The following is a 261,131-nucleotide window of genomic DNA, read 5'->3' on the forward strand; positions in this document are numbered from 1 at the left end:
TTGTGTCATCAAAAAAGGGCAGAGCTTTGAAGTTCCCCATGAGCAGCCCCAGTGCTGGGTTCCAGCAGCAGCAGGGCTGTGGTGCTGCTGGGTTTGAGCACAGCACCCAGGGGTGACAGCACCCACACAGGCTGCTCCTCTCCCCTGCTCCAGCCCAGAGCCAGGGATGGTTTTTAATTTTTAATGTAGAAAAAGCAAGAATCTTAATATTTCTCTGCCCTAAAAATATTTATTGTGCTACAGCTTCTTTCCTATGTCATGGAATGCCACAGGAAATCCAGTCAAGGACACCTGTCCTGGCTGTCCCCAACCCCATCCTCCTGCTCTGACACCTCCTCCAGCCACCAGGACCAGTAAATCGATTTTTAAAAGCATTTTACCACGTTCTGTACCATTAAACCCTGAGGTGATTCTGCCGTAATTCCACAATTCACAGGTATTTTCACATGATAGATCTCATTCTCTGTTTCCTGAGTCACCCTCCATGCCCCTGATCCAATCTCCAGGCAGTGAGCCACTCCCAGAGAATGCAGTCCTGCACTCCTGGTCTGGCTCACCTCTATTCCCAAATAAATCCAGGCTGGGCTATAAACCCAGGGAAAGAAAAAGTGTCCCAAAGCCAGATGGGGCTGCCCTGCTGCTGGCCCAGGGCAGGAGGGTTCTCTGTGCTGTCACTGCCAGGGAAGTGTGCATGTGCAAAAACCTCATCTAGACACGTTGGCATCGTCAAATAATTCCAGTTTAACCACTTTGCTTCACACTGGATGGGCATTTGAATACTTGTACCTGCTCCTCCCTGCCTCTCACCGGGGTGCAAACTCCAACTGCTCCCTCTTGCCAGAATCTTGGAAAATCCCAGAATCCTGGGATGGTTTGGGTTGGGAGGGAGCTTAAATCCCATCCAGTGCCATGGCAGGGACACTTCCACCATCCCAGGGTGCTGCAATTCCTTCCAGCCTGGCCCGGGGCATTCCAGGGATGGGGAATCCTCAACCTCTGTGGGCACGAGGGGCTCTGAGAGCTCCTGAGTGCGGGAGGGAAATCCCAGGAGTTTCTCCATGCTTACAAAGATGGGTTTGCATTGCTGCTGCAGGAATCAGCTTCCCTGGTGCTCCCCTTGGGACACTGAGGGGCTTTGGGAGGAGAAGGAGAAGGAGAAGGAGAAGGAGAAGGAGAAGGAGAAGGAGAAGGAGGAGGAGGAGGAGGAGGAGAAGGAGAAGGAGAAGCTGTAACTAAAGAGTTTGAGAGAAGTGAAGCATTGAAGAAAGATAAGAGAACTTTATGTATAGAAAGTCAGTTGAAATCACTGTAACCTTTCACTAACAGTGTTATGTTGACTTATTGTAGCTAACAGTTAAAGTAGAAGCATAAACAATTGGAAAGTGTACAAAAAGTCAGCCATGTTCAATAATAAAGAGCTGCCATCTGAGACTGCTTGTGGTCTCTGCTTTGTGTCGTGACCACCTCGACAGTGACACAGAGGGGGTTTGGGAGCTCCATTAACCCCAGTGCTGATGGCTGGTGTGACCAGCTCTGTCACAGACATCTTCATCTTCTGTGAAAAATCCTTTCTTGGGATTTTTCTCCCTCCTGAGAAGCTGAGAGGCCTCAGGAACAAAGTGTAACCAATGGTTATCTGCTGCTGTGGGATGCAACAGGTGCATCTGGGATGGGTCTCGTGTGGATGTTTGGATTTACTGACCACTCACGGCAGAGCTGGGTCTCCCTCTCTGCTGAGAGACAGACCTTTGTTATTCATTCTTGTCTATTCTTAGCTTAGCCAGCTTCTGAGAACTTTTCCTTCTATTCTTTTTAGCATAGTCATAATGTAAAATATATCACAAAATAATAAATCAAGCCTTCTGAACATGGAATCAACATTCTCGCCTCTCTCTTCACCCTCAAATCCCTTGTGAGCACGGTGACACAGCTCAGGCTGGGTGGGTTTAACTGAGCTCAGCTGGGTGGGTTCAGCACAGGACAGGGCTCAGGGACAGGGGACAGGGCAGGTGCCACCAGTGCCACCTCCCAAAGCCCAGCAGGGTGGCATGGCCACACTCCTGCTCCTCTCCATGAGGAAAGAAAACCCAGCTGGAAAAGCTGCAGAGTGTCACTGGCTGCATTCTACATCTGCTACATCTCAGGGTAATTTACTTTAACCTCTGAAGATACAAGGGAAAATATGTGCAGGAGACGGAGACGTGCCAGTATTTCCAGCTCCTTACAAGCACAGAACTGTTGCTTGTAGCACTTTTCTGGAGCACAGAGCAGTCTGGTTTTAAATCCCTCCAGCAATGAGGAATCACGTCCCCACCAATGGAAATGGTTCTCGAGTGAAGAGTTGACTAATTAAAGGAGATTCAGTTTGGAATTCAGTCTCAATTTCCTCCCTTTCCATAATGTCCTGTCTGCTTTCTGAGGGCACTGCTGCACCCAATGCCTCTGCTGCTCTCAGGGGGGAAATCCCACTGGGGGGATTTGGGATGCAGGGCAGGGGCAGTGGGAAATGGGGTTGTCATGCAGGATGCTCAAATCTTTGGGTTTGGGGTTTATTTGTGCCTATTGAAAGGCGATGCTGCAGAGTGAGGCTGAGCACGAGCGATGGATCTGCACTCTGGTCACACTGGGACTGCCACAGCACGTGCCACCACCCCTGGTGGCACCTGTGGGTGCTGCTGGGCAGGTGTGACAAACCCCTGTGCCCCTGAGGGGTGACAGCTGTGTCCCTGTGAGCCCCAATGGTGACAGCTGTGTCCCTGAGAGCTCACACAGCCCAAATGGTGACAGCTGTGTCCCTGTGAGCCCCAATGGTGACAGCTGTGCCCAGAGAGCCCCAATGGTGACAGCTGTGTCCCTGTGAGCCCCAAAGGGTGACAGCTGTGCCCAGAGAGCCCCAATGGTGACAGCTGTGTCCCTGTGAGCCCCAAAGGGTGACAGCTGTGCCCAGAGAGCCCACACAGCCCAAATGGTGACAGCTGTGTCCCTGTGAGCCCCAATGGTGACAGCTGTGCCCAGAGAGCCCCAATGGTGACAGCTGTGTCCCTGAGAGCCCACACAGCCCAAATGGTGACAGCTGTGTCCCTGTGAGCCCCAAAGGGTGACAGCTGTGTCCCTGTGAGCCCAGAGAGCCCCAATGGGGACAGCTGTGTCCCTGAGAGCCCACACAGCCCAAATGGTGATAGCTGTGTCCCTGTGAGCCCCAAAGGGTGACAGCTGTGCCCAGAGAGCCCCAATGGTGACAGCTGTGTCCCTGAGAGCCCCAAAGGGTGACAGCTGTGCCCAGAGAGCCCCAATGGTGACAGCTGTGTCCCTGAGAGCCCAGAGAGCCCCAATGGTGACAGCTGTGTCCCTGTGAGCCCCAAATGGTGACAGCTGTGTCCCTGAGAGCCCCAAAGGGTGACAGCTGTGCCCAGAGAGCCCCAATGGTGACAGCTGTGTCCCTGTGAGCCCAGAGAGCCCCAATGGTGACAGCTGTGTCCCTGAGAGCCCACACAGCCCAAATGGTGACAGCTGTGTCCCTGTGAGCCCCAAAGGGTGACAGCTGTGCCCAGAGAGCCCCAATGGTGACAGCTGTGTCCCTGAGAGCCCAGACACCCCAAATGGAGACAGCTGTGTCCCTGTGAGCCCAGACAGCCCAAATGGTGACAGCTGTGTCCCTGAGAGCCCCAAAGGGTGACAGCTGTGCCCAGAGAGCCCCAATGGTGACAGCTGTGTCCCTGAGAGCCCACACAGCCCAAATGGTGATAGCTGTGTCCCTGTGAGCCCCAAATGGTGACAGCTGTGTCCCTGAGAGCCCAGACACCCCAAATGGAGACAGCTGTGTCCCTGTGAGCCCAGAGAGCCCCAACGTGGCCCTTCTCCAGCTGCAGGACCACAGCACAGAGGGATTGCTGCAGCAGGGACTGAAGGATTTGGGCACCCAGGATGGCAGGTTTCCCCATCACCCTGCTGAGCACTGAGCTGAGACCACCCCAGCCACACGCACAGAGGCAGCTGTGCCTGCAGACGACCCTGTGGAAGCAGATACGTCTGAGTGTTACCAAGATTAGGGCTTAATTAAATTCCTGCCGGATTCTTGGGCCTCCATAAATTTCCTTTGAGCTCTCTGCCAACTGGGATACGCTCGCTGGCTGTGGAATATGAGAGCAAGTGTTGTTGTGTTTTGCAAATGTATTTTCTAATGCATGCAAGTGCTGACTATGCAAAAGTCTCCCAGGTTTCCACGATTAACAAAATTACAAAAGCACAAAGGGTAGCAGTTCTTCTTGTTTTTGACTATCCCTCAAAAACAAGAGATGGATCAAAGTGTCCTGTGATGAAGTTCATTAATCACACCCACACCATGAAAAACCATCGACTCTTGTGAACCCACTGCTGGCACAGGCAGGGCTGAGCAGTGCCCAGGGAGGATCCTGCTGTGGGCTGGGTGTTTATTTACTTGGTTCTTTCCCAAACAAGGCCCTGGCTGGGGTGGCATGGCCAGGGGGCAGGGATGGCTGTGGCCAGGAGTGAGGAGAGGCTGATCCCTGCCCGGCCCTGCAGGGCTTGGGATGCACAGAAACCTCTGCACTGGGAAGCACATCCCTAAAAACAGGGATTGAGCTGGGTGGGAAAAGGAGTTTGGGATGCAAATCTCTAAAAACAGGGATTGAGCTGCAGGGACAAGGAGTTTGGGATGCACAAAAACCTCTGCTGCTTCCTTTGCATTGGAAGCTGTGACGGTGTTCACAGGGCTCTGAGGATGAGGGGAGAGATGAGGATCTGACTCCATGTTTCAGGAGGCTGATTGATTATTTTATGATATATATTACATTAAAACTATACTAAAAGAATAGAAGGAAGGATTTCATCAGAAGGCTGGCTAAGCTAAGAATAGAATAGCAAAGAATGATAACAAAGGTTTGTGGCTCGGCTCTCTGTCCGAGCCAGCTGACTGTGATTGGCCATTAATTAGAAACAACCACACGAGCCCAATCCCAGATGCACCTGTTGCATCCCACAGCAGCAGATAACCATTGTTTGCATTTTGTTCCTGAGGCTTCTCAAGAGGAAAAATCCTAAAGAAAGGGTTTTCCATAAAAGATGTCTGTGACAGGAAGCAAATCCCTGAAAGCAGGGATTGAGCTGGGTGGGCACAGGGACACTGTCCTGATCACAGCAGAGGATGGATGGGCAGCAGGGCACTGGAAAAGCCCTGCAGGGAGCAGGATTCCCTCTGCTTCCATCCCAGGCTGTGCAAGGATATCCCAGTATAGGCTGGACCTGAGCTCTCCAAGCACATCCCAAACTGTCCCCTGGACCACATTCTGCCCTTTTCCAAACCAGCCACAGGAGCTGTTTGCTGGAGGGGCCTAGTCCTTGTGAAGACACTGAGGATGAGGATTTTGTCTGTGCTGAAAGGACTTCTCCATCTCACCCCCACAGCTTTAACCACAGCCAGACATGAAAACACCCAAATCTGGCTGGATTTGCACCAAACTGCAAACACTGCCCAGGGAGGGTGTGCTGGGGCATTGCAGCACTGCCATCCCCCTGGATCTGAAATGAAGGTGGAAATGGTGGAAATGAAGGTGCAAATGAAAACCTGACAGGGATTTTGAGGAATCTGGAGGGATGCAAGGGCAGGGAGCAGAGCTGAACCCCCGTGCAGCAGGGAAGGAAGGGGTTATGGTGAGCACCCAGCAGCTCCACGTGGAACAAAGCTGGCATTTCAGGGCCAGGACAATGGATTGTGTTTTCTGCCTGCATTTCAGCCCTCCATCCATGCAGTTGGCACCAGGCTGAGCTCACCCACCCGGCCCTGCACTGCAGCATCTCTGTTCTGGCCAGCAGGGAGAAGCCAAACAAAGGGAGCTGAGTCGGCAGGAGAGGGATGGACAGGGCTCAGAGCCTCCCTGCTGCCCCCAGGACACTGCAATCCCCCTGGATGAGCGTTTTCTGTGCCCCACACCCCAGCACTCTGCATGGCCATGCTCACACCCAATCCCTGCTGCCCCCAGGACACTGCAATGCCCCTGGATGAGCGTTTTCTGTGCCCCACACACCCCAGCATGGCCCTGCTCACACCCAATCCCTGCTGCCCCCAGGACACTGCAATCCCCCTGGATGAGCGTTTTCTGTGCCCCACACCCCAGCATGGCCCTGCTCACACTCAATCCCTGCTGCCCTCCCCAGCTCTAATGAGGGGCCTGGCCTGGCTCTGTGGCTGGGGGATGAGATTTGCAATGCAGGCAGGCAGGCTCCAGCCAGAGGATGCAGCCACTGCTCCCCAGCTGTAAATATTTGCTCTAGCAACAGCTCCATTTCCTTTGAAGCATTTAAAAAGGTGGCAGGTCTGAGGTGGAGGCACCTGCGGGCGCGTGGCTTGAACACACACAGCACACACAGCAGGGCTTAGGCTGGGCTTTGTGCTGGGCTTAGGCTGGGCTTTGTGCCCTGCAGAGGAAAGAGAGGCTCAGTTTGTCACCCTGGCCTGTTTTCTGGGAAATGAGCTTTAATTGTGTTACCAATGACTGGGAAACCTGAGCTCTGTGTGGTGCAGTGCTGCTGAGAGCTCCTCTGCTCGTGCAGGGGTGCAGAGGTGGGATCCCAGACTGGTTTGGGTTGGAGGCACCTTAAATGCCACCCAGTGCCACCCCTGCCATGGCAGGGACACCTCCCACTGTGCCAGGTGCTCCAGCCTGGCCTTGGGCACTGCCAGGGATCCAGGGGCAGCCCCAGCTGCTCTGGGAATTCCCAATTCCCAATGTCCCATCCATCCCTGCCCTCTGGCACTGGGAGCCATTCCCTGGCTCCTGTCCCTCCATCCCTTGTCCCCAGTCCCTCTCAGCTCTCCTGGAGCCACTTCAGGCCCTGCCAGGGGCTCTGAGCTCTGCCTGGAGCCAGGCTGAACTTTCCCCCAGCTCCATCCCCATTGCTCCATCCCCACTGCTCCATCCCCAGTGCTCCATCCCCAGTGCTCCATCCCCAGTGCTCCATCCCCATTGCTCCATCCCCACTGCTCCATCCCCAGTGCTCCATCCCCATTGCTCCATCCCCATTGCTCCATCCCCACTGCTCCATCCCCACTGCTCCATCCCCACTGCTCCATCCCCAGTGCTCCATCCCCATTGCTCCATCCCCACTGCTCCATCCCCAGTGCTCCATCCCCACTGCTCCATCCCCACTGCTCCATCCCCACTGCTCCATCACCGTTGCACCACCAGCTCTGCCCCATCGCCCCTGATTCACCTCCCCTGCTCTGCCAGCCCTGCTGGGTGCCCACACACAAGTGCCCTAAGGCAGGGGGTGCCCTGCAGCTGCCCACCAACCCCCTCCAACCCACACCCCCAGTGTTCTGGAGGGTTTGGGATGTGCCTGTGCCAGGCCAGGCTGGTGCCAGCACACCCCAGCCATGCCCTGAGCTGTGCCATGGGCTGGGGCAGTTCTGTCCCTGGTATTTCCCAGCCCTCCCAGCTGGCTGCCCACAGGAGTTGTTAGAGCTGCAGCAGGTCTGGCTGTGCCTGCTGCATCCCCCAGCATTTCCCTGCAGGCTGGGTTCAGCCAAAGGCAGCCAGGCTGCCCCTGCCCCGCCAGGCAGTGAATAATTCAGGGAACTGCTGTTCTCCTTGTCTGCAACAGCAGTGCAGATGTTCAGAGCTGCTGGCAAAGGGGAAATGTTTGTTCTGTGGGAAAACCTGCATCGTTGGCCCTGTGTTTAATTTAGCATGAAACAGAACCTTGCAGGTCCCTGGAGAGGAGAAGCTCTGGGGTGACCTAATTGTGGTTTTCCAGTGCCTGAGCATGGAGGAGAGATGGGGAGAGACTTTGGGCAGGGGCGACAGGACACAGGGGATGGTTTCATCCTTCATGCCCAGGGTCCCTGGAGCATCCCAGGAGCAGCAGGTACATGGCAGCTCTGGGTAAGACATCACTGAAGGGAGCTGGTCACACTGGAAAGTGTGATTGAAAGGTCTGGAAAAGGTGTTTCCAGTGACTGCACAGCTCCTGCTCTGGGAGCCCTCCCCTCCCTCTGCCTTGCTGGGAGGCAAATGTTGTTAATCAGCCCTGTAAATTGGGATCCATATTTCTCTCCCGAGTTCTGAAACCCATTCAAGGCCTCTAAACAGCTCCTACCAGCTGAAAAAAAATAAATGAAATTCCTTTGATTGCTCCTGCCTGAGCGTCCTGGGCAGTTCTTTGGGCAGAGCCTTTGGTGGGAGCACAGTGGGTGTTGGTGGGTGAGCCCTGTGCGTCCTCTGCCTTGGGGACAGGGCTGCACTGTCCCTGCTGGAGCCAGCTGGGGCTCAGCTCCAGCCCCTGCACTCCCCAGGGAACAGGGACAGGCCTCTCCTGGCCCCTGTTCCAGCCAGCATCTCCTGCTGCCCTGCTCTCACCCTGCAGCCTCATTAAATATTGACTCCTTCCCTCCCCGTGCCTGTTTTCTGCTCCATTATCTCACTTTGCTCAGCACTTGCAGTCCCTGGCCTTGCTGGGAGTCCCGAGGCTGTGTTTTGTCTGCCTGCCTTCCTGCCAAGAAATGGGGAAGGAAGGAAGGAGCTCCCAGCCAGGCTGGGTGTAATGACCCCAGCAGCTGCTGGGTGTGCTCTGCAGGGATGGCAGCAATGTGGGACCCAGGGAGAGAATTCATCTTCACCTTCATCTTCATCTTCATCGTCATCTTCATCTTCATCTTCATCTTCACCTTCACCTTCACCTGCACCTGCACCTTCACCTCCAGGTGCTCATCTTCACACCCTGGGCATTCTCCATCCCAGCTCTGCACCTTGTGTTAATCTCCAAATCAGATCCAAAGTTAATAATTTGATTTCCAGCCCACAGAGAAAATCGAGAGGGCTGGATGGATATGAACCTAAGGACTCACTGGGCTGAGCATTTCCACCCTGCAGTTCTGCAGGAGCTCGTTTTCCTTTCCTTTCCTTTCCTTTCCTTTCCTTTCCTTTCCTTTCCTTTCCTTTCCTTTCCTTTCCTTTCCTTTCCTTTCCTTTCCTTTCCTTTCGAAGGCTCTCCTCAGAAAGCAGCCTGTGATTTTTTATATATTTTTTTCATTTATTACAGAAAAGCCCCTTTCTAGGCAAGCTCAGCATTCACAAACTGCAGTCAATAACCTCTCCTGGAGTGAGCACTGCCCAGCCCAGGGGGATTTTATGGGCGCTCTGCATCTTTATTGTGAATGAAACATCCTCGGTCGCTGCTGAGCCAGGCTCTGGCTATTTGTTAAAGCCTCTCCAGCTTTATCAGATCACCTGGAACCTCACTGAAATGGCAGCTCAGGGTCCATCTGGAAGTGCTGAGCATCAGGGAAAATCAGGGTTCACAGATCAATCTTTTCCCTTCAGAGGTTCCTCTTGGATATAAATAGTACAGAGTGGTTCAGGGGTTTTAGGAATGACTCAGCCCCAAATTTCCAGCTCTTTATGGGGAGATTTTGGTGACCAACAGAGCAGTTGGGTCAGGGGAATTTAGGAGTGACTCAGCCCCAACTTCCAGCTCGTTCTGAGGAGATTTTGGTGACAAACAGACCTTGGGGAAAGGCTGAGCAGTCTCATTCTCCAGTGAAATTCCACACACGCTCATGGCACGGAGCCCTTGCAGAGCTGGTATGGTCATTAACCCCTGGGCAGACCCATGTGTGAATCACCAGGTGCCTGGGATGAGCTCTGGGAACTGCACATTGTGTAGCTGCTTCTTTTATTTGAATAAATAACTGTGAAAACAAAGGTCTTGTTTATTAGTTTTTATCCCAGAATAATTTCTTTACCTTGCACGAGCCAGCTCAGTCCCTTTTTCACTTACCCACACTAATTTTGGCATTTGCAAATGTCAACATCCCAGTTAAGAGACAGCAACAAATTGCTTAAAAATCATCTCATCCTTTACAAGAATTCTTCTGTTTGCTCTGCTGCATTGATGTTAAATGCTCGCTGCGTGCAAGGATGCCTAAATTCATTAAACATTTTTGCAAGGCCGGTTTTGACCTGAATATGCCTCATAGCAGGATTCAGAGCTGCCTTTGACTGCGTGCTGAAACCCAGGAATCCAGTTTATCCTGCAGTTTTGCCAGGTATTTGTGGCCAGCAGCATCTCCCCGTCCCCCCAGGTCTCCCGGTGTCCAGCGGGATTAAAATGCGGAGTGGTTCAGGGAACCCCAGAACGTGCTGAGTGGGAAGGGACACACAAGGACCATCAGAAAGCTGTTGAGTGCTTCCAGGGTGGGAATTGCTGACTGGGAAAATCCTGGGATTGCAGTGGGTTTGTCACCACAGGTGATGAAGGGCCCTGCTGGCTGGGAGAGAGCAGGATCCTCTGCTGGGGACTGTGCTCAGCCACTGCTCCCTGCCCTCCTCTGTTATCAGTGCCACTCTAACGCTGCCTTATCTCACAGCGCTCTTGTGAAGCTTAATTAACTAATTAATCTTTCAGAGAATTGTGATAGTCTCAGATAAAAGACACAGGGCAAACTATCTATTACCGCTTCCCCGGCTATCGACAATAATGTCGTTATTAAATCCTGAGAGCTCTCCGGGATTCAAACCTTGGTTTACCGAGGATATTGCCAGATTTTCAGGCTTTTAACAAAGCAGGTTATGAAATTCTGAGCTGTTCCTGGGGCCTGCAGAGTGGGGAATCCACACCTTTGGCATCACTTGGGATCCCGGGCCACATCCTGGTGCTCCGTGAGCCAGGACAAGGAGTTCCTCCCTATCCAGTTATGGATGTGTGACATCTTGTTTTTTAATTGCAACGAGCACATTTAATTAGCAGGGGTTTATGGAGGAAAGCTGCCTGTCACTTGCATGGATTTCCCTGCAGGACTGAGTGTGCTGCCATGCAGGATTCCCAGCACGTCGCTTCTGCGGCACTTCCTAAGCCGTGCCCTGGCACGGCCCTTATCCCAGAGAATGGAAATTAGGAATGGCCATTTTCCAAACTATGGTGCTTATCCTTTTGCTTTTGCCCCCAAATTAAGCTCCATGTGGACAGTTTCCATGGCCAGCAGGAGAGGGCACGTGTGTTGTCGTGAAGGTGAGAGCTGAGTGAAAATCGTTCTTCCCTGGAAGGATAATGGGATGCTAATAGGGGACAGTGGGATATGGATTGGTGGGGCTGACAGGAGGGAATGAGGTCTTGGGTTTGGGGGTAAACCAGATGTCAGTGAGGACAGCACAGTCACCAAATGGGCTGATGGCATCTCCAGGGTCAGGGCTCCAGGCTCCTGTTCCCTGTGCAGCCCTGCAGAAACCCTGCCTTGGGGAGAACTTGCGGGGAACGCTGAAGAAATGGGGGATCCCACCTGAGGAATGGGCAGGTTTGACATGCTGGGGAGGATGAACCTTCTGAGCACACCCAGGCAGCTTCAGCTCGGGTACGGATGTGTCGGGGTGGTGAATTCCATCCCCGTTCGTCCTGATTTCACTGGAGACCAAGTCCTTGGGCACCCACAGCCTTTCTGGCGAGCAGCAGGACCACGGCTTTCCACAGCAAAGGTCTAGAGTCAATCACAGCATCCCAGAATCCCAGACCGGTTTGGATTTAAAGGGACATTGAAGCCCACCCAGTGCCACCCCTGCCATGGCAGGGACCCCTTCCCCTGTCCCAGCTGCTCCCAGTCCCGTCCCACCTGGCCTTGGGCACTGCCAGGGATCCAGGGGCAGCCCCAGCCTCTCTGGGCACCCAGTGCCAGGCCTGCCCACCCTGCCAGGGCAGGATTTCTCCCGAACCTCCGCTCTCCCCCTGCCCTCGCTTATTAAACCATTCCCTGCGTCCACTCACTCCCGGCCGCTGCCAGCGCGGCCGCCGAGGCAAAATGGAGGCGGCGGGGTCTCCCCCACCCCTTTCCCCCATTTTCCCACTCTTTTCCACCCTTTTCCAGGCATTCCCTCCCCCGGCCGGCGGCGGGACTACGAGTCCCATGGCGCCGCGGGCCGGGGGCGGAGCGGGGCTTTGTGCGGGCGGCATGCGGGGGAGCCGCAGCCGGGGCTGGAGCCGGAGCCGGAGCGAGCCCGCCCCGGGGGGAGGAGGGCGAGGGCGGCGAGCCATGACGGGCGGCGGCGCCGCGGAGCGCCCGCGGTGGTAGAGGGCGAGCGCGGGGCGCGGAGCCCGCCCGGGCCGGCGCGGGGCGCGGAGAGCGCGGAGCGGCCGCCATGGGCAACGCGGGGAGCGTGGACGCGCAGCAGACGGAGCTGAGGGCGCACAGCGTGCCCCTGAAGCTGCCCATGCCCGAGCCCGGCGAGCTGGAGGAGCGCTTCGCCGTGGTGCTGGTGAGCGCCGGCCCCATTGTCTGCGGGCAGCGCGGAGGGGCCGCCGGGGAGGAGCGCGGCGGGGGAAGGGGGGAGCGCCGCCAACTTGGCTCGGGAGCCGCGGCCGGGCACAGGTGGGCTCGGCGGGGCGGTGCCGCCGCCCGCGGGACGGGGCCGCGGCTCCTCTTTGTCTCGGCAGCCCCCCGAGGGCCGCCCTGCCCCGGCCCGGGCGGCTCCCGGGGCTCCTGGGGCTGGGCAGCGCCGGCGGAGCGCAGCCCGCGGGGAGCGAGCGGAGCGGGAGCGGCTCCGGCGGGGACACCGCGGGGACACCGCTCCTGCTCCGCCGGGGACACCCGGTGCTGCTCCGCTGGTCACCCCGCTCCTGTGCCCCCCGGGACACCTCCGGCTCTCTCCTCCGGGGACGCCCCGGTCCTGTCCCCCGGTGCTGCCGCGGCTGTGTGCGGGCCAGCGGGGTTTGGTTTCGCTCCGCAGCACGGACGGGTCGCTGCCGTGTGAGATCAGCTCTGCGGGAAGGAAGGGCTGAGCTCTCCCCGGGCAAAGCTCCCGCTGCCTTCGGGGTGCCCGGGTAGCGCGGTTCCATCTCTTTTCTGCCGTGGTTTTTTTACTCGCAGCCACGTTTGCGTGTGGAAGGGAGCTGGGGGAGGAGGGCAGCGGCTCCATGTGCGTGCCGTGCCATCCCGTGCCGTGCCGTGCCCTGCGCTCGCTGCGGTGCCAGGGGAGCCCGGAGCTGCCGGGTAATTCCCGTCCCGCATCCCCGAGCCGCCCCCCCGCTCCCCGCAACGCTCCCGGCGCTGGGAGAGGATTCACGACTGGTGTGTGTTGGGGATTATTTCTGGTTAGACCCAATTAGATTATCATGTCTAAGAAAAGAATAAGCCTATTCAGTCAGGAACCCCCACTGACGAGCCAAATGGCGAGTGAGATGTTACGATTATTAGGCACAGTGGAGAAAAGCCTGGTGTCGCGTTGCTCTTGTCGGGGTCGTGTTGGGGATGGGAGATGCTCCCGCAGGCAGCACACGGCTCGGAATCCGTGCTGGGTCCGTCTGTGACTACAGAAGGGCTCCCGGCTCCGTGTGCCTGCGTGGTCTGCGGGAGGAGATCGGAAATCGGCGGCTTTGGGTTCGGGGATGGTGATGGATGGCATCGGTAAAAGGCAGAGACGTCATTTGGGGCAGCCTTAGAAACGTGAAACGTAAATACACGGGAGATAGCAGCACCCAGCCTGGCATTTCCCGAGGTGCTTGCAGGTTTCAGAAGATGGACTTCAATTACGGCTGGGAGGGTGAGTGCTGCAGCTTTGCTGGAGGGAGAGGCTGGCCATGCAGTGGGCACTCTGTACAAACGCGGTGTGGGATGATTTTCCCCCTCTGACCTCTTCTCCCACTGGGAAAAGCTGCGAGATGGGACTCAAACAGCCCCAAAAATCACCTTTGTGCTGTTCACCAGCGATGACTGGTGTTGCTGCAGCTTCCAGGAAATCTCTGACCAGCTCATGAAAGAATAAACTGCCAGGCTGTGATTATTTTGTTTTCTCTGTGGCTCTGAGGGAGAGATGACTGTGCCACTGGTCACAGCCCAGAATGGGGTAGGCTGGAGAAGTGCAGGGATTAACAAGAAAGGAATGATTAGGGGAAAAACCATGAGGAATATTTTCTGTGGGGAGAGAGGATTAGTCAGGAGCAGGCAGTCTGAAGAAGGAGATGCTGAAGGTTATAAGACTAAATCTCACCTTCTTTATGTGCTGTCTCAAGAAATTAGCCTGGCACAGGCGTCGCTGGCACACTCGGAGCCCTGGTGAGGTCCCGAGGGCTGTGCTGACAATACCAATTCCCAGATCTCTGCTGAAATTCCCGAGGCTGGTGTGGACGTTGATGAGCACGGTGAGTGGCTGTGTGCAGGTCTCCCTCCTCACACTGGGGGGTTCTGCCCATTCCTGTGTGGCAGAGGTCCCTCCTGTGTGCTTGGAAGTTTTGTTGTCTCCCCTTGTGCAGAGCAGGGAGCCCTGGCCCTCCAAACCACGAGGAGAGCACACTTGGCCATGATTTCACCCTGACACCAACTGGTTTGTTTGTTCCACCTCAAACACGCTGTCCTGAGCTGCTCCAGCACCTCTGGAGTCCCTTCAGCGAGGGGATGCTGTGCCTGGAGCTGATGGATGTGTGCCAGCTTGTGTTTGTGGGACTGTCAGAGGGCTTTGTGTCGAGAAAGGGCTTTGGTGTGGTGGTTTGTCCACCTCAAACACACACCTGGTCACCTCAAAGACACCTGGTCACCTCAAACACACACTGTCACTTTAAACACACACCTGGTCACCTCAAAGACACCTGGTCACCTCAAACACACACTGTCGCTTTAAACACACACCTGGTCACCTCCCTGCCTCCTGATCCTCCTTGAAGTGCATAAATTGATGGGAACTGCTCCAGGTCATGTTTTTTGGGTGAAGGTCTCAAATCTTGTGCTCATTGTGCCCTCAGTGCTCCTGAGGATGTCCTGAGCCAGTGGAGGGACAGGGATGTCACTGGCTGTGTCACTCCTCGTGCTCTGTTGGGCAATAATCAGGGTTTTCCCCGTGGGTCTGTGTCTCCTGGTGCTGTTTGCGGCACTGCTGCAGTAAATGTGCTGTCGTGGTTGGTGTGTTGAGTTTGTGCTGGTGGGCACTGGGCTCTGTGTGTGTTCCAGGAGGATGTGTTTGATGGGATGTGGAGGACAACCCAAGAGAGATCCAGGTTTCTGTAAGCTGAGTGCTCTTCCATCCTTCAAGCTGATGTGAATTCTCCCCTTTTCCTGTGAGGTAATTCCCTTCCTCCCAGGGTTACAGGAGAATGTGAGCTCCAGGGAAGCAGTGCTGTGGTTTTGCCACCAAGTTCCCGGTTTGGCTGTGCTGGATCTCAGCTCTGGCTCTGGCTCTGAACTCCCCAGCACTGGTGCATCCCTTTGGGGACATCCCAGCCTTGTCCCTTCCCCAGTGCTCTCTTCTCTCAGCCATGTGGGACCTTTCCCTATGGGCACTTGGTCATAAATCCTGGATTCTGGTGAGCAAAGCCCGCCCTGGGCAGGGTGGCAGTGGAGCTGGGAGCTGTGGGAGGCAGTCCCAGACCTGCAGCTCCTGCAGCAGGGTGGTCTCCCTGAACCCAGCACGGGGCTGCACGTTTGCAGATGCCACGTGGTTTGGAGGAAGCAGCCAGGCCGGGCTTGGCAGGGGAAATCGCTGCCTAATGAGCTGTGATTGACATAATTTGACTGCTGGATTACAGATCTGCGGTGAGGTTAACAGGAAATATCCTCTTCCCCCTCCCTCAGAGGGGTTTGGGTGCACAAAGGGCTCCTCTGTGCCCGTGCAGGGTGAGGGAGGGGTTCCTGCCATGCCCAGGTGAGGCACCCACCTGGTCCTGCTTTGCCCACAGGAGCATCTCCCTTCTGCTGGAATTCCCCCCTTGCCCCTGGATTTTGTCCCAGCGTTGTTCTCCATCTCAGGGAAGGCAGCTTGAGTGTCTCCTGCTGAAGAATTTGGAAGCTCAGTGTGAAAGCTCTTAATGTTTCCCAGCTGTTTGTTCCCCTTCCTCATTGTCTATCAGATATATTAGGCATTGTTTTATAAAATACATATATATATATATGTATGGTTTAGGGTCTGTGAATCATTACGGGGCTGCAGGAGATATCTGTGGGATGGGATCAGCCTCCCTGCCTTGGTGGGGCACTGGATTCCTTGTTGTGATCCCTGAATTTAACAGGATTCCCTTGGCATGGATTTGAGATCCTGGAGCACCTGATGCAGGTGGGAGTGGTGCAGGGAGGTGAGAGACGCTGAGGTGGCTTTAGGAATCGTGAGGAAAATGAGATTTCTGTAATGCAGATCCCAAACAGACCTGTGGGGTTTCCTTGCTCAGGCCCCAGCTCTGACAGGCTCCTGCCGGTGGGGATTTTCCTCAAGGTCTCGTGAAGTGATTGGGGCAGTGGCACCATTGCTTGAAGGAACAACCTCATAAATCACATGGTTAAATGTATATATTTCACAGGGGTTAAATGTGCAGCAGTGCCTGGTGGTGACACTTCTGCCCAGCTGCTTTGTCACTCAGGGATGGCATTTGTAAGTTTTTCCACCCAGACATCACCAGAGAACATTTTTATAAAACAGATTTTTTCCTTTGAGTGTCTGGAATAGGAGGGTACCGTGGTGGGTATTTAGCTGTTGGTAACTCTGCTAAAATTAATTTCAGCTCCCGGAAACCTGGAAGACTTCTAAAATGGCTGGGCTGATGTAGATGCATATATTTTTTGGTGTACCATTTTTCCATTCCAAATAATCCCATTAATTTGGGTGATGATGGAGGGATGAACCCTCCAAATTACACATTAAATTTTGTTTAAAGTGAACAACAACAGGTCGAGCAAACCCTCTTCCTTTACCTTTAACCTGTCCCATCCTCTTTCCTCAGAGCATTGAAGCTTTGTCAAACATCTCTATCAACCTCCTTAACCTTGTGGGAGGGATAAAGGGGTTTTTCTGATTTTTGTTTTGTCTGCACCAGCAAGGTCGTGCCTGAGCTGGCCCTGAGGTGTGAAATGCTCTCTGGTGAGCTGCTCCATGGCCTGGGTGATGCTGAAGAGAGAACTGAGAGGTGCAGGATGGAATTCAGAGTTTACCAGGCGATCTGAAATCAATCAGTGGCTCTTGAGTGGTTTCTCATTGGTGATTGAATGACTTGAAGCCACGGGTGGCTGCCCTCAGTATTTCATTTTAAAATCACTTCAGCTCTTCCTGCTGCATGAGGAGGTATTAAAGTGCACAGAAACTTCTCCCCCTGAAAGGCAAAGCTCTGCAGATAACAAACCCAAACCAAGATGTTTGATTTCCTCCTGTGCTTCCAGAAGCACACTGCTGTTTTTACTGCGTTTTGGGATTGTTGGACAAAGATTGTGAATCATTCTGGCAACTTCTTAAAGGCTCCAACCCCTTTTGGAGTAAAACGTCCGCGTGAAGGTGTGCAAGGTAATTACCAGCCCTGTCCTGTGTTTGTGTGGCTGCTTTGGAGAAGACGAGAGGTTTTCCTTGCTGGAATTTTGGGGGTTTCCCTACTGGAATTTTGGGTTTTTCCCTGCTGGAATTTTGGGTGCTCCTTCCAGCTGCAGAAGGGATTGGGCATGTAGGATACATGGGTTCCATGTGGGACCAGCACCATCCCCGTTTCCACAGGGTCCAGGCAGTTTCCTGCTCTCATTTTGGGTCCAACACCTGCTGTAGAAATGATTTTTTCATCCTGGTCTGGCAGAAGAAGTGGTTTAAATCTGCCCCCTTGCTCTGGAGCTGAGGGGGTGAATGACCCTGCAGGAGTAGCTGTTTTTATTTTCCTTCTTATTTCTCGCTCTGGATCCATCCTGAAACGAAACCAACCTTTGACATTCACTTTCTGATTTTAGTTTGCTCACTGAGGGACAAACCTTGTGCCATCCCTGCCTTTCCCCCCAAACACCCTTTGACTTTGGAGCTTTCTGCTCATTTTTTCCAGGCTGGCAGGGGGAATGAGCACAGCCCAGTGCTCCTCTGGAGGTGGGAAATCCCTGGGACTGTTGCAGTTTTGCTTTTGCTTTCCTTTGCTGCCCCAGCCGTGGTTGGTGATGGTGGCAGTGGGGAGGTGGCTGGGGAGGGTCTCTGGGCAGGGCTCAGGTGCTCCAGGGCCACCAGCACTGCTGTGCCCAGCTGAAGGGGCTGGCACTGGTGCCCGCTGTGGGTTTAGGGCGCAGGGAATGTAAAATCCCCTGGGTTGTGCTGCAGGTTCTGCTGCACGAGTTGGTGTTGGGGTCAGTGATGTCCAGCAGGAGAGCTGGGTGCCACTTTTGCACCAAAACCATTCCAGAGTGCTCCAAGCCCTGTCCAGCCTGGCCTTGGACACTCCCAGGGATTGGGGCAGCCACAGCTGCTCTGGGAATTCCATCCCAGGGCCTCCTCACCTTCCCAGGCAGGAATGCCTTCCCAATATCCCACAAACTTTGGGGACACTAGGGGCAGCCCTGGGGGCTCCTGCTGCCATCACCAACCCCTTCTGCTGCCCCTGGAGCACCAGGAGAGAACCTCTGAAAGGGCAGGAGGCCAGAGTGACAGAATCCCAGCATGGCCTGGCTTGGAAGGGACCCTAAAGCCCACCCAGTGCCACCCTGCCATGGCAGGGACACGTCCCACTGTCATGTCCAGCCTGGCCTGGGACACTGCCGGGGATGCAGGGGCAGTGTCTCTGGGAATACCCCATATTTCTGGGGTTCTGTGGTGCAGGGCCAGCCCTGCCTGTCTCCTGGGCCGGCCTGGCTCTGGCAGGGCAGGCTGGCACCCGGCTGTGCCCACAGGGATCTGTGTTGGAGCCCTGGCACCCTGACCCGCTCTGCTGTCCCCAGCACGAGCTCATGAATTATGCACAGCATGCTAATGCGGCAGCACTTCAGCACCAGCTGATTTTTAAGCATCTGGGCTGCTCTTGGCTTTGAATGAGGCACTTTCTGATCAGGATCCAAGCGCTGCCCCGTGCGGGAAGGCAGGCGTGAGGAGGGATTGCTGTTCCTGCTCCTTTTCCATGTCCTCAGAAGGTGTGGGCTGGAGCTGTGCCTCTGGAGGGTTTTTCCTAACTCTGCTGGGAGGTGTGAGTGGGGTTTTTCTTTGGTAAGCAGAAGATTAAGGTTTAAAGCAGCAGAGCAGTTTGCAGTGCGCTCGCAGGCAGTGCTGGTGATCCGGCTGCTGAGGATTTCTGTGGTGAGCAGTGTGCAGCCACATTTGAGACAAACTCAGCTGAATTATTGTTTTCTTTGTTTGGGAGAGTCCGTTTGGGAGTTTGGTATGGGAAATAAGTGACGCCAGCTTGTTCCATTTGATTTATATTCGGGTTAGAGAAAATCTCCACCCCGGGGCCAAAGGGCTCAGGCTGGCCAGGTAACAGCCCTTGGAGCTGCTGGTGCTTACAAAGTGGGAATTTCCCGTTTATCACGTCCCGGTTTCAGTTCTGGGGGGGTGAGCAGGTTTCCATCACTTGCTGTGCTCTCACCAGCTGGCCCCAGGGTTGTGCTCCTGCCCACGTGGCTGCTGGGAAGTGCCAGTTAGTTCTGCTCCAGTTTAGGATGGATTTCAGGGAAAGGCTCTTCCTCACAGGGTGCTGGGCACTGAGAGCTCCAGGAGCTCCAGGAGCATTTGGACACCGCTCCCAGGGATGCCCAGGGTGGGATTTTGGGGTTTTTGGTCCATCATCCTCCCAGCTCAGGAGATTCCCTGACCTGTGATCTGTGTCTGGTGAAAGGTGTGTGATGTTTTCACTCACAGCTCCAGCCCTGCTCCTCTCTGTAGCTCCCAATGCCCAGAATTCTTTATGGATATATGGAAAACACAAGCATTAATCTGTGCAGGCTCTGCCTCTTCCCAAAGTCCCGCCTTTCTGGAGTGTTTCATGGCCCAGAGGCTTGGCTAATGTATAACTTGTATATGCTGGGCTCTCAGTGCCATATTGCGGAGCTGCAGCGTGTGCTGGGTTTCAATGCAGCCCGGGCTCTCTGTAACAAAACAAGTGTTTGTCCGCGGGGACTGCGCAGCCTTAAACATACATTTGGGGAGGATATTCATAAAGCACCAGAATGGGGGCATTGTCCTGCCTATGAATGCTGCTCACATGGGAGCTGGGCTCTGCTGGACCTCCAGGACTCTGCCTCAGCTCCGTGTCCTGGCTGAGGGGCTGGAGCCGCGCCCGGCGCTTCCCAACCGTGCTGGGGACACCTCGGGAACTGGGAACTGGGACAGCACTGCCAGGCCGGGGCTGGGCCCCAGAGAGGGATCCCGTGGCAGGAAGGTGCACAGGAAAGCTCCCAGAGGTTGTGACTTCCCTCGTCACGTTGAGCAGCGCCGAGCGGGGTTAACCGTGGACAGGACACGGGAGCGGAGTCCCAGAGGGCTGGGATGGGATTTGGGGATTTTGGGAAGGAATTCCTGGCTGGGAGCAGGGGCAGGGGCTGGAATGGGTTTCCCAGAGAAGCTGTGGCTGCCCCTGGATCCCTGGAGGTGTCCCAGAACAGCTTGGGGCAGCAGAAGGTGTCCCTGCCCATGGCTGGGATGGCAGTGGATGATCCTTCGTGTCTTTTCCACCCCAAACCTCTCTGGAATTCTGCAGCTCCTTTCAGAGGTTGTGTCCTGGTGGCCCAGGGGCAGAAGGGGTTGGTGGTGGCAGCAGGGCTGCCCCTGGTGTCCCCAAAGCTTGTGGGCAGCTCTGGCCACGCTCCCCACGTGGGTGTTGGAGTTGCTCCAGGACAGAACATTCTTGAGCCTTCCAGAATCATGTGAAGAGATTTGAGATTGCGTAGTGTGTGTCTGGCTGTTGTGAGAGATACCTTAAAAAGTACGAAAATTGTTTTTTCCCCTCTTTTTTCTTTTTAACATATATTGTTTGGCCAGAAATCCTTTACTATAAAAGGACTTGGGGCAGCTCTAGAGTGTACATCTGTTCCTTGTTTGTCTGCAAAATGACTGTACAGTGGAGGCCAAAAGCAGAGAATAGAGGGTTGTACAAATTGGCAAAGTTGCTGAAGTCTTTCAGAAGCCAGTAATTACAATGAAGAAGCAAATTGTTCAATGCAGAAACGCTGGTTGTTCATGCATCCAGCATCCTGGCATGTCCCCCTGTGGCTGCCCTTGTCCTGCTTCCCAGAGGACAGACAAACAGCCCAGTCCCACCTGGGCCAGGTTTGGGGTGGCACCGTTATCCAGAGGGCTTGGGAGGGATGGAAAGGGATGGAAATGGCTGAGTTCATACAACACTTTTCTGACAAAGGTTCCCAATGATTTACTGTGCTTGGGAGTGCTTCAAAGGCCTCTCTGCCCAGCTCCGAGCCTTGCAAGTGCAGATGATCAAATAAATTAACTATCACAAATATTTAACTTAAAGGCTGCTCAAACAGGAGCTTTGATGTTGAGTGTGTGTGTGGGAGCCTCTGTGAGGCTCTGCACTCTCCCAGGGATATTGGGTGAACATTGAATTCGTCTCTTCTCTCAGATACAAGAAGCCTAAAACTGGAAATGTAAATAATAATGAATTACATTTGTTATTCCCCCTCCATGGGCAGCAGGTTGGGATACAGCCCTGGGTGGCATTGGGATGAATTATGGCACAAGGAGTTTTCCTGGGAAGCTGATGGAAAACGGATTGTGAGCAGGGCTGTCACACTTTTGAGGACTGCAGGGCTGGCCATGCCATCCCTACAAAAAAAGTGATTTTTCATGGCATTGGTGCCAGGTGTTGCTCGGTGGCCACAGCTCTCCAGGTAACCAGAGTCCCTTTGATGTCAGGATAATTATTCATGGATTGCTGGGTAATTAGTTTAATCCTTGTGATACAGCAGCTGCTTACAGGTGGCTGGGCTGGATGGCTGTGAATTGTTGGCTGCAGAGTGCAGCTCCCTGGGATAGTCTGGGAGCTGTCAGATCTTCCCAGAGATCAGCTCGCAGGGAATTGCGTCTGTGGCACAGCTTCAGCTGCACATCCCTGTTCTCTTGATCATCTAAACGAGTATCTGAGCGAGGCAAATGCACAATGTGCTTCTTGCTAAATGAAACAACAACTTTGCTGCTTGACGGGCGTTTCTGCTCCATGAATTTTTCAGGAGCCTCTGGCGGTGCTGTGGGGGAAGGAGAGGAGTGAGAGGGGCTTGGAGCAGCCTGGGAGGGTGGAAGGTGTCCCTGCCCATGGGGTGGGATGGGATAATGGGATGGGATGGGATAATGGGATGGGATGGCCTTTAAGGTTCCTTCCCACCCAAACCATCCCAGCATCCCACGATTCTGTGCCTGAGCAGGCAATGAAGTGCACAAAACACCGTGGGGAAAACGCTTTGCTTTCGAAATTTGGTTTTTTATCTCCTGTAATACCAGACTCTGTTGTACCTGGAGTAGTCAGGGGTGTTTGCCTTGTTGTGCTGACCACCCTCAGGAGCAGAGGGAGATTCAGCTGACCCAGACCAAAGGGCAGGAGGAGTTTAGGAAGCTGAGTCCCAGGCTTGGTGTGGATTAGAGGGAAGTGACCTCTCAGCTCAGCCCACGCAGGGGTTTCAGGGTCAGCTCAGGGCCTGGTGCCCTTTCCTCCTGTCTCGGGCCTCTCTTGCTCCCTCTGAGCCTGCAGGAGCTCTGGGGCCATTCCCAGCTCTCCCGTCACTGGCTGTGGGGGCAAGAGGTGTTTTCCAGAAATAAATCTCTGTGTATTCCTGGAAGTGCAGCCTGCTCTGAGCAGAAGGCAGGTGGGCTTTCTCCCTGCTAGGGGAGGATTCTGTCACATTTAAGTGCTTCAATGAGAACATGAAAGGAATTGTGCAAGAGTTCCCATCAGCTGAGTCCCCATTCAGGATCCTTCAGCAGCCAGGGGGATGCAGATCAATTCCTAAATATCAGAAAAACCTCATTTTTCTCCTGCATCCTTGGATGTGGCAGATCCAAGGGATCCTGAGCTGGGTTTGCAGGGCAGAGGAGGAACTGGGGTACCTACAAACACCAGCGAGGCAAAAATTGATTAAGCATGAAATTCTTCTCTGGCAGTGAATTCTCTGCTGGCTCGGGGACAAAAGGTTGCACAACTGAAAGGGAAAAGGAATTTTATTTGGAAAGCTCAGAGCTATTGTTTGTTTGGTTTTGCTGGTGTTTATTTTCTGTCTGATGGCAGATCTTTGTTAAAGGTGAATTATCCCTTCTGCTCAGCAAGTGGAGTGAAAACGGCCCCGGTGCACTTGTGAGGCATTCAGGGAATTGTTGGAATTGTTGGAATTGTTCGAGGTGCTCCGAGAAAGTGCTTGGGGGTACTTGAGGTGCAAGAACCCGTGTGGAGCAGAGTGTTACTCGTGTGCCTTGTTGTGCTATTGAAACAGCCCAGACAGCACATAAATAAAAGTACACAAGCACTGAAACATCACAAATAATACCTGTTGTAATATTTTGAGTTTAACCTGCAGGCTTGTTGGGTACCACGTCCCAGCTGCTGCTGCTGTGCCAAAATATTTCACAGAGAAGATGTGGAGGGAGAAAAGCACCTCCTCTTTAAGCTGGGGAAATGCAGGTTTGGGTTTATTCCATCCCAGGAACAGCGGGTTTGGGAATGCCTTGTCAGGAAGATGTTCCTGCTGTGACAGCTCAGGGTCTGTCCCAGGGCCACCCATCCCCGGGCTCACATTTTAACTCTTTTTAGCCACGGTTTCCTGCTCAGGGCCTTTTCCCACAGAGATACCAGGCAAACAGGGAGGCCTTCACTGCGTGTAGCCAAAACACTGAGCCGGGGCTGGCATGGGCTGCCCTTATCCCACTGACCTTGTGCTGGGGATGCCACAGCCATGGCACGGCTGCTGCTCCTCTGGGAGCTCAGCAGTGACCCAGTTTTGTGTTCCAAGGTGCCTCAGTTCTGGCTGTTTCCTCCTCCTTTGAACCAGCAGAGATTTTTTGTGTTCTGCTCGTTCCCTCCATCAGCAGATTTTGGGTGAAAACTTCCCCTTTCCTCTGCAGCAGCTCCTGCAGCATCCAGTGCAGCACGAGAGTGACAGCAGCAATAATAATAACAGTGATAAAGGCTTCAGACAGTGATTAACAGAGCAGATTTATGGATTTTTCTGGCCGGCCTCCATCCTTGGAGATGTCTGTGCTTGTCCTCCCCATGGGAGTGGTGCCCAGCCCAGGATCAAGGGGGTGATCCTTGGCCAGGCTGGTGTTTGTGGTGCTGCCCCTGCCCCATCCCTGGCTCCATGGACATTCCAGGACATTTCCAGCCCAGCTGTGGGAGCTCAGCCCTCTCTGTGTGCTCTCTCGGAGGCATTTGGAGCTTCGTGGGAGGGAATGTGGCTGGAGGAATATCAACATGCCACCAGCAAATCCACCTCATTAGGGAGCGGGGTTTAACATTTTTTTGCGTTAGTGGGAGGCTGAACTGTGGTGTTTGTGTGCTTGGGCTGGAGGAGGAGGAGGGATCTGTGTGCTGTGCTGCATAGTGGGGGATGGAAACCCATCAAAAGGGAGAGATGGGGAAAAGGAAAAACCCCAAGGTTGGGTTTGCTGTGCCACAGCTGCAGGAAATCCTGGCTGGGATGCACAGGAGTGGCTGTGGGCGGTGATGCCAGTGGCAGGGATAGCTTCAGGTGGGATTTTGGGAAGGAATTCCTGCCTGGGAGGGGCTGGGATGGCATTCCCAGAGCAGCTGGGGCTGGTCCTGGATCCTGGCAGTGCCCAAGGGACCCTGGAGCAGCCTGGGACAGTGGGACGTGTCCCTGTCCATGGCAGGGGTGGGTTGGGATGGGTTTAAGGTCCCAAACCTGGCTGGGATCCTGGGATTCCTCCCCAGGGAAAGCTGTGGTTGAAGGAAGGGGCATTTCCCTGTTCCATCATCCCACAGTTCCCACAGCTCCCAGCCTGTGCTGAGCCAGTCTCTTCCACCAGGTTAGGATTATTTATTGGGATTGTTTTCCCTGTTTTTGACTGGAGCAGCCTTTCCCAGCTGCTGGGATCTCAGAGCAGTGTCTCCTGTTCCTGCCAGGGGCACCCAGGGTGTCCTCACACTGTTCCTGCTGTGTTTTGATGCCATTTTTCCTACTTTCATGTCCCATTTTGACCTCTGGAAGATGTCACCTATCCAGGTGTTAACCTAGTGCCTCAGTTCCCATGCAACACAGGAACTCCTGTAAAATAAAAAGGGCTTTATTTTGCTCCAAATAAAACAATAGCTGTACTTACAAACCATTCTGAATTGTTTAGGTAGTGCTTTACACTGGATTCTTTCCTCCCTTCCCTCTGCTGAGTGCTCATAAGAAAATAGAAAACTTTCTTTTTTTTTTTTTAAAATTTAATTTAATTTTAATAGGCAACATCTTTTTCCCCGAGTCCCTGGGTTGTGGTAGCACCATATTGAGCAGGGGTTTATGTTACATGAACAACCATTTCACTTGGTCATACCCAATTTCAGTTCTGGGCAGATTTTTACTGGCCTTTCACTTAACAGCTAAATCATCTGGAAAACAGATTGGAGTTTTTTATGTTGTGTGGGGTTTTTTCCTGAGGTGAAACCAGTCTGAAAATCACCATAAGAGCTCTTCAGTGTGCAGGGCTGGGATGGTGTCCCACCTCAGTGTGGGGTACAGCAGGAACAGTTTGAGAGTTTTTAAAAGTCAGTGTAATCAGGGCAGTGCCTTGGGTTTGGCTGGCAGTGGCTGATTTAATGCCACAGATTGGTATTTTTTACCAATTTTTAAAAAAAATTTTACCTTATTTATTTTTTTACCTTCACCTTTTAAAATTATTTTTTTAATTTTTATTTTTTACCATCACAGGAGAGCTTCCCTTTCCTCAAAACAGCATTCCAACCTAAAATAGGGTGTTTTCAAATCCCCTACATCAAATCCTCAAAAATCCCTTTCAAACATCAAGCAGTTCCTGGTAACTTCAGAACCAGGACGCCAGGAAAAACCTCAAATGGGATTGAATAAACTCCATTATCCCAGTACTTGTGCATGAGATGAATGGAATAATGGGAAAAGCAGAGCTTTGTTCATGGATCCCATTTCTTCCTAGGAAATGAGCTGGGAGGGTGGGTGGGTGGGATGGAGACAGTGCTTCCAGCAGGAGAACTGATGCTCATGGACAGCTCAGGGATCAGCAGTTTTCCAAACAAAACTGGGCAGCAGCAGCCTCACATTCTGCTGGGATTGGATCATTTGGAGGAGGAAATCCAGGGATTTTCAAAGCAGGAGCCCATTCAAGGACAGTATTTATATATTTATATACACTATTTAGCACTGGAGTGCTGAAAAATCAGGGATTGAGTAGGATTGGGTGATTTGGGATGGTGGGATGCTCAGAAGTGCTGCTGCCCCACAGCAGTCACGATTCTCACCCAACCAAAGGGATTTTTTTGTCCCTGGAAATGTCTCGTTTCAGGAGTGACTTCAGCTCTCCAAGTAAAGTGATATTTTTGTCCTTATGTGGGAATATTAGAGCTGGAATTCCAGCAGAGGTGTTGAGATTCGTGAGGGATGGATGCCTGGAATGGGCATTAAATGGGGATGCTTTTAGCTTAAATGTTGGTATTTAGGGGAGAGTTGTGTAATTTGATTTTTAGGAGGTGATGCAGGATCAGGGAGTGATGCTGGGGAAGGAGTTGGGGATGAAACCAGTATTCCTTGAGCCAGGGGGTTTTTTGGGAGCTGGGGAAGAGCAGATCTCCTTGTGGGGTGCTATTTGCCAGGTTTTGTGTGCCAGGGGGCTGCAGAGTGAAAAAAGTTCCTGCTGAGCACAGAAAAGGCCAAAGAATTTTAATTTTCCCCAAAATTCCTGGCAAAATGAATTTATCCCCCAGCCTGCCAGGGATCCCAGGAACACATGGATGTGAGAGGGAGAACTGTGATTGTCCTCCCCAGGATGGGGGTGCAGCAGCACCATGGCTTTTCCCTGAGCTGCTGCTGGGCGTTTTTAGAGCTGGTAAAACCAGGGCAAAAAGGGAATTCTGCTATTCCAAGCACTGGATAACCTGGCAGTGAGGTGCCTGTTCTGTGGTGTTTAATGCTCACGTTGTTCATCACTTGCTGCACAACCTGAGCAGGTTATTTTAAGGTTTGGGTTAGAATAGATTTGCTGTTATCTCTTCCTGCATGTTGAGTTTCTGAGATTTATTGGTTTTAGACGCCCTCTTTTCATTGTGTTCCTTTGGTGTTTGGGAAAGGATATTTTCCTTCCCTTTTTGTGTGGCAGTGCATCCCTCCCTTCCCTCGTGTTTTCCTCACCTTTTCAGGTGCTCAGGACTCTTGAGTTGTAAATATTTTGATGCCTGTTTGGATCTAGTTTGTCAATGCTGGAATAATTCATGTTTACTGTTGTTTGTGGCGCCTCTCATCTCTTCATGTTCTCCATCCAGCAGTTTATAGATTTTTATTCTTTTATGCTTTAATCTGAAGATGGAGGAGTTTAACTCATCCAGTCTCGGTGTAGTTTGAGGTGTTTGGTGAGCCCAGTGTGGCTCCTGAAAATGCTCCTTTATTTTGTGTATTCCCTTCCCTTATCCACCTCCTTTCCAGTGGTTTTTTCCTTCTCCCTGTGATTCCATCTGCAGCTTTTTATTTTGTTGCTGTCTCCTTTGCTCTGGCCTGAGCTTCTTTTCCATAACTTAATCCTCCTCTGCCAAAATCAATTCAGGTTTTTTGTGGGTTTTTTTTTTTTATTTTTTGCTTGCAGACAATATTATCCCTGCCTGTCTGTGCTCAATATTCCACAGGTTTGCTTGCATGGCCCTTAAGTAGCTTAGGGATAAAAACAAGGATCATTTTCCAGTAATTTCCTGGGTGACTCAATTAAGTTTTAGTTGCTGCAGTAATTCAGTGCCGGGGTTATTTATGGCGCGATCAGCCAGGGAGTCTCTCTGGAGTGTTCCTGGAGCTTCCCTGCGTGGGAAGGAGCCACCAGGAAGGGATGGCTGTGACCTGGGATCATGGAGTGCTTTGGGTGGGGAGGGATGGAAGGATTTCCCAGGGACACCTTCCATGTCCCAGCTGCTCCAGCCTGGCCTTGGGCACACCCGGGGATCCAGCCACAGCTTTTCTGGGAATTCCATCCCAGCCAGGAATTCCCAACGTCCCTCTGGCAGCGGGAATCCATCCCTGTGTCCTGTGTGTCCTGTCCCTCCATCCCTTACCCAAAGTCCCTCTCTGAGGGCTCTGCATCTGCAAATCCAGGATATTTTCCCATTTATAGCCAAGCCTCCCCCAGGCTGTGCTTTCCCAGTGGGCTGGGAGCTCAGGCGGGCAGAGCTGCTCCCCCTGCACCATTCCTGTGGGATAAAAAGGGTTGTCATTCCCTGTTTTTGCTGGAAACCCACTTGAGCACAGCCCAGTGTAAGGAGAAGTGGCTCTGGCCCGCAGATGTGGAGCGTGAATCATGCTGCTTGTCTCTGTTTCTCAGCTGGGGTTCACTCCTGGGCTGAGGAAAATAAAAATGGGCTTTTTATTGCCTCGTTGGGGATGGATGCAGTGGGATCAGTGCTGGAGCACCCTGGAGCCTGCATCCCTAAGAGATGAGCCCAGCTTTGTGTTTGCCCTGGGTGCTTTGGACAGGGCTTTGTGTTTGCCCTGGGTGCTTTGGAACAGGGCTTTGTGCCTGTCCTGGGTGCTTTGGAACAGGGCTTTGTGCCTGTCCTGGGTGCTTTGGAACAGGGCTTTGTGTTTGCCCTGGGTGCTTTGGACAGGGCTTTGTGCCTGTCCTGGGTGCTTTGGAACAGGGCTTTGTGCCTGTCCTGGGTGCTTTGGAACAGGGCTTTGTGTTTGCCCTGGGTGCTTTGGAACAGGGCTTTTCCTCCTGGGTGCTTTGGACAGGGCTTTGTGTTTGCCCTGGGTGCTTTGGACAGGGCTTTGTGTTTGCCCTGGGTGCTTTGGAACAGGGCTTTGTGTTTGCCCTGGGTGCTTTGGACAGGGCTTTTCCTCCTGGGTGCTTTGGAACAGGGCTTTGTGCCTGTCCTGGGTGCTTTGGACAGGGCTTTTCCTCCTGGGTGCTTTGGACAGGGCTTTGTGCCTGTCCTGGGTGCTTTGGAACAGGGCTTTGTGCCTGTCCTGGGTGCTTTGGACAGGGCTTTTCCTCCTGGGTGCTTTGGACAGGGCTTTGTGCCTGTCCTGGGTGCTTTGGACAGGGCTTTGTGCCTGTCCTGGGTGCTTTGGAACAGGGCTTTGTGCCTGTCCTGGGTGCTTTGGACAGGGCTTTGTGCCTGTCCTGGGTGCTTTGGACAGGGCTTTGTGCTTGCTCTGGGTGCTTTGGACAGGGCTTTGTGCCTGTCCTGGGTGCTTTGGACAGGGCTTTGTGCCTGTCCTGGGTGCTTTGGACAGGGCTTTGTGTTTGCCCTGGGTGCTTTGGACAGGGCTTTGTGCTTGCTCTGGGTGCTTTGGACAGGGCTTTGTGCCTGTCCTGGGTGCTTTGGAACAGGGCTTTGTGCTTGCCCTGGGTGCTTTGGAACAGGGCTTTGTGCTTGCTCTGGGTGCTTTGGACAGGGCTTTGTGCCTGTCCTGGGTGCTTTGGACAGGGCTTTTCCTCCTGGGTGCTTTGGACAGGGCTTTGTGCCTGTCCTGGGTGCTTTGGACAGGGCTTTGTGCCTGTCCTGGGTGCTTTGGACAGGACTTTGTGCCTGTCCTGGGTGCTTTGGAACAGGGCTTTGTGCCTGTCCTGGGTGCTTTGGAACAGGACTTTGTGCCTGTCCTGGGTGCTTTGGAACAGGGCTTTGTGCCTGTCCTGGGTGCTTTGGAACAGGACTTTGTGCCTGTCCTGGGTGCTTTGGAACAGGGCTTTGTGCCTGTCCTGGGTGCTTTGGAACAGGGCTTTGTGCCTGTCCTGGGTGCTTTGGAACAGGGCTTTGTGCCTGTCCTGGGTGCTTTGGACAGGGCTTTTCCTCCTGGGTGCTTTGGACAGGGCTTTGTGCCTGTCCTGGGTGCTTTGGACAGGGCTTTGTGCCTGTCCTGGGTGCTTTGGACAGGACTTTGTGCCTGTCCTGGGTGCTTTGGAACAGGCCTTTTGCCTGTCCTGGGTGCTTTGGAACAGGGCTTTGTGCCTGTCCTGGGTGCTTTGGAACAGGGCTTTTCCTCCTGGGTGCTTTGGACAGGGCTTTGTGCCTGTCCTGGGTGCTTTGGACAGGGCTTTGTGCCTGTCCTGGGTGCTTTGGAACAGGGCTTTGTGTTTGCCCTGGGTGCTTTGGACAGGGCTTTGTGCTTGCTCTGGGTGCTTTGGATAGGGCTTTGTGCCTGTCCTGGGTGCTTTGGAACAGGGCTTTTCCTCCTGGGTGCTTTGGACAGGGCTTTTCCTCCCCAGCATTCCCAACAGATGGAAATTCCCACAAATGGGGAATGGTTTGGCCATGCTCTCCCAGCAAGGCTCTTCCCTGCTTGTTTTTGGAGGAGAAATCTCCATAAATTGCTGTGAAGGCAGGAACACTGATGGCACATGGCAACTGCAAAGCAGCAATAATCATCTTTCTGGGCATTCATTTAGGGGATGCATTGGAAAAGCTTGGAGGCCTGAAATGCAGGATGTTTCCAGGCTCAGCTTTCCCATTTCTTTGGTGCTTTTGTGCCTCACCTGCTCCTTAAAGCAGGGCTTTGCCACACCTAGACTGGTGCAGGAATAGCTGCATAAATATAAGTATATATTATTAACAATTGATTGTTTGATGCTTTTATTGTGGCAGTATTTGGAGTACTAACAGATGAGGGTAATTAATCCAATTGAACGGGTGTCCTTACAAAAATAATCCCAGCAAATGTTTTTTTATGTAGCCTGAAACACGGCACAGCACATGAAACCAATTTTAGTTTTTCAATTCCTTAAACCTCCACGACATCAGCCCCAAATTTAGGATTTTCAGGGCAAAATGCTCCATACTGAGAGCTGCTTATTGACTCTGCACTGGAATAAATCCTAATAAATTGTTACAAATCCCAGGGTTTGGCATTGTTGTGTAGACCCAGCTGTACAGCAGAGAATTGGCACCACAGCCTTGGTTTTGGAAGCAGTTTTTGTGCAAGATGGGACACAAGTGGTTAAGGACAAAATAAGAGAGATTCAGGGAAAAAGAAGGCATTATTTGGAGCTGTATTTATTTGTTGAGGCTTTGTGTGCTTTGGGCTGTTTGTAGAAGTGGGGCTGCTGCAGGAACACTTCCCTGAAGGCTGAATTTGTGCCTGTGCAAGGTGTTAATCAGGGAAGTGGAACTTGGGAAGGAAATGGATTTAATTGCTGTTCAGATTTTCGGCAGGGTGAGGGAATAATCACAATAATTCACTCAGCTGCAGCCCCTGGGTGGCTTCTCTTGGCAGGGAACAGGTTGGGAGAGCACCTCAGTTCAAGGAGTTCCTGCACTCTGGGGCAGATTTTGCTGGGCTCCAGCCACTTTGGGACAAAAACTGCCCCATAATTAGGTTTATTTTCATCTGGCCATCTGCTGATGGAGCCTTCCCTGTGCTCCAGGGCCTCCTCTGGCTCCAGGGATGTCCTGGCTGGCTCTGAGCCCTTCTGGGAGCCGGCACAGAGCTGAGGGGGGTTTGGTGCCCTGAACCTGGGAGCAGCTCCCACACGGGCTTTGGGATGGAGTGAATTCCCTGTGGGCAAGGAAAGGCTCCCAGGACACCCAGACACGGAGACAAAGGAGCTTTTCCAGCCCCAGACTGCCTGGCTCTGGCTCCCTTGGCTTTTTGGGGATGCCAGGGCTCTTTTCTCTCCCTCTGCCACCTTTTAAACTCTGGGTTTTCTGTCAATCCCAGCTCCCAGGCAAGGGGTGCTTTTGGAGTGTTAACCTTATCCCATTTTTCAAAAAACGTCCTGAGCTTGGGGTGGAAATCTCTGTGCTGGTATTGTTTAAGTAAGGAAAACCAGGAATTTGGGAAGATTTCACCTTCCTGATGTTCTGTGCCAGCCCCTAAACCCCGCTCAGTTTGGGTGGGATTATATTCCAAGGGGCAGGAATGCCCTCTGCACATCCCCTGCCTGTCCAGCTCACAGAAAACTCCCTGTTTGTGTTTATTTTCCTGGCAAATATTAGGTCTGAACGTGCCTGGAAACCTCCTGTCCCTGGGAGGATGGAGATGTATTTAATAATGATATTAGAAAAAAAAATATATAGTTCTCTTTGCCATTGTTACAGAGACATTTTATTCTCAGTTTCCAACTGAAGCTGAGCAGGGATGGATGGGATATTGGGATGTTGGGAGCTGGGAATTCCCTGTGGCTGCCCCTGGATCCCTGGCAGTGCCCAAGGCCAGGCTGGAACGCCCTGGGATGGTGGAAGTGTCCCTGCCATGGCAGGGGTGGGCTGGGATACTCCTTAATGTCCTTTCCAACCCAAACCAGTGTGGAATTCCACGATGGAAGGTTTGACAGTGCTGCTGTTAATGCATGGTGAGGAGCAAATCCTTCAGGAGCTGAATCCTGCACGGCTGCTCTGGGGTGAATTTTGTTGGGAGCCCTTCCCGTGTTTTTGAGGGAATTCTCACAGCCTGGAGGCTGATCCCAAACCTCCAGCGTTCTTCCCTTTTCTTCTTTTTTGTTTTTAGTTGAAACTTCTCAGTTTCTCTCATAATCCCTGCAGATAAAAAATCAGGGAAAGAACAAAATCAGGAGTTGTGTCCCCAAAGGGTTTTTAGACACAGTGATAATGACCATGGGATGATGGAATGGTTTGGGTTGAAGGAACCTTACATCCCATGGGCAGGGACACCTTCTACTAGGCCAGGTTGCTCCAAGCCCTGTCCAGGCTGGCCTGGAGCATTCCCAGGGATGCAGGGTCAGCCAGAACATCCCTGTGGTGTCCCCTTCTCTCATCAAACAGGAGATCACGACTTCCAAAATCCACGTTCCATGGAAGGCTCAGTGCTGGAGCTGCCTCCCTGCTGCCTGGGGTTGGGACCAGCTGGGGCAGCCACCTGCTCCGAGCCTGGGGCCAGCTCTGGGGTTGTCAGCCATCCTTGGAATGGGATCATTGTCAGCCATCCCTGGCATTGTCAGCATCCTTGGCATTGTCAGCATCCTTGGCATTGTCAGCCATCCCTGGCATTGTCAGCCATCCCTGGGATGGGATCATTGTCAGCATCCCTGGGATTGTCATCCACCCCTGGGATGGGATCATTGTCATCCATCCCTGGGATGGGATCATTGTCAGCATCCCTGGGATGGGATCATTGTCAGCATCCCTGGGATGGGATCATTGTCATCCATCCCTGGGATGGGATCATTGTCAGCATCCCTGGGATGGGATCATTGTCATCCATCCCTGGGATGGGATCATTGTCATCCATCCCTGGGATGGGATCATTGTCAGCCATCCCTGGGATGGGATCATTGTCAGCCATCCCTGGGATGGGATCATTGTCAGCATCCCTGGGATGGGATCATTGTCAGCATCCCTGGGATGGGATCATTGTCATCCATCCCTGGGATGGGATCATTGTCAGCATCCCTGGGATGGGATCATTGTCATCCATCCCTGGGATGGGATCATTGTCAGCATCCCTGGGATGGGATCATTGTCAGCATCCCTGGGATGGGATCATTGTCATCCATCCCTGGGATGGGATCATTGTCATCCATCCCTGGGATGGGATCATTGTCATCCATCCCTGGGATGGGATCATTGTCATCCATCCCTGGGATGGGATCATTGTCATCCATCCCTGGGATGGGATCATTGTCATCCATCCCTGGCATGGGATCATTGTCAGCATCCCTGGGATGGGATCATTGTCATCCATCCCTGGCATGGGATCATTGTCAGCATCCCTGGGATGGGATCATTGTCATCCATCCCTGGGATGGGATCATTGTCATCCATCCCTGGGATGGGATCATTGTCAGCATCCCTGGGATGGGATCATTGTCATCTATCCCTGGGATGGGATCATTGTCAGCATCCCTGGGATGGGATCATTGTCAGCATCCCTGGGATGGGATCATTGTCATCCATCCCTGGGATGGGATCATTGTCAGCATCCCTGGGATGGGATCATTGTCATCCATCCCTGGGATGGGATCATTGTCAGCATCCCTGGGATGGGATCATTGTCATCCATCCTTGGGATGGGATCATTGTCATCCATCCCTGGGATGGGATCATTGTCATCCATCCCTGGGATGGGATCATTGTCAGCATCCCTGGGATGGGATCATTGTCATCCATCCCTGGGATGGGATCATTGTCATCTATCCCTGGGATGGGATCATTGTCAGCATCCCTGGGATGGGATCATTGTCATCCATCCCTGGGATGGGATCATTGTCATCCACCCCTGGGATGGGATCATTGTCAGCCATCCCTGGGATGGGATCATTGTCAGCATCCCTGGGATGGGATCATTGTCAGCCATCCCTGGGATGGGATCATTGTCAGCCATCCTTGGAATGGGATCATTGTCAGCATCCCTGGAATGGGATCATTGTCATCCATCCCTGGGATGGGATCATTGTCAGCATCCCTGGGATGGGATCATTGTCAGCATCCCTGGGATGGGATCACTGTCATCCATCCCTGGGATGGGATCATTGTCATCCATCCCTGGGATGGGATCATTGTCATCCATCCCTGGGCTGGGATCATTGTCATCCATCCCTGGGATGGGATCATTGTCATCCATCCCTGGGATGGGATCATTGTCAGCATCCCTGGGATGGGATCATTGTCATCCATCCCTGGGATGGGATCATTGTCATCCATCCCTGGGATGGGATCATTGTCATCCATCCCTGGGATGGGATCATTGTCATCCACCCCTGGGATGGGATCATTGTCAGCATCCCTGGGATGGGATCATTGTCAGCCATCCCTGGGATGGGATCATTGTCAGCATCCCTGGGATGGGATCATTGTCATCCATCCCTGGGATGGGATCATTGTCATCCATCCCTGGGATGGGATCATTGTCAGCATCCCTGGGATGGGATCATTGTCAGCATCCCTGGGATGGGATCATTGTCAGCCATCCATGGGATGGGATCATTGTCATCCATCCCTGGGATGGGATCATTGTCATCCATCCCTGGGATGGGATCATTGTCAGCATCCCTGGGATGGGATCATTGTCATCCATCCCTGGGATGGGATCATTGTCAGCATCCCTGGGATGGGATCATTGTCATCCATCCCTGGGATGGGATCATTGTCATCCATCCTTGGGATGGGATCATTGTCATCCATCCCTGGGATGGGATCATTGTCAGCATCCCTGGGATGGGATCATTGTCATCCATCCCTGGCATGGGATCATTGTCATCCATCCCTGGGATGGGATCATTGTCATCCATCCCTGGGATGGGATCATTGTCATCCATCCCTGGGATGGGATCATTGTCAGCATCCCTGGGATGGGATCATTGTCATCCATCTGTGGAATGGGATCATTGTCATCCATCCCTGGGATGGGATCATTGTCATCCATCCCTGGCATGGGATCATTGTCATCCATCCCTGGGATGGGATCATTGTCATCCATCCCTGGGATGGGATCATTGTCATCCATCCCTGGGATGGGATCATTGTCATCCATCCCTGGGATGGGATCATTGTCAGCATCCCTGGGATGGGATCATTGTCAGCATCCCTGGGATGGGATCATTGTCAGCATCCCTGGGATGGGATCATTGTCAGCATCCCTGGGATGGGATCATTGTCAGCCATCCTTGGAATGGGATCATTGTCATCCATCCCTGGGATGGGATCATTGTCAGCCATCCTTGGAATGGGATCATTGTCAGCATCCCTGGGATGGGATCATTGTCAGCATCCCTGGGATTGTCATCCACCCCTGGGATGGGATCATTGTCATCCACCCCTGGGATGGGATCATTGTCAGCATCCCTGGGATGGGATCATTGTCATCCATCCCTGGGATGGGATCATTGTCATCTATCCCTGGGATGGGATCATTGTCAGCATCCCTGGGATGGGATCATTGTCATCCATCCCTGGGATGGGATCATTGTCAGCATCCCTGGGATGGGATCATTGTCATCCATCCCTGGGATGGGATCATTGTCATCCATCCCTGGGATGGGATCATTGTCATCCATCCTTGGAATGGGATCATTGTCATCCATCCCTGGGATGGGATCATTGTCAGCATCCCTGGGATGGGATCATTGTCATCCATCCCTGGGATGGGATCATTGTCAGCCATCCCTGCTGCCACATTCCTGGGGCTCCTGGTTCCATGTCCCTGTCACCCCTGTGGAGCAGCAAAGGTGGTGGTGCCAGCCCAGAGCACTGCAAAAAACCCCTGTGTTTCCAATTTTCAGGAGTAGCAGCAGGGCTTGGCATCAGTAGGGAATTAAGGCACTTACCCTGAATGAGTTCTCTCTCAAAAAAGTGAATTTTGGACATTTTGGGGGTTTTTCTTCTTGCTCTCATTCAACAAGAGAGTGAAAAGCTTCTGTTAACTAAATCTGAGTCTTGTTTTAGTGATCCTTGATCCAGGACTGGTTTTACCATGGGATGAGCTTTGCTTTGGCCACCTTTTGTTTGTGACCATCAAGGAGTAAATTAACACTGCCCAGGGGGTCCAAACAAATTTTATTTTTCTTATTCTTGTTACTGTTGCTATTACATTATCATTATTATTATTGTTGTTGTTGTTGTTAATAATGACTAATGATTATTATATATTCAGTTACTTTTTGGGGTCTCAGCAGTGATTTGAGGTGAGCCTCTCTCTTTCCCCAGGCTCTTGCAGCACTCTCCCATTTTTTAGGACATGACAGATGACGGCACAGCACAATCCTTTTTTAATTATATCACTGTGTGTCTTACAACTCCAGACCTCTATAATAAATATTTTAGGCATGCATATGAAAGCTTTCTATATTCTAGCCCCAGAGTCGGATTTGTGTACATGCAACTCCTGATTTATTTTCAGGAAGGATGGAAATTCGGTCCCTGTGGTAGCTCCTCTTGAGTAATCAGCCTCATCCTGCATATTTCCTGTGTTTTCTTTTTTAGAAGAGCTCAATTTACATTTAATTTGTGCTCAGCTCTGTGTATATTCCTGGTCAGATTCTGGTTTGAGTTAACTTATGGACAGCTTGGCTGACGTCAGGAGGAGCTCTCCCTGGTTTGATGCATTTCTTGCTGTCAGTTCTGCTCACGGGGGCAGATCTCTGCTGTTTGCCATTACAAAGAACAGATGCCCCTCATTTCAGACCCAAATTTATTCCTGTCCCACACAGACCTGCTTTATGTCCTGTTATTGTTGCACTCCCTGCAGATGCATTTGTGGTGGGAGGTCAGGAATCAAGAGCTGGGGCAGCGCTGTGTGTTTAAATTTTGCACTCCCGTAATATTAACAGTTCCTTACTTTGCTCTTTCCATATTGTGCATTTGGGGTTCTTAAACTCTGGAGAGAGCTTGGTTCAGCTTTGTGTGTTTGGGTTTGTCCTGGGTTTGGTCAGGGAAAAGGGGGAATGGATTGAAACTGGCAGAGGGCAGGGATGGGTGGGACATTGGGAATTGGGAATTCCTGGCTGGGCTGGGATTGCCAGAGCAGCTGGGGCTGCCCCTGGATCCCTGGCAGTGCCCAAGGCCAGGCTGGAGCAGCCTGGGACAGTGGGAGGTGTCCCTGTTCATGGCAGGATGGGATGGGATGAGCTTTAAGGTCCATTCCGTGATCCCATGATTTCCATGTGGTGAGGTATTTTTGGGTGCTGGGACAGATATTGTCACTTTGCAGTGAGGTGGGTTTACAGCATGGACTGAAGGCTGTTCCTGGCTGGGGCCAGATAGCAGGGCTGTGAATGAACCTGGAATTTCCAGCTTTGATCCCTGAATCCCAGCCTGGAGTGAGCTGTGGTGCCACCTGTGTGCCCGAGGGGATTAGGGTGCACTGGGCAGGGCCAGGGTCAGTGGGATCCTTCTCTCTGCTCCTGGGGATGTGCCACCTCCAAACCTGCTGGCCCTGGGCTGAAATCCAGCTGGGATTCTGTGACCTGTGAAGGAATAAGGAAGCAAGCCCAGAAGGAATAACTCCTGAGCTGGGAGGGTAACAACTCCCACAGCAGGGATGGCAGGGCCAAACATCCCAAAAAAACCCCAAAAAGAACCTTTTTAACTCTTAAAAACAGTGAGGGGCTGCTTTGCATCTGAGCTCCTGCAGGAGGGGATTTGTGCCCTTGTTCTCTGCGCCTCTCCTGGAGCTGCTGGGCTCTGTCCTGGCTCGACCTTTCCCTTTGGGTTCCTGGCACGGGCAGGATTGCTGGCAGGGCTGGCACTGGCGCCGTCTGTTGTGCCATTCCTGTCACCAGCGTCCCCAGCCGAGGGGTGGCACCGTGCTGGCTGTGCCCTGGGGGCTGGCACAGGGCTCACCCAGCACCTCCTGGCCTTGGATGGGCAGAATGGGAATTGTGCAGGGAGCAGCAGCCATCCTGGGTTCTCCAGGATTGAATCCACCCTTGCCCAGCACTGCCAAGGCCACCCGTGTCCCCAAGTGCCACATCCAGAGGGCTTTGAAATCCCTCCAGGAATGGGAATTTTCCATTGTATGTGCCCATATGTGAAATTCCCGTTGGAATTTCCCTGTGCCGACAGCTGAATGGCAGCATGGGTGAAGCATTTTAATTCCTTTGGTGGGATGGAGGTGAAAATTGGGCACTGTGGGGTCGTGGTGGTCCCAGGAGAGCCCAGAGTGCCTGCTCCGCTCCTTCCCCTTGGACAGGGCTCGCAGGAATGCCATGTGGGAGGGGTGTCCCCTTCCCTTCTCTTCTTTGCTGCAGGTAATTTATAGATTCCAATACAAAAGCTCCCTGTTGAAGCCTCGTTGGGTTTAATGAAGTGACTCTGCCGAGCCTGGAAATGAAATAAAAACCCTCCCAAGTCAGTAACCTGCACATGAGCAGGTGATTAAAGTGCTTCTTTCCAAACTGCCTGGGATTCTGAGCCATTTCCCAGATGGGCTTCCTGACGAAAGGAAGTCACAGTGAAAAATTAAGGATCAGGGCAAAAAAAAAATAAAGTATTAAAATAAATAATCAAAAAGCTTAATGATACCAGCAGGATAATGTTTCTCCTGAACCACTTTTCCAGGCTTGCAGCGTAACCCTGCTGGTGCTTCCAAGTCAGACCACATGTCTGAACAGATAATTTTTGCATTTTTTGTGCTGGGATAACTGTAAATACCTGCCTGCATTCAAGGAAGGCGTTTCACAGGCGCTTCCTCCTTCTGTGAAATTACAGCTTCAGCTCTGGGCTTGCCTCAACAGATTCGTGTCCCCAGAGCTGGGGGTGCTGCTGGGGCAGGCTGCAAATCCAGGCTCTGGGTGTCTGATTTGGGAAATTAATCTTGTGGTACCCTGACCTCAGTTACACCTGAGAACTTTTAAGACGTTGGGAGCATTAAAATGATGATAAATTATGGAATTACAGAATGGTTTGGGTTGGAAGGGACCTAAAATCCCATCCAGTGCCACCCCCTTCCACTGTCCCAGGGTGCCCCAAGCTCCATCCAGCCTGGCCTTGGGCACTTCCAGGGATCCAGGGGCAGCCTCAGCTGTAAAGATAAAACCAGCTGAGCCTTCCCTGGTTTTCCTCAAAATCAGAAAATGCTGCAATGTACAGATCCGTCTCCATAGAAGATGTAGGAATTTGGGGCTGAAAAGTGGATTGAGTGCAAAATTACTGCAGTGGAGTAGAGGTAGGTGTAGGCCTTCCAGAAAATAATGGATTTTGTGGAGCCATTAATAGCCAGCTCAGGAATGTGAATTTCTGTATGTTTGCCATGGACAAGGCATATTATCTGGGATAATTATGTGGATTGCACATCCAAACACGCCAGCAAAGAGCAGGAATAACGTGAGCCCAGAACTGGGCCAGGCAGGCTCTGGGTTAACTCCCTGAGCAGGACACAGGCAGGTTTTAACTCTGCAGAATGGGCAGCTGGCCTCGGTTCAGGCTCCTCCTGCATCCCATGGAGATCCCGATTCTGGGGCTGTTCAGGCAGTGGAAAATGCATCAGGGCTGGGGGTGGGTTTGTGAAGAGGCTCTGAAGCAGGAGCTGCTTGTAAAGAGAGGAGATCTCTGAGGGACTTGAAGAAATTGAAACCACTCTGATTTTTAGGGACTTGAAAGGAGTTTTGTGAATGCTTCTGTTTCTCCCAAGGGTTTTGCCTAGCTGGAATGCTGGGTGTCCTTTGGGATGGTGAGGCTCAGAGGGGCTGTGACGTGGTTTCAGGGACACAAGGGGTTTATTTTAATGGTGCTTTTGGAGCATTTGGAGTGAGAGGAGGAAGGGGAGCCTGGAATTGCTGACGGTCGGGGCAGACGCGTGGGCAGCTGGCGTGGATTTCCCATTGGACATCTGGAAAACCCCTTTTCCAATGGCTTTCCAGTGGGGCTGGCCCTGCACTGGGGGCTCCAGGGGATGTGAGTTTGGCTCCTGGCCCGGGCTGGTTGATGGATGAACACTTGATCCAAAACCAGTCAGGAGGCTTGCAGCAGCAGGCTGCGGAAATAAAAGTGAAAGAAAATCACAAACCCTCCTGGTCTGGGGGAAAAATTCCCTTCTGTGGGATCAGGGAAGAGAGGAATTACATCTCCTTGGCTTTGTGATCCTTGTGGGCACTTTGGAAGACCTTGGGATGAGCAGAAGGTGTGCGCCAGCCTCACTTTTCCCCCTTTCCCTTGCTTGTTTGTCAGAGGCAGCTGGAGTTTGAGGAAGGCTTTTTAGGGTTGCTCATCCTCTGTCCCCCGTGAGAGCTCCAAGGGGGGAGCACCTCCTGTGCCACCCTCCCAGCACCTCCCTGGGGTTCTGTGGGTGACAGAGGCAGTGGCCAAGGTGCTGCAGAGTTCAGCATCATCACTGTCACTTTTGCGATGCTCTCTCCCCGTTCTCTCTGGACAGGAGGAATTTTGGTGCCAGGAGCCCCCTGACAGCTGATGGATGAGGCCCTTGGTGGGGAGCTGTGCTGTGAGAGGGATTTCAGCTGATGAACAAAGTCAGTTTTGGGTGGAAATCTGTTGATGTTTAGAAGTTGCTGCAGTGAAAAGTCCCCCGTGTTGTCTGCCATGATGATTAGTGAGTGACTTAATTACCTCACTCCCAGGGGCTCATTAAACTGCCTGGTGCTCCCAGCTCCAGGTAAACCAGCTCCCAGGGGCTGCTCCAGGGAATGTGGAGTGGCTTTGCCACATCCTCCGGTAACTGTGGGACAAAATTATTAATTATCTGTTAATCAGGGAACCTTCCTTGCCATTGCCAGCAGTGCTGTGGTGCCTGTGCAGCCATTAGAGCGATGTGGCTGCGGGGTTTGGTTTCCCCCTGTCTGAGGGCAGGGCAGAGGGACAGACAGAGGTTTTCCCATGGGATGGGCCCAGTCCTGCCTCAGCCATGGTCCTGCACCCCCTCAGGAGCTGGCAGGATCAGGAGACAGCCCCAGCCTTGGAATTGGCATGAGGGAACTGGAGAGAGCGCAGCCAAGGGAAAAGGCCCAACATGAATTTTCCCCCTGAATTTTCCCTCACGTTCCCTTAAGGTCAGCCCAGAGCTGCAGCAGCTCCAGGGGCTTGGGAAGAGCTTGCCATGGAGAGCAGGGGGGATGTTCTGAGGGTACCTGAGGATGTTCTGAGGGTACCTAGGGGGTGCAGGGCTGTGCTCGGCGCGGAGGCACCGCAGCCTTGGCACGCGAGACGTCGGAGCGGCAGGAGCACGCCTGGATTTTCTTGTTGTTTTACAGCTTATGTTAAGTGCCGCTTAAATGAAAAGGCTTTATTTTCTTACACCCACGAGCGTGTTTACTTCCTTGTACCTTCTGGAGTTGAAAGGGCTCTTTCATTAAAAAAAAATTCCCCTTCAGACGGGCACTTCTGTTGTGGTTGTGTGTGCTGAGGGCCCGGTGCTGTCTGGCTGTGCTTCCGAGGGGAGGTCCTTCCACACACGGGTTTCCAGGGAAAGCTGGGTGCACCTCGGTGTCCCTGGGCTGTGTCTGTTCCTTCCTGTCCCTGTGGGCTCCTTTGTGTCCCTGTGGGCTCCCTGCTGTCCCTGTGGGCTCCCTTCTGTCCCTGTGGGCTTCTTTGTGTCCTTGTGGGCTCCCTGTAGTCCTCATGGGCTTCTTTTTGTCCCTGTGGGCTCCTCTGTGGGCTCCCTCCTGTCCCTGTGGGCTCCTTTCTGTCCCTGTGGGCTCCTTTCTGTCCCTGAGGGCTCTGTCTGTCCCTTTGGGCTTTTTTCTGTCCCTGGGGTCTCCCTTCTGTCCCTGTGCCTCCCTCCTGTCCCTATGGGCCCCTTTTTGTCCCTGTGGGCTCTTTCCAGTCCCTGTGGGCTCCTCCTGTCCCTGTGCCATGGTGTGCTGGTTCCTATGGGAACAGGCTCTGGATCCTCCCAGGAGGGAGGAGGAGGAGGAGTGGACAGAGGGACAGGGCTCCTGCTGAAATGTGGCTGGGATTTGAAGGAAGCCATGAGGGCACCGAGTGTGTCTTGGTGCTTGTTGGTGCTGCTCCCTTTTCATCCAGGTTGACGCTCTCATCCCTGGTTTGGGATGAGGTGTCAGCTCTGGCTGTAATGTGAGGTCCAGCACCCAGTGCAGCTGGGTTTCCAGGCGGGATTTGGGACATGGAACAGTGTTTTGTGTTTGTCAATCCCTTCCTGGTGGGAATCTCTGCTGGATTCGTCCAGGTGAAAGTGCCTCATTATAACCTGGCTGTCACCCCTGGGATGTCACCACACTCTCTGTACCTGTCACACTGCTCCTACGTTATGTTTTTATCCCTCTAAATGCCTGAGGAGACACAGGGATGCCCATGGCCGCAGGGTGGGAGCTGGGATGTGCTTTGCTCCCTCTGCCATGCCAGCACCATGGTTTGGTGGAGCACGTGTGAGCTCCCTCCTCTCCTGGAGGGTCTCCTCCTGTGGAGTCCCCATCCCTGGAAGTGTTCCAGAGGTGTGTGCATGTGGCACTTGGGGACATGGGTTAGTGGTGAGCACAGGTAAGGCTTGGGCTCGATGATCTCAGAGGTCTTATCCAACCTCAGTGATCCTGTGATTCTCTACCTTGTCATCTTGGCAAGGGCTTTGATCCATTTCCATCCATGAGTTTTGGCAAATGAGAAAATGGTGATTTTATTAACGCAGGTGTACCCACTCAGAAGTACAAGCCTTGTTCCCTAGAATGTCTGCTTTTATGTTGTTTCACAGAAATTAAAATAAACCCTGGTCAATTTGGAGGGTTGGCAGTGAAAAACTTCGGTCTGTAAGTTTTGTTCCTGGGATTTTTCATCCTAAAATGCGAGAAAAAAATCAAAGGCACAAAGAATTTATCTGTGCTTATGTTGCAAATAAACTGTGAGAAAACAAGGGAGAAAGCAGGTTGGTGTTGATATTACTGTGGAGACAGTTTTGTCATTGTGGGTGTGGGTGTGTCTGTTTTTGTTATGAACAAGTTTCCTATTTTAGGGATTATGTCAGCAAACAGAGGGAAATGGCATTGTCTGAGATTGAGCAAGGCCAAGGGCCCAAACCTGGCTGCCCTCCTGCACAGGATGCTCAGGAGGGTTTGGGGAGCATCGCTATGGACTAACCCAGGGTGGGATGGCAGTGTGGAGCTGTGCCCAACATCCCTGTCACACCAGGCAGGGAATGTGAGCTCCAGCCCGCTGTGTCCTTGTGCTGCTGTCCTGTGTGGAAGGATTGAATCCTGGTATTTGCTTTTGTTGGGACACTGGAGGGATTGGGGCTGGGGATGTCCCTGATCTCCCAGCTCCAAGGCTAAAACCAGACCCTGAGCTGTTACTGAGCAGGAGAAGGGCACTGCCCTGCTGCTGGGTTCGATGGTATTTACAAAGAATGCAAACGGGGAGGGCTTTTCTAAAACCTTATTTCTAATTTATCCCCTTTGGCCCAGCTCCAGGTGCAGCTTTGGGGGCTTGGTGATGCTGCTTCTCCTGCAGTTGTGACTGGGGCTTTACTCTGCTGCAGAGGATGAAAAGCTTTATTGTAAATGAGCCAGCAAACACATTTCCTTTTTAATATTAAAAATAGATGGGATATGATTCCAGTGGACAGAAACGTTTTTTTCCCCTGTTTTCTTTACATTTCTGTCTCCCTTTCCCTTTTCGCGGTTGGATTCCCTTTCCCAGAGTGCAGGAGCATCTGCCAGCACAGTTTCCCTTGATTCCTGATTGGTTTTACCTGCAGGAGCCCCTGGCACAGGCTGGCAGCACCGTGGTGTCCCTGGCAGCTGTCTGGTGCCAGCCATGCCCGCAGTCACTGTGTCACTGGGTCAGTGGCACATCCATATCCTCTCCTGGCACCGGCGCCAGGCTGCAGAGTTTTAAGATGGTTTTGGATGAGCTGAGCCTGGCACTGTGCCATGTTTGTTCCAGGCTCAGCTCGGGAAGCTCTGAGCGCTGAGAGCTTCCTGCAGGGCGTGTGGAAGGAGCGGGCGGGCGTTGGTGGCACAGGGATTGTCCCTGGTTCACCTGGGCTCCTGAGGGGCAGCGCCAACCTCGGCTCTCTGGGACAGGGACAGCACCCAGGGAATGCCTGTTATTAGTGGATATTTAGAATAGAGACTCGACAAGGTAAAGGCCTTCTCAGGCCTTTAAAGGGGGAAATGATGCCTCAGGTTTTAGCATTTATATTTTTCAGGCTCTGTGCTGCTTTAGTGTGCAGTTCCGAGCTTCACATTCAGCGTTGCTGAGCTCTGTGCACAGAGCAGGGAGACAAAACAATTCCTGCTCCAGCTGGGCACCAAGGACAAATGAGCCAAATCTCAGCCCAGGAGCACAAACCCCGTGGGCTGGAGAGAGAAAAACAAGCAGGGTGGGAGTGCAGGGGCTAAAGCTGGAATGGGACAATGAACTGCAAGGTGCAAATGGAGCAGAACTGATCCCAGGGACAGACCCCGGCAGCGCTCGTGCATTTTGGGGCCATTTTGGTTCATCTTGGGTGCAGCCCTGGCTGGGCTCTGGTGCTGCCCGAGGTGGATCCATGGAGGAGATGCTGTGAATGAATCCCTGCTTTATTCTGGGACTCTGCCCAGCCTAAGGCAGCCTCTCAAGGCATCAGCCTGATCGCACTGCAGCAGCCGATGCAGGAGGGGCACACACAGGAATCCTGCGGCATCCTGGCATGCTGGAGGTGACAGGGAGGGCAGAGCCAGAGGCTGCTCGGCTCTGAACATCTGAGGAGGTCAAGCCAACGTGCTGGAAGAATGGATTAGACATTAATGCTCCTGCCATTGAATGCAGCTCAGAGTACCTGGGGAGAAAATTCCAGCCGAGCGCTTCCACAGAGCGCTCCCGCCTTTGTTCGGCTCTGGCTGCTCCCTCCCCGCCTGCCCAGCTCGGGTTTTAGGGATTTGGAGATGGGAAATGCTGCCTGGGAAATGCTGGAGCCTCGAGGGTATAACACACATCAAGGTTTTCCATGTCAGCTGCACATCTCTCTCTTCCTTGCTCTTAAATCGCTGGCGATGCACTTTCGTATGGCTGTTACGCCTTTGGGATAAAACAGGAAACAATCGGAGGTCCAGTGAAAAAAGGAAGAGTTTTGCTGAAGGAGTGAAGAATCAGGGATGTAGGTCACACAGCACAGGACTTTAAAGGCTTTTTCCTACAGCTGGCTTGGACGTGGAGGCTGTTTGAAGTGCACATCTGGTGAGCAGATTGAAGGTACAAACCCCAGGGTTTGCCTTCGCTCGCTTCCCGAACATCTGACCCGGAGACCTCCCCTTTGGGGGAAAGGTTCGGGATCGTGCCGGGCTCCTCTCCCTTGCACTGCTCAAGGGGCTGTGCAGGCTCCAGAAAAGCAGGAGGCAGATTAAGCCTTCCTATTTTCAAATTCCCAACCACCTGCTGCTCGGAGTTTGCACGTCCAGGCCCGGATGAGGGACCGGGGAGCATCTGGGAGCATCCTCAGGGATGTGGGATCGTGCAGTGTTACCTCCCCGTGACCCAGCCCCACAGGAGAGCTGTGAGACAGACACAGCCACGGGGGTTTGGGTGAAGCTTTTGGGAGGAGAGGAGTTCTGGGACATGATGAGCGTGGGTTATGCCCAGACCTTCCCTGCCTCTGGTGTTTGATGTCGCTGGAGTGGCTCCAGGCTTGCGTCAGAGGCAGCCCCAGCGCTCCTTTGCTCCGACAGAAATCTGGAAGAGCTCTGCTGAAGGAGCAGAGCAGCAGAAAAATATTTATAGACAGGAAGGGGATCTGGTCTCCCCCCACCCTTTGGCAGGATAACTCTGAGTTTCCTGAAGATACACGCTTGGCAGCGGTGGGACCTCATTCATCCCAGCTCCTCGGCGTTCTTCAGATGGAAAATGTCATGGATTTGTCATGTCATTTAATTTCTTCCATTTGGATATATGTTAGGAATGAAGTCAGCTGAGGAGATCACAAAAGCAGCATTGATGCTGTGGTCCCTGTGCATATTTCCATGGGAGGGATGAAATGCCAGGGAGTTGGCAGCACAGCTGCTTCTCCGGCCACATCTGCCTGTCCCCAGCTCCTGGGACAACCCAGGGACACCCCATGGACACCCCAAGGACAGGGAGGTGCAGCTGGCTGTGCTCCTGTGAAGGGAGAGCTGTGTGGAAGCCCCATCCCAGCATCTCCACTGTGGGAAATGCTGGGAAGGATCAATAAATGCACCCTGCTGATTTATTGGGTTTTGGAAATTGTCACGTTCCTCCTGTAAACTGCAGCCGTAGGTTCATGTTTTACTCTGCCTTTGCACTCAAGACAGGACAGGCTGTGACTTGATGGTGGCTCTGTCACCACTTGTAATGTCTGAGGAGGAACCCTGTGTCATTTCCTCACTTTTAATAGGAATATTATTCATGTGGGAGCACTGGCAGTAATCACTCCTTTCAAAGCAGGTGAGAACTGAAGTGACTTTATGGGGAGTGAGAGCGGTGAAAATGCTGTTTTATGTGTGACAAGGACCTGGTTTGCAAAGGGAGATGCTGCTGCAGCCTTCATGCATGGGAATTCCTGTCTGCATGGAGCCCGGGGAGCTGGGTGTGGTGTTCTCCATCAGCTGAGATCTGTGTGCTGCCAGAGGGAATTTTATCTCCGGGCTTCCAGGACTCCTCCTCCAGCTTGTCTCCACCCAGTGAGTGCCAGCCCTGCTCCTTGGGGTGGCAGGAATGTTTTCAAACCCTTGAGTGGGTTTGAAAATCCTTGGAGAAAGGATTTGAGGCAGAGACACCCCAGGAGGAAGGGACAAAGTGGGACACAGAGTTGGGATTTGGGTGTGTGGCCTGGGGAGAGCCCCATCCTGCACCTTCCATGGGGGACAACACCTGCTGGGAATTGCAAACCAGACCTCAGTGTTCCTGTGGGTTTCCCAGTCCCATGGAGCTAATCCCAAAAAGGATTAAGGGGATGGGTGTGGGTCAGTGATAGGAACAAGCTGTGGGTCAGGGAGGATCAATGGAAAACTCCAAGGAAGGGGTTTGCTTTCCTGCCTCAAAGGAGAGGCAGCAGGAGTTGTGAAAGCCTGGGATGCTGAGGGATGGGACAGCCTGGCATGAGCCAGGGATACCTATCCATTTATTTATGTTTGTGGTGCTTGGCTTAAAGTTGTGTTTCTGTATAAATAATGGGATTCACATGAAGGCAGAGCCCACGTAATCACCACAGGCTCCTCTGTGCCCACTTGCCACTCAGCTGGATTATTTCTGGAGTCACTGCCAAGTGCAGTTTGGGCTTGGGCACTGCCTGGAGGGGGGGATTGCCTGGAATGGGCTGTGGAGGTGCAAATAGATCCCCACTGTATTTGACAAAGCAAGATCTGGCCTAACCTTCAGGGATGGATCATGATTTGTTGGGAATTTATGCAGCTGCACCCATCCAAGTGCATCGTTCCCTGATAAACCTGGAGCCATGGTCAGCCTCAGGATATTTATTTGGAGTGGCACTGTAACAGTTAATTGATGGTTGGTTCTTGTTGTTGTTCCTGGTGTTGGGAAGCACCTGGGTGTGGGGAAGAAGCAGGAAAAGCTTCCTTTGCTGAGGATGGGGGCCAGAGGGATGGCATGGCGCTCAGAGCGGGAGCAGGGTGCTGGGAAAGCAGAGCACCCAGCTGGGGAGTGTTGCAAGAGCAGCCTCCTGGAGAGGGAAAGTGATTCCAGCTGTGGGCTGCGGCCAGGGGACGTGGTCAGCGCTGGACACGGCGCCACAGCTCCCCCAGACAAGTGCAGCCCTTCCCTCAGAGCCACCCCTGAGAGCCCAGGCTGTGCTCCTGCCTGCGAGTTGTTTCTCCTGTCGGGAGCTCAGTTCCAGAGGGATTTTTGTGCCTGGGAAAGGGAAAGGCTGGCAGTGCTGGTGCAGGGCTAACCAGTCTCCCCAGTCCCTCCCTCATCCCTGCTTTTGCCTCTCCTTGGGAAGAGCTTTCAGTCTGTGCCAGAGCGTGCAGGGATTTTGTGCCTGGGATGTTTCCCCCTGGGGTTAATTGAAGGCTGTTTTAGTAGTGCCCTAATCCAAATCTGCATCCAGGCCTGGCTGGGGGATGCCCTCCCACCTCAGCCAGGGTTTCTCCTCCTGCAGCTCTGCTCTGGGGGTCAGGACACTGGTGGGGATGGCTGTGGTATCCACACCTCCAGCCAGGCTGAGGAGTTCAGGGAATACTGCAGGAACAGGGCATGGGGAGACTCTGAGCCTGTGCCTGCAGTACCCATCGCCATGAAATAAGAAAATACTAGATCTCTCTTCCATTTAGGTGCCCCTTGGCTTTTCTGGGGGGATCACCACAATTTTTGAGCGATTCCTTTGTGTCTGTCACTGAGGAAAACCTTGCACAATCCTTCCCAGGATGGGAAAACCGATGGAGTTTACTTGAGAGTCTTAGTGGAGGAGGTTTATATATTAAATACCTTTTAATTAAAGGTGAGGAAACCAAGATGTGGTGAGATTAAGGACCAGTTTTCAGCAGAGGCTCAGTGGCTAGTCAGGACTAGATTTTCAAACGAGCTCAGCTCCTCTTGAAGTAATAAATGAACAACCGGATTTTCCAAGCATCCGATCACGTTAGAAGCTGAGCCCTTCAGCTGGGCTCTAATTGCCAGTGGGAAGTGCCCACCCCGGGCACTGGGAGGTGTTCCTCTCCCCATGGAGTTGTTTACAGCAGAACTGGCTCCCTGTAGCACGAGGAGGAGCAGGAGCTTGGGGCTGGGAGTGTTGTGGCCATGGCAGTTCTGCAGGGCAGTGCTGGTGATGCCTCAGGTTTGGCTTTTCTATGTTTCAGGCTCTGTGCTGCTTTAGTGAGCAGCTCTGAGCTTCACATTCAGCGTTGCTGAGCTCTGTGCACAGAGCAGGGAGACAAAACAATTCCTGCTCCAGCTGGGCACCGAGGACAAATGACCCAAATCTCAGCCCAGGAGCACAAACCCCGTGGGCTGCAGAGAGAAAAACAAGCAGGGTGGGACTGCAGGGGCTAAAGCTGGGATGGGACAATGAACTGCAAGGTGCAAATGGAGCAGAACTGATCCCAGGGACAGACCCTGTGCCCCTCGTGCATTTTGGGGCCATTTTGGTTCATCGTGGGTGCAGCCCTGGCTGGGCTCTGGTGCTGCCCAAGGTGGATCCATGGAGGAGATGCTGTGAATGAATCCCTGCTTTATTCTGGGACTCTGCTCTAGGGCAGCCTTCTCAGGGCATCACTGGATTTGCTCATTCCTCTGTGTTGGCCACAAAGTTCTGTGACCTCAGAAGGACAAGAAGTGTCCCAGGCCAGGGGAAGAGCCCAGATCCACAGGCGAAGGAATTCCCCATCCTTTTGTGCTCCATTGGCATCAGTGTCGTCAGTATGGAGGTTCAGCGTCATCCATGTTGCACCTGGCCACAGAATGAAGGGTTTGGAGAGTGAATAGTATGGAGAGAGGATAAGGGAGCTGGGAAAGGTGGATCAGGGGGGACCTTGTGGCTCTGCTCAGTTCCCTGCCAGGAGGGCACAGCCGGGGGGGTCGGGCTCTGCTCCCAGGGAACAGGGACAGGAGCAGAGGGAACGGCCTCAGGCCGGCCCAGGGCAGCTCAGGGTGGGCACAGCAGGAATTTCCCCATGCAAAGGGGGCTCAGGGATTGGAGCTGCCCAGGGAGGTTTGCAGTGCCCATCCCTGGAGGTGTCCCAGGAATTGTGGAGGTGGCACTCAGGGCTGGGGACAGGGTGGGCATGGGCACAGCTGGGACTCCATGGGCTGGGAGGGCTTTTCCAACCTCAGTGATTGTGTGATTCCATGGAATTCTCCATCATCTAAGTTGGAGCTCCTGAGAGCTCCCAGAATGACAGGGCTGTGTGGGTCTAAGCAGATGGTTAAACCAAGGATGTGCCAAAGAAGACGTTAAAATTATCAAGACAAAATTATCTATTTTGGTGCCTTTATTGAATTGGTGCTGGAAATGTTTTCTGTTTTCCCTGAAAGCCATTGGATTCAAAGGGCATGGAATAGTCTGTGGGTGGGGTGTTGGATTCCTGCAGGTAAAAATACTCAGTCTGAGGGGTACAGAGTGACTGAGACATCACCAAAGGAATTGTCCAGTTTGGAGTGGAGGCTCCAGTGTAGCAGAACTGCCCTGGAAGGATGAAGGAAGGTGTTTGTTATCCCATTATATTCCAGGAAAAGAGCTGTAGGAAATGTAACAAAATGTATTTTCCTGTGGAGATGCTGAAATTCCCGCTGTGTGTCCCTGAGAGGTGGCTGCAGGAAGCTCTGTGTCACGGGGAGTGACAAATTGGGAACATTTTGCCATAATGCTGAGAGCTTGTGTCCATATCCTGCATTCCAGCACCCTGGGACAGAGCAGGGTGTCCCTGGGTGGGACTGGATGGAGAATCCTTAATGTCCCTTCCAACCTGAACCATTCTGGGATTCTGGAATGTGCTTCCTTAAGGATTGAGGTGCCTGGAGTGGAAGTGAGCAGGGCTGGCTCCCCTGAGAGCCCATCCTTTGGAAAGAGAGCCGGGGATGTGCACAGCATTCCCCGCTCCCAGAATTCAGGAGGGGGCTGAAACCCAGAGCTGCCTCAGTTCGTCCAGGTGGCTCCTGGTGCCACTTGGCCCAGAGGGGTGTTGGGGAGGAGAAGGACAAGGGGATGGAGGGACTAGGAGGGGCAGTTTGGGTGTGACAGGAGCACAGCGGCGAGGTCCTGGCTGATGGGGAGCGCGTCCACGGAGCGCTGCCGGGGCCGGGGGAGCTGAGGTAACTCTGCAGCCTCTGCCAGATGTTTCCCATCAATATTCCCGTGCCTGCTTCCAAGAATTATCTGCTGTGAGCTCACCGTGAGGAGGAGCAGCGGCGGCTTCACCCCGGGCGGGAAGCGCGGCGTTCCAGATCCAGCCGGGAGCAGGGAACGTGTCCCCGCCTTGGGGATCTCCAGAATCTTCCCTGAGCAGCTCATGGGGGGTTTTACTGATTTCTGCTGGTTTGGGGTGCTCCAAAATCCTCCCTGAGCAACTCATGGGGGGTTTTACTGATTTCTGCTGGTTTGGGGTGCTCCAAAATCCTCCCTGAGCGACTCATGGGGGGTTTTACTGATTTCTGCTGGTTTGGGGTGCTCCAAAAACCTCCCTGAGGAAATCATGGGGGGTTTTACTGATTTCTGCTGGTTTGGGGTGCTCCAAAATCCTCCCTGAGGAAATCATGGGGGGTTTTACTGATTTCTGCTCTGAGGGTGTTGCTGTTTTGGGATGCTCCAAAAACCTCCCTGAGGAACTCATGGGGGGGTTTTACTGATTTCTGCTGTTTTGGGATCCTCCAAAAACCCCCCTGAAGAAATCATGGGGAAGTTTTGACTAATGTCTGCTCTGAGGGTATTGCTCTTTTGGGGTATGCATGCCATGGATTGCTGCTCCCAGAAATCCCAGACAGCCAGGACCCATTTCCCTGGATGGGAATCTCAGCAAATCCTCCAAAGAGTGCAGAGGGCAAGGAAAAGAGGGAATTATCCAAGGAATTAGAAGTTAACTCCAGGTTATTGCAGATTTGTCAGAAGCAAGGTGGTTTTTTAAAGCCCTTTTTGTGCATTTCTCCCCTCTTACACCTAGAGATGCCAACATTTTATTTTAAGCAGGTGCACAGCCAGCAGGAGCCTGGCACAGAGGGATAGGAGGGATTTGGATCTGTCCAGCCTGGCCTTGGACACTTCCAGGGATCCAGGGGCAGCCACAGCTGCTCTGGGAACCTCAGGGATTCCTTCCCAATATCCTAGATGGGATATCCTAGATTAGATATCCTCCTTGTACCTTGTTCTGCATCAGTTTGTTGGATTCAATAATAATTTTCCCCACTTTGGAGGGCACTGCACTGTTTTTATTACTATTACTGTTGCACAACAGCTTTTAGATGCCACAGCAGTAAGATTTTAACCAATTAACGTGTCAGGCCAATCCACAGGAATCATTTTCCCGGGGTGGAGGGGGAGATGAGGGGGATGGAAGAGTTGAGGAAGGCAGTGGATGTGTGCTCATCCCTCCCTCCGTGCTGGGCAGGCTCCAGCCCCTGCCCCAGAGGAGTGGGTGTACGATGGGCTGGAGTGTGCAGGAGCCTCCAGCTTCCTGCTCTCCTCTCTTGATTTCTCTTTGCTCTGTACACAAGCCCTGCCCTTGCCCAGCTTTCCCTTCCAAGCAGGGTTTCTGAAGGTGGGCAGGGGTGTTGGAGGCATCCAGGAGTTAAATGCTGCCTGGAGTATCAAAGCGCTGGGAGTTTTCCATAGACAATAAGGGGGATTTAATCACAAAAATATCTGTTATTAAAAACAAACTGCCAGGGGATTTTTTGGTATCTGATCAGGGAAGTCAGGAGATAAAATGTCAGATGCGGGCAGTGAAATCTTGACTTGATTTAGGCTGGGAGGATTTATTGCTGTTTTCTTCTCTCTGAGCAGGATTTCAGTTCTCTGCTCAGACTCTTTAGAAATGTCCAGGCTCGGTTGTGCTTCCCATGTTGTGTAAGGCCGGGGAGGACCCCAGGGAGCAATTCCTGTGTCTGTGCCTCACAGGAAGAGAGAGGTCCCTGCCTTGCAGTCCCACACAGGGAAAATTCCCAGTGACATCAAAAGGAAGGGGATGGGGAGCGGGGAACACGAGATCAAACCCCAGAGATTATAATTCATGTAAATCTGAGCCACTGAAACACCTAAGAGCAACGAGCTGCCTACATCACCCTCTTTGCATACGGCATTTATTTCTCCCGTGGGTGGCTCAGCAGTGGGCAAGGAGGGCTGAGTTTCAAATTAATTCCTGTTAATTGAGTTGCTCCAGTTGCTCTGTCCTCTCTCCTCACCTTTTGTCATCCTGGATGGCAATTTAATTGGGTCAGGAACACTATTTTTGGCTTAGCTGGGGACACAATGAGCTCAGGCAGCAGCGGCACAAATAATGAAAGGACAAATTAATGAATTTGGATCAGCTGAAATCTGGGTCTGACCCATCATGGACGGATGGGAAAAGCAGGGATGTGGCCACCACAGGTTGGACACCTCCAGGTGCTCCTGCCATCCCTCTGCACTGCAGAATCCCTGGACATCTGTGGTGGCCAGAGCTCAGTATTCTTAAAACTGCAACAACTTGACTTTAAAAAGCTTTTACTACTTTTCCTAGTCCTGCCTTGCTTTCCACAGTCGTTTTTAACCACAGATTTGTGGGTTTGCTGCAGGAATTGCTGAAGGGAACGATGCCAAAAGCCTCACTTCAAGTTGTTATTCTAATTTTTGTCCAAAAATTTGTTGTTTACTTCATTGCAGATATGTACACATGGCACCAGCAGCTGGATGCAAGGATTTGGGGCCAGATTCTGCTTTCACTGAGTGGTGTAATTCCAAAATAATCCCTGTTCCTGGGTTCTCACTAAGGCTCTGAGCCCAGCAGAGTTGTAGGGCTGTTTATATACAGAATTTTGGAGCTAATATATGGTGAGCCAGCAAGACGTTTTGTTCTCAGTTTAAAGTGGGTTTCTCAGCGTTTTTCTGGTATTTCACTGAAAAATAGAACAAAACAAGAGACACAAAAAACCCTCTTTGTCTTCTCTTTGACCCAAATGCCTGGATTGGCTTTTTGGGCTGCCAAGGAGGGTCAGAGAGTTGACAGGAATTAGCTCAGGGAGCAGCTGGGACACAGAATTCCGTGTAGGAAAACCTGGAATATTTCCCTTGCTCTTCCCTTTGGCAGGGTGGAGATGAAGTGGTGGGGATCAGGGTTGATGGGAATGAGGGAATTTGTTCTGGGAGTGGGAGCCGGTGTTGGGTTGGAGTGCTCCAGAGCAGTGGGGTTTTGTGTTTTTTGGGAATGTGCCTGTCCTGAGCACATCCCAGGTGTGGAGCCTGGGTGTACCCAGAGTTACCTGGATCGCTGGGGCTGCAGCACTGAGGGTCTGTCACCCCACAGGAGCTGCTCCAGCTGCCTCCAAGGGGCTCTGGGTTTCCTGGAAGACCACGCAGGAACACCGAGTGTGTTTACAGAGCTCGTTTTTCCCCTTTTCCCCAAACTCCCTGTGGTTTTGCTTTATCTCTGCCCTGGTGCAGGGGTGGGATGCTCCACTCTGAGCTCCACTTCCAGCCCTGCTGGAGCTGCAGGAGTGGCAGCTTTGGGCGGCAGCAGAGGCTGGCAGGGATCTGTTCTGGAGCTGCTGCGGTGCCCAGCGTGCATCCCAGAGCATCCAGGGGGAAGCAGAGCCCTCCACAATCTTCCCTCATGTTGGTTTTTTTTCTTCCCCTTTACTTTTTCTCCCATTTTTTAATTTTCCCCACATGACAAAAAGGACAATGAGGGGCTCAGGGGTTGGAGCTGCCCAGGGAGGGTTGCAGTGCCCATCCCTGGAGGTGTCCCAGGAATTCTGGAGGTGGCACTCAGGGCTGGGGACAGGGTGGGCATTGGGCACAGCTGGGACTCTGTGACCTTGGAGGGCTCTTCCAACCTAAGTGATCCTGGGATTTTGTGATACATGAACTTGTAAAGAGCCTTGAGGATTGTTAAAGTTTAAATGCAGCAAACCCAGTGTGGTAATTAGTTATGCAAATTAAGGAGAGGGTCAAACCATGGGGAGGAATCCTCATTCAGTGCAGGTAAATCCTAGCTATTCATGGCTTTCCACGTAAACTTCAGACTTTTGCAAGCATCCTGTAGAACTTTCAGTGATCTTGGAATGGTTTGGGCTGGAAGGGACCTTAAGGCCCACCCAGTGCCACCTCTGCCATGGCAGGGACACGTCCCACTGTCCCTGGGTGCTCCAAGCCCTTCCAGCCTGGCCTGGGACACTGCCAGGGATGGGAAGTTCACAGAGACCTCTCACCTCTATCCTGGGCAACCAAATCACCTTCAGAGCCCCAGAGTGTGTCTGCTCTCAGCTGGGCCTGGAGAAACCCCAATAAAAGCCTCCAGTGATTCACAGGGGCTTTGTGAACCTTAATTGCTTCAGGTTCCTAAAGAGCTTTGATGCAGGAATGAAAGGCATCCAGCAGATGCCAACAATTCCCAGTGACAATTCCCCTCCATTTGGAGGTCCTGCCTTGTTTGGCTGTAAATAATTTGAGTTCTTCAGCCACCAGTGGGGATGGGGATGATTTTTGACACTTCCCATAGAGTGGAGGCTCTCGGGATGAGGCTGCATCTCTCAGAGCCTCTCAAAGCTTGACATCACCCCCAGCCTCGTTTCATAGTAACCAAAAAGCAGAATTTGGAGAGCACTTTCATAAGCACTGAAACACACCCAGCCAAGTTTACTCGATTGTTCTTGGGATACCAAAAAAAAAAAAAAAAATAGAAAGATTGTTTGGACAAAAACATATTTCAGAGGGTTTGCCTGACTCCAGCCTTTCCTGCCTCCTCCTTTGTGTTCCGGATGCATCAGCAGATGTCCATGAAAGTGCTAAAAGCTGCTCCCTGCCTGACCTTTCCTGCTGAGGAAGGTAAATCACTTCTGGCAGGAGCTTCCCAGAATATCTCCAGAGCGATTCTATTGCTATTGTAAACAAATCTAATTAAAGAGCAACCTTAAGCAGGTTTGGGCTTTGGTGGGGTTTTTTTCCCTGTGCTGAATCCCTGGTTGGGGTGCCTTTGGTGTTTTGCACTTTGGGGTTTTCTCAGGAGGTGGAAAATTTGTTTGTGAGTTGCATTTTAGGGGTGTTTGGCTGTTGTTCCTTTTAAAGACATTTTTTACAGGGGGAGTAACTTTGAGATTAGAGATTCTTACTGAAATTAGGAATAGTATGGGAAATAATAAGTCTGTGTTTGTGATGTGTGGTGTTGGTGGACTCCTGAGCAATCCTGACGTGCTCCCTGGTGATTCAGGGCTGGGAGGAGTGTTGGGAGGCAGGAGCAGAGTTTGGGATCAGTTGTCCAAGCACTCAGCCTTGATGCTGTGGGTGCCAACTCCATGTTGGATACATCTCATTGCATCTTCCTTGCTCTGTGTCCATGGATTATTCCCTCAATCCCACCACTCTTCCAGACAATTTGGCCACTCCACCAGCAATTAAGAAAACTTCCTGGGATCTAAAGACCAGTTCCTAAATCCTTGAGTGATCCCCTAAAGAAGCAAGTTCCTGTCCCAGGGGTGTGTCTCCATGTTCCTGAGCGCAGAGCTGGTCAGCAGCCCACTCCAGAGCTGGGCTCAGCTCCTGATCCGAGCCCTAATCCTGTCCCTGGAGCAGGTTCCAGGAGTTCTGCAGAGTTCCCCTGAGCAGGAGGAGGAGGGAGCCCCCAGGCCCCAGGTGTGACCCTGGGAGGGGCCGTGTTGGTCTCCAGATGGCTCATCCGGAACATCTTCCAAGTCAGATTTTCCAAAACACGTCTGGATGTGGGTTTGGAGAGGCAATTCCAGCAGGGATTTGTTATGTAAGGGCAGGGAATGTTCTGAAGTGCAGGGTGGGAAAATGCCCAGCGTGGCAAAGAATTCCTGCTACCTTCCATGGGAGTTTATGGCACCTCCTGTTTGCCAGGTGGCTGTGGAGCCCAGAAAACATAATCAAATTATGTATAAAATTTTTAAAGAATAAAATAACCCCACTGTTTTTAGACTGCATCATGTTAGCAGCATGATCCTCAGCTTGATGCTGAGACTTTGTAATTTGGCTTCAAACAGCTCCTGCAGGAAGCGAATCCCAAAACCCATCTCAACACAGGAAATCCACGGCATGCTTTTCCAAACCAGAGCCATGTTCTGCAGGAGAACTGAGCAACAGAGCCAGGATTTAGCACCCAGGTGCTGTCAGGGCCTTCAAAAAGTGGACTATTTGCTGTGGGGAAGAGCAGGAGTGTGGGTGGAAGGTGTTGGAGGTGATGGGCCTCACATTTGGGGCCACGTCCCCTCAGGGCTGTGCCACATCATTCCCACAACCAGCATGTTCTCCCATGGGATTTGGGGCTGAAGTGGGATTTTTGGTGTAAGAAATGTTTGTTCTCTGTCTGTGTAGATGCCCTAATTCCAAAGGTATGGATGGAGCAGGAGGGGTCTGTGGGCCCATGGGTGCTTTGAGTGTCACCTCCATGAAGGATTGAGGAAAACCAACCAGAATCTTGGAAATCAAACCAGAGGTGATCCAGATGTGGTGTGGTTGGAAATTTGGGATGGAAGAGATGCCCTGCTCTGCTTTGCAGGGTGGGGGGCAGTGAGGGGAGCCCTTCCAGCCATGTCAGGGTGTGGTTTTGGCTCGGGATCCCCTCACGGAGCACCGGGATGGGGCTGATACCATTGGGATGCTGCTGTTCCCTTCTCCTTGGTGGGACTGGCCAAGTCTGTTGGGATAAATCTGCATCTGATTTGCATAATTGGCAGAAGGAGCCTGTTTACTGAATCCTGAGAAAGCAGCCTGCTCTTTGTGAGCAGTGCAGTGAAATAGCTGAAGGCACAGCCCGAGCTCCCTCGGGACAGTGCTGGTGTGCAGGATATCCTTGGGATGCAGTCCTGAGCCTCAGGGAATCCTCCTGGCATTGTCCTGCTTCCAGAGGCCCAGCCTGGCTGCAAAACTGCAAAATCAGAGAGCCCTGGAAGTGCAGGGAGTGGCTGGGTGCAGAGGGAAGTCATGGATGAGGATTCTGGGGTTTGTTGCTGCTCTGAGATTCACCTGGGAAAGCGGTGCTGGAACAGCTTGGGTTGAAGAGGTGGAAGACAAATATGCTGAGGTGGATTCCCATCTTTAGGATATGTTGGATTTCAGATGGAATGGGGGCTGACTCAGCTCTTTGGACCAATTACAAGGCTGAAAGTTCTGTGGAACTGTCAGGTTTCGCTAAGAACAAAAGCAAGCTCGATACTGATAAATAAATCTCCCCTAAGACTGGATGGAAAGCACTGACAGCAGTGCCTGGAAATCCTGGGGGGTGGAAGAAGGATCATCCTGGCTGTCAGCGTGGAGCTTGTTATGTTTAATTGAACAGCACAGGGTGGGAAGGAGTTTTGGGTTTAACAACAGGCAGAATGATCCCTGTTTGCTGCTAAATGAAATCCTAACGGGCCTTGATCAGTGCTGGGATCCCTGCATTATTCATAATTCCCTGGGATTGCTCCCTGAGCAGCCTCTGCTGCCCTGTAGGTGTTGGCTGTGTCCCTCCCTAGGCGGATGGAGATCCCTGGGATTTTTATCCCTCCGGAGCAGAAACGGCCATGGCAGAGCTGGTGTGTGGAAACCTGCAACGGGAGAAAATCCTGGGGTGCAATAATGAAGTTTAAAGGAATCTAAACAGGGAAACAGCATGGCTTGGATAATGACTCTAATTAATTAGAGCTTCCTAGGCAGCTTCCCGGGGTTCTGATGAGTGCTGGAGCCTGGAGAGTACCCAGAGCGTGAGGTGTCCCCAGAACCCCGCTCCGTGTGCCGGCTTTATTCATGGCTTTGCTGTGCTGTGTTGGATGTTTTGGTGGAGACCACGAGGCCCTAATCAGTAAAAGATGTTCGGTGAAAATAGCCCTCTGCCCTCGTGCTTGGCTTTCCCTGGAATCCGTGCTCGTCAGGGAAGCTGGGAAGCGCCGGAACGCCGAGGTCCCGCGGGATCGCCGCGCCCGGATTGCGCTGGCCTCAGCTCTCCGGGTGGATCTGGGGGAGCTCGGGGCCAGCTGGGCTCGGGGCTGGGATCCCCGAGCTTCCTCAGCAGAGCCAGGGAGCCGCTGGGCTGGGAGAGCCCCACCGGGGTGTTCTCACACCTGGGCAGGGGCTGGAGCCTTGGCGCGTCCCTCAGATCCCTCCTCTCTGCCTGCTCCTGCTCCCCTGGCATCTCACCAGGTTCCTCCCGGCTGGAGCTTTCCTGCTTTGTGTTTTCATGGCCTTTCTGGTGGCCCTCGTGGGATGGAGGGGACCCCAGTGGGGTGATCTGGAGCAGGGTCATCCCAGAGCACATCCCAGAGGGATCCCATCCTCACTCTGGGAATTCCTCATCCCTGGCAGTGCCCAAAGCCAGGTTGGATGGGACTTGGAGCACCCTGGGACAGTGGAAGGTGTCCCTGCCCATGGCAGGGGTGGCACTGATGAGCTCCAACTGGATGAGCTCCAAATTCCAGCCCAGCCCATTCTGGTATTCTGTGATCACTGAAAGTTCCCTTTGGGATCCCATCACTGCAGGGTCAGTGGTGATGCTGCTAGTGAAGGGAAAACAAGGGCAGGTTTAGAGGATTTAAATCAATTCCAGTCTTTATGGGATTCCTTGTAAAAGCATTTTTTCTGGTGCCCCCTTGGCTTTATCCTTAGGGACACAAGTGCCCCTGATGCTGCTTTTGGAGTGGTTTGCAGTTGGTTTGTGGGGCCTTTTTAGCATAAAGGTGTTTTTCCATGGAAGCTGTTGGGGATAACAGAGCTCCCACTGCCACCTCAGCCCCTGAGGGTGACAAACAGCATCTCCCTGATAGAAATCTTGCCACCCTGCAGAAAATACTGCATCAATCCGTCTCCTGGCTCATTAATTTGTGGGTATCCTCATCAGATAGTCCCTTCCAGCCCAAGTCCCTCATGTCCAGCTCTGTCTGCTCCTTCCTTGCCCTTCCTCCTTTTTTAAGTACTTGAGTGCAGTTCAGTTTTGGGTGGTTCTGTTTTTGTTCTGACAAATGCTTTTGGACAAAGGCCTGTTTTTCTCAGGGTGATGTGAACTTGATTCCACAAACTGATTCATCACCATCAGGTCGGGGTGCAGGGCTGTGGGTTTGGGGGCGGATGCAGGGCCCAATTCCTGCTTTTCTGTCAAATTCAGGAAGGACCTGAAGCAGTGTCTCTTGTGATGTATTTATAGAGGTGATTTGATCACTTTTCTGGTAGGAATAATAATGACAGGAATAATAACCTGGATACTCAGAGCACTGGGGGAAGGTTCATTAATGAAGCACAGTGAGGGAGGTGTTTTCTCAGAGGCACAGAGATGCAAAAAATAAGGTGTTCAAATCCACGTTGGACCGGGCTTGGAGCAGCCTGGTCCACTAGAAGGTGTTCCTGCCCATGGCAGGGGGTGGAATGAGAAGTTTTTAAGGTCCCTTCCCACACAAACCAGTCTGGAATTCCATGATTTCATGGTTAAAGAACAGCATTGTCTTGCCCTCCCCTTCACAGGTGCTTGGCGTGGCCTTTTGTTTGTCTTCCAGTATTTCTATCTCATTTTAGGGAATCCAGAGGGATTAAGATCGATATGGTGGTGGTGGAAGGTTTCACACTGGTTTACAATGCTGTCTTTTGGTTTCATTTTAAGCCAAGGGCCCGGAATTTTAGCTGGTATTAATGATATGACTGAGCAGCAAAGGTGCCCTTTTTAATTCCGTGGATTGCAGTCACTGGGAAGCACTGGCTGTGGAATCCCAAGTGTTTGTGCTCCTTCTCCTGACAGCCTGGCTGATGGGAGCAGTGACAGCCAGGAATTCCTGCTTGCCTGGCCTCAGAGCATCCAGGATTACCTGGGATGAGCAAAGGCCTTGGAACCAGTTCTGCCTCAGGTATTTGTATGCAGAGGACGGAGCTGTTCTTGTCAGCTGCCATGGATCCATTGGGTTGGAAAAGCCCTTGGAGACCATGGAGTCCAACATTCCCAGCATTTCCCAGGCCACATCCACAGGGATCTGAAATCCCTGCAGGGATGGGGGCTCCACCTGAGCACCTTTTCCTGCAGGAATTGCCCCAAATTCCCCCCTGAGCTGCCCTGGGCCGGCCTGAGGCCGTTCCCTCTGCTCCTGTCCCTGTTCCCTGGGAGCAGAGCCCGACCCCCCCGGCTGTGCCCTCCTGGCAGGGAATTCCAGAGAGGGAAAAGATCCCTGGGGATCCTCCTGTGCTCCAGGTGAGCCCTGCCCGGCTCCCTCAGGGATTCTGCAGCCCCTGCCCGGCTCCCTCAGGGATTCTGCAGCCCCTGCCCGGCTCCCTCAGGGATTCTGCAGCCCCTGCCCGGTTCCCTCAGGGATTCTGCAGCCCCTGCCCGGCTCCCTCAGGGATTCTGCAGCCCCTGCCCGGCTCTGTTCCCTTCCCTGGCCCAGCTCCAGCCCCTCAGGGTCTCCCTTACTGTGAGGGGAAAACCAAAAAGTGGGAGAAAAACGTGAGGGGAAAAAAAGTGCGGGAAGTTTGGGGATGGCTCTGCTGCAGAGCTTTTCCCCTCTGGATCCTCCTTTGCTCCAGGCTGGGCCCCTTCCCAGCTCCCTCAGGGATTCTGCCGCCCCTGCCCAGCCTGTTCCCTTCCCTGTCCCATTGTCAGGGGGGTTCCTGCTCCATGCTGACCCTCTGGAGCCGTGTGTCCATCTGGGATGAGTCTGTTCCATCTGCCTGGCCACCTGCCCCGGCCCACACGGAGCAGTTCCACCACTCCTTGTTCTCTGGCTGGATTTTTCCTTTTATCCGTGCTTGTTTTCCTGTCTGTGTTTGGACACAGAAGCTGTTCCAGCATCCCATTTTTTGCTTTTAACTTGTTCAGGGAGGGTTTGCATTTCAGAAGTTGGGTTTCAACTCCTCCAAGGGAACCTTTAGCAACAGGTTTCGATTGCTGCTTTCTGTGAGGCAGAAAAAAAAATGTTTGGAATATTTTTGTTGTAATTAAGCTTGGCAAATATTTATAAAAATAACATTTTGGCCACAGTGAAACCTCCTGGTCCCTTAGCCCAGGGCAAGGAGCATTCCCCTGGCCCTTGTCCATGAGGGATGCTTGTTTTCCTTCCTGAGCTGGGAGCTGGGGAGGAAACTGGGATGCAGGTGAAGAGGCAGAGTGGGATTTTGAAGTATCCAATCTCTTGCTCCCCAGAACCTGCTGGAGGTGCAGGATTGGGATCTCAGGAGCAAAATAACCACGTTTTGCTCTAAATGCTGGATCATGAGTTATTTTGCTGCCTTATCTGAGTTATTTTGCTGCCTTACATATTTTTGCTGCCTTGTCCATGAGGGATGCTTGTTTTCCTTCCTGAACTGGGAGCTGGGGAGGAAACTGGGATGCAGGTGAACAGGCAAAGTTTTGATGTGGAATTTTGAAGTATCCAATCTCTGCTCCCCAGAAACTGCTGGAGGTGCAGGATTGGGAATTTAGGAGCAAAATAACCAGATTTTGCTCTAAATGCTGGATCATGAGTTATTTTGCTGCCTTATCTGAGTTATTTTGCTGCCTTACATATTTTTGCTGCCTTGTCCATGAGGGATGCTTGTTTTCCTTCCTGAACTGGGAGCTGGGGAGGAAACTGGGATGCAGGTGAACAGGCAAAGTTTTGATGTGGAATTTTGAAGTATCCAATCTTTGCTCCCCAGAAACTGCTGGAGGTGCAGGATTGGGAATTTAGGAGCAAAATAACCAGATTTTGCTCTAAATGCTGGATTTATCTGAGTTATTTTGCTGCCTTACATAAAAAAGGTGGGTGGTTATTGAGTCCCACATGCTCTGGATTATATCCTGAATTCTGTCCTGAATTTGCAGCCAAAGGCAGAGTGCAGGGACTCTGCTGCTGTCCATTCCCTAGGGATCAGCCTGGGTTCCTGCTGAGCCCCCAGCACGTGCAGGAGTTTGATCCATGCAGGATTTCCCTGCTTCTCGTGGGGCCCAGCCCCATTCCCAGGTTGGCATGGCACAGAGGAGATTTCCCGGGGCTCCTGCTGCTCCCCAGAGCTGCTGTTTCTTTCAGGACACTTAAATCTCATTCCAAGGCTTGAGCCGAGCTCCCAGCTGATGCCTGGGAGGGAAAACGTTCCCTGTGGAACAGAGCTCCTTCCTGCCCTGTGCCCAGGGATAGCTCCTCATTCCTGGTGGCTGCTGAGATGGGAGCTTTGGGCATCCAGGCAGGAGCTCCTGAGCTCTTCCTGCTGGATTCCACCTTTCCGAGGAGCCTGATTAATGCAGGGGGTTAATAATGAGCCAAGTGCTGTTTCAGTGACCCATTTCCCCGCTGGAACAGTCCCAGCCTCTCTCCTCGTTCCCCTCTGGAAGCTCTTGTGTGGATTTGTGTTCGTCCCTGTGGATGTGTTGTTCAGGTGACTTTGAGCCTGAGGTTTTGGACTGAATCCCTGGAATTCTGTGTGGGTTGGAAAGGCAGAGAGTTCTGACCATGCTGTGGCAGGATGGGGTTGGGCTGAGTTGGGCTTGGTGACCTTAGAGGTCTCTTTCATCCTGAATGATTCCATGATTTCATGGGCATTTGAGCTGCTGCCCTGTGCCCCCTGTCCTTGGCACACCCCCATCCCCATCCATCCATCCATCCATCCATCCATCCATGCTCAGTACCCTGGAATCTGTTGTGAGAATCAGTTTCCACCATTTCACTCAAATTTAAGGATTTGTTTCACCTTACACTGTGAGGAGTTCCTGGAATTAAATCCTATGAGGAGTTCCTGGAATAAATCCTGTGAGGAGTTCCTGGAATAAATCCTTGTCCACCAAATCCACCTGGTACCTTAGAAAAATAAATGCTGTTTAAATGCAGAGTATCAGCTCAGATTCCCCAGACAACTGCTGGAAATCTGGGCAGAGGCCGTGTCCATGTCCTTGCCCTAATTCCACAATTGTTATTTGTGCCAAGTCGGTTTTGATGCCACATCACTTCCAAGGAGATTTCAGAGAAAGCCCGTGGAAAGCAGGCTTTGTGCTTTGCTGCCTCTGCTGTCACCTGTCCCTCCTGGGCTCTTCTCTACCATCTGCTGAGGTGACATTTGGAATGCAGGTGTTGTGGGGCTGTTCCTGCATTGCTCTGGAGCACAGGCATTGAGGAGGGAATTGCAGGTGTGCCTTTGTCTTGCATTGTTTGAAAGGCTAAAATACAGCTGGAGAAATGAATGGGGTTATGGAAAAGGATTGAGCTCGTGGGCTTCTGAAGCTGGCACAGACCTCACTGTCCAAAGGAAAGGGGAAGATGTGTTTATAAAATTCGTGCTTTGTGTTTGGGTTGTGGGGTTTGGTTTGATTTGGTCTTCTCACCCTGTGCCAGCTCAGTGTGGGCACCTGTTTTGGTACGAAAACCACCTGGATTGGGCATCCAGGAGGAAATGAGGGCTGTAAATCAGGATTTTTCCCTGCTGGGAATGGATGTAAGATCAGCATGGCTGGGTGCTCCTCACTGCTGTCACCTGTGTCACCCTGGCAGGAGGGTGTGGAGCTCCCAGCCCTGCCCATGGAGCTGGGATTCCCTTCCTGCAGAGGCAATTTATCCCATCCCCATGGAGCTGGGATTCCCTTCCTGCAGAGGGAATTTATCCCATCCCCATGGAGCTGGGATTCCCTTCCTGCAGAGGGAATTTATCCCATCCCCATGGAGCTGGGATTCCCTTCCTGCAGAGGGAATTTACCCCATCCCCATGGAGCTGGGATTCCCTTCCTGCAGAGGGAATTTATCCCAGCCCCATGGAGCTGGGATTCCCTTCCTGCAGAGGCAATTTATCCCATCCCCATGGAGCTGGGATTCCCTTCCTGCAGAGGGAATTTATCCCATCCCCATGGAGCTGGGATTCCCTTCCTGCAGGGGGAATTTATCCCATCCCCATGGAGCTGGGATTCCCTTCCTGCAGGGGGAATTTATCCCATCCCCATGGAGCTGGGATTCCCTTCCTGCAGAGGGAATTTACCCCATCCCCATGGAGCTGGGATTCCCTTCCTGCAGAGGGAATTTATCCCAGCCCCTCCCCTGCTCGGCTGGGAGGGTTTGTGATCCATCCTGGAACACAGACATCACAGTCCAGTGCTGTTTCCCAGCCTCATTAGTGACAGACAGGGACACTAATTAGCGGTGCTGTGCCCAGCGTGGCTCTGTGTGTGCTGTTCCCAGGAGCAGAGCCAGGCTCTCTCCGTGGCTGGGATCCCTGGGGCTGCCAGGGCCGTGCTGCTGCTCCTGCTCAGTGTGTCCCCCCTGCTTTGGGGGCCCCACATTCCCCCAGCCCCATTTCCCCTGAGTGCTGGAGGTGCCTGGCTGCTGTAGGAATTCCCTTTCCACCTGAAACCAGAGCTGCAAGGACCCACAGGATCACGGATCCAGCCCCTGGCCCTGCACACACACCCCACCTCTGTGCATCCCTGAGACCTTGTCCAAGCATTCCCTGAGCTCTGGAGCCCTGGGGATGTGACATTCCCTGGGGATCAGGGCCATCCCTCTGCCTGGAGCTGAATTTTAAGGAGCCGTTTGCCAAGTCCCAGCCCAAATCTCCCAATTTGGTCCATCCCTCTGGAGCTGTGTGGGTGCCCCAGGGGTGCTGCTGTCCCCCAGTGCCTGATCAAAGGCAGAATTCCCCCCTGGAAGTGTGAAATCCTGTTTGTGGGGCTGTGCTGGGCTGTCCCTGCTTCCAAAGCCACTTTGAGTGCGGTGACAGAAGGCTGAGCATATGTTCCAAAGGGGCATCATTAGGAGCAATTGGTTGCAGCCTTGGTAACGCTGGGATTTACAATCTTCCCATAATCTCTGGTGCCTGTTGAGCTGGAGAAGTCATTCCCAAAGGCATGGAGGAGCTGGAGCCTTCTGGAAGGATGGGTCTGGCCCATGCCCACTGGCTCCCATTGGGAATGGGGGTGCTGGTGGCACCCTGGGGTTGGAGCCTCCCCTCAGGGGACCTGTGGTGCTGGAACACCATCCAAGAGCTCCATTGCTGTGAGGGATATTTGGATTTGTCCTGGAGCAGCTGCTCCACTGTCTGTGCCATCCCTCCCCTCTCCTCTGGGGTGCTGGTGTCACTGCTCTGTGTTGGTGGCAGCTGGTGGGTACAGCCAGATCCACAGCTCTCCTTTGTGTGGGGCTCTCTTTTCATCTTTGTGCCCCAAAAATGAACCCACAAGTCCTGCTGGCCATCCCTGAGAGGTTCCCAGAAACCTGGAGGGGCAGGTGAGGCTGGGAGGGGAGAATTCCCCAAAATGTCCAGATTGGCACCACGTCACATTGTATGGGACCCAAAATTTGGGTCTTGTGGAAGGGAAGCCCCTTCCAACAGGGCTTCCAGACACCCTCGCTGCGTTCTGGAGGTGCAGGAGTCACAGGCTGGTGTTGTGTGGCAGCCCTGGAGCTGAGATGATGCCAGGGGAAGCTCAGCATGCCCAGGAGCACACAGCTCCCAGCAGGGATTGCCTGCCCCTGGAGCTGGTTTGGCTTGGAGGGGGAGCTGATCCCTGGGTCCCCAGTGCACCCCATCCGGGCAGTGTGGCTGAGCTCACACACGAGGATCTGGCTGGTTTTTGGCATCCTTGGCTGGTTTTTTGGCATTCCTTCAGCCACGGAAGCGGGGAGCTGCCGATAGCATCTCGGAGTTCTTGCAGATAAGGATAATGAAGTGTGGGGCTGATAAGGAAGTACCACTGCTGGGAAGAATATTCCTGCTTTGCCAACTCCAGCTAAAGGTAAAAGCTGTTTGTGATGTGGAGCACAAAACTTCCTCAGCTCTGTCTGCCCCGTGCTGTGGGATTGCTGCTGTGGGATTGCTGCTGCTGCTTCTCCCAGCACCAGTGAGATTCCCGGGAATCCCTGACAGGCTGAGGCAATCCCAGCAGGTTCCTCAGGGCTGGATCCCGTTTGCCCTCCGAGGATGCAGCTGCCCGTGCCAGACTTGGATCATACTTAGTGGATAAAAGGATTTTTGGTTTGTTTTTGTACCGTTTCAAGTGGAATTTGAGGTATTCCAGCCTGACCCGGTGCTTGTCCCAGTGCCAGGCTGGGAGCTGGCTGTTCCTGGTGCCAGGGTGGGATTAGTCCTGCTGCTCATCCCGGTCATGTGCCGCCCAGGGCTCCTTTTCATTCCGTGCCATGCTCTGCCTGGGAGCCCAGGAGCTCTTTAACCCAGTTCCCATTCCCAGCCCTTGGCGTGGGAAGCCGAGGAGAGCCAGGGCTCCTTTCACAAAGCTCTCTTCATGTCAGCACTTCCAGAGCCAGAGGTGAAAATCCCAGAGTTTCACTTGTGGGTGACCATGAAATCCCAGAGTTTCACTCGTGGGTGACACCCTTGCACGCAGGTGCCACGTGCCACAGGCACCTGCCTACAGGGGAAGGACTTGGGGACTAAAATATTCCCGGGAAAGCCTCTTTAGAAATAATTTTTGGCTGTTTCTGTCTTCAAGCCTGAAGCTGTTCAGTTCCTGATTGTGCTGAGAGCCAGCCCAGCTCCTTCTGCCTGGGACCTGCACCTCACAGTGCTTGGGTATTCACTGATAACTGAATCCAGTTCCTTCTCCAGAGCCATCCTGACAGCCAAACTAGTTCAGCCAGGAATTAGGGACACTTGTGCCTTAAAGAACCCGAGGAAAAGCAGGTGTGTGGAATAATTTCTCAATTTTTGTGCCATCAGCGCCGCTCTGGGCTGGATGATCCATCACAGGTTGGATTCAGTGGTCTATTCCAACCTTAATGATTCCATGATTTTGGCAGCATCCTCAGTGTGCCCCTGGCAGGAGATAGCAGTGTGTGGTGTTGCAGCACAATTCTCCATCACAATTCCTGTTGTTTTACAGTTTACAAACATTCATCAAAGGGAATTTTGATGAAACCCAAGTTTTGTCTTGTTCCAGGCTTCCTGCAGTGGGAAAATCACGAGGTGGATGTCTGGGGGGGGTGAGCAGGTGAAGCGTGTCTGACATGAAAAGATGAAATTAGAAACATATTTGTGGCTAAACAAAGGGAATTGTAAACATGTGTTGCCATCAGGTGAGAAATCCCGTGGGATTCAGTTGCAAGGATGACAGGAGCTGGAAAAAAATCTCCTTCTCCTTCTCCTTCTCCTTCTCCTTCTCCTTCTCCTTCTCCTTCTCCTTCTTCTTTTCCTGAGTTTAGGTGCCTGTCCAGAAATTTGGGATTCATCTTCTCACAGAGATTAAAAATAGCATCCAGAACTGCCTCGGGAGTGGGAGCCCAGCCAGCACAGCCACAGATTTATTTGGAAAAAGTAACCTAGCAGGGATTTTATGGGCGAGTTCAAACATTTATTGGTCTAGCACCTACCTTTGGGACTGGTTTTGGGACGGCCACAGTAAAAGTGCTTAAGGAATGAGCAGAGTGATCCCTCAGGAGGAAGCTCCAAAGTGGGGTAAGTCTCCCCTCAGTCTTTTTCTCCAACAAACCAAGTGCCCTCAGCTGCTCCTCGTATGGCCCATCCAGGGAAATTCAAGGGAAAAAAGGATAAACCACCTGAGATGCTGGGAAACTCAGGGAAATAGAGAAGAAACCCCTCCCAGATCCAGGGAAATATGAGGGAAGGGGCATAAACCCATCTAGATCCACAGGAACTCAAAGAAATAAAGGGAAAAAAACCCCAGAACCAGGAAAATAAAAGAGAAGGGGGATAAACCCTCTCAAATCCAGGAAAACTCAAGGGAAAAAGGGATAAACCCTCCCCCAGATCCAGGGTAAGTTGAGGAAATAAGGTTTAAACCCCCAGATCCAGGGAAACTCAAAGAAGTAAGGTACAAACCCTCATAGATCCAGGGTAAATCAAGGAAATAGGGTTTAAACCCTCCTAGATCCAGGGAAACTCAAAGAAATAGGTATAAACCCCCCCAGACCAAGGGAAATTCAAGGAAAGTGGAGTTACCCACCCTGAGATCCATGGAAATCCAATGAAAGTGGGGATAAACTCCCCCAAATCCAGAGAAATTTAAGGAAAGTTAACACTGATGCATTCCTGGGTCTGACATGTGTAAAATATCCGTGTCCAGGAGGAGGGAGCAGGAGCAGGCAGGACAGGTGGATGAATTTGGAATTGGGACACTGGGTTTTCTGGGAAAGCAGCAAAGGGAGGGCAGACAGAGGTGTTTGCTCAGGGAAACACCTCTGATTTTCCCTGAAATCCTGATGCCTCATTCGTGGCAAATCCGTGGAGCCTTGAACACTTCAGAAATAACATTTCAGAAAGGTGCCGTGAGATTTGTGTCTAATGAAGCAGCAAAAAGCAGGGCTGGTGTCTGGAAATGCTGGGTTTTGGTCACTGAAATCACTCACACAATGCTCTTGTGTGTGTGAGACACTTTTTTAGTGATTTATTGCTCAGGCAGTGTCAGGGAGCCCTGGGGACAGTGGCACTGGAGCACAGGACACAGCAGCCCTGCTGCAGGAATTACTGCTCATTAGGGCTGGAAAATCACAGGATTTGGGTTTATTTTGGCTTCCCTGCACCTCCTCTGCCGGGCTGGAGTGGTGCCTGCAGTAGTGAGACCTGTAAATATTTCCAGTATAAATCCAAGGTTGTGACTTGCTCTGAAAAATTCCCTTGGGATTGAGCTTTGGTGTGTGAGAGCCTTTTCTGGTGTTTGCATTCTTAGGTGTAATAGGCTTCCCAGTAAATTGCTGTCCCTGTTCAGCAAGCACTTGAGAGCAGCAGAGAGGGATGTAAATAATTTGCATTTTTTAAGGAGTTATTTTGATTTATCTGCTCCCTCTGGGCAGCGTGAGGGGATTCCAGAGACCTGGATTGGCTGGGGGATGTTGGGAAGAGAGAATTGGGAGCTCAGGGAGAATTAAAAAATTAAAAATAGGCTCCAGTTCTGAGCATCTGAGTGAGTTCCTGGCTGTCTCCAAAGCAACACTTTTGTCTGGGACATGGTTTTCCAAGGAAGGCTCATGCTGACATTCACTGGAGACAGAAAACCTGGGACCAGGCCCTGGGCCAGGCTTTTTATCCCTGACTTCATTTATTTTTCTTGGTTTATCCAACCCTTGATATTATTGAAATGAAGGTTTTGTTCCTAGAGCAGCATCCATCAGGGCGTCCTGGGACTGAACCGTGCCGGGCCCGTGGGTTGGGTTTGCTCTTGGATTTTATTTGTGTCCCTTTGAACACATCCCTGTGGGTTATTCTGGCTCTGGGGGATGTTTTCCATCTGCTTGTGTGGGGGTGCTGGTGGGATTTTGCCACGTGGGGGTTTTTCTGTGGGTGCTGCAGTTGGAGTCTCAGTTGGTGTTGCATAAGGAGCTCACTTGGGATGAATTCCGTGGGTTTCTATCCGTGCGTGAGGGGTGAGTTTGTGGGCACAGGTTGTGCTGAGAAGCTGTGGCATCCCTGCAAGTGTCCAAAGATGGGTTGGACAGGGCTGGAGCAGCCTGGGACAGTGGAAGGTGTCAGGGATGGATGGGATGGGCTTTAAGGTCCTTCCCAACCCAAGCTTCTCTGGAATTCCATCATTTCTAATGGGAAAATACACGTCATCGCTATCACAGAAGTGTGTTTAGGATAATTTGGGATCATCAACTGCCTTAGGAATTGCAGTTAGGTGTAGTTTAAGTGTTCTGATGAGAGTTTTATCCAGCTTTTCCTGAGTGAGGTTGACTTGGCTGACATCCCTGAGCAGCTCATCCCTTTGGAGGGGAACTGAGGGATCCTCCATGTGAGGGGAGCTTGGGGGGATTTTGTTCCACCCACATTCTGAAAATCCCTTCTCATCCTCAGGAATATCACAGAAATCACAGAATCCCAGGCTGGTTTGGGATGGAATATTAAATCCCATCCCATGGGCAGGAACACCTCCCACTGTCCCAGGGCACTCCAGCCTGGCCTGGGACACTTCATTTGGAATCACATCTTGGTTCTTTGGGAGCCACTTTTCTCTGCCATTTCACTGAAAGGGCTTCAATTTTGGATTTTGTGGTTCGCCTTATCAGCAGTGAGCAATTTGATGAAGCCACGGGACGAGCTCAGAGTGAGTCAGGCCTGGCTTGGCCTTTGGAGCGTTCCTACCATGGAATTCTTTCCCGGTGGTGAATTAATGTGGTTTCAGCTTTTCCAAAACGTGAGGCCATTAGGCTGAGTCTGGATTTTTGAGAGGAACAAGCAGCTCTGTGGTCTCTGCAGCCCTCAGTGCCCAAAACCTTCCAGAGGTTTCCTGGATAAAGTTCCCTCGGAGGGGTTGGATGGCTCTCCCAGTGAGACCCCGCTGCTGTGTGAGGAGAAGGGTTTGGGATCAGAGAATCCTGAAGGTTGGAAAAGCTTTCTGAGATCTCCAACCATTACCCAGCACTGCCCCATGCTCCCAATGCCACATTCTCATGGCTTTAAATTCCTCCAGGGATGGGGATTCCAATGCCTGAGGCATTGTCCCTCATATCCAGCCTGTCCCATCACTCAGAGTGATCCCACAGTGGCTCCCTGTCTCTCCTTCCATCCCTACAGTGCCCTGATTGACCTCTGGGAAGGAAATGCTAATTTATGATAAATATGCAAATGGAAGTGCTGATCAAGCAGAGCAGGGAGGGGTGACAAACACAGAAGGGCTCAGAAAAGTCATGGAAAACCACAGTGGTGGCAAAACATGGGAATCTCAGTGTGTTCCTTGTATGTGGGCACCATGGGGAGGGAACCCCTGGCTGTCCCCAGGCCAGGCTCCATCGGGATTCCAGGCTGATGGTGTAGCAGGGCTGGTTGGCCATGAACACCCAGGAAGTGCTGGTGTCCCAAGGAATATTCCCCTTCCACAGGATTCCTGGATGCTCCAGTCCTTCCTTACCCGCTGAGGAACCGCAGGTTGTCATCCCCTTCATTCTGCATCCCCTTCCAAATGCCTTTGGAACTTTTCCCCTTCCAAACACGAAGTAGATGTTCCTGGATGACCTCAGGCCCACAGAGATGCACTGGGGAATCACAGATCCAGAATTCCGAGAGTTTGACTTGGGTGTTTTTCCCAATTATTTCCCAAGGATGAGCTCCACACACCCTGTCCTCTCTCCTCATCAGATCCTTCCATGCTATGGGAGCTTCTCCTGCTCTTCTCTGTGGATCCAGAATTCCAAGAGTTTGGCTTGGGTGTTTTTCCCAATTATTTCCCAAGGATGAGCTCCACACACCCTGTCCTGTCTCATCATCAGATCCCTCCATGCTGTGGGAGCTTCTCCTGCTCTTCCCGACGGATCCAGGGCATCTTTAGGAGGAGAAAGGCCTGGTGCAGGCAGAGCATTGGTATTTTTACATCAAAGACATGTTTAATAAAAAAAAAAAACAGGAGAGAAGAAGAAGGAGGATTAGAACAATAAGCACATTTAATTTTAGCCTAGCTTGGATTCCTCATAAAGTCAGGGAACTTGGAGCTCACCTCAGTTGCTCTGGCTTTCCTAAATAAACACACTGGAGCAGGGCTGGGAAGTTGAGCAGCACAGAAAATTGCAAAAAGTTGCATTTTAATATTCTAGGAGAATATGAAGGGTTGTTTTACAGGCCAGGCCCCGGAATTAAATTTTAATGCTGCACAAAAATCCCGAGGTTGTTTTGGTAGGCAGCTCCTGGAGCTACACAGAGACTTTTTCTGCAGGAAGGGTCACAGGACAGGGGTTGGGAACAGGGCAGGGTCAGGGCAGGGTGAGGAACCTTCTCCAGCCATGGCAAGTGAGCAGGGCTTGGGGCCAGGATCTGCTGCTTCTGGAATTTCGTGATTTCTTCTGGAATTTTGTAATTTCTTCTGGAATTTTTGTCTGGAGAAGAGCAGGCACAGGGAGAACCTGGACAGGATGGTGGAGTGAGGTGGGTTTGGGCTCTTCTGCCATGTCCCAAGTGAAGGGATGACAGGAAATGACCCTAAGTTGCACCCAGGTTAAATATTGGGAATTTTTTCCCCAGGAAGAGCAGTCAGGCATTGGAACGAGCTGCCCAAGGATGTGGTGGAGTCACCACCTCTGGGAGTGTTCAAGATGTGGCATCTGGGGACGTGGCTTAGGGATGGTTGTGGTGATGCTGGCTTGATGGACTCGATGATCTTCACTGGATGGTTCTGGGATTTTGGGAATTTTCACCCAGATAAAGAGGCCTAGTTGGCACCACCCTCCTATTTCTGGGAGATCTGCTCAGTGTGTGTTCCACCTGGGAATGAAGAATTATGGAATCATGAAGGTTGGAAAAGCCCTCTGGGATCATCAGATCCAACCCCAGCCCTCTGGGATCATGAGATCCAACCCTCTGGGATCATCAGATCCAACCCTAACCCTTTGGGATCATCAGATCCAACCCTCTGAGATCATCAGATCCAACCCTTTGGGATCATCAGATCCAACCCTCTGGGATCATCAGATCCAACCCTTTGGGATCATCAGATCCAACCCTCTGGGATCATCAGATCCAACCCCAACCCTTTGGGATCATCAGATCCAACCCTCTGGGATCATCAGATCCAACCCTAACCCTTTGGGATCATCAGATCCAACCCTCTGCGATCATCAGATCCAACCCCAACCCTTTGGGATCATCAGATCCAATCCTCTGGGATCATGAGATCCAACCCCAACCCTCTAGGATCATCAGATCCAGCCCTCTGGGATCATCAGATCCAACCCTAACCCTCTGGGATCATCAGATCCAACCCTCTGGGATCATCAGATCCAACCCCAGCCCTTTGGGATCATCAGATCCAACCCTCTGGGATCATCAGATCCAACCCTAACCCTCTAGGATCATCAGATCCAACAATTCCCCCAGCACTGCCAAGGCCATTTCTGACCCCTGTCCCAAGTGCCACATTAATGCACCCATTAATGCTGTACCCAGGTGTTGCAGACCTTTGGCAAACCTCAGGTCAGAGGTGGTTCAGTGAGTGGGTGAGGCAGGAGGTCCCACCGGTGACTCTTGGTGGCTCCAAGCAGCCCCTGTCCCCTTGGTTGTCCCAAGAGGATGAGTTGGGAAGGTGGAGTTGTCCTGCTCCAGCCTCAAAGGATGAGCACAGAGCCCTGGCTTTGCTCCTGCCTGGGCACCCTCCTCGCTCTAAACTGGTTCCTTTTCACACCAGCTAAATTTAGGGATTGTGAGGGAACGTTGCCAGCCTCAGCCATCACATCTCTGACAGCCAGGGGTGACAGTGTCACATGAACCCATCTGAGCTGATTTGTGTTCTCTTTTTGATGGTTGTGGGGTTTGGTTGCTCTTGGATCCCGGTCACTGGGAGGATGTGGGCAGCTCAGTGCCAGGGAGGAATCTTGGACCCGCTGAGGAGCTGGGTTTGGTTCTCAGGCTCCCTGCAGCCAGGGAAGGGCTGCTCTGCCTCAGGGTTACAGAGCTGGGAGCTGTGGGCTTCACTTACGAGCCAGTTTTGGGCCTGCTTTGTCAGAACTCACTGGGTATTCATAAAAGTTAAAAATACTTCAGGCTCTGCCTTGAAACAGCCCTGAGTGAAATGCAGGAAAAATGAGGATTGCAGCTCTTTGTGGTGGAGAAAGTGAGATAAACCCCAGAGAGCGGCAGGCAGAGTGCTGTGCTGAGCCTGAGGAGTTGGGAAGGAGATGGGCTGGAGAATAAACTCAGCTGGGAAGTTCCAGGTGAGGATAGGGAGTCCTGGGAGCCTGGAGTACGGGCAGAGCTTTGATGTGGGTGTGGAAATCTGAGTCACGAGCACCGAGACTTGTTTGAAGTGTTCTAAAGCCCTGATCTTTTTCCTAAGTGCTGCTGGGGAGCCAGAAATGATCCAGGTTTGCTTTTCCATCTCTCTGGAGTAGTGGAAGGTGGGAGTAATCCCAGTCAGAGGGAGGACAGGAGGAAAAGCCAGCTGGGAGTTAATTCCCAGGAGTTTTGAGTTGCTGTGCAGCATCTCATGGAGGTATTATATCTATAAATATTATAAATATTAAATATAATAAAAATATTACATGTAATATGTAAAATATGAATATATAATAAAATATACTAATATATAATATATATTATACATATATATATTATATATATGGAGGAGCAGTGGGAATTCCCTTCACCCTCACCTGCCACATCAGGGTGGAGGAGGAGGAGGATTTCCTGGGATTCCTTTATTCCTTTCAAGATCAGCAGTGCCTTTATGGAAGTGTTTAACTCTTTTTAAGGAGTTTAACTCTTTGCTGGGGTGGTTTTAATGTCCTTTCCTCCAGTGCTGGTGTTGGTCAGACTCACTTTCCCTTGCCAGGCTCTGCTTTCCTGCCTTTTTCCATCCCCATCCATCGGATGGTGAGGACATCCCACATTTTAGGGCCTCATGAGCTCCTACTGACACATCCAGGGCTGTTCATGGGAACAAATGGATCAGGAAGACTCTGTGCTCATTAATGTCAGGATTCATTAATAAAAGGGATGCGGACTTGAAGATGATGTGATCAATAAGAGCAGCAGCGCAATGCTATTAATTAGCAATGCTATTAATTAGCAATGCTCATGCTTTTGAGTTGCTCCTACACTGGTTTTCCAAAACTTTGGGCCTTTTAATCCTCAGGAAAAGGAGGAATAATTTGGAAAAAGCACAGCTCAGCCATTCCACCGCTGGCCCTGGCGTTGGTGCTGGTGTGACCTGGGCTGCAGGTGGCACCTGGAGGCATCTGCTGGTGCTTCCCTCTCCAGCTGGGTGCTTTGTCCTGCTCTGCCACATGGGATGTGTTCCAGCATTTTCCATGGATAGTGCTGGCTGGGTGCTTTGTCCTGCTCTGCCACATGGGATGTGTTCCAGCATTTTCCATGGATAGTGCTGGCTGGGTGCTTTGTCCTGCTCTGCCACATGGGATGTGTTCCAGCATTTTCCATGGATAGTGCTGGCTGGGTGCTTTGTCCTGCTCTGCCACATGGGATGTGTTCCAGCATTTTCCATGGATAGTGCTGGCTGCAGGAGCACTTTGGGGCCACCACGTGTGGTCACCAGCAGCTCCCTCAGTGCCCTTTTCCCATGGAAGGGGACAGCAGGACAACCCCAAGGGACATGTTTGAGACCAAGGACTAAGCCAAACCATGGTGGTGGTGGTGCCAAACCCTGCAGATCAGTCCACAAATGAGATTTTTAGTGCTGAAACCTGGAGTTGGAGGCTCCGCCAGTTTGGATGGAGCCGGGCTTTGTTTCATAGGTTAAAAATACATAAATTTCCTTGTTGCACTCTGGTTTTATTTTTAACTCTTCAGCAATTTAATATTTTGGAGGTCTGCTCGTTCTCCCCCCAGTTTTCCATCTGCTACTGCGATTAATCTAAGGCCCAGCTTTATCCAGCCAAGCCAGAGCAAACCAAAAGGAATGGAAAGCTTACCTAGGTTGTTTGGCAGGCAGCAGCAGACGTGAATAACTTTGGAATTCGGGGGGGCAGAGCCAAGTGCCGTGCTCCTGGAGCCAGCAGGGCTTGGCCGGGAGCCCCTGCAGACAGCGGGAGGCTGGGCAGGATCCAGCTGTGCTTCCTCCAGGGCCGTGCTGGAGGTGTTGCTGAGCGCTCGGAAGCGCAGGGCTCTGCTTTCCTGCGGCCTCTCCAGGCAGGGGGATGTGCCCGAGCCCGGCTTCCCCCCCTCCCAGCCTGGGAGCACCGTGAGGGAGGGGAAAGCTGCAGTGAGGAAGGTGGGACTGATCCCCCAGGCTCTGGGAGGAAGGAGAGGGGGGAAGCTGTGGAGCTCACCTGGGCTCAGCCAGCGGGGCATAATAACCTGGCCAGAAATTCATTTATTTTATTTTTCAAATCCAGGTTAAAATAAAACTTTTAAAATAAATTTTAAATGTTAAAAGTAAAATAAGCTGGATTGTGACGGTGTTCACAGGGGTTCTTGGATGAGGGAAGAGAAGAGGATCTGACTCCATGTTTCAGAAGGCTGATTTATTATTTTATGATATATATTACATTAAAACTATACTAAAAGAATAGAAGAAAGGATTTCATCAGAAGGCTGGCTAAGAATAGAATAAGAAGGAATGATAACAAAGGTTTGTGGCTCAGCTCTCTGTCCGAGCCAGCTGACTGTGATTGGCCATTAATTAGAAACAACCACATGAGACCAATCCCAGATGCACCTGTTGCATCCCACAGCAGCAGATAACCATTGTTTGCATTTTGTTCCTGAGGCCTCCCAGCTTCTCAGGAGGAAAAATCCCAAGGAAAGGATTTTCCATAAATCATGTCTGTGACACTGGGTGGTTATTTTTCACCTGGATTGGGAGGAGCTATCCCTGGCCAGGGATGGGGATGAGGGTGGAAATGAGGATGAGGAGCAGTGGGGCTGCTTCGGCTGCAGCCACTGACAGGAAAGGGTTTTATGGGATACTCATAGAAGCTGGGAATCCATTTTTAATGGAAATCTGCTCCAGCTGCACAAGTGGGTGGTGACGCAGGGGACACGGAAAGGAGTCTGGATTGTTTGAGGAAGGGAATAGTTCTGCTCTCAGAAGCCTCCAAAGCTCTAATTGGGAAAAGATGGCAAGGGAAACCACAGGACATAGACCTGTCATTAATGAAGAGCACTGGGATGTGTGAAGCCCGGGGTTGTAGGAGCTGGAAGTGGCCAGGAGACGTTGGTGTGTCATTGCAGGGATCCACAGGGAATGAGAAAACCCAATTGTCTGGTTGGGGGGGACTCCAGCAAAGCTCCTGGAGCAGCTCAGTAGCCTCTGCCTCAGATCTTGCTGCAGTTAGGGACCTGGGAGCAGAGCACTGGGATTCCAGGAGCCACTTGGGGCAGTGCCATGCAGGGATGTAGAAATAAACCAAACTATTGCTTCCCATGGAGGTAAAAATATTGTGGTTGGGCATCCCGTTTTCCAGCAGGGAGTGGCTGTTGAGAGTAAGGAAATCTTTAGTCCAGGTTTCAGAGGAGGTATCCTGGACTAATAATAATAATAATAATAATAATAATAATAATAATAGTAGTAGTAGTAGTAGTAGTAGTAGTAGTAGTAGTAATAATATCCTGGAAGAATCCTGGAATATCCTGAGTGAGAAGGATCATGGATCCAGCTCCTGGCCCTGCACAGACACCCCAACAATCCCACTCTGCGCTGTCCAAACCCTCCTGGAGCTCTGGCAGCCTCGGGGCTGTGCCCATTCCCTGGGCAGCCTGGGCAGTGCCCAGCACCCTCTGGGGAAGAGCCTTTCCCGAAATCCAACCTGGAATCCCATGGCACAGCTCCAGGCATTGCTCAGGTTCTGTCCCTGGTCACAGAGAGCAGACAGAGGTCGAGGCTGAGATCTGTCCCCTGAATCTCCTCTTCTGCAGCTGCACAAACCCAGTGACACCAAATGCTGCACATCTGTCCCTGCAGACCCTTGCCCAGCCCTGTGCCCTCCTTTGGGCACCCGCTGGCACATCCAGGCCTCCCTCAGGCTGTGCAGGTAACCAGGGTGGCTCTGTCCTTCCCAGGTCCCTCCAGCAGGGATCAGGCCAGGGATGGAGGGACTGTGGGGTGGCTGTGACAGTGCTCACAGGGGTCCCAGGATGAGGGGAGAGACCAGGATCTGACTCCATGTTTCAGAAGGCTGATTGATTATTTTATGATATATATTACATTAAAACTATACTAAAAGAATAGAAGAAAGGATTTCATCAGAAGGCTGGCTAAGCTAAGAATAGAATAAGAATGATCACAAAGGCTTGTGACTGACCAGACAGTCTGAGCCAGCTGACTGTGATTGGCCATTAATTAGAAACAACCCCATGAGACCAATCCCAGATGCACCTGTTGCATCCCACAGCAGCAGATAACCATTGTTTGCATTTTGTTCCTTCTATTCTTTAGTATAATTTTAATATAATATATATCATGAAATAATAAATCAGCCTTCTGAAGCATGGAGTCAGATCTCCGTCTCTCCCCTCTTCCTGGGACCCCTGTGAGCACCACCACAGCCTGGCCCTCGTGTCCGTGCTCAGGCTGTGGTCCCTGCTGGAGCCCTGCCATGCCTCAGCCCTGCCCAGGGTGCCAGGCAGGTTCCTGTCCCCCTGCCAGCCGGGTGCCTAAGCTGATTAGCTCTAAGGAGATCAGGGCTTGGCAGGGCTGCACTGCAGGTAAACACTGCAGCTCTGTCTCCAGCTGGGAGGCAGTGGAGCTGTGAAATATGGCTCAGCAGTGAGCAATGGCGCTGGAAGAACCCTCAGGAAAAATACCAAGAAGTGCATGAAATGATAAGCAGGGCTGATAAGGTGCCTGGTGAGAGACTGAGAGGAGAAGCAAGCACAGATATGATCAGAGCCTATAAATACTGTCAACATGACAGCAGAGATGAGCAGGAGAAAGAGTCATTGTTATCTGATGGAAAACAAGCTCTGGGAGGAGCAGCCATGGGAGCAGGGGGTGTGCAGGGGATCCCCAGGAGCAGGAACACTCCTTGGGATGGAGCAAGTCCTCAGTGCCCCTCATTCCCAAGGCTGTCCAGGTGCCCATCAGTGTGGTCAGCACTGCATCCCCTGGCACAGAACCACCCTTGGCACCTGTGATCCCGCCAGCAGTTTCCTTAAATTCCCATTTTCCAGGTGCCAGTGAGGTGCCCTGGTCGGCTGATGCCCTCAGGTGCTCCTTGTCCACATCCCTCCTAGGATGGGGTCTGTGTGAGGAAATGAAGTCTGGGCAGAGGATGGGTCAGGGGTGGTTCCAGGGACCCCAGGACATCCTGCTGGAATAAACCTGGAGGTTGTGTGTCACACTCCTTGGGAAGGTGCTCCTGGAGTGGGATTTCAGTCTGAAACCGTGATTTATTGATTCCTGATTTATTGTTGTGTCCGGTGTCCCTGGGACCGGCCAGCTCTTCCTCACTGGGAATGGGCAGCCAGAGGTTTGTGGTCCTCAGGGTTAACTGGGTTAACTGGGGCCACTCTGGGGATTCCAGCTGGAGCCCAGCAGGTGCTGGAGCCCAGGAGGTGCTCAGCAGATTCTCCACCACCTCTTGGCCTTGCTGTGCTGATGGGGATCCGCTCCAGACCTGGTGCTTGCAGAGCTCTCCAGCTGTTCCTGGGTCCCATCCAGGTGTTCTGGGTCCCATCCAGCTGTTCCTGGGTCCCATCCAGGTGTTCTGGGTCCCATCCAGGTGTTCTGGGTCCCATCCAGCTGTTCCTGGCTTCTCCAGGAGCACAAGCACGACAGTTATGCTGCACATTCCAGGCCAGGGCTCTTGGGAAAGCCACCCTTCCCAAGAGAGAGCTGTCCTGGAAGGAGAGCTCACATCAAAGGAGCCAGGAGCGATAGGGATCACATAATTGCTGCCTCTCCCCTTCCTTCTGACTCCTGTCACTCACAGTCTGGGATTGTTATCTCTGGGGCTTGGGCAGCAGCAATCCTGGCTGCAGGATCTGTGTCATCCAGATAAGGTGCTGTGTGTGCTTTTCCAGCCTGGATGGCTGCTGGAGTAAAACGGAGTGGTGTTTCATGGTCCTTTGGGAGAGGACTGTCCTGCAGCCGGTGTTTCCCTTGGGAATGTGCTCAGGGGAAGGGAACAGGACAGAGAGTAGCTCCTGTGCTGTGGCAGCTCAGGGAATCCTGTCCTTTTTGCTGGGTGGAGGTGGATGGTCACAGAATCCAAAATTAGTGTGGATTGGGAGGGACCTTACAGCTCATCCCATGGGCAGGGACACCTTCCTCCATCCCAGGCTGCTCCAGGCCCCGTCCAACCTGGTGTTGGACATTCAGGGATCCAGGGGCAGCCACAGCGGCTCTGGGACGCTGTGCCAGGGCCTGCCCGCCCTCACAGGGAATATTTTTTCCTAAAAACCCAGGAACTGAGCTCAGGGCTGGCCCTGGGTCGCTCACCTCGTGTGTCCCAGCTCTGCCCTTGGGTGCCTGGTGATTCACCGGCGCCTTTGGGGCCAAAACCAACGCGGGCAGGGAACGTTCCTGAGCGGCCCTGGCATCAGGGATTCACAGGAAGCAGTTCAGCAGCCTCAGGCACGCTGCCTTGGTGAGCTGCAGTGGTCTGGCTGTGGCTGGTGCTCACAGTGTGCTGTCTCTCCACAGAACGCCATGAACCTGCCTCCCGACAAAGCGCGGCTCCTGCGGCAGTACGACAACGAGAAGAAGTGGGAGCTCATCTGTGACCAGGTGAGGAGCTCTGGAGAGCCTGGGGAGCTGCCTCTTCCCGGCTGCTCCATCCACAGCGACCCTGGGCCTTGCAGGACCTGGCAGGACCCGGGAACCTCCTGTTCCCAGGGGCTTCAGACACTCATTGCTTCTGCTCCCTTGTTGGTGACACTGCTGGAGGCCTTGCGGTGACAGCTGCAGCCACCCCAGCCCATCCTGGGGTTCTGCCATTCCCTGATTTGGGTTTCTCCGTGTCCCAGAGGGCTGGGAGCTCTGGGCTGGAGTCTGTGCTGGCAGCAGGGCAGGCAGCAGCTGTTTGATGCCAGCCTGGAGGTGCCAATGCCCACCTCGCAGAGGGATGGGTATCCCTTTCCCCCCTGATGCTTCCATCCTGGATTCCCTCTGGCTGCTGAACGCTGCTGGGTTTGCCCTGCACAGGCTCAGCCTGAGCTCAGAGTCTTGCAAATGAGATCAAATGAGCAAATGAGCAAATGATCTAATGAGCAAATGATCAAATGAGCAAATGAGATCAAATGAGAAAATGAACAAATGATCAAATTAACAAATGATCAAATGAACAAATGATCAAATGAACAAATGAGCAAATGAACAAATGATCAAGTGATCAAATGATCAAGTGATCAAATGAGCAAATGATCAAATGAGCAAATGATCAAATGAACAAATGATCAAATGATCAAATGAGCAAATGAACAAGTAATCAAATGAACAAGTGATCAAATGAACAAATTAACAAATGATCAAATGATCAAGTGAACAAATGATCAAGTGAACAAATGATCAAATGATGAAATGAGCAGATGAGCAAATGAGCAGATGATCTCAGTCCGGGCAGCGTCTGGCTGCCACGTCATGCTCATGGTGACAGCTGGAGCTGTCACCTCCAGGGCCAGCAGGCTGAGCCCCTGTTCACCCCCAGAGGCTGGGAGCAGCCTGGGTTGGGCAGTGCCAGCTGCTGGGGCAGCTCCTGGTGAGCTGTGCAGGGTGTGCAGCAGTCAGCAGGATGTGGTGGATCAACAAGAATAGCATTTTGGGGTGAAAAATGAAATGTGACAGAGTGGGATTTGAATTTGGGAGCCAGCAGCAAAATGCCGTGCAGTTCAGCAGTAATGGCTAATGAAAAGAATTGATTTTCACTGGGAAAGTGGGGTGTTCCCTTGGGATGTAAGCTCAGCAGGACCAGGGTGAGAGTCTGGCAGGAGGTTAGGGACATTGGGATAAGGACATTTATGGGACATTTCCTATTGAGCTGTTACAGTGGTGGGGTGGCTGATACAGTCATGGAATTCCAGCCTGGTTTAGGCTGGGACAGACCTTAAAGCCCATCCAGTTCCAGCCTGAGGAACACCTCCCACCATCCCAGATTGCTCCAAATCCCATCTAACCTGGCCTAGGGCACTTCCAGGGATGCAGGGGCAGCCACAGCTGCTCTGGGCACCCTGTGCCAGGGCCTGTCCATCCCCACAGAGAGGATTTTTCCCCAATATCCCATCTAACCCTGCCCTCTGGCAGTTTAAATGCGCTGCACAGGTACCTTAAAGCAAAGCTTAACGAAGAATTGTTTTTCCTCATGAGTTTCCTGTGCAGAGAATGTAAAGCTTGAGCTATTTACAGATTCAGTTTACCGAGACATTGAAAATTGCAGGAGCTGCTGCGAGTGATTGCACATTCCCCATCCCTGGCAGTGTCCCAGGCCAGGTTGGATGGGGCTGGGGACACTCTGGGACAGTGGGAGGTGTCCCTGCCATGGCAGGGGGGCACTGGCTGGGCTTTGGGGTCCCTCCCAGCCCAGTGCAGTCTGTGACTCCGTGATTTGTGCCAGGCTGTTCCCTGCAGAGGTGTGAGCTCCGTGCTGAGCTCCCGCTGGCAGCGGGACAGGCAGGAGCTGTTTGATCCCAGCCTGGATGTGCAAATTCCCCCTCGGAGCTGATCCACCCTCTGCAGCTGCTGCTGATTCACTGCCCAGCACGGGCTGAGGCAGCAGCCTGAGCAGATGGGGAGGAAATTTGCAATCTGGAGTAATCTCCTTGCACAGCTGCCAGTCAGTCCAGCCCCGGGCTGGGATGAGTCCCTTCCCTGGGATGGGCCCTTCCCACCCTTTGGAAGGGCAGGGAAGCAGGGCTGGAGGAGCAAATATTTATATATTCACTGTATAGAAATAGTGACCTGGAATATCTAAATATATATATAGTATTAATATGTTCATATTCATATCCACAATATTAATAAATATAACATATAAAATATAGTACATATTCACAGTATAGAAATATTGACCTGGAATACATTAATGAAATATTATTATTATTATTATTATTATTATTATTATCATTATTATTATTATTATTATTATTATTATTTATAATAATAATAATAATAATAATAATAATAATTTTTTATATTATATATAACATATAAAAATATAATATATATTCACAATATAGAAATATTGCCCTGGAATAGGTAAATATACAACAAATTAATATGAATATTATTATTAATAATATCAATTATATATATAACATATAAAAATATAGTATATTTTCACAATATATGAATATTGCCCTGGAATACATAAATATTATGTATAATAATAATATTAATTATATATATAACATATAAAATGTAGTATATATTCACAATATATAAATAGTGCCCTGGAATATATAAATATTATATCTGTAAATATTATAAATATTAAATATAATAAAATATTACATTTAATATATAAAAATGTAAATATATACTGATATATTATATCTATATAATACATATTATATATATATATATAATATATATAGAATAATATATAAAAATATATATTCACAATATATAAATAGTGCCCTGGAATATATAACGATTATATATCATTCCATGAGAACACTTCCACAGTGGCACGCTGTCCTGCTGGTGGGAATGGCTGGATTGCTGGGACAGGACTGAGCAGCCACCCTCTGGATCTGAGGGAGATGGGGAATTCTGCACCATGCTCAAGATGTGTTTGAGGCACTGCTCCCCATCCCCTTGTCCATCTCCATCCCCCCCGTCCCAGTCCATGGAGTTTATGCGCTCCCAGCACAGCCTGTGGGATTCTCATCCCCACCCGGCTGCTTCCCCAGCATCTGTGAATGCCAGGAATGAAACAGCTTAGTGAGGGTCATGATAATAACGGGAATAGCAGATGGGCTGATGCAGAAAAGTGCCCTGAGTGGCTTTGGGAGCCAGGGGCTGTTGGGGAAGGCACAATTTCCTGGTTCCGGAGTGAATGCGTTTTCCAGGAGATGTGTCAGGCTCCTGGTAGGATCACGTGGAGGAGGAGGAAGTGCTCAGGTCCAGCAGTTCCTCCAGGCTGCTGAAGCAAAGCCCCCCAGCCCCCCTTTTATTCTGTGTCCATCAGAAAAGAAAGTGCTAATTCTGGGGGAAAGAGGCACAGGAGAGCCTCCTTCACACAGAATTAGCACTCTCTAAGCTGTTGTGCTCCTGCTCTTCCCCTCAGTTATGGAATCATGGAATGGGCTGGGCTGTGAAGGACTTTGGAGCCATTCAGTGCCACCCCTTACCCTATCCCAGGTTATTCCAGCCTGGCCTTGGACATTCCAGGGATCCAGGGGCAGCCCCAGCTGCTCTGGGAATGCCAGCCCAGCCAGGAATTCCCAATTCCCAATGTCCCATCCATGCCTGCCCTCTGGCACTGGGAGCCATTCCCTGGCTCCTGTCCCTCCATCCCTTGTCCCAAATCCCTCTCAGGATTTAATCCCAGTGAATTCTCCCCATTTATTCCCCAAAGGAAGGTGCTGGGCCCGGCTCATTTCATTGCTCTCTGTCCTTGCATTGCCTGTGCTGTTCCATCCTGCCTTACAGCACCCCTCCTGAGGGATTTTCCAAGCCAGGAAGGACCTTTATCCTTGGGAATGAAGCTGTTTTGCTTTGTAGGTGGCTGACAGAGGCAGTGTGCTGCCCTGTGCCCCTGTCCTCCCAGCCTGCAGATAATGCTGCAGCTCACAGCAGTCACGTAGGGCAGATAAAGAGGGTTTCACCAGGATTTAGGAACTTTGTTGTGTCTGAATGGCTCAGTGCAGGGAAGCCACCGCGTCCCAGCCGTGATGTCACCCCACAGCATTTGCTGAGCAAGGTTTGGCCGCTCCAATCCGGATTTTAGGCTTTTTTTTGTGTATGTGTGGTAAAAAATGCCCGACCTCATCACTCAGATGTGTTAAATCCTGGGCTTGGAAGCAGAGCTGGCCAAGGAGTGGGTGGGAATTGCCAGAAGTGGAGGGGAGGAGCTGACAGGAAAAGAAGCAGGGATTTTTAACTCTTTAATTATGGTTTCTGAGGCTCAGCAGTGCTTTGGGCGTGGGGATGCTCCCAAGGGGGATCATGAGAGGATCCTGGTGGATTCCAGTAAGATCAGCCTGGAACCAGCTCCATTCCCAGCCCCTGGGAGCTCCCAGTCAGATTTTTGGGGAGAGGTGGCTGTGACCAGACATCCAGGGTGACTTGGAGGCCTCCCTGCACAGCCTGGCCCTTGCAGCTTCCTAATCAGCCTCCAATATGAAACACTCCGAGCTGGATCAACCCAGACAGCACTCATAGCCAGGAAAGGGCAATTTTAAAGGCTAATCCCTCCTTGCTTTCCAAACCAGCAAAAAAGAAACACTTGAGGGGGCTGTAAAAATGTTTCCAGGCCTAGGAGATGTTTACCACGAGTAATTTTTGGTCACTCCTCAGGTAGGAGCCTTGCTGGAGTTTGCTGCTCAGGGATAATGTCTGGAAAGTCCTTTAACCCAAATAATTCCCCTCCACAGGAATGAGCAGCATCTTTTTACACGAAGCTGCTGCAGAGATTATTATTATTACATAAATACATAATTACAGCCAGGTTTGAAGAAAACAAACAAAACCATCCAGTAGCTGCATCCCAGACTGTTTAATGTGCTCCCTGGGTCTCTTTAAACGTTTCATTGTGAGGATTCCAGGCAATTAAAGCTGGTGGCTGGGAAAAGCTCCTGTCACTTCAGCAGATGAGGGTGGATTATTTGGGAAGAGGGATTAATCCATGAGAGGAGAAGAGCTGCTCTGGGGGATTGGGCTGAGCACAGCTCTGTCAGCAGAAAGGGAATAAATGGGGATGTGGAGCATTGTTGGGATGGGACACTGCTGCCGGGAGGACGTGGCAGGAGCTGGAATTGGGGGATCCTTGAGGGTTATTCCATCCCAAACCACTCTGGGGATCCAGAAATTCTCTGTGTGCCCCATGGGAGCCACTGAGGTGAGCCTGGCCCCAAGGATCCCTGAGAGAGAGCCAAGAAAAATCTACGATTGTGGATGTGGTGCTGGAGCAGGGCAGACCCTGCTGGTGTCACTCTGTCCAGAGAAGAACCCTCAGGGAAGAACTTTTTGCATTTTCTGAGCTGTTTTTTAGATAAAATAGGAAATGCCAATTCCAGAGCCGTGTGGAGGTGCATGGAAAAAGAATCCAGCTGTAAAAGAGGAGAGCCATGAGTGCTCTGTGACTTGCAGAGCTCCCACCAGGGCTGGTGGAGCTCACAGAAGAGATTTTCCTTCATTTCTTTTCCTGCTGGCCATGATGGGTTGCTTCTTTTCCAGCAAGCAGCAAGATAATAACAGGAAGAGCTCGTGGTGTTCAGACAGTTCTGGTAACTGGGCAGCAGTGTCCTGTTCATTCTGGAATAAGCTCGGGATAATGCAGTCAGAATTGCATCCTGACCTAATAAAGGGAGGTTTCAGATAAAAGAGGAAATTTCAGGAGATTGGGATGAGATCTTTCCTCCGGGGAAAGGGCCAGAATAGCTTAAAGTTCTTCCAAGACACAAGTAGGATGAGAATGTTTGGGAATGCTGTGAGGGGGTTTGGACACAGCACACTCTGCCCAGGGAACAGCTCGTGTTTCACAGCAGCTCTGGGGGGATAGAACTCCAGCTGGGAAAGCAGGGGAAAATCAGGGAGCTCTCAGAAAACAGGGCTTTGGTGTTTGTCACCAAAATCTGTGCTCTGGGGCTGAGGGGGGATTGATTGGAGATGGAGTGATCCCTGCAGGAGGAATTGGGACATTGAGCACTGGCTTCCCACTGCCAGAGGGCAGGGATGGGTGGGACATTGGGAATCGGGAATTCCTGGCTGGGCTGGGACTGCCAGAGCAGCTGGGGCTGCCCCAGATCCCTGGCAGTGCCCAAGGCCAGGCTGGACAGGGATTGGAGCACTTGGGACAGGGGAAGGTTTTTTCCAAAAGGATTTTGTGTTGGTGCATGCATCTCTTCTCCTGACCCTTGTCCTTCCTCTCCATGCTCCTGCTGAGCAGAAACCCTGGAACTTCAGATGGATGTGCACCTAAAATTCACAATTCCCACTGCGTGTTTAAGGTGTCTTTTTATACTGTGTATAAATATCAAGATCCATTTAAATCTATATTAATTGCATGCATAGATTATCCACTTAGGAAGATAATGTATTTTTTATATATATATATATATATATATATAATGATTATATATAATAATGTTATACATATTTTATTTATATATATATATATATATATATATAATGTTTAACATATATATATGTATATACGTATATATATATAATGTTTAATGTATGTGGTGCACGTGTTTTCTGGGTAAGGTGAACACAGAAAAATGGCTGATGTTTATTCCTGCCTCTTTTCCAGGAAAGGTTCCAAGTGAAGAATCCTCCACACACTTACATCCAGAAGCTGAAGGGATATCTGGACCCAGCAGTGACCAGGAAGGTGAGGAGCATCCTGTTTGTTTCCTCCTGCCAGGACGGTCCTGGGCTCCAGGTTCCTTCCTGCCTTTGTGCAAATGCCATGGAAAGTTGCAGGGAGAAGCAGAGAGAAATTGGGAATTTGGTGCAGTTTTCCAGCTTGGGCAGGAGAGCAGATGTTGGGAAGCCAAGGACCATCTGATATGGAGCACAGTTTGTTTTAATAATGTTGGCTTCAGTAAATAACCTGGCACATTGTCTCTGAGCTGGGCTCTAGGCCTGGCTTTGGCTAAACCCCTGTCTGATGGCCCTTTGCTCACCCCTGGGAAGGGGTGTCCGAGGTTTGAGTCCTTTTCTCTGGGAATTTGCCTGGCAGAGGCTCAGTGCAGCTGAGTGCACTGTAAATGGTGGTCAGCTCCATCCATGGGGATCAGCTCTGTCCATGGGGATCAACTCTGTCCATGGTGACAGCTCCACCCATGGGGATCAGCTCCATCCATGGGGATCAGCTCTGTCCATGGGGATCAACTCTGTCCATGGTGACAGCTCCACCCATGGGGATCAGCTCCATCCATGGGGATCAGCTCCATCCATGGGGATCAGCTCTGTCCATGGGGATCAACTCTGTCCATGGTGACAGCTCCACCCATGGGGATCAGCTCCATCCATGGTCACAGTTCCCATCCATGGTGGTCAGCTCCATCCATGGGGATCAGTTCTATCTATGAGGATCAGTTCCATCCATGGGGATCACCTCCAGCCATGGTGACAGTTCCCATCCATGGTCACAACTCTATCCATGGGGTTCGACTCCATCCATGAGGATCAGCTCCCATGCTTGGTGATCAGTTCCTTCTATGGAGATCAACTCCATCCATGGTGACAATTCCCCTCCATGGTGACAGCTCCATCCATGAGGATCAGCTCCCATCCTTGGTGCTCAGTTCCTTCTGTAGTGATCATCTCCATCCATGGTGACACTTCCCTGGGGTGGTGTTGGCTTTTTATACTAAGAACTATGTGTACTTTATTTACAATAATTCTCCAATACCTATCACCTATGTTAGACAGTCTGCCTCTACTCTAAACCAATCCAAAAGTGTCACCATCACAGCCGAAGAATGAGGACAAGAAGAAGAAGAAGAAGAAGGACAGGACACGCTCAGATTCCTCCATCTTGCCTCTTGAACCCCCATTCTAAACCCCCAAAATTCTACTTTTTCACCCTGTGACAAATTCACTATCACTCCACTCAAACCCTTGTGGCTTGTAGCTCCTCACACAAAGTTGGTGATTGTTTCCATGGGCTAAAATCCAAGGCACAGGTGTCTGTGACTCCGTGCCAAGGTCTCTGAGCCCCTGCCAGGCCTGGAGCCATCCAGGGCAGCCAGAGGGATGTCCTGGATTCCAACACTGCCCTGCTTGGAGCCCCCAGCCAGGAGCAGGGAGCCCTTTCCCAGGAAACCCTGACATTCCCTGTGTGGATGTTCCCATGCCGGTGAACGGGGTCTTTGTGCTTTTCCTCCGCAGGGTTTGGGGCTTGTTCCGCGTTTGGCTTCGCTCCGTGCGCTCACATCGGAGCCTTTCTTACCCAGGGACAAAGGACAAACCCAAAGGGGCTAAAAATAACTGCCCTGCTTTCCTGCCTGTGGTTGGGTCACTGCAGATCACCCACAGCCCTCCCTCAGCCCCTCTGGCACGGGAGGGGATGGGAGAGCTCATCCCAATGGAGTTCCTGCAGGGATGGGAGAGCTCATCCCACTGGAGTTCAGGTTTCCACAGGAATATGAGAGCTCATCCCAATGGAGTTCCTGCAGGGATGGGAGAGCTCATCCCACCAGGATTTCTGTTGAGGGTTTCCACAGGGATGGGAGAACTCATCCCACCATGGTTCCTGCAGGGATGGGAGAGCTCATCCCACTGGAATTCCTGCTGGAGGTTTCCACAGGGATGGGAGAGCTCATCCCACCGGGATTCCTGCAGGGATGGGAGAGCTCATCCCACTGGAGTTAAGGTTTCTGCAAGGATGGGAGAGCTCACCCCACTGGAATTCCTGCTGAAGGTTTCCACAGGGATGGGAGTGCTCATCCCACTGGGGTTAAGGTTCCTGCAGAGATGGGAGAGCTCATCCCACCAGGGTTCCTGCATGGGTGGAGGAGCTCATCCCACCAGGATTCCTGCTGCCATTGAGGTGCAGCATTTTGCTGTGTGGCTGCACCTGGCCTCTCCCATCCAGGAATTCCTTCCCAATATCCCACCTGAGCCTGCCCTTATCTCATTTAGCTCTCATTTGCCTTGCTCAGGAAGGAGAATGAGCCAAAGGAGCTGCTCCAGAGGGATTTCTCCAGCTGTTTCAGCCCCTTCCCATGGGCAGGGAGAACAGGATCCTCCAGTCCTGCTCCAGATGGGATCGAGGTGTCCCCACTGGCTCTCTGCCGCCTTCAGAGGGGCTCTGCAACCTTCAGGAGAAAGTTTGGTGTTAAACCAAAGCTTGGCTTATAAAGAAATGTTTATTTATCCCCAGGCTTTGAATTTCCCTTATCCTGGAAGCTCCAGGATGTTCCTGGGAACAGAAGGGATCTCTCCACACGTGTTTTTGTTGACTGCTGGGCTGTTGTTGCTGCATTCCTGGGGATTTAGAGGAGTTCTCAGTTTCCCCCCATGTTTTCTTCATTCCCTCTGTGCTGGGTGAGATGTTGATATTTTTTAATAGAGCCTAATTGTTATTTTTGCTGCTCATTCCATTGCAGAAATTCAGGAGACGAGTCCAGGAGTCAACTCAGGTGCTCCGAGAACTGGAAATTTCCTTGAGGACAAACCACATTGGGTGAGAGTTTTTGATGCCTCTGCTTCAATTCTTATTGTTTCTATTTTTATTAATTTTATTTTAAATTGATTTTATTCATTAATTTATTTTTTATTATTTAATAATTAATTTTTGAATTCCAAACATTTATGTCTTTGAGAATACACCCCCTTTGCATGTCAATAAATGATGCCACTTGATTGCTAATTAAAGCCTGATGGGCTTAGTTAAGGGGAGCTGGGCATCTCAAGAGGATAATTCAGCTTTAATCCCTTCCTGATGGATTCATCCACATTTTTCTGAGGGCTAAGGAAAGGTTGGAGTCAGCTCCTGCTCAGTCAGAGCACAGGGAGTGAAGCTGTGTCCAGAATAAATACATAAAATTTTGTATATATATTTAATAAATTTATAATATATAAATTTTAAATTTAAATAAATAATAAATTAATTTTAATAAATAATATTTTTAGAATTTTTAATTTATTTTGGAATTTTAAAAATTAAAATTATAAAATATATAAAAAAATAATAATATTTTAAAAATTATAATATGATAAAATTATTTAATTTATTAATTTATTTAAATTGTTAAATTTTAAATGTAATATAAATTTATGTATTACCCCCCTTGCTGTCTTATAGCTTTTACATGGAGCCTGTTAAAGCTGGGAATAACAGCACCAGGATTTATGCACAAAGCAGCAAATCCATCCCAGATTGCTGCAGTAGAATTGCCAGAGGTTTTGTTTTTGTCAGAGTTTAGTTTTTTATCAGACATCCCTTTCCCATCCTGGTTCCCACCAGTGTCACCTTCCTGTGGGAGCAGGAGCTGGTCCAGCACTGGGGCATTGCCCAGGGAGCTTTTCCAGTGGTTTTCTCCATGCTCACTCCCTGTGTCCAGCTCAGTCCCACGGAGTTTTGGGGACTCTGCTGGGATTTTGAGGGAATGTGGGATATTTTAATCTGTGGATGGAATTGCAGTCTCAGTGTGGGGATGGGAACCTTCCTTGGAGCTGCAGCATCCCAAAACCTCCTCCCACAGCCCTGCCAGGGGTTCCCTCCTTTCCCAGCACCAGGGATTCCCCCCAGAGGCTCCCATGGATCCCCCTGGATTTAGGGTGGGCAGGAGGAACCTGGCTGATGCTGCCCCAGGGCAAGGAAAGAGGGCACAGCACCAGTGCCCATTTCTCTGGGCCCCTGCCTAGGGAATTCCTTCCAAAACCCATTTTATGAAACACCAGGCTGGTTATTTTCGCAGGGAAATGATAAAAATGCCCATTCTGAAGAGCAGAATCAGTCAGAGGTGATGGATTCCCACTCCACGAGCCTGGAATTCCCACTTCCCTCCCTGGATTCCCTCATTCCAGTGGCACCCAGCCCCTCCCAGGGGATTTGCTGCCCCATTGGGGTTCAGAGAGGAGCTGGGGCTGTGCTGAGGTTCCTTTTCCCCCTCACTTTGCCCCTCAATTGATGGATTTTCAGGTTTTTCTTGGCATTATCAAAGCTTTGCAACATAACAGACTTCCCTGAAGTGTTTTGCAAAGCCCAGGGGCCGGAATTCACTGTGACAGGTGAACACCTTTTACAAAAAAGAGGCAGAATTGCTGTTAAATGTACACTCAGGGCATCCATCAGAGATTCTTTCCCTGCTTCTACAGCCTGCTGGAAACCAGGATGAGATAAAAACCGAGCCAAGTCCCTGTGTGAGGAGCTGACCTTCACAGTGCTGTAAAAAACCCTCTCATTTCAGTACATTTGGAAAGGCATCTAAAGGGCTCTTTAAAGTCCTTTAAATCACTCTGAAAACCCTTTTTTTTTTTTTTGCTCAGAGTGCTGCAGTGGCTCTGTCTCGGGTTTTTCTGAGAATTCCAGGGAATCCCAAAGGCCAGGAAGGCTTTAATTTTTTGTGTTTCTGTCACAGGTGGGTCAGGGAGTTCCTCAATGAGGAGAACAAAGGCCTGGATGTTCTAGTGGAGTACCTGTCCTTTGCCCAGTATGCAGTCACGTAAGTGAGATCATTCCTGGGATTTCCTGCCAGGAAATACATGGATTTTAGGGAATATTCCTTCATTCCAAAGGGGTTGGGCATTGAACAGGCTGCCCAGGGCAGTGGTGGGGTCACAATCCCTGGAATTGTTCAAAAAGTGGCATGGAAGTGTTTGGTGGTTCTGGTCTTTTCCAGCCTCCAGTAATTCCATGATTCTGTGGGCCTGAGAGCAGAGGAAATCTTGATATGAATCTGGAATTATTTCATCACAGCAGACAAAAAAACCCCCCAAAACAACCTGAATTTAAACCTTGAGATTATTCATCTCTGCTCATATTTATTATCTTTGGTTTTTGAGCATCTTAGGGGTAGAGAACCCATCCCACAATGTGTGGAAAGGTGCAGGGTTCCTTGGAAACAGGTTTGCAGTTGGAGTTTGGGCCCAGGGCTTTGTGTTCCTGCTGTGTTCAGAGGGATTCCCACCCTGCAGCCAGGCTGGGGTGCTGGGCAGCAGATGTGCTGCAGCTCAGCTCAGCAGCAATTCCAGGGGCAGTCTGGGAGTTGGGAAGAGGGGAAACTGAGTTTGTTTCTGACATCTGGGACGTTGGGATCAGGTTTAGTTGTTTGGGTCATAAATCACGAGATGGGCTCTGAAAAACCGGTGGGGAAAATCAGCTTTCAGTGGAGATCTTCAGCTGAGACTTTGTTTTATGGTGATGGAATCAGCCCAGGCTGGTTTGCGTTGGGAAGGACCCTAAATCCCATCCCTGCCATGGCGAGGGAGCCTTCCCAGCCCCAGGGTGCTGCAAACCCCATCCAAGCTGGCTGTGGGCAATTCCAATTAATTCCCACAATGGGGAATTAATCCACATTCACTCAGGATATCGTAGCAGATTTTTTTCTGTAAAAATGAAAGAGAAGCCTTAGGTTAAAGATAATTTTGGAGTAGAAACTCGAGCTGGGGAGAGCCAATAATTTATTTTTAGCAAGGCTGCCATCAGATTTACGTCCGTCACTGCCCAGAAAAGAGATTTGTGGTGGGGCTGCAGGAAAATTTATGAGGGAAAATCCTATGGTTTCAAATGTTACCCACTGGAAAAAACCGTGCACAGCAAAAAGAAATGTTTGTACAAAGCCTTTCTTCCTAAATTTATACAAATGAACGCAAGGAGCTCGCTGGGTTTTTCCCCTCTCGCATGGGGAACATGAGTAATAACCTCAGGAGCTGGAAGGGGAACAAGCAATTCCTGCTTGGAGTAGCAGAACAACGGGCAAGGAGTCAGAAATCAGGGAATCTGGGATGATGGGGGTGATATTTGAGTGTGCTGGGAGGTCTGTGGGGCCAGACTGGGATGGAGGAAACCAAAGTGGTACTGGCACAGCTGATTTATGGAGATTCACTGGAGACAGCTCCCAGAACTCCCGGCTTTTCCTTCCAGGCAGGGATATTCCCCAGCAAGCAGCCAGTGTTGGGTTTATTTTGTGTTGAAGAAGTTGTTTGTTTGTTTGTTTGTTTGTTTGAAGATGTGTCCCTGAGGTCCTCAAAGCCCTGTGGATGTGGCACTTGGGGACGAGGCCTACTGGTGGCCTTGGCAAGGCTGGGAATGGTTGGATTCCATGCTCTTGGAGGGCTTTCCCAGCCTGAGTGAACCTGTGGTGGAATTTCCTTCCCCTTGTGAAGCTCATCCTGTTTCCCTGGGCTTTTCCGTGTCCCTCCAACACCACAACTCTCCTTTTCCATCGTCATTCCACCTGCTGGGATCACTGAACCCTGGAATGGCTTGGGTGGCAAGGGACCTTCCCAGGGCTGGGGGATCACTTGGATTTGATAGTCCTGGAGATGTTTTCCTTTGCTTTTGTCCCGTTTGGCTTTGCCCAGTGATTCTGTGATTCCAGCAAAACCTGCAGTGGGAATGAGAACTTAGCATGTGCCTCTCCCGCCTCACCCGGCCTTGGAATTTCCTTTTCCTCGCAGGTTTGACTTTGAGAGCCTGGAGAGCAGCGTGGAGAGCTCCATGGACAAGTCCAAGCCCTGGAGCCGCTCCATCGAGGACCTGCACAGGGGCAGCCAGCTGCCCTCTCCCGTGGGGAGCAGCGTGTCCCGCTCCGGCCGCCACTCCACGCTCCGGTACGGATCCCTGGGGACGGCACCGCGGGACAGCTCTGCCCTCTGCGCATCCCTCCCTGCCCTCTGAGCCTGGTGGCATGGGAAGGAATGGTGGTTTGAGGTGCAAGGGGCCTCTCAGGGGCAGGATGGGCTGAGGATGCGTGTCCTTGTGCCATTCCTCTTCTCCAAAATGTCGCTGAGCATTCCCGTGGACCCAGCCAGGCTGGGGCTCCCATCCCGTGTCCGTTCTCTTCCAGCAGCACATTCCCTCAGTGCTGCCATGGATGGGACACTGGATTCTTTGGAAAGGGCACTTCCCTCCCCCAAACCTGCTGTCACCCTCTCACCATTCCATGCTTGACTGTCTCTTTCCTAATATTCCTTTTTTTTTAGTTTTATTTATGGTAAAACGCAGGATCACCTCCCAGGGTTGGCTGGCAGTCACCTCTCTCCCATTCCTTGCATGTCCTCAGCTCCCAGTACTGGTACTCAGGATGCAGCTCAGAGTGCTGGATCCTTTGGGACATTTTTTAGGTTTTTATGGAGTTCTGCTCCATAATCCAATGAGCATTGCAGAGCCCAAAACTGGAGTCACTTCCAGCCCTTCCCTTCCAGCAGGGATGGTTTTGGTGTGCCAGGCACTGACCTTGGCCCTGGGGTTGATGCTGAGTGGCTCCAAACCTTGTACCTGGAAGATTTAATTCCCAGCCCTCAGGCAGTGCAGAGGAGGAGAGATCTGGGGAAGAAACCCAGCTGTGGAGTGCAGCAGGATCACCTGGCCAGTTGATTAAGGGATTTTTTTAGTGTTTTTGGTGATTTTTGTTCCTGAATTGTTCTGCCAGAAGTGGCGGAGCCCGAGCTGGCAGGAGGCGCCGGTTCTGCCGTGTCCTCGGGAGGAGGGCTTGGGATTAGGAATGCCTAACTCAGGAATACCTTACATGTCTCTTACATTGTTTCTCTTCATCTCCTTCCACCCTTTTCCCTTTCTCTCATCTCCCTTTATTCCTCACCTGTCTGAATCTCCCTTTCAACGTCTCCTCCATTCCCTTTTCCCACTCGGCCGCTCTTCCCCCGTTCTCCCACCTCTCCCACGGTCCCCCATGCTCTCATCTCCTCTCACCCACCCTCAGACTGGTTTCTCTGCCCGACCACCTTGAGCTCAAGCGCTGCCACAGCTGCCTGGCAGCCGACTGCCTGTGGAGCAGCTTCCCCTTGCGCTCCGCCGACGGCGCTGCCGCCCGGAAAATCGTCCCGTAAGTGCCGTGGGCTCTGTGCCCTCAGGGCACCACGGGGCCAGCCCTGCTGCCATGCCGCGGGGCATGTGCTGGGCACACAGCCCTGCTGCCGTGCCGTGGGGCATGTGCTGGGCACACAGCCCTGCTGCCCTGCCGTGGGGAATGTGCTGGGCACACAGCCCTGCTGCCATGCCGTGGGGCATGTGCTGGGCACACAGCCCTGCTGCCATGCCGTGGGGCATGTGCTGGGCACACAGCCCTGCTGCCGTGCCGTGGGGAATGTGCTGGGCACACAGCCCTGCTGCCGTGCCGTGGGGAATGTGCTGGGCACACAGCCCTGCTGCCATGCCGTGGGGCATGTGCTGGGCACACGGCCCTGCTGCCATGCCGTGGGGAATGTGCTGGGCACACGGCCCTGCTGCCGTGCCGTGGGGAATGTGCTGGGCACACAGCCCTGCTGCCATGCCGTGGGGAATGTGCTGGGCACACAGCCCTGCTGCCATGCCGTGGGGCATGTGCTGGGCACACGGCCCTGCTGCCATGCCGTGGGGCATGTGCTGGGCACACAGCCCTGCTGCCGTGCTGTGGGGAATGTGCTGGGCACACGGGCTGGGACAGCCCCAGCCCCAGGGGAAGGGAGCCGGGCTCAGCACGTGTGGTTGGCACATCACAATTCCCAGCCTGGCTTCCATAGAGCGGGATTTCCGCAGAGAGAGGGGAACAGCTGGCATGGAAGCAAGAGCTGGCTTCTCCTTATCGTGGTGCAAATAGTTGTGTTTGATAGCTGAACTTAGAGCTTTTAACCCTTGTCCCTCTTATTTCCCCTTTTTGTTATAAATAGAGGCTTTGCTCATACCCGAAACTGCCATGGAAATGGGACCTGACAGAGTTTTCCAGCCCAAATTTTCCTCCTGCCTCCAGAGCCATCTTGGTGCTGGGGCAGCATTTTTGGAATGGGTTTTGGAGGGTTTCTTCCTTAAATCCATGTTTTAAATTTTTAAATAAATTTTAAAATCTGTATTTTTATTAAAATACAAATTTTAAATAATTTAATAAAATAATTTTAATAATTTAATAAAATACAGATTTTAAAATAATTTTTAAATTTTAAAAACTGTATTTTTAATATTGTTTAAAAGAGGTATTTAAAAAAAACGTGTATCTTCTAAAAATATGTGGGTTTTTTAAAGATCTATTTTTAAAACGGTATTTTTTCAATAGCTAGGGATTGTGTGCATTAACAAAAACATGAAAGAAAGGTAGGTGAGAGATTTTTAAGAGGGGAGGGGTTTTTTGCTATTATAATTTTGGAATTGTAATTTTTATGATTATAATATTGTGTATTATAATTTTTATGATTATAATATTGTATATTATAAATATACAATACAAGTAAATATTGATTAACTGAAGGAGAATCTTCTCCTCAGAACAAGGCAGGTGCTCAGCTGAGGAGGAAGTCCAGGGTGGTTTTTTGGCAAAACTAGGAGGTTCTGCCCCATCTCGAGGTGGTAAATGAGATTTTTGGGGTGTGTGGACACTCCTGGAATGGTGGAAACTGTGCAGTGGGAGGAAGGAAGCCCAGAATCCCAGCCTGGTTTGGCTTGGAAGGGTTTGGACTCGTCCCATCCCATGGGCAGGGACTCCTCCATCTCCCCCAGGCTGGGCTGAAAGCTTTGGAGGGGAAAGGAGGAGGCTGAGAAGATCTGCCCAGGAAAATGCAGAATTCAGGAGCTGGCCGGGGTGGGCAGAGCTGTGTCCGTGCTCCAGGACCTTCCCTCCCTACCTCCAGCCCCACTGCAGCTCCTCAGCAGTGCTGAAGCTGCCAATTCCCTGCTCCTGTTTCCCTGGCAACTGAGAGGGGATTTTCCTTCAGGGGAGGCACAGGGATTTGGGAAACCGACTCCAGAATGAGGGCAGGAGGATGAAAAAGGGGGAAGAACCTTGGGGGATTTCAGTGCTGCTTTTTTGGGAGAAGGAGCTTTGCTGAGAGCCAGGCTCTGCTGTCAGATAAATATTAATGCAGGCTTTGCAGTGTCCCAGCCCATTAGAAATTCCCTTTCTTCTGAGGAAAATGTTGGAGTTTTCATGTGGATTGAAGTGAGAAACTTCAGTTCTTCCTCTGGAATATGTCGGGTCTGTGAGGAGAGGATGATCCAGGCAAATCCAGAAATGGGCTTTGATATTTTGCCTTAAATCTGACATGGTTTTGGGAGCTGCAGTCACTGAATTTGGGCTTTGCCAGTGACACTTTCACTGCTCTGGGGCCCGGGGGAGTCATCCTTTTGTCAGATACTTCCTAATTTACCAGAACATCTTTGTGAGCAGCTCCAGCAGATCACAGAAACCCCAAACTGCTGGGATGAGCCAAAACCTTCCCTTTCTGAAGGAAATTTTTGCTGTCAGTTGATACAAACCCCACAGTTTCCAACCTACCCCCAGCAAAAAAATTGCAGGGATGGCACCCAAAACCCACCCAGCCCTGATGAACTTCAGCTTCTCATCTCTGTGAGACCCACCCTGGGCTGCTCTCTGGGAGCCAGGGGAGAACAGGGTAATTTTTAACAGCAAAAAATGATGAAAATGATGGAAGAAATCAGCAGTGATTTGTATTAAATTGGGGCATTCAAAGTCTGCACCATTGGAGTGGGCACATCCTGGAATTCCAGGGCTTGGGATCTAATTCCAACCTTCCTCCCACTGACCCAGGCTGCTCCAGCCTGGCCTTGGGCACTGCCAGGGATCCAGGGGCAGCCACAGCTGCTCTGGCAACCCCAGCCCAGCCAGGAATTCCCAGTTCCCAGTGTCCCATCCATCCCTGCCCTCTGGCACTGGGAGCCATTCCCTGGCTCCTGTCCCTCCATCCCTTGTCCCCAGTCCCTCTCAGCTCTCCTGGAGCCCCTTCAGGCCCTGCCAGGGGCTCTGAGCTCTGCCTGGATCCTTCCCTTCTCCAGGGGAACATTCCCAGCCCTCCCAGCCTGGCTCCAGAGGGGCTCCAGCCCTGGTTGCACCTCCATGGCCCTAAAATAGAAAAAATGACGGAATTATTCTTTACAGAAACGTTTTTCTGTCAGATCTGGGTGAGAAAAGGAACCTCAAACTCTGTATCCCAGCCCAGGACCAGCCCTGGCTCTGCTGGTTGCTGGTTTTCCCACAAGGCTGTCGAAATCCTGCCCTCTTCCTCATCCTCCTCACCCCAAACCTCTGGACCAGCCCCCTCCCCACATGTGCCACCCCCTGCAGACCCTTCCCCTCTGCAGGGCCTTCCCCAGGCCCAGCTCTGCAGCTCCTGCCCTTCTGCAGGGCAAGGAAGGAAAGGTTTTGTAGTTCCCCTTGCAAGGACGGGCCGTGGAAATGAAAGAGGAACCATCTGAGTTTAATTAGCAGGGTAAATATCCTGGGGGTGACATCATGTGGGACCTGCAGCAGACAGGAAATCAAACCCAAGCCGTGCTCCAGCTGCTGGGCCGGGCCTTGGGGAGCAGCGTGAGGGAAAGCGGGAGGAGCTCGGGCACATCCACCCTTGCCTGGCGGGTGCAGCGCAAGGGGAGGGCTTGGAGCTCCCTGTGACAGTGCTCACAGGGGTCCCACAATGAGGGAAGAGATGAGGATCTGACTCCATGGTTCAGAAGGCTGATTGATTACTTTGATTTATTATTTATGGTATATGTTGTATTAAAACTATACTAAAAGAATAGAAGGAAGGATTTCATCAGAAGGCTGGCTAAGAATAGAAAAGGAAAATGATAACAAAGATTTGTGGCTCGGCTCTCTGTCCGAGCCAGCTGACTGTGATTGGCCATTAATTAGAAACAACCCCATGAGCCCAATCCCAGATGCACCTGTTGCATCCCACAGCAGCAGATAACCATTGTTTGCATTTTGTTCCTGAGGCCTCTCAGCTCCTCAGGAGGAAGAATCCTAAGGAAAGGGTTTTCCATAAAAGATGTCTGCGACACTGCCCCACCTTGGGGAGCAAACAGAACCATCAGGGAGCCTTGGGATGGCTGCACACACAGGGAAAAGCATCCTGGGCTGGAATTCTGGGGGCAGAGCCGCCTTCTGGGGGTCCTGTACCAGAAATCCTCGTTGGTGCTGAGTTCTGGTGGCTCTGGGAAGGAGAGGCTCTGGTTTGGCCTGGAAAGCCACCCAGGTGTGGAGGAGTTTAGGAGGGACATCTCAGCTTGGGAAGGTCCCATCCAAGTGGTTGGATCCAGGCAGGTCAGACCCAGTGCTGGACATTCTGTAGTGTTCTTGCTTCCCAATCCTGTTTTTCCAAGCATCTGGAAATACCAAAATCTGGGTTTGTGGTCATTTTTATAGTTTAAGGAGACTTCTCCCCATTTCTTAGAACTGGTGGATGCTTCAGTTCTGAAATTCAGGGATTCACCAGACACTGAGGAAAATGATTTTCCTTCCATCAGTGGCATGATAAAAATCTCATTAATCTGATCTAAAATGTATGGAAAATAATTCTGCAGCCCTTCATAATTTAAATCTGAGATAAACCAGTGTAGGAACTGTCTCTGTGGGACTAAAAATACTTCAAAACCTTCTTTTTTTTGCTGGTTTTTTTCACATTTGGTGGGGTGAATGTGTGGAATTGGCAGCTCTGGGGTGTCCAGGCAACCCTGGAGGTGCTTCCACACTTCCCAGTTCAGATTCCCAGTTTGGGGTCACTCAGCTCCTGTTGTGACTGGGAAGGGATGTTGGGACAGGAGGGCACAGAGCTGATCCAGGGGGATGTGGGACAGCCCTGGCAGCTCCATTCCCACCAGGAATCCCAAATCCCAAATATCCAGGTGCAGGAGCAGAGCTGGGGGCCAGCATCCTCCTCCTGGGCTGCTCCCAAAATTCAGCTCCAGTGCTCCAACCCCTCAGACTAAAAATGAAATATAACTAAACTCCTTTATACCAATGTATAACTTTATAATTTATTTTATAATTATTTTCATTAATATTCAATAGTACATGTTTATAATTTATTATTTAATCTACTTATTAGATATACTTTATACATTAGTTAATATGGAGTGCTGATCCCAAACTGGGTCATGTTTCCCAAAATCCTGCAGTGCCCTGAGCTGATGGATTCATTCATATTTATGGATGGGGAAAAAAAAGGGAAAAACTCCTTTGAGTTTGGGTTTGGGGATTTCTTTCATCTCAGCTGGGAAGGAGAAGCCCAGGGAAGGGATTGTGGGAAGCTGGGAATTGTGGGCAGGGTGGGCACAGGAGCACCCAGCCCTGGTGTGGGACCTTGCTCCTCTTGGGTTGTGAGGTCAAAAAGGGGAATTTGCAGGGATGAGGTGGGAAGTCACAATAAACCGGTGTGGTATTCCCTGTTCCTGCTTTTATCATGGATTTCAACAGGGAATTTGTAAGGATGAGCCAGGGAGTCAGAAAAACTGCTGTGGTATTGCCTGTTCCTGCTTTTATCATGGATTTAAATCAGGAATTTGCAGGGATGAGCCAGGTAGTCACAATAAAACAGCGTTTCTGCTTTCTTGTGGATTTAAACAAGAAATTTTCAGGGATGAGGCAGGGAGTCACAGTACTCCAGTGTGATATTCCCTGTACCTGCTTTATCATGGATTTTCAGGGATGGGCCAGGGAGTCTCAATACACCAGTGTGGTATTCCCTGTCCTTGCCCTTTTTTTGGATTTAAACAGGGAATTGGCAGGGATGAGCCAAGAAGTCACAAAAACTGCTGTGGTATTCTCTGTCTCAGCTTTTATTGTGGATTTAAACCAGGAATTTTCAGGGATGAACTGGGAAGTCACAATAAACTGCGGTGATATTCCCTGTACCTGCTTTATCATTGATTTTCAGGGATGAGGCAGGGACTCACAATAAACCAGTGTGGTATTCCCTGTCCTTGCCTTTTTTGTAGATTTCAACAGGGAATTTTCAGGGATGAGCCAGGAAGAAGTACAAAAACCTGTTGTGGTATCGTGTTCCCTGTTCCTGCTTTTATTGTGGATTTAAACCAGGAATTTTCAGGCATGGGCAAGGGAGTCACAATAAACTGGTGTGGTATTCCCTGTCCTTACCTTTTTTTGTGGATTTAAACCAGGAAACTTTCAAGGATGAGCCAGGTGGTCACAGTAAAGCAGTGTGGTATTCCCTGTACCTGCTTTCTTGTGGATTTAAGCAAGAAATTTTCAGGGATGAGGCAGGCAGTCACAATACACCAGTGTGGTATTCCCTGTTCCTGCTTTTATCAGGGATTTTAGCCAGGAATTTGCAGGGATGAGCCAGGGAGTCACAGTAAACCAGTGTGGTATTCCCTGTTCCCACTTTTTTGTGGATCTAAACAGGGAATTTTCAGGGATGAGCCGGGAAGAAGTACAAAAACCTGGTGTGGTATCGTGTTCCCTGTTCCTGCTTTTATCATGGATTTAAACCAGGAATTTTCAGGGATGAAGCAGGGAGTCACAGTACACCAGTGTGGTATTCCCTGTTCCTGCTTTTATCAGGGATTTTAGCCAGGAATTTTCAGGGATGAAGCAGGGAGTCACAGTACACCAGTGTGGTATTCCCTGTTCCTGCTTTTATCAGGGATTTTAGCCAGGAATTTTCAGGGATGAGGCAGGGAGTGACAGTAAACCAGTGTGGCATTCCCTGTTCCTGCTTTTATCAGGGATTTTAGCCAGGAATTTTCAGGGATGAGGCAGGGAGTGACAGTAAACCAGTGTGGCATTCCCTGTTCCTGCTTTTATCAGGGATTTTAGCCAGGAATTTTCAGGGATGAGGCAGGGAGTGACAGTACTCCAGTGTGGCATCCCCTGTTCCTGCTTTTATCAGGGATTTTAGCCAGGAATTTTCAGGGATGAGGCAGGGAGTGACAGTAAACCAGTGTGGCATCCCCTGTCCCAGTTTCATTGGGAACATTCCCTGTCACCCGTGCTGGCAGGAAGGGCTGAGGCGCAGCTGGAGCCAAACATCCGCATTTCATCCCTGCCAGGACCTTTCCCTCCTTTATCCCCTGGATGCTTTCTGCTCGTCCTCTGTAGCACCCCTGCGTGCTCACCCTCAGCCAGGGGAGGGTGATTCCGGTCCCTTGCTGCCCTTTCCCAGGAGATCCCCGGCACTGATGGCGGTGGTGTGTGTGTGTTTGCAGGTACAACACGCTGCCCAGCCGCAGGACCCTGAAGAACTCGCGGCTGGTGAGCAAGAAGGACGATGTGCACGTGTGCATCATGTGCCTCAGGGCCATCATGAACTACCAGGTGAGACCCTGCAAGCCTCTTGTTCGCGTTCAAAACCACATCATCACGGCGATTGTACGCGGTGCTTTTTGTTAAGAGCTCTGGGAATCGGGGTGTGTTCGACCCAAACCTGACTCCGACCACACATCCCAAATGATCATGTTTTATACTCTATCGTTACATAACTTTCATGTTAATTATTAAACTTATATTGTTCTATTGTATACATAAATTTAGCCCCTCTCTGAATTTCCAACATAGTTTCTCACTATTCTTCTTATGGTTATATAATAATTCCATTTAATTACTAAACAATCATCACATCTAACAATTATATAATTTATCATGCTGCTTACGCAGGTGCAGTTGATCTGGGAAAACACAAAGCCGAACATTTTAGATTCTATCTTTAACTTTTTCCAGAGTTCCACTATCACTCTGGGCACAGGGTTTGGGGTGAAATTGGTGGAAATGGTGAAATTGTCACAAAATGGGAAGGAATGGGACACAGCGATGGGATTTAGGGATATAGGGAAAGGGCAGTGAGAGCCTGGATGTGTTGGGCCAGATCCTGTTCGTTAGATGTGCAGTTAATTAGGTCAGTCTGGAGTTTAGTATTTTATTAATCTGGAGTTTAGTGTATTATTATAGGTTATAAATAAAATTATATATTATTATTTTATAGAAATAGAAAATAATGTAATAGAAATAGAAATAGAAATAGAAATGAGAAATAAAATTAATATTAATATAAATTAATAATATAATTAATAAATTATTAGTCTAGAGTTTAGTGTATTATTGTAAGTTACAAATAAAATTATGTATTATTTTATATAAATAGAAAATAACATAATAAAGCTAAAAATATAAATATAAAATTAAAAGAAATAGAAATCGATATTATAAATAATAAATAAATTATTACTTTGTAGAAATCTAAAATAGCTATAAAATAATATAATATAAATAATGACTATATTAATAACTTAATTATATATTAATAATTGATGTTAATTAATAATTATAACTATATATGATTGTATTGTAATAATATAAAATAGATATATAATATATAAAATAATAGCGTGCAGTTATATTAAAATAATTATAAAATAATTCTATCATCTATATAATATATAATATATAATATATTATATTATATGTTTATAATAATTATATAATTAACTATAAGATAATATTAACTATTATTATTTAATATTTAAATAATAATTATAAATATATTACATAATATATTAACTGCAATATAAAATACATATTAAGTATATTAAATAATGCAAATATATTAAATAACATATTTGCTATTTAATATTAAAGTAATAAAATAATGATAAAATTAATTATAAGCTAAAAAATAGTACATTATTATAAAGGAATTTAGTTATATTTTATGTAGTTATTAGTCTGGAGTGGTGTAGGAGCAGCTCTGGGACCTTTTTTGTTGCTGAAATGGCCAAAGCCAGCACTTCAACACTGCTGATGGCAGGGAATTGTAAACTCGTGGAATTGTAAAATCATGGAATTGTAAAATCATGGAATACCCAGAGCAGGACGCTGTGATGGACAGTGGGAGAATGAAATATTCTGATTTTAAATTCCATGAGGTTTTACTTGAGAGGGGCTGTCAGGGAGGTAGGATTGGTGGGGTTGGTGGGGTTTGGGGCCAGGTGGGATTGCTGGGGTTGGTGGGATTGGTGGGGTTGGTGGGATTGGGGCCAGGTGGGATTGGTGGGGTTTGGGGCCAGGTGGGATTGCTGGGGTTGGTGGGATTGGTGGGGTTGGTGGGATTGGGGCCAGGTGGGATTGCTGGGGTTGGTGGGATTGGTGGGGTTGGTGGGATTTGGAGCCAGGTGGGATAGGTGGGGTTTTGGAGCCAGGTGGGATTGGTGGGGTTGGTGGGATTGGTGGGATTGGGGCCAGGTGGGATTGGTGGGGTTTGGGGCCAGGCTGAGGCAGGTGGGATTGGTGAGATTGATGGGATTGGTGGGGTTTGGGGCCAGGTGGGATTGGTGGGGTTTTGGAGCCAGGTGGGATTGGTGGGATTTGTAGCCAGGTGGGATTGGTGGGGTTTGGGGCCAGGCTGAGGCAGGTGGGATTGGTGAGATTGATGGGATTGGTGGGGTTTGGAGCCAGGTGGGATTGGTGGGGTTTTGGAGCCAGGTGGGATTGGTGGGGTTTGGGGCCAGGTGGGATTGGTGGGGTTGGTGGGATTGGTGGGGTTTGGAGCCAGGTGGGATTGGTGGGATTTGGAGCCAGGTGGGATTGGTGGGGTTTTGGAGCCAGGTGGGATTGATGAGGTTTGGGGCCAGGTGGGATTGGTGGGATCTGGGCCAGGCTGAGGCAGGGTTGTCCCTTCTCTCCCCAGTATGGATTCAACATGGTCATGTCCCACCCGCACGCCGTCAATGAGATTGCACTGAGCCTGAACAACAAGAACCCCAGGTAGGCTCCTCTGGCTCCTAGGGCGGGACCAGGTGAGTGAAGAGGGCTGGAAAGGGCTTCCAGAGGGGGATCTGCAGGAGGAACAGGCTGTGCTCTGGATCAGATGGGATCTGGAACAGTGCAGATAAACCAGCACTGGGTGTCTGATCCCAGTGCTTCCAGAAGCTGCTGCTTCTCCAGCTCTAACTATGGCTTCAGGCTGGGGGAGGGAGGATTTAGGTGGGAATTGGGAATTCCTGGCTGGGATGGGATCCCCAGAGCAGCTGGGGCTGCCCCTGCATCCCTGGCAGTGCCCAGGGCCAGGCTGGAGCACCCTGGGGCAGTGGGAGGTGTCCCTGCCATGGCAGGGTGGCACTGGATCATCTTTAAGCTCCTTCCCCCCCAAACCATTCTGGAGTTTTGGGATTCAGCTGAAATTTGGCTCCTGGAGCCTTTCTGCTCTGTTCTCTGCAGGGAAACCCCAGTGGCAATGAGCAGTTTATGTGGGATTTTCCTGAAGAGAAAGAGGGAAAATCTTTAGGAAATGTTATCCGAGATCCTTAGTTTGGAATTTCTCTGGGAGAGGTTTCACTTCTGTTCTGGGTCAGGATGCTGTGACTCCTCAGTGGACCTGCTGGTGGTTCCATGTCCCTGCTCTCCCACACATCCCTGTGCTCCCTCCTCCTGCAGATCCCGGAGTTCTGACCCTGGCAGGTCACAGCAGCCCAGCTCTGGCACAGAGGTGCTTCCAGGGAAAGGTGAAGCAGGGGGTGAGCTGATCACCTCACTGGATGTGATTCCCAGGGCTGAGGCTGGGCAGGAATCCTGTCCTGGGGGAAGCAGCTTCTTCCCTCTTTCTTTTATTCAGCCCCAAGTCAGCAAGCCAGGAAAAAATGAGAAGTTTATTGCTTTTATAATTTTTATCATAATTTTTGTCATAATTTTTAATCATCATTTTTAGCATCATTTTTAGCATCATTTTTTAGCATCATTTTTATCGTTTTCCAGTGCCTGGAAATCGGGGGAGAGCCCAAGTTTTCACTTTTGGAAGAACTGGGTTATTTTGATTTTGGTGGATAAAAAAAACTGATTTAAAATGTGACTGCAACATTCTGAGGGCTGAGCCCTGGGTTTGTTTCAGCCCTGGGGGAGCTGTGTGAGAGCCCTCAGTGGGGTTTGGGAGCTCAGGGCTGCCTGGGATGTGCCCAGAGCTGTAATTCCAACAACTGTGTGGTGAGCACAGTTCCCAGCAGCAGCTCCAGGGAATTGTGCTCACCCCAGAGGGGTGGGCAGCACCCCAGGGATCTCCATCCCCTCCCCATGGAGGAAACATTGCAGCAAATCCCCTCGATCCTGAAAATCCCTGCAAGTTCTTCCTGTGCCAGGAGGAAAATAAGAACAACCAACCCTTGAGGAGGCAGCATTGAACATTCCATTTAAAATTTCCTAGGGAAGTGACCATTTTTTCTGGTTTCCAAAGATAACCCTGACCCTTTGAGAGCCCACAAGGTATTTCTTGTTCTGTAACATCTGCTTTGAGTCGCTGCTTGAGCATGGGACTAATTTTTTTTTCTGTGTGTGCATGGTTTGCCTCTGCTCAGAGCTCAGCTGCCCAGAAAGCCTTTTGTTTTCCAGGAATCCTGGAAGGAAATACTGTGGATGGTTTCCATCAGGGTTACACAGAGTTTGCTGCATGTTTTTCCCTCAGTGATCTCGTTTTCTCTCTGCTTCACTGCTGAAAATCAGCTCAGATTCCTGATTTTTCAGGAGAAGGACGTGTGCTCCAACGGCCTGCAGTGAATTGTGTGTGTGGGGGGGGGCTATAAATACAAATTACCACAGAGAATAATTCAGATTTGCGTCAGGGAAACAGCAGATTGGAATTTTAAGCTCTCCCATTAGGAACTGGGCTCGAGGAGTGTTGGCTGGGGGAGCAAAGCTGCTCCTGCAGGTGTGTGCAGGGCATTCCCTGGGAGCAGCACCCCTCAAACACTGCCCTGCCTTTGCCACAGCCCCACCAGAGCCTTTTGCTTGAGTGTCCAACTTGGGGTTTCCATCCCTGCATGGTTTGAGAGGCTTTAAAAAGGGGGGAGCTGCATGGCCCCAGGAGAGGCAAAGCTCCCTGTGCACCCTGCAGGATCCACTGCAGGGTTAAACACACACAGGGTGAGGATGCAGGATCCATTGCAGGGTTAAACACACACAGGGTGAGGATGCAGGATCCACTGCAGGGTTAAACACACACAGGGTGAGGATGCAGGATCCACTGCAGGGTTAAACACACACAGGGTGAGGATGCAGGATCCACTGCAGGGTTAAACACACACAGGGTGAGGATGCAGGATCCATTTCAAGGGTTAAACACACACAGGGTGAGGATGCAGGATCCATTGCAGGGTTAAACACACACAGGGTGAGGATGCAGGATCCACTGCAGGGTTAAACACACACAGGGTGAGGATGCAGGATCCATTTCAAGGGTTAAACACACACAGGGTGAGGATGCAGGATCCACTGCAGGGTTAAACACACACAGGGTGAGGATGCAGGATCCATTTCAAGGGTTAAACACACACAGGGTGAGGATGCAGGATCCACTGCAGGGTTAAACACACACAGGGTGAGGCCAAGGGTTAAACACACACAGAGAGGCTGCAGGATCCACTGCAGGGTTAAACACACACAGAGAGGCTGCAGGATCCATCCCAGGGTTAAACACACACAGAGAGGCTGCAGGATCCATCCCAGGGTTAAACACACACAGAGAGGCTGCAGGATCCATCCCAGGGTTAAACACACACACAGAGGCTGCAGGATCCATCCCAGGGTTAAACACACACACAGAGGCTGCAGGATCCATCCCAGGGTTAAACACACACAGAGAGGCTGCAGGATCCATCTCAGGGTTAAACACACACACAGAGGCTGCAGGATCCATCTCAGGGTTAAACACACACACAGAGGCTGCAGGATCCATCTCAGGGTTAAACACACCCCCACGGGGTGAGGCTGCAGGATCCATCCCCAGCTCCCCCTGTCCCCTGCGGGGTCCCTGCTGTCCCTCAGGTGTCCCTGTGCTCTCTCCACAGGACCAAGGCCCTGGTGCTGGAGCTGCTGGCCGCTGTGTGCCTGGTCCGAGGGGGACACGAGATCATCCTGTCTGCCTTTGACAACTTCAAGGAGGTTGGTGCAGCTGCCTCGGCACATCTGGGGCTCCCCACTTCTCCTGTGGCTGGCTGGAGCACCCTGGTGTCCCCTCCATGGTTCCCATGTTTGTGCAGAAGAGCTGTAATTCCAACAATTCCAGCACCTTTTATTCCAGCACCTCCCAGGGCAGCAAACTGCTGGAATGGGATATCGCAGCTGAGCTGGAGAATTTCCAAATAACTGGAAATAATAATAATAACTCAGACTGCTGGAATGGGATATCCCAGCTGAGCTTATCTCAACCTGATCTCAAACAATAAATACCAACAATAAATAATAAATAATTATTATTTATTATTAACTTAATAATATAAATAACATACATATTAATATTAAGTAATATAAGTAATGTAAGTAATATAAGTAAATTATAATAATAATTAATTTATAATACATAATATAATATTATATTATATTACATATATTATGTATTGTATATAAGTTATATATAATATATAATATATAATATATAATATATAATATATAATATATAATATACAATATATTGTTATATTTTATATGTTATATGTTATAGTTATAGCTATATTATATAATAATACATAATATTAAGTAATGTAAATATTAAAAATTAACTTAACATATAATTAACATATATATTTAATCTATATGATTTATATATGTAATTAATCAAATAATAAAAATCTACAACAAAATATACACTCCGCAGCATAGAACAACAATGCAAACAAATGTCCTAACAGAACAATTCAAAAAACTTCTGAAAACAACAAATCAAAAACTAAAAAAAAAACCCCTCACAACTCTCCATTTAACCCCTTTTAACCCTCAACAAAATAATTCCAAAAAAATAATAACAACAAAGCTCACCAAAAACCATATTTCAAGTACTAAAAACTTAAACATGTAACAAAGTATTACCCAAAATCTACAGAAAATACACAAACACCAAATTGTTACCCAAAATACAAAAAAACCTAAACCACTATACAAATCAGTACTATTCCAAATATAAAATAAATAAATACCTTTTACCATAAAAGGTGTTTCCCAACAAGTAAACCACCACAGAAAAATCCAAGTATTAATAATGATTCAACTACTGGAAATAATAATAAAAATTCAAATTACTGGAATAATATTATCCATCATTTCCATGTTTATGCAAAGGAGCTCTAATTCCAACCATTCCAGCACCTCTTATTCCAGCAGGGCAGCAAACTGCAATGGGATATCCCAGCTGAGCTGGAAAATGTCCAAATAACTGGAATTAATAATAATTCAGACTCTGCTGGGATGGGATATCCCCTCCGAGCTCCCTCAGCATTCCCAGCCCTGTGTCCTGGTGCCCGTGGATGTGGCAGAAGCAGCTCCCTGGTTTATCCACGTTCCCTGAGGTTGGTGTTGCAGGAGGAGCAGAATTCCAGGAGAGCTGTGGGAGCTTTGTGGGAGCTCCAGGTGCTCCCCCGAAATCCAGAATCTCTGAGAGCTCTGTGGGATCCAAGCTGGGGTCTGGGTGGGACAGGGATCCAGGATGATTCCCTGTGCAGGGAACAATCCCATCATTGGCTCTCACCCAGCAGAGCTGCTGTGGTGGTTTATACAAAAATATTCCAGAATAGTGGGATTTGGGAGGGGAGGGTGTGCTCGTGGCTTCTCTGGGTGGGAAATCAGCTGGAATTCCCAGGTAAACCCAGCATTCAGGTGCTTGGGAATAACCCAGAACTGAGGAGCTTTTCTGAAGGTGGACTTTGGAGAACCCAAGGTGTTTTGCTCCAAGACAAGGAGAAATGCCAAGAAAATAAACTGGGATTGAGCTCATCCAGCCAGCTTTTGGGAAGGTCACTCTGGAATTCTGATGTTACACTGATTTATTTTCACTCTTCCTTCAGCCAGGGATAATTTTCTCTCTTTTCCCTCCCTGTCATTTGGGTTTCTCCCTAATTACAGAGAAAAGTCAGCTCTGAGCTGTGGCACAGCCTGGTGCAGCTCTGCTCCTTCCACTTGTGGATGAGATCCAACTTTTAAGGAGAAAAGAGATAAAAAGAGTTCTTTTGTAATTACAGAGGCGCAGGAATTGTGCCTGGCTGCTCAGCCCCACACTGCAGGTGCCCACCTGGAATTATTGATGGTATTTTACCCTGGCTGGAGAGGGTGTGAGCAGGCAGGTAAGGTGTGTTTGAGGCTCCCTGTGGGGCTGACCCAGGTGTGGTGTTTTGTTTTCAGGTGTGTGGGGAGAAGCAGCGCTTTGAGAAGCTCATGGAGCATTTCAGGAACGAGGACAACAACATTGACTTCATGGTGAGTCCCTTTGCCACAAACTCCTGGGTTTTCCGGCATTTTCCTTCCCTGGGCCCTTCTGCTGGCCCAGGCAGAGCTGCAGCAGCAGGGAGGGTGATGGTTCCAGGGCTGATGGCAAAAATCCCCCAAATCTGGGGGTTTAAGGCCTTTGCTGGAGTGTGAGAAACTGAAATCCTGATTTAATTAGGAAAAGCCTCTCTTGAATTCCTGCTCAGGGCTTGGATCTGATGTGGGTCCCTTCTGAGCAGGATTTCCCACCCCAGCACTGGAATTCTGAGGCTTCTGTTGCATTTTTTACCAATTTAGTGCTGAGCTTTGTGTACAGGACCTTTTTCTGCCAAAAATCAGTGTTAGAGGACCAGTGAGGTGATTCCTGCAGGCTCCAGGAATGATTCCAGGATGGGATCACAGCCCTGAGGGCCAGCAGGTTAAAAATGAGGCTGGCAAATTCCTTGGATTTAAAAAGAAAAGGAGGGAATTACATGATCCTTGCATTTTCCCCTCAAGGCACCAGCCTGGAGTCTCAGATTTGTCCCATCCCCTTTTCCCCTGGGCCCTGGAACAGATCCCAGGGAAGTGGCCAAATCCCAGTGCCAAACTGGTGATCCAGGGGGTGCCTCCAGTTCCTTCTTCCCACCAAATGCCCTGGAGATGTGGAGTCTCTGGAGGCTTTTCCCGCAGGAAAATCAGATTGTTTCAACCCTCAGGTTCCTCCTGGAGGTCTGGGAGGGATCCTGGTGGATGTTGGGAAGCTGCTGCTGCAGTGCTGCTCACAGGATGGGGTTTTATCCATGAGGAACCCAGCAAGGATGAGGGAAATTCCTTCCTGGAACAGCTCCAGGGATCCTGAGAGGCATGAGGGCACCTGGGCACAGCAGGGTGTGGCAAGGGAAGGACAAATTTTTGGGATTTTTACCCTAATTCCTGCCACTCCAGAGGAGATTTGCCCACATCCCAAACCGTGGGGAGCCTTTGCCTTGCCCTGGCTAGCTTGGGATGTGTGTGGATGCCAATCCCTGGGATCTGCTCCTGGTCCAGCTTGGGAAATGTGCCTTGGGTACCCAACAGAGGTCCTTTTGTGCAAGCCTCCTTTCCTAAATGGGGGCTTCCAGGCCCACAGTAATCTCACTTTTACAGGCCTAGACTAATCTCACTTTCCCAGACGTTTAGAACCAGGCTTGGATGAATCTCCTTTTCCAGGCTATTTAAAACCAGGCCCAGGTGAATCTCCCTTTTCCAGACTGTTTAGAGCCAGGCCCAGATAAATCTCCTTTTTCCAGGCTGTTTAGAACCAAGCCCAGAATAATCTCTTCTCCAAGCTGTTTAAACCCAAGCCCAGATGCATCTCCTTTTTCCAGATTGTTTAGAACCAGGCCCAGATGAATCTCCTTTTTCCAGGCTGTTCAGAACCAAGACCAGAAGAATCTCCCTTTTCCACTCTGTTTAAACCCAAGCCCATGTGAATCTCCCTTTTCCAGTCTGTTTAAACCCAAGCCCAGATAAATCTCCTTTTTCCACACTGTTCAGAACCAGGCCCAGATGAATCTCCCTTTTCCGGGCTGTTTAAACCCAGACCCAGATGAATCTCCTTTTCCAGGCTGTTTAGACCCAGGACTGGTTTTTCAGAGCCTGGAGCCTGCCCTGGCCTGGGCAGCATTCCTGCTCTGGGGAGGTGGCTCTGCAGACATGATTTAATTCCTGGAATGCTCATTCCCCTCCATCCCAGCAGCCCAGGACTCCTGAGCCCAGCCTGGGCTGGGAATGGGGCAGTTCAGGGAGCAGCTGATGGATTTCCCTGCCAGGAGCACAGGGAATGTGCCCAGCCTGGGGAGCCTGCTCAGATCCTGCTCCTGGGATGCTGCCCAGTGCTGGTCCCACAGAGCCCATTCCAGCTGCTCCTGGGGGTACCTGAGGTGGGGATTTGGGGAGGAATTTTGAATAAGTTGGAGACATGATTTCTGTAGTGCTTTAGATGATGCAATTTATTTTTCTTATCTTCTGCACAAGTAAGAAAGGTGGGTTCTGTTCACATCTTCACCACACAGCTCAGAAGGTCACAAAACCTCTAATTGTAGGAACTTGTAAAGACTTATTAACCAACAAAACATTACTAACAAAGATATTTATATTTTTACTTTAATCTTTAAATGTTTCACCTTATGAACTCATAGTGTAAACTTTCTTAGTCATATTATAACATACAAACCTACAGTGCTATATGCAAAACTTCTTATTTACCTTTGTAAAAAAATACTTTTATTTTTTCTGCATCTTAAACTCTAAAACTCTAGAATTTATTATTTTTAACTTAACATGTCAACTTAACTTTAAGCTATAAATTTACATTCTTATTCTATCGCTTAAGTTTACAAACCTTTTCCAAGGATCAAATCCTGTATTTATTTCTCAGATCAAAACGTGTATTTACTTCTCGGATCAAATCCTGTATTTAGTTCTGAGCTTTGGCTTACAAGCCCGAGGTTCTGGGGTTTCCCTACGTTTCAGTTCCCACCCCTGGTGTCCCTGGGTGTCCCTGCAGGTGGCCTGCATGCAGTTCATCAACATCGTGGTGCACTCCGTGGAGGACATGAACTTCCGAGTGCACCTGCAGTACGAGTTCACCAAGCTGGGCCTGGACGAGTACCTGGACGTGAGTCTGGGGCTGCTCCCAGCCCCAAACCCCCTTTCCCACAGCCCCTGGGCTGTCCCTCAGCTGGAGGGGATGGCTGCAGCCAGCTGGAATTACAGCCTGGAGCTAAATCTGGAGCCTGATAACAAAGGGAGGATGAACCACAGCCACCCTCGCCCTGCCACGTCCCCACGGGGCTGGAGGAGTCTCCTGTGGGATTCTGTGACAGCCAGAGTCCTCTGCTGTCTGTCTGTCTGTCTGTCTGTCTGTCAGCTGCTTCTTTGTTTCCCCTTCTCTGTTCTCCCTGGGATCCCAGAGTGGTTTGGGTTGGAAAGGACCTGAAAGAGTTTCTCACTTCCCCCTGCTGTCCCAGGCTGCTCCAGGCCCCTCCAGCCTGGCCCTGGACACTTCAGGGATTGGGGCACCACAGCCTCTCCAGGCAGCATTTCTGCCTGTCCTTGGTGGCACATCCGTGGAAACCCTGCTGCTGTGGGCATGGCAGTGGCCTGTCCCTGCAGGTCCCTGCTCAGGGACCACCGGGAGAGGGATGTGGGGTCTGTGGGGTGTGTGTGGACAGGCTGCAGTGGCCGTGGGTGTGCTTGGGAGCGCATGGGGACCAGGCAGAGCCTTTCCCAGCAAGCACAGAGGAATCATGGGGTGCTTTGGGCTGGAAGGGACCCTAAAGCTCCCATCCACGGGCAGGGAAGCTGTCATGTCCCCTGCAGGGACAGAGGACAAGACCCTGCCTGACTGACCTGGGCCTGTTTGGGCTCCAGAGGGTTTCCTGGGGTGGTGGAGTGCCCTGAGCTGCCCCTGTCCCCAGCCCTGTGCCAGTGCCCGGTGTCACCAGTGTGCCCTGTGTGCCCTGTGTCCCCTGTGGGCCCTGCAGAAGCTGAAGCACACGGAGAGTGACAAGCTGCAGGTGCAGATCCAGGCCTACCTGGACAACGTGTTCGACGTGGGGGCTCTGCTGGAGGACGCCGAGACCAAGAACGCGGCCCTGGAGAGGGTGGAGGAGCTGGAGGAAAACCTGTCCCACGTGAGTGACAAGGGTTGCACATTTACAGCGTTTTTAACATCAAAATATCTTAAAACTTAACACTTCTGGGCTGGCCTGGCGCAGTCTGGGGGCAGCTCACTGGGGAAAACCTTTGGGATTGCTGGGCCTTTGGACTGGGAGAGAACCAGGCACTGGCTGTGCTTCCAGGAGGGTTCCCCTGGCACAGGAGCTGGGAGAGCTGATCTCCATTCAAAACTCCAACTCCTCAGCAGAGCAGGCCCAAAACAGGGGAAAAAACATCCTGACTGTGCTTTAAACTCAGGAGGGAAGGGGCTGGAAAATCCTCCTGTGTAGGTGCTCAGGGTTTGCTGTCCCAAACCTTGGGGTCAGTCCCTTTAGGCTGGAAGACATGGCCTGGCTTTTGGAGAATAACAAAAAAAGGGGGTTTCCATACTTCAAAACTGAGAAAAGGCTTTTCCTTCTCTCAGCATCCCTGTATTCCCATCACTTGGAATAAATAGTGTTCTTAACTCACTGTGCAGTGTTTGCCACTCTGAGGTGTTGTAGGAGCCAGGGAATGGTTTGGGTTTGCAGGGACATTAAAACCCTTCCAGTTCAACCCCTGCCATGGGGGGTTGAAGGGACACCTTTCACTATCCCAGGCTGCTCCAAGCCCATTCCAACTTGATGTCTCCCATCTCAGGCAGGAATCTGTTTTCTTTCCAAAGAAAGGCTTCAGGATTTCCTGCAATAGCAATAATTTATCAATTTATCCAAGATGGATACCTCTTACCCCTTATTTTGATGGATAAACTACCAATTTTCTAGTTCTTTAATCCATTTCTCTTTTGCTGGATAGTTATCTGAAAAACTCCAGGATACGGAGAACGAAGCCATGGCCAAGATTGTGGAACTGGAAAAGCAATTGATGCAAAGGAACAAAGAACTGGACGTGATCAGGGTGAGTGGGTTCCTCAGGGAAGCCCTGGGGGGATTCAGGATGCAGGAGTGGGGATCACAGATCTGGGGCAGGGGAATTCTCTTGGCTTCCCAGTATTGAACCTGGGGCAGATTCCAGTGGAAGTGTTTGTGTGTGCACTCAAAGGATGGACAGAAATCCCTCTGGGTGTGCCAGGAATCACTGAGTGAGGTGGGCACATCTCATTCTCTAGCTCTGGAGCATTCCAGGTGGGAGTTTTGCACTTGTGGAGGTCCCAAAGGGTGGGAGAATCCCAGAATTTCTCTGGAGGGGCTGCCCTGGGTACGTGCAAGGCAATTCCTTCTCTGGATCAGGCTGTTCTGGTGCTGCCCTTGGGATTCTGAATGCACATTCCCTGCTCCTGTGTCGTTCCAGGAGATCTACAAGGATGCCAACAGCCAGGTTCACACCCTGAGGAAGATGGTGAAGGAGAAGGAGGAAGCCATCCAGCGCCAGTCCACGCTGGAGAAGAAGATCCACGAGCTGGAGAAGCAGGGAACCATCAAGATCCAGAAGAAAGGGGATGGGGACATCTCCATCCTCCCCGTGGCCCTGGGCTCCGGGATGGTGCCAGCAGGAGCAGAGGCAGTGCCAGGGACCTGTGCCACACCTGGAGCTGCCTCCTCAGTGCCACTGCCCCCACCTCCACCGCCCCTGCCCGCCCTGCCAGGCTCACCTGAGGCAGGTGAGGAAGGAGAGAGGGGGATCCCAGCTGTGGGCACCAAACTCCCCTGGGCAGTTCCAGGGCCTGACCACCCTTCCCATGGGGAAACTCCTCCTGATGCCTGAGGCTGCTCCCTCTCCTGCTGCCCCTGTTCCCTGGGAGCAGAGCGTGACCCCCACCTGGCTGCCCCCTCCATGGATGGAAATGTTGATCCCTTCTTTCCTGAGGGCACTTCCAGGCGCTGAAGGCCTTTGGTGGCTCAGGGAATGGTTTGGGGGGGAAAGAGCCTCACTGGGAAAAAGCCTTGGGGTCTCTGGGCCTTTGGACTGGGAGAGAACCAGGCACTGGCTGTGCGTCCAGGGGGGTTCACCTGGCACAGCTGTAGGAGCTGGGAGAGCGGATTTCCATGGAAAACTCCAGCTCCTCAGCAGAGCAGGCCCAAAACAGGGGAAAAACATCCTGGCTGTGCTTTAAACTCAGGAGGGAAGGGGCTGGAAAATCCTCCTGCGTAGATGCTCAGGGTTTGCTGTCCCAAACCTTGGGGTCAGTCCCTTTAGGCTGGAAGACATGGCCCGGCTTTTAGGAAGTAATTTTAAAAAAGGGGTTTTCCATCATTTACTCCCTCAGGGTGAGGAGGGGACATGGCAGGCATGCCGTGGCTTTCTCTCTGTGCCCCTCCCTCCACAATAACTCCATTTTCCCTCCATCCCACAGTGCCCAACGGCCCCGTGGCAGTGCCTGTGCCACCTCCGCCTCCTCCTCCTCCTCCTCCACCTCCTCCTCCTCCTCCTCTGCCGGGCCCAGCTCCGGATGCGGCCCCAGCGGCTCCGCTGCCGCCGCCGCCGCCCTCAGCTCCGCCCCTGCCCGGCACGGCCTCGCCCACCGTGGTCTTCAACTCTGGCCTGGCAGGTAAAGCTCCCTCAGGGCTGCTGGCTCTACGCCAACCCATTGTTCCTCACCGGGGTGGGGATGAGGAGCTCCTGGGAGTGGAAGGAAGGAGAATTCCGGGCTCTCTGAGGTTGCCCGGAGGAGCTGTGGCTGCTCCGTGCATCCCTGAAATGTCCAGCTTGGGATGGGGGGAACTGGGTAATCCTCAATGTTCCACCCACCCCAGACCACTGGGAGATTCTGGGATTTATCAACCCAACGGATTAGATTTGGTCTGGAACAGTCGGATTCTCCAGTGCAGCAAAACTCACACCAAAAATGTTTTATAAACAGGGTCGGTTTATGCTTGACAGAATATGGGTTTGATTTCTTCTGAGAAGAAGTATCAGTGCAAAATTTGTGAAATTTCTTGGTGGAAATTTGGGAAGAAGAGGCGAAATTTGGGGATTTTTTGGAAAGAAGAACAATGTGCTGCCCATCCTTGCCTGTGTTTTAGTCACTGCCTCCTGCCAGGTGTCTCAGGGCTCACTGGTGTCCCCAGAAATCTTCCAGAGCTCGTTAGGAGTCCAAAGGAAGAGACTCTCATTAAGAGCTTTGTTAAAGGCAAAAAATTCTACTTAAATATTCCAGCCTTGAAAGGTTCCTTGGAAGACAAGAAGCATCCTGGCTCAGAGGGTCCCCGGGTGTTCTGTAGCAAAATCTGCTCTGAGGGGAGGGCTGATCCCTCAGGATGTTGGTGTGGAGGTGCCTGGGGGCTGCTGGGCTGCAGATCCCATTTTTCAGTGGGAATTCCAAGGGAATGGGGCTGGAATTGCCTTTTCTGGGTGCAGGGGCTCTGCAGGAAGGAGCATTCCCAGGGCAAGGATGCTGTGGGGCCGAGGGGAGTTGGGAAATAACAAATGCTGCTTCTCTGACCTCTCCTAACACTTGTTTCTCTGTTCCCTCTGCTTCCTGCTAAGATGGGCCCATCAAGCTCTTCTGTAGGTTCCTTCCTGCTAAGTATTCCTTATCCTGGCATTGCCTGTGTCCTGGGGGTGTCCAGGGAACCTGGGGGTACCCAGGGGATGGGCAGGGGGAGGTTGGAGCCAGCCCTTGGGATTTGGGCACCCAGAGCTCGGGAGGGGAGGAGGAGGAGGAGGAGGAGGAAGGGGAATCTGGAGGGGTTCTGAGCTCCATTATCTTTGCCACAAGGCATTCCTGCCTTCCCTGTCCTGGAATAACCTGGGAGCAGTTAATTATCCATTCCAGTGTGTGCACAAGTAGAAAATTTCCTTTTTCCATGGGTGTTCAAAGCTGTTGCTTCTTTTCTTTTAGGAATTATTTTAAGTAACCCCATCAATTAAGCAGAGAGCAAAACCCTGTTTAGTGTAGATGAGCACAAGCTGGATAAATACAGTTGCCAAAATTCCCACTGGAATATTCTGTGTATTCTCTGTTATCCACTTGGTGTCCAGCACTGCAGGACCAGGGTTTCTGTTCCATGTTTGCCAGATTTTCTGGGGAGTAATTCGGGAGCAAAAGGTTGATTGATGGACTTTAACTCATTGATTTTGTAGCAAGGAGCAAATTTGTGTTCTCATGTAAGGAAAAGGAAATGGGAACTGGATTATGGAAATTAATACATGTGGCTACCAGATTGAATGGAATAGGGACAGGAATAGGAATAGGAATAGGAATAGACATAGGAATAGGAATAGGAATAGGAATAGGAATAGGAATAGGAATAGGAACAGGAACAGGAATAGAAATAGAAATAGAAATAGAAATAGAAATAGGATTAGGAATAGGAACAGGAATAGGAATAGGAACAGCAATAGGAATAGATATAGGAACAGGAATAAACATAGGAATAGGAATAGGAATAGGGTTGTTCCCTTGCTCAATCAAGCCTCATTTCCAGGTTTCATTTTCATAGCTCCTCTGTTTAAATTCCTAAATTACTCCAAAGTTCCCAAATGACTCGGATTTGCTGGATTTGCACAGCACAGGAATTAAAACCTGGCTTTAAATCCCTGTTAAAGCCCAGCTTTGCTGCAGCTCATCCCCTTTGGCCTTGAAACTCAGACCTGCTGAGAAGTGGCCTGCTGCAGTTTCCCCAAATCCCATTTCCCAAACCTTTGGGAACAGGGCATTTTTCCCTTCCTGTCACCTGTTTGTGACACAGTTCAGAGTGGGCTCTGCCAGCAGCAGGACAGGGATTCATCCACTCTCCTCCTTTCCCATGGAGTTTGGACAGAGCCTGGGAGTTCAGATCAGCCCAGGCAGCTTGTGGGGCTACAGGGATCCCAGATTTCCCTTTGGGAGGTTTGCAGAGCCCTGGGGGCCGGTGCTGCCCTGCTGAGGGCTGGGCTCCCCTCTCCAGCAGCCCCTGCAGGCAGTGCCACCTTCCCAGGCTCCCAGTGGGAATTATCTCAGCCCAGTCCTTGCCCAGTGCTGGGGAGCTGCCAGGGCGTTCCCAGGCGGTTTCTCAGGAGCTGTCCCTGTGTGTCCCCAGCTGTGAAGATCAAGAAGCCCATCAAGACCAAGTTCCGCATGCCCGTGTTCAACTGGGTGGCGCTGAAGCCCAACCAGATCAACGGCACCGTCTTCAACGAGATCGACGACGAGCGCATCCTCGAGGTGCCCTGCTCCTTCCCTCCCTGCTGCCCTGCACAGCCTGCATTCCACACAGGGAATGTTTGCCTTGGAAAAGCCTCTCTGACCGCCCAGCCCAGCCCTCAGGCCAGCGCTGCCCCCTGTCCCCAAGTGCCACATCCACAGGGGTTAAATCCCCCCAGGAGCGGGGGCTCCAGCCCCTTCCAGTGCCTGCCCACGCTTGCCAATATCCAATATTGCCTAATATCCAACTAAGGCTCTGCTGGAGCAGCCTGGTTCCATTTGCTCTTGTCCTGTCCCTGTTCTCTGGGAGTAGAGCTGGCTGTCCCCTCCTGTCAGGGAGTTGTGGGGAGTGGGAAGTTCTCCAGGGCACAGCAGTCACTCTGGGACAGGGCTCATTCCACATCCTGGATGCTCCCATGGATGTGTTAACCATGGCTGGATAAAGCACCAGGGCTCACCCATGTTTTCCTGAATTTCTGCACCTGTGCAGAGCTGTTTGGTGCTGGATTTCTGGGTTCTGGCCAGATTTCCTCATCCCAGCTCAGGAGTGTGTTCCTTCCATCCCTCAGCCTCTGTCAGAGCTCTCTGGGTTACAAAGCCAGGCTGGACAGGGCTGGAAAAACCCGAGCTGGTGGAAGCTGTTCCTGCCCATGGCAGGGGGTGGAACTGGGATGAGCTTTAAGATTCCAACCCAAACCATTCCATGACCCTGTCTCAGCCACCACAAGGCTTTCCCTGCAGTTCTGGATGAGGATTTAGTGTTCCCTGCGGGATAAATCCTTTCCTTCCCTTTCCAGGATCTAAACGTGGATGAATTTGAGGAGATATTCAAAACGAAAGCCCAGGGCCCAGCCATGGACCTGACCTCCAGCAAGCAGAAGATCCCTCAGAAAGGCTCCAACAAGGTGACACTGCTGGATGCCAACAGAGCCAAGAACTTGGCCATCACCCTGCGCAAGGCCGGCAAGACGGCGGACGAGATCTGCAAAGCCATCCACGTGTGAGTGCAGCCAAGGAACCCTGCCCCAGGCTGATGGAAAACATTCCATGGGGGTGCATTCCCAGAAATCAGAGTTGGATTTGTGCTGCTGAGTCACTGCTGGGGTTGGACAAACCAGCGCTTCCTTTATTAAGGCAGCTCCTTCCAGCCTGTCCAGTTTGCCATGGCAGCTCCATGGTGTTTCCTGTCCCAGTGAGCAAAATCCAGAGGGAACCCAGGAAGAGGCAGCTCTTCTGGTTTGCTCCATGAAGGATGGGTTTAGTCCAGGTGCTGGAGCAGATTTTGCATGGAATTAGGTCTGTGGAGAGGCCTCAGGAAGTGATATGGATCCTTCATTGCTCCTGGGATAGGTGGAGCTGCTCCTTGGGGCTGATCCCAAACCCATCCAGACTCATCCTGGCCATGGCAAACATCTCCCACTCCTCCCTTAAGGATTATCTCCAAATATGGAGGCACAAACTCTGCCTTTGGCTGAGAATGACCCAAACCTGCTCCAGGTCCTGGCAGGTTCAGCAGTTGGGCTTTAGGGAGCTCTGGGCCATTTAAATACAAATATTTGCTCCTCCCCACCTTTTTTCCCTGGAAAAGTGAGCCTGGAGGGGTGGGGGAACAGCCACGTGTTTGGAAATGGAAGCAACATCATTCCCATTATCCCTGGATCCTGTTCCCATCTGCATGGGCAGGGCAGGAGGAGCTTCACAGCTGCTTCTTTGCTTTTCTTCATGTGGAGCTGAGTCCCAGACTGCTCTGGGCTGGGAGGGACCTTAAAGCCCATCCAGTCCATCCAGGGACACCTCCCACCATCCCAGGCTGCTCCAGCCTGGCCTTGGGCACTGCCAGGGATCCAGGGGCAGCCACAGCTGCTCTGGCAATCCCAGCCCAGCCAGGAATTCCCAGTTCCCAATGTCCCATCCATCCCTGCCCTCTGGCACTGGGAGCCATTCCCTGGCTCCTGTCCCTCCATCCCTTGTCCCCAGTCCCTCTCAGCTCTCCTGGAGCCCCTCCAGGCCCTGCCAGGGGCTCTGAGCTCTGCCTGGAGCCTTCCCTTCTCCAGGGGAACATTCCCAGCTCTCCCAGCCTGGCTCCATGGCAGAGGGACACCCATGGCATGGCCTGGCCTGGAGCTCTGTCCCCACTCCCTTTCCTGGGATTTTCCCTCAGCTTTGACCTGAAGACGCTGCCGGTGGATTTCGTGGAGTGCCTGATGCGGTTCCTGCCGACGGAGAACGAGGTGAAGGTGCTGAGGCTCTACGAGAGGGAGAGGAAGCCCCTGGAGAACCTGTCGGACGAGGACAGGTTCATGATGCAGTTCAGCAAGATCGAGAGGCTGATGCAGAAGATGACCATCATGGCCTTCATCGGCAACTTCGCCGAGAGCATCCAGATGCTCACCCCGGTGAGGGGAGCAGGGAATATCCACAGCTGGGAGGGACCAGGGGATCATGGATCCAGCTCCTGGCCCTGCACAGACACCCCAAAACCCCACCCTGGGCATCCCTGGGAGTGCAGTCCAAACCCTCCTGGAGCACTTGGGAATGTGCCCATTCCCTGGGGAGTCCCAGCAGCCTCAAAGGAATATTGTTGGGAAAAGCTGGTGCTGGTCCATGGGCCCTGAATCCCTGGGACAGCTGTAGGGGTTGGAATGTGAATCCTCATCTGAGGATTTACATCTGAGGGGACTAAATCTGGGTTTGGAATCCTGGAGTGTCAGGACAGGGGAACATTCACTGAATCCCAGATGGGTTGTGGGGGAAAGGGAAAATAAGGAATATCTCATTTCAACCTCTGCCTTGGCAGAGACATCTCCCACTGTCCCAGGTTGCTCCAAGCTCCAGTGTCCAGCCTGGCCTTGGGCACTGCCAGGGATCCAGGGGCAGCCCCAGCTGCTCTGGCAACCCCAGCCCAGCCAGGAATTCCCAGTTCCCAATGTCCCATCCATGCCTGCCCTCTGGCACTGGGAGCCATTCCCTGGCTCCTGTCCCTCCATCCCTTGTCCCCAGTCCCTCTCAGCTCTCCTGGAGCCCCTCCAGGCCCTGCCAGGGGCTCTGAGCTCTGCCTGGAGCCTTCCCTTCTCCAGGGGAACATTCCCAGCCCTCCCAGCCTGGCTCCATGGCAGAGGGACATCAGTGCTCTGTCCCATGGTGTGGATAAAAACCAGGAAGGTTTTTTCCTAGGATGTGTTAGGATGTTCATTTTCCTCCTGGCTGGATGTGCATTAACCAAAGCTCTCCCTGTGTTTCCCCACAGCAACTTCATGCCATAATCGCTGCCTCTGTCTCCATAAAGTCATCCCAAAAACTCAAGAAAATCCTGGAGGTAGGTCTGGTCTCAGCTCTCCTTCCAGGGGTGTCTAAACCTCCAGGAATTTGTCCTGAGAATTCCTGCTCTGCTCTGTTTCATCCTGGCAGATCATCCTGGCTCTTGGGAATTACATGAACAGCAGCAAACGAGGGGCTGTGTATGGATTTAAGCTGCAGAGCTTAGACCTGGTAAGAAAAGCAGGGATGTGCTGTGGGCACCAGCTGGGAATTGGAGCTGTGCAGTTCTTGAGGCTGGAAAAACCTTCCAAGATCATGGAGTCCAACCATCCCCAGCACTGCCCAGGCCAGCACTGCCCCATGTCCCCAGTGCCACATCCACAGGGTTGTGAAATCCCTCCAATTCCAATCCCTGAGCCCCCTTTGCATGGGGAAATTCCTGCTGTGCCCACCCTGAGCTGCCCTGGGCCGGCCTGAGGCCGTTCCCTCTGCTCCTGTCCCTGTTCCCTGGGATCCCTCAGGGATTCTGCAGCCCCTGCCTAGCTCCCTCAGGGTCCCTCCTGTCCCAGAGCTGTCCCCAGCCTTGGGGGTGCCCCAGCAGTGCCCTGGGGCTGTGTCACACCAGGGCTGGCACAGCCCAGGGGCCCAGGGCCCCTCCCAGCTGGGCACCCCTGGGCTCGTGTTGATCACCCCCAGAACCTTGCCCAGTTTTCCAGCCTCTCTATCCCAGCCATGTGGCCCTTCAGAGGGTCCCGGTGACCCAGGTGGCTGCTGGGGACTCCACTGGTGGTTCCCAGCATGGAGCACACGCTGGAGCACCCCAGTGAGTGCCATTGCTCCCCACATTGTTCCTGCTGCTCCCAGCTGCTGGAGACCAAGTCCACGGACCGGAAGCAGACGCTGCTGCACTACATCTCCAACGTGGTGAAGGAGAAGTACCAGCACGTGGCCCTGTTCTACAACGAGCTGCACTACGTGGAGAAGGCAGCAGCAGGTACAGCCCCTCCTGTGCCCTGCCCTGCTGGGACATCCCTGGCACGGCTGGCACGCTCAGCACTCCTGTCCCCTCCCCAGTGTCCCTGGAGAACGTCCTGCTGGACGTGAAGGAGCTGCAGCGGGGCCTGGAGCTGACCAAGCGCGAGTACACCATGCACGACCACAACACCATGCTCAAGGACTTCATCCAGAGCAACGAGGGCAAGCTCAAGAAGCTCCAGGATGATGCCAAAATAGCCCAGGTACTCCTGTGCTCCCGGGATCTGCCGTGAGGGGGGTGACACCAGGGATGGGCTGTGTTTCCATGCAATGCTGGGGATGGGGAGGATGCCTGGGAGGGTGTGCAGGGCACTGAGCCTGGGCTGTTGCAGGATGCCTTCGATGATGCTGTGAAGTATTTCGGGGAGAATCCCAAGACAACCCCACCCTCGGTCTTCTTCCCGGTGTTTGTCCGATTTGTGAAGGCCTACAAGGTAAACCAGAGCTCCCTTGCCCTTGTCCTCCTCCTCTTCCTTCTCTTCTTCCTCCTCTTTCTCTCTTTTTCTCCTCATTCTCTCCAAACTTCTCCTCCTATACTCTTCCTTCTCCTCCTCCTCCTCCTCCTCCCTTTCCTTTCCTTTCCTTTCCTTTCCTTTCCTTTCCTTTCCTTTCCTTTCCTTTCCTTTCCTTTCCTTTCCTTTCCTTTCCTTTCCTTTCCTTCTCTTCTTTTCCTCCTCCTCCTTTTTCCTTCTTCTTTCTTCTCCTTCTCCTTGTCCTGTCCCTCCCTCAGAAAGCGGCACGGTGGCACAGATCCCATTCCTCCCTGGCTCCCCATGGATCGCTAACCCATGGATTTTCTCACAAACAGCAAGCAGAGGAAGAGAATGAGCTGAGGAAAAAGCAGGAACAGGCCTTAATGGAAAAACTCATGGAGCAAGAAGCGTTGATGGAGCAACAGGACCAAAAGGTACGGCACAGACACAGCTTCCAGGTGGGATTGGGTTCCTGATTTTCAGGAACCTCAGCTCCAAGTGAGGAACTGTAGTTGCCTAGAAAGTCTAGAAGTTTTTATGGAGGGAACTGGGATAGGCTGGAAAAATTCCAGCGTGGGTTCTGCTGCTTTGGAAGTCAGCAAAATGAAGGAAAACTAAATAGGTGGAAAGTTGTAATGAGCTAAACTTCATCCTTCCCTGACTTCTCCATGGAGCGGGAGCAAGAAAGGAGAAGGAGAAAGGGGGAGGAAAAGAAGAGAAGGAGGAGGAAAAGGAAAAGAAAAGCAGGAGGAGAAGGAGGAGAAAAAGGAAAAGAAAAGCAGGAGGAGAAAGAGGAGAAGGAGGAGGAGAAGAGTATAGGAGAAGAACTGGGGGGAGGACGATGAGGAAGAGGAGAAAGAGAAGAGGAGGACGAGGCTGTTCACAGCCTTGGGAATGGGTGGGAATGGCAGTTCCTGTGGGAATTGCTGGGGCCCAGGGGTGAGTGAGGCTCAGAAGCAGCCCAGGAGAGGGACAGTTCCATGCTGACCATGCCCTGTGTGTCCCAGTCCCCATCCCACAAGAGCAAGCGGCAGCAGCAGGAGCTGATCGCGGAGCTGCGGCGCCGGCAGGTCAAGGACAACCGGCACGTGTACGAGGGCAAGGACGGCGCCATCGAGGACATCATCACAGGTACCTCTGCCAGCTGCCATCCCGGCCGTGCCCTGGGGATCTGCCCCCCTCCTTTGCTCCCCCCTCCTGCTTGTGTGCTGTGGAGCAAGTGCAGAAGGTTCTGCTCCTTCTCTTCCAGCTTGGGGGACATCTGCAGGGTTGTAGGGCAGGCAGGGAGCGCCTGATGCCAGCCCCGTGGATCTGTCCCAGATCCCTTTTTGCTCCCCATAAATGGGATCAGGGTCAGGATGAAGAGCCTCTGTTCTCATTAAGATTGATCCCAGAAATCCCTCAGTCAGCCCCCAGTGACCCCAGACTGCTCCAGGTGTTCCTGCTGATCCCAGAGGGAAGGGACACAGCCCCTGGTGCAGCCAGGCACAGTCAGGACTTGGCTGCAAATATTTGCTGATTGAGGGAGCCACCTGAACTGCATCTTTCCCAGGAATGAAATCCTTTTTAACACTTCCAGCTTCTGGGATTGCAGAACTGGGAGTTTTCCACATGTTTTTCACCTGTGGTGTGGAAGGAAAATGTTTTAACACCTCAGGAGCTTCACAAACTCCATTTCCTTGCACAGAGCCCAAAAATAAAAGGTCTTTGCCAACTGCTCCTGGAAGTTTTCCACAGGAGCTTTTCCTGCAGAAGGGCAGGAGAGCTCTTTGATCCCTCACTAAGGAAGCCAGGGAATTTTTGCCCAATTGGATGAAGTGTGTGAAGCTTGCTCAACTCCTTTTAACCTTGATTAATGGCCCTGAGATAACACTCCTCATTTAAAGGGCAGGGTGGCACTAATATCCAACCTGGCGTTGCTTCCACAACTCCTCCGGACTCCTGGGACTCCGTTTAATTGGGAAAATGGTTTTCCTGCTCTGTGGAAGGAACAGATTGTGTGGCAGATGCCCATCCCTATGGAAAAAACCATCTAGGGGAGAGGGTGCCAGGCTCCAATTAAACATTCCTGCACTCCTGTGCCTGGATTTGCCCGTTTTGGGGCCTCAAGTCACGGAGGAGGAAAGGTCAGGCATGGAAGGTCAGGCAGGACCAAGGTCACCTCCCCATCCCCAATAAATCCTGCACCTCCCCATCGCTGGGAGTGCTCTAGGCCAGGCTGGATGGGGTTTGGAGCGCTCTGGGACAGTGGAGGGTGTCCCTGCCCATGGCTGGGGTGACACTGGGTGGGATTTAAGGTCCCTTCCAACCCAAATCAACCCAAACACCAAGATATTCCCACAAACCTGTAGCTCACATTAAAGCAAGTCCTTCAAGGCAATTATTTTATATGGAGGGGGAATGGCTTTAAGATGAAGGAAAGGTCGGGGATTGGGCAGGAATTCCTGGCTGGGCGGGTGGAGTGGCCCTGGCAGAGGTGCCCAGAGCAGCTGTGGCTGCCCCTGGATCCCTGGCAGTGTCCCAGGCCAGGCTGGACAGGGCTTGGAGCAGCAGTGGAAGGTGTCCCTGCCATGGCAGGCTGGGATGGGATGAGTTCAAGGTCCTTCCCACCCAAACCAGGCTGGGATTCCACGAGTGGATGAAATACCTCCTGAGGCCTCAGGGCCACCTTGTCCCAGGCCAGTGAGGAGCAGGCTGGAGCGTGTCCCAGTGGGAGCCCTGAGGTGTGCCCTGCTGGAGCGGGCTGACCGTGGTTTGTGTGTGGCTGTTGTTGTTCCCATGCAGTGCTGAAGACGGTGCCGTTCACCGCCCGAAGCGCCAAGCGCGGCTCTCGGTTCTTCTGCGACCCTGTTGTCCCTGAGGAATTCCATTACTAAACTCTCCCTCTTTCACACCTGACGCTCTTAGAAACCAGGAAGGTCGCTGTAGACTTTTTGCCACTTTGTTTGTGCGGATCTCAGCCAGGAGTCTGTGACTGTTGAGTGTGTAGTGGTGTCCAGCGTCCTCCTGACTTTGTAGCGGTGTCCCCTCTGTTGCACGTCCTCTTCATCCCATCCCTGTTCCCGTCCCATTCCATCTGGCTGCCCTCGTGTCCCATAGAACAGCAAGCTGGGAGTCACTGGGATGAGTCTCCTGCAGTGCAAGGGCTGAGGAGCCCAAGCAGTGACAGCTCACTTGGCTGGTGTCACCTCGGGGTGCCGTGCATGTGGCACCTCCGAGTGAATTCCGGGCTGCATGGACCTTGGGAATGGCCTTGGGGGTGGCTTCTGGCTCGGGAATGATACCCGTGGGGTGGTCCAGGAATCCTAACGGGCCCCTGCATGTTCAGCTGCATGGGGTGGAACAGCGGGGTGAAATCTCTCCTTGTTCTGTCACATCCATATTTAACTCTTTTATTCCACGTCAGTTCCATGCCAGCTTTATTTCATGGGATCAGGAATTCTCTGTGAATGAGGCTGGGCTCAGTGCGTGGAGCAGGGGAGTGGGGAGCAGGGCTGGGAGCTGGGAATACAGGGCAGAACCACCAGAATGGTGCCAGTGCAAACCTGACATGGAACTGATTCCCATCATGGTGTCCCTCACCCAGCATGGCCCTGGACACTGTTGTCCTCATTAAGGACTCAGCTTAAGAAGCCAGCAGTGTTCCTCCCACCGTTCCCTGTGTAACTCCATCAGTGCTGCCAATAAATGCACAAACTAACCCACTCCATGGTTCTGTGCTCTTCCGGGTTCTCTCTGCGTTCTCTTCCTGGAGCCAACCTTCAAAGCAGCTTGGAACTGGGCTAGGGAGCAGCCTCCTGTCCCTCCTGCCCCGTCTAACCCCTCTTGCTCTGTGGTTTCTGCCCGGGAGGTTTGAACACTGACTTGACTTGCTCTTCGTTCTCCATCCCATTTTTTTACTTAACCATCATTTTTTTTGTGTTCTGTTTGTGTTTTTTTTTTTCTTTGTTGTTTTTTGTTTTTGTTTTTTTCTGTTTAGCCCTAAAGAAGAATAATATCACTAAATTTCCCAATGTTCACTCGAGGGTAAGGATTTCTTCTAGCACAGCCGTGGTGGAGGATTCCCAGAGCTGGCAAGCATCTCTTTTTACTTGGCTTCCTCCTCTCTCTCTGTGCCAGGCAGCTGGTGGTAGATGTGGCTGAGCTAATACTGGTGAGGCCACTTGAGACCCAGATCCTTGATTTTCACCTCTGGAGGTGCAGGGATCCACAGGATGTTGGCTGGTGACCATCATCACACTGTTTTGGCCACTTCTTCTCAAGTTGAGACCAAAACAGATTTGTCCCCAGGTGCTGTTGATTGGTGACCATCTTCACACTCCATTTGGGCCATTTTAATTCAAGTTGAGCCCAAAATAATCTTGTCCCCAGGTGCTGTTGGTTGGTGACCACCATCACACTCTGATTTGGCCATTTCTCTTCAAGTCCAGCCCAAAACAGTTTCCTCCCTAGTGCTGCAGCCCCACAGTTGGGTTCTGCATGAGGTGGACAATCTCCAACTCCAGGTGTGGAGAGGGGAGAGCTGAGAAGTTTGGGAGTTCTATGTGACCCCCAACACAAGTTATCCAGGAAATCTGAGGGATTTGCCCAATCCAAGACAAATTTGTTGGCCAGGAGACCAGTATTTGAACTGGAATTGTCTTTAGTGCTTGTTCTCTTGTAGATGCACAGGTGACAGCACATGTAGCACCTGTAATGGGCTTTCACCATCTCATCCATCAACTTTCTCCCTCATCCATCCATCCATCCATCCATCCATCCATCCATCCATCCATCCATCCATCCCATTCCATGCTCAGTGTTCCCTCCCGAGCTCTCCCCTCCTTTGGCTGATGAAGCATTCCTCCAGCCATGGAAAGCAGCTGGAGAATCCCAACCCAGTGCCAGCTGCTTTTCCCAGGGCACCTCCTTTACATCTTGGAGAGCCTTGCCAACCTGAACAATTCCATGCTAAATGGGCTGTAGGGATCCTAAATCCGTCCCAGCACGGCTCAACTAGGGTCACACATCCGCCATGAGGAACATCCTCCAGCTCAGGTGTGTGGGAACATACAGGAACATCCCAAAGCACCTGGCTGGGCTCGATGTGGCCTCGGTGAGAGCTGTGAGGAGACTCCCACAGCACCATTCCCACAGCACCATTCCCACAGCACCCCGATCCCACCAGTATTAACCGGCCGCTGGGGCGCGTAGCTCGGGCACGTCCGTCCTTCCCCGCGCCGCTGCGCCCGATCCCCGCTCCCGTGCTCCACAAGCTGCTTTGACTGGCTTCCAGCGGGCCTTGGCGCGTCTGTCGTGCCGTCCGCGTGTCCGCGCGTCCCGCGGGGCGCTGCTGACTGCCGGCTCCCCGCAGATCTCCGGAACCAGCCGTACCGCCGGGCCGACGCGCTGAGGAGGAGCGTGCGCCGCCGCTTCGACGAGCACGGGCTGCGCTCCAACGGCGCCGAGCTGGCCATGTGAGCCGCGGGCCGGGCGCGTCCCGCCCGCTCCGGGGAACGCCGACCCCCTCGTCCTCCTCCTCCTCCTCCGCAGGGACCCCGGCCCCGCGCCGGGCTCTCCGCGCCAAGTGCCTCGAACGGAAGCTCCCGCTCCGACGGATCCAAGCAATAGGATGGGGCTTGGTTGGGATTCTCCGGACTCTGCCGAGACTCTGCAGGATTTGTAACCAAAATGTAAAATAGGGGTTGGGTTGGGGGGTTGGGTTGGTGAGAGCAAGGGCTCCCGTGGGCCTGACCGGTTGGAAACTGGGAATACTGGGGTGTGCTTGGCTTTCAACGCTGGGCCGAGGGGCAGGCCCGGCCTTCAGCTGCACTTAACAGCTCTTTTTTATTCAATCTACAAACAAAGACATTTGAGGGCTTTCTGTACCTGGAATTAAAATAATCTCAAGGAATAACCCAGCCCTTTTCCCAGCCCATGCAGCCTCCACATGGAAGGTGGGCCCACAGTCCCAGGGCTAGGACTCGAGCAGGAGGTGCCCCCAGCCCAGCGTGGGGGTTTGGGATGTTCCAGGGCTTTGGCTGGGCAGCATTGTGATAACAGCGTATTTATTAATTAGCACTAAGCAATTAACACCCAGTAATCAGTATTAGGCTCTGAGGACCAGTGCAGTCCAGTTCCTGGCAGGGGGATTCCACCCTTGCTCCCTGCTGAGGCTCCTTTGAAGGGAAGCCCAGCCTGAAACTCCCGGTAGGGTTTAGGTTCTCCATGGCATTTCCAAGCTAAAAAGGGACAGGGGGCTGGTTTAGGACCATGGTGCCCCTCCCTGTGCCCCCGAGCAGCGGGATCAGGATGGATCCCACTCCCTGCCAGCAGCAGCCAGGAGTTGGGAAGAGCTGGACTGAGGAGAAATTCATCCTTCCCAAATCCCATTTTGCTTCCAGCTTCCCTGCCTGGGCTCATCCATCTGTTAATTGTAAAATTTCTTGTATAGTATTTAACCACTGAATTTCTTTGCCCTTTTCCATTGTGCTCCTGTGAACCACTGGTGAAGGTCCCGGTTTTGTTTTTTTTTCCCCCTGGATAATGTGTAGTTATATGATAATCTGTTTTTAAATGTACAGATATTTTGCTACAAAATTGGTGCAGTTTTTTATGGTTTTTACACTTCCCCCCCACCTTAGCCTCTGGGTAATATTGTAAATATTGTTTAAAAGGAAATAAATGCATCAAGCCTGTGCTATACAATCTGAATGTTATTTTAACTTATAGTTTTTGTTTTTATATTTAACTAAAAGGACAGTTTTGGACTCAGAGTTACCACATTGACCAATTTCCAGGAATTTTTCCTTGAAAAACTGCCAAGTTTTGCATTTACAGCACTGTGTACTTGACCTGCTAAAGAGAACATGCCACTGTTGGAACGAGCGTTTGGATCAAAGAAAATTGGATAATTTGAATTTCAGATTTCACCACTTATTGGGGTATAAGCACTAAATCTCATTTTCTTCAGCTCAAAGGTATTTTTATAATAAAAGCCCAGAATGAAAGCCAAGCTGGCATGTTCTCTTTAATATTTTTTCTAGTCATAGATCTGCTTCTTAGCAAGATTAGAAGTGTTTCTAAAGCAGTTCACGTTCCTTTCCTGGTCTGTTCCTGCCATAAAATCAAATAAACTATTTACACTACTACACTGAAATCCAGAGGGGTTTTTTGGGTCACTTTTACCTGGTTTTCTTTTCCCAAAAAATGCTGATATTTGCTAGGTGAACACCTGGAGCTTGTGTGGATGAAGACTGAAAGAATTTTGAAAGAATTCTTTGTTATTGTGGAAGAGGCTGAGGGAAGAAATTGGGGGTGTGGATGTTCCTGGGAGACACCAGGAGAGAAATAAATGGAGATTAATATTTGCCAGAAATGCACTCAAAACAATCCAAATATTTAAGGCCTAAATAACTTGAATTTTAGTATTAAATGTAATTTTTAAAAGGGTTTAATAAAATTATTCTAAGGGGTGGTCAGGATTAACCAGCACAGCCAAGGTTTTAACATTGATGGACACAGTTAAAAACCATCCAAAATACTCCAATAATTGATTAGGAAGAATCAATTTGGCTAAAATTCCTTCCAGTTTCCAGGAGTCAATGCAGAGGTTGGCTGTGCTGTCACAGGAAAAACATTGGGCTAGGGAAATCTGAAAGAGGTGAAAAACACCAAAAAAAAGCTGGAAAAATAAGCCTGAACTCCATTCCCTGGAAAACTCAATCCTGCCTTGCTTGGGTTAAAACCAGGCTCAGCTTAAGCTGAGTTTCTTCCAGCAAACTGAATTAAGAAAACCCCACCATTGGAATAACGGACATTCCCAGTTTTTTTATTTTTTGATGGGAAAATCAAGGCAAACCTTTTAAACGTGGTACTCCCTTAGGAACAACTTTTTCCTTGAATTTGTGTGGATGCAAGGGAATAAGAGCACTGAAAGAAGTTCCTCCCTGCTTGCAAACCCTCAGGACCTGTCAGGCTCTCAATCCTCCTCCATGGCACATTCCAGGACCTGCTGCCCTCCTGTTTCCCAAACTCTGCTGGGCTGTTCCCACTCGGAGCACTCCCATTTTGGGACATAAATCCAGGGAGGTGGTGGCAGGTGAGCAAAGCAAACCTGGCTCATTGTTCAGTCCTGGAGCAGCAATTATCCCATCCTTCCTGGGAGAGCCTGCAGGGAAAAACCTGGAATATTCCAACCTGGATTTCCACACCAAACACCCAGGGATACCAAAAATCCCCCAAAGCCCTGTTTGACCAAATCCAGGAGGTTTTCCCCCAGGGAATGGGTGATGAGCAATGACCCTTCAGGGGGAAACAGCAGGACTGGGATGGGCTTTCCCATCCCAAACCATCCCAGGGAAAAATGGTTACAACCTCCTGCACTTTATATTCCAAATAATTCATTTCAATCTCAGGGTGCTCTTAAGGATTCTGAGCCTTGTAACCACCCCAGCCAGAAAATTCCCTGGATAAACTGATCCTTTGGGTGTTTATGCACTGGTAAAAGTGGTCAAAATTCAGGAAAAACCTCCTGAAAAGGAATCTGAACAGTCTTCAAGCAGGTTTTGTGAGTGAGTCTGCGGCTCAGAGCTGTACAGAGTATTTAAGGAGAAATAAATACCAGTACATGCTAAAAGACAAGGTTTAATCATTGATAAAAATGTACAAAAATATTCCAAGGACAGCGGCTTCCCAATTTTCTCACCGAGCAGGGCTGGGGGCACCTTCCTGAACGTGCAGGGGCTGGAAAACAGGGCTGGAGCTGCTTCCTCCTCCCTCCTCTGGGCTGTGCAGCTACATTCTGCAGCAGGTTCTTAAGGCAACACATGGAATTGCGTTTAACATCGGATTTTTATTCCTAAGTTTTCGGAAGGGGGAGAGAAAAGGTGGAGAGAAACGCTGGGTAACAGCCGGGGCTGGGCCGGGGTGGGATCTCGGGAATGCCGAGGTGGTCGTGTCCCAAACGCTCCCTCTGCTGGCACAGCAGGAGAATCCCCATCCACGACATTCCCTGGGTTTGGGATCGATGGGAGTCGGGACACGAATCAGCCTTGGACAAAAGCCCCGGTGTCACACAACCCCAGAATCCAGGGGATTGCAGAACACAGCAGGACATGGATTCCTTACTCCTGCTGCCTTCCCAGAAAATCCCACCCAACCAAATCCATCAAAGAACAAAAGCACAAAGAATTAAATTAGGAGTTTTTTCCTGAAGCTGAACTGGGCTCTGCCCAGGCAGCCCAGGGTTGTTCCCTGCCCTGGGAAGGACACTGGGAAAGTGCTTGGGGACACTGCTGCCACCTCTGTGTCCCCTCCAGGGGACCCCAGCCCCATCCCGCCCCGCAGCTCCAGGCCAGGCACAGCTCCGCCCTCAGAATTCCATGGATTTTTCTACTTTTGACTGGACTGAAGTGGTAAAAAACTAAAAGCCACCGCTGTTGTGGCCATGGGCCACCGGCCACCGGCCCCAGGGCCTTGCCCACACAAGGCTTGGTTTTATTTTGCCACCTGTAAACATTTTTGGTATCAAGGATCTTCTCATTGATCTTCATCCAGCTGTTCCAAAAGAGTCCTCCTCTGTTTTTCCAGCTCCCCCTCGCTGAGCTCGCTGCCAGAGGTATCCCAGTTTCCCTGTGGAGAGAAGGGACAGAGGTCAGGATGGGATTGTCCAGGGAGGTTCCAGGGACAGGCACACACAGCCAGAGCTGCTCTGTGTCACTCAGAAACCCCAAAATCCAAACTGGGGAATGGCAAAGACCTCCAGGATGCTCCAATGCAACCTCTGACCTCTCCCAGAGCACACCTACGGAGCTGCATCCAGCAGAGCCCAAAGCATCGGGGAAAACAGGAAGCAGAGCTTACGGAATCTTTTCCAGGCCGTTTTTTAGTGGGAGATTTATGCTTGGACTCAGATCTCTGTCTGGCTCTTTCCTTCTCACTGTCCCTCTCTCTGTCTTTCTTGTCCTTCTCTCGTTCCACATCAGATTCTGGTGAATCCTGTGGAAAAAAAAAAATGGGAATAGTGAATATTAATGTTGAATATTTTTTAAGTTCAACTTCCATTTAAAGAATTGTAGAATCATGGAATGATTTCAGTTAGAAGGGGCTTTAAATTTCATCCCATTCCACCCCTGCCATGGGCAGGGACACCTTCTCCTATCCCAGGTTGCTCCAGGTTGTCCACCCTGGCCTTGGACACTTCCAGCTTCTCTGGGCACCCTGTGTCAGGGCCTCCCCACCCTCCCAGGAAGAAGCAAAGCTCTTTCTGCATTTTGGAGCCTTCCAGAGCTTCCAACACAAGCCTGATGCTCAAGGCAGGCACAAGGAATGGCTGGGATCCTTCCCAGAAGGAGAACGCCTGGATTTGCCAGGATAAACAGCAAACCCCAGGCTACTCATGGAGTCTTTCACCTGGAGTTAAACCCTCCACATTCAGCAGTTTTAAGTGGTTTAATACTGGGAATATACAACAGAAAATTATTTTGGCAATACCCTCCTCCATCTTTATCCCAATTTTTCCCTAGGATCATCCAGCCAGGATTGCTGACAACAGGTGCCAGGTTGTCCATAACCCAATTAAAAACTGAGCTCCACTCACAGACTTGTGCCTCCTCTTCTTGCTCTTCTTCTTGTGTTTTTTGGACTTCTTGTAACTCCTCTCTGCAGCCACAGGGAGAAACAAAACCGCCAGGAATCAGTGGATAAATCCCAAAGGAGAACAGCCCAGCTGGTTTAAAGCCAACCCAACCCCAATCCCATCCCATCCCGTACCGGACTCGGCGCTGGAAGAACGCTCCGACACCGACCGCGATTCCGAGCGCTGCCGCTTCTTCTTGGAGTGGCTGTCGTCATCCTCGGACTCTGAGCCCTTCACACACAGCCCAGGGGAGAGTTCCAGTTAGCAATGGCAATTCCAGCAGCAATGGCAATGGCACAGGGAGGGTTTACTCACGGAGCGGGAACGCGAGCGCTTCCGGTGGTGTTTTTTGGATTTCTTCGAATGTTTCTTGGTCTTGGAGTGGTGGTGCTGACACTCGTGCTGTGGGCAAGGCAAGGAGGGGAGAGCTCGGAATTCCAGCAGGGACTGGCCTTGGAAAAGCCCTAAAATCCCAGCTTGTTCCACCATGGGTAAGGATAACTTCCCTGGAGCGGGGTGCTCAACCTGGCCTCGGGCAGTTCCAGGGACGGGGCACTAAAACCTCATCAGCTCCTACAGGACATCCCAAAAACCTGATGGGATGTTCTTCCTCATCCAAGAAAGCTGGGCAAGGTTAAGAACTCCACAATCACCATTTCATGGCAGAACCATCTCATCAGCTTTTACGGGACATCCCAAAAATCTGATGGGATGTTCTTCCTCATCCAAGAAAGTTGGGCAAGGTTAAAAACTCCATAATCACCATTTCATGGTAGTACCACCTCATTATCTCCTACAGGACATCCCAAAAATCTGATGGGATGCTTCTCCTCATCCACAAAAGTTGGGAAAGGTTAAGAACTCCACAATCAACATTGAATGGCAGCACCACCTCATCAGCTCCTATAGGACATCCCAAAGAATTGATGGGATCTTTCTCCTCATCCACAAAAGCTGGGAAAGGTTAAAAATTCCATGAAATCAGCGCTTAATGTCAAAATACCTAAAAATGGGCACTGCTGCCCTGTTGGAGCTGCAACACCTGGACTGCCATGGATCTGCTCCCTGGATCCAAGTTAAGCCCAGCTTAAACCCACCCCTTGCTCTGCCTAATTGCAAATTACAGAATTAAAAGTCAAAATTTCAGCTCAAATTCTTCCAAATTCCAAGAATTGCAACAAGACCCCCAAGTGTGAGAGCTGAAAAATCTAATTTATCTCCTGATATCATTTAATGGAAAAAATTCCATTAAATCCTTCCCCTTCCCACTCAGTTTAGAAGGAATTTTCCTTCTCTGTTGATTTCAAAAATAAAAGAATAATTACCTCAAGTACATGAAGGAAATCCTTAAATATCCTTTTCCTTTCAGATTCCAGGGTGATGTCTTCAAATGCTGGCTCCTTCACAAATCTGTCTCTGATCTGTCAGGAAAATTAATTTTATCAATGATATTAAAAGAAATTAAATTCTAAATTTATTAAGATATTAAAAGAAATAGAAGAAAATAATAAAATATAATGTAGTAATGAAAATGGCAATAAGAAACAAGTAAGGAATATAATAAAAACGATATAAATAATAATGAATAAAGATTAAAATAATAAAAATAATAAGGAATAATAAAAATAAGTAAAAAAGAAATAAGAAATAAAATAAATATAAACAATAAAAATAAGAAAACTAAAACCCTGAAGAAATTAAAATAAGGAAAAATAAAGCAAATAATAACAGAAATATGAAAAATAATTAAAAATAAGAAAAATAAGAAAAACAGAAAAAATGAAAAAATAAAAATAATAATTTAAAAAAATAACTAAAAAAAAAAATTCACCATTTGAGAAGCCCTGGAACTGCTACAAGGCTAAATTTTTAATCCCAGATTTCGAAGCAAATCCCAAATTTCCAGTGTTCAGGAATGCTCTAACTCATGGAAACATGGAGAACCCCACTGCTTTCCCTGCACATTCCATTTAAGCTTAAAAAAACCCCAAATATTTATATAAATTATCCTTGGCAAGGAAAGCTTTTCCAGGGTATTTTATCCAGGACAAAGTTCTAAATAATTTCAAATAACTTTGGGGAGGGTTGGTTTTTTTTCCAGTTCTTTGAGGACGTTTTTTGTTTCCAAAGGATGAAACTTTTCCCACCCAACTCTAAGTTCTCCTGAAGAATCCACGGGGTGTGATGGGATTTTGAAGCCCCATCCACGGGGTTTGATGGGATTTTGAAGCCCCATCCACAGGGTGTGATGGGATTTTGAAGCCCCATCCATGGGTGTGATGGGATTTTGAAGCCCCTTCCATGGGGGGTGATGGGATTTTGAAGCCCCATCCATAGGGTGTGATGGGATTTTGAAGCCCCTTCCACGGGGTGTGATGGGATTTTGAAGCCCCATCCATGGGGTGTGATGGGATTTTGAAGCCCCTTCCACGGGGGGTGATGGGATTTTGAAGCCCCATCCATGGGTGTGATGGGATTTTGAAGCCCCATCCACAGGGTGTGATGGGATTTTGAAGCCCCATCCACGGGGTTTGATGGGATTTTGAAGCCCCATCCACGGGGTTTGATGGGATTTTGAAGCCCCATCCATAGGGTGTGATGGGATTTTGAAGCCCCTTCCACGGGGTTTGATGGGATTTTGAAGCCCCATCCATAGGGTGTGATGGGATTTTGAAGCCCCTTCCACGGGGTTTGATGGGATTTTGAAGCCCCTTCCATGGGGTGTGATGGGATTTTGAAGCCCCTTCCACGGGGTTTGATGGGATTTTGAAGCCCCATCCACGGGGGGTGATGGGATTTTGAAGCCCCATCCATGGGGTGTGATGGGATTTTGAAGCCCCATCCACGGGGTGTGATGGGATTTTGAAGCCCCATCCACGGGGTGTGATGGGATTTTGAAGCCCCTTCCACGGGGTGTGATGGGATTTTGAAGCCCCTTCCATGGGGTGTGATGGGATTTTGAAGCCCCATCCACGGGGTTTGATGGGATTTTGAAGCCCCATCCATAGGGTGTGATGGGATTTTGAAGCCCCTTCCACGGGGTTTGATGGGATTTTGAAGCCCCATCCATAGGGTGTGATGGGATTTTGAAGCCCCTTCCACGGGGTTTGATGGGATTTTGAAGCCCCTTCCATGGGGTGTGATGGGATTTTGAAGCCCCTTCCACGGGGTTTGATGGGATTTTGAAGCCCCATCCACGGGGGGTGATGGGATTTTGAAGCCCCATCCATGGGGTGTGATGGGATTTTGAAGCCCCATCCACGGGGTGTGATGGGATTTTGAAGCCCCATCCACGGGGTGTGATGGGATTTTGAAGCCCCTTCCACGGGGTGTGATGGGATTTTGAAGCCCCTTCCACGGGGGGTGATGGGATTTTGAAGCCCCATCAGCAGAACCAGGATGAGCCTGGTGAACACAGGGTTTTTAGGGATGACCAGGGGCCTGTTTGGGATTTTGGGAATGTTCTCCCCAAGGAATTCTCATCCTTACATCCTCCCAGACAGCATCCAGCTCGATGGGGGGGGTGGCTTGTTTCAGCATGCTCTTGAAGGCCGATTCCTTCCTCTTCATCTTGCGCGCCTCCTCCTTCTCCCGCTCGCGTTCCCGCGCTTCCGCCTTCTCCAGCAGCTGTGGCAATGAGAGGAAAGGAATTCCATTGCCTGGGGTCTCTGCACAGCTCTGCACCCTCAGAGCTGTGGCTGAGTCACTTGGGAATGACAAGGAAATCAACTGCTTTTCCTGTACTTAATTAATAAATCAAAACTATGATATTGAATTATTTTATCCAAAATTAATCAATTATTTCCTTTCCAAGCACGGAATTGCTGTTGATGAAAATCCAATGATGCAAAACTACAGAAGCACACAGATCAGGAGAAATCTTAATGTACAAACAGGAGAGCATCACTGAATCCCTATCCCAGAATTCCTCAAGTTTGGGAATGCTGACTGCTTGGATAAAGGTTTATTTTTATTGTGGCAACTGAAATCAGTTAAATAACCCTAAATAACAGAATATTCCTCAAATATTATGGAATTAGAAATACGGAATAGAAAACAAATCCTAATTCCTGTCTGGAGAAGGGATTTCCCATCCTAATTATCCAGATATCCCAATTAATTAGTGAATTAATTCATTAATTCATACTTACACTGTTGAAAGCCAGCTTGATATTCCCTGCATCCAACGTGGTGGCTCTTTTAGTGGAGCTGATGACAGTGACAAAATCCTCAAAGGAAGTGTTCACCTCCACCACAAATCCTTTATCCTGGAAAAAACAGCTCCTTTGGTGTGAGGGAAATCAGGAATTCCTTCCATTCCAAGGAAATCCCAGTTCCCTTGGATGGGAAATGTGCCATTCAAGGAGGAGCCTTCAAGGTAATGCTCACCTTTAAGATGTCTTTAATTATCTTCTTCTCATCGTGGTAACGAGCTTTTAAATCCTCCACATAAAACTTGAAGAGGTCAAGTGCTGTTGATCCTGAGGGAGGGTTTAGTTAAGCTACAGGTCAGGTTTAACCCCAGAGCTGCATTTTTAGGTGATAAAAAGTAGGAAGGATTGCTGTGGCCTGCCCCCAATCCCAGATTTGCCCTCCTTACCAGGCTGGCCCAGCATGCTGGTGAATCTGATGTCGGAGCTGATGGCTGGGTACAGTTCCATCCAGGAGGACATGGAGTGTAACTGCCCGTGCTCGTGCAGCTCGTCCAGAAACAGCTGCAAGAAACAGGGAAATGGGAATTTGGAGCCATTCCTCCAGCTTCTCCTTGGTACCAGCTGGGATGGATTGGCCTGGTAACTGGAATTCCACTTTTGTTCCACAAAAATCCCTTTTTCTGTTGTTCTTCCTGCTTTTCTCCACCACCTACAACATTCCAGCTGCATCCCCTATCCATCCAGGCCTATTCCCCCTGATTTTCCCTTGTGTGTAACACAGCAGAGAAAATGCCACAACCCAACACTTCAGGCTTTAAACACCCCCTTTGAACCAACCCTCAGAAATAAAAAACCCCACATGGAATACCCCATGATATTCCATGAGATTTTTAGGACAGAACCCCAAACTGCACCAACCTGGAAAGATTCCCTGTTTTTACGCTGCCTCCTCCTTTCCCTCAGCAAACTTTTCTGCTTCTCTTCCTCCTCCTCTTTCTCCAAGGCCCTGATATGTTCCTCAAAACAGATCAGGGCATCCTCCTTATCCATGTCTAGCAAGAACACAGGGAAAAAAAATCAGGTTATTCCTTCCATGTCAGCAAGAATCCTCCTCCCCAGAGAATTCCAGAGCCCACAGACATACTCTGGAGCTCCTCATCCTCAGCAAAGGTGGGGTTGTCCATGAGGTACTGCTGGGCCTCTGACCAGGTGGTGCAGTAGGTGACATTGGCCATGTTATCCAGGATGTTCTTCAGAGCTTCCCAGTTCCTCTTGCGCAGCTGCTTGGCTTGTTCCTGAGGGGAAAAGTTTGGTTTTGGGGCTCAATTTGAGGTGGTTTGGATAGAAATGTCAGATATCTAGTGTGTTCTCCAAGAAAATATGAAATTAATCCTTAATTTATATAAAATCAGAGAGTTCTAGAGTGGTTTGGGTTGGAAGGGTCCTTAAAGCTCATCCCATTCCAACCTCCTGCCCTGGACAGGGACCAGATTACTCCAAGTCCCATCCTTGGACACAAAACAACACAATTTTCCCATCTTATTGTTATTTCCCTGATTCAGAATAAAATCCATCACATGATTGATTAAAATCCTCCAAAAATACAACATATGGTCAAATGAGCAGGAATAAATCCCAATAAACCCAAAACCCTTCCCCCTAAAAGCTGCTGTTTAAAGTGATTTAGGAACCAGTGAGGAGATGCTGGGTGGATTTGAGGGGAATTTACCTTCTCCTTCTTGGACAGGAAGAACAGAACATCCTCATAAATCTCCAGCCGGTCCCGCTCGGATATGGCATTCCACACTTCCATCTCCCCAAACATCTGTTCAGCTTTTCTGGGCAGAGCAAATCAAACCCACAAAACTATTTATTTATTTATTTATTGTGACTGAATTATCCATCAATCCCCAGAACATCAGGGAGAGCTCTGTTCCAAGAAGGAACAGATTTATAGGAATTCTTGATTTTCCCCCTTGGAAGTTTTTTTGCGATATATTTTGAATTTTTATAAAGGAAAAAAAATCTAAAAATGGAAGTTGATGCCACTCTAAGCAGTGTATCCATGAGGATTTTTATCTCAGATTTTTATCCCAAGTCTCTTACTTGTATCTGGTGGTGGATGTCATCTTCTCATGGTTTTCCAGGAAGCGCTGGAAGGATTCCTTGGCTTCCTTGTACTTGGATCTGGCTTCTTCCTTCTCCTCCTTCTCTGTCTGAACTTTGTAGGCATTAAAGGCCTGCTTCTTTTCACTCAGTTTTGCCAAAGCACTTCCAGGAAAGAAAAGGAAAGAGCAATGTTATTTATAAATGAATAAAAAAATCAGGAAGACCATCAGAAAAATCAGGAAAAAAATCAGAAAAAAATGAAAGAAAATCAGAAAAAAAGAAAGAAAAAATAAAAGAAAATCAAATAATCAGAAGAAAAATTCAAAAAGAAGAAAACCAGAAAAATAAGAAAACTGAGGGGAAAAAAAAGAAAACTGAGGAAAAAGAAAGAAAAGCCAGAACAATCAGAAAAGGAAAGTAAGAAAAATAACTAAGAAAATCAAAACCAGAAAGTGAAAGGCAATGGTTTGAATAATCTGGATTTGAGATAAAATTAATCTGAACATTTTAATCCCCAAATCAACATAAAATACCAACTTCTACACCTTTTCTCCATAAAAATGAAGCTGTTGGAAGCATTTCCTTATGGAGGGAAGGAAGCCAATCCCCTGCCAATGGCACAAGTGCAGGAGGATCTGTTGCTGACAGAACTTGAGATTTTTTGGAAGTAAATTCCCTAAAAAAAGGTTTGTGAGGAATTGAGGAAAACTCAGTACCTGTATCTGGGGTCATTAATGATCATCTTCATGGCCTGCTCCCAGGAAGCATTGGATGGAACCCGCTGTGAAAACAGGAAATTATGGAAGAGTCAGACCTGGAATTAACATCCAACAAGGAATAATTCCTTAAAAACAGCCATGGGGAAAAGAAAAAAGAACATTTCATTTTTAAGCTAAAACAACACTTCACTGCAATGTTCTTTTCCTTCATTTCCTCAAGAGTGAAGAATTCTTCCTTAAGAAAATCTAGTAAAACTTGGTAAATAAAACAGAAATAAAACCAGGTTTTGTAGTTCAAGAAAACATAAATAATTGGTCAATAAAATATTAATATTTGGCCCAAATACCTTTTCTTTTAACAGTTCTTTAAATGCTTGTTTGGCCTCCTCCTTTGTGTTCCATGTGTAGGTTTTTTTAACTGGTTGGGCATCCTCATCCTCCTTCTTTGCAGCAGCACTAAAACAAAACACATTTTATTATTTCAGCATTTTTTTCTAAGTTAGAGGCACTGAAGAGTCAAAAACCACCACAAAGTCAGTTTTATAAACAGCAGCTTCAAGTAAAAAAATAATTCTAATCATTCATACAAGGTGTTTCCTTACAGGCACCACAGCTGATGAAAAAAAGATCAAAAAAATGAATTATTGAGGCAAAATATTTCCCTCCTGCAATTGGCTGCCTGCTGAAGTTATCTAGAAATTATTCCTAAAAATATAATGTTGAAATTCAGCAGGAATATTAACATTTTATATAAAAATATAAAAGAAGTGCATAAAGATGGGCCTCTTCTCCTGAATTACGTTCTGCTGTCTAAAATCCCCCACAGCATTTCTTTTTTTTTGAATTATAAAAATCCTAAGTTGTAATTTTCCACACAATAGATCTTTCATTATTTAAAATAAAAAGGAATCATGGCTGGAACACATAAAAATCCCTTTAGTATTTTATTTTCTTCCAGCAATAACCAATGGCACAGATCCATGCAAAAGGAGCATGAAGAGGGAAGTGTTTAATGGCACCCTGGGAAATTCTTACAGACGCTGGAAAATCCATGGAATGTTCCTGTCACCGATGCTGCTGAGAAATGAAAAACTGCAGCAAAGCCTTGAGGTTCCAAAAATGACCATGGAATCATGGAATGGCTTGGATGGGAAGGGACAGTAAAGCCCACCCAGTTCCATGGGCAGGGACCCCTCCCACTGTCCCAGGTGCTCCAAGCCCTGTCCAGCCTGGCCTTGGGCACTGCCAGGGATCCAGGGGCAGCCCCAGCTGCTCTGGGCACCTGTGCCAGGGCCTCATCACCTTCCCAGGACACGACTTCTTCCCAATCCCTGATCTAAGCCTGCCTTCTGTTATCTCAAAGCTATTCCTTCTTGTCCTGTGGTAAATCATTCATTCCCTTGAAGAACTTGCTTTAAGTGTGCTACAGGCTTGTGGGATGATCTTGGTGTTTGGGATGGGAACCATGGGATGGGCTGGGTGGGAAGGGACATTAAAGATCATCCCAAGCCACTCCTGCCACGGCAGGGACACCTCCCACTGTCCCAGGCTGCTCCAAGCCCTGTCCAACCTGGCCTGGGACACTTCAGGGATCTGGGGACAGCCCCAGCTTCTGTGGGAACTCCATCCCAGAGCCTCACAGGGAATGATCCCCCCCAAATCCTCTTTCCTGGAGCTGACATCCACCCCCCGGCACTCACTCTCCCGATGCCTCCTGCTTGGCCGCCTCATCGGTGGCGGCCGCCGCGGCGTCCGCGCTCCCGTCCTGCGTGCCGGGGGCGGCGCCGCCCTGGCCCTGCTCCTCGGCCGTGGCGGTGCCGGCCGTGTCCGTGTCCCCCGTGGTGGCAGCCGGGGCAGATTCCCCCTCGGGAGCAGCTCCTGCAGGAGCAGCCGTGGCCGTGGCGCTCTCGGCGGCCGGGGCCGCGCCGGCCCCGCTCGGAGCGTCCCCGGCCGTGGCCGGAGCCGAGGTGGCGGCGGCCGCGTCCTCTGGCTTCGTGCTGGGGACAAACACAACAGCGGTCACTGCCGGCTCTGGTCTGGAGAATTAGGGCAAAGGGACAGCTTAGGGATGTGGCCAAAGTGGGGAGTGAGGGGTTTAGGGTGAGGTAAAGACTCGGAAAAGGTTTATAGGCCCTCAGGGAAAGGAGTTTGTAAGGCCTCAGGAAAAAAGGGTGAAAGGCCCTCAGGGAAAATGGGTTGAAGGCCCTCGGGGTAATAATGGGTCTGAAGGCCCTCAGGGTAAAAAAGGTCTGAAGGCCCTCAAGGTAATAAAGGGTCTGAAGGCCCTCAGGGAAAATGGGTTGAAGGCCCTCAGGGTAAAAAAGGTCTGAAGGCCCTCAGGGTAATAAAGGGTCTGAAGGCCCTCAGGGTAATAAAGGGGGTGAAGACCCTCAGGAAAAAAAGGGGGTGAAGGATCCTAGGAAAGGTTTGAAGGCCATCAGGAAAAAGGGTTTGAAGACTCTCAGGAAAGAGGGTGTGAAGACCCTCAGGAAAAAACAGGCTTGAAGGCCCTCAGGAGAAAAAGGGTTTGAAGACCCTCAGGAAAAAAAAAGGGGTTGAAGAGCCTCAGGAAAAGGACTTGAAGGCCTTCAGGGAAAAAAAGGGGTTGAAGGATCCTAGGAAAGGTTTGAAGGCCATCAGGAAAAAGGGTTTGAAGACCCTCAGGAAAATAAGGGGTTGAAGACCTTCAGGAAAAAAAAAGGGTTTGTAAGGCCCTCAGGGAAAAAAAAGGGGTTGAAGGCCCTCGGGGAAAAAAAAAGGGGTCGAAGGCCCTCAAAAAAGAAGGTTTGAAGTGCCTCAGGAAAAAAGGGTTTGAGGGATCCTAGGAAAGGTTCAAAGACCCTCAGGAAAAAGGTTTAAACTCCCTCAGGAAAGGTTTGAAGATCCCCAGGAAAGGCTTAAAGGCCCTCAGAGAAAGTTTGAAGCCCCTCATGAAAAAATTAGTATAATGTTAAAAATGTACCTGTTTTCTTCAGCTTTTATCATTGCTGGAGGAAAAAAGGAGAAAACCAATTAAAATATAGCTTTAAAATAGTTAATGTACACAGGGAGTTCTCATAATTATTGATTTAATAAAAGCAAAGTTTTACATGTTTTTGTTACTATCAAAAATTTTAAATGTATGTGCCCTTCAAAGACTGAAATCAACTGAGATTAAAATAAAGTTTAGAAATGCCATTACGGGAAGATAGGGGAATATAAAAATTACTTTCTGGTTTAAAATAATTATTTAATTTGCAAAAAATAGTTCAAAGACCTAGAAAGAAAGTCAGGATTATTAAACAGAATTTTAAGAACAGAAATATTTAAATTATTGCAGCCTATTATTTTTTTTACACTTATTCTTTCTCCCTCAGCTGATTTTGTTGCTATTTAAAAAATAATGTAATGAATTAATATATATTTATAAAAATACAAGTCCTTCTCTCTTTTACCTTCAAGATCCTCCAGCTCTTTGGGTTTTGCCCAGCGGGATTCCTTTGTCTGGGAATTGTAATAATAAGGCTTCCCAGAGTCTGATTTATACTCCTTCCAGGGACACTTGGACAGCAATTGCTGATGGAGAGAAAATAAAGATTTTCCAAGGAAAATCTCCTTTAGTAACTCCTTAAATAAGGATTCTTATTTCCCTCTTCCCTATTCCCGTTTCTTAAATAAGCAATTAGGGACATCATTAGGTGGGATAATTATGGGGCACAAGGCTTTGGGAGCATTAAAGTTGCTTTCCTGGAGCTCTTTCTTCCTGAAATTCCTTCCAATTAAGGAAAAAAAAAAATCAACAAAATTCCAAGTTTTCCCATTTTCTCCCTTGTGGATTTAACTTTGGTTAAGGTTTATTTTCAGTTCTCAGCTACAAACTTCAAATATTCCTCAAGAAAAGAGAAAAATTGGTTAAAAAGTAAAAATAAATCACATTGGATCAATTTGATTTGATATTATCCAACAGAAATAAACCAGGGGAATTCTCAGGAATTGGTAGTATATTTTAAGAGAATTAATTTGACCCAAATGGCAATTTTTAGGAATTTTTTCTTCTCTAAATCCTTCTCTACATTATTTCTATACTACTTCTCTAAAAGATAAAAAAGGACACATTATAAATTAAAAAACCTATTTAAAATGAGGAATATGGAGGAATTTTGCAACCTCAGGTTCTCCCAACATAGGGAGAACAATCCAAATATTTAAGGAACATTTCCTATTGGAAGAGTTTGCTCCCATTGCTTCAGCAGAATTCTCCCTGCTGCGGGTGTCAGGCCTGGAAATCCTCATGTTCCCACAATATCCCAGAATTAATTTGGGATTTGGTTACCTCAGCAGGGGTTTTGAGGTCATCTGGCTTCTCCCACGTGGACTGCTTGGTCTCAGTGTTGTAGTAGTAAGTTCTTCCATCTGGGGACTTGTGCTCCGTCCACGTGGATTTCTGGGAAAATGCCAAGGGAAGTGAATGCTGATGTACAAAAAGGGATCCAAGCCCACGGAAAGGGAGGGATACAGACCTGCTTGGAGTGCTCCTCGCTGGCAGAGCTGCTGCTGCTGGAGCTCTGCTGCACCGTGGACACCACGGGATGCGTTGTCTGAGGGGAGACAAAACAGCCCTTGGAAAATCCTCACTCGCTGCTGGGGTCCACCCAAACATCCTGGATTCTCCAGGTGGTTCGGCAGCACAGCAAAGGCAGGGAGCCAAATTCACACCTTCAGTCACTATTTTCCCCAAAAAAACCTCCATTTTTGGGAGTGGAGCTGTTCAACTGCACATTCCCAAGGGCCTGATTCCCCCAGGACGCGCAAGTGGAGGGGTGAGACCACAACAACCCCAAGTCACAATTCCAGCAGCACTCCCTGTTCCCACAGCTTGAGGAAAATTTGCTTCAGGAAGATTCTGGTTCCCTGAGCTCCCTCACACCACAATTCCTGCTGCTTTCCCTGGCCAGCTTCCCCATGAATTCCCTGGAATCAGGACTGCATCCCTGCTGTGGATCAGGCATTGGATACAGCCAGGGAAAACTGGATTTCCTGGCAGGCCGAGGGACAGGATGGAAATTCCATGGAAATAATGTGGATATCATCTGTTTAATGATTAAGCTGGGACAAGGCCCATAGATTTCAAGGAACAACCAAAAACGTGGAAAAAAAAGCAGGAGAAAAAAACTGAATTAAGGTTTTCCTTTAAATCCCCAAAACCAAGTTTGCCCCACACCGCAATGAAATTCCAACCTTCTGGAATTGTGTTTTCAACATACCTGAGTCCCAGGAGGGGTTACTCCTGAAAAATAAATAATTGAAAATTAATTAATGGTTTGGTTGCTTGATTTTCCTAAATATTTCTCCATGTGTGCAAGGAAAAAAACGTCCTGGGCACCAATGGAGACTCCAGGACTGAAATGCTCCATTCCATATTAGAAAAAAGTGGAATTTTTAAATGTTTCAGCTGATTTTGTTTAAATATTTTGAAATTATATCAAGTTGTTTTACTCACCTACTTGTGCATCCATGCTGTTCACTCCTGGCTGTAAAAATAATTAAAACAATTAAACATTTAAACAATTACATTTAAGTAATAAATTCCCGAGGAATTAAATCCTAAAAAAATTCAATATTCATTATGCAAACAAGGCTCTTCTGACACAAAGGGCTCAATTCCTTAAATAAGGATTCCTGCTTCCCCCTTAATTATTCCTGCTCCTTAAATAAGCAATTAGGAACATCATTAGGTGGGATAATTATGGGGCACATGGCTTTGGGTGTATTAAAATTGCATTCCTGGAACTCTTCCTTCCTGAAATTCCTTCCAATTAAGGAAAAAAAATTAACCAAATTCCAAGTTTTCCCATTTTTTTCCATGTGGATTTAGCTTTGCTTAAGGTTTATTTTCAGTTCTCACTACAAAACTTCAAATATTCCTCAGGAAAACAGAAAAATTGGCTAAAAAATGAAAATAAATCCCATTGGATCAGTTTGATTTGATATTATCCAACAGGAATAAACCAGGAAATTCTCAGGAATTTCTTGTGTATTTTAGGAGCATTAATTTGACCAAACCAGTAATTTCTAGGAATTTTTAATGTATTTTAAAAGCATTAATCTGACCAAAATACTCATTTTTAGGGATTTCACTGCTTCAAATCAGCACAGCAAAGGTTTGTGCTCAGCACTTCAGGAAATTCCAGAGGAATTTAGTGATTTAAATCTGCATGGGAAAAAAACCCCATAAAATAATTTATTTCTAAATTTAATGGCTGGATCTGGTTTTAAGTGAATCCCTTATGCTTGGACTAAATTTATTTCTTAAGAACAGGATTCAATTTCTATTTTTTCCCCTCAGATTTCACCTGTGTTTTAATTTTTCCCTTTCCATTTCCACCCAAAGAACTTCTCATTCCTTGAGCTACTCCAGCAATTTTTATATTCAACTGAATTTCAGAGACTTTTCATAAAAAATCTCTTTCTAATGGACTCAAATCTCTTTAATATTGAATTTAAATTCTTTAAAAAATTACAATTTAAGAGAGAAGAATCTCTTGGTCAGACAATTTAACAATCCAAGGTCACAGCGATTCTTGCCACACTGCAGGAAGTGAAGGATGAGGAATGAAATAAAAACCAAAAGGAGTTTAAAGACTGATGAAAATCACAAAAATCTTATTTTATAATCATTCAAGAGCCACATAAAACTCCACTGTAACGAAAAATACATTTAAAATTTAAATTCTTATTTTCTAATTGAAGAAAGCCAAGAGTGATTAACTATAACTGCTCAAAAGAGCTTTTAAAAACGAAACAAAAGAAATGAAATGAAATGAAACTCACAGGAACCGTGGGCTGCATGGCAGCCTGGGACATGTGGGACATCATCATTCCAGGCATCACCGACTGCATCATTCCAGGCATCTGCAATTCAAGAGCATTTCCCACGTATTTTATCATATTCTCAACACAAAATACTGTATTGTTATTTCAAAGCTGTTATCTGATACTTCTTTTTAATTTAAAACAAAACAACCCAAACATCCCTCTTAGGCAAGGAAAAATAAAACAGATTTGCGGGATTGTGATTCCCTTCACCACATTCCCACTAAACCGGGATATTCCTATTAGGAATGGCATGTCCAGATTCCAAAGCTGGACAGGAAATAACAATAAAAACAATTTAAACTCCGAAGGAACAAGAGCAAATGATGTGGGAGCTGATTCCATGACTGAAATGCTGAGTGACAGCAGGAAAAGCAAAGGTTGGGAATGATGAATTCCTGCAAATTCCAAGGCTACAGGGAATAAAGGAACAAAGGAAAGATGAACTCCCAGGTGTGACATTTACCTGCAGCTTTTTGCTCTCCAGCTACCAAAAAGTCCTGAGTTGCTCCCTAAAATGTGAAATATTGAAATATTCCCTGGCTAAGAGTGGCAACTGTGGAAAAGGAGGTAGAAAAAAGCAGAGAAATAAACCAGAATTTCTACTTCACTTCCGAATGAACACACACAGCGCTAATGAGTCAAATCCTCCTCATTTTTTAAAAATTAAAAATTTAAGGAATTTATTTTTACCCCAGAAGCTACAAATCCCTATTGAAAAAATTCCTACTAAGCCTTTATACACTGATTTAAGGAAAATAGGGATTTGCAGAGAATTGCAAAGGAAGAGGCGTTGTCACCACAGGCTGTTCCCAAAGCTTTAATCCTTCCCTGCCTCTCTTCCATAGGAGCATCCCAAGGACATCCAGCACTCCTGGGACATTTATTACACCCACAAGGAGAATTATTTCTTTCAAGAGTTGAGGATTTCATCACAAACCACACAGGAAATGTGGTAACTGAGAAGAAAAGCTGCCAAAAGCAGGGCCATGGTCGTGGCTGTGTCACCTTTTCCAATCCCAGGGCATCAGCAGCAATGGGATGCAGGGATTACAAACAACCCCCAGGGTCCCAACAGGAATTCTGCAACAATTCTGTAATTCCTGCTTTCTGCTCTTGCTGTAATGTTCACGTGTGTGGATGGAGGAATTGGCCAAGAATCACAGAAATGTGAAGTCCCAGAACAAACTTATCCCTTCAAAATCTACAGGAAGCTTCCAAAAAACTGGAATAAATCCCAAATTATGGATTGATAATTAAAGTCAGAGGTGCATTAATCACCTGTTCTCATTCCAAAAACTTAAATAAATCCCAAATTATGGATTGATAATTAAAGTTACAGGTACATCAGTTACCTGTTCTTATTAAAAAAACTTTAATAAATCCCAAATGATGGGCTGAAAGTTAGAGGTGCATTAATTACCGGTTTTCATTCCAAAAAACTGGAATAAATCCCAAACTATGGATTGATAATTAAAGATAGAGGTGCATGAATTACCTGTTCTCATCCAAAAAACTTTAATAAATCCCAAACTATGGATTGATAATTAGTTAGAGGTACATTAGGTACCTGTTCTCATTCTAAAAACTTAAATAAATCCCAAATTATGGACTGATAATTAAAGTTAGAGGTGCGCTAATTACCTGTTCTCATTCAAAAAAATCTTGAATAAATCCCAAATGACTGATTGAAAGTTAGAGGTGCATGAATTACCTGTTATCATTCCATAAACTTTAATAAATCCCAAATGATGGACTGAAAGTTAGAGGTGCATTAATTACCTGTTCTCAGTCCAAAACACTTAAATAAATCCCAATCTATGGAATGATAACTAACACTGGAGGTGCATTAATTTCCTGTTCTCATTCAAAAAACTTAAATAAATCCCAAACTATGGATTGATAATTAAAGTTAGAGGTGCGCTAATTACCTGTTCTCATTCAAAAAAATCTTGAATAAATCCCAAATGATTGACTGAAAGCTAGAGGTGCATGAATTACCTGTTATCATGCGAAAAACTTTAATAAATCCCAAATGATGGACTGAAAGTTAGAGGTGCATGAATTACCTGTTCTCATACCAGTTTCCAATTTAAGTCACAAAGGTGCATCACTTCCCTGCCCCCTGTGAGAAGAGTTTTACCCTGGCCAGGATCAGACCCCGAGTGATCCCCTCTCCTTTCCCAGGGAGATTCCCCCCTCAGGGCAGATCCCTGGAACAGAACCTGCTGGAATTGCTTACCTGCCCCATCGGGGGTCCTCCCATGGGGGGCATCATCTGAGGCATCATCCCGTGGGGCACCGGGGGCATGTTGGGGGGTCTCTGGCCCATGGGGTGCATCCCCATGGGGGGGTAGTGGGGCATTCCGGGGTGGCCCATCTGGAAAACACCAACAGCAGGAAATCAGCACCCAGGCAGCCACCCCACACATGCTCACCAGAGGGAACAAGGAAAAGAGTTTTTCATTATTCCAACACTTTAGGAACTTTCTGTTCCACACAGGTGCAACAGCTCTGAGAGCACCTTAAGATAAAGTATTTCCCTCTGGAAAATTCATTAAGTAGGAAGAAAAAAAATCAAGTTATTGATCACAGAACTCCAGAATGGTTTGGGTAGGAGGGATCTTAAAAGTTCTTCCAGTTCCACCCTCTGGGACACCTTCCACTATCCCAGGTGTCCAACCTGGCCTTGGACACTTCCAGGGATGGGGCAGCCTGGAATTCCATCCCAGGAATCCCCACCCTCACAGGGAAGGAATTCTCCCCTAATTTCCCCTAACTCTATCACCTTTCAGTCCAAAGGCAGTTTTCCAGTGATTTTGTCTTATCCCAGTCTCCCTGGCGCAGGGAGTCACACAAAGAAACCATGAGCAACTAAAAAGGTTTCAATCTTCTGGGCAGAACACTTCACTTTTCCCAATCACATCCTCCCACAGCACATGCACTGACAGCTCCTGTTTCCCAAGCCCCAGGTAATTCCAGGTGGAACAGTGTTTCCTAAAAATATCCTCTGACCCTCTTTGGAGTGTTGATTCACTTTCAGAGGCACCTACCACCCTGGTGCTGAGAAGGTCCTCCCAAGCCTGCTTTGCTCTAAGCCGAGCCCCTTTCCTGCTCCCTCAGCTGCTCCTGGGGCTCCAGATCCTGCCCAGCTCTGGATACAGCCAGGTCTGTGCTGCACTGTGCCCTGGAGGCCATGGGGAAGGGCATTCCCAGCAGGTCAGGCAGGGATCCTGCTCCTCCGAGGCACCTCTGGGTGCTGTGTCCAGCTCTGGCTCCTCAGCACAGCAGGGCCAGGAGCTCCTGGAGCATCTCAGTGCCCAGGAGAGGCTGAGGGAGCTGGGGCTGCTCAGCCTGGAGAGGAGCCCCAGGGAGAGGGGCCTCAGCCCTGGCTGTCCCTGGGTGCAAGGAAGGCTCCAAGCAGAGCCCAGCAATGGCACCAGGGGAAGGCAGGGACCGATGCCCAGGAAGTTCCACCTGTACACGAGCAAGAGCTTCCTCCCTGTGCGGGTGACAGGTGCCAGAGAGGTTTTGGCGTCTCCCTCAGCGGGGACACTCAGAACCGCCCGGACACAGCCCCGCACCACGGGACGCCCATCCCACCCAACCCTGCGATGACCCCGGAGCAGGAAGGCGGGTCCAGCTTCCGCACGCCGTAACTCCGTTATCCCCCCCCGATCCCGCACTCACCATGAGAGAGCCGCGGTCGACGCCGCCGGGCCGCATGGCGGGGCTGAGCAGGGAGCCCCCGCAGCGGCCCAGGAGGCGCCCGCGCAGCGGCGGCCGCGGGGCCGCGGGCCCGAAGGGCAGCAGCGGCTCGGGCTCCCCGCGGGGCGGGAGCAGCGGCGCCAGCAGGCTGACGGGCTTCCCCGCCGGCCAATCGGGGCGCGCCGCCAGCCGCGCGCTCTTCGGCGATTGGTCGGCGCCCGAGCCCACCGGCCGCACGGCGTCGCCCGGCGTCAGCTGCATGAGGGGCGGCGGCTTCGGCAGCGAGAACGGCAGCGGCTGCGGGGAGGCGGCGGCGGCCGCGGCCGTGGAGTCCCCGCCGGACATGGCGGCGAGAAGCGGCCCGGCCCCGCGGCGCGGCGCTGGCTCGGGAGGCTCCCGGGAGCGCGGGGCGCGGAGCGAAGCGGCGGCGGCTGCGGCCGAGCGCGGGGCACGCCGGGAAACCGCTCACGTGGGACCGGGGGCGGTGCGCGATCGGCCGGGCGGTACCAACAGCGTCGGAAGGAGGGGGTGACTTCCCGCTGCACCGTTTCGGCTCAGCTCGGGAGGTGGCGGCAGATCTCCCCTCAGCCGTGCTGCGGGTGGTACGCGCCGCGTTCGTGCTTGTCCCCCCCCGTGACGGTACGAGTGGTACGGGCCGAGAGAGGCCGGGAGGCGCTCGGACCCCCCCCGCGCTGCGCGCCGTGGTTGGTGCCGCTGAGGGGGAGCGGCCGCCATGGCGGGCGGGGGGATCGGGGAATATCCCTCTGGGATTTGGGAATATCCCGCTGAGATCGGGGAATATCCCGCTGGGATCGGGGAATATCCCGCTTGCATCGGGGAATATCCCATTGGGATTTGGGAATATCCCGCTGGGAAGGCACCCTCAGGGACCAGCCCGTCCCACTGCTGCACCTGCACAGCCCCACAGTTCCCCCTGTGACCGCGAGTCCTTCCCAGGCGCTCCGGGAGCTCCGGCAGCCCTGAGGCCGTGGCGCTGCCGGGGATTCAGGGCCAGCCTCGGCTTCTCTGGGAATCCCATTCAGGGACTCCTCTCCCTCACAGCCAGCAATTCCCAATTCCCAATATCCCATCCATCCCTGCCCTGTGATCGACGGAACCCATTCCCCGTGTCCTGTCCCTCAGGGCCGCGGAACAAAGGCCAGAAAAGGAGAACTGAGAGCAATGTTAAAGCTGAATATAACCTCAGCTGGAAGTGTCTAAAATGTAACTCTGGTTTTCCGGGAAACATTAAAATCCCGCTGTTTTCCTCGCGCAAAGCCCTCTTGCCAACGTTTTGGTGCGGAGGAAGGAGTTAATTGGTTAAATCAAAGTAAAATTGTGTATGACCTAAAATTCTTGCCCATCAATCAAATCCCTGGCAGAGATGCATTTGATATATTTGATAATCTTGGTTTAATACCCAAAATCCACCCAAAGAAGTGGGACAAGAGCTGGGAAAGCTGGGGAGAAATCCCCAATAATTTATAGTTTGGTTTTGTGCCACTCACACCAAGTTTATTTGGATGGAGTCTGTCCCACACAGCAGAGTGGGAGAGGGCTGGGAATTCTGAGGGATAAATGAATTTAAGGGGGGACTCCAAACTTTATCTGTGTTTCTCTACCTGGAATTGCACAACTTGCAATATTTTCCTGTCCCCAGCACTGCATGGCCCGTGTCTCATTGTTGTCCTTAAACAGAGGGGATTTTCAGGGATGTGGATTTAATTTTCCATAATATTTCTGGATTTCCAACACCTCCATGGTTATCAAACACCTCATTTTACACTTTAATGTGTAGATATTTTATAAACCCCTTGGCTGCGGTGAGGCAGGGGCTGGTTTGGCTCAGCTCATGGAAATATGGAATGGTTGGGACAAAAAGCACAGAAAATCCTGCAATCCCACCATTCCATGGGCAGGGACACCTCCCACTGCCCCAGGTTCTTCCAGCCTGGCCTTGGACTCTTGGGATGAACACCAACCCTCACCTCCTGAGCCTAAGGAATTCTCTAAATCCACCCAAAAAGGCCTTGATTAATCAGATTTTTCTGCCACGATCAAGCAGTGAAATGAAAATTTAAATTGATTTTTAATTAAATCTTGAAATCTCATTTCAGTCTCTTCTGGTGTGCAGTGAGCAGAGCTCCAGTGGGGCACAGCTGCTTTTGTCAGCCTAGGGTGTAACTTTAGTACTTGGAGTATTTTTATTTCTTTATTTTTAAGCACAGCTGCCTAAAATCAGTCCAAATAAAGAGAATTTATTTAAATTTTTCTGATTTTTTAAAATTGTTTATGTGGTTTTACAGAAATTTTGATAGAGCATCCAATCCTTCACTCTTCTTCCTGATCCTGGAAGAAACTCCTGTTTTGTAATCTGGATTTTCAGACAGGATTTGTCAGAAAATACAGAATTCTGAAATTAAGAAAATGGAAATAAAAATTCTGAAATAGAGAATTTTGGAATAAAAATTCTGAAATACAAGTTCTGAATTGCAGATTCTGAAATAGAAATTCTGAAATAAAAAATTCTGAAATAAAATATCTGAACTGAAAATTCTAAAATAGAATACTTTGAAATCTAAATTTGGAAATGCAGACTCTGAAATAAAAACCCTGAGACACAAATTCTGAAATACAAATTCAGGAATACAAAATCAGAAATAAAAACTGAAGTAAAAATTCTGAAATAAAAATTCAGTAATACAAATTCTGAAACAAAAACCTTGAAATTAAAAAAAAGTGAAATAAAAATTTGGAATTATAAATTCTGCCATGCAAATTCTGAAATATGGCATTCTGGAATGCAAGATGTTTGGGACAGTGAGGACAATGAGCCCTGGAATTGCTTTTCCATGGAGTTTTACCTGTTAGCTGGAATGTATTTAAGCAGTGGGATTTGTATTTAATGTATTTAACCTCTTTTATTTCTCGTAGAAAAACTCTTTTATTTCCTGTAATCTCAATATAAAATCGCTCTCAGGTGTTTCCCAGGCGCAGACAGCCGGATTTCTGTGGCACGGCAGAGCACTCCAAGGGAATTCCCGGAGCGGCCAGCAGGGAGAGGGCTCGCACACGGAATCTCTCGGGCAGGATCTCGCGGATGGTCCCGGGATCCCGATCAGCAGCACTGGGCAAGGACTGAAACCAGAGCACTTGGAAAGAGATTTCTCATTTCCCATCCATTTGGGATTCTGGGATTCCCGGGAACACGCGGGGTGGTCCCATGGGCACAGCGGCCTTGGAGCCACGTCCCACTCAGGTGAAACCTCGCTCTGGGCATTCCCAAACCCGGCATTCCACACCAGCGGGATTCCATCCAGTGGGATTCGATCCAATGGGATCCAGCGGGGTCCAGGGGGATTTCTTCTGGTGGGATCCAGTGGGATCCAGCGGGATTTCATCCAGTGCGACGCAGTGGGATTTGATCTAGCGGGATCCAGGGGGATTTCTTTCAATGGGATCCAGGGAGATTCCATCCAGTGGGATTCGGAGAGATTTCATCCAATGGGATCCAGCAGGGATTCCATCCAGTGGGATCCAGGGAGATTCCATTCAATGGGATCCTGCAGGATTCGATCCACTGAGATCGAGCAGGATTCCATCCAGTGGGATCCAGGGGGATTTCATCCAGTGGGATCCAGCAGGATTCCATCCGGTGAGATTTCATGCAGTGGGATTTCATCCAGTGGGATCCTGCAGGATTCCATCCTCTGATATTCCATCCTGTGGGATTTCATCCAGTGGGATCCAGCAGGATTCCATGCAGTGAGATTCCATCCAGTGGGATCCAGCAGGATTCCATCCTGTGGGATTTCATCCAGTGGGATCCAGCAGGATTCCATGCAGTGGGATTCCATCCAGTGGGATCCAGCAGGATTCCATGCAGTGAGATTCCATCCTGTGGGATTTCATCCAGTGGGATCCAGCAGGATTCCATCCTGTGGGATTTCATCCAGTGGGATCCAGCAGGATTCCATCCCATGGGATTTCATCCAGTGGGATCCAGCAGGATTCCATCCTGTGAGATTCCATCCTGTGGGATTTCATCCAGTGGGATCCAGCAGGATTCCATCCGGTGAGATTTCGTGCAGTGGGATTTCATCCAGTGGAATCCAGCAGGATTCCATCCTCTGATATTCCATCCTGTGGGATTTCATCCAGTGGGATCCAGCAGGATTCCATGCAGTGAGATTCCATCCAGTGGGATCCAGCAGGATTCCATCCTGTGGGATTTCATCCAGTGGGATCCAGCAGGATTCCATCCTGTGAGATTCCATCCTGTGGGATTTCATCCAGTGGGATCCAGCAGGATTCCATGCAGTGGGATTCCATCCAGTGAGATCCAGCAGGATTCCATCCAGTGGGACCCAGTGGGATTTGATCCAATGGGATCCAGGAGGATTTCATCCAATGGGATCCAATGGAATTCCATCTAATGGGATCCAGCAGTGGGACCCAGTGGGATTCTGTCCTGGGGGATTCCAGCCATCCAATGGGATCCATTTGGATTCCATCCAGTGGGATCCAGGGGGGATTCCATTCAACGGGATCCAACAGGATCCAGGAGGATTCAATACAACGGGATCCAGGGGGATTTCATCCAGTAGGATCCAGCAGGATTCCATTCAATGGAATCCAGCAGGCTTTGATCCAGTGGGATCCAATGGGATTCCATCCAATGGGATCCAGCAGGATTCCATCCAGTGGGGTTCAATGGGATTCCATCCAGTGGGATCCAGTGGGATTCCATCCAGTGGGATCCATTGGGATTTCATCCAATGGGATCCAGCAGGGTTCAATCCAATGGGATCCAGGGGGATTCTATCCAGTGGGATCCAGCAGGATTTGATCCAGTGGGATCCAGCGGGATTCCATCCAGTGGGACCCATTAGGATTTGATCCAATGGGATCCAGCGGGAAGCTGCAGCTGCCTACCCTTGCTGACTTTTCCTGACAGCTCCGCCTCCAGCAGGTTTAGCTGGTTGTTTTTGGGTGGTTTTTTTTTCTTTCCCCATTAGAGCTGATAAATTATTTAAGAATTGCAGTGATTTGGGGTTTTTAAGTGGTTCTGTGGGGAGGGTGGGGCTCTGCTTTCCTTCCAAGGAGTGCCAGCATGTCTGAGTCCATGGATTCTGCACATCACGCTTTGGAGAGCAGCTGCAGGGAGCTTTTCCCCACATCCCTTAATTATTTTTTGCCATTATTTCTTTTTCTGATAAACTTGTTTTTTATTCTTCAGCCCATGAAAATAAAATTTCCCAGCAGTGACTTTTCCTTATAAATTGGAATTTTCCTTATAAATTTCCTGTGGGATTGGGTTTTCTGGATGCTGCAGTGTTCCCTATGGAAATGTGTTATCCCAGGTGTGTTCTGCTCCTGCTTTTCATCCCAGAAAACTTCAGGCCACAGCTGGATTGTCACCAGCCCAATGCAGGGAAAAGTAAAACACAAAATCCAGCTTCTTTTCCTGGGGAAAAAGTCTGAATCTGAGGATTAATAATTCCTAGGGGATGTTTCATGTGATGGGAACAGTGGGAGTTCCTCTGGAAATGAGGTGTTACCTCTGGAGGGGTCTGGAATGTCCCTGGAGCAGCTTGAGCATGGAGGTGTCCATTCAGGAGATCCATTTGAGGGAATCTGGGAGCTTGGAGAACACTGGGTCAAGGGAATTCCTCTTTTTAACAGCTCAGGAAAGTGAGAATTTGAGGAATAGACACCACGAGGAACAGCACATCTCAAATCCAGCACCAGAGGAGGGGTGGGAGGCAGGTAGAGCAAAGGAAAAGATGTGAGAATTCCAAAAATAAATTGACATTCCCCTCGGATACCTTCTGTTTACAGGAATTCTCACTGCAAGAGGGAGAACTTGGACTTTGTATGATAAATGTTGGATTTTTCCCACCTGATTTGCCCTCCAGGAGAATCCCAGTTAAACCCCGCTGCACCTCACGTGCCTAATCCCAGATTTGGGTGGTTAACAAGGGATTTGATCCTAAAGAATTGCAGCTCCCACCTTATTGTTTCCATCTGCTTGTTGCTTTCCATAAAAATCACGCCCTGGAGCAGAGATCAGTAATATTTCTGCCTTGATCCCGCTGCTGCATAGCTGATGAATTCATGGATTTAGGGCAAATAATCCCGATTTCATTACCAGCAAGTGCTAGAAATAAAAACAGACTCCGGACTATTGGTGGAAAAAACAAATCCCGGAGTCGTAAGAGAGGATTAAAATTGGAAAGATAAAAAATCTCTCCAGAGAAATGTTCAAAAGCTGAGAGAGTGGTGACAGCTGCTTCCCAGAATCCAGCTCTCCAGAGGCACTTGGGAGCCTTTGGATACGGGAAATAAAAGTGGGCAAGGGGTGGGGGAGCAGCGTGTGGAGAAATCCCGATAGAACAGCTCTGCATGAGCTGGGATTGTTGTTTTCCCACTTTGGAGCTGCCTGGGATGTGCCCTCAGGAGCCTGAAGGTAAAAGTGTGGGGATAAAGCTTAAAGGGAACTGAACTGCAGTTAATTCCAAAGCCCTGGAAGAGCGGTGGGATAATGGCCATTCCCTGTTCCTGGGCACGGGATCTTCCTCAGCAGGAGGGAAAACAAAGTCAGCTTTTCCAGGGAATATCAAGTGGGATCAAAGAGTTGGAATGAACACCATGAGGGGGATATTTGAGAAAAGCTGTGGACATCAGCTCCAGATCCATGTGTGGCCTCCCCTTGGGAAGGTAAATTCTTAGCGAATAATCCTCTGGAATGCTTTTCCCCCCCTTATTTCTTCTTTTTTTCCCTTCTACTTCTTCCTCTTTTACTAAACCTTATCCCAGTTCTGGAGTTCATTCCGCAGAATGCCAGACTGGTTTGGGTTGACACCCTAAATCCCATCCCATCCCATCCCATCCCATCCCATCCCGTCCCATCCCATCCCACCCCATCCCATCCCATCCCTCCCATCCCATCCCATCCCATCCCACCCCACCCCATCCCATCCCATCCCATCCCATCCCATCCCTTCCATCCCATCCCACCCCATCCCATCCCTCCCATCCCATCCCATCCCATCCCATCCCATCCCATCCCACCCCATCCCATCCCATCCCACCCCATCCCATCCCATCCCATCCCATCCCATCCCACCCCATCCCATCCCATCCCACCCCACCCCATCCCATCCCATCCCACCCCATCCCATCCCATCCCATCCCATCCCATCCCATCCCATCCCATCCCACCCCATCCCATCCCATCCCTCCCATCCCATCCCATCCCATCCCACCCCATCCCATCCCATCCCACCCCATCCCATCCCGTCCCATCCCATCCCATCCCATCCCATCCCTCCCATCCCATCAACACCTCCCAGTGTCCCAGGGTGCTCCAGCCTGGCCTTGGGCACTGCCAGGGATCCAGGGGCAGCCACAGCTGCTCTGGCAATCCCAGCCCAGCCAGGAATTCCCAATTCCCAATGTCCCATCCATCCCTGCCCTCTGGCAGTGGGAGCCATTCCCTGGCTCCTGTCCCTCCATCCCTTGTCCCCAGTCCCTCTCAGCTCTCCTGGAGCCCCTTCAGGCCCTGGAAGGTCACATTTAGGTCACCCCCAAGCTCCTCTCCTCCAGGCTGAGTTCCTGAGGAAGTTTTCAATTCATTAACCGTGTTTAAAGGCATTGGATATAATTGGATTTTTTAATTTGGATGCAAAATGCAATTACAGCACATTGTGTTTCCATCCTGGCAGTGCCTGTGCCCGTGAGCTGACTTTGGAAAGGGCTGGAGGGACAGGAGCCAGGGAATGGCTCCCAGTGCCAGAGGGCAGGGATGGATGGGACATTGGGAATTGGGAATTCCTGGCTGGGCTGGGATTCCCAGAGCAGCTGGGGCTGCCCTGGATCCCTGGCAGTGCCCAAGGCCAGGCTGGAGCAGCCTGGGACATTGGAAGAGTCTAAACACAAAACTGGAATATTTGTCTTCCACACAACACAGAATTCCAAACCCCTGGGAAATTTTCTGATTTTCTTGATGTTATTTTCATGCTGACTTGGAGATGAAGGGAAAAGCAGACAAAACCAATTTACAATTAAAATGTGATGAAATACAGTAATTTTTCCTCACTTCTCGTTCTGTTTAACTTCCACCTGATACAAATCAGCAATTTTGGGTTCCTATATTCGAACCCTTGGGCTCGGTGATATTTGTACAGCACTGTTTTATTTTCTAACCCCGCAGGTACTGAGTTATTTAAGAATTTTTATTGGATTCAGTGAAAACAGGATTGCTTTCCTATCTGATTTTAGGAGCTTCTCTTCCCTATGGTTTTCATAAATCCTGGAGTTTTAATTCCATGCCAGACATTTGCAGCCGGGAGTAAATTCCAAAATTAATTGCACCAAGGATACAGAAGGGTTTGGACAAACAGACAAAGGCTAAAATTGCTGCTGTGTTATTGTACATTTAAATTTTATATATTTTAGCATTGTTTAGAATTTAGTTGCAGATTTAAAGACTAAATAATTGCAGTAGGAATTATTAGGGGAGGTTTTGTCCTTACAAATGACACAAACCCACTTTTCCTGCAGTATTTTTCCCAGGAAAATCAAGTCTCTAGTTGCGTGTGGAATTTCATTTGTCTCACTTAATTTCCTTCATATAACTCATGAGGGAAAAGATGTGGCTCTGAGAAATATAAACCAGTGTGTGTCGGGATTAAATTGTGGAGGAACATTCCCTGTAAGAAATGCAGGATTTTAAGGAATTATTTATCCAGGGAAGCCAGGGAATGAGTGGTTCTCTTAGAAACCACAGCTGCAGTGGCAGCAGGTGTCTGTGTGACTGACAGGCCCTATTAAAAATGTATAAAAATACATTTTGATTGGTCTAAAAATGTGTTTTATTCCAGCAGGTGCTGTCTGTGGGAGAGCTCAGCAGGTTCTGTGCCCGTGGCACTCAAACCAGGCCTGTCCCCTTCCTCCTCCAGCTCTTGGTGTCAAAAGACCAGGAAAACAAATTCCTGCTCTCCTTTCAAGTCTCTTCACCACCAGGGTTTGAGGAATTCCAAATAAATGCATTTAAAAGTCAGGGTGAGTCTGCAGAGCCTGGTTTGGTTGTTGAAATGTAAAATGAGTTTGCAGCTCAGCTGTTGCATCAAGCAGGGCAGAGCTGAGGGCTGGAGTGAGGATGGAGCTGGAATTTCTCCATCTGGGATGGAGCTGGAATTTCCCCCTGTGTGCCAAGGATGGGAGGCAAATTTCAGCTCTGCACGGCATCTTTCCATCTGCATGTCTGGAAATGCAAAGTTGGAGCTTCTCAAGACAGAATTCCAGGATCCCTGAGGCTGGAAAAGCCCTCTGGGATCATCAAATCCCAGCTGTGCCCATGCCCATCTTGTCCCCAGCCCAGAGCCCTGAGTGCCACCTCCAGAATTCCTGGGACACCTCCAGGGATGGGCACTGCAAACCTCCCTGGGCAGCTCCAGTCCCTGAGCCCCCTTTGCATGGGGAAATTCCTGCTGGGCCCACCCTGAGCTGCCCTGGGCCGGGCTGAGGCCGTTCCCTCTGCTCCTGTCCCTGTTCCCTGGGAGCAGAGCCCGACCCCCCCGGCTGTGCCCTCCTGGCAGGGAATTCCAGAGAGGGAAAAGATCCCTGGGGATCCTCCTGTGCTCCAGGTGAGCCCTGCCCGGCTCCTCAGGGATTCTGCAGCCCCTGCCCGGCTCCCTCAGGGATTCTCCAGAATTTCCAGGACAATATTCCTCTTGCACTGTTATCTGTAATGTACAATTCCTTCAGGTTTTGTAGGATTTGAAAACTCACCTAGGTTTTTTTCCCCTCTTGCATACAGGACCTGTGGCCTGGTTTAATTCCTTTTTCTGGGGTTAATTTCTGACAGCAAACAAATTGTCCTGGAAAGCTGCAGTTTAAGCAAACGTTATTTTAGTTAATTTATTCATCAAGACAACTCTGCAAATGAGCTGAGAATTTCGTGTTCCTTCAGCTTTTCCAAGGAGTGGCCCCTGTTCCCACTTTCAGCCCTGAAATCTTGTGGAGGTTTATTTAGAGGCACTGACTGAGTTATTTTTTAGGCAATAAAGGAAATGCCAGGCTATTCCAGTGCAAAATCCTGAATAAAAGCAGGAAGTTGGGAAAGGCAGTGTTGGGGGATAAATGGAAATCATGTCCTGCTCCCAACAGGTGAATACAGGTGCCCAGCAGCAGGAAAACCTTTGGCTTTTGAGGGATAATAAATGGAACTTATGTTGTTGGTGCAATGATCCAAGGGCTGGCAGAGCTGGGAATGTTCCCCTGGAGAAGGGAAGGCTCCAGGCAGAGCTCAGAGCCCCTGGCAGGGCCTGAAGCGGCTCCAGGAGAGCTGAGAGGGACTGGGGACAAGGGATGGAGGGACAGGAGCCAGGGAATGGCTCCCAGTGCCAGGGGGCAGGGATGGATGGGACATTGGGAATTGGGAATTCCTGGCTGGGCTGGGATTGCCAGAGCAGCTGTGGCTGCCCCTGGATCCCTGGCAGTGCCCAAGGCCAGGTTGGAACACCCTGGGACAGTGGAAGATGTCGGGGATGGACGTGGATTAGCTTTAAGGTCCCTTCCCACCCAAAACTCCAGGATTCTGGGATGATTCAAGGAACTAATGGCAAAAAGCAGCTAAAAAACCCCATTAAAATCCTTTTTCCTTATCTCTTTAATGCCAGCTCGGCCTGAGTTCCATTGTGAGGCTGCAATGACTGAAAACCCTTTTCCCTCACCAGTTAAAACGCAATTTGCTGAGTCTTTTGTGCTTTTGGTCTAAATAAATAGAAACTTCTCTTGTTCTGGCCTTTCATCTGCATAAATTACCATAATTAATGTGCAAAGTGATTCATCCGGGCCACAGGCATTTCATAAATTGGAGTCCTGATGTTTTACACCAGCGTTTCTTTGTGTTGGAATTATTTGTAGGGAATAAAGGATGCCCTGAGAGCTGCTCCTCACATCGGAGTGTCTCCCTGGGAATGAGGTGGAATTAATGGGCTCAGCAGGAGCTGCTGCTCTTGGGGTCTGCTGGCTTTGGAAAAGCTTGGATGGGAGAGAGAAAAATCAAGGGATAGTGGCTCTAACTTTTCTTGGGAAATAACAAAGGGAAATGTTTGGGGTTGTTTCTCTGGTCCTCACACATGTCCCACAAAAATCCCTGTATTTCCCAAGTGCATCCATAGGTTCAGGGTTGTGCCTTTTTCCACTCCTGCCCTTGGGCAAGGGCACAGGATGGATCTGCTCCCCTGGAATCCAGGCAGGGATGCAGAGTGAGGCTCAGCTGGGGCTTCCAGAGGCTGATTCCAAAATCAGGAGGCGCCACTGGGGCAGGACAATCCACGGATCCTCTGCTCCCATAGCTCCATACAGGACATCAGGATCATGATTCCTTAAATATTTGCAGTGCCTTGAGCTTCCCAAAGATCAATGAAGCACAAAAACATAAAATCATGGAATGGTTTGGGTGGGAAGGGAGATTAGAGATTAGAGATTCCTAATTAGAGATTCCTTAGAGATTTCCTAATCCCCCCCTGCCATGGCAGGGACACCTCCCGCTGTCCCAGGCTGCTCGAAGCCCCGGTGTCCAACCTGGCCTGGGACACTGCCAGGGATCCAGGGGCAGCCACAGCTGCTCTGGGAATTCCATCCCAGCCCCTCCTCACCCTCTCAGCCAGGATTTCCTTCCCAATCTCCCACCTAACCCTGTTTACCACAGCATAAGCTCGGATTTACAAAGCCCAGCTCCCACTTTGCACCCTGCAACTCAGCCCAGCCCCAGCTCTGCTGGTGCCCAAAAGCTCAGGAGATTCATCAGGAAAAGCCTTGTCAAGCACAGTTTGAGGCCCTCTGGGTGCCTCATTTCCATCAGGAATTATCCCTGCAGCTAATTGAGGGATCATAATGCCAGGGCCTGATTATTCTCCACAGGAATGAGCAGCCCTGAGGACGCCCTTCCATCACCGTGATGAATGCCAGCCTTTATCAGGGCCTGCAGGGAGCGTGGGGAGAGTTATCCCTCACAAACTGCTCCTCAAAAACCATCCCAGGGAAATATCCCAGCCCTCCTGCAAGGTCTGTGTCCATGGGATAGCGTGGAACCAGAGTCCTGGTATCAGCAGAGGAGCTTGCCAAGAAAAATGGGATCTTGAGATTGTCAGCCTGGAGAAGAGCGAATTCAGGGAGAATGAATTGGGACCTTCCAGGACCTGGGGGAGCCTGCGGGAGAGCTGCAGAGGGACTGGGGACAAGGGATGGAGGGACAGGAGCCAGGGAATGGCTCCCAGTGCCAGAGGGCAGGGATGGATGGGACATTGGGAATTGGGAATTCCCAGAGCAGCCGTGGCTGCCCCTGCATCCCTGGCAGTGCCCAAGGCCAGGCTGGACATTGGGACACCCTGGGACAGGGGAAAGTGTCCCTGCCATGGCAGGGGTGGCCCTGGGTGACCCCTCCCAGCCCTTCCCACCCAAACCATCCTGTCACTCCCATTCTCATTCCAAGAGCATGTGTCACTGTCACGTTTGCTGAAAAATCCCTTCTCCAGGATTTCTTCTCCTGGCAGGATGAGAAGCCTCAGCTTCTCCATGTTTTGCTGCTCTGGAGATTGTTTATCCAAACATGTGAATTGCTTTTACTTAATGACCAATCACCATCAGCTGTGTCGGACTCTGAGGAGTCAGTCAGTCATGAGTTTTTATTATTCATTCTTGTTAAGCCTTCTGTCTGCATCCTTCTCTTTCTTTAGTATAGTTTTAGTATAGCATTCTTTAATATAATATAATATAATATCATAAAATAATTAATCAGCCTTCTGAGAACATGGAGTCAGATCTCTGCTCTTGTCCTGGGGATGTCACAAACACCAGAGGCACGGAACGTCACTGCCAGCTCCCGAGTTTTCCCAGCGCAGGAGCAGCTCTGTCCCTGCAGCTGGCACAGATGGCCCTGCCGGATGCCACTCGGACATGGAAAATATTCCATGAGCATCCTGTGGTGCTGCCAAGGACAAGGGATGGGCTCAGGGGCAGGAAGGACAGAGCAGGCAGCCCAGGGACACGGCGATGCCACCCCCTGAGACATAAACTTTAAGGAATTTAGAGATTTTAGAGGAGCTAAGATTTTATTCAGATATAAGCTTTATTGGAGTTAATTAAATAAATGGGTAGGCCTTGATGAAGTTAGGAGCTAGTAGTTAACCGTGGTGGTGTTCACAGGGGTCCCAGCACGAGGGAAGAGACGAGGATCTGACTCCATGTTTCAGGAGGCTGATTGATTATTTTATGATATATATTATAGTAAAAGAAAATGATATATTAAAGCTATACTAAAATAATAGAAGAAAGGATTTCATCAGAAGGCTGGCAAGGAATAGAAAGGAATGGAATGATAATAAAATCTTGTGACTGACCAGAGAGTCCTAGACAGCTGGATTGGCCATTAATTAGAAACAACCATCACATGAGACCAATCACAGATGCCCCTGTTGCATTCCACAGCAGCAGATAATTATTGTTTTTCTTTTCCTCTGAGGCTTCTCAGCTTCTCAAGGGAAAAAAGGTGTTGAAAAAATTCAGGAAAAAATCGTATCAAAAGGATTTTTCTTATAAAATATGTCCATGGCAGCGCCCACATCCCGTTCTCCCTGTGTATTCCATGGCAGCAGGGCTGGGAACAGCTGTAGCAGAGGGGCTTTGGGTTTGCCCAGGAAAGTGCTGGGAATTGTGTGGCACTGTTTTATAGAACACCAAATAAAGTGACATGGACACTAAGAAAAAAAGGAGAGCTTCTCATTTTTGATTTTAACATTTATAGATTTCTAAAAGTGCCAGTGGATTGGAGGGTGACAGTGCCACCTCTCCAATGACACTGGACAAGCTAACAGTCTGTTAATTTGTTTTCCTCCATAAAAAAATGTAAAACAATAAGTTATTTACATAAAGCGTGTAAAAAAGTTTGTTACAAAAATGCAAACATCAGAAAACTTGGAAAAACTTAAAAAAACAAAGCAACATGGCACTAGTTATATAGTTATAGTTACAGTTATAATTACAGTGTATTTATATTTACAATTTTATCTATATTTATATATCTATGTACATGTATATTTCTATTTGTTTATATTTATATTTAGAGTTAGGTATAGTTATATTTATAGTTACAGTTATAGTTACAGTTATGATTATAGTGTATTTATATTTACAATTTTATATATATTTATATTTATACTTATATTTATAGTTGCATTTACGCTTATTTTATACTTAATCTGTCCATAACATCACCATATTAAACATTTATTGGAAATGGAAAGAAGCTTTACAGTGTTAAAAAAAATCAGGAATATTCTGGAATCCTAAGCGTGCTTAGAATTGATCTCTCCTGGTATTATTCATATTTATAATTAATTTACATATACATTCATTTTATATTTAATCTGTCCGTAAAATCACCGTATCAAAGAATTTCTGGAAAAGGAAAAAAGTTTTACAGGTGTTGAAAACTCTGAGAATTTCACTTTTTACCTAAATAAATGATGATATTTTATGCCATAAGCTCCTAAACACCTCAATCCCACCCCACACCCCCTCAGCCCAAACCTGTGCTAATTTTTAATTGCTTGGCTGCTCCTGCATTTTAAATCAGCCTCCAGAAATGTTCCCATTAACATTCCCAGGATTTATTTCCATGGACAGCAAGTTTGGAGCTGCAGAGAACACAGAGGCCCTCAGTAAATCTCGTTTTGCAGGGGATGATGCACATTTCAATGATCTGTAATTCTCTGGAATGGCTGGGGCTGGCCAGGTCACTTATTCCAGGAAAAACTCCTGACAGGAGAGATTCCATCAAAGCCTGGCTCTTCCTTGGCTCCACCCAGACAACAACACAAGAACAAACAGATTTCCCCACTAATTCCTTTCTGCTGTAAATTCCAGGAGGAATCCGTGAGGATTTATTGTGGAGGAACTCCAAGATCAGGCTTGGCTGCAGCTCCTGGAAGAAGAAACCTGGATCTGGGTTTTCATTTTGCTTATCTCAGTTCTAAATGAGAGAGAGAAAATGAAATTTTAACTAAAACTAAATTTAAAATTAACATTAAAATTCAAACAAAAATGAGAATGAGAATGAGAACGAGAATGAGAATGAAAATGAAAATGAAAATAATTGAAAATGAAAATGAAAATTTGTTGAACAGGGCTTGGAGCAACCTGGGATAGTGGAAGGTGTCCCTTGGTCAGAATGGGATGGATTTTAAGGTCCCTTCCAACCCAAACCAGCCTGAAATTCCAGGAGAAAAGCCCTAAAATTGAATTACCCTGGAAGTTTCACGTGCTGCCTACCTAAAGTGCAGCTTCATTAAAAGGAGTGATTAATTACAGCTCTGATTTTGCCTAATTAGGCCTCTGATTTAACCTAATTATTGCTGGATTTTATATTTTAATGCAGCTCAAAACCCCTTTAACAATTCCAGCGAGTTCCTTCCAGATTTCTCCCATCCCTGTGGGAATCTCCTGCCCATTCCATGCAGTCCAATTGCTGGGATGAGATTAAAATTAAAATTAATCCTTATTAAAATGATTCTTAAACACTGATGAAAGTGGGAGAAAGTGGCCCAGAGCATCCTGACCAGGCTTTTTGCAGGAAAAGTTTGGAATTTTCTGGAGCAGATGCTGCTGCTGTTCTCTTCACATCTGGTGGCTCAGTGACAGTCACCTGATGGGATCCAGTTCTCCCAGAAATCAACATTTATATGGGTTTTCTCATGGAAACAAATAATTTTGAAGTGGGAATGGATTGTAAAGTTTGTTGGAAAACAAATCCATGAGGAACTTTACAATCAATTTGCACTTCAAAATTAAAATTAAAATTAAAATTAAAATTAAAATTAATTTTCCAACAAATCCAGTGTGAGTTGTTACAGTTAATAAGGCATAAAGGTGATTATATCCCATAAAATGGAGGAATTATTGAAGCTGGAAAAGCCCTCCAAGGTCACCAAGTCCAACCTGTGACCAATCCCAACCAGCCCAGTGCCACATCCAGGAATTCCCGAAATTCCTGGGATCTCTCCACTGCCTCCCAGGCTCCGAGTCCTTGAGGGCTGTGGATGCAGGGCATGGGAGCTGTATGGGGAATTTGGAATTCTGGAATCTCCACCTATCGGAGCAGGGCAGGGATCACGTCCCCAGCAATGGGGGGATCCATCATGGCCAGAGCTGGGAAATTCCCAAATTCGGGATTGTGGTAGATGGGAACAGAGGAATTCCCACATCCCAGAGAATCTGGGGTTGGAGTGTTTTGTTGAGATTGTTGTGTCTGGTTTCATTGGGAAAGAGGAATGGATCACCTCCCCAGCAATGGGGGATCCACCATGGCCAGAGCTGGGAGATTCCCAAATTTGGGACTTGTGGTAGATGGGAATGGGGGAATTGCCACATCCCAGAGAATCTGGGGTTGGAGTGTGTGTTTGTGGGGGTTGTTGTGTCTGGTTTCATTGGGAAAGGGGAATCTGCACCTTGGAGAGCACTGGGATTCACTCTCCAAGGAATATTCATTGCTATGGGCTGTGGGAGAAGGAGCCTGGAGAAGGTGCTCAGGTCCCTCCACATCCTGATGTCCAGGGCACTTGGTAAACAGCTCCATTGACATCCCTGCAGAACTGTGGGATTCCCTGGAGCACAAACGGGTGCTTGGGCAGCCCAGCAGGGATCCAGCTCCATGTTTCCCTGGATTTGCCATCCTTGGGGCAGCTCAAAGGTCACTGCTGGGAAAGGATAGGGATGTTTCTGGCAGAACTCATCCCATCCCATCACACTCCTCACATTTCCTGGAGAGATCTCATCCCCTCTTCCCTCCCACACATTTCCCACCCTCTCCCAGGCTCTCAGGAGGACTCTGAGCGTGGAGGAGGTGTGTGGGGAGCATCCCACCCTCAGCATTCCCAGGAATGGCTGGAGGCTCTGTGCTCCCTCTGCTCTGAAACCTGTGGGGGATTCAGGCAGAGCTGCCAATGGAGCAGGGACAAATGCAGGATAATCCCAGCGCTGATGAATATCCACCAATATCCCTCCCAAAGTGGTTTAGCCACAAATTAGGAGCCTCTGCTACCAAGTGAGAGCGCTCCCAGCCAAATCTGGGCTTTATTGGAAGATTATCCAAAGAATCAAAGGGATTCTGCCTGGCCTGTGGTTAACAGTTCATGTCTGGAGCAGCAGAGTCTCCTGGAGAGCGGGGCTGGGAATGGAGCACCCCTTCCTGGGCATCATTTCTTTGGGATTCCCCAAACAAATCCCTGGTTTCAGCCAGGAACAGCAATTCCAAGCAGCTCCAAGGGCAGTGGTGGCATTTGGGATGGGTTTATGGCGCTTTTTCCCAGGCAGCAGAACATCTGTGGCTCCCTCTGTCCCTGCTGCTCCTTGAGCTCCACTCATCACCCTCAGCCTGGCACAAAGGAACGTTTGGAGCCATTCCCCAAGTTTTTTGCAGCTTTAGGAGCAGGGAATTAATGAGAATCCTGACAGGTGCCAACTTAATTGGAGGAATTGTGCATCTCATGGAGATGAAGGTGAGAGAACAAACCCTGAGCTCTCCACACCCCTGGGATCTCCACACTTCTGTTCCAGGTGTATGGAACCTGGGGTTGCTGGGGATGAGCTGCTCCATCCCCAGGGAATTTCACAGGGATCTAAAACATTGGATTTATGGGAGAGCCTCAATGCTGCTTTTGATTCCAGTGGCAAGGAAGGACAAACCCAGCAGGGAAGTGACCTCTGTCACTCCCACACTGAGTCTGAACCCTTCCCTGATGGGAAATTCTTGGAATTATGTCCACAAAGTGCGGTCTGGCTGGAGGGCACACGGCTGAACTCCAAGGGTTCTGGCTAATGGGGTGTGGATGCCCTAAGGAAGTTTTTGAGGGATGTTTGTGGGCACTTCCAGGTTCTCCTGCTGGACAATTCCAGCCTGGTCTGAGGTTGTGGTCTCAAATATTCCCAGATGGACGTTGGGAAAACTGATGGTTCACCCAGGGCTCCAGTCCCAAGGTGGGAATTGATCATCCTGGGATGGAATTTTGCTTCCAGCCGTGGTGGTGGGAATGGCTGTTTGTCCATCACTGTTTGACCATGGAGCCATGGAATTGTTTGGGTTGGAAAAGACCCTTGAGACCATCCAGTCCAACCCAGCACCCCCATGGTCACCACTGCCCCTTGTCCCCAAGTGCCACATCCACAGGTTTGGAACAATTCCAGGGATGAGGAATCCCCCCTGCCCTGGGCAGCTGTGCCAGAGCTGGAAAACCCTTTCCATGAAGGAATTGCCCCAATATCCAACTAAACCTCCCACAGCTGAGGCCGTTCCCTCTGCTCCTGTCCCTGTTCCCTGGGAGCAGAGCGTGACACCCCCGGCCGTGCCCTCCTGGATGGGAATTATAGAATGAGAGGCTCCCTCTGATCCCCCTTTTTTCTAGGATAAGCTCCCCAGTTCCCTCAGGAAAATCAAATCCAGCAGAGCCCAGGCATGGAGCAGGCTGTGTTCCCATTCCCAACCCGTCCTTACAGAGAATTCCCTGGAATTCCCAGCGCTCCCCATGCCAGCCCCCAGGAGCTGTTTCCCAATCCAAGGTCCTGCTGCTGTCCTGTTGGAATTCAGGACATCCCTCTGGCTGTGCTGGACTGCCAGGACCCTGCCAGGGGGCTCACAGACCCTGGCACACAGCCCAAGAGCCCTGTGGGTTTGATCATGGCCTGTGGAGCAAATTACCAACCTTGTATGAGGATCTGCAAGCCACAACAGTTTAAGTAGAATAATAGTGAATTTATCATGGGGTGGAAAAATAGATTTTTTGGGGTTTTTAGAATGGGGGTTCAGGGGACAAGATGGAGCAATCTGGGCATGTCCAGCCTTTCTCCTTCTTCTTCTTGGCCTCCATCTCCTGCTGTGATGGTGGCACTTACAGATTGGTCTAGAGTAGAAGCTCACTGTCTAACACAGGTGATGGGCATTGGGCAGTAATTGTAAATATTGCACACGTAGTTTTTAGTATAAAAAGATAACACCGCCCTGGGGCAGGCAGAGTGCCTCTGTCTGTGCTGCTGAGCAGAGCTGGGCTGGACAGGAGAAAGAATTTTATAGATAAGGAACAATGAACAACCTTGAGAGCGAGAGCTGAAGAGCTCTGACTCCTTCTTGGAGCGCCGGGCTGGGAAAAGAGAATTTCTGACACATCTGGGGGTCACTGTGAGCAGCTGGAGATCCCTAGAGATCCCCATGTGTGCCCTCCATCCTTGTCCCTCCCCGGGCCAGCTCCCCACCATCCCGTGGTGTCTCCCACGTGCGTGTCCTGGGGTGACAGAACAAATCCCGCCCAGATGTGCAGCGTCCTGGCCTGCCGGGATTGCGGCTCTGCCAGATGTTGTGGCACATCCCAGGGCAGCAGAGCAGCTCCTCCCCTGGGATCAGCCCAGGATCTCCTGCAGGGAGCTGCTCCCACCAGGAAAGGGGGCTCAGGGCTCTCTGCACCCCGGCTTTGGGGCAGGACAAACACCCAACACAATTAGTGCCGGGCTGTTAATGAGCAGGGAGGGGAGTGGGAGGGATCAGGGGTGGGAAGGGATGGATGGGCTCTGGCAGCTCCAGCTCCTTGGAGCAGCCACCACATCCCAGAGCCCATCCTTGTGGAATTTAATGTATCTGCATTAATAGGATATTTTGGAATGTGATAGATCTGTTTTAACAGGATATTCTGGAATTTCATATATCTGTATTAATAGGATATTTTGGAATTTGACATAGCGGTTTTAACAGGATGTTTTGGAATTTGTTCTGTATTAATGTGACATTTTGGGTTAAGTTCCCCTGTTCAATAAGAATTTTTCAATGCCTTTGCAATCAGTGGATGTCCAGTTAGAACCTGACTCCCTGCCTGCATCCTGCTCTTGGAATCCCTGGGAATCACAGGATTGTAAGGGTTGGAAAAGACCTCCAGGCTGACCTTTGGAAAACACCATGGGAAACAGAGCTGATGGAAAATCCACCCCACAATTCCCAGCCTGGAGCCAGCCTGGCACAGCTGCTGATCCAGATAGTTTGTCCCAATTCCCAGTAGCCAAATCCCAAACTGGGAAACCGTGCCTCAGTCTGTGTTGAGGCCATGGGATGGGTTCATCCCCCACGAGTGGCATCATTCCCTCATGAAGTGGGATCATTCTCCATGGGTGAGATCATTCCCCATGTGTGGGATCATTCCTCCATAGGTGGCATCATTCCCTATGGTTGGGATGAGTCCCCCATGAGAGGGATAATTCTCCATGGCTGGAATCATCCTCCATGGATGGGATCATTCCCAATGGATGGAATCAGCCTCCCATGAGTGGGATAATTTTCCATGGGTGGGATCACTCCCCCAGGGCTGGGATAATTTTGCATGGGGTGGAATCATCCCCTATGGGATGGATCATGGCTGGGGTCATTACCCCATGAGTGGGATCATTCTCCATGGGGTGGGATCATTCCCCCATGGATGGGATCATCCCCCATGGATGGGATAATTTTCCATGGGGTGGGATCATTCCCCATGGAGGGAGACCACTCCCCCATGGTTGGGATCATTCCCCCATAGGGTGGGATCATTCCCCCATAGGGTGGGATCATTCTCCCATGAGCAGGATCATTTCCTGTGGGTGGGATCATTCCCCCATGGATGGGATAATTTTCCATGGGGTGGGATCATTCCCCATGGGGCGAGACCATTCCCCCATAGCTGGGATCATTCCCCATGGGATCCCTGTGGGAAGGCAATGTTTTCTCTGCTCTCAGCAGCTCGTGCAAACCCAGCAGGGAAGGATTTCCTGGGCTCCGTGGGATGACGTAAGGATATCCTTGATCCCAGAAAGGATCTTTGCGCTCGGATCGGCTTAGCGCGACTTATTTTCCATCTGTGGCCTTTTTCACTGCTGGGCTTAACGAGCCATTAGGGCTGGCCCTCATTCCTCCTCCTTCCAGGCCGCTCCAGGGTTGTCCTGGGAGCAGCACAGGGAGCTGCTGGGCTGAATTCCTCAATAAAACCTCGGGATCTGCCGCCTCCTTGGAGCTGCTCCCGCCCCTGGTCCGTGAGGAACCTCCCGGTGGGATTTGGGCCACCCAGCGGGAATCGCTGGCCTTGACCAAAGCCCAGAGCAGCTCTGAGTGAATTACTGAGGCCTTGGGAATGCTCTGGGGCGTTTGAGACTCGGAGAATTTCAGGCAAAACTTCCCAAAATCAGCTCCGGGGTCCCAGAGGGTTGGAATGAGCCTGGAGGAGCCCCCAAGGGCTGGAGCCCCTCTGGAGCCAGGCTGGGAGAGCTGGGAATGTTCCCTGGAGAGGGGAAGGACCCAGGCAGAGCTGGGATGAATTCAATTTTTTTAATATTCGTTTTTGAAATGAATTTTTTATATTCAGTTATATCTGAATATGACAGTAGAACAGCAAAGTGCTGCTGTAGCTGCAGCTTTGGATTGTTGTGAAGATAAAAAAATAATCAAAATCAAAAGAATCAAAATAAATAAAAATATCAAAAAAGCAAATGTAATAAATAAAATAAAATAGGAACAAATAGTACCAGCAATAATAATAAAAATAAATACAGTAAAAAGAAGAAAAAACATAATAAAGATAAAAATAAAAATAATTTATTTATATTTGTAATAAATATAATATATTTATATATTATATAAAATTATATAAATATAAGAAAAATATAAACATAGAAAAAGCATGCATTATATAAATTATTTAGAATATAAATATTTTTAAAAGTAAATATAAATATAAGAAAAGTAAATATAGATATATGAAAAGTAAATATAAGAATAAATATTTATAAAAATAATATAAAATATAATATTTATAAATAAATATAAGATTTTAAAAAGAAATAAAATAATAATACTTAAAATAATAAACTAAATAATGCATAAATATTAAAAAAAGTATTTAGGAATAACCCCATTCCCAGCTTTCCTCCCAGCTTTTAGGGAAAAGGCTGGGGGATGAGCAGCTACACCTGGTAGTAACTGCCAGGGTATAAATGAGGTTGGAGGAGGATTATGGCCCTGTGGAAGGAGGAGCTGGGAGGTTCCTGTGGAATTTGGCCTTCAGGAGCAGCAAAGGTAAAGCTTTGGTTCTGCTTTTGGATGTGATGGTGTTTATTGGATGTTAATTGTTGTTTAGTGGATATCTATGGACATTAATTGGCAGATGATCAGCTTGGAGCACACAGTGGGTTGGAAGTGAGGTGTGAGGAAAGCAGGATGGGAAGAAGGCACCCAGAGGAGTTTGTATTTTGGGTTTTTGTGAGATAAATGTGTTTTAGCACCCAAATCTTTGGGACATGGACAGTTTAGCCCTTCTTTTCCAAAGTAATTCTGTCCTGGGCCTCCTTACTTTGTTTCTGCATTAAACCCTGCCCACCAAGCTCTGGGAGCAGTTTTTAACTCCCTGCTGAGGATGGGAATTATCGTTTGAGGTGGTTCCTGCCCTTTTTATCAATTCAATCAGAATTTGGTGACTTGGTCTGCCTTTGGGGGGCCCAGAAGTGATGACATTTATTGGATATTTAGGGGCATTTATTGATATTTATTGGATATTTGTGGACATTTGACCATTCCTATATTTGGAACATGATCGGTTTGGAGCATGCACTGGGTGAAAAATGAGATTTGAGGAAAGCAGGATGGGAAGAATGCACCAAGAGGGGTTTGTATTTCTGGATAAATGTTTGTATCGTGAGATAAATGTGTGGGAGCACCCAAATCTTTGGGATCTGCCCAGGTTACTCCCCGCTGATCCCAGGAATTCTGAGCCCGTGGATGGGGCTGTTTTTAGAGGTCTCCCATGAGGTTTAACTGGTTTGTCTCCACCCCGCCCGTGGCATTTCTGAGGTGCTCTGCAGTTTCCATGGAGGATTCCTTTCCACTCCCTGCAGCACTTTAAAGATTGATGCCAGGTAATTAACAGGCAGATAACGAGGCAAGATTAATTGGGAATGCAGATGAAACCCATTAGGGATGGAGCTCTCCACGAAGAGTTTGTGCTGCTATCACGCAATGAAATTCCCCTTTTTGTCCTCCCTCACAAGCTGTACCCGTGCAGAGGTGGGAAAGGAGGTTTGATGTTCCAAAAGATAAAACTGGGATTAATTCCACACTGCTCCAGGCTGGGGGGGTCCTTAATGGAAGAGTTCACTGGGAACTATGAAATTGTTCCTGGGAAAATCATAAAGTTGTCATGGGAAACTGGGAATTTATGTCTGAGTGTGCTGCCAGGGCACAGGAATGTTGTTTTAATAAGAGCATGGCCAAATCACTGGGATTTTCCAGGTTTGCTGGGTCCTGATTGAACTAATCCTGATTCCATGGGTTCCCCGGATTTACTCTGTTGGCTCAGTCCAGCATTTGGTGGAATTCCAGACTGGTTTGGGTGGGAAGGGACCTTAAATCCCATCCCATTCCATCCCCAGGGACACCTTTTCTATCCCAGGGTGCTCCAGCCTGGCCTTGGGCACTGCCAGGGATCCAGGGGCAGCCACAGCTGCTCTGGCAGTCCCAGCCCAGCCAGGAATTCCCAATTCCCAATGTCCCATCCATCCCTGCCCTCTGGCACTGGGAGCCATTCCCTGGCTCCTGTCCCTCCATCCCTTGTCCCCAGTCCCTCTCAGCTCTCCTGGATCCTTCCCTAAATGTTTTCCTGCATTCCTGAAAATACCCCAGTTGATTCCTGGCTGTTATTTCATTTTTTCCCATTATCTCCCATAACAATGAATCCCTGACATTTATCCTTCCTCTGCTGGAACACAAAGCGACCCCACTTCAAAAAGCAGGGAGGGAATGAGAGCAGGAGAACGGGAGAGGATCTGTGGGTGGTTTGTGCTCGCAGGGGAAGGTGAAATATGGATTTGGCTGAAGGTCAGGGAGGAGATTTCAGGGACTTCCTGGGTTTAAAATCGTGTTTTTTCCACATGGGAATGAAAATGCTTTGAGATGATAAAATCCAGGATGGTTTGCTGTTGGTGGCTCAGGAAAATGAACACTTGGGCCTTCCCAAAGCAGCTTCCTGAGTGCCAAAAATCCTGGATATGAACACAGGATTGCCAAAAATCCCTGGGTATGAACACAGGAGAGGAGAGGGGGCACAATCCATGGGGAAATCTGGGCCCAGGACAAGGAGAGGAGAGCTGGGAATGGGGTTATTCCCAAATCTCCTTTCCAGAGCTGGGAGCGGGGTTATTCCTAAATCTCTCTGCAGAGCTGGGAGTCGGTTTATTCCCAAATCTCCTCCTCTGCAGATCTGGGAATGGGGTTGTTCCCAAATCTCCTCTTCAGAGCTGGGAGTGCGCTTATTCCCAAATCTCCTCTCCAGATGTTTATTCAGTCCCAAGGGAAGCAGGAGGGAGGTGTAGGAGGTTTTGTTTAGTCACAAAACACAACAAAAAAAAGATGGATTTGTGTGGGATCTCAGTCTCTCAGAACTGGGGTGCAGGGTGAACAAGACCCCCCCTGGGGGGCTCGGGAGTCCTGGAATGCTGCCAGAAATGTCTGGTGGCTGGACTTTGATCCCACATGGGAGATGACATCAGTATGAGGACGGGAGGATTTCACTGGGGTGAATGGTGAAGGGACAAGTTAATTGGAGTGTGAGATACAGGGTTTAAGATCCCTGTACAGGGGGGTCTAGAGAGGCAAGATGGAGGGATTGGGGCGTGCCCTTCTCCTTCTTCTTCTTCCTCTAGGCCTCCATCTTCTGTGGTGGAGTTGGCACTCCGGGATTGGACCTTACTAGGGGAACACTGGTTAATAAGGGAAGAGGGTATTGGAGAAAAATGATAAATATTGTACACGTAACTCCGGGTATAAAGATAGGTGACCGCCCCAGGGGCTTTCAGTGTGTGCCCATGGCTGACTGCTAAGCAGGACTCTGTCAGGCCCAGAGAAAATCTTTTAGATAAGCAATTAATAAACACCAAGACCAAGAACAAATCTGAAGCTTCCTCTCGTCCTTTCGAACCTGGGGGCCCAAGGCCATCTTTGGGCTTTTTCCCAGACCATCTAAACAGCCCAGAAATCCAACAGATTTGTGCAAAATCCATGAGAGCTAAAAAATATCCATTCCGGAGTGAGAGTCCTTTTCCTTAACACCTGGCTGTGTAAAATCCCTACAAATTCCAGGCTCCTTGAGCTGCCCCAAGTTGTCATTCCTCCCTCTGGTGCCCCTGCCCTCACCTGCTCTGATTTCCAGCCTCATCTCCCACCTGCTGGGAGCCGAATTGTTGGGAGGTTTAAATTCCGAAGGTTTGGCTCTGCTGGCTCCCATCTGTGCTGTCACTCACACCCTTAATTAGCTCCCAATTAAAATTGCTCTGGGTCTGCAGGGTCCAGAGCCTTTTCCAGGGCTGATTCTGAGCCTGAGTGGCTCAGCTGAGAGGAGGGGATGGATTTGGGGATGGATTTGGGGATTTTGGGGCTGTTTTCCAACTTTGATCCCATGAAAATGAAGGATTTGGGATTCCTTTTTAACAGCAGGAGTGCCAGAGTTGGAGTGGACACTTCTCCTTCTGTTTGGCAAGGAAAACTGCAATTCCAGGAGCCCAGAGAGGGGAAATGAGGCTCTGGGGTTATCCCAGCAAAACTCAGCCAAGCCCTGAACCCTTCCCAATGAGAGTGGGATTATTTAGGCAGGAATAGCCAGAATATTCCAAGATCCAGCTGCAAGCAGAAGGATTAGGTCAGGTCAATTAAAAGGCTTTGTCTTTTTCACCTTCTCTGCTGCATCCTGCTGGAGCCAGGAGCTGGCAAAACTGGGGGAATTTAGGAAGGAAAATTGTCTTTTCTTCCCCCAGATTTGTCTCCAGTGGGAGATGTCCAAATGTTTGCAGCACCAGGAATGGGGAGAGAGAGACAAAGCTGGGGTTAGATGAATTTGGGGTTTGGTTGAGTGGCCAAGCAGTGCCAGAACATCCCGAGCCTGCTTCCCTGTGCCATCCTGGGGGAACAGCTTTAATGGGAAGAGCAGGAATGGATTTGTTATCCCACAGATCCCCCCTGCTCTCAGCTGGGCCTCGTGGCTGCTGCTGTTAAATAAAAGATGCTGTGGAGTATTGGAGGCAGGGTTGGCTGCAGGGGGTGGAGGAGCCATCAGTTCTCCTTTGCAGAGATGGATGAGGGTTTTAGGGAGCTGGGGCTGCATCCTGGGATGTTTGCAGCTGCTGCAATAATTCCTGCGAGGTGATGAGGGGAGTGACAGCAGGGCTGGGGTTTGGCTTGGGAGGAGGCCAAAAAAAAAAGGAGAAAATTTGGCTCCAGGCATCAAATCCATCACTGGGAGTGAAGGGGAGGCAGCAGAGCTCAGAGCTGTGCTCCATGGAATAGCAGGAGAAATCCTTGCTCACAAAAAAGGGGGAATTGATCCAGGGCTGCAGGGGATCCTGGGCTGCTCGCATCCTCTAAAATCCCTGTTCCAACAAATCCCATTGTTTTCCCACACTGCTTTCCCAAAATCCTGGAGCAGCTGATCCCTGCTTTGGGGTGAAATCCTGGAGCAGCTGATCCCTGCTTTGGGGTGACACAAAGGGAGGGATTTTCCAGCTCCTTGTCCTCATTCCTGCTCCCATTCCCCCCATTCCATGGATGTCCCTCACCCAGCCCAAAGCCCGAAGGCCTCCCACTCCTGGAGGAAAGCAATGACATTTTATTCCCACCTGGAAACAGCCAGAGCGGGAGAAATGGAGCATAAAATATCCCTCAGCAGGTGGCAATGGAGAAATGAGACAAAACACAGAATAACCACGGAGCTGCTGCTTGTTTTCCTTTTTTTTTTCTTTCCTTCTTTTTCTTTCCCAGAAGGGGAAAATGATTCAAGAGGTAATTTGGGATGGATGCTCGGAGCCTCGGTGGTGTCAGTTTTCCAGGGCTGAGGGATGTGCCTCTGAATCCTCCCCCTCAGTGGGGAGCCAGCAGCTCTCACTCTCAGATTTTTTATTTTAATGAGCACATGGAAGTCAGCCCAGACGGGCTGGAATCAGGATATTCCCTGAAGATTTTCCCTCTAAACCCTGCTCGGGAGCTGGAAAAATCCAGGTGGAGGTGTCTGCTCAGGGAATTCCTGCTCAGAGCTGGGGAATGGGGTGGGGAAGAAGCATGGGGTGCTGTTGGATATTGATAATCAATAAATATTGGGAGTTTTAGTGGTCAGTGTCCTTTCCCCAATATTCCTGATGGGATTTGTTTTCCTCTCAGTGACAGTGTTCACAGGGGTCCCAGGATGAGGGAAGAGATGAGGATCTGACTCCATGTTTCAGAAGGCTGATTGATTATTTTATGATATATATTACATTAAAATGATACTAAAAGAATAGAAGAAAGGATTTCATCAGAAGGCTGGCTAAGAATAGAAAAGGAAAATGATAACAAAGATTTGTGGCTCAGCTCTCTGTCCGAGCCAGCTGACTGTGATTGGCCATTAATTAGAAACAACCCCATGAGCCCAATCCCAGATGCACCTGTTGCATCCCACAGCAGCAGATAACCATTGTTTGCATTTTGTTCCTGAGGCCTCTCAGCTCCTCAGGAGGAACAATCCTAAGGAAAGGATTTTCCATAAAAGATGTCTGTGATACCTCTCCTTGAGGAGCCCTAGGAAGCACCAAAGGGCCCTGGAGGCAGGTGAGGAAATGAGATTCCTCCTCTCCCAGCAGAAACTGCCAGGATGGAATAAAAATATTGGGAGTTGAGCTGATCCCTGCATGAATGAATCCCAAATTTCAGGGTCTGCCTGCTGTCCTTTGGATTTGAAGCTGAATTCTGTGGGCCAGCAGAATCCTGCTGGATTTTTCCTGCTGGAGTTCAAGGACAACATTGCCCAGCACAGGATGGGATTGTTGGGGTGTTTTGGGTAATTTGGGATGATTTCTTTAGGATTTCTCTGGAATTAAAGTCAGTAAGGAAGTTGTTACTGGCGAGAAATTGCTGCTTTTATCCTGGTATTGCACAAAACCTGGATCTTTACGGAAATGGGGAATAATTTGTCTTAATGAAACCATCCTTGTGTCTGCTGGGACTTTTTCACCTGGGAATTCCCAGGGATGAACAGACCATGGAAACAAAGGATTGTTCCCAGGGAATAATGAGAATTCTGCAGTTCCCTCTGCCTGCTCCTGCAGCTTCCCAAGAATCCTTTGGGCACTTTTTGGGAGCAATAAACCAGGATTTGAATCCAATGAACAATAAACAGGGACAGGAGCAGAGCTGCTGTAGGAATTCTGGCTGGGATGGGTTTATTGGGGATTCTGTTTGATATAAAAACATGAGACGGGAATGTCCCTGCGAGAAATCCCTGCTGGAAGTTCCCACCTGGATGTGGGTCTGGCCAGGGAATTTTGGGGAATTGGGTGTGCACAGAGCAGGGAAAACACTCTGGAAAATTCCAGGAACACGGTGATGGATTTGTGCTCCGTGCACTCAGAGAAACCTTTGCCACTCCAGCTGCATTTATTCCCATTTTTCACTTCCATCATCTCCACTGACAGGAAGTTTCCCAAGTTAATTGGATTCTTCAGCAGCTTTTTGGGTATTTTTTTTTCTCCCAGGGAAAAAAAAAGGCAGCAAATTGATCTTCCCCCACTGCCCTGAAGATGCAGAGCCTTGAAATGAAATCCGAGGTGGAATTTATTTTATGACAAAACAGGAGATGAAAAACAAATAGCAGGAATAAGCCATGAATTTTTCATGGGGAGTGGGAGGGCAGTGGAATGTTCTGGGTGATCCCCTCGGGCAGCTCAGGGTGGGAGGGAGGGCTGGAGCATTCCCCATCCCCAGGGATTCCTGCAGGAACTCTGTCCAGGGCAATCCCAAAAGTGGGGATGAGCCCCAGCCCTCAGAATCCCACATTTCAATCCAAATATTTGTGCCAAGGCTGGAATTTTTTGCTTTAATATCCCAACCACTCCATGATCAATAACTCCCCCACCCCTCCCTCTGATTAAAAGGAATGCTGAATAAAACAGTGGGAATGCTGGTGGGTTTATGGATCTTTGATTCTGTAATTAAGTGTCTGTTTGGCTGAGATAACTGCAATTAATCCAATTATTATTCTGGAGTGGAATCTCTTCAGAGATAAGAAAATTTAAATGTAAGGAAAGGTTTTTCCACTGTGAGAAGTGAGACCTTGCACAGATTCCCAGGGAAGCTCCTGCATCCCTGGAAGTGTCCAAGGCCAGGTTGGAGCACTGGGATAGTGGAAGGGGTGGAATTAATGGTCAGAACCATTTCACTCCCATTTTTCTGGCCCTAATCCCAGGTTTCATTCCCAGGTGTCTGGGGAGATGAAGGCAGGGATGGGGCAGCTGTTCCAGCTGTTCATCCGGCCCAAAGTCATCCTCTTCCTCCCCTGGAGCTCCTGCTGGGTCCGATCCCTCTGAATGCCCTGGAAAAATGAAACATTTGGGCTTGGGGTGGGCAGGGATGCTGGGTTCCCAGTGCTGAGTGGCACAGACATATTTTATCAAAAATCCTTTTGCCAGGATCTTTTCTCCTGAAAAGCTGAGAAGCTTCAGCTTCTCCACGTTTTGCTGCTTTGGAATGTGATTTGGAGAATTGTTTACCCAGCACGTGAAATTGGTCATCAGGTAAAAACAATGGCAGCCACCTCTGTTGAGGCTGTGAGCAGTCACAGGATTTTATTATCATTCCATTCCTTTCCTTAGCCAGCCTTCTGATGAAATCCTTTCCTCTATTCTTTTAGTATAGTTTTAATATAGAATTTTCATATAATAATATATATATAAGTATATAATATAATATAAAATATATTATATGTTATATAATATATATTATCTATTAAAATATATTATATATAATATTCTCATAATATATAATATTCTCATCTCTTCCCTCATCCTGGGACCCCTGTGAACTCCTCCACACCAGGGAATGTTTAAAAACCCAGGAAAGCAAGGAACAGCTGAAGGCCCAGCAGGCCCTGAGCTGCCAGGCCAGGCTCAAAATCAGCATTTGCAGCTCCATTTGTGTCCAAAATGCAGCTCTGCTCCCTCCTGGAGCTGTTATCCTGGAATGGAGCTGCCTCCTCAGCTCCTGGGTTGGAATTGTGGGGTGCCCAGGTGAAGGAAGGAATGATGACTCTGACTGCATGTTCTCAGAAAACTAATTTGTTAGTTTTGATAATTTATGTTTATTATTATTTTTGATTTTATAATATTTATTATTATAATATTATTATTATAATATTATATTTATTATTATACTATATTATACAAAAGAATACTAAAGTATACTAAAGAATACAGAAAGGATACAGACAGAAGGTAAAAAAGATAATAATGAAAGTTGGGACTCTCTCCAGAGCCCTGACACAGCTTGGCACTGGTTGGCCAATAAGTTAAAACAATTCACATTAGAAACCTAATGAAACAACCACCTGTGTGTAAACAATCTCCAACTACATTCCACAGCAGCAAAACACAGGAGAAGCAAATCAGATAATATTGTTTTCCTTTTTCTCTGAGGCTTCTCAGCTTCCTAGGACAAAAATCCTGAGCAAAGGGATTTTTCAGAAAATGTGAATATGGCACTCCTGGGTTTTGTGGGGGTGACTAAGGCTGCCCATGAATTATTGGGCTCTGGCTGTGGGGCTGCAGGGTTGGGCATGGATCCTGCCTCCCTCCCTCCTTCCCTGCCAGCTGGGAATGCTGCATTCCCAAAAGGGCTCTCCAGCCCTGGAGGGATCCCCAAGCTGTGGGAATGTGGCACTGGGAGGGACACGGGGCAGTGCTGCCAATGGTTGGGCTCCATCCTGGGGGGCTTTTCCAGCCCTGATGATTTTACATTTGACTCCCTGGATACCATGGGACTTCATTCCTTGTCCTGGTTCCCATCACACCATGGAACTCCATCTCTTGTCCTGGTTGCCATCATTCCATGGAATTCCATTCCTTATCCTAGTGGCTGTCAGGCCGTGGAACTCCATTCTTTGTCCTGGTGGCTGTCACATCATCTAATTCCATTCCTTGTCCCGGGTGCTGGCGTGCCAAGGAGTTTTATTCCTTGTCCTGGTTCCCATCAAACCGTGGAATTCCATTCCTTGTCCTGGTTGCCATCATACCACAGAATTCCATTCCTTGTCTTGTTGCAGGCCTGCCATGGAATTCCATCCCTTGTCCTGGTTGCCATCAGACCATGGAATGCCATCCCTTGTCCTGGTTGCCATCAGACCATGGAATTCCATTCCTTGTTGCAGGCCTGCCATGGGATTCCATCCCTTGTTCCTGGATGTTTTTAACTCCCCTTTCCCTGTTTTCTCCACCATGGTTGAGGCTCCTCCTGGCTGCCTGGGGAGCCTGGAGCAGCCCTGAGGCAAAGCCTCTTCCCTGAGCTGTAAATGTCAAATAATTCCTGTGAAATATTCCCTGAGTGGTTTGGAAGGGCTGAGGAAAATCCCTGAAGGATGTGGGATGGAGATTTCTGGCTTTGAAGGTGTCACAGGAGTCAAACTAGGATTGAGTTTGGGTTTAAATATGCCTGGCTGCCCATAACTGCTGCCAGCCTGGGAAATGAATGTTCAGCAGGAGCCCAAGGAGGAGTTTTAGTGGCATTTCAGTGCCGGCTCTGCTATTCTGTGGTGATTTGTTGGATTTGAAGAGCTCAGGGATCACCCCAGCAGTTAAACAGGACAGGGTGAACGTTCCATGAGGGGAATGTGTGGGAATGCCCCTAAAAGGCAAGGGAAAGGTTCCAAGGCGCACAGAGTGCTTTGAAATAAATCCATTTTTTCAGCAAGAAAAAGTCAAATTATAATCCAGAAAACAAACCCTGCTTCTGTTTACTCCCTCCCAAAGCAATAAAGCAGTCAGGACAAAAAAGCTGCTTATGACAGCACCTCCCTTCCTGCCTTTTCTGCTCCCAGATGGAAATTCTGGAGTGGCAGGAATAAATCTCCACGTCCAGGCCTCTCCCAGCAGGGCAATTCTAGAGGAGCTGCAGCTCTCACAGCACGCTGGGGGCTCTTGCTGCTTGCTGCAATATTGAGTTGTATTTACACATTTTTCTGTGTTTTCTCAGCAGTGGAAGTGCTAAAGCTCCGCAGTAAATCAAACCCTGGCAGTGCAGTGAGAGCTGCCTGTCCTGCTGTTGGTTTTATTCCCAGGATCCTCTTCCAGAGCATGTGGAGAAAAATTCATTTCAAACCCAAGCTGTGCTTGCTCTGCCTCCTTTTGAGAGCTGGGAAGGAAATGGGGATTTATCCAAAATAAATCTCTTTTCGTGCTCTGCAGATTTCTTGGAAAATGCTCCTGGCTCAAATGTGGGTTTGGTTTTGTTGGAAGTGGGAATTCAGGGCAGAAATTCAGCTCTCACGTGGGGAAAGAAGAGGGATGGGGAAGCTCTGCCCTAAGAGCAACACCAGAAATCACTCAGGGTTGGGCTGGGTTGGGTGAAAGGCAGTTCAGGACAGGAGTTGGTGGGGTCTGGTCTGGACATGGGGTTTTTGTAAATCCCAGAATCCCAGGGAACTGAAATCCCGTTTAGAGGCACTCTAGCCATGAGGTGAAAGTTGGGAATGGGTGCAAGGAGTGGAGTCCAGCCCTTCCTGCCCTGGGCCTGGATTTCCCTGGGCCACAAACCCACAGAAAGAGAAAATTGTGGGTTTAGGATTCATGGAATGAATAGCTGGGGTTGGAAAATATGTTAAAGATGATCCCAATCCACCCTGCCATGGCAGGGCATTCCAGGGATCCAGGGCAGCTCCATCTTCCCTGGCAGAACATTTGGGCCCTTCCCTGGATGTTTAGGCTGTAACAATTCCCTTGCTCTGCCTTTTCCTGCTGCTCTGGCAGGCAATCATGGCAAAGTCTGCTCAAGGAGAAGTTTGTGTCTCACAGCCCTCCTTGCCCTCGAGGCGCCGCTTCCTCTTTAGCTCAGACAGCTCCAATAAAGCAAATTTCTCTCGTTATCATCTCCTTCTCCTTCCTCTCCCTGCCCTTTGTGCCTGGCTGACAATGTTTGAAGGATTTATTCCGACCTCTGGGAGTGCTGCCAGGTCTGAGCAGCTTTTTGTGGGCAGATGCTTCACCTGTCTGTGTGTCTGGGCAGCCTCCTGCTGCTGATCCCAGATTGGCCCTGGACTGGAGAATTACAGTGAAAGGCAAGATATCTGAAGTGATTTTTAAAAGCACACCCCAATCCTTTCTCCACGTAAGCCTAAGGGTGGTGTGGTTCCTATTTTAGTCCTGGTTTAATGCCCTTTCTCCTCATAAAGCCGGGCTGGATCTTATCCCTGAAATCTGATTTGTGCCGAGGGCTGGGAGGCAGGAAAAGCATTTTCCAGAGCTGATTGTGTTTTATGAGGCTGTGGAGTTGTGTAACCCTCAGTCCAATAAAGCTGTGCATGAGAGATGGACACAAATCCCTTTTCCATGTGAAGCCCCAGAACTGTGATTCAATGGAGCAGGAATGGGGGGAAAGGTGGGATTGAATCATATTCCAACACCTTTGGGGCTTCTCAGCTCCAGGCCCCCAAATTCAGTGATTTTGGGGCTTTTAGTCCTACTGCCCCACTCCAGCCGGGCATTGAGCATGGAAAAGGAATTAAGCTCATCCTGGAAAAGCCTGAGGGCTGCAGGTGCAGGGGGATGTTGGGATTTGGCCGATTTCCCACCCCTAAGGAAGTGAAACTGGGAATGTGGGCAGTGTTGGTGGGCAAGGAGTGCAGAGAAGCAATTCCTGCCCTGGGGCCTGGATTTTCCTGGGCCACAAACCACAGGGAGAGAGAGAAATGTGGGTTTGGGATTCATGGAATATGAGGATAGCTGGGCTTGGAGCAGATGTTAAAGATTATCCCATTTCACTCTGCCATGGGCAGGGATGCCGTCCCCATCCCAGGGTGCTCCAGCCTGGCCTTGGGCACTGCCAGGGATCCAGGGGCAGCCCCAGCTGCTCTGGCAACCCCAGCCCAGCCAGGAATTCCCAATTCCCAATGTCCCATCCATCCCTGCCCTCTGGCACTGGGAGCCATTCCCTGGCTCCTGTCCCTCCATCCCTTGTCCCCAGTCCCTCTGCAGCTCTCCTGGAGCCCCTTCAGGCCCTGGAATGTTCTGGAAGCTCTCCCTGGAGCCTTCCCTCTCCAAGGGAACATTCCCAGCTCTCCCAGCCTGGCTCCAGCCCTGGAGTTAAAGGGTTCTGTGGGATACAGATGCAGGTCTGGCTGCAAGTCCCAAATCTCCTTAATCCCATTTTTAGAGCTCTCCCCTGTTCAAACCCACTGGTGGCTGCTCCCCAAAAATCTGAAGGTCACCCTTTGTGGCAGAATCCTCTTTTCCCAAAAATATTTTGTCCCAAATCGGGTGCTTTGATGGAGAGCTTTGACAACTGGGCTGGTTTTTAGGGAAGCATCCCCTTCCTCCTGGGTGAAACACAACCCATTTCCTCCTGGGACTTTGGCTTCCACTGCCCAGAGAATTTTGATTCAGTCATGGGGTTAAATCGAAATGGATCCAAAATAGAATTGAAGCCTTCCTTTTCTTCCAACAAGTACTGGGATGATTTAAAGGAGAAAAGGAGGATTTTGGAAAGCTTCTCCTGCAGAAGAATGTTGGCCAGATAAACAGCAGCAATTAGTGCTTAATGAGGACACAGAGTCCCAACAGTTTAAGTCTACACTCCCACATTTATTTTTCCAACAAAATGCATCCAGATCAAATAAAAAACAGCACAAAATTCATCTGTGCAGGGGTTTTTTTCCACTCCTAAACCAAATTAATAATTTGCATTTAAATCCACCACTTCCATGCATTCTTTTGTTCCTAATTAATTGAAATATTAATTATCCCTCTAATACCTAATTGTTTTTATTATTTAAGTTTTATAGAGGTAGTTGCTGTTATTTTTTTGTGTTGTTGGACAGGTGGGAACTGAGGCACTGAGATAAAATCAGAGATTTCTGGCAGTTCCCAGCAGTTTTTGGTGCGGGATCCTCCCACAGCTTGGATGTGCAATTCCAGGTTGGATACTGCTGCTGGTCGTGACAATTGAAATTAAGCCTTCAAAAGAAATTGGCAGGAATTAGATTAAAAATTGGGAAAGTCATCCAAATATTTCCCCAAGTATGATAAGAGTTTGGCTTTATTATAAAATGAAATTAGTCTTGAAGTGAAGCACAAAAGCTGAGCTTAAAATAACCTCATTTGTTTTCTCCAGCTGCTAAACTGCTGCTTAGGCCCAAATGATTTCCATTAAGGAAATATTCATGGAACCATGTTGTTCTTTAAATGGGAATTTTCCTTGAGGAGAAATTCCAGTAAAATGAGAAAATGCTGCTGGGAAAAAGTGGAATATGTGGGAAGTGATGGGCAGTAAAAAATCAGTGAACAGTGGGAATACTGAGAGTGCAAATAATGAATTTAGTAAATGAGTGGGAATATTGAGTAAAAAATCAGTGAACAGTGGGAATATTGAGAGTGCAAATAATGAATTTCCCCCCATATCCAGGGGCTGGGGAACTTCCTGGGTTTGCATGGATAAACCTCTCCCAAATTCCAGACAGAAACAAGTGGAGCCAAGGTAAATCCTGTTTATTTTTGGGAATGTTGGAGCTGGGAGCAGCCACTCCTGGAGTTCCTTCAGCTGTGACTTCATTGATGTTCGTGTAAATGTAAAGGCTTCCTAAAAATACAATTTATTCTGAAGGTGCTGAGGTTGGCTGAAAAGTCAGGAAAACAGGGGGGGAAGGAGGTGGGAGAGGGAAAATTTCCTGGAATTTTGGACAGGAATTGTTCCTGGGAAGGTGCAGAACCTGCCTGGGGGGGGCCTGGAACCCTCAGCCTGCCTTTCCTGTGGGTGAAGTGAAAATAATCCAATATAAATTTAACCTTAATATATAATTCCATATAAATGATTAATAATTCAATATAAATTTAACTTTTCCCGAGATTTCTGTCACTGGCTTTGTCCTGCCACAGTCCTGGGGTTTGTGTGGAAATAAATGAGAGGGAATTCAGCTATTCCAGGATTCCTGTTGGTGTTTTTGCTGGTTTTGCAGAGCAAGGCTCTGACATTTCAGTGAGACCAGAGGGGCAGCTGCAATTCCCAGGTTTTAATGGGGAAAGTGAGGATTTTACATCCATTGGGATTAAATTGGGTTTTTCCCCTCATTTTCCCCTCGTCTCCGGGGCAAACAAAGACCTTGGCCTGCCTTGGTGGCATTTTTCATTTTTTATTCCTTTGAAAACAAAACTCCAGCAGTGCCAGCAAAACCATTCCAGGGAATTGATTAGTTTTCCCTGCAATGTGGAAACTCCTGAATTTGGAGTCTTTTTTCAAATTATCTTCTATGTTTTTTTCAGTCAGATGTGCTCGTTATTGATTTTATTTGCTGCTTTTTGCTCTAGATTTGGAGTTTTAAATCCCAAACCTGTCGAGGCATGAATCCATCCTGGAAAAGCAGCTTGGGAGCAGCAGAGGGATGAATCCCACTGGGCAAAAAAGGGAGGAATGATTGAAAATATGGGGAAAAAAGCCCAAACCAGGCTGTGGAGGAGTCTGTTCTGCCTTTCCCTGCCAGGCTGGGGCCTCTTGTTATTAATTTCCACATCTCAAATGCTGCTCAAGGAGTAACTCGGGAGTAGGAGAGCCAGGGATGCTCTCTGATCCTTCCAATGCCTTGGCAATTGTTGGATTTCAGGCCAGGAATGTTTTGTTTCCCCACAAATTCCCAGCTTGGGGGTCCATGGAATCCCCAAATCCATTGGAAGGTGATAACAGCCAAGAGCTGGAGCATTTCCCACCCAAATCTGGGTGATTTCCATGGAATTTGGTCACTTTTGGGCGCTGAGGTGCCTCTGAAATCCTAAATAAGCTCCAGCAATTTTCCTTAAGGAAGGAGAGGGGTGGAAGATTGGGTGTGAGAAAAGGGTGGTGTTGGATTCCACCAAATTCCAGCTGGATTTGGGGGCTGAGGGGAGGAATTGTGTTTTCCTCACGCTGATTCCATCCCTGGCATGAAATGGGAGTGGGAATGTGGTGCAGGAACAGGAGTGTTGGGTGAGATGAGGCTTCACAGGAGAAGGATAAGGCAATTTAGAGTAAACCTGAGTGCTTAAAAATAAAATAAATTTAAGGGATTATCAATAATTCCAAGAGGAATTTCCTCCCCAGACCCAAATTCTTGGGGGCAGCTGAGGAAAGGACAAAATCCCCAGCCCTGGGGGAGCTCAGAGCAGAATTTTCCTGCAGTCTCTGGGAGGTTTTGGGGACAAAGTGAGGTGGGTGAGGGGGTCAGCGTTGGGTAATTTGGTTTTTTAAATAAAACCAGGCGCTGAGCGAGAGAGCAGGGATGTGACAGGAGAGTGGCCTGGAAAAACGAGCTGCCCTGGGGCAGTGTTGGGAGCCGATGGATTTTTGGTGTGGAACTCCAAGGCAGCAGGGCAGGAAAAGCTGTGTGCCCCTGATCCCGCAGGGATCTGCTGGGACACTCCGGAATTCTGTCAAATATTCCAGCACAAAGCCCATTTCTCATTTCTTTCGGGCTGAGACCAGGCTGTGGGAGCGGGGAGGAGCCGGGGTGTTTGTGCTGCGCCGCTGGATGCCGCAGTTACATAAACCTGGGTTCTCTCTGCTCCAAAATCGATTGTCCTGGGCAGCGGGGACAGCACGGGGCAGTGCTGTGTCACACGGCATCAGGCCACGCCTGAATGAGCTCCTGGCCATCCATCCATCCCGTAGGATCCATCCATCCCCTTGGATCCATCCCATGCCCCTCGGGACCCATCCATCCATCCATCCCATCCCCTCCTGATTGATCCATCTCCTCCTGATCTATCCCTGTCAGATCCATCCATCCATCCCCTCCCGATCCATCCCCTCGGATCCATCCATCCCATCCCTGCCTGATCCATCCATCCCCCTCATATCCAACCATCACCCTCAGGATCCATCCATCCCATCCGCTCCTGATCCATCCCCTCCCAATCCATCCATCCCTTCCTGATCCATTCCCACTTGATCCATCCCCTAGGATCCATGAATCCCCTCCTGATCCAACCCCCTCGGATCCATGAATCCCATCCCCCTCAGATCCATCCATTCCCTCCTGGTCCATCCCATCCCCCTCAGATCCATCCATTCCCTCCCAATCCATCCCCTCGAATCCATCCATCCATCCATCCATCCATCCATCCATCCATCCATCCCCTCCTGATCAATGAATCCCATCCGCTCTGATGCATGGATCCCATCCCCTCAGATCCATCCCATCTCGTCCTGACCGATCCCCTCGGATCCATCCATCCCCTCCTCTCCTGATAGATCCCATCCACTCTGATCCATCCATCCACCCCCTGGGATCCATTCCCTCCTTATCCATCCCCTGGATCCATCCCATCCCCTTGGGATCTCCATCAGGATCCATCCCCTCCCCTCCTGATCCATCCCCCTCAGATCCATTCATCCCCTCCTCATCCATTCCCTCAGGATCCATCCCATCCCCTTGGATCCATCCATCCCATCCCATCCCCTCCTGATCTGTCCACCCCCCTCAGGATCCATACATCCCTTCCTGATCCATCCCCTCCTGATCCATCTCCTTGGATCCATCCCATCCCTTCAGGATCCCTCCCCTCCTGATCCTGATCCCTCCCTTGGGATCCATCCCCTCCTCTCCTGATCCATCCCATTCCCTTCTGATCCATCCCCCTTGGATCCATCCCCCTCCGGATCCCTCCCTTGGGATCCATCCCATCCCAATCCCTCCCCTCCTGACCCTGATCCATCCCATCCATCCCATCCCAATCCCAATCCCTCCCCTCCTGATCCTGATCCATCCCATCCTCTCCCAATCCATTCCCTCCCCTCCCAATCCCTCCCCTGGGATCCCTCCCCTCGCCCCCAGGGATGGGCAGAGGCTCCCCTGGAGCAGCTGCTGCAGCTCACAAAGGATGGGAAGGTTTTCCTGAGCTTTTCCAAGGGAAGGATGCTGTAAAGAGGAATTCAAATGGTTCGTGGGGATGATGTTGGGAAGGGCTCTGTCCCTGCTCTGCAGCCAGGCTGGGAGAGCTGGGAATGTTCCCCTGGAGAAGGGAAAGATCCAGGGAGAGCTCAGAGCCCCTTCCAGGGCCCAATCCCATCCAGTTCCATGGGCAGGGACACCTCCCACTGTGCCAGGTGCTCCAGCCTGGCCTTGGGCACTGCCAGGGATCCAGGGCAGCCACAGCTGCTCTGGGAATTCCCAGTTCCCAATGTCCCACCCATCCCTGCCCTCTGGCACTGGGAGCCATTCCCTGGCTCCTGTCCCTCCATCCCTTGTCCCCAGTCCCTCTGCAGCTCTCCTGGAGCCCCTTCAGGCCCTGCCAGGGGCTCTGAGCTCTGCCTGGATGGATTTGATCATTCCCAAAATCCTGAGCTCAGCTCTCATGAATTAAAATGAGATTTTTCCCCATTTTCATAGGATACAAAAAGCCAGGCCGGTCCCTGTTTTGTCATGATTTTCCAAAGGTATGAAGGAAAATTTCCCCAAAAATGGGATATTGAAGCCCTTCCCACCCTGGGAACAACTCCCAGAAATTTGCCTTTCCTGGGAATGCTGCACAGCCGCCTCCTGCTCCCTGTTCTTAGAGGGTCCCGTTTCCTTTTGGATCAGAATTGTTCAACATCCATTAAAAAAAATTAAATTTAAATATGCAAATCACTTGCTGAAAGGTAAATATTCCCCGAGCAGTTATTCCCTGTGTGGCAGGAATGGGATATTTTTAAACCAAAGGAAATATGTTTGGGAAAAGCTCCATATGTTAAGGAGAGCTGATTGGTTCCAAACTTAATTAGGGATGGGAGCAGGGGAGCCTGAGTGACATCTGTTACTTCCTTCTGTAACTCCTGATATTTTCCATGGATGTCATTCCAGGAGAAGCTCATTCCTGAGCCCTTTCTTCACAGAGAAATGTTTGGATCAAAAATTAATAACAGGGTTGGCTCCTTTGGGCAAATATTGGAATATCTGAGATTTTGCTGGGTTTCTGTTCAGGGTGTCCATCCACGTCTGTTTTTCATGGAGTGTCCCAAGGGGAGAAATGTAATCTCAAAAATTGGATTTAATGCCAGGATCTGTTCTGCTGCAGGGGTTTAACCTCCCTCTACCAAGCTGGACAACGCACACTCAGATTCCATGGAATTGTGGGGTGGTTTGGTGTGGAAAGGACCTTAAATCCCATTTATTTCCCATCCCATCCATGGGCAGGGACACCTCCCAATATCCCCGCTTGCTGCAACCTGGCCTTGGGCACTTCAGGGATCCAGGGGCAGCCCCAGCTGCTCTGGGAATTCCCAATGTCCCATCCATCCCTGGGATGCCCAGTGGGAGCCATTCCCTGGCTCCTGTCCATTATCCTGGAGGATTTCCCAGCCTAAACCATTCCTCGACTCCATGAAACCACAATAAATCCTTGCTGATTTTGGAGGGATGAACTCCCTGAGCTCCCAGTGGGGCTGGAATTGCCTGAAATTGGAGGTGGCATGGGGGATCCATGCTTTGGAACAACATTTTCCCTCTCTCCCCTTCATTTCCGTCGGGATACAAAGGGATGGCTGGAGTGGAGCTGCTCAAATGAGATCCCAGCTGGAAAATTTGGCATTGGGAGGAGAATTTCTCCCACTTGGTCTTCATACATTAAACCCAAGAGTAGCTGGGATGTTCCCATGGAACATTTACAACTCTGTGCCTACAACTCCCTGCAAATTAACATCCCTTTCCTAGCTGAGCCTTCCTCATTGGACAAAATAATTCCAGTTGGAAAAAAAAAAAAAGAATTTATAGGAGTGTAGAGTTGGGAATCTGTACCCAAAGATTCAGGGCTTCCCCAAATCCCTGCTTTCTTCCAGGAATTTTTGGCAGAGCCCAACCTCTCTCGGATGGGAGGAGAAATCTCTGTTTGGAAGAGAAATTTTTGTGCTGGAGAAAAATCTTGGAGTTGAAGAGAAATCCTTCATTTTTCACTAACCCATCCTTTTAGAATGTTTAATTTGCAGGGAATTTTTGCTGGTTTATTTTTAGGGAAATAGGAGCTCTGTGGTCAAAGCCAACCTCCTCCTATCCAGTGCATTTGGGGTAAAAACTTGTTTTACTCCAAGATTTAAGATCCAGTGTTAAGTTTCTGGAGTTTAGGGTTTTGGAGTTTTTCCTCCTCCTCCTCCTTTTGGAGTTTTTCCTCCTCCTCCTCCTTTTGGAGTTTTTCCTCCTCTTCCTTTTGGAGTTTTTCCTCCTCCTGCTTTTGGAGTTTTTCCTCCTCCTTTTTGGAGCTTTCCTCCCATTTTTTGGTGCCCAATGTTCCCTGGTTGTCCCCAAACCCAGAACTGGCAGGGCTGCCATCGCTGTGTCTATCCCACACCGTGGAATGGTTTTTGGGAATGATTTCTGTCCAAAGGCCCAGCTCACAGCTCGGGGGTTTTCAGGAGCTCATTTCCATTGGAATAGCAGGTTGGGGATGGGGAATTCATGGAATATTGTCTGTGAGGGAGGAAGGTCTGGCTGGAAGTGGGGAGGAGCCGCTCCCTCTCCTCCATCCTCTGCTGCCATTCCTGCTTTTTGCAGGAGAAGCTGAGCCTGGCCGGATCCCAGACTTCCATCAGGTGAAATTCCCGGGAGGAATGAGGCAGGAGCAGCTCTCAGCTCCTGCATCCACCGGGCAGCAGCTCCACAGGAGGGGAAGGGACAGCGTTGGGAAGGAGCTGGAACCAGAGGAGGCTCCAGGAGCCTGGGAAAGGGATTTAGGGATGAGAACCTGGGAAAAGCTGGACCCAGGGATTCAGGGATTTAGGGATGAGGAGCCTGGGAAAGGGATTTAGGGCTCCAGGAACCTGGGAAAAGGTGGCCCCAGGGATTTAGGGATGAAAGCCTGGGAAAAACTGGGCCCAGGGATTTAGGGATTCAGGAACCTGGGAAAGGCTGGGCCCAGGGATTTCAGGATGAGGAGTCTGGGAAAAGGCTGGTCTCAGGGATTTCGGGATCAGAACTTGGGAAAAGCTGGGCCCAGGGATTTAGGGATGAAAACCTGGGAAAGGATGGGCCTAGGGATTCAGGGATTTAGGGATGAGGAGCCTGGGAAAGGCTGCTCCTAGAGATTTAGGGATTTAGGGATGAGAGGCCTGGGAAAGGCTGGGCCCAGGGATTCAGGGATGAGGAACCTGGGAAAGGCTGGTCTCAGGGATTCAGGGATTCAGGAACCTGGGAAAGGCTGGACCCAGGGATTTCGGGATCAGAACCTGGGAAAAGCTGGGCCCAGGGATTTAGGGATGAGGAGTCTGGGAAAAGGCTGGTCTCAGGGATTCAGGGATTCAGGGATGAGGAGCCTGGGAAGGGATTCAGGGATGAGGACCTGGGAAAAGCTGGGCCCAGGGATTTAGGGATTCAGGGATGAGGAGCCTTGGAAAAGCTGGGCCCAGGGATTCAGGGATAAGGCTCTGGAAAAAGCTGGGCCAAGGGATCTAGGGATGAGGAGCCTCTGCAAGTTGATCCCAAACCACCTTGGACCTGGTTTTAGCTCCTGGTGCCACCTGGGAATTGCAGCAGGAGGGATCTCAGGGATTCCTTAAAGCAGGAATTGTGCTGCAGATTCCAGGGATGCTCCTGGAAATGCCTTTTTGGTGGGAAGGAGGCTGAGGACAGTTGGCATGTCCCAGCCCTGGTGTGACACAGCCCGGGAAAATATTGGGAAAACTCCTGCATGAAAAAGGCTGGGAGGTGGAGTTCCCATTCCTGGAGGGATTTAAAGCCCTGTGGATGTGGCACCTGGGGACCTTGGCAGATCAAGGATTGGATTTGACAACATTAGAGATATTTTCCAAGTTTTCAAACTCAATGAAAAGTGGGAACAAGGGCAGCAGACAGGTCAGGGACTGCTGATTCCCTCTGGGTTTGGAGCCATTAAGAAATGTGTTCAAAATGCAGCAGGAGCTGAATCCCAAATATGAAAATCGCTCCTGAGTGGAAAAACTATTTCCATATTTTTTTCTTTTTTCTATGGTTTTGTTTGTTTGGTTTAATCAGAAGAAGCTCACTCAGGCTCGGGGAAGGGAGTCCAAGTCCTTCCCATGGTTACAATCACCAAGGAAACCACTCTGGTGGTATCCAGGGCTGGAATTTCGGTTTTCCAGTTGTGTGCCTCTTGGAGAACTGATCAGAGAAGGAAAACTCCTCCAGGCTTCACGGATTGCTCAATTCCTCATAGTTTTATATCCCTTTATCCCAGAGTTTTCCCCATCCCTCCAGAGCTCCTTGGAGCTGCTGCTTTTCCTCTCTCCAAATGCAGCCAAATTTAAAAATATGGATGGACATGGAATTAAGGAATTCTCAGTATTCCAAATGTTTTGCAGCCATCTGAGGTATTTCCTAAAAGGATCCTTTATTTAAATGCTTTCTTGGAGTCTTTATTTCAAAGTCGGTTGCTCCAAAGAACTTCCAGAGCTTGAAATATTTTCCCAAATCAAGCAGACTGTGGAAAATAATTGGAATCTATGGAAAAATCAGTGGGTTTTGTGGAAAAGCAGATTTCTGAGCCAGGGAAAATGTTGGAATGGGGTGCAAAACTGCAAGCAGCATCTTTCCAGTTGTCCCAGTAAAATTTGGGATGCCTGGATCTGTTATTTGTGCCAATCCTTAATTTTCCCAAATACATTTCTTGAGGAAATCTTCCAGACCCAAAACCTTGGGAGAGCTGATGGAATACTGATCCAAGCACTTTTGAAAGCCAGGAAATGAGGAGCAGAGTTGGAGAATTGGAAGGCTTTGGGTTGGGAAAACCATCTGACGGCATCGGATCCCAAAATTCCCAGCCCTTCCCAGGGCCAATCCGTGCCACGTCCACGTGGATTTGAAATCCCCGCAGGAATGGGAGGCACTGGGGAGCTGGATGCAGGGGATGGAGCCTCAGGGGTGATTTTCCTGCTCCTTTGGCAGAGTTTGGGAATTACAATTGGAATTCCAGGGGTGGGATTGCCCTGGATGGAGATCCTGCTTCTCCAGCCTGGGAATCCCAAGGGATTGGATGAGGAAAAGGTTCTCTCCTTGGGCATTCCCTGCCTGCTGCAGGGCAGGAAAGCAGGGAGGAATTAGGGAAAGGAGTCAGGGAATCCCTGGAAGTTGAGGCTTCAAGAGAAACAGGGAATTCCAGCTTGGATGGGGATTCAGAACCTGAGAGGCTCCTAAGGTTAAACCCGAGTTTAGAGCTAACCCTGGCTGCAGGTGTCCCTCTGCTTCCCAAAAATCTGCATTTGGGACGGGATTCCTGGGAATTGCAGGTATTTTTCCCAAGGTGAATCCCCAATCCCAGAGGCAGCTGCACCCCCGGATTTTTGGGAATCATCCCTTCCCAGAGGAGGCCAGGCTGGAGCTGAGGGAGCTCAGGGACAGCAGAACTTGGATTTGGAGGCTTCTCCAAACAATCCCTTTGCCATTCCCACCCCTGTCCCTGTGCTGATGGGCTGTGCACCTGGATCCAGGATTTCTCATGGGTGGGTTTTGTGTGAGAGAAGACAATTCTGGATAATTATCCAAGAGAAATTTCCAGTGCTGGAGGCCACGCTCCATCTCCCTTCTCCTCCCTTGAAATGAGCCTTTCCTGAGCACACAGAATTTTCCCAACACAAACACTACATCCCTGCTTATCAGACAGAAAATGCTGCAGAAATTGCATTACACCCAGCAGAAAGCAGGGATTGGCCCCTCTCTCCCTCGCAGATGGATTTGGGCTATTGTTCATTTTTCTCCTGTCATAAAATCTTCCATCTTTTATTTTCTCTTTATGTCCTGGACAGTTCCTAATCCCCTGCTGAAGCCTGGATGGCAGGAGGTGATTTTCCAGTTTAAAAGGAGATGGAAGCAAAGCCTCTGGCTCTGCAAACCTCTCACTTTTCCTTTGTTTCCATTTATTTCCCTCCATTTCAGGGGCAAACCTCTTTGTTTTCCCTTTTCCCATTTATTTCAGGTGCAAACCTCCCAGTTTTCCTTCATTTTCCTTTTTTCCTTTATTGATGGTACAAATCTCCTTGTTTTCCTTCTTTCCTTTTGTTTTCAAGTAAAAACCTCCTTTTTGTTTTCCTTTATTTTTCTTTATTTCTTTTCATTCCTTTATTTTCCTTCCTTTATTTTCCTTCCTTCCTTTTCCTTGATTTTTTTCCTTGATTTTTTTCCTTGATTTTTTTCCTTGATTTTTTTTCCTTGATTTTTTTCCTTGATTTTTTTTCCTTCCTTTATTTTCCTTTATTTTTTTTTTCCTTCCTTTATTTTCCTTTATTTTCTGTGTAAGCCTCCTGGTTCCCCTGAATTCCCCTCTATTTTCAGGTGCAAGCCTCCTGATTTTATGGGAGGAGCTTTAAAGTGTTTTCCAACCCAAACCAGTCTGGAATTCCATAATTCCATCATCCATTTCCAACCAAATATTTCTGTACATCATGCTCATAACGCTGAATGTTCTGCAGGTCCAGAACGACCCTTGAGGGGAAAATAACCCAATTTTTTTGGGAATGGGATAGGATTTAAGATCCTTTCTATCCCAGCCCGGCCTGGAATTCTGATGCCAGCTCCCTGGAATGCTCTGAGCTCTGCCTTGGAGGCAAAGCCAGGCTTGGGCTCTTCCAGGAGCTGCCCATTCCAGGCCTGTGTGGATTGCCAGGGTTTGGGTGTTTTGACAGGAAAGCTTCCAGAATGAACGCAGGAACCTGGTCCTGGCTGGAATTTGGGACAATATCGGGAGTCGCACCCCCAGGCTGCCCCTGGCACCCCATTCCTGCCCCAAATCCAGGATGTGGGTCCTGCTGGTGCCTTGGGAGCAGGACAGATTGTCCTCGTCTCTGAGCTCTGGGTGGGATCAGTGGCACCTCTCGCTCCTGAGCTGCTGCAGCCTGCCCAAATGTGCAATTTGGGAATGGATCCTGGCACAGCAGGAGCCATTCCCTCCCCTCTCCATGGGCAGCAAGGAAGGAGCTCTGGGCACCTGGAATGAGCCACGGGATAATGGGAATGATGGGGAGGCAGCAGCACGGGGCCATTAATGGCCATTAAACCAGCCCAGGGCTCTGAGTGCTCCTGGATTTCAGCTGGGAACCGCAGGATGTCCATCCTTGCAGCAATCTGGGATGGAAAGGGATTTTCCAGCCTTTTTTCAGCCCTGCTGTGGGGATGGATGAGCTCCACGGGCACAGGTAACACCCAGCAGCACTGGGGGCTGGGAAGGGATGATGGAATTGTGCTTTTCTCCCTCATCCCTCCTTTGCTGGATGCAGGAAAATCCCAGGGCTGAGAGCAGGGCTCTGATTCATCCCAGAGCGTGATGGAGTTGGCTCAGGAGGTGCAGTCATTCCCATCTCCCAAAAAACCTGAGTGTCCAGCTGGGAAAGAGCCACTGGCACCTGGGCAGTGCCAGCTTGGGGTGACACAGCCCAGGGCACCTCCAGGGCTGGGGACAGCTCCAGGATCCAACAGGAGGGACCCTGAGGGGCTGGGAAGGGGCGAGGGAAGGGGCTGGAGAATCCGTGAGGGAGCTGGGAAGGGGCTCAGCCTGGAGAAAAAGGAGGATCCAGAAGGGAAAAGCTCTGCAGCAGAATCTTCCCCAAACTCCCCTCACTTCTTTTTTCCCTTACATTTTCTCCCACTTTTTGATTTTCCCCTCATGGCAGGAGAGACCCTGAAGGGAACCCAGCTGGGGAAGAGGCTGGAGAATTCCTGAGGGAGCTGGGAAGGGCTTGGCCTAGAGAAAAAGAGGAGCCAGGAGGGAAAAGCTCTGCATCAAAGCCTTCCTCAGACTGCCCTCATTTCTTCCCCCCCTCATGTTTTCTCCCACTTTTTGATTTTTCCCTCACAGCAAGGGGCTGAGGGGCTGCAGAGTGTCCAGGGAAGGGAACGGAGCCGGGCAGGGGCTGCAGAATCCCTGAGGGAGCCGGGCAGGGGCTGCAGAATCCCTGAGGGAGCCGGGCAGGGGCTGCAGAATCCCTGAGGGAGCCGGGCAGGGCTCACCTGGAGCACAGGAGGATCCCCAGGGATCTTTTCCCTCTCTGGAATTCCCTGCCAGGAGGGCACAGCCGGGGGGGTCGGGCTCTGCTCCCAGGGAACAGGGACAGGAGCAGAGGGAACGGCCTCAGCCCGGCCCAGGGCAGCTCAGGGCGGATTTTGGGGCAATTCCTTCATGGAAAGAGATTTCCAGCCCTGGCACAGCAGCCAGAGGTGGAATCTCCATCCCTGGGAGTGTTCCCAGCCCTGTGGAGGTGGCACTTGGGGACAGGGTTAACAGTGATGGTTCATGGCTCACTCAGGTCTTTCCTAACCCAAACAATTCCTTGGTTCTATATCAAGTCCCTCATGAATTCCCTGTTCCACAGCCCAGAGCTGCTGTTCCAGGTTTCCCCAAGCCTTTAATCCAATTAATGCCCCAACTCCTCCATGGCACCACGGAGCTCCCTGGAAGCTTTGAGCTCCTTTTACAGCAAAGTTCATCATTTTTCCCGAAACCCTCACTTTAATTAATGTCTGGGTTTTCCTGCTGTGTCCAAGGATGACCAATGTCAGGGCTCATTAGCTAATTCCTGCTGGCCTCCATTTCCCAATAGCATCCTCTTATTTCCCAAGGGAATTCATTTCCCACTTCAAGGCTATCCCTGGATTTGCTTTGTTCCAGTTGTAATTCCTGTGACAAAATGGGCCTGGGAGAAGATGCTGCTGTTAAAATTTCACCTTGGAGGACTCCTGGAATTTTGGGGTGAGAAAAACCAACCCTTAATTCCAACAGGTGTCTAAGAGTTCAGAATAATTCCTGCAACAACCTTTGACTCCACAGTTTGGAATTAAAATTGGAAAAGAGAAAAAAGGGATGGGAAGTGCATGGAATGTGCAAAGAGAATTAAGATGATTCATGGCTCCCCCTCTGCTGATATTCCAAAGGGGTTTGACACATGGAATTAGGGATTATTTGCTGCTGGGATCCCCCATCCCACATTCCTTTCCATTTCTCTGGAAATGAACGTTTTTATTTAGTAGATTTATTTCTTCATAACTTTTCCAGATTCCTGGGGATTTTTATTGATGTTCCTCTCACAGTTCATTGGGGATTTGGAACTTCCATTATCCAGGGCTAGGAATCCATCATTAATTCCATGGCATATTCACAAGTACAGCCCCAAACACACCTGAGAATTCCTGTGTCAGGGTTTAATCCACGTTTGCATTTTTCCCACTGTGAAGTCATCCCTACGTTCCTCTTGGGTCCAATGTACATGGGTGAATCCTCATCTTCCTCTCTTCAGCTCCTTGATGTTGATGGAGACAGGGAGAAGTCCCCACTCCATCTCCTTCATCCTGACTCCATCTCCTTCATCAATTTCCTTTATTTCCATCTCTTCCATTCTCATTCCATCTCCTCTATCCCTGCTCCATCTCTTTCATCCTGATTCCATTTATTTCATCCCTATTCTATCTCCTCTATCCCCACTCCATCTCCTTCATCCTGATTCCATTTCCTTTATTCCCATCTCTTCTTTTACCATCCCGTCTCCTCCATGCCTATTCCATCTCCTTCATCGTCGCTCCATTTATTTTGTCCTGATTCCATCTCCTTCATCCATTTCCTTTATTCCCATCTCTTCCATTCCCATTCCATCTCCTCTATCCCTGCTCCATCTCCTCCATCCTCACTCCATCTCCATATCCTCACTCCCTACTTCATCTCCTTCATCCTGGTTCCTTTTATTTCATCCTGATTCCATCTCCTTCATCCTGGCTCCATTTTCTTTATTTCCATCTCCTCCATTCTCACTCCATCTCTTCCATCCCTATTCCATCTCCTTCCTCCCGACTTCATCTCCTCCATCCTGACTCCATTCCCTTTATTTCCATCTCTTCCATTCCCATTCCATCTCCTCTATCCCCATTTCCTCCATTCCCACTCCATCTTCTCCATCCTGACTCCTTTTATTTCATCCTGATTCCATCTCCTCCATCCCCATCTCCATCTCCCTCCCTGGTTTCTCCAGCCAGGCTCCCTGGAGACGCTTCCCAAACAGCAGCAGGGAGTGGGGAAGTGAAACCCTCCAGATTGTGATGGAATAACAGCCAGGACAGTGATGGATTGCTGCGTGTGTTTGTCATATCAGGTGCTCCTGGCACTGCTTTTCCACAGGCTAAAAATACATCCCATAACTGTGGAATAGGTCCCAAGCTGCCCGTGGCTGATTTGATGGATCTGCTCAGCCCTGGAAAGCTCCAACTTCCCTCAGCTTCCATCTTCAGTGGAAGTGTCTGGGCCCCAGCGATAAAAAATATCGGATTTTTGGCATGAAATAATAAAGGTGTCTATAAAAAAAACCAGATCACAGTAAATGCATCAGTGACCATTGGATAAATCATGGAATTATGGAGTGGTTTGGGATGGAAGGGATTTTCAAACCATCCCATTCCACTGTCCCAGGGTGCTCCAGCCTGGCCTTGGGCACTGCCAGGGATCCAGGGGCAGCCCCAGCTGCTCTGGCAATCCCAGCCCAGCCAGGAATTCCCAGTTCCCACTGTCCCACCCATCCCTGCCCTCTGGCACTGGGAGCCATTCCCTGGCTCCTGTCCCTCCATCCCTTGTCCCCAGCCCCTCTCAGCTCTCCTGGAGCCCCTTCAGGCCCTGCCAGGGGCTCTGAGGTTTTCCTGCATCCTTCCCTTCTCCAGGGGAGCATTCCCAGCTCTCCCATATTCCAGAGGGAGGAAATTCCATATCCACCAGTATTCCTTGGGCTGGAACTCAGTTCAGCGAAGGGAGAAGATGCTGTTGTTAGAATTTCACCTTGGAAGACTCAGGGAATTTTGTGATGGGAGAAACCAACCTTTAATTCCAACATTCCCTGAACGCTTCAAAATAATTCCTGCGCCAACCCCTTGACTCCAGAATTTGGGAGTTACAATTCCAGGCTCAGGGGCTGGGAGTTGCCTGGAGAAATTTGGTTCCAAAATTCCGATTTTGGGACAGCGACTCCAGCGGGTAATTGCGGAGCTGGCCCTGCTGGGTTGTGTCCCAGGGGAACGGAAGGGTCGCTGTGCCCTGGGGCTGGAGCGTTGTTCCCGCTGGGATCAATGGGAGCCGATCCATCCACGGACACAAACAGGCCCGGGAGGGGGAGCAGCCCCTAATGAGCGCTCCTTAATGATCGTTAATGGGCTCCTGCTAATGAGGGACAGCTGAAAAGTGGGATTTTTAAAGCGGGTCCCCAACTGAATAGTGGGATTTTTAGGAGGGGTTATCTTCTGAATACTGGGATTTTTATAGCGTGTTCCCCGCTGAATATTGGGATTTTTAGAGGAGGATCCCAGCTGATTACTGGGACTTTTAGAGGGATTCCTATTTGAATATTGGGACTTTTAGAGGGGGACCCCAGCTGAATATGAGGAACTTTATAGTGGTGAATATTTTGCAGCTGAATATTGGGATTTTTAGAAGGATTCCCAGCTGAATATTGGGATATTTAGAGGAGGATCCCGAGCTGAATATGAGGAATTTTATAGTGGTGAATATTTTTCAGGTGAATATTGGGGTATTTAGAGGGATTCTTAGCTGAATATTGGCATTTTTAGAGGGGGGATCCCAACCAAATACCAGGAATTTTACAGGGGGATCCCAGCTGAATATCAGGAACTTCATAGCGGTGAATATTTTGCACGTGAATACTGGGATTTTTAGATGGATTCTCAGCTGAATATTGGGATATTTAGAGGGATTCCTAGCTGAATATAAGGAATTTTATAGTGGTAAATATTTTTCAGGTGAATATTGGGATATTTAGAAAGATTCCCAGCTGAATATGGGGATTTCTGGGGAACATCCTTTCATTAAGAGTTGCCAGCCCCAGGGCTGCAGGATCCAGGAACGGATTCCATTTGGAATAATAAATATTAAAGCAAACCAGGAAGCTGGAGCTGCTCTGTCCCTACAAAGATTTCACTTTTTAGCTCCAAATGAACTCCGGGTGCAGATTTTCCCTCATTACAGCCGAGCTGCTTTAAAAATCGTTGGGAATGTGGCCTGAACATGGGAATGGAATTAACCCCCTCACTCCCAGTGTGGCTGGGCTGCCAAAGTGCTCCTTCCCCTCCAGGGCAGGACAAGGATTCCCAAAAAGAGGTGGGGAATAGAGGATGAAAACCCCAGAGCCATTACCTGGAGCCCTCCGGGGCTGTCTGGAGGCGCTGGAAGCTCCAGGGGTGATTTTAATGAATTTTAATTAATTTTAATTAATTTTTCCCGGCTGAGATATCAGCCCAGCCTCTCCAGAGGGGCTCCAGGAGCGCCTCCAGGATTGTCCAGGGATGGATCCGCATCACTTTGGGGCTGGAAAGGGGAAATCCATCCTTGTTCTCCCATCCTGCATTCCTGGGGGAGCAGGGACAGCGGGTGGCTCTGGGATCCAGATGGGATTTGGGGGGTTTATTCCCAGCAGAGGGTTTTTCTGGGATTTTCCAGCTGAAATATGAACACTGAGGGTATGTGGCCTTGAGCTCTGCCCCGGAGCTGCTGGCACTGGGATTTAATCCATGGGGATGATGTCATGGCTGTGGAGACAGGAATTAGGAATTCAGGGAGCCTGGGGTGAGAGCATTCCAACCCCGGCTCCAGCAAAGTCACTCTGGAGTCTCGCATTGCTGTGCTCCAGGAGAATTCCAAGTATTCCATCAAGGACCTGCCCTCCTTGGGAATTTTTGGGTGTTGTTCACCCCAAAAAATCCAAAATTTGTCAATCCCACAGATTATTCCTGCAGCTTTCCAGGTGTTTGCCTAAAAATGGTGGGAGCAGCTGGAAAATCTCGGTTCCCCGTGAGGTTCCTGCTCCTCCATCACCCCAAAAATGTGGGATTGAGGTGGTCCCAGAGTCTGAGAGGTTCTTCTTCCCCCTCCCTTTCCCAGTCCAGGCTCAGGTTGTAAATATCCCATCTGTTCTCCAATTCCCAAATCCCATGGATGCTCTGGATGTGTCCCAACAACCCCACATCACCCAGCAGGAAAAACCCTTTCCCCAACACATCCCTGCCTAAAATGAGGGATATTTTTAGGGATTAGAGCCACAAACACTGGATTAGAGCGGGGGCACCAAGCAAGGAGGGGTCTTGAGGCTGAAAATTCCACAATTTGAGGTCAGAACCAGGAGTTTGCCTTGGCTTGGAATTCCGGTGTCGGGAATTAAGGTTAATTAAAATGTGTTCCACTCTAAGCATTCCCTGTAATTAATGAAGGATTCCTGATGAATTAACTGGCAAAAAGTGCCCAAGAATTCCAGGATTCGGGAGTGTTCGTGTTCTCCACCACACCGCAAAGCATTCCAGTTCAACAGCTGCAAATGCTTTGGAATGACCGAAACCTCTCCATTATTTCTCCCTCTTACTGCGCTATCCTAAAATTCCTCTTTTCCCGACGTTCCTCCGGCACTGAAGGGTAAAAAAGGGGAATTTTGGATACATCTCTGCAGCCTGGGGAACATGTCAGTTCTGAGATTCCCGACCCGGGGTGTGTTTGTTCCCGGGAGAACAGGCAGATCTGTTCTTTGTCCTCCCCTGAATGCGGCTGGAAATGAGGGATCGCTGCCGAGATTCCTGCCGGGCGCGGGGAATTGATTCCATGGGGATGCTCTGCTCTGCCTCAGCCTCTCCCACCAGCGCCTCTGGCAGCTCCGGCTTTTTCCACCCCTTCCAGCCCAGCTGTAAATGGATTTCACCTTCCCCATCCCCGCTCTAAACTCCCGATAACCTCTCCTAGGGGCGCCCATTAAATTTCGGCAGCTCGGCCATCTCCAGCCCCGGGATAAACCGGGAAGCTCCAAAAGCTTCCAGCACTAAAAACCGCGGACAATCAATATTTCCCGGCAGGAATTTGGGTGGCGGGAGAGCGATTTTCCCGCAGGTTGTGGGAGCCTCTGCGTGCCCATCCCGCTGCCGGGATTCCCGGGAAGCGCCTGTGGGAGCACGGGTTTATCCAGGAGCACGGGTTTATCCAGGAGCCAGCGGAGCCCCCGGGTTGGGAGAAACAGCTCGGGAAGATCCCTGAGGAAGGAACGGACGGAGAAATCCAAATCCCGTGGGAGCAGTGGCTTCTCCCTGCCTGCAATGTGCCCGCGCCAAGTCACCTGTTGGTCCGCCTTGTGGCTGGGATAATAAAACCTGGATTTTCTGCTTTCCCCGAGCCAGAATTGCCGCGGTATTCCCGGGCAGCGGGATCCCGCCGGGCAGGGCTGGGTGCTTCCCCCGGGTACAGGGGCAGGAACGCAATTCCCGCATCTCCGGGGGATCAGGGATGCGGGTCCCGCGCTCGGCCAGCCGCGGGGCCGGAAAAACGCTGGGAAAGGGAAAATTTAGCCCGGCTGGACGGGAAATCCCGGCCGGACGGGCCGCGGGGGCTCAGGGACAGATTCATCCCGGCCGAATCCCGGGACTGGCGGGCGGGAGCGAAGGGGAAGGGGAAAGGGAAGGGGAAGGGATGGAGGCGGACGGAATAAGGAGCCCAGACCTGTTGCCATCAGAGCACGCTTTACTTCGGCAGCCGCGGGCGGCGGGACCGGACCGGGATGGGCGGCTCCGGCCACCCCGAGCATCTCCCGACCTGCGGCATGCCGGCATCCATTCGCCTGGTGTTTCTGAGTAGGAAGAGCTCCGGGCAGACCCCGCGTGTCCGCGGGAGGGCTGCGGGCGGTCAGTCAGTCCGGCGGTCAGTCCGGCGGTCAGTCCGGCTGTCTGTCCGGCTGTCGGTCCGGCGGGCAGCCCGGGCTCGGCGCCGCGGTCAGTACGGCCCCACCACCACCGCCTCCACCTCCTTGGACGGGCGGCGCTCCTTGACCAGAAAGTTGATCATGCCCTCGGACTTGATGAGGAGGTTGCAGCCCAGGAAGAAGATGCCGAACACCACGGTGAGGGCCAGCACGCACATGACGGCGATCTGCACCACGCGCATGATGTACAGGCTGCGCTCGTCCGCCGCCGCGCCGCTGCCGTCGGTCACCACGGAGGCGGCGGTGCAGCAGCGCAGCGCCCGCTCCAGCTCCAGCGCCGCGCCCCCGGCCCCCGCCAGCAGCCCCGCCGCCGCCGCCGAGGAGCCGTTCGGGGCTGCCGGCATCGCCAGGGATCCGTTCAGTCCCGCCGGAGCCCCCAGGGATCCGCTCAGCCCCGCCGGGAGCCCCGCCGAGGAGCCGTTCATCATCCCTGCCGGCAGCCCCGCCGCCGCCGCCGCCGCATGCAGGCGGCCCGAGCCGGGCCGGGCGGAGCCGTGCCGAGCCCAGGCGAGCCCAGCCTGGCCGCTCCGCGCTGCCCCGCGCCCGCGGAGCCGCCGCGCTGCCCGGCCGGCACCGCCCGCTCCGCTCCTGCTCCGCCCCGGGAGGGACCGGGATGGGCCGGGAGGGAGGGAAAGGATGGAGGGGAGGGGGACAGGGATGGAGGGAGGGACGGGAGAGGGGCTGGGGTGGAGATAGGGAGGGTGGGAATAGGGAGGGACGGGCAGAAGGGAGGGGAGAGGGGGTGGAGTGAGGGAGAGAGGGAGGAAAGGAGGGTTTGGATGGGGAGGGAGAGAAGGGAGTGGAGATGGTTTGAGGATGGAGGAAGGGGAAAGGGGAAGGGTTTGGATGGGGAGGGAGGGGGAGAAGGGAGCGGAGAAGGTTTGAGGATAGAGGAAGGGGAAAGGGTTTGGATGGAGAGGGAGAAGGGAGGAGAAGGGTTTGGGGGCGGGAGGGAGGGGAGAAGGTTTGGGGCGGGAGGGGGAAAAGGGTGGGGAGAGAGGTTGGAGGGATGGGAAAGGGTCAGGGAGGGGAACGGGAAGGAGGGAGGGGATTTGGGGTGACAAAGGAGGGGTCGGCGCGGGAAGAGGAGCGACTTTGAGGGGAATCTTTGGGAATCGGGATGGGGGGTCAGGAAAATGGGGAGAGCGGCGTTTTTGGGAAGAGGGAAGAGGGTCGGGCATGGCAAAGGGTCGGGAGAGGAGCGGGTTTGGGGGGCACAGAGGGGCTGGCAGGGGCTCTGGGTGTGCGAAGGGAGGATTTGGGGGTCAGGGGAATGGGATTGGGGCTTGCAGAGCTGGAATGGGCTAGGGGGGATGTGAGGGGCGTTTGGGGAATGGGTTTTGGTGGGAGATGTTCTGAGGGGGATGAGAAGGGGGATTTGGGGGAATGGGGGAACAGGATTTTTGCCCGTGGGATTTGTGCTGGGTTTTGGCAAAGGGATTTCAGGGATGGACTTTCCTGAGGGAGAGGCCTTTGGGAAGTGGCTCTGAGGGAATGGGTTTGGGAGTGCTTTTAGGGGAACTCGCAGGGATCAGATTTTGTAGGATTTCTCAGTGGGTTTTAGTGGGAGCAAGCTCCGGGCTGTGCACTCCCAGGGAAGTGGGAGTGGGGTTTTTTTGAGAAAACACATTTTGGAGGGGGTTCCTGTGATGAGGAGTGCAGGGCCAGTCCTGGGAGCCGCGGGAAGAGCCAGAGCAGCCCTTTGGGGCCCTGTGGGCTGTGGTGGTGGAACCCCCATTCCCAAAGTTCCCCCAGCTCTGTTTTTATGGCAGATCCAGCTCCGAGCGTTTCGGAGCCCTCCCGTGTGCGCGGGGCGGTGCCAGAGGAGCGATGCCAGCCCTGGAACCCCTGGATCCCACTGCCCATGCCTGCCCAGCCGCCCCAGCACCCCAGGAACCCAAATTCCCTGGGAATCCCAAACGCCTGGGAATTGTTGGGAATTCTCGTCCCCCTCCGCTCAGGGTATTGCCCAGCCTGGGGCTGCCCCGGGCCAGTTTCCCACGGGTGATTTTGGAGGTTTGGGAATAGCTGGAGGTGGCAGCAGCTCCCGACAGCAGAGCCGTGGGCTGGGTGTGTATCCCGGCATTGCAGCATTCCCAGGGATGGGCAGCACGGCCAGGCCCAGCTCCGAGCTCCGGCCCAGCCGTGACTTGGAGATTTCCTGGAGGAGAGCGAGGATGCGGAGCTGGGAGCGGCAGCTGAGCTTAACCCTGTGCTGTCCTTTCTCAGTGGAGATGGGACCGTCCCAAAGTGCCCCCTGGATCCGTGTGGGATCATCCCAAACTGTCCCAGAGATCTCTGTGTGGAATTAGGATGATCCCAAACAGCCCCAGGGATCAGTATGTGGAATTGGGTTCGTTCCAAACAGCCCCAGGGATCTGTGTGGGATCATCCCAAACAGCCCCAGGGGTCCATGTGGGATCTGTGTGGGATCAGAGGGGCTGGGACAATCCCTGCCCATGGGGGCGTGCTGGCCCTGGGGCACCTGGGGATTTCCTGGGATGCTCCTCATGGGAATGACCCGGTGGAGAGGCCAAGGCCTGGAGAAAGGATGTTTTCCAAACCCTTTCCAGCTGATTCATCCTGCTGTGGTGGCTTGGGGTGGCACCTGGGCCTCAGTGCTGGGGCAGTTTTGGACTCAGTGACCTGGGGGGGCTTTTCCAATGAAGCCATTCCGTGATTCTGCCATGAGCTGGATGGTGGATGCCACCTGTGCCCCTGTCCTGTCCCCTGCACCATTAGGGGTCACCTTTAGCAATGACAATCCCCCGTGGGGTCCCCTCAGTGCCGAGATCCCCCCAGCAGCAGGGCCGTGCTGGCCCTGCCTCGCTCCCTCATCCAGTGGGAACATTCTGTTTTCCTGCTGGAAGGAGAAGATGGGATTGGTTCTAAGGAGCCAAGGGAGGGCTGGCAGCTCCTGCAGCCAGGGCAAAAGCTGGAAGAGCTCTTGGAGCTCCACACCATTCCCCTTTGCAGCATGGCTCTCTCCCTTCTCAGCAGGCACGTGGCTCAAGCTCTGTCCTTGAGCTCTTCACCTCCAGCTCTTGGCAACTCCACGGGAAATGCTTCCCATCCTGGAGTTATGGCAGGAACAATCCCATCCCTAAATTATGGAAGGGAAAATCCCATCCCTCAATTAGGACAGGAACAGTCCCATCCCGAAGTTATGGCAGGAAAAGTCCCATTCTTAAATTATGAGAGGAACAATTGAAGGCAGGAAAGCTCCTATTCCCTCCCTGTCCCACATATCCCAGTCCCATTCCCCGTCCCTGTCCCACACACCCCTGTCCCATTCCCCATCCCTGTCCAAATCCCCATCCATGTCCCACACATTCCTGTCCCATTCCCCATTCCTATCCCACACATCCCTGTCCCACACACCCCTGTCCCATTCCCACACCCCTGTCCCATTTCCCCATCCATGTCCCACACACCCCTGTCCCATTCCCCGTCCCTGTCCCACACATCCCTGTCCCATTCCCCATTCCTATCCCACACATCCCTGTCCCACACACCCTTGTCCCATTCCCACATCCCTGTCCCATTTCCCCATCCCTGTCCCACACACCCCTGTCCCATTCCCCGTCCCTGTCCCACACATCCCTGTCCCACACACTCCTGTCCCATTCCCACATCCCTGTCCCATTCCCCATCCCTGTCCAATTCCCCATCCATGTCCCACACACCCCTGTCCCATTCCCCATTCCTATCCCACACATCCCTGTCCCACACACTCCTGTCCCATTCCCACATCCCTGTCCCATTCCCCATCCCTGTCCAATTCCCCATCCATGTCCCACACACCCCTGTCCAATTCCCCATCCCTGTCCCATTCCCCATCCCTGTCCCACACATCCCTGTCCCATTCCCCATCCCTGTCCCACACATCCCTGTCCCATTTCCCCATCCCTGTCCCACACATCCCTGTTTCCTGGCTCCCGGTGTCCCTCTCAGCCCCGTATCCCGGAATGCGGAGCGGGGCCGGGATTGCCGGGAGAGCAGTGACACCTAGTGACACTCGGGATACCGGGACGCTGGGATCCAGGCACCGGGGCCCGGGAATGAGCCCGGGAACGGGACGGGCACAGCCGCGGGCTCCGGGCAGCCCCTTCCCCGCCGCTCCCCTTTCCCAAGGGCACAAATCCCATTCCCGAAATGCCAGCAGCACCGGCCCGGCTCGCTGTCACTGCCGAGCTCTGCTGCCTTCCTTGGGCTTCAGATTGCCGGGAATTCCACGGCTGGAATCACAGGCCATGGAAGGGTTCGGGACTGGGAGAACCTTAAATCCCACCCCATTCCACCCTTTCCATGGACAGGGGAACCTGTCACCATCCAGGCTGGCAGGGACCTCCTGCAGCCACCACACCTCCCTGTGGGAGTAACCCTGGGAATCCCAGTGCCTGATAAGAACCTGGGGAGATCCACAGGGAAAATTTAGGACCCCGGCTGCTTTGATTTTTCCTTATATTTTTTTTCTCCTACATTTTCACTTTGGTTGTGATTGGATCTTGTTCTGTTCTGAGCAGGGCAATGCACACAAAATTAGGGAAAGGATTGTGCCAGGATCCCTTTCATCCCAGGATCCAGCTGGGAACCCACACTGCCAGCGGGGCCAACATCCCACTCCAGGATCCTCCTTTTTGGGATACAAAAATTCCCTGCTTGCTTCTGCTTAAGTGGGATAAGCAGGAATGAAAGGGTGGAGAACAATCCCATGGATGGGTGGGATGAGGAGCTGCCGAGTGACCCCAGAGGCCACGGAGATGTTCCAAGGCTGGGAGAGCTGGGAATGTTCCCCTGGAGAAGGGAAGGCTCCAGGCAGAGCTCAGAGCCCCTGGCAGGGCCTGAAGGGGCTCCAGGAGAGCTGAGAGGGACTGGGGACAAGGGATGGAGGGACAGGAGCCAGGGAATGGCTCCCAGTGCCAGAGGGCAGGCATGGATGGGACACTGGGAACTGGGAATTCCTGGCTGGGCTGGGATTGCCAGAGCAGCTCTGTGCCCTTTGCAGTTCCAGGAAGGATCCTTGGGAATGCAATCCTGGTCTGAAGTCACTGTTATCAGTTTGCTACCAACAAATTCCCATTAGTATCAGCCATACAATCAATAGGGATTTTTTAAACTTCCCATAAGTTTGGGATCATGGGATAATGTAGAAAACTCTGGTCACATTCCTAAAGCAGCAGCGACAGAGTTTTATATAAAGAACAGCTACCATTCCAATTAAATTCCAATTAAACAACAATCAAATGAATCTGCTGGTGCCACCCTATCCTTTTCCCAGGGAATGGAACAGCTTTCCCAGGGAATGGAACAGCTTTTCAGGGGAATGGTGCTCATCTACATTCACCATGGATAAGGAATGGGGAATGGCTTTATTGGAATATTTGAAGAGGATGGAGTGGTCTCTTGCTGTGGGATTTGGCAGTGAAATCCCAAATCCAGGTGCAGGGATCAGCCCTTCCCAGCCCTGGATATCAGATCCAGGTGTCCTGGGTTGGGAAGGGCCTTGGCAAAAGGGGAAAACGAGGCTGGGGGGTTGAGCCTGGCTTAGATAAAACAGAGCTCTGAGTTAGGCCTGGCTTCGCTGCCTGGCCCAGCAGATCCTGGGGCTGAGTTCCTCTCCTGGAAGTGCAGTGGGAAAGGAAAGGAAAGGTGGGATCCAGGGGTTTTAAATGGATTTGATGTTGGAATGGGGTGGGAGAGGCTCCTCGGGAGGGGTTCCCAGGGCCTGATCCAGGCCCTTCTCCAGGAGGGAGCTGGGGTGAGCCCAAGGAGCTGCTGGTGCTCCCCAAATCCAGCGAAACCTCCTGGGCTTTTGGGAACAGTTGGACTTTCAGCTCTTTGAGCAGGGAATTCCACGAATACTCTGGAGCACTGGTCCATGCTGGGGATTTTCCCCAATTTCCTGCCTTTATTCCCAGAGTTTCTTCCTTTTCTTGGAAACTTGGAAAAAGGGGGGAATGGTGGCTCTAGAGGGAAATCAGGGAATGCAGGAACCTCCTTGAGTGCAAATCCAGCTCTTTTCCACCTGTTTTCCACACATTTGGAATATTTAAATGAAAGTTAAAATGTGCAGAGGATTTTTTCCTGTGATTTTTTTTCCTGTGATTTTTTTTCCTGTGATTTTTTTTCCTGTGATTTTTTTTCCTGTGATTTTTTTTCCTGTGATTTTTTTTCCTGTGATTTTTTTTCCTGTGATTTTTTTTCCTGTGATTTTTTTTCCTGTAATTTTTTCCTGTAATTTTTTTTCCTCTAGTTTTTTTTCCTCTAGTTTTTTTCCTCTAATTTTTTTCCTCTAATTTTTTTCCTCTAATTTTTTTTCCTCTAATTATTTTTCCTCTAATTTTTTTCCCTCTAATTTTTTATTTTTCCTGTATTTTTTCTTGTTTTTTTTTTTTTTCTTTTTTAAACTTTAATTTTTTTCTTTTTCTGTATTTTCAGTTTTAAAATTTTTCAACTCTCCAGCTGGGATGGGAAGTTCTCTTTGGGAGAGAGGACGAAAATATTCTAAGGAAATATGAGGGAATGGGGAGGAACCTTTCCAGGGCTTGGACATTTCCTTCCCTCCCATGATTTCCTTTGTTGTGGATTGGCCAGGGATTCACTGAGATCTGAAAAATGAATGAATCCTAAATGCTGGAATTATGTTGGAGCCTGGCACGTGGGAATCTGGAATTAGAGGAAAAGTTCTGGGACTGCCAGGCTTAAAATTTAGCATTTATAAATAGCATTTTTAATTAGCATTTTCCAGCTAATTTCAGAGTTTGTTGTTCTCTCCTTGCTGTTTCCAAAGGCTCCGTGGAATTTTGTTGCACACAATTAAAAGGAAGTTTTTGGGGAACATTTAATGTTTTTGCTGTTTCCTGGAAGTTTTTAATTCCAGCAAAACTTGAATTTTTGGTTTCTGTACAAAACCCACTCCCCCTCTCCACTCATCCAAGGCTTTTTTTAGGAGGGAATTTCTTTCCCCAGATAAAACTTTTCTTTTTCCTTGCTGGAAAACCCAGGAATTTTAAGATCCCTTTGTTTCCAGGCACAGGAGTGGTGTCCTGGTTCTCACCTCCAAAATCCTGGAATGCTCTGGAAGGGCCCTCCCAGCTCAGCCCATTTCAGGATTTTTCCATGAGTAAAACAGAAGGATTTTCCTGCTGGGACTGGGATGAAATCCACCATTCCATCACGGAATTCTGCTGGTTTGCCCAAAGGCAGGGCAAAAACTCAGAGGAATTTTTCAGGATGTGCTGGGGAGAGAAAGAGGCCCCTAAATAATTTATTAAATATTTTAATTAGTGAAAAAAATCCTTTATTGCTTATCTTATAAGAAAAAAAAAAAGCTTTTATTGTTAATTTTAAAAGGGAGAAATGCTTTTATTGCTTGTTTTACCAAGGGAAAAAACCTTTTATGAGTTACTTTACAAAGAAGAAAAAAAGGATTTATTCCTTATTTTATTAAGGAAAAAATGCTCTTATTCCCCTTTTTATAAAGGGAAAAATGCATTTATTGCCGAATTTGTAAAGGAGAAAATCCTTTTATGACTTATAAAATAAGGAAAAAATAATTTTATTACTTGTTTTATAAGGAAAAATGCTTTTATTGCTTATTTTATACACACAAAAAATGCTTTTATTGCTTATTTTATAAGGTAGAAAATGTTTTTATTACTTAATCTTTAAGGGGAAAATGTTTTTATTGCTTACTTCTTATGGCGGATATGTTTTAATTAATTATTTTTTTAAGGAGAACATTTTTTTTATCGCTTCTGTTTTTGGATGAGGAACAAAATCCAAAGTGCCAGGAGGTTTCTTGTGTCAAATAATTTCTGTTTGTGTGTTTGGTGCTCATAAAAAAAGTAACATAATCATAATCAATAATAGTAATAATAGTAATAGTAATAATAGTAACAACAATAACAATAACAATAATAATAATAATAACAACAACAATAATAATAATAATGTTATTATTTAATTCCCAAGAACCAAACGTGGGGAGTCTGGAGTTTCTGGCACTGCTGGTCAGACAGGAGAGGAAGAGGAGGGCAGGGATCTCTGGTAAACCTCGCGGGAGCCAGGCTGGGAGAGCTGGGAATGCTCCCCTGGAGAAGGGAAGGCTCCAGGCAGAGCTCAGAGCCCCTGGCAGGGCCTGAAGGGGCTCCAGGAGAGCTGAGAGGGGCTGGGGACAAGGGATGGAGGGACAGGAGCCAGGGAATGGCTGGGATGGATGGGACAGGGCAGGGATGGATGGGACACTGGGAATTGGGAATTCCTGCCTGGGCTGGGATTGCCAAACGCTCCAGTCTGGGCAGTCTTTGCCCTGCTCCTCCCGCACTGAGGGATGAGCAGCTTTTACCGTTTGGTTTGCTTTCCCTGAGAGCCAATTTCCCTGCAAAAAAAAAGTCAGGGAATTCCACCCAGGTGCCGGCAGGAGAGCTGGAGCCCCCGGGCCTGAGGGGTGGGAATCCGGAATGGTCCCGGGGAATGGGAGCGGCCCTGGGGGATGGAAACCTGCCCTGGTGCGGGCCTGGAATCAACAGATGAGCTCCAGTGCCCGTGCCTGCTTCCCTGGGCTCCCCTCGGCCCCTCCAGCCTTCCCCTGCTCCCTCAGCACCTCATTCCACAATTCCCAATCCCCTCACCGTCCCAGCCTTCCCCTGCTCCCTCAGAACCTCATCCCACATCCCTCCATCCCCTCACCATCCCAGCCTTCCTCACAGCTCCTCAGCACCTCGTCATCCCCCATTCCCCCATCCCCTCACCATCCCAGCCTTCCTCTGCTCCCTCAGCACCCCATCCCACATTTTCCAATCCCCTCAGCATCCCCTCACCGTCCCAGCCTTCCCCATCTCTCCTCAGCGCCCCATTCCACGTCCTCCGATCCCCTGTTCTTCTCACCTCTCCCTCCCGCATCCCTCTGCTCTCCTCCTCACCGCTTCCCACACTGTCCCACCCCCCTCAGCATCCCAACCTTCCCCTGATCCCCTCTCCATCCCAGCCTTTCCTCGGCCCCCATCCCACCCCCGATCCCCTCCCCATCCCCGCCTCTCCCTCCCTCCCGCGCCGCCTCCGCCCCTTCCCTCCGTGCGCGATTCGTGAGGCCGGAGCCGCCCCCGGCACCTGCCCGGCCCTCCCTCGCCATCCCTCCCTCCTCCTCCTCCTCATCCTCTCCCATCGCTCCCCGCTGCCCCCGGGCCCAGCCACAGCATCGCGGGAGCCGCGGCCATTGCGGCCGAGGCGGGGCCGCTCCCGCTCTGCCCCGGCCATGAGGAGGAGGAGGAGGGCGGCGGCTCCGCGCTGAGCCCCCCGCGGGCCGAGCTGAGCCCCCGCCGGAGGCTGAGAGCCCCTGGATGCTGCTGAGCCCCCGGACTGACGGGGCTGAGCCCCCCTAGACCCTGCTGAGCCCCCGGACTGACGGGGCTGAGCCCCCCTAGACCCTGCTGAGTCCCTGGACTGGAGCTGCTGAACGTCCCCGGACACTGCTGAGACCCTCCAGGATCCTGCTGATCCCCCGGACACTACTGAGCCCCCCAGGATCCTGCTGACCCCTCGGACTGTTGGGGCTGAGCCCCTCGGACACTGCTGAACTCCCCCGGACGCTGCTGAGCCCCCTCAGGATCCTGCTGACCCCTCGGACTGAGGGGGCCGAGACCCCCAGGATCCTGCTGACCCCTCGGGCTGACGGGGCTGAGCCCAACCCGGACACTGCTGTTCCCCCGGGCCGGTTCTGAGCTCGGGGCTCCGCCGCAGGTGAGGCCGGGGGGGTCCGTGCCGGGCTCCCCTCGCTCCTTCAGCCCCGGCTCCGTTATCCCGAGGGATCCCCTGGCTCCCGGCTCCGTTATCCCTCGGCATCCCCTGGCTCCCGGCTCCGTTATCCCTCGGCATCCCCTGGATCCCGGCTCCGCTCCCCCCGCTGTCCCTGATCCCGGCTTTCCCGGGAGCTTTGGTTAATCCGGGCTCAGCCGGGCTGGGCCGGCGGTGTGCGAGCCGCCCTGAGGCAGCCCCGGCGCCGGGCTCTGCTCGGCAGCTCCCCGAGGAAGAGCCGTGAGGGAGCGTCCAAATATCCCTGGAAAACCGCGCGGGGGCTGCCTATGGTATGGAGCGGCGGGTTATCCATTGCACCCCTGGGTTTTCCTGGGCTTAGGGATGTCAGGGTTCCCTGCAATAATGTTTTGGGTACTGCATTTCACCCTTAGGTTTCCCTGGAATTCTGCTTTGGGCTGCCAGGATTCCCTGGAATCGTGTTTGGGGCTGTCAGGATTCCATGGAATAGCGCTCAGGGCTGTGGATTTCAGCTGTGGGTTTCCCTGGAATGATGTTTTGGACTGTCAGGTTTCCCTGCAATAGCAGTTTGGGCTGTCGATTTCAGCTGTAGGTTTCCCTGGAATCGCGTTTGGGGCTGTCAGGTTTTCCTTGAATGATTTTTTTGAGGTACCAGGATTCCCTGGAATGATGTTTTGGACTGCTGGGATTCCCTGGAACCGCATTTGGGGCTGTCAGGTTTCCCTGGAATGATGTTTTGGGGCTGTCAGGTTTCTCTGGAATGATGTTTTGGACTGCTAGGATTTCTCTGGAATGATGTTTTGGGCTGTCACGTTTCCCTGGAACGATGCTCGGGCTAGCATTCCCACCGCAGGTTTCCCTGGAAGTGTCTCAGCCTGGCTGCTTCCCGGTTTTCCCAGTGGTTTCTCCCGGTGCTCACACAGAGAGAGATGCCGGGATGATTCCAATTATATTCCATTTAAATTCCACTTAAATTCCTCCCGCGTGGACCTAAGATAGAAACAGCCCGCACTGCTGGAAATGGGATTTGGCTCGGCTGTTAACAGCTGGGATTTTCCCAGAAAATCCTAAAGTTGAGATGCCAGCTGCTTTCCCAGCAATCGGGGAAAAGCCCCTTCCGAGCTGACAGAAAAGCGAGTTTATTTTCCGTTTGTTTTCCCTTTTTTTCGTTAGAAATTGAATCGGTCTGAATGGATGAAGAGAAAATAACTGGTAAAAGCTGTTTTTAGTTGGAAAATAAGGGCTGGAATTTACTTGGGCGCTGGGAATAGGGGGAGGAAAGATTAACGGGAGATTAAGGCACGCTGGGAATGATGGAGGCAAAGATTATTTTAACTCTTGGTGGCTGCTGGGCTTTGAGGGCAAGATGAGGCCTTAAAACTTGAGGTTTTAAGGTATTTTTAGGAGTTTTTAGGTTATATTTAGATGGGTTTTATGTGTTTCTTGGTATTTTAAAAATTTTCATCTTGTGCTGCACATTTGGTGTTTTGTGTTATCATTGAAACCACACTTTAGGAAAATACCAGTATAAAAATCTGTTTTTCTTGAGTAAAAATCTAATTTTTTTGAGTAGAACCCTCATTTTTGGATAAAAATCTGTTTTTCTTGTGTATAAATATCATTTTTTTAGTATAACCCTCCTTTAATTGTGTAAAAAAGCTGCTTTTCTTGTGCAAAAAAAAGTGGTTTTCTTGTCTAAAAATCTGCATTACTTGTGCAAAAAAAGTGATATTGTTATTTAAAAATCTGCTTTCCTTGTGCAAAAAAAGTGATATTATACTTTAAAAATCTGTGGGGTTTTTTGGGTCAAAATCTGCTTTTCTTATGTAAAAAGCTGCTTTTTCTGAAGGAAAAATTGCCTTTTTTTCTTTTTTTTTCCCCCATTTCAAGCCGGGAGGGGAGGGGCACGATCCCACACACAGTTCTGGGGTTTTCTGGCTGTTCCCACCTTCTTCCCACCTGCTCCAGAAACAGCTCCTGGTTTTTGGGAGTGAGAGCTGCCAGAGCTCTCCCCGCCATCTGCACCCCCAGCACCCCATTCCGTAGGAAATTTGGGCTGCTCTAAATGTGGGAATGTGTGGAATGGGATGGGGTTCCTTCCTCCTCGTGTTTAATGGGGTTTTGGGTTTGCAGGGTGTGGGGGTGCAGGAATCAAACCCAGCTGTGGCTGACAGGAAAATCGTGGCTCATGGGGGAAATTTGGGAATTGCCTGCAAAGAAGGAATTGGGAATCTCTCCTTTATATTTTTTTAATGTTAGGAAATTCCAGAGGGTTTTGTCCGTCAGGTGAATCCAAGGAAAACTTTGCCTGGTAGTGTGGGAGATTGAGCTCCGTGTGCCTGCACCTTTATGGACACGGGAAAATAGGTTTGGGGTTTTTTAAGCTTTATTTTGAAATCCCACAGAGTGAGAGCCGATCAATCCCAACAAATCTTCCCTCAGAGAGCAGGAGATGGGGCAGGAATGAACCAGGGGTGGACAGAGGAGATCCCAGTCCTGTTGTGAGGATGGGTTTGGAGTGGGAGCCAGTGGGATTTAAACAATTTCTTGGTTGTCACGGGGGCTTTTGGTGCTCAGAGGTTTGGGTTCTCTCCTGACCTGTTGGGTGGGAAAAACAGAGGGAATTCTGCTTGGGCCCAGCTCTGTGGGGCCATCCTGTGCTCCATGGCTTCCTCAGATCCCAGAATGGTGGAATGTCAGGGCTGGAAGGGACCCTCAGGGTCACTGATGCACCCTCAGTCCCACCCTGGCCTGACCCTGCTGCAGCTCCTGCAGCCTCAGGAATGTGCATTCCCTGATTTCCCTGCTCCTTGGGCTCTCTGCAGCGTTTCCTTGTGCTGGAGGAGCTGGAAAACTCCTGCAGGGGGGATGTGCCTGATGCAGAATTCCCAGCTTTCCCCTCTGATAAACCAAAGGATTATTTCTCACAGCTGTCCCCAAGAAGATTTGGGTTCCCAGTGGGGTGTGAATGGCCCTCGTGGCAAACAGGAGATCCTTGTGCTGGAGGAGCTGGAGAACTGCAGGGGGGATGTGCCGAGCTGTCTGTGCCACTCAGCGCTCTGCATTCCCTGGAATGTGGGAGCTCTCCCAGCCCTGGAATGGGAACAAACAGAGGCAGCTGATCAGCCTCGAGGAGGCTCCTGCAAAGGGAGAAATCTGGGAGAGGTGGAGGTTTGGGAGTGGGAGATGCCAGGACTGCCTGGGAACGAGGAATTTGGGAAGCTGGTGAGCAAAGTGCTGCAATTTGCTGTTCTAGGTGGGCTGTGTTTGAGGGAAAAATCTGCAAAAAGCAGTGGGAGCAGGATTTGAGCTTTTAACATACAGGAAAAGGGATTGCCCTCCAATGGTGGGAGTTAATTCCCAAAATTTTGGTTGTTCCAGAGGATCTGTGGCTGCTCCATCCCTGCAAGTGTCCAGGGCTGGGTTGGATGGGGCTTGGAGCACCCTGGGATAAAAGAAAAGCTGTCCCTGCCCATGGATCAATATCCCTTCCCATCCAAACCATTTCATGGTTCTGCAATATTCCACTAGGATTTAGGGGTTTTTAAATCTTTATTTGAATTATCTGCAGCTTTTCAGTGCTTTGCACCAGCGCAGCCCCAGGACTTTGAAGGAGGCAATCAAGCCAGGTGAGCTCTTCCCAAATTTCCCACCTTGTGCCTCTGGAGCTGCTGGGGATGTGGAGGATGGAATTGGGGGAGCCTGGAATTGTGTGGCTGTGCCTGAACCAAGCCCCCCAAAGGTTTTCCTCCCGAGGTCTGGGATGAGAGGAATTAATGAGGCTTTTCCACTTCAATTCCTGAGTCACAGGAATGAATTCCCAAGGGAAGAATGGGGCTATTAATAAATTTCAGGAGAGAGGAGAGGCAGAAAAAACGGAATTCTTAAAACACAAAACACTGCATGGCTCTAAAGGTACCTGATTGCCTTTTTTTCCCCTTCCCCCCCCCTATTTTTATTCCTTGCTAAATGTGCAAGAGCTTCCCTGGATTGATCTTGGAGTTTGACAGTTCTGCCATTAAAAGTTCTTCCTTATCCATGAATTAATGAGCTGCTCATGGAATTAAATGATGATTTTTGGAGGGTGCGTTTTATATTCAGGTTTGCTTAGATCAGTGTAGCCCTCAGATCCAATTTTAAATTGGAAAGGGGGAGTTTCAAACCTTCCTGGCTGAATTTTTTTTGTGGTGAATCCCAGGACAGCTGTGAGAAATAATCCTGTAATTTATCAGAGGGGAAAGCTGGGAATTCTGCATCAGGATTCTGCTTTTCTTAGGTGGAAAAATGTAATTGGGGGTGATTTAATCCCCACTTGGGAATTTCTCCTGGTGGGCTTCCTGAGCCCTGTGTGGCTCTGCCTGAGCAGGGCAGTCCTGGAAGCCTCAAACCCTTCTTGCTGTGGGGTTTTGGCAGGTTTTCCCCCCCAAATCTCCGAAAAATTCCATGAAAAATTCCAATTCTGCTGCCACAGGCTGAGCGCTCACGAGCAGGAGCATCCCTGAGTGTCAGGTGCTGCTTTGGATTTACCAGCAGGGATTGAAACCTGGGTGAGCTGCTCCAAACCTCTGGAATTCTGCTCTCTGGGATCTGTGGCAGCAGGGGTCGAAACCTGGATTAAGGTGCTCCCAAATCTCTGGAATTCTGCTCTCTGGGATCCATGGCAGTGGGGATTGAAACCTGGGTGAGCTGATCCTAAACCTCTGAAATTCTGCTCTCTGGGATCCATGGCAGCAGGGATTGAAACCCGGATTAAGGTGCTCCCAAATCCCTGAAATTCTGCTCTCTGGGATCCATGGCAGAGCAGTGTCTGAGGCCATCCCAAGGATCCCATTCCTGTTTCCATCCCAGATCCTTTCGGTGGGAGAGGAGCTGCGGGTGAGGTGGGAGGTGCTGGATTTGGGCTCTCAGTGGGTGTGAAGGGCCCTCATGGCAAACAGGAGATTCCTTGGAAAACTGACAGTGGAAGGGCAGGAATTCACCTCTGGAGTGGGAGCAGGAGTGGTTCCATCCATTGCCCAGTTCTGGGGTGTGCCTGTGCTCTGAAGGCTCACAAGGAAAATAAAGCTCAGCCAAGGCACTTTCCCACTCCCTCCTTGGGTGATTTCCCCCTCCACACTTGCAGAGGGATGTCAGGAGAGGAGCAGGAGTTCTGCTCTCCAGGGAATTGTGGATAACCCTGGTGTGCCTGCAGGTGAGGTTTGGCTCTGTGTTTCACCAGAGCAGCAGCACGAACAGGAACAGATTCCCAGGGATGTTCTGGGTTCCATTTCCATGGCTGAGCTGCAGACAGAGCCCTGCTGGGCTCTCATCCCCTGGGAAAGCCAGGCTGGGTTTTGGGGTGATTTTACTTCTCTTCCTCCCTCCTTTTGCTGTGAGCAGGGGACAGGAGGTGAACTTGTCATTCTCTGTGGGAATGGGCTCCTGGAGGAGCAGGGAAACAAATCCCTGAGAGTGAACCCAAAGCTCCTGCAGCCTGGGAGGCTGGGCTGGGCTCCCCAGCTGCCCATCCTGCATCTGCTGGACAAACTGGGGGCTGGGCACAGCCTGGTACCCGGGGCAGCATCCCTCTGTTGCCAGGCAACTGCTGGGATGTGCAGCTGGCTGGGGCTGCTGCAGATGTGGCCGCATCTGGCAGGGGAGCGGGGAAATCCGTGTCCCATCCTGAGCCTGCTCCTGTCCCACACCGGGTTAAGCTGAGCTTTACCAGGCCCAGCTCATGGAATCCCTTCCTAGGGTTTAGGGTGGCATGAAAAGCAGTTTTGACTGGTAAAATGTTCAGCTCTGGTTTAGGTTTCATTCCATGAAAATGGGAATATTTAGCTTGGGAACAATGCTTTCCTGGTAATAATTTGGGTTTTGTGTCCTTCCTTATCCAAGCACGGGGTTGTGGGCAGTCAGGTTTGGTGTTCCTGGGAATGCAGGTGGCCAAGGAAAGTTGGAGTCTTGCAGGTTTGTGGGGTCACACTGCGGTCAGGGCAGTTCTGATGTTAATTAGGAAGATTTAATCACATGCCTAGGATGCAGCTGAATTCTGGAATTCAAACCTTGCTGAATCAAAGAGCTGGGTGAGAAACTGGACAACTCCTCTGCTTTTCTTTGGGATTTTCTGTGGGAATTTCCATGGCCAGGTTATTCCTGTCCTGCTGGGGATTAGGACACTTCATCCGTGATGAGCCTGAGGGGTGCCAGGGGATTAAGGAGCAGCTCAGGGCTCAGCTGAGCCGGATTTGCAGCAAGTGCCCATTTGGGAATGAAGGGCTTTGACCTCCTGGAATGAGGCCAGAAGGGCTGGGAGGGCTGGGAATGTTCCCCTGGAGAAGGGAAGGATGCAGGAAAACCTCAGAGCCCCTGGCAGGGCCTGAAGGGGCTCCAGGAGAGCTGAGAGGGACTGGGGACAAGGGGTGGAGGGACAGGGATGGGTGGGACATTGGGAACTGGGAATTCCCAGAGCAGCTGTGGCTGCCCCTGGATCCCTGGCAGTGCCCAAGGCCAGGCTGGAGCAGCCTGGGATGGTGGGAGGTGTCCCTTGGGGTGAAATGGGATAATCCTTAATGTCCCTTCCCACTCAAACCAGTCCAGAATTCTGTGATTCCCCAAAATTCTGCTGAGTTTCTTCTGAACACGCTTTTATTTCCTACCCCCACCTGTGCTGCTGCAATTTCCACATTTTCATCCCATGAAAGAGTCAGAAATTACCCCAAGTTTCATTATAGAATTAAATTCTCAGCTGTGGTGGGAAAATACAGCCCAAGAATTGGGGCTTTTTGCTGTATCCACATTTATTTTACCTTGCAGGGTAAGGGAATGAAGAGGTTTTCAGGGAGCAGTGATGGGTTCTGTGTCTCTGTGCCTCAAAAAATTAAATATTGGTCATCCTGGGCATGGGGATATGGGGATAACCAGGGGCTGGGGGCGGGTTACAGGAGAAAATCCTGAGCAATTGGTTTATATCCACAGAAAATTGAGGTTTTAATTCCAGGGAAAAGGCAAATCAAGGATTGGAGTCTAGAATTGCCATCCACTTGGATTTGCAGCCTCCATAATTCCCCCCAGCATTGTGTGGGGCCAGTCCCAGGAAATGCTGGCAGGTTCCTCAGTTTGCCTCCTGTTTCCTACCCCAAATCCTGCTTTTCTTGCTCCCAGTCCTACAGGATTCAGGGCAGGAATTTCCCTCTGCCTTGCTGCAGGATAATGGGGTAAAATTCAGTTTATTCCAGGAAGAGGCAGCTCAGAACCTCTCTGGATTTTTCCCTTCCTCCTCTTCCTGCAAACCTTGTTAGGCTGAATTTCAGTTAAAATAAATCTTATTTTGGGGAGCATTCTTCCTTTTGGAGGTTTGGAGGAGGGGATTTTATGCAATCACAGAATCCTGGGATGATTTGGGGTAGAAGTGACCTTAAAGCTCATCCCCTTCCGTGGGCAGGGAATCCTTCCCCTATCCCAGATTGCTCCAGGCCCTTCTAGCCTTGGACACTTCCCAGGATGGAGCATCCACAGTTTTGTTGGGAAATTTGGTATTTTCTTCCTCATTTATTTTCCTGTAATGAAACTGTTCCCTGTGCCCACTGTGGAAATGGATTGTGTTACCCTGGAACAGCAATTCCTGGAATTTTAAATCAGCGTCCTGGGAATCCCTCAGCAGGAAGAGCCATTGGTTGATATTTAGGACAGATGGAAATTGTTATTAATGAGGAGTCCATGCAGAAATGCTGCAAGAATAATTAAATAAATCATTTATTTAAATTATTTAAATCACTCCAGGTCTTCCATCCCTTTGGCTCAGATGAAAATGAATTAAAATGGGATGGAAAATGGAAAGATCCCACTTGGGAATGAGGAGCTGAGGTGGGGAGGATAAGGAAGTTAAAATGTGCATAAAACTGAGGAGGGATTTTTAATTATAAGAAATTTCTTTATGTTTCAGGAAATATGGAAAAGTGATGGGATTTTCTTCTCTTTTTCTATTCCAGGCACTTGGAGAATTGTCCGGTGGTTCAGTGCTGAGGGAATTCTGTGGGAGCATGGCTGGAGCAGGACACGGAGTGTGGGCACGGAATGCAGGCAGTGATGGTGAGTGGGGGTCATTAATTACAGAGCTCTAATTACTGATTGCAGCCTCAGGAGGGGAGAGCATGGTGTTCTGGAATGGTTTGGATGGGAAGGGACCTGAAATCCCATTTATCCCATCCACCCAGGGACACCTCCCACTGTCCCAGGGCACTGCCAGGGATCCAGGGGCTGCTCTGGCAGTCCCAGCCCAGCCAGGAATTCCCAATTCCCAATGTCCCATCCATCCCTGCCCTCTGGCACTGGCAGCCATTCCCTGGCTCCTATCCCTCCATCCCTTGTCCCCAGTCCCTCTGCAGCTCTCCTGCAGCCCCTTCAGGCCCTGGAATGTTCTGGAAGCCCTCCCTGGATCCTTCCCTTCTCCAGGGGAACGTTCCCAGCTCTCCCAGCCTGGCTCCACCCTTTGGAGAGCTGGGTGTGGAGGCCTCACCTTTAGCTTTGTTTTCCAAACTCCCAAATTCAGTCAGGAGCCCAAACCCACCCTGGATCAGTGACTCTGCTGCCTTTTCCAAGGACTCTTTGGTGCTCACTGGGTGGAGTCCGAAATATTTTTGCAGGATAAAAATTCAATGCTGAGAAATCTAAAATCCTATATTTGAGGAAAGTGAACATTTCAGTGTCAAACAGTGTTCAGTAAAAGCATGAATATCCATGAACCCAAGAGAACCTGCTGTCTCTGTGCCCGCAGCGGGCTGCTGCTCCCTGCCTGCCTGGCAGCCCCGTGCCCTGGCGCTGTGACCCCGCTGTGCTCCCGCCGTCGCAGGGTGCCAGCAGCCATGAGGAGGTTCGGCTACTGCCGGGTGGTGCTGGCCACCTCGCTGCTCTGGGTGCTGCTGGACGTGTTCCTGCTGCTCTACTTCAGCGAGTGCAACAAGTGTGAGGACAGCAAGGAGCGCTCCCTGCTGCCCGCCCTGCGCGGTGAGTGCTGCCCCCCGCCTCTTCCAGCTGATCCTGGCAGGGCTTGGGGGTGTTTGGCTGTCGCAGACATCTTCTATGGAAAATCCTTTCTTAGGATTGTTCCTCCTGAGAAGCTGGGAGGCCTCAGGAACAAAATGCAAACAATGGTTATCTGCTGCTGTGGGATGCAACAGGTGCATCTGGGATTGGGCTCATGGGGTTGTTTCTAATTAATGGCCAATCACAGTCAGCTGTCCAGACTGTCTTGGTCAGTCACAAACCTTTGTGATCATTCTTTCTCTATTCTTAGCCAGCCTTCTGATGAAATCCTTTCTTCTATTCTTTTAGTATAGTTTTAATATAATATATATCATAAAATAATCAATCAGCCTTCTGAAACATGGAGTCAGATCCTCGTCTCTCCCCTCATCCTGGGACCCCTGTGAACCCTGTCACATTTCACCTCACATTTGTGTCTCAAAATTGCTTTTCCCAGCAGAGGGAATGTTATAGAGCACCACACAGCACAAAGTACCACGACTCCATCAGAAGGGTGCAAGAGGGATTTATTTTAGTGACATGTTGCTTTTATACTTTTTCAAGATATCCACATTTACTTAACAAACACATTCACTGCCCATTGGTTACAAGAAAGAAACAAAGTTCTCAGTAGGTGACCAAGAAGCCACATCATTCTGTGAGCCAACTGGAGTCTGTATCTCTTAACTTTCTCTCCTTCATCACATCTCCATGGTGACAACCTTGGTGACTTCCTCAGGAGAGATATGGGGCTTTCCGTATCTTCAGGAGGCCTTTGCTGGCTCACAAGAACAGCACAGAATGCCTTTCCTACAAGGAAATCCCAGGATCTGCAGGATTTAGTGCTGCTTTGGTGTTGTCTGAGTTTGTGTTTGTGTTTTATGGGATGATTGGGGTTAAAATGAACCTTAAATCCCATTCCATGGGTAGGGACACCTCCCACTGTCCCAGACTGCTCCAAGCCCTGTCCAGCCTGGCTTGGGACATCGCAGGGATCCAGGAACAGCCCCAGCTTCTCTGAGAAACTGAGGCTGCCCCTGGATCCATGGAAGTGTCCAAGGCCAGCTTGGATGGGGCTTGTAGCAATCTGGGATAGTGGAAGGGAACAAATCCGAGGGGTTCAGTCATCTTGGTATAAAACTGGATGTTCTTGGATGCAGAGAGGGATAAAAGCTCCCAGTGGAGCAGGGAGGATGGGCGTTGGAGGGAGAATGGGGGTTGGATTTCCAGCATTCCCTGTGGAAAACCAGAAGCTTCCCTAAGGATGAATCCAATTCCCAGGTGCTCACAGCACCTTTTGCCGTTTGGTTTCCCAGCCGTTATTTCCAGGAACCAAGAGGGCCCGGGGGAGATGGGCAGGGCCGTGCTCATCCCCAAGGAGGAGCAGGAGAAGATGAAGGAGCTGTTCAAGATCAACCAGTTCAACCTGCTGGCCAGCGACCGCATCGCGCTGAACCGCAGCCTGCCCGACGTGCGGCTGGACGGGTGAGGGGCTGGAATGGGAACGGGGCTGGGATCCCATCCTGGGCTGGGAATGGGGGCTGGAACCCATCCTGGGAATGAGGGGACTAGGGTGGGCTGGGGGCCAAAATCCCATCCCAGAAATGCCAGGGATTGAGATGGGCTGAGGGCTGGAATCCCATCCCTCCTGGCCCTGCTGTGGCAGGGACACCTCCCTTGGGCACTGCCAGGGATCCAGGGGCAGCCCCAGCTGCTCTGGGAATTCCAGCCCAGCCCGTCCCCACCCTCCCTGCCAGGAATTCCCAATGTCCCATCCATCCCTGCCCTCTGGCACTGGGAGCCATTCCCTGGCTCCTGTCCCTCCATCCCTTGTCCCCAGTCCCTCTCAGCTCTCCTGGAGCCCCTTCAGGCCCTGCCAGGGGCTCTGAGCTCTGCCTGGATCCTTCCCTTCTCCAGATGAGCATCCCCAGCTCTCCCAGCCTGGCTCCAGGGTCAATGGGATTCTGTGGGACTGGGATTTCTCATCAGGACCCCAGAAATTCCCCATCCCATTGCTGTATCCAAGCAGGACTGGCTGCCATTGCATCCCAACCCTGGGACTGATGGTTTAATTCCAGCTGATCTGTGGGATCTCACACACAGAATTTGATTTCATTCCCTTTCCATCCTGGGGTTTCTGTCAGGGAATGTCCCTGGATTTCCAGGGTCCTGTTGGAAATGGCCAAGCTGGAGATTTTAATCAGAGCCAGCTCTAATTAGGAGCTATTGATGGACCTTAAACCCAGCTTAACTCACCAGGGAAACGCCTCATTTCGTTCCCAAGGATTTTCCCCAGCGAGGGAAGAAATCCATCCTCAATCTTTTCTGGATGAGTGAGTCTGCAAGTGCTATTCCATGGATTGCTGGGGCATCCTAATTGGATTTTCTCCTGGAGATTGCAGCTGGAATTGGCTCTTGGGTGTGTTCAGTGCTTGGGAACATCCAGGGCTGAGCAGAAACATTGGGATTTCTGCAACAGCTGCCAGGGTTAAACATGGAGCTGGAGTTTTGTGGGGATTCTCCAAAGGAAAAAATATTGGGATGTGATCCTAGGTGGGGGAAAGGGCTTGGGGGGGAGCAGTGGCAATGGATGTGTGGGAAAACTCCCTTAAATTGGGAAAATCCTTCCCTCAGATCTGTGTTTCAGGGCAGGAATTCTTGATTGGATTTTGATTGTTATTCCTGAAATTCAGCCCTTAGGGGAGGGAAAACTGGTTTATTTTGGGATAGCCACCCCTGATGCATTTGTTCTGCAGCAGGACCTGTTGGATTTGGGGTTTTTCCAGTTCTTAGTTGTGGTGGATAAAAAATTCCATCCTCAGAGGGTGGGGAGATGCTGGCACAACATTCCAGCAAAGCTGAGGCTGCCCCTGGATCCCTGGCAGTGCCCAAGGCCAGGCTGGAGCAGCTGGGACAGAGGGAGATGTCCCTGCCCATTGCAGGACTGGGATTTCGGGTCCTTCCATCCCAGCCCATCCCTGATCCCATGGATGAGTGATGGCAAATCTGTCACTCCATGGAATATCCCTGGAATGTTTTCCATGGGCATGGACGCCCTGGGATTGTTGCAGTTCTCCTTTATTCTGAGAAAATGTGAACGTTTCCCTTGCAGAAGCACAGTCCTTGTTCTCCCCCCATGTTTTCCACGTGGGCTGCAGCTGCCTTTGGAGCAGCCGTTTGCATGGGAGATATAATTGGAAAAGAGGAGCTGTCAGCTCCTTAATTAGTGTGAAAATCATGGAAAACAGATTTTCCTCCCTGGCAGCCTCGGAGGGGCCCCCAAGACATCCCTGGATGGAGGAGAAAAGAGATTTTATTTAAGGAAAATTGTTCCTTAGGGGGGGATTTTTTATTTCTTTTATTCCTGGTTTCAAGGGGCTTGGAATTGCAGGAAATGCTGGAGCAGTTTGGTTAAAATCCCAGATAAACTCAGGGTTATTTTGCAGGGATTTTTTTTTCCCAAGGGTGAATTTTCAGGCTGTCTTGGAAGGGCCCTCACCTCCTTCCCATGGGATCTTCTCCCAGAGAATCTGCAGGGAATCTGGGATCCCACATTTCCCACAGACCTCTGGAAATGGGATTTGGGAGGGGAATTTGAAGGCTTAAGTGTGCATGGATTAACTTTGAAAAATCCGTGGCTGTTTCCCATTTTAAAGGATGTGCAGGTGCCCTGCATTCCTGGTTTTCCCAGAAATACCCTAAACAATGGAATGGTGCTTGGTTCACTGGCAGGGTTTGGTCCTGGAGTGGGAACTTTGGGAAAGCAGGCAGGATTTCAACATTCCTGGTGGATCAGTCCTGGGTCAGCTCTGCCTTTCCTTGGCAGCTCATCTCAGATCATTCCCAGTGTGCTCCAAACCTCCTTGGAGCCAGATCCACCTGGGAATGGCTGTACCTGGAATTCCTGATTAAACAGCTCAGGGCTGGAATTGGAACCCTGGGGTGGAGCCTGATCCCTGCTGGGGATGTCAGGAATGGGAGAGTGGGATGAGCCCCTTCTCCAGCTTGTGTCATGCTCAGAACAGCTGGAATGCCAATTTCTGGCTCTCCAGTTTGTTCCTTAATTCATCCCATCAGCTTGAAATGTGGCAGGTTCCCCTTGGAGCAGAGCCATGGCTGCTTCCAGGCCCCTTTTCCATCCTGCCTCAGAGCCACTGGAATTCCAGTTTCTGGCATTTTGCCCCTGTAATTCCTGCCCCATCATTCCCTGGGAGTGGCAGCAGTGCCGTGGTGCCCCCCAAGCCCCTTTTCCATGCCGGGAAGGCACAGATCCCCCTCCGGGCTGTCCCTGCTGTGGCCTGACCCCTTTCCCTGTTCGCTGGGTGTTTTGGGCAGGTGCAAGAGCAAGGTGTACCCGGAGGAGCTGCCCAACACCAGCGTGGTGATCGTGTTCCACAACGAGGCGTGGAGCACGCTGCTCAGGACCATCCACAGCGTGCTGGAGCGCTCCCCGCCGCGCCTGCTGGCCGAGATCCTGCTGGTGGATGATGCCAGCGAGAGAGGTGGGGCTGCCACTGCACTCCCCATCCCACAGCCCATCCCATCCCCTCCTCCTGCCCCTCAGGGACGGCTCAGAGTGTGGGTCTCACCCAGCTCATCCCGGCAGTAGTGGGTTCTAGAGCGGGGTGGAAAAAATTAATGGAATCCAGGATGGTTTGGCTTGGAGGAGACCTTTAAAGGGCACCTAATCCAGCCCCTCACCATGGCAGGGACACCTCCCACCATCCCAGTTGTCCAGCCTGACCTTGAGCACTGCCAGGGATCCAGGGGCAGCCACAGCTGCTCTGGGGATCCCAGCCCAGCCAGGAATTCCCAATGTCCCATCCATGCCTGCCCTCTGGCAGTGGGAGCCATTCCCTGGCTCCTGCCCCTCCATCCCTTGTCCCCAGTCCCTCTGCAGCTCTCCTGGAGCCCCTTCAGGCCCTGGATCAGATCCAGCTCAGTTAATTTGATATTCCTGGAAAGGTCAATCCTTTTCTTCCTGTCTCTCCACCCTCCTCATTCCATGTTATTCCATTTCCTGAATATCCCCACTAAATCATTTCCATAGACTCCCAGAATGGTTTGGCTTGGAAGGGACCATCTCATACCAGCTCTGCCTTTATTGCACCTCTTTGTGCTTAATTTCCTTCATTCTTCACTTTTTTTTTTCCCTTTTCATTTCTGTTTTGACCCCAGACTTTAAAAAGCAAACTCTGCCTGTGGAACTGGGAGTCCCTGGAAAAGGAATCCCATCAAGTTCCTTAAATGGAACCAGTGGAATGAGACAGGCTCCTGGAGCAGCCCAATGGGTGCTGATGGCAAACTCAACCCTGCAGCCACTCCATCCTTCACTTCTGCCCCATGGAGCATTAATTGAACCCTAATTACTCCCTGGATTTCCCTGCTCATTAAGTGGCTTAATGATTCCCTGTGCCAGAAGGTGGAGGAGGATTTGAGCCAAGTAATTCCCATTTTTCCTAAAAGCATGCAAAGAGCTCCAATGGGGAAATCCATCAAAAAAAAATCCTTTTTTTTTTTTATTGAACCAGCTGCAGATTGCCCAAAGTGTCTTTGTTTTGTGGTTGCTGGTTCATTCCAAGGAACTGATTGTGCTTTGTTTAAAATTCCTGAGATATTATCCTGGAATCAGGGAATGCTTTGGCTTGGAAGGGACCCCCACGAGATGCTCCAAGCAGGGAGGTTCTGTGACCCCCTTGGAATAAAACCTCCTAAAAATATCCCATTTTCCTTCTGTTCTCCCCAATTCTGGCAGAGTTTTTGAAGGCCTCCCTGGAGAACTACGTGAAGAAGCTGGAGGTGCCCGTGAGGATCCTGCGGATGGAGCAGAGGTCGGGGCTGATCCGGGCCCGGCTCCGAGGGGCAGCAGCTGCCAAGGGCCAGGTGATCACGTTCCTGGATGCCCACTGTGAGTGCACCCTGGGCTGGCTGGAGCCCCTGCTGGCCAGGATCAAGGAGGACAGGTGAGGAGTTCCCAGCTCCAGAGGCAGGGATCTGCTCCAGGCCCTTCCCTGGTGCTGAAAAATGGGAATGAAAAGGATTCACTGAGCTAGAATGAAGACAACATTGAATATTTTCTGAATTCTCTGCTGTTTGAATCAAAATCTCATTCCTGAATAAATGTGGGAGCAGCTTTCCCAAAGTCTGGATCTCTCCCATTCAAAGGAAGCTTTCTCCCTGTTTTTCACCAGGAACAACTCTCTCTGGCCCCCTGAACTTGTGGAAATTTGCACCTTTTTTATTCCTTCTCTTTTCTTGTTTTCCCTTTTTTTCACCCTTTTTCTCCATCTTTGTTTTTCCTTTTCCCCTCTTTTTCTCCCCTTTTCCCTCCTTTTTTCCTTCTTCCCCAGCTTTCCCCCCTTTTACCTCTTACTTCTTTCCCTTCATTTCCCGCTTGCCCTTGATTTTCCCCATTATTCTCCTTTTCCCCCTTTCCTCCCTTTCCCTTCTTTCCCTTCTTCCTCCCCTTTTCTCCCTTTCCCCCTTCTCCCTTTTTCTCCCTTCCCCCCCTTTTTTCCCTTCTTCCCCTACCTTTACTTTGTTTCCCCTCTCTTTTCCCCCCTTTTCTTTCCCTTTCCCTCTTTTCCCCCCTCCTATTTTCCTTTCTTCTTCTCTTCCTTTTCACCCTTCCCCCCTCTTTTCCCCTTTTTTCTCAGTTTATTCCCTCCTTTTTCTGTCCCTTTCTGCCCTCTTTTTCTCCCATTCCTCCCCCTTTCCCACCTTTTCCCTTCTCTTTTTCCCCTCCTATTTTTCCCCTTTTTTCCTCTCTTTCCCCTTCTCCCTCATTTTATTGTCCCCTTTTTCTCCCCCCCTTTTTACTCATTCTTTTCTCCCCCTTTTCCCCCTCTTTTACTCCCATTCCTCTCCATTTCCCACCTTTTTCCTTCTCTTTTTCCTCCTTGCTTCCCTGTCTTCCCTCCCTCTTTTCCCCTTCTGCCTCATTTTATTCCCCCCTTTTTCTCTCTCCTTTCTCCCCCTTTTCCTTCTTTTCTTCCCGTTTTCTCCCTCTTTTCCTCCCATTCCTCTCCCTTCCCCACCTTTTTCCTTCTCTTTTTCCTCTCTTATTTTTCCCCCCTTTTTCCCCTCTTTTCCTCTTTTCCCCCCTTTTCCTCCCTCTTCTTTTCCTCCCATTCCTCCCCCTTTCTCACCTTTTTCCTTTTCTTTATCCTCTCCCATTTTCCCCCTTTCTTCCCTGTCTTCCCTCCCTCTTTTCCCTTTCTCCCTCATTTTATTCCCCCTTCTTTCCCCCTTTTCCCCGTTCCCTCCCTCCCTGCCCAAACACCCCCATAACCCCAAATTCCCATTTTTTTCCCCAGGAAAACCGTGGTGTGCCCCATCATCGACGTGATCAGCGACGACACCTTCGAGTACATGGCGGGCTCGGACATGACCTACGGGGGCTTCAACTGGAAGCTGAATTTCCGCTGGTACCCCGTGCCCCAGAGGGAGATGGACCGCAGGAAAGGGGACAGGACCCTGCCCGTCAGGTCAGTGCTGCTCTTCTCCCAAAAATCCCCACAGATCCCAAAATTCCGCTGCAGGATCACAGGCAGAGTGGCTGAGAGCCCGGCGTGTCCTCGCTGCTGCAAGCGTGGGCCAGCCCCATCCCATCCTCTTCCCAGTGAATTCCAAAGGATTCCAAAGATTGAGGAATTCCAAAGATTGAGGAATTCCAAGGATTCCTGCCTGTTCAGCTCTCTCTGTTAATTTGCTGTTAATGGATTTTTATTCACGTTTTTTTTTTTGTAATTTAAGGCAGATATTCCAAAGGATTTCTGAGCATTTTTGAGCTTTGAACCTCAGTGCCTTGCACTTAACCCCATCCCATCCTCTTCCTCTTCCAAACATTCAGGAAGTCCAAAGATTTCTGCTTGTTCAGCTCCAGTGTTCAGGAAATCCTCAGATTTTTGCCTGTTGATCTCCCTTTGTGAATTTGCTGTTAGTGGATTTTTATTCCTATTTTTTGCAATTTAAGGCAGATATTCCAAAGGATTTCTGAGCATTTTTAAGTTTTGAACCCCGGTGATTTGCACTTAACCCCATCCCATCCTCTTCCTCTTCGAAATGTTCAGGAATTCCAAAGATTTCTGCTTGCTCAGCTCCCTGTGTTAATTTGCTGCAAGCAGATTTTTATTCCCATTTTTTTGGAATTTGAGGCAGGTATTCTAAAGGATTTCTGAGCATTTTTGAGCTTTGATTTGCACTTACTCCCTTGCCATCCTCTTCCCAAAGGTCAGGAATTCCAAAGATTTCTGCCTGTTCAGCTCTCTTTGTTAATTTGCTACAAAGAGATTTTTATTCCCATTTTTTCAGAATTTAAGATATTCCCAAGGATTTCTGAGCACTTTTGAGCTTTGAACCCCAGTGATTTGCAGTTAACCTGATCCTGTCCTCTTCCAAATGTTCAGGAATTGCTCAGCTCCCTCTGTTAATTTGCTGTTAATGGATTTTCATTCCTGTTTTTTCAGAATTTGAGGCAGATATTCCAAAGGATTTCTGAGCATTTTTGAGTTTTGAACCTCATTAATTTGTACTTAACCGCATCCCATCCTCTTCCCAATGTTCAGGAATTCCAAAGATTTCTCCTTGTTTAGCTCCAGTGTTCAGGAATTCCAAAGATTTCTGCCTGTTCAGCTCCCTCTGTTAATTTGCTGCAAGTGCATTTTATTCCTGTTTTTTGGGATTTAAATGCCCATTTTTTTTTGGAATTTAGGGCAGATATTCTAAAGGATTGTTGAGCACTTTTGAGCTTTGAACCCCAGTGATTTGCACTTAAATTCCTGGTTTATTGCTTGGAAAATGGGATTGATAACGGAGCACCCTGGGGGAAAAATGATCCAAGAGCATGTCCTGACCTCTTCCATTTAATTGCTGGAATCACAGAGTGGAACAGAACCTCTTCCAAAATTGCAAATGGAGCTGAAAAGGGAACAAATGGAATAAATTCCTGGCCATGGGATGTTTGCTCAGCTCCAACAGCTGCTGGGGCTTCCTGCAAAATTCCAAAAGAGACCAAAAATGGTTCCTGAGTGGATGGAATGGATTTAAATCTGGGAAAGGGGAAGAATTCCAGCCTGAAGTTGGAGGAGGGGGCAGCTCAGGGATCAGTCCAGGCAAGGGAGGGATGGAAGGGCAGGAAAATCCTTCCAAAATGGCTTTCAAAATTCCCATTTCTGTCCCTGATTGTCCTGGCAAGGCTGGAATTAGGGAAGGGCAGATTTGGGGTTTGTTCCCAGGAAAAGCCAGCAGGCCCTGGCTGTCAGAGCCAAGGGAATTGTTTTCCTCCTGATCCAAAATTTCCTTTCCAGTCCAGCAGCTCTTGATTAAAGCTCAGGTGTGCATGGAAATTGGGAAAATGAATTATCCTAACGAGCTGCAGGGCCTTGCTGAGCTCCGTCCATCCATCCATCCTTATTTCCTTGCCTTGAAATGGAGCTGGGCTCAAAATTAATCCCAACTCACACACTGAATTAACTCGTAAAATTGATAAAGCAAAAAAAAATGGGGTTTGTTGAATTAATTTCTTTTTCCCATCAGTTTTTGGCTGGAGTTTTGGGGGATTCTCTGGATAAAATGGGAGTTGGGAAGCAAAGGGGGGCAGAGGGACAAGTGTCACCTGTGCCACAGTTGTCACAAAGAGCTGAGAGTGAAGGGTTGGTGCTCTAGGCTGGATTAAGTCCAAAATCTCGGGTTTTATTGCAGGAACTTCAGTCTTTGGTGTCAGAGAATCCCAAAATCATGGGCATTTCCAGGCTTGGCACAGCCCATTTTTGTGGATATTTCCATGCTTTTCCCTCAGTTTTCGAAGCTGAAGGCACTCCAGGCTGGGATTAGAAATACTAAAAATATGGATTGTGGTCCAGGGAATGTTTTGTATAAATTAGGGATCAAATCCTAGAAAAAATGCAAGATCAAAAAATAGAAAAAAAGACAAGATTAAATATCAGGAATGTGTCAGGATCATGGAATTTCCTGAGCTGGAAGGGAAAGGACCATCAATCCAACCCCTGCCCCTGCAAGACATCCCTAAAATCCCCCCCTGTGCCTGGGAGCATTTTCCAAATGCTCCTGGAACTCTGGATATTATAAATGCATTACTTATTATCTCGATATTATATTAATATCTTGATTATGAATAATTAAACTTGGAGTTGATTGCAGTTAATTAACCCTGCCTGGGTAATGAACAGCAGGGATTGATGTTGATCCTGGTGGATCAGATATACCCACAGAGGTCTGGTTTAGTGGGATTTTGTACTGCTGGGATTGATGTTGATCCTTTATTCCCAGATATACCCACAGAGGTCTGGTTGAGGGGATTTTGTGCTGCTGGAGCCCTTCCTAGGACAGGATTCCTTGGGAAAAGCAGGACGAGGTGATGCCATGGGGAGCTCCGGGGCTGGAATCCCTTTGCCATCTCTCTTCCTCTCCCATCATGAAATCCTTGGTTGGGCTGTGCCTTGCCTGGGATGCAGCAAACCTGGGATTGCTCCCGTGTTTTCTGAGCAGGAATGGGAATCCTGAGTCAATCACAGCAATTCCCAGGAGCTGTCTGGTGATTCCACAGGGAAAAGAGGCAGAACTGAGGAAAAAAAATTATTTTTACAGTTTAAAAACCACTTTAAGGCCTTTGACCTTCCCGATATTTTGGTGGAGGTGGTTTTGGTGGAGGGTGTTTTGGTGGAGGGGATTTTCCAAGGAAAGCTCTGCAGGTCTGCTTGTGTCCCATTAAATTCACATCCCAGAGAACAGTTCTGCCTGCTGCATTCCCTTATCCCTGGAGCTGGGCTGGGGATTCAGGCAGGAGTCACTGAATTTTCCAGAGTGAAACTCAGCACTCCCAGGTTTGTCGGGGAGGGATTTGGGAAGTGTTTGGTTTCAGAAAACAAAGAACATTTGGGGCCCTTTGGAAGAATCCAGGTCTGTGTGTCCAGTTCAGTTTTACCCTTCTAAATTTGCTTAAGGCTCATTCTGGGAAAAAATAGGGAATTTTGTATCAAGCAAAGAGTGTCTGCACCCAGGGAAGAAAGAAGGAGGAATGAGAATGTTGGGATTGGGAAGGACCTTAAATCCCATCCCATTTCACCCAGGGACACCTCCCACCGTCCCAGGCTGCTCCAGCCTGGCCTTGGGCACTGCCAGGGATCCAGGGCAGCCACAGCTGCTCTGGCAATCCCAGCCCAGCCAGGAATTCCCAATCCCCAATGTCCCACCCATCCCTGCCCTCTGGCACTGGGAGCCATTCCCTGGCTCCTGTCCCTCCATCCCTTGTCCCCAGTCCCTCTCAGCTCTCCTGGAGTCCCTTCAGGCCCTGCCAGGGGCTCTGAGCTCTGCCTGGAGCCTTCCCTTCTCCAGGGGAACATTCCCAGCCCTCCCAGCCTGGCTCCAGCCCTGCAGCAGCTCCAGAGCCTCCTCCCAAGGGTCACTGCCCCAAATCCCACAGGTTTGGGGCTGCTGGGACCTCAGCAGAGGGGCTGGGATGGGCTGAGCCCCCAGACCCCTTTGGCTGTGCTGGGACATCTCAGAGCAGAGCTGGGATTTGGGATTGAGGTGTTGGGATCTCAGAGCAGAGCTGGGATTTGGAATTGAGTTGTTCCCTCCCAGCAACTGGGCTGGGCATTCCATGGCATTTCCATTTCCAGGGACATTCAGCCATCCCCTGGGATTGCCTATTTGTAAGGATCTTTAATCCTCCTAGCTGAGGTTTTCCTGCTCCTTTGATGCGTTTTGGGCTCCCTCTGAGGCAAAACCCAGCCATGAAACTGCTCCCGAATCCATTCCCAATTGGATTTGAGCTGCTGCTCACTCAGGATGCCCAAATCCCACCCAATTTACCCTCACAGTTCCCCTGAAATAATCCATGGAAATGGGAGTGTGGCTGGGTCTGAGGTCTGTGGATTCTAGGGAAGAACAGGAAAATCCAGGCAGAATTTTCTTTATTTCTCCCTGCAGTGTGGCTGGGCCTGCACTCTGTGAATTTTGGGGAACAGCAGGAAAAATCCATTCCAAATTGTCTTTATTGCTCCCTGGTATGTGGCTGGGTCCAAGCTCCATGGATTTTGGGGAAGAGCAAGGAAATCCAGTTAAAATTCTCTTTTCATAACTCCTATTTGTTTTCCATAGAATTGTTGTGTGGTGAAATGTGCTGCAAATTCCACTGTGTCCTTCAAAAGTCTTTTTTTCCCCATTTAACTCCTGCCAAGCATTCCTGATTGGATTTGAGCTGCTGCTCATTCAGGAGGGCCAAATCCCACCCAATTTACCCTCACAATTCTCCTAAAATAATCCATGGAAATGGGAGCAACCCTGGAGTGTGGCTGGGCTGAGCTCTGTGGATTTTGGGGAAGAGCAGGGAAAATCCAGTTAAAACTCTCCTTTTCTAGTTGTTTTCTGTAGAATTCCTGTGTAGTGAAATGTGCTGTAAATTCCAGAGCATCCTTTAAAAGGTCTTTTTTCTTTTTTCTTTTCTCTTTCCTTTCTCCCTTTTTTTTTCCTTTTCTTTTCTGTTTTCCTTTGTTTTTTTCCTGTTTGTTTCCCACCCAGGACCCCAACTATGGCTGGTGGCCTGTTTTCTATTGACAGGAGCTACTTTGAAGAGATAGGAACTTACGATGCAGGAATGGATATCTGGGGTGGCGAGAATCTTGAAATGTCCTTTAGGGTAATTCCTGTTTTCCTTCCTTTTCTTTTCCCCCCCAGAAAATATCCCCCATTTGTGCTGTCATTCCTTCAGAGAGCTCCTGCTTTAGCTGGCCTGCAAGTCATGATTTGTCATTATTTAATAAATAATTAAAAGATGGAATTTTTAAAATTTGGGGGAACCGCATTGGGGCATTTTGGGATTTTTTTGCTGCATGGAATATTTTAGTATTGAGGGTTTTATCCCTCCAAAATTCCATATATTTTGGTCATTCCTTCATGGAAGAAACGAGGTGCCCAGTGGAAGTTTGATACGAATTTATGTCAAAAAATAAAATTAAAAATATGTTTTAAGACGTTTTGGGAATGGTGACATCATGGACTTGCAAGTTCCAGCTGGAATTCTGGGTCTGGGCCAGGGAAATTCCTCTCCTGCAGAAAATGCTGATGTTCCTGCTGGGGTAGGGGTGAGCCACAGCTCAGGGAAATGCATCCAGTCACTGCCCTTGGGATGGAAAAGTGGGAAATTGAGGAATGGTTGGAAGGGATGGTGGGAATGGCTTGGAACCCCTGGGATGTGTCCCAGTTTCTGGGCTCAGTGCTGGGAATGACCCCCAGGACCCCTCTGGTGCCCCCAGCACACCCTGGCAATGCCTTTCCCCCATTTTCTTGTCTGTTCCACTCAGCCAGGAGTTTTCCCTGCCAGGGACCCCTTTGAAGTTTTTAGGGAACAGATTTTTCCAGGGAACACCAGCTGGGAATTTGAAAGCTTTCGCAGGCCATTCCTCTGAACTTTAATTGTTCCCTTTGCAGGAATATCAAAGGGTTCAGTTCCTCCCCTGAGCCTGGATGCTTCCAATGAGGAGATTCCCACATTTTTTGCTGTTTTAAATCCTAAAATTCCTCCTGGGGTGTGCCAGGCCCCTGTGCAGGAATGCTTTTCCATGCTTTTCCATGTTCTACAGGAGATCCCTGGAGCAGGGAGTGCCAGGCACTGTTAAAGCATTCCAAATGTGCCTTTCCACCCTAAACCAGTGAATTAATGGGGTCAGGGGTAGGAATAAATGGAGATATTGCCATGGGAAGGCCAGGGAATCACCTGGTGCTGTTTATTGGGATTTATTAGAGCCTCTGGAAGGAAAACCAACTGAAAATCCAGGAATATTATGTGAGACTTTATCAGGGACATCAAAGGGTTCAAATCCCAGCTGAGGGAACAAGTCCTTGGGAAAATGAGGGCCAGGAGAGCTGAAGGATCAGGGAGGTTCCTCCAGCTCCAAAGCTGCCCTGTTCAGTGGGATTTGGGAATTTTTCCTGTCAGGAAAGCTCTGGGAGCAATTCCTGCTGTGGGAGAGAGTTCGGATTGGAGTGAGGCACAGGGGTGTTCCTGTTCTTACACCCAGGATTTTATCACCAAAGGCTGGGAAGAGATTTGGGACTGGTTCAGAATAATAAAAATAAATCCCATAAAATAAATCCCAAAAAATAAAATAAACCCAGCCATTCCCCACCATACTTTGTGAATTCCTGAATCCTCATAAATGTTATGCAGTGCCTTTGCTTTCCCTGGATCGTGTCTGTCTCATCTGCATCCAGCTCCAGCATTATCCCAAAGAATCATTAAAAGGATTTCCAGCTTTTTTGCTCTCAGGGGCATTTCCAGGAGGAGCATCCATGGGGTATAATTTGATTATTTTGGGAAAATCCATGTTTTTTCTTTTAGCTGCTTCTTGTTGCTGATGGGTCTTTAATGACTCCTTTTAGGCATGTCTTTTAATTAGGGGAAAAATAATGACAATTCCTGGTAGGAATCTCTTACAGCTCCAGGGGTCTGCTTTAGTCAAAGAAAGCCTGATTTATTTCTAAACTTTATTTTTATTTATGGAATTACTGAAATTTTTAGTTTTCTGTTAAATTCTCCAAGTGGTTTTATCCTACTTGGAGAATGCCCTGAAAACTTGAAGCTCTGAAAGGATTTCCTACAGGAATTAAAAATGATCTGTCCATCAGAAAAAAAAATTCCTATGAGATTATTCCTTAGGATTCCTTAGGCTGGGAAAGGGAATGTGAGCTCTGGGTGGGGTAGGATGGGGTTTATTTGGGATTTCTGGCGCTGCTGGAAGTACAGGGGGAAGGGGATTTCTCTGGATTTTCCTGCTGGAGCAGCCTGGGACAGTGGGAGGGTCCCTGGGTGGATGGGATAAATGGGATTTAATGTCCTTCCATCCCAAGCCATTCCAGAATTCCCTGACTCCCTGGGGTCACCACAGCCAGGGATGAATGCATCCCATGTGCTGTGAGGGGAGCAGATCCCTGAAACCCCACAATTCTTAGGCAGGATGGGAACTTTTGGGAAGCAGACACGTTCCCGGGGAGTGTCCCAGAATGTTGATTTATTGGGATTTAAATAGAAAAGTTGAATAATTCCTTTCCCTAAGAAGAGGGTGCAGGTTCCCCCACATCCCATCCCAGCTGGCCCAGGGAGCAGATTGCTCCAAGGAGAGCCAAAAATGGGCTGGAAAAGTGTCCAGGAGCAGAGATTTCTGAAAAATGGTGGTGTGGGAGGAATTCCCTGCCAGCTGGAATGGGAAAGCAGCAGGGGAGTGCTCAGATTTGGGATGGAGGGTGCCCCAGTTGTGTGTCCTGTTATTCCCAGATTGCTCCAGGGGCACATCCGTGGTGAATATTTGGGATTTCAAATATTCAAATTTCAAATAATTCCATGAATTATTTGGGGTTATTCCATGAGAACATCCCTGAAGTTTATTTTGGGGTTATTCCATGCTCCCAGGTTGCTCCATGAGTATATCCTGGGTGAATATTTGGGATTTATTCCTTGGGGTATATTTGGGGGTATTCCATGAATTTTTTGGGGGTTTTTCTATGGAATTATTTGGGGTTATTATATGAGCACATCCCTGGAGTTTATTTGGGGTTATTCCATGGAATGATTTGGGGTTATTCCATGGAATTATTTGGGTTATTCCATGGAGTTATTTGGGGTTATTCCGTGCTCCTAGGTTGCTTCATGAGATGAATATTTGGGATTTGTTCTCTAGACTATATTTGGGGTTATTCCATGGAGTTATTTGGGGTTATTCATGCTCCCAGGTTGCTCCCTAGGCACATCCCAGGTGTGTATTTGGGATTTTTCCATGTTCCCTCTGGAATTCCTTGGCACCCCTGATCCCAAAGTTCCCCCTGAGTCCCTGAGCAGTTAACACAGGGATGTTTCACTGCTGCTCCCACAGATCCCATCCCTCCTCATTCCAGTGGAATTCTGGAAATGGAGGGAGCCCTAATTAGCTAAATCTGCCTTGGTTGCCATGGGAACTCAGGTCTGTGTCAAGGAGCTTTAATTCCAAGATTCCACCAGAGCTCCTGTTTAAAAAACTCTCCAAAAACTCAGGGATTTAACGCCAGGAGGAGCCTGGAAGTAAAAGAATTGCGATAAAATAATTGAAGTGAAAAGTTGAAATAATTAAAATATTTGAAATAAATAATTGAAATTTAAAAATGGAAAGAAATATTTGAAATAAATAATTGGAAAAAAAACAGAACTAAAATAATTGAATTGAAGCAATTAAGATGGAGGACAAGAAGAAGAAGAAGGACAGGACATGCCCAGATTCCTCCATCTTGCCTCTTGAACCCCCATTCTAAAAACCCCAAAATTCTACTTTTTCACCCTGTGACAAATTCACTATCACTCCACTCAAACCCTTGTGGCTTGTAACTCCTCACACAAAGTTGGGGATTGTTTCCATGGGCTAAAATCAAAGCCACAGGTGTTTGTGACTCTGTGCCAAGGTCTCTGAGCCGCTGGAACCCCCATTCTAAACCCCCAAAATTCTACTTTTTCACCCTGTGACAAATTCACTATCACTCCACTCAAACCCTTGTGGCTTGTAGCTCCTCACACAAAGTTGGTGATTGTTTCCATGGGCTAAAATCCAAGGCACAGGTGTCTGTGACTCTGTGCCGAGGTCTCTGAGCCCCTGCCAGGCCTGGAGCCATCCAGGGCAGCCAGAGGGATGTGCTGGGTCCCACGCAGTGTCCTGCAGGTTGGCCCCGTTGCCGTTGCAGATCTGGCAGTGTGGGGGCTCCCTGGAGATCGTCACCTGCTCCCACGTGGGACACGTGTTCCGCAAGGCCACCCCCTACACCTTCCCGGGGGGCACCGGCCACGTCATCAACAAGAACAACCGCAGGCTGGCCGAGGTCTGGATGGACGAGTTCAAGGATTTCTTCTACATCATCTCCCCGGGTACGGCTGGGTTTGGGGTCCTCTGGAGGTCTGGAGTGCTTCCTGAAAACGGGAGATGGGAATGGGAGGTGTCCTGGAGCTGTTTGGGTTGGAAAAGTTCTCTGAGGTCTTTGAGTCCAACCATTGCCAGCACTGCCCCCTGTCCCCAGTGCCACATCCACAGGGCCCTGAAATCCCTGCAGGGATGGGGGCTCCACCTGAGCACCTTTTCCTGCAGGAATTGCCCCAAAATCCCCCCAGAGCTGCCCTGGGCCGGGCTGAGGCCGTTCCCTCTGCTCCTGTCCCTGTTCCCTGGGAGCAGAGCCCGACCCCCCCGGCTGTGCCCTCCTGGCAGGGAACTCCAGAGAGGGAAAAGATCCCTGGGGATCCTCCTGTGCTCCAGGTGAGCCCTGCCCGGCTCCCTCAGGGATTCTGCAGCCCCTGCCCGGCTCCCTCAGGGATTCTGCAGCCCCTGCCCGGCTCCCTCAGGGATTCTGCAGCCCCTGCCCGGCTCCCTCAGGGATTCTGCAGCCCCTGCCCGGCTCCCTCAGGGATTCTGCAGCCCCTGCCCAGCTCCCTCAGGGATTCTGCAGCCCCTGCCCGGCTCCCTCAGGGATTCTGCAGCCCCTGCCCGGCTCCCTCAGGGACTCTGCAGCCCCTGCCCGGCTCCGTTCCCTTCCCTGGACGCGCTCCAGCCCCTGATCTCTTCCCAAGTTATTAATATCTGCATTAATTAATAGATAAAATATAATGAGGTTGTTCCCCAGCATTGAGAAGCAAATGGAGGAGAAAGGGAAATAAAATGAAAGTTTTCATTGAAATTCTCCATAAAAAGAAGTAGGAAATCATAGGGTTGTTTTTTTTAATAGGGCATTCCTAAATATAAAATGATATTTTAAAATATTTTTAATCTGCTTTTTGATCCTTTTCCCTTCCTATTAATGAGGAAAATGGGGATCTCTGGATAATTCTCTGGGAGAACAAAGGAATTTGCCTGTTGGTAATGAGGGCTCTGTTGTCTGGCACAGCCTCATCCCCCAGCTCCTCTGGGAGCTGATTCATCCCATTCCTGAGCTGGGATCCCAGGAGAGAGGAGCCAGGGGCTGCTCCCAGTGGGAAATAGACTTCTCAGCATAATTAGGGGCACACCTCACAATTACATCCCAAATTAAAAGTCTGGAGAGATCCGGTTCCCTGGGAAAACAGAATTCTGCTGGAGGAGAGCTCAGCTCTCATTTTTGGGATATTGAGCCTATTTTTAACTGGTGCCTTCTCTTGTTTTTGTGTGGATAACAGGAAAATCTTTATTTGTGATGAGATGAGTCAGGAGCCAGAGTTTTTAATAAAGCCAAGCTGGGTTTAAGAAAACCACTGGAGGGGTGGTGAAGGTGGATTGTGAAGATGTTTCTGTTAGGAAAGCCATGAAGGGGAGCTGGGGTGACTCTGGGATTTTCCCCAAATGTTTGATGGGCTTTTCTCTCCCCATTCCAGGGCTGGTGAAGGTAGATTATGGAGATATTTCCTTCGGGAAGGCCCTGCAGGGGAGCTGGGGCAGCTCTGGGATTTTCCCCAAACTGGGATGTTTGATGGGCTCTTCTCTTGCCATTCTAGGAGTGGTGAAGGTGGATTATGGAGATGTTTCCATTAGGAAAGCCCTGCAGGGGAGCTGGGGCAGCTCTGGGATTTTCCCCAAATGTTTGATGGGCTGTTGTTTCCCCATTGCAGGGCTGGTGAAGGTGGATTCTGGAGACGTTTCTGTCAGGAAAGCCGTACAGTGGAGCTGAGGTGGTTCCAGGATTTTCCCCAAACTGGGATGTTTGATGGGCTGTTCTGTCCCCATTGCAGGGGTGGTGAAGGTGGATCATGGAGACGTTTCTGTCAGGAAAGCCGTACAGTGGAGCTGAGGTGGTTCCAGGATTTTCCCCAAACTGGGATGTTTGATGGGCTGTTCTGTCCCCATTGCAGGGGTGGTGAAGGTGGATCATGGAGACGTTTCTGTCAGGAAAGCCGTACAGTGGAGCTGAGGTGGTTCCAGGATTTTCCCCAAACTGGGATGTTTGATGGGCTGTTCTGTCCCCATTGCAGGCGTGGTGAAGGTGGATTATGGAGACGTTTCTGTCAGGAAGGCCCTGCGGGAGAGGCTGGGCTGCAAACCCTTCTCCTGGTACCTGGAGAACGTGTACCCCGACTCGCAGATCCCGCGGCGCTACTACTCCCTGGGAGAGGTACTGGAATTCACCATGGGGCTGCTGGGAGGGGATGGGAATGGAGGGACAAGGGGAGGGCAGCACAGCAGGAAAGAAAGAAAAGCAGGAATTGCAGGAAGCCAGGAAGTAAAGCACACCAGGAATTGCAGGAAAATCAGGAGTAGAGGAAATGAGGAATTAAAGGAAATCAATCCATGCAGAAAATAAGGAGTAGAGGAAACCAGGAGTGAAAGGAAATCAATCTGTGCAGGAAATAAGGAGCAGAGGAAACCAGGAATAGGAAACCAGGAATTAAAGGAAATCAATCCGTACAGGAAACAAGAAGTAGAGGAAACCAGGAATGAAAGGAAATCAATCTGTGCAGGAAACCAGGAATGAAAGGAAGTTAATTAGTGCAGGAAACCAGGAGTAGAGGAAACCAGGAATTAAAGGAAACCAGGAATTAAAGGAAATCAATCTGTGCAGGAAAACAGGAGTGGAGGAAACCAGGAAGGAAAGGAAATCAATCTGTGCAGGAAGCCCTCCATGGGTCACACAAACCAGTAAGTAAAGCAAGAAGTGGAAACCAGTAAGGGAAGGAAACCAGTAATTACAACTAAACAGGAAGTCTAGGAAAGCAGGAAAACCAAGAAATAAAGGAAACCAGTAAGAACTGGAAACCAGTAAGCAAAGGAAAGCAACCTTACAGGTAGCCAGTAACTACAACAAACCAACAAGTAAAGAAAACCAGTAAATCCAGGACACCAAGAAGGGCAGCAAACCAGTAAGGAAAGGAAACCAGTAACTACAGCAAACCAGTAGTACTGGAAACCAGTAAGTAAATCAGCAATTCAGGAAACCAGTAAATAAAGGGAAACAGGAGTACAGGAAATCAGTGAGTAAAGGAAAAACCAGTAGTAGAGGAAACCAGTAAGAACTGGAAACCTGTTAGTAAGGAATACCAGTCGGTACCAAAAACCAACAAGTGCAGGAATCCAGTAAATACCACAAACCAGTAAGTAAAGAAATCAGTAAGTGCCGGGAACCAGGAGGTGTCCAGAGCCAATGGATCCATTCCCAAGGGGATGAGTGGCTTTGGAGCCAAGACTCAGGTCCTGGAGTTCCTTTATTGTCTCTTATTTCTCTTTATTTCCATTTTTTTAAGTCCTTATCAAGGAGAAGTTGCTGTTCCAAACATATTCCCTCTCCTTAAAAATCTCCCTTTAAATCAAGTGTCTATTCCACATGTTCACCAGGCAAATTTATCTCCCCAGTGGAGCAGGAGATTGGAAAAGTGAAGTTTGGGATTAGTATTTTGACACAATGAATATGCAGCCCTTGAGGGGAACCTTCCATCATCATTAATTGCTTAGAAATGGATTTTTTTGGATTTTTTTAAAGGAGTGTTTGTTCACTGAGTGTTTCCCAGCCTGGAGCTGAGGGTCAAGGACATTCCTGGTAATCACAACGGACCACCAGGAGCTGGAATTCTTTTCAGTTTCAACAAACACAGTTACAAATATTACATTGAGTTGTACCTACACTGCCTTTTAAAAGCTCTGGAACGGGTTGATTTGAGATGATGGAATAACAATCAAAGGATTTGGTGATGGAATAACAATCCTGGAATAACACTCTGAGGAACAAATGGCTTTTTTTGACATCCAGGGAAGTGATTTCCCACTGAAATTTGCCATTGTAGGCAGGAATAAAAGGCACTGGAGGATTCCAAGTTTAATCCTGCCAAAATAAAGGGAAATGGGGGTTTCCAGCAAGGAAAGGACTTGTCTAGGGAATGTCAAATAAAGTGGGATTGTGGCACGTTGTCAGGCTGGAAAATGGGATGAGAAAGGCAGAAAGAAGTGATTAAAACACCTGATGTGTGCAGTGTGGCCTCAGTTCCCATGGAAACAGCAGCTCAGGCAGGAGCTGGGAATTAAAGCCCTGCCTGGTGTTCCAGTGCAGCAGGAAAAGGGAATTGCAGCCTTAAAGCCCAGGGAGCAGCAGAGAAATGGGGGATTTTTAAGGCATTGGAAGGGCATTTTTTGGACGTTTTCCTGCCTTGCGGAAGAGATTTGGCCAGGATTTGATCCATCCAAGCTGGAGCAGCATCATTAGCCCATAAATGATCCGTGTCCTGCCCTGCATGGTTCCTCCTGGGCTCAAACCCAAGGAAAAATGGTGAAAATCAAAGGTGAGCAGCGCCAGGCCTCAAAGTGAATTTCCCAAGTGGATGCTTTGTTGTTTTCTGGGAGAAACAGGGAGAAAAGGAATGGAGATTTTGACATATTTGGGATAATCATCCTGAATTCCCTCATGGCTTGACAGGTTTCCCTGGCCATGGATGAGCTTTGGGGCCACTTCCAGCCCAGACCATTCCCTGACTATTTGGGAATGTGATCTGTTCACAGATTGCAATTTTCTGCACAGATCTGGCAGGTCCAGGAAATATTTTAAGGAATATTTCACCTCTTTCCTTTCTCCAGATCAGGAATGTTGAAACCAACCAGTGCTTGGACAACATGGGCCGCAAGGAGAACGAAAAAGTGGGATTTTTCAACTGCCATGGCATGGGAGGGAACCAGGTAAATAAAACCAGGGAAAAGTGGCTTTATTTGTCCAAGAATTCCTTTGGAATATTTTAAATATCTCTTTCAATTCTTTTTTAGATTTTGTGTGAAAGTAATATCAAAATAATCAATGAAAATTCCAAAATACTTTCAGTTTCGAGCTGAAGGATTTTAAGAGGACTCAGCCATTTTTTTGCAATTTCAGCTCCAGATTTTAGGGGAATATTGGTGCACATCCATGGGAAGTATCCCAGTGAATATATTGAATAGAATCCTGCTGTCATTTAATAATAAATTTAACACTCCAGACACGAACTTTAGGAAATGTGATCAGGAATTTGAATTTACTTTTGTAAAAATGAAATGGGCTGGAATCCCCGTGAACATGGCTGGATCCATCTGTTCTGAATGTGTGTAGGAAAATAAATATCCGGGATATTCACGGAAGTTCTTTAATGGAATTCCAGTAGTGGGGGCCTGGGATGTTTCATTTGGAGGGGCTGGAAAGGGAGTAGAAAGATGGATGGAATTCCTGGTCTTGTGACCAACAACACTGGGTTAATTAGGACAAAATTTGCATATTCCATTGTATATTCAAATTAGCATGGCTGCTCCAGATGAGGTTTGGGATGTAAATGATAATAAAGGGACTTTTAAGTATATTTTAAATTAACTGCATTTTAATTAATTAGAATTTATTATTTATGTGCAGAATTTTCCAGGGGTGGTGCCAGCCTGGCACAGTCTGGTGCCAGCTACAATTCCCTGGTAGCTCTGGTGTTGCAGACACCTGCTCCTGGCCACATTCCTGCTGGGAAAGGCTGGGATGCTCCATGTTCTTATCCCTGATTTATCCTGGAGCTTCATCCCAGCTCCTGCCATCTCCTCCTGTCACTTCCTCCATCCTCACTGGAGCTTGGCCTCATTTCCCTGCTTTTTTGCTGGGAAAAGCTTTCCCTTCCCCTGAATTCCCATGGATTTCTCCAATGGAAAACTTTTCCCTTCCCCTGAATGGGAAAACCTTTTCCTTCCCCTGAATTCCCATGGATTTCTCCAGTGGAGAACCTTTCCCTTCTCCTGAATGGGAAAAACTTTTTCTTCCCCTGAATTCCCATGGATTTCTCCAAGGGAGAACCTTCCCCTGAATTCCCATGGATTCCTCCAGTGGAAAACCCTTCCCCTGAATTCCCATGGATTTCTCCAGTGGAGAACCTTTCCCTTCCCCTGAATTTCTGTTGATTTCTCCAGTGGAAAACCTTTCTCTTCCTCTGAGTGGGAAAAGATTTCCCTTCCCCTGAATTCCCATGGATTCCTCCAGCGGAGAACCTTCCCCTGAATTCCCATGGATTCCTCCAGCGGAGAACCTTCCCCTGAATTCCCATGGATTCCTCCAGTGGAAAACCCTTCCCCTGAATTCCCATGGATTCCTCCAGTGGAAAACCTTTCCCTTCCCCTGAATTCCCATGGATTCCTCCAGTGGAAAACCTTTCCCTTCCCCTGAATTCCCATGGGTTTCTCTGAGGAAAGGCTCCAGCTCCCCAGCCCAAGGTCCCTCCCAGGGCCGGGGTTGGGGTTCCCAGCCCTTTCCCAGCCCCTCTGTGTTCCAGGTGTTCTCCTACACGGCGGACAAGGAGATCCGCACGGACGACCTGTGCCTGGACGTGTCGCGGCTCAACGGCCCCGTCCTCATGCTCAAGTGCCACCACCTGAGGGGCAACCAGCTCTGGGAGTACGATGCTGAGGTACCCCGGGCCTGGGGGGTGGTTCTGGCACAATCCCAGCAGCCCTGAGGCTGGAAAAGCATTCCAGGGTCACGGAGTCCCAGCTGTGCCCACCCTGTCCCCAGCCCAGAGCCCTGAGTGCCACCTCCAGAATTGCTGGGACACCTCCAGGGATGGGCACTGCAAACCTCCCTGGGCAGCTCCAATCCCATGGGGAAATTCCTGCTGCTGGCCACACACACCCAGGTTCTAATTCCAAGCCAGCTCCTGGGGAGATCCTCCTGGGATTCGCCCAATTCCGTGTTTCCATCTCGCTTTAAACAATTCCCGCAGGGATTTCCGTTCACACTGAGTGCCACCTCCAGGGATGGGCGCTCCAAACCTCCCTGGGCAGCCCCTGCCAAGGCCTGGGCACTCTTTCTGTGGTATTTGTGAGGTTCCCAGAGGGAGGAGGAAAAAATGAATCTGACTCCATGTTCTTAGAAGGCTGATTTATTATTTTATGTTACTATATTATGTAAAAGAATGCTATACTTAACTGTACTAAACTATACTAAAGAATACAGAAAGGATACAGACAGAAGGCTAAAAAGATAATAATGAAAATTCATGACTCTCTCCAGAGCCCTGACACAGCTGGGCTCTGTAGAGAGTAATGAATTTCCATTATAATAAATAATGAAATGACCAATAAATAAAACCAATGGCCAATAAATAAAAACAACTGACATGAAACCAATCAAACATTGACCAGTTGGTAAACAATGTCCATACCACCTTCCAAAGCAGCAAAACACAGGAGAAGCAAATCAGACAATTATTGTTTGCATTTTTCTCTGAGGCTGCTCAGCTTCCCAGGAGCAAAGTCCAGGGCAAAGAGATTTTTCCAGAAAATGTGATGGTGACACCCTTTCCATGGGGAAATTTTTGGGAGGGCTTTTCCTGAGGCTGGAAAAGCCCTCCCAGGGCATCAGGACCGAGCTGTGCCCCATCCCCACCTTGTCCCCAGCCCAGCCACATCCAGGAATTCCTTGGGCACCTCCACCCTTCCTGCCTGGAAGGCTGGAGTTCTTCCAATAAAATACAGAGAATGTGCTGGTTTTTCCCTTGAATTGAGCAGAATTTCCCAGGAATGGTGTAAAACCCAGCTCGGCCATGAGATGGAGCTCCTAAAACAGGAATACTCCGTGTTTTTATGGCATCTCCAAGGTTTGGCTGCTTGTTCTCCTGGAAAACATCCCATTGCATTCCCTGTCCCTGGATTTATTGAGCAAAGCTTTTTGTTACCAATTTTTCTTGGAATATTCCGATTTCAACTACCCATTTTCCCTTTCATTTCATTAGTCCCATTATTATATATTTGTTAGTGTGTTATTAACCTTCAAACATTCCTAATATCCAGGACTTTTTTTGCCCAAGAAAACAACCAGCTGTGATATTCCAATTTTTTTTTCTCCAAGAGAAACAATTACAGGATATTTCCTGAATCCCTTGTATTCATTAATTCAATTTTCCAGTGGAATTACACTGATTTTTCCTTACCTTGCTTATTTAGGCATTGCATGGAGGGATTTTGGGTGGTTTCTAGGAATTTTTAGAAATTCTGGCTTGGCAATGGACAACAGGGCCACAGCTGGACATGAAATAATCCTAAAAAGGGGTTACTCTGAGGGATTTTTATGGAATTGTCTATGATTTCCTGCTACTAATAATTTTTAATAATTTCCTAATTTAATTTGTGGCATTTAAATACTGAATAGATTCCAGGTTCCCACACCTGGTGATTCCCGTTGTGACATCTGGGGAAACCTCTGGATATGGAGAGGGATGAGATCCTGGGACGTGGCACGCACGAAAGGATCCAGGGAAAAAATGAAGTTGGAAATGTGTCACAGCTGATAGGAAGGAGTTTAATTCCTTGTGGATGGATGGTGATGTCAGGGTTTGTTCCTGAAAAGCTCCTCAGCATTTATTCCTGACAGATCCCTCAGGGTTTATTCCTGACAGATCCCTCAGGGTTTATTCCAAGGCTGCCAGAGCTCCAGGAGTGTTTGCACAATGCTCTCAGGGATAGGATGGGATTGTTGGGATATCCTGGCAGGGCCAGGGTTTGGATCATTGATCCCTGTGGATCCCTCCCTGCTCAGAATTCCATGATTTTTTCCTGGATAATTGCCACTGTTTGTCCCCAGTCACGGTGTCCCTGCAAAGTTGTGGAATTTCCATCCAGGGAGAGCTGAGGGGCTGCACAAAAAATGTTCCTTGGATCACTGACTCCTCTTTCCTTCTGTCTTCCCTTCCCTCAGTATTTTGGGAAATGGGAGTATAGCTTTGAGGTAAGTCTGGTGCAATCCCTGTGCATTCCCAATCCCTGGAATAGCTCCTGTAGCAGTGCCCTCACCCAGTGCTTCTCCATAGCTGCTGCTCCAACGTTCCAGAGCTTCCCGTTCCCTGAGCCAGCCTGGGAGAACTGGGAATGTTCCCCTGGAGAAGGGAAGGCTCCAGGCAGAGCTCAGAGCCCCTGGCAGGGCCTGAAGGGGCTCCAGGAGAGCTGGAGAGGGACTGGGGACAAGGGATGGAGGGACAGGAGCCAGGGAATGGCTCCCAGTGCCAGAGGGCAGGGATGGATGGGACATTGGGAATTGGGAATTCCTGGCTGGGCTGGGATTGCCAGAGCAGCTGTGGCTGCCCCTCAATCCCTGGAATGTCCAAGGCCAGGCTGGATGAGGCTTGGAGCAGCCTGGGAGGTGTCCCTGTGCATGGCAGGGGTGGATTAGGATGGGATTTAAGGTCTTTCCACCCCAAACCATTCCATGAATCCACCAGGAAAAGCCTGCTCAGATTCCCACATTCTTGTTTATCCCCATGTGAGGATATTTCATATCCTGTGAACACCAGAGAGAGAATTCCAAGTCCTGTACTGATGGGCCTCTGCTTTCCCTGGAAGGGCTGATGGACAGGAGGGAGCAGGGAGTGCTGATCCAGAGGGATCCAGCACTGCTGTCCCTGCCTGTGACTCCAAGTGACATTTTAGGGACACTGGGCTCTGGTATTTTTAGTGGCTGCTTTATCCTCATGTCACTTTTTCCATTCTCAAGCCAAAACCGTGGAAAAGGAGCGGGTGAGGGATGTGGGAAGAGCATTCCACCTCAGTGATGGGGTGACAGTGGCGAGAATTTAGGGAAGTGGAAGCTCCCCTTCATCTCATCCCACCTGGAAATGGCACCGGAAAGGAACAGCTGGAATTGTGGGAAAGAAAAAAAACCCCTCATAAATGTTTAATGAATTCTGGTTTTAATTGTGTAATTCCCAAATGGGGTTTAGGGTGGTTTGTGCAGGAAAAACCTCATCTGTGCCCAGATCTTTCCAGTAGGGAATCACAGCCATCCAAGGGGCTGGAGAGGCAGGATTGGAAGCCACTCTGCATGATGGATCTTGGGAATGGGCACAAGAGCAGGGAGGAAATTTTGGGATATTTGTGCTGAACAAACCCCATCTCTGCCTGGATCTTCCCAAAGGGGAATTGCAGCAATCCAGGGGGTTGGAGGAGCAGGGCTGGGAGCCACAATCTGGATGATGGGAATGCTCTCAAGAGCAAGGTGGAAGTTTGGGGGTATTTTGAAGAAAACCGCATTTGTAGATCTTCCCAGCAGGGAACAGCAGGAATCCAAGGCCAGGGAGAAGGGGATTTGGAGCCACAATCTGGATCATGGGCATGCTCTCAAGAACAAGGTGGAAATTTTGGGATATTTCTAGGAAAACCCCATCTGTGGATCTTCCCAGCAGGGAATTGCAGCAATCCAAGAGTAGGAAGAACGGGATTTGGAGCCACAGTCTGGATCGTGGGAATGCTCTCCAGAGCAGGGAGGAAGTTTGGGGATATTTCTAGGAAAACCCCATCTCTGCCTGGGTTTTCCTAATGGGGAATAGCAATCCAAGGGTAGGAAGAACAGGACTGGGAGCCACAGTCTGGATCATGGGAACGCTCTCAATAGCAAGGTGGAAGTTTTGGGATATTTCTAGGAAAACCCCATCTGTGGATCTTCCCAATGGGGAATTGCAGCAGTCCAAGGGTAGGAAGAACAGGACTGGGAGCCACAGTCTGGATCACGGGAACGCTCTCAGAGCAGGGAGGAGATTTTGTGTACGATTCAACCCCAGCCCAGGAATCCCGTCCGCACATCCCCGTCTGTCCCCGGCGCGTTCCCATCCCGCTCTCCATGAACGATTCCCGGTTTTCCGCCCCGTTCCCGCTTTTGCAGAGGCGCACGTTCCTGCACATCATCACGCAGTCGTGCCTGACGCTGGGCAGGGTGGAGGACGGCTCCCAGGGCCCCACGGTGGAGGCCTGCGACGGGAGCCCCCTGCAGACCTGGAGCCTCAGGAATTACTCCCGCCTGGAAGTCTTTAGGAAGGTTTACTCCAGCCCCACGGATTACTTCCTGTAGGGGCATCGGGACTGGGAGCAGAGCTAGGATGTGGTAAGGAATTGCCAGGGACTCTTCCTGCTCCAGGCTCTGCTGGAGGAGCTCGGCGGAGTTTCTGTCTTGTTTTAGTTTTGGGTGGGATTTTTGTATTTTTGAAAATTTTTTTTGATGGTTTCGTGGACGTTCGTTTTTCATGGAGTTCGTAGATCTTCATGGAATGTTTCAGGGAATTTTACGAGAATTTTTGAAACACTTTTTCCCACAGTTTTCATTATTCCCTGAAATTTTCCATGGAATTTTCCATGGAATTTTCTAAGAATTTTTCATGGAATTTTCTAAGAATTTTTCATAGAATTTTAATACAATTATTAAATAGAATTTTCTAACAATTTTTCATACAATTATTTCATATAATTTTCATACAATTATTCAATAGAATTGTTAGTGGAATTTCCATAGAATGTTCATAAAATTTTTTGTAGAATTTTAATAGAATTTTGATAGAATTTTCATAAAATCTAATATTTTTCATATAATTTTCATATAATTTAATAGATTTTTTTATATCAATTTTTCTATAAAACAAGACAGAAGAGGATTTTATAGCTGTAGGATGGAACAGATGTTTAGTGTTAGCTCTTAGTTTTTAATAATTATTAGTTACTAGTAATTATTAGTCTTAGTTGTTGTTAGTTTTAATTAGTTTTGGATGAATTAAACTCCCTTGATTTCCTGCTGTCACCATGATTGTTCCAATCTGCAGGAGCTGAAGATTTGGTTCCTATTCCAGGACATAAAAGTAATTCCAGTTGCAAAATATTTTCTCAAAAAGTTTCAATTTTTCCTAGGATTATCCACAGACTTTTCCTAGAATTTTCTTAGAATTTGTTTTTTTATAGATTTTTTTTCTTGTACTTTTCATGGAATTCTTCCTATTCAGTGGAATACCACAAGGAGATGGGTGGTAAGAAAACCAAATTCCTTGTTGGAATTTCCCACCAGTTTAGTTGGAACACTAGAAAAAAGTCTTTCTTTATATCTATATATATTGAATTTTTAATATATAGATGTGTATTTATTTTGTAATTTTTAAATTCTATATAAAATTTAAATATATAGAACTATAATAGTTATACATTTACACTCATAAACACCCATATGTTTATTATGTAATATATAAGCATAATGCTATATTTTGAAGTAAATATAAAATTTTATAGAAATATTATAAATAATGAACATAAATAGAGTTTATGAGCCCTGAGAGCATCAGACTGTTGTGAAAATAATTCCTGATTTCCCTTCAGCTAGGAGTATTATTATATTATTTTATTTTAATTTATATTTTATATTCTTGTCTGCTATATTATTAGTATATTATTTTATATATCTCATATTTTATATTATTCTAGATTTTATTTAATCTTTTTTTAGTCCCTTAAATTTTGTATTCTATATTATTTTTTATATTTGTTTATATTGGACATAACATATTATAGTCATCTATATTCTTTAATGTATTATTTTTATATGATCTATAATCTTATCTTTTATATTAATTTTATTTTTTTCTATAATTTATTTATTTTATAATTTTTTAATATTATATCAATATTTATTCTCCTGGGTGAGCCCAAAAAGCTCCCACCATTCCAGCCCCTCTATCCCTGAGGTGATCCCAAGGTTTGGCATCAGCCTGGGCTGTTTGGGATGAATTTTGGGATTGATTCCTCCTTTCCTGAGGGCTCCAGGATTTTCCTGCCCATCCTGGTTTTCCCTGTTTGTTCCCTTGCCATAAAATCGGGCTCTGCTCCAGTGCATGATCTGCAGACAGGATTTCCACCCTGAAGTTCCCCATTCCCAGGGATCTTGGGAGAGCTGGGAATGTTCCCCTGGAGAAGGGAAGGATCCAGGGAGAGCTTCCAGAACATTCCAGAGCCTGAAGGGGCTCCAGGAGAGCTGGAGAGGGACTGGGGACAAGGGATGGAGGGACAGGAGCCAGGGAATGGCTCCCAGTGCCAGAGGGCAGGGATGGATGGGACATTGGGAACTGGGAATTCCTGGCTGGGAGGGTGGGCAGGCCCTGGCACAATCCCAGGGGATGGTGGTGGGAATGCTCCCGGCTCAGCTGGGACTGAACCTCTCTGGTGTTGCTTAAGGATAGAATTTTCTGTTTAACTTCTCTGGGGATTTCTCTGGGAATTTGTTCTCCCTGTGAAACAGGTGGTGTTTTGTTCCCTCCAATTCTTTTTGTGTCTTCTAATTCTCCCATCCCTCAGAAATGTGGGATCAGAGGAGGTGTCCCAAGAAGGAAAAATGCCCTGGGAACATCAGAATTTCCATGGAATACTGAGCAAATACATTCCCATCAGCACCAAAAATTTCCTGCTCTGGTCCCAAACATTCCATGCGTCCATGGCCGTGGAGACCAAACTCCTCCATCCAGCAGCTGTGCCTTGGAAAGACAAGATTTCCTTGGAGTTATTTTCCCTTTGCTGAGGGTTCGTTAATTCAGCAGAGGGAGGAGCAGGGTGGTGGGGCTGTCCTGGAGGTCCAGCAGATTTGCTCCAGTGACCAAACCTGGCCTGAAATGCCAGAAAATTGCAATTTCCCGGGTGGAATTCTGTGGTGATGGTCACAGGGGTCCCAAGATGAGGGGAGAGATGAGAATGTTGGCTCCATGTTTCAGAAGGCTGATTGATTATTTTATGATATATATTATATTAAAAGAAAATGATCTATTAAAAGAATAGAAGAAAGGATTTCATCAGAAGGTTGCAAGGAATAGAAAGGAATGGAATGATAATAAAATCTTGTGACTGACCAGAGAGTCCGAGACAGCTGGCTGTGATTGGCCATTAATTAGAAACAAGCACATGATACCAATCACAGATTCACCTGTTGCATCCCACAGCAGCAGATAATTATTTTCTTTCTTTTCCTCTGGGGCCTCTCAGCTTCTCAGGAGAAAAAATCCCGGCAAAGGGATTTTTCAGAGAATATCACAGCTACAGAATTCCAGTGGCATGCTGTGTTCTCAGCAGGAATTCTCTGTCCCCCCCTTGCAGAAGCTCACCCTGAGGCACCTGAACAGCAACCAGTGCCTGGCGGAGCCGTCGGACGAGGACCGGCTGGTGCCCACCGTGCGTGACTGCGGCGGCGGCCGCGCCCAGCAGTGGCTGCTGCGCAACATGACCCTGCCGGCGTGATCCCGCCTCGTCCCGCTGCTCCCAGGAGAGCCCAGCCCGCTCCCGGCCCGGCAGAGTCACCCCCAGCAGGGGCTCCTGGAGCCGCCGCGCCCTTGGACTCCTCCAGGTGATCCAGGATCGGCTGGTAGCGACAGCAGCGGGCTCCGGGCTCCAGAGGCAGCGGCTGATCTTGGAGAAGCTGAGATACGGAGGTGTTGCTGTCGCTCCTGAGATTCCAGAGGCAGCAGGTGACCCTGGAGAAGGTGGGATAGGGAGGTGTTGCTGTCACCCCAGAGGTTCCAGAGGCAGCAGGTGACCCTGGAGAAGGTGGGATAGGGAGGTGTCACTGTCACTCCAGAGGCATCATCTGACCTTGAAGATAGGGAGGTGTTGCTGTCACTCCAGAGGTGTCATCTGACCTTGGAGGAGTTGGGATATGGAGGTGTCACTGTCACCCCAGAGATTCCAGAGGCAGCAGCGGACCTTGGAGAAGTTGGGATAGGGAGATGTCACTGTCACCCCAGAGATTCCAGAGGCACCTTGGAGAAGTTGGGATAGGGAGGCATTGCTGTCACTGCTTAGATTCCAGAGGCACCTTGGAGAAGGTGGGATATGGAGATGTCACTGTCACACGTCACCACGGAGAGGTGGCCCATCCTAGATGCCCAGTGGCACCAGCTGGCACTGGGAGCCATCCTGGGAGGTGTGGCCCGAGCTGGTGGGATGTGCTGGGCTCTCCTGGAGGAAATCCTGGATAATATCCTGGGGAATCTTGGGGGGTGTCTTGTGCCCAGTGGGATTTGACAGCACCAAAGCTTCCTGGGTTGTGCTGGGAAACAACGGGATCCAGCGTTGGGAAACCGGGCCAAGGAATTCCAACAGATGAGGCCACAGGAGACACGGGAATGCCGAGGGGAAGGAGTGACACTCGTGGGACCTCGGGGTGGCACGGAGGGAGCTGTCCCCTCCTTCCATGGGATCGGAGCTGGGTCCGGACCTGGGGCTCAGGGGATGCCTGGCAGAACCAAACCTGAGACCTCTGGAGCTTGGAGGGTCTCCATCCCTCCATCCCAACGCATCCATGAGTCCCTGCATCCCAGCCCTGCCCCTGGATCAGCTCCCAGCTCTGCCTGCAGGTGTTCCTGGAAACACAGGGGCTCCTTTCTGGTTTCAGGAATTTGGGGGCTCCATCCTTGTGTGGGTGTGGGTGTTCCCAAAGCGCTGCTGGCCCTCAGGAGCTGCTCCTGCTGGGATGTGGGGACAGGGACATTCCTGTGGGAGCCACCCTGAATGCAGCTGTGGCCCTCTGGGCTGGGATTTTGGGAATTCTCACTGCCCAGGGGATTCAGGAGACTGAAATCTCAGGGCAGCGGGATCCCAGCACGGGTAAGTGGGGAAATATTTCCCAGGATTTCCCTCACAATTCCCCAAAAATCTCTGTAAATGCACTGGGTCATTAAAAATGCTGGTATTTTCTGTATCTGCTGTGGTGGTCCTGGATTCATCCTGGGGTTTGTGGATGGTGTAAATGACAGAGGGTGATGTGCTGGATACTGAGCATTAAAGGGGAAGCAGGAGGGGGTTCAGCTGGGAAAGGGAGTGCTGGGCATCCATGGAGCTGGAATATCCTGGATTAACCTGGATTGGGGCTCATCCCCAGCCTCCTGCCCAAATATTCCTGCTCCTCATCCTCCAGAAGTACAAAATGTGATTTAAAAATCCCCCAGAAAAGGGGGAGGTTTTATTCTTTGTAAAAAGAGCAGGAAAACATCAGGATCAAATTTAACCAGGAATTTCCATGCAGGAAAAGAGGAATCAGATCTTTATTTCACCTCCTTCCCGAGGGTTTTGGCCACAGCACAGCCCTGGGTGGGTTCTGGGGTGGGAATTGGGTTGGGGTGGAAGGAGGAGGTGTGGAATGTCCTGGGGACAGTGGGACAGGGCAGTGTCACCTCCCTGTGGAGCACCCCTGGCTCCAGGGGGGGACAGCTCCACATTCCCAACGCTGCCCTGTCCCATCCCAAGGCTCCTTGACGTTGGAACCGGAGCTATTTACAAAATTAGGATTTTATAAATAGAGTTTCTATATTAATACATAATTCTGTAATTCATCCTACGCTGCTGCAGTGCCCTTCAATCAAGCAAATCACAAAAGGGCTAATTAACAACTCATTTAATGAGATTCCCCACATCCAGAGTTGCTTCCTTGTCCAAAACCCATGGAAAAACCCCAGCTAAAATCCCTTTTCTCAGTAATTCCTGTTCCAGGTTGTCCCTGCAGGTGTCTGGGGGGATGGAGCTGCAGGTGACACCAAACCCTGGCGAGGCCCAGCCTCCCCTGCTGGTAATTAAAGCCTTTAGAGGTAATTAACTGCTCCTGTTAATGATGGGCTGCGGAGCCTGGGAATGAATCACCCAATAATCCCTTTGGGAGGGATGAATGCAGGCACCGAGGTATTTCCCCTTTTTTTGGGGATTTCTCAGAAATGGTTATAATTAGGATTGACAGAAAATTACAGAGAGGGAATCAACCTCCATCTCATTTCCCTGGAAATATGATTTATCCCTTTTTTTTTGGGATTTATTTAAGGGATTTAGAAATTCATCCAGAGGGATGTTAGGATATTTTTGAGGAATATGCTGGTACTGGTGCCATGTCTGCCTGCTCCAACTACCATTTCAAACTGGATATTATTTTTGTGAGGAAAAACAGTAGGATCTGCCCTCAAATCCACATCCAGGCAGTGGGATTGGCAGAGCCGGGTTTGGGAATGTCTCCGTTAATTCAGGGAACACATAATTAATTTCATCATTTCATTTGTCATCATCCCCACATCAGCTAAAGCCTGGGAAAGCCTCCGGGTGCAGAAATCGGGGAATTGCAGGGAATTGCTGCGTGGCTGCTGTGGAGATCTAAACATCTCAAAAACTTAAAATCAAATTCAGTGAAGGTAAAAACGGGAGAAAAGGGAATGGGATGGAATGGAATGGAATGGAATGGAAAGAAGAAATGGAATTGCAGGGAAAGGAGCTCCAGAGGGAACTCCTGCCCAGGTGAGTTTAAATGGATCTGGGATGGGAAAGCTGGGATGGCAGCAGGCAGGGGAGGCTTGGGTTTGTGGGATAATCGGCACAGGGAGGATGTGGAGCTGCTGGAGAGTCCAGAGGAGCCCCTGGAGCCAGGCTGGGAGAGCTGGGAATGCTCCCCTGGAGAAGGGAAGGCTCCAGGCAGAGCCCAGAGCCCCTGGCAGGGCCTGAAGGGGCTCCAGGAGAGCTGAGAGGGACTGGGGACAAGGGATGGAGGGACAGGAGCCAGGGAATGGCTCCCAGTGCCAGAGGGCAGGGATGGATGGGACATTGGGAACTGGGAATTCCCAGAGCAGCTGTGGCTGCCCCTGGATCCCTGGCAGTGCCCAAGGCCAGGCTGGAGCAGCCTGGGATGGTGGGATCAGCTGGGAATTCCATCATTCCAGGAGAACAGCTCTGCCAGGGCTGCCTGGAGCAGCCTGCTGTCACCAGGGCCCTTTGGGTGACATTTCCATGCCCTCCACTCCTTCCCCACTCCCACTATTCCCTCATCCCACCCCGGCTGGCAGAACACGCTGGGAACGTGCTCATGCCCCTAAAAGCAATGGGGATTTTAATTGCGGTAATTACAGGGCATGGCTCCCCTTGGATTGTCACTGTCACATTGGGATGGATCACAGGGAATCTGTGCCCAATTCCAGCCCAGGGAGAGGCCTCTGGGAAAACAGGAGGGATGGAGGAACGAGAAACAGGAGAGGAGAAGCTGGCAAGGCTGCAGGATCTGTGAGCCAGGAGGGTTCTGGCAGCATGGCCAGAGTTTGGGATTGATTCCATACCAAATTTCCTTGAATTGGGTGGGAAAATTGACAGGCATTGTGTCAATCACAGGGAAAAAAAGGTGGGGAAAGGAGAAATTGGGAATAGAAAAGAGTAAAGTGAGAAACTAAATCAATTTTCTGGCAAAAAAACCCAAAAAACTGGAATAGAAATGCAGTGGCCAGAAAAATCCTTGAGAATCAGTTCTGAGGAAGGTGATGGTTAAAAAGTGAAGTGTGGCTGGGCTTTATCCCATGGTTAAAGCTGCCAATCCAAGTATTTTCTGGAGCTGGTGGCAGCAGTCCTGCAGCAGGAGTGGGTGAGGAGGACCCTTGGATACAGCCTGGCCCTTTGGAGCATCACCAGCTCCCTTCCCACCCAACTGCTCCGTGATTCCCTGGGCATTTATCCACATTTTTGGGCTGGTTTCCTGCTTCCCACCAGTCCTGGATCAGGGCTGAGCTCTGTGGCTTCTCTCAGGGAAATTCTTCCTGGGTGGAAGGGGCTGTGTCCCCTCTGTGTGCTGGCAGTGCTGCCTGGCTGCCGTGGGGATCTAAACATCTCAAAAACTTAAAATCAAATGCAGTGAGGGTAAAAATGGGATGGGATGGGATGGGATGGGATGGGATGGGATAGAATAGAATAGAATAGAATAGGATAGGATAGGATAGGAGAGGAGAGGTACCCGACCTCCTCGGCCCCTCCTGGTTGGTTCTGTGGGAGCTGGAGCCGCTCCGAGGGAGGAGGAGGAGGAGGGATGGAGGCCCGGGGGAGGAAGATGAGGAGGAGGATGACCGAAGGATGCTGAGGATGAAGATGGGGAGCGCACCGAGGCTGCGGAGGGCGGGCTGTGCGCGGGGTCGCTGAGACGCGCAGGGTCACGGGTGGTGCGGGGCGGTGCGGGATCCAGGGGCGGTGCGGGGGGAGGAGTGTCGCTGCGCGGGGCGGTGCGGAGGGAGGAGTGTCGCTGCGCGGGGCGGTGCCGCCCTGCCCGGGGCCGCTGCCGGCGGCTCCGCGTGGGAGGCGGCGGCGCCGGGCGGAGGCTCCGCGGCCGCGGCGCGGCGGGGCCGGGCGGGCTGCGCGGGGGATGCGGAGCTGAGCGGCGCTGCGCGGGGTGCTGGGGCTGCGCGGAGTTTGCCGACTGCACGGGGTGTCGGTGGCTGCGCGGATCTTGCCGGTTCCGCGGGTGTTGGGGGCTGCGTGGATTTTGC

At 50.0% G+C, this 261,131-nt stretch overlaps 4 protein-coding genes and 1 long non-coding RNA gene across 9 annotated transcripts; 3 read left to right on the forward strand and 2 right to left on the reverse strand.

Moving 5' to 3' along the window:
- The first annotated feature begins 12,114 nt into the window (after positions 1–12,114).
- FMNL2 (formin like 2) lies at positions 12,115–130,376 on the forward strand. Of its 5 annotated transcripts, XM_054277833.1 has the most exons (28): positions 12,115–12,260; positions 80,733–80,816; positions 87,502–87,582; positions 90,308–90,384; positions 92,285–92,368; positions 94,326–94,478; positions 102,817–102,925; positions 105,291–105,367; positions 108,436–108,529; positions 110,759–110,833; positions 113,373–113,483; positions 114,352–114,501; positions 115,322–115,423; positions 115,817–116,126; positions 116,820–117,014; positions 117,953–117,973; positions 119,488–119,612; positions 120,389–120,591; positions 121,753–121,987; positions 122,839–122,907; positions 123,000–123,080; positions 123,714–123,843; positions 123,924–124,087; positions 124,217–124,318; positions 124,693–124,791; positions 125,365–125,488; positions 127,142–127,275; positions 129,711–129,794. In XM_054277833.1, the coding sequence occupies exons 1-27, from the start codon at positions 12,144–12,146 to the stop codon at positions 127,231–127,233; spliced, it is 3,264 nt and encodes a 1,087-aa protein (XP_054133808.1). In that variant the 5' UTR covers positions 12,115–12,143; the 3' UTR covers positions 127,234–127,275; positions 129,711–129,794. The 5 variants fall into 5 exon arrangements, with proteins under 5 accessions (XP_054133808.1, XP_054133807.1, XP_054133810.1 ...); XM_054277832.1 differs by lacking the exon at positions 127,142–127,275 and having other exon boundaries at positions 129,711–130,376; XM_054277835.1 differs by lacking the exon at positions 117,953–117,973.
- Positions 130,377–132,734: 2,358 nt separating this feature from the next.
- PRPF40A (pre-mRNA processing factor 40 homolog A) lies at positions 132,735–152,598 on the reverse strand. Its single transcript, XM_054278092.1, has 26 exons — positions 152,500–152,598; positions 151,052–151,189; positions 148,768–148,848; positions 147,437–147,467; positions 147,201–147,223; positions 146,457–146,534; positions 146,270–146,380; positions 145,392–145,512; positions 144,920–144,944; positions 143,658–143,954; positions 142,305–142,413; positions 141,955–142,019; positions 141,236–141,400; positions 140,859–140,967; positions 140,274–140,424; positions 140,048–140,181; positions 139,576–139,690; positions 139,365–139,456; positions 139,127–139,243; positions 138,465–138,602; positions 136,301–136,396; positions 135,291–135,377; positions 135,110–135,206; positions 134,937–134,998; positions 134,201–134,335; positions 132,735–133,969 (listed from the first exon to the last, which is right to left on the reverse strand). Exons 1-26 carry the CDS (start codon positions 152,533–152,535, stop codon positions 133,877–133,879), a joined length of 2,706 nt encoding a protein of 901 aa, XP_054134067.1. The 5' UTR covers positions 152,536–152,598; the 3' UTR covers positions 132,735–133,876.
- Positions 152,599–206,075: 53,477 nt separating this feature from the next.
- RPRM (reprimo, TP53 dependent G2 arrest mediator homolog) lies at positions 206,076–206,754 on the reverse strand. Its single transcript, XM_054278368.1, has one exon. It carries the CDS (start codon positions 206,746–206,748, stop codon positions 206,332–206,334), a length of 417 nt encoding a protein of 138 aa, XP_054134343.1. The 5' UTR covers positions 206,749–206,754; the 3' UTR covers positions 206,076–206,331.
- A 12,898-nt stretch (positions 206,755–219,652) lies between these two features.
- Positions 219,653–256,098, forward strand: GALNT13 (polypeptide N-acetylgalactosaminyltransferase 13). Its single transcript, XM_054277768.1, has 13 exons — positions 219,653–219,726; positions 224,068–224,167; positions 224,853–225,082; positions 226,417–226,585; positions 229,436–229,602; positions 230,856–231,063; positions 232,417–232,587; positions 237,644–237,761; positions 241,826–242,006; positions 244,071–244,210; positions 246,658–246,756; positions 248,349–248,483; positions 255,958–256,098. Exons 3-13 carry the CDS (start codon positions 224,941–224,943, stop codon positions 256,096–256,098), a joined length of 1,671 nt encoding a protein of 556 aa, XP_054133743.1. The 5' UTR covers positions 219,653–219,726; positions 224,068–224,167; positions 224,853–224,940.
- Positions 256,099–256,285: 187 nt separating this feature from the next.
- LOC128937900 (uncharacterized) lies at positions 256,286–257,557 on the forward strand. The gene is made up of 2 exons (XR_008483112.1): positions 256,286–256,353; positions 256,465–257,557. It is a non-coding gene; the product is annotated as an uncharacterized LOC128937900 (long non-coding RNA).
- Positions 257,558–261,131: the final 3,574 nt, after the last annotated feature.

This window comes from Melozone crissalis, unplaced genomic scaffold (genome assembly GCF_028551555.1).
Source record: "Melozone crissalis strain CALT ecotype California unplaced genomic scaffold, PUWL_Pcris_2 ptg000023l_1, whole genome shotgun sequence".
Classification (NCBI taxonomy): domain Eukaryota; kingdom Metazoa; phylum Chordata; class Aves; order Passeriformes; family Passerellidae; genus Melozone; species Melozone crissalis.

Excerpts from the sequence above, each read along its gene's own strand:
- RPRM (XM_054278368.1), bottom strand. The coding sequence starts at position 206,748 with ATGATGAACGGCTCCTCGGCGGGGCTCCCGGCGGGGCTGAGCGGATCC.
- GALNT13 (XM_054277768.1), top strand. The coding sequence starts at position 224,941 with ATGAGGAGGTTCGGCTACTGCCGGGTGGTGCTGGCCACCTCGCTGCTC. Across the intron at positions 226,586-229,435 it reads CCCGACGTGCGGCTGGACGG|GTGCAAGAGCAAGGTGTACC; the intron begins GTGAGGGGCTGG and ends TGTTTTGGGCAG. Across the intron at positions 248,484-255,957 it reads TCTGGGAGTACGATGCTGAG|AAGCTCACCCTGAGGCACCT; the intron begins GTACCCCGGGCC and ends CCCCCCTTGCAG.
- PRPF40A (XM_054278092.1), bottom strand. The coding sequence starts at position 152,535 with ATGCGGCCCGGCGGCGTCGACCGCGGCTCTCTCATG. Across the intron at positions 144,945-145,391 it reads AGAGCTGGAGGATCTTGAAG|CAATGATAAAAGCTGAAGAA; the intron begins GTAAAAGAGAGA and ends TTTTTCCTCCAG. Across the intron at positions 135,378-136,300 it reads ATTTCCTTCATGTACTTGAG|CACGAGTGTCAGCACCACCA; the intron begins GTAATTATTCTT and ends CCTTGCCCACAG.
- FMNL2 (XM_054277836.1), top strand. The coding sequence starts at position 12,144 with ATGGGCAACGCGGGGAGCGTGGACGCGCAGCAGACGGAGCTGAGGGCG. Across the intron at positions 113,484-114,351 it reads GCCTGGACGAGTACCTGGAC|AAGCTGAAGCACACGGAGAG; the intron begins GTGAGTCTGGGG and ends TGGGCCCTGCAG. Across the intron at positions 120,592-121,752 it reads ATCTGCAAAGCCATCCACGT|CTTTGACCTGAAGACGCTGC; the intron begins GTGAGTGCAGCC and ends ATTTTCCCTCAG.